At 50.5% G+C, this 205076-nt stretch overlaps 24 protein-coding genes and 1 non-coding gene across 89 annotated transcripts; 13 read left to right on the top strand and 12 right to left on the bottom strand.

The window, feature by feature from the left end:
* Nucleotides 1-482: 482 nt before the first annotated feature.
* LOC122478299 (heat shock 70 kDa protein 1) lies at nucleotides 483-13513 on the bottom strand. The gene is made up of 2 exons (XM_043571936.1): nucleotides 11388-13513; nucleotides 483-844 (listed from the first exon to the last, which is right to left on the bottom strand). The coding sequence occupies exons 1-2, from the start codon at nucleotides 13302-13304 to the stop codon at nucleotides 836-838; spliced, it is 1926 nt and encodes a 641-aa protein (XP_043427871.1). The 5' UTR covers nucleotides 13305-13513; the 3' UTR covers nucleotides 483-835.
* Nucleotides 13514-13752: 239 nt separating this feature from the next.
* On the top strand, nucleotides 13753-17658 carry LOC122478300 (heat shock 70 kDa protein 1-like). Its single transcript, XM_043571938.1, has 2 exons — nucleotides 13753-14028; nucleotides 15413-17658. Exon 2 carries the CDS (start codon nucleotides 15426-15428, stop codon nucleotides 17349-17351), a length of 1926 nt encoding a protein of 641 aa, XP_043427873.1. The 5' UTR covers nucleotides 13753-14028; nucleotides 15413-15425; the 3' UTR covers nucleotides 17352-17658.
* A 1367-nt stretch (nucleotides 17659-19025) lies between these two features.
* LSM2 (LSM2 homolog, U6 small nuclear RNA and mRNA degradation associated) lies at nucleotides 19026-25378 on the top strand. The gene is made up of 5 exons (XM_043571940.1): nucleotides 19026-19268; nucleotides 19905-19972; nucleotides 24552-24582; nucleotides 24700-24759; nucleotides 24859-25378. Exons 1-5 carry the CDS (start codon nucleotides 19266-19268, stop codon nucleotides 24982-24984), a joined length of 288 nt encoding a protein of 95 aa, XP_043427875.1. The 5' UTR covers nucleotides 19026-19265; the 3' UTR covers nucleotides 24985-25378.
* Nucleotides 25379-26259: 881 nt separating this feature from the next.
* VARS1 (valyl-tRNA synthetase 1) lies at nucleotides 26260-41945 on the top strand. Of its 2 annotated transcripts, none has more exons than XM_043571932.1 (30): nucleotides 26260-26649; nucleotides 26919-27341; nucleotides 28411-28545; nucleotides 28641-28779; nucleotides 29018-29142; nucleotides 29231-29315; nucleotides 29540-29640; nucleotides 29777-29904; nucleotides 34934-35098; nucleotides 35319-35400; nucleotides 35900-36019; nucleotides 36103-36211; nucleotides 36303-36397; nucleotides 36675-36765; nucleotides 37005-37129; nucleotides 37215-37318; nucleotides 37404-37562; nucleotides 37693-37783; nucleotides 37911-38016; nucleotides 38107-38177; nucleotides 38265-38390; nucleotides 38750-38854; nucleotides 38937-39005; nucleotides 39092-39170; nucleotides 39292-39419; nucleotides 39788-39943; nucleotides 40124-40330; nucleotides 40403-40514; nucleotides 40628-40953; nucleotides 41801-41945. In XM_043571932.1, exons 2-30 carry the CDS (start codon nucleotides 26955-26957, stop codon nucleotides 41867-41869), a joined length of 3795 nt encoding a protein of 1264 aa, XP_043427867.1. In that variant the 5' UTR covers nucleotides 26260-26649; nucleotides 26919-26954; the 3' UTR covers nucleotides 41870-41945. The 2 variants fall into 2 exon arrangements, with proteins under 2 accessions (XP_043427867.1, XP_043427866.1); XM_043571931.1 differs by having other exon boundaries at nucleotides 26270-26649; nucleotides 29228-29315.
* A 162-nt stretch (nucleotides 41946-42107) lies between these two features.
* VWA7 (von Willebrand factor A domain containing 7) lies at nucleotides 42108-52451 on the top strand. Its single transcript, XM_043571933.1, has 17 exons — nucleotides 42108-42354; nucleotides 42680-42931; nucleotides 43263-43544; nucleotides 44517-44613; nucleotides 45178-45288; nucleotides 45732-45927; nucleotides 46046-46215; nucleotides 47503-47615; nucleotides 47848-47964; nucleotides 48426-48611; nucleotides 49094-49226; nucleotides 49340-49492; nucleotides 49607-49699; nucleotides 50129-50430; nucleotides 50567-50706; nucleotides 50918-51092; nucleotides 51199-52451. The coding sequence occupies exons 2-17, from the start codon at nucleotides 42695-42697 to the stop codon at nucleotides 51361-51363; spliced, it is 2670 nt and encodes an 889-aa protein (XP_043427868.1). The 5' UTR covers nucleotides 42108-42354; nucleotides 42680-42694; the 3' UTR covers nucleotides 51364-52451.
* Nucleotides 52035-53913, bottom strand: SAPCD1 (suppressor APC domain containing 1). The gene is made up of 5 exons (XM_043571939.1): nucleotides 53407-53913; nucleotides 53028-53168; nucleotides 52441-52536; nucleotides 52239-52328; nucleotides 52035-52144 (listed from the first exon to the last, which is right to left on the bottom strand). Exons 1-5 carry the CDS (start codon nucleotides 53518-53520, stop codon nucleotides 52052-52054), a joined length of 534 nt encoding a protein of 177 aa, XP_043427874.1. The 5' UTR covers nucleotides 53521-53913; the 3' UTR covers nucleotides 52035-52051.
* A 106-nt stretch (nucleotides 53914-54019) lies between these two features.
* Nucleotides 54020-78616, bottom strand: MSH5 (mutS homolog 5). Of its 2 annotated transcripts, XM_043571934.1 has the most exons (25): nucleotides 78511-78616; nucleotides 77953-78109; nucleotides 77556-77679; nucleotides 77021-77101; nucleotides 76775-76837; nucleotides 75714-75835; nucleotides 75430-75539; nucleotides 75121-75156; nucleotides 74508-74590; nucleotides 73679-73724; nucleotides 69298-69436; nucleotides 69114-69176; nucleotides 61862-61990; nucleotides 61497-61569; nucleotides 61224-61333; nucleotides 60907-60987; nucleotides 57585-57672; nucleotides 57166-57355; nucleotides 56923-57049; nucleotides 56119-56268; nucleotides 55419-55493; nucleotides 55068-55211; nucleotides 54724-54861; nucleotides 54489-54562; nucleotides 54020-54276 (listed from the first exon to the last, which is right to left on the bottom strand). In XM_043571934.1, exons 2-25 carry the CDS (start codon nucleotides 78094-78096, stop codon nucleotides 54165-54167), a joined length of 2502 nt encoding a protein of 833 aa, XP_043427869.1. In that variant the 5' UTR covers nucleotides 78097-78109; nucleotides 78511-78616; the 3' UTR covers nucleotides 54020-54164. The 2 variants fall into 2 exon arrangements, with proteins under 2 accessions (XP_043427869.1, XP_043427870.1); XM_043571935.1 differs by lacking the exon at nucleotides 78511-78616 and having other exon boundaries at nucleotides 77953-78444.
* A 2913-nt stretch (nucleotides 78617-81529) lies between these two features.
* Nucleotides 81530-87050, top strand: CLIC1 (chloride intracellular channel 1). The gene is made up of 6 exons (XM_043571923.1): nucleotides 81530-81833; nucleotides 83886-83995; nucleotides 84213-84338; nucleotides 84498-84604; nucleotides 85462-85643; nucleotides 86650-87050. Exons 1-6 carry the CDS (start codon nucleotides 81795-81797, stop codon nucleotides 86809-86811), a joined length of 726 nt encoding a protein of 241 aa, XP_043427858.1. The 5' UTR covers nucleotides 81530-81794; the 3' UTR covers nucleotides 86812-87050.
* A 293-nt stretch (nucleotides 87051-87343) lies between these two features.
* DDAH2 (dimethylarginine dimethylaminohydrolase 2) lies at nucleotides 87344-90619 on the top strand. Of its 2 annotated transcripts, XM_043571921.1 has the most exons (7): nucleotides 87345-87587; nucleotides 88418-88780; nucleotides 88892-88991; nucleotides 89115-89188; nucleotides 89351-89470; nucleotides 89954-90103; nucleotides 90293-90619. In XM_043571921.1, exons 2-7 carry the CDS (start codon nucleotides 88484-88486, stop codon nucleotides 90407-90409), a joined length of 858 nt encoding a protein of 285 aa, XP_043427856.1. In that variant the 5' UTR covers nucleotides 87345-87587; nucleotides 88418-88483; the 3' UTR covers nucleotides 90410-90619. The 2 variants fall into 2 exon arrangements, with proteins under 2 accessions (XP_043427857.1, XP_043427856.1); XM_043571922.1 differs by having other exon boundaries at nucleotides 87344-88780.
* A 320-nt stretch (nucleotides 90620-90939) lies between these two features.
* Nucleotides 90940-95101, bottom strand: MPIG6B (megakaryocyte and platelet inhibitory receptor G6b). 3 transcript variants are annotated; one of them, XM_043571925.1, is made up of 6 exons: nucleotides 94071-95101; nucleotides 93521-93868; nucleotides 93273-93363; nucleotides 92903-92943; nucleotides 92686-92765; nucleotides 90940-92575 (listed from the first exon to the last, which is right to left on the bottom strand). In XM_043571925.1, the coding sequence occupies exons 1-6, from the start codon at nucleotides 94129-94131 to the stop codon at nucleotides 92471-92473; spliced, it is 726 nt and encodes a 241-aa protein (XP_043427860.1). In that variant the 5' UTR covers nucleotides 94132-95101; the 3' UTR covers nucleotides 90940-92470. The 3 variants fall into 3 exon arrangements, with proteins under 3 accessions (XP_043427860.1, XP_043427862.1, XP_043427861.1); XM_043571926.1 differs by having other exon boundaries at nucleotides 92459-92575; nucleotides 92686-92784; XM_043571927.1 differs by lacking the exon at nucleotides 93273-93363 and having other exon boundaries at nucleotides 92686-92784.
* A 481-nt stretch (nucleotides 95102-95582) lies between these two features.
* On the top strand, nucleotides 95583-98474 carry LY6G6C (lymphocyte antigen 6 family member G6C). The gene is made up of 3 exons (XM_043571930.1): nucleotides 95583-95735; nucleotides 97196-97306; nucleotides 97781-98474. The coding sequence occupies exons 1-3, from the start codon at nucleotides 95684-95686 to the stop codon at nucleotides 97993-97995; spliced, it is 378 nt and encodes a 125-aa protein (XP_043427865.1). The 5' UTR covers nucleotides 95583-95683; the 3' UTR covers nucleotides 97996-98474.
* A 769-nt stretch (nucleotides 98475-99243) lies between these two features.
* LY6G6D (lymphocyte antigen 6 family member G6D) lies at nucleotides 99244-101455 on the bottom strand. The gene is made up of 3 exons (XM_043571928.1): nucleotides 101359-101455; nucleotides 101134-101280; nucleotides 99244-99574 (listed from the first exon to the last, which is right to left on the bottom strand). Exons 1-3 carry the CDS (start codon nucleotides 101411-101413, stop codon nucleotides 99360-99362), a joined length of 417 nt encoding a protein of 138 aa, XP_043427863.1. The 5' UTR covers nucleotides 101414-101455; the 3' UTR covers nucleotides 99244-99359.
* A 1417-nt stretch (nucleotides 101456-102872) lies between these two features.
* Nucleotides 102873-104263, top strand: LOC122478293 (lymphocyte antigen 6G6e-like). The gene is made up of 3 exons (XM_043571929.1): nucleotides 102873-103003; nucleotides 103619-103744; nucleotides 103874-104263. Exons 1-3 carry the CDS (start codon nucleotides 102952-102954, stop codon nucleotides 104095-104097), a joined length of 402 nt encoding a protein of 133 aa, XP_043427864.1. The 5' UTR covers nucleotides 102873-102951; the 3' UTR covers nucleotides 104098-104263.
* A 41-nt stretch (nucleotides 104264-104304) lies between these two features.
* Nucleotides 104305-109430, bottom strand: LY6G6F (lymphocyte antigen 6 family member G6F). The gene is made up of 6 exons (XM_043571920.1): nucleotides 108762-109430; nucleotides 107920-108258; nucleotides 107574-107837; nucleotides 106192-106347; nucleotides 105965-106031; nucleotides 104305-105831 (listed from the first exon to the last, which is right to left on the bottom strand). Exons 1-6 carry the CDS (start codon nucleotides 108814-108816, stop codon nucleotides 105807-105809), a joined length of 906 nt encoding a protein of 301 aa, XP_043427855.1. The 5' UTR covers nucleotides 108817-109430; the 3' UTR covers nucleotides 104305-105806.
* A 1735-nt stretch (nucleotides 109431-111165) lies between these two features.
* Nucleotides 111166-125218, top strand: ABHD16A (abhydrolase domain containing 16A, phospholipase). 3 transcript variants are annotated; one of them, XM_043571916.1, is made up of 20 exons: nucleotides 111167-111370; nucleotides 112359-112415; nucleotides 113117-113183; nucleotides 113393-113479; nucleotides 116287-116372; nucleotides 118040-118113; nucleotides 118273-118395; nucleotides 120541-120655; nucleotides 120749-120850; nucleotides 121782-121845; nucleotides 122266-122315; nucleotides 122640-122763; nucleotides 123222-123326; nucleotides 123558-123621; nucleotides 123875-123931; nucleotides 124078-124140; nucleotides 124290-124366; nucleotides 124451-124549; nucleotides 124650-124696; nucleotides 124887-125218. In XM_043571916.1, the coding sequence occupies exons 1-20, from the start codon at nucleotides 111239-111241 to the stop codon at nucleotides 124968-124970; spliced, it is 1677 nt and encodes a 558-aa protein (XP_043427851.1). In that variant the 5' UTR covers nucleotides 111167-111238; the 3' UTR covers nucleotides 124971-125218. The 3 variants fall into 3 exon arrangements, with proteins under 3 accessions (XP_043427853.1, XP_043427851.1, XP_043427852.1); XM_043571917.1 differs by lacking the exon at nucleotides 123222-123326; XM_043571918.1 differs by lacking the exons at nucleotides 112359-112415; nucleotides 113117-113183; nucleotides 113393-113479; nucleotides 118040-118113 and having other exon boundaries at nucleotides 111166-111370.
* A 4490-nt stretch (nucleotides 125219-129708) lies between these two features.
* On the top strand, nucleotides 129709-134200 carry LY6G5C (lymphocyte antigen 6 family member G5C). The gene is made up of 3 exons (XM_043571919.1): nucleotides 129709-129726; nucleotides 130884-131085; nucleotides 133855-134200. Exons 1-3 carry the CDS (start codon nucleotides 129709-129711, stop codon nucleotides 134016-134018), a joined length of 384 nt encoding a protein of 127 aa, XP_043427854.1. The 3' UTR covers nucleotides 134019-134200.
* A 2526-nt stretch (nucleotides 134201-136726) lies between these two features.
* Nucleotides 136727-139161, bottom strand: LY6G5B (lymphocyte antigen 6 family member G5B). Its single transcript, XM_043571788.1, has 3 exons — nucleotides 138369-139161; nucleotides 138092-138220; nucleotides 136727-137798 (listed from the first exon to the last, which is right to left on the bottom strand). Exons 1-3 carry the CDS (start codon nucleotides 138487-138489, stop codon nucleotides 137398-137400), a joined length of 651 nt encoding a protein of 216 aa, XP_043427723.1. The 5' UTR covers nucleotides 138490-139161; the 3' UTR covers nucleotides 136727-137397.
* A 112-nt stretch (nucleotides 139162-139273) lies between these two features.
* Nucleotides 139274-143527, bottom strand: CSNK2B (casein kinase 2 beta). Of its 2 annotated transcripts, none has more exons than XM_043571789.1 (7): nucleotides 143192-143527; nucleotides 142499-142581; nucleotides 141680-141782; nucleotides 141008-141123; nucleotides 140486-140561; nucleotides 140149-140338; nucleotides 139274-139506 (listed from the first exon to the last, which is right to left on the bottom strand). In XM_043571789.1, the coding sequence occupies exons 2-7, from the start codon at nucleotides 142568-142570 to the stop codon at nucleotides 139416-139418; spliced, it is 648 nt and encodes a 215-aa protein (XP_043427724.1). In that variant the 5' UTR covers nucleotides 142571-142581; nucleotides 143192-143527; the 3' UTR covers nucleotides 139274-139415. The 2 variants fall into 2 exon arrangements, with proteins under 2 accessions (XP_043427724.1, XP_043427725.1); XM_043571790.1 differs by lacking the exon at nucleotides 143192-143527 and adding an exon at nucleotides 142913-143106.
* Nucleotides 143528-143537: 10 nt separating this feature from the next.
* Nucleotides 143538-146739, top strand: GPANK1 (G-patch domain and ankyrin repeats 1). 8 transcript variants are annotated; one of them, XM_043571778.1, is made up of 4 exons: nucleotides 143538-143785; nucleotides 144396-144614; nucleotides 144868-145584; nucleotides 146124-146739. In XM_043571778.1, the coding sequence occupies exons 3-4, from the start codon at nucleotides 144974-144976 to the stop codon at nucleotides 146566-146568; spliced, it is 1056 nt and encodes a 351-aa protein (XP_043427713.1). In that variant the 5' UTR covers nucleotides 143538-143785; nucleotides 144396-144614; nucleotides 144868-144973; the 3' UTR covers nucleotides 146569-146739. The 8 variants fall into 8 exon arrangements, with proteins under 8 accessions (XP_043427713.1, XP_043427714.1, XP_043427715.1 ...); XM_043571779.1 differs by having other exon boundaries at nucleotides 143545-143665; XM_043571780.1 differs by having other exon boundaries at nucleotides 143545-143785; nucleotides 144871-145584.
* Nucleotides 146740-148640: 1901 nt separating this feature from the next.
* Nucleotides 148641-150301, top strand: CB2H6orf47 (chromosome B2 C6orf47 homolog). Its single transcript, XM_043571787.1, has one exon. The coding sequence runs from the start codon at nucleotides 148641-148643 to the stop codon at nucleotides 149532-149534; it is 894 nt and encodes a 297-aa protein (XP_043427722.1). The 3' UTR covers nucleotides 149535-150301.
* Nucleotides 150302-150426: 125 nt separating this feature from the next.
* On the bottom strand, nucleotides 150427-153314 carry APOM (apolipoprotein M). Of its 2 annotated transcripts, XM_043571791.1 has the most exons (6): nucleotides 152863-153284; nucleotides 152071-152225; nucleotides 151466-151539; nucleotides 151269-151367; nucleotides 150990-151088; nucleotides 150427-150570 (listed from the first exon to the last, which is right to left on the bottom strand). In XM_043571791.1, the coding sequence occupies exons 1-6, from the start codon at nucleotides 152974-152976 to the stop codon at nucleotides 150545-150547; spliced, it is 567 nt and encodes a 188-aa protein (XP_043427726.1). In that variant the 5' UTR covers nucleotides 152977-153284; the 3' UTR covers nucleotides 150427-150544. The 2 variants fall into 2 exon arrangements, with proteins under 2 accessions (XP_043427726.1, XP_043427727.1); XM_043571792.1 differs by lacking the exon at nucleotides 151269-151367 and having other exon boundaries at nucleotides 152863-153314.
* A 1845-nt stretch (nucleotides 153315-155159) lies between these two features.
* Nucleotides 155160-166313, top strand: BAG6 (BAG cochaperone 6). 43 transcript variants are annotated; one of them, XM_043571736.1, is made up of 26 exons: nucleotides 155179-155449; nucleotides 156101-156227; nucleotides 157326-157443; nucleotides 157562-157758; nucleotides 157993-158046; nucleotides 158208-158282; nucleotides 158930-159168; nucleotides 159691-159820; nucleotides 160281-160478; nucleotides 160696-160948; nucleotides 161302-161379; nucleotides 161491-161598; nucleotides 161721-161833; nucleotides 161940-162024; nucleotides 162222-162505; nucleotides 162944-163235; nucleotides 163393-163562; nucleotides 163752-163805; nucleotides 163936-164038; nucleotides 164134-164258; nucleotides 164430-164576; nucleotides 164675-164734; nucleotides 164844-164990; nucleotides 165068-165175; nucleotides 165702-165848; nucleotides 166134-166313. In XM_043571736.1, the coding sequence occupies exons 2-26, from the start codon at nucleotides 156114-156116 to the stop codon at nucleotides 166227-166229; spliced, it is 3495 nt and encodes a 1164-aa protein (XP_043427671.1). In that variant the 5' UTR covers nucleotides 155179-155449; nucleotides 156101-156113; the 3' UTR covers nucleotides 166230-166313. The 43 variants fall into 43 exon arrangements, with proteins under 43 accessions (XP_043427675.1, XP_043427689.1, XP_043427671.1 ...); XM_043571733.1 differs by having other exon boundaries at nucleotides 161937-162024; XM_043571735.1 differs by lacking the exon at nucleotides 155179-155449 and adding an exon at nucleotides 155463-155615 and having other exon boundaries at nucleotides 161937-162024.
* A 1551-nt stretch (nucleotides 166314-167864) lies between these two features.
* Nucleotides 167865-183318, bottom strand: PRRC2A (proline rich coiled-coil 2A). 4 transcript variants are annotated; one of them, XM_043571728.1, is made up of 31 exons: nucleotides 183101-183318; nucleotides 181084-181258; nucleotides 180415-180592; nucleotides 179961-180060; nucleotides 179793-179865; nucleotides 179312-179455; nucleotides 179000-179151; nucleotides 178738-178817; nucleotides 178207-178349; nucleotides 177816-177906; nucleotides 177506-177722; nucleotides 176626-177100; nucleotides 176058-176248; nucleotides 175264-175561; nucleotides 174653-174863; nucleotides 172596-174461; nucleotides 171954-172219; nucleotides 171623-171753; nucleotides 171265-171394; nucleotides 171074-171159; nucleotides 170649-170882; nucleotides 170369-170509; nucleotides 170181-170249; nucleotides 169897-170064; nucleotides 169628-169710; nucleotides 169250-169460; nucleotides 169060-169158; nucleotides 168716-168928; nucleotides 168506-168600; nucleotides 168311-168401; nucleotides 167865-168199 (listed from the first exon to the last, which is right to left on the bottom strand). In XM_043571728.1, exons 2-31 carry the CDS (start codon nucleotides 181193-181195, stop codon nucleotides 168059-168061), a joined length of 6489 nt encoding a protein of 2162 aa, XP_043427663.1. In that variant the 5' UTR covers nucleotides 181196-181258; nucleotides 183101-183318; the 3' UTR covers nucleotides 167865-168058. The 4 variants fall into 4 exon arrangements, with proteins under 4 accessions (XP_043427663.1, XP_043427664.1, XP_043427665.1 ...); XM_043571729.1 differs by having other exon boundaries at nucleotides 171954-172216; XM_043571730.1 differs by lacking the exon at nucleotides 170181-170249.
* Nucleotides 180780-180910, bottom strand: LOC122478308. Its single transcript, XR_006295933.1, has one exon. It is a non-coding gene; the product is annotated as a small nucleolar RNA SNORA38 (small nucleolar RNA).
* Nucleotides 183319-188133: 4815 nt separating the features above from the next.
* Nucleotides 188134-190394, bottom strand: AIF1 (allograft inflammatory factor 1). 4 transcript variants are annotated; one of them, XM_043571816.1, is made up of 6 exons: nucleotides 190040-190371; nucleotides 189801-189862; nucleotides 189642-189708; nucleotides 189232-189370; nucleotides 188887-189049; nucleotides 188134-188339 (listed from the first exon to the last, which is right to left on the bottom strand). In XM_043571816.1, the coding sequence occupies exons 2-6, from the start codon at nucleotides 189812-189814 to the stop codon at nucleotides 188255-188257; spliced, it is 468 nt and encodes a 155-aa protein (XP_043427751.1). In that variant the 5' UTR covers nucleotides 189815-189862; nucleotides 190040-190371; the 3' UTR covers nucleotides 188134-188254. The 4 variants fall into 4 exon arrangements, with proteins under 4 accessions (XP_043427751.1, XP_043427752.1, XP_043427750.1 ...); XM_043571817.1 differs by having other exon boundaries at nucleotides 189232-189273; nucleotides 190040-190367; XM_043571815.1 differs by lacking the exon at nucleotides 189642-189708 and having other exon boundaries at nucleotides 190040-190394.
* Nucleotides 190395-205076: the final 14682 nt, after the last annotated feature.

Here is a 205076-nt window from a genome sequence, read left to right as displayed (position 1 = left end):
ACCGAAATCGAGGTTAAATAATTTACACTTGGTCACCCAGCTGGCATTTACAGCCCTAGAGTGTGAATCTGCATCTCATTTTTGCTGTTTTGCACACCTCTAAAATAATTTATAACTTAAATAAAAGACTAAGACTCACAGTTCAGAAGTGACAAATTAAGGGCTCTGCACACGTTAAGTGTGAGAGTAAAGAACCGTGAACATCTCTCAACACTGCCTTTAACCCAGAAGTTCTCCCCAAAACCATTTTTGCAGCTCCCATCCCCTTTTCCCCTAAAAAAAAGTGTCACCCACAAAAATGGGCAGCTGAAATTGTTTTCTAGCACAGATATAATTTAAAACCTACAATTAAGTCTTAAAATAAATAGCCAAAGTCACAGCTCCTCATAGTGTACCTCTCTTCAGAAGTACTGTATTTTTCAGCCTATGAAATTCAGACATTCCAAGAAAGGTCCGCTATCCCCCCTCAAATAAAAATAGACTTGTATTTGTAACATTTTATTTTTCATCATGAAGTATACAAATTGTTTAAAAAAAAAAAAGCCATTCCATGACTTCCGGTGTTTACAAAGCAAAATTGGACAGAGGGTGGCAGTGTTTGCTCATTTTACAGAGGAGGGAAAAAAAGCACCAACTTACTTTCAAGGCAAAAACTCTACTAAAAACACTAGTATATCACAAGGAAATAATAAAGATAAACATTATCAGGTTACAAACTAACGTTAGAACAAATTGAAATAACAGAAAACTGGAAGTAGGAAAAAATACAGTGTGATAGCAAGGTCCTCAGGTCACCTCGACTAGGAAAGAAATACGAGTCAGGAAGGTAAGGATCCTAATCCACCTCCTCAATGGTGGGGCCCGACCCAGAGCCCCCTCTGGGGGCCTGAGCCCCAAAGCCACCAGCCCCAGGGCCACCCGCCCCCTGGTACAGTCCGCTGATGATGGGGTTACACACCTGCTCCAGCTCTTTCCTCTTGTGCTCAAACTCGTCCTTCTCGGCCAAGGTGTTGGCGTCCAGCCAGGAAATGACCTCCTGGCACTTGTCCAGCACCTTCTTCTTGTCGGCCTCGCTGATCTTCCCCTTGAGACCCTCATCCTCCACGGCACTCTTCATGTTGAAGGCGTACGACTCCAGCGCGTTCTTGGCAGACACCCTCTCGCGCTGCACCTCGTCCTCGGCTTTGTACTTCTCCGCCTCCTGCACCATGCGCTCGATCTCCTCCTTGCTCAGCCGGCCCTTGTCGTTGGTGATGGTGATCTTGTTGGCTTTGCCCGTGCTCTTGTCCGTGGCCGTGACGTTCAGGATGCCATTGGCATCGATGTCGAAGGTCACCTCGATCTGGGGCACTCCCCGTGGGGCCGGGGGGATGCCGCTCAGCTCGAAGCGCCCCAGCAGGTTATTGTCCCGCGTCATGGCCCTCTCGCCCTCGTACACCTGGATCAGCACTCCGGGCTGGTTGTCCGAGTAGGTGGTGAAGATCTGCGTCTGCTTGGTGGGGATGGTGGAGTTGCGCTTGATCAGGGCAGTCATCACGCCGCCGGCCGTCTCCAGCCCCAGCGACAGGGGCGCCACGTCCAGCAGCAACAGGTCCTGCACGTTCTCAGACTTGTCCCCCATCAGGATGGCCGCCTGCACCGCCGCCCCGTAGGCCACTGCCTCGTCGGGGTTGATGCTCTTGTTGAGATCGCGCCCGTTGAAGAAGTCTTGCAGCAGTTTCTGCACCTTGGGGATGCGGGTGGAGCCCCCCACCAGGACCAGGTCGTGGATCTGGGCCTTGTCCAGCTTGGCGTCGCGCAGAGCCTTCTCCACCGGCTCCAGGGTGCTCCGGAACAGGTCCGAGCACAGCTCCTCGAACCGCGCCCTCGTGATGGACGTGTAGAAGTCGATGCCCTCGAACAGGGAGTCGATCTCCAGGCTGGCCTGGGTGCTGGACGACAGGGTCCTCTTGGCCCGCTCGCAGGCGGTGCGCAGCCGCCTCACGGCTCGCTTGTTCTGGCTGATGTCCTTCTTGTGCTTCCTCTTGAACTCCTCCACGAAGTGGTTCACCAGCCTGTTGTCAAAGTCCTCCCCACCCAGGTGGGTGTCCCCCGCCGTGGCCTTCACCTCGAAGATGCCGTCGTCGATCGTCAGGATGGACACGTCGAAGGTGCCCCCGCCCAGGTCAAAGATGAGCACGTTGCGCTCCCCCTTGCCCGTCCTGTCCAGGCCGTAGGCGATGGCGGCGGCCGTGGGCTCGTTGATGATCCGCAGCACGTTCAGCCCCGCGATCACCCCCGCGTCCTTGGTGGCCTGCCGCTGCGAGTCGTTGAAGTAGGCCGGCACGGTGATCACCGCGTTGGTCACCGGGTAGCCCAGGTACGCCTCGGCGATCTCCTTCATCTTGGTCAGCACCATGGACGAGATCTCCTCGGGGTAGAACGCCTTGGTCTCCCCCTTGTAGCTCACCTGCACCTTGGGCTTATCTCCGTCGTTGATCACCCGGAAAGGCCAGTGCTTCATATCCGACTGCACCACCGGGTCGCCGAACTTGCGGCCGATCAGCCGCTTCGCGTCGAACACGGTGTTCTGCGGGTTCAGCGCCACCTGGTTCTTGGCCGCATCCCCGATGAGCCGCTCGGTGTCCGTGAAGGCCACGTAGCTGGGGGTGGTGCGGTTGCCCTGGTCGTTGGCGATGATCTCTACCTTGCCGTGCTGGAACACCCCCACGCATGAGTAGGTGGTGCCCAGGTCGATGCCGATGGCTGCGGTTTTAGCCATGTCGGTGTCCTGCTCCCTTGCCCGGCGCTGAGGTTCAGCCTTTGTGAACGTCGGTCGGGATACGCGACGAGGAACTCGGTCTGTTCCGAAGCTGCAAACTCGAACTTGCGGGGAGCCCGACTCAGCCGGTCTGCGGAAATTGCGCTAGCGGTCACCGCCAGAACCCCGAAGGTTTCTCTGCAGGCTTGCTGTTTTTCGGGACGGGGCGGCTCTGTGTTTATAACGCCTCATCGAGCCCCACCTTTTCTGTCCTCAGCCAATCACGGAGCTCTGCGGGGCTGCCAGGCCGGGAATATTCCAGCGGTTTCGCATCGCGTCCTGCCTCCAGGCTTTCTGGGACCAATCAGCGTCCTGGGTGCCGCCCCTCCCAGAACTCTCCAGACTCTTCTCGGCTTCTTGGGAAGGGACTTGAGTCCTAAGGGGAGGGAGGAGAGGAGCTGGGAAGGGTGGTTGTTGGCTCCGCCCACCCAGTCTCGTACCTCCCAGCGATGCTGTCCACGGACTTTGAAATTGACTAGAAAGACTGGCATTTGTTATCGCAGGCCAGTGAGAGCCGCCTGGGGTTCAAACTAGTTTCGCGGTTTAAGATTAAGGTTAAGGAATACACCACTCCCAGGGATACCCCAAATACGTAAAGTTCCCAAGTTTCTCGAAGTGGGTGGAGTATCGGCGGGTCAAAGAGACTCTGATTGGACTGTGGCGCTGACGGATAGGGTCGCGTTTAGGCCCGCTGGTGCATTGGTCCAAAGGCCTGAGCTGCCTGAGGATTGCCTTAGCCAGCGGTGGCGTTTTTCCCACTTTCGATTTAAAGCAGAAATGAGAAGGAAAGAGATAATGCAATATAGTTTTGACATCGTTTCTAACCTACACGGTTGAAATACCTGGGGATGGGAGAATTTGAATTTTTAAAAGAAAAACACTTAAGTAAACAATTGGTTCTTAAACTGGAGAACGTCCCCAGTGCCCCAGAAGGAACGTGCTGGGTCAAGGGCGGGGGGAGGGGGAAGGGGTGGGGCAGGGGAAGGGGTAGGCTAGGGCTGGGATCCGCTGCTCCCCTTCGCTTTGGGCGGGGCTCGGGCCAGAGGAAGAAAAAACTTTCCGTAGGACTTCAGCTGTCTTTAAGACCTTGGGGCTTCTCCATTTCCGTCCTCTATCAAGCTGGGGGGTCTGGGCCACCCCATTCCCAGAGAGTTTGCCTGTTAATTCCCGGTTCATACTCAGACCCCAGAATTCGATCTTCTGCCCTCTGTCGCCTGTAGGCTGGCCCTCCTTTTTAAATGAAATGCAGAGGGAGGTGAGTCGGCAAGGGAGAGGTGAGGATGTTTAGTCTTTAATAGTATAAGCCACAGCTGGTTGCAGGTGGTCCCTGTTAAGCACACTGGTTGGGATGATGCTGGAAGGTGGGAGGGGTTGGCCAGACCCAGGTTCTACTTACAGCTCCTTTAAAATTTAAGATTATTTGTCATGCATTTAATCCACCCACTTAGTTTTCTATCCTAGATTCCAACTTTCTGCATGTTTTCCTCCTTTAACTACAAACACATTTGATCATTTTGGCCTTTTTTTTTAAATTTTTTTAACATTTATTTATTTTTGAGACAGAGAGACAGAGCATGAACGGGGGAGGGGCAGAGAGAGAGGGAGACACAGAATCTGAAGCAGGCTCCAGGCTCTGAGCCATCAGCCCAGAGCCTGACGCGGGGCTCGAACTCACGGACCGCGACATCGTGACCTGAGCTGAAGTCGGACGCTCAACCGACTGAGCCACCCAGGCGCCCCTATTTTGGCCTTTTAAAAAAAGTTCTTGGGCACCTGGCTGGCTCAGTTGGTTAAACTTTGGACTTCAGTTCATGTCATGATCTCGTGGTCCTGATTTCCAGCCCCGAGTCAGCATCTGAGCTGTCAGCACAGAGCCCGGACCCTGCTTCAGATTCTGTGCCTTTCTGTCTCTACCCCTCTCCTGCTCACACGCTCTCTCTCTCTCAAAAATGAATAAATCTTAAAAAATAAAAATAAAAAATTCTTTGTGGATATGTAAGACCAGTTGTTGGGCGCGTGAACTGGAAGTGACATTAAATAGTACCAGGTTCACAACCCACCAAAAATAGACACATTGCTGTACCCACATAGTTGAACACAGAAAACCTAACACAATGAGAGAAAACAGTGTTTTTGTTTATTTGTTTTTATATGAGAAGACAGTTTTTGATGAAGTGAAGGAATCTTGCTTTTGAACATTTTTGCTCAATTGGAATTGCTTTCACAATCCTGTGTGTGTTTGTGCAGGCAAGTGATAACTTTTTTTACATTCAGTTGTGGCTCCCTAATGAGTCACCTCCTAATCTGGTCAAACTGGTCAAACTTACGGAATTTTCCATTTCTTTATGTGATCTCTGGCAACTCCCCAAGCTTCCATTATAGCTGCCCAATGTGTCAACACTTCTAGGGTCCCTTAATCTCACCTCCTCCCTCTGGAAGCTTCCCTGCCATTACCTGCTACTAGCGGCAGTTCTGGATTTATTCCTTCCTTCTTTCCAGATCTGCAGTTTAAACTTTATTGGCTGGAAGCAAAGGACATCACTGTACCCACCGCCTGGCAGGTAGACATGGTGATAGGGGTTCAAATCTTGCTGCTGTTGGCATAGCAGAAAAAGATCCATTACAAATGCTGTTTTCCATGAATCAGAAACCTACACTCTATAGTTGACCTACCTTTTGAGTTAACTCTCTGTGGACTGGTCTGGAAACCGAAACATCTATATTCCTTTTCATTTCCTGGCAAGGAGAGTGTCTCCTGGATTTTGTCTTTTACACTGGATGCCTTCCAAGGCAAAAACCCAGTCACAGGTTTAACTGGTGTCTAAAGTGACTGTAAGAATCCCAAGAAATTTTCTAGAATTTTACTTTGACTAAGTTTGCAATTAGGTTTTACCGGGTTTAGCATTTGAAAGGATAGAGTATCAGGTTTCCTCAAGCTGGTGGAACTGTCAGGTACTTAACTAAGCGGGGAGTGGGGAGACGGGAGAGGGAGAGCCGAGAACGTTGACTGCTGGCGGCAGGAAGTATGGAGGAGGGGAGCCTTTATCACCCTGAAGCTGCTGCGGGTTCTTTTTTCTTCTCCTTTTTCCCTGCAGTTTCTCAAACTTTACTGTTTTCTCCTCAGTTCTTTCAGTTTTAAAAGATGGTATAATTCTAAGGTTAGCCAGAAAAAAAGTAAAAGAGGTAACTGATAGGAAACCTAGAACCACGCATTTTTAACAAGTCCGTGGCAAAAGCTGCAGTGACCTGGGAAAGCTGCAGATTTCCAGCAGTTTGGAAAAAACTGAGAAATACCCAGGTTTGTATCTGACTCTATTTCCTTGTTCAGGCTGTTTTGTTTTTTGGTTTTTGTTTGTTTGCTTCTTCCTCTTCTTCCTCCTTCTTCACAAGGAAATGCTTGTAAGTTACCTAAATTACAAAAGTCTCTATCTCTAAAATGGAATCAACAGAATCTATTTTATAGGATGGTAGGCATCAGTGATTAATAAGATAATGCTTCTAAGGCCTTAGTTCTGTGCCTGTGACAGAGTAGTGCTCTAAAATTTGCTCCCTTCTCGCTTCTTAGCTGGGATTCCATACTCAGGTCTGACATCTCAAGTCTTTCCTGTTGAGTTGCCTACAAGGTTGGGGACAACTGCCAGGACAATGGCATTACTTTCAGTTTCCTGGAGAAACTATCTTAAGATTTTCAGGCAGAGGCCATTCAGGCAAACCTTTTCATTTTCAGAGAGGAACACAAAGGATCAGTGGCTTGGTCTGGTCACTCAGCTAATTATAGAACAGGGGATTGAACCTACAGGTCCTCATATTTCCCGTTTTGAACTTCTCTCAGGGCTGGCACAGGCATCCTATCCCTTTCATTCTCTGAAGAGGAAAACAAATGGCCACAAAAGGGAGTGAAGTGAATGTCAGGGCTCTGACAGAGCACATTAGGGACACCACGGGGTTATGTGACCAGCCAGGGACTCCTCTCTCTGGGCTGCCACTTCTGACTCCTGACCATCCCAACCCCACCGCCCACTCCTACCTTTCCCACCCTTCCAGTTCTCCCAGCCCTGCCTCCCCTTCCCTTCATAACAGAAGGTTCCCTCGAAAAGGGGAAAGCAGGGAGCTCTGTTACTATGGCTAGGCTGGGACAGAGTTCACAGAATTTTCTGGAAATTAAATATAGAGAGATGACTAAGCTTGATTTTCTAGGGCGGGAGTTAGCGGGTTTGAGGGTGTGGAGAGACTTGGATGAGGCAGTTTGTTGATGAGTTTTCCTACGAGTCAGTCTCCGCCCTGGAACCCAGAAAACTCCAGAAAGTTCGGGACAGCGGTGAAAGGGAGCGTAGAGCGCCACCCGGAGAGGGCGGGGGTGCCAGCCGGCAGGGGCGGGGCCGCAGAGCGCGGAGGCCGCCGCTGGGGCCTAACTGGCGGGGCTGGCCGCAGAATTGCCTGGCCGGTACCGGGGTTTTGTGATTGTTTTTTTCCAAGACGGGGTTAAAGGAGAAAAAAGGCGAGAGCTTCAGAGTATTTCTCACACTAGCTAATTTATGCGACGAAAACACTGGAAAGTCGCGTAACTCCTACAATTAGGCCGGACGAATTGGGTGGCCAGACGCCAGAAGAGAAGGTCCCCACACAGCCCGAGGCGAGCACACCCGGGGCCTGGCGAGGACGTGCGGCGGAGACGCACCCGGTGGCCTTGCCCTGTCGCCGCCTCACCTTCACCTCCTGGCTCTAGTTCCCCATTTAAAGGCCCTCGGAAGTGATTCCCGTCTTCTGGACACCTTCTTCCCCCTGCCTCAATGCTTCCCGGTTGTGCCCGATCTTCCGATCCTTGACTGCGCCCGACAGGGATGGTGGGGCGGGTTGGGTTCACCCCGATGTCCGGAATTCCCTGTGCGGCCCGACCCCTTAGGCTTTCTGTGAGCGGCTCGAGGAAAGGGGCGGGACTGGTTGTATTGATCTGTCCCAGTGCACCGGATTCCCAAGAGGTGATCCAAGGGGACGTATTTAGGATTTCAATTAGACTGAAAGTTGATGTCAGTTACTGTTTCTTATCTCTATTATAAGGATCATCCTCTCACCTAAAATAACCCCATTTCTACCGAAAGCCCATGTTCCTGCCCTCTTTTCTCATATGTAAAAAAGGTTTTTTTTGTTGTTGTTTTGGTATCTTTTTCATTTTTGATGACAGAATCCTGTTAAATACGAGAAATGACAGTATGTATGTTGCTAATAAAGCAGTCTTAGGCCCAAAGGTGTATTACGGAAAGTACTAGATTTTTAAAATTCTTTCCTCACCCACAGTTCTTTTTCCTCAATGTACCTCCCCTACTCCCAAGTTTCTTCTGTTACCCAAAACACAAATTTCTTCAGCGATGACACTGCATTCTCTCTCTTTTTTTTTTTTTTTTTAGTTTTGAGAGAGCGAGAAAATTCCAATCACACTCCCCTCTGTCAGCCTGTCAGCACAGAGCCTGACTCTGGGCTCGAACCCAACAAACTGTGAGATCATGACCCAAGCTGAAATCAAGAGCCAGACGCTCAACCCACTAAGCCACCCAGGTGCTCTGACATTCTCTTTACTTTATTTAAATCTACAATTTCATCAGCCTTAACTCCTTGCCTTTACAAAGTGATTATTTCAGTTTGTGCAAAGGGATGCAGGCAACAACGTCTTATATTGATTTCTTAATAAAGCACCTACTTAGTAACTTGACTAGCCATAGGAGCTTACTTTGTCCAGGGTTATTTCTAGAGATCTCCCTAAACTCTTATCAAAGTTGTTTGGTAGTTCCTTCCCAATCTCCACCCGTTTCCAATCTGCCCTGCCTATCCCCTGCACCTCTCCACTAAATAGTGGTAGCTGCTGAAGAGTCACTGTATTATCTGCAAATGACAGTCACTGCAGCTCTAAGGGGCAGATGAGGTCCTGTAGCAAATGTGTATCCTCATCAAAATTGATTTACACTATGGCTAGAGTCCACAGCCCTACAGCTCAACTCTCCTGAAGGTTAAAAGTGCCTTTATAATATGGTCTAGAAGCCTAAGCATCTTGTAGATTTCCATTTCCATACTTCCAGGGCAAGGTCTACCATGTATGTGTCATTCTCATAACACTGATTTTCTTCAAAGGCTATTATTTACTAAAAGGTTTGATGGGCTTTGAAGAACACAGAAAATGCTTTTATGGGGTCACCTGGGTGGCTCAGTCTGTTAAGCATTAGACTGGATTTCGGCTCAGGTCATGATCTCAAGGTTCATAGTTTAAGCCCCACATTGGGCTCTGACCTTATAGCAATGAGCTTGTTTGGGATTCTTTCTCTCCCTCTCTCTTGCTCTCATGCTCTCATTCTCTCTCACTCAAAATAAATAAAACTTTAAAAAACAAAAAAGAAAATGCTTTTATGGAATGTAGAGTGAGACCTTTTCTTTGTTTTTTGTTGAAGTAAAATTCACAAAACATAAAAACCATTTTAAAGTGCACAATTCAGGGGCACCTGGGTGGCTCAGTCGGTAGAATGTCCAACCTGAGCTTAGGTCATGATCTCACCGTGGGTTCAAGTTCCATGTCAGGCTTTCTGCTGATAGCTCAGAGCCTGCTTCGTTCGGATTCTGTCTCAATTCTCTCTGCCCCTCCCCTGCTCGCACACTCTCTCAAAAATAAACAAACACTGAAAAAAAGTTAAGTGCACAATTCAGGGGTGCTTGCAATTATCTCCACCTACCCCCTCTATCTTGTTCTAAAACAACTTTGTAACTCCCAGGTGCAATCGATTTTTAAAAGGGTTCACTTATCAAGAGAATTGTGGGCAGGCATTTTCTAACAAGGAAATTGTGGGGGGAATTATTTCTAGAATGCTAGCAGTTGGGATATGAAGCATCTCAAAGGGAAGGTAGTGTGTGGGAAGGAGGCCTGTAGTAAGTCTTCTTAGTACAGGGATGCAGGGTCCTTCCTCTTCCAAGTTAACAAATACTAAACCTTTGTTATCAATCCTATTGTTTCTCTGATAGAATTGTTTAGAATTGCACAAAATAAAAGCAAATGGGTAGTGACTGAGAAACCTAGGTTAGAAATAACCCAGAACCAGGCATGTAAAAGACAAAAGCCCTGTGGACTTGGGACAGCCTGGCAACAACTTAGGAAACCGGAGCTGGAATCCAGGTTTAACACCTTTGCTGAACTGGAATTTTTTTTTTTTAATGTTTATTTATTTTTGAGACAGAGACAGAGCATGAACAGGGGAGGGGCAGAGAGAGAGGGAGACACAGAATCTGAAACAGGCTCCAGGTTCTGAGCTGTCAGCACAGAGCCCGATGAGGGGCTCCAACCCACAAACTGTGAGATCATGACTTGAGCCGAAGTCAGATGCTTAACCAACTGAGCCACCTAGGTGCCCCATGAACTGGAAATTTTTTTAACCAGTGAAGTCATTTCAGTTAAATCAGTAACTTTTAAATCTCCCTGTTATGTTCACCTGTGCAAGTCAAACACTACCTAAACTTGGTGTGGTGGAATGAGAATTAATAAACACATAGCCCCAAAACGGTGCCTGGTACCTAAGGGCACTGAACTACTGGGTCCTTCTCTTGGGGCACCAAACTCAAGGACAAACTGCTTGAAGATACCGGATACTTAAAATGTAAATAACCAAAGCCAGAAATGTGACATTTCTATCTAAGTAACCTCTCAGAAATGAGAAGTAAAGGCTGAGGCACCAGGCAAAACAAACAAAAAAACCCTTTCATTTTAACACATGAGAACTAGAGATCAGGGTGGCATATGCATAACTGGGCAAGCCAGTGCCTGAACTCACATTTCCTCACTACCAATTTAGGACTCACCTGTTCTTTCATGCTGAAACCAGATTATATATCATTGCTCTGACATATCAGGTGTACTTACAGGAACAGGCAGGCATGGCCTTACTCCCTAACTGCCTCTCCTTTTTGTCAGCTTCTCCAGTAACATCCCCATTCCCCCCTCTTTTGAGGCCACCCTTACATAAAGTCAACCCCCTCACCAACTTGACACCACTATGTCAGTAGCCTGTAATTTTTTCTGCATCCACAGACCCAATCCACTCATACCAACCATTTGTTTCAACTCTCCCAAGGAGAGTTCTTTCGCTTGAAAGAAATAGATCACAAGGCAATATACAGACGTACTTCCCCAGATCCCTGACCTTTATCTAAGATACAAATTGTCATTCAACTTTAGACTAACAAGACAACCTATGCAAATTATTCTAACCTCAAAATAAAACACAGAAACAGTCAAGAAAATCAAATTATTGAGTTTATTTACTCTACAGAAAACAGTTAAAACAACAAAACAAAAAGGCCTGAGTTTGGGATGAATATTACAAAAAAGAAAATGCACAAAAGATGGCAGTATAAATTCTTGCTAGGTTTAGACTCTACAAAAAAAAAAAAAAAAAGGAACTTCATCATTTCACCAAAGGAGACAGTCGAAACTTGGCAAACAAGTTGCAAAGTTGAGAGGTGATGAAATGCAGATATATAAGGCAATACAAAAGGCATGAATCCCAACCGTCTCAACAAACACGAGCAATCTGGGGAAGAACTCCTAATCCACCTCCTCAATGGTGGGGCCCGACCCAGAGCCCCCTCTGGGGGCCTGAGCCCCAAAGCCACCAGCCCCAGGGCCACCCGCCCCCTGGTACAGTCCGCTGATGATGGGGTTACACACCTGCTCCAGCTCTTTCCTCTTGTGCTCAAACTCGTCCTTCTCGGCCAAGGTGTTGGCGTCCAGCCAGGAAATGACCTCCTGGCACTTGTCCAGCACCTTCTTCTTGTCGGCCTCGCTGATCTTCCCCTTGAGACCCTCATCCTCCACGGCACTCTTCATGTTGAAGGCGTACGACTCCAGCGCGTTCTTGGCAGACACCCTCTCGCGCTGCACCTCGTCCTCGGCTTTGTACTTCTCCGCCTCCTGCACCATGCGCTCGATCTCCTCCTTGCTCAGCCGGCCCTTGTCGTTGGTGATGGTGATCTTGTTGGCTTTGCCCGTGCTCTTGTCCGTGGCCGTGACGTTCAGGATGCCATTGGCATCGATGTCGAAGGTCACCTCGATCTGGGGCACTCCCCGTGGGGCCGGGGGGATGCCGCTCAGCTCGAAGCGCCCCAGCAGGTTATTGTCCCGCGTCATGGCCCTCTCGCCCTCGTACACCTGGATCAGCACTCCGGGCTGGTTGTCCGAGTAGGTGGTGAAGATCTGCGTCTGCTTGGTGGGGATGGTGGAGTTGCGCTTGATCAGGGCAGTCATCACGCCGCCGGCCGTCTCCAGCCCCAGCGACAGGGGCGCCACGTCCAGCAGCAACAGGTCCTGCACGTTCTCAGACTTGTCCCCCATCAGGATGGCCGCCTGCACCGCCGCCCCGTAGGCCACTGCCTCGTCGGGGTTGATGCTCTTGTTGAGATCGCGCCCGTTGAAGAAGTCTTGCAGCAGTTTCTGCACCTTGGGGATGCGGGTGGAGCCCCCCACCAGGACCAGGTCGTGGATCTGGGCCTTGTCCAGCTTGGCGTCGCGCAGAGCCTTCTCCACCGGCTCCAGGGTGCTCCGGAACAGGTCCGAGCACAGCTCCTCGAACCGCGCCCTCGTGATGGACGTGTAGAAGTCGATGCCCTCGAACAGGGAGTCGATCTCCAGGCTGGCCTGGGTGCTGGACGACAGGGTCCTCTTGGCCCGCTCGCAGGCGGTGCGCAGCCGCCTCACGGCTCGCTTGTTCTGGCTGATGTCCTTCTTGTGCTTCCTCTTGAACTCCTCCACGAAGTGGTTCACCAGCCTGTTGTCAAAGTCCTCCCCACCCAGGTGGGTGTCCCCCGCCGTGGCCTTCACCTCGAAGATGCCGTCGTCGATCGTCAGGATGGACACGTCGAAGGTGCCCCCGCCCAGGTCAAAGATGAGCACGTTGCGCTCCCCCTTGCCCGTCCTGTCCAGGCCGTAGGCGATGGCGGCGGCCGTGGGCTCGTTGATGATCCGCAGCACGTTCAGCCCCGCGATCACCCCCGCGTCCTTGGTGGCCTGCCGCTGCGAGTCGTTGAAGTAGGCCGGCACGGTGATCACCGCGTTGGTCACCGGGTAGCCCAGGTACGCCTCGGCGATCTCCTTCATCTTGGTCAGCACCATGGACGAGATCTCCTCGGGGTAGAACGCCTTGGTCTCCCCCTTGTAGCTCACCTGCACCTTGGGCTTATCTCCGTCGTTGATCACCCGGAAAGGCCAGTGCTTCATATCCGACTGCACCACCGGGTCGCCGAACTTGCGGCCGATCAGCCGCTTCGCGTCGAACACGGTGTTCTGCGGGTTCAGCGCCACCTGGTTCTTGGCCGCATCCCCGATGAGCCGCTCGGTGTCCGTGAAGGCCACGTAGCTGGGGGTGGTGCGGTTGCCCTGGTCGTTGGCGATGATCTCTACCTTGCCGTGCTGGAACACCCCCACGCATGAGTAGGTGGTGCCCAGGTCGATGCCGATGGCTGCGGTTTTAGCCATGTCGGTGTCCTGCTCCCTTGCCCGGCGCTGAGGTTCAGCCTTTGTGAACGTCGGTCGGGATACGCGACGAGGAACTCGGTCTGTTCCGAAGCTGCAAACTCGAACTTGCGGGGAGCCCGACTCAGCCGGTCTGCGGAAATTGCGCTAGCGGTCACCGCCAGAACCCCGAAGGTTTCTCTGCAGGCTTGCTGTTTTTCGGGACGGGGCGGCTCTGTGTTTATAACGCCTCATCGAGCCCCACCTTTTCTGTCCTCAGCCAATCACGGAGCTCTGCGGGGCTGCCAGGCCGGGAATATTCCAGCGGTTTCGCATCGCGTCCTGCCTCCAGGCTTTCTGGGACCAATCAGCGTCCTGGGTGCCGCCCCTCCCAGAACTCTCCAGACTCTTCTGGGGCTTGCTGGGTTTGCAAAGCTTCGAGGAGGGCGGGGGTCGGCGCGAGGAGGTGGGAGGGGCTGGCAGGGCCGGAGGCAGGGCGGGGGCGGGTGTGTTGACGCTGGCTCCCCAGACGCGTTACAATGGGGGTGCTGCCTCTGACCTCATGGGCTATTTAGGAATCGGGATGGTAGGGGATGGTAGGTCCGGAGTCCGCTCAAAGTTGTAGGGCGGGGCGGGTGGGGGGTGGGGGAACACCGGCTGCGCCGTTTGGATGTTAAAGGAGCCCCCACGCACAGGGGCTCCGCAGTTGGAACATTATTAAACTGGATCGAAGGCGGCGGGACAATAGGTGAGCCAGGAGGGCTCTGATTGAAATGGAATGACAATAGGCAAGACTAGTAGATCCATGTTTGAGAAAGTGCTGGAAAGTTCTGTAGTTTCAATCTATGGGGTGCATTGACTAATCAGGGAAGGGGGAATCCTTTGGTAAGGAGTCAAGGTGGGTGGGATTTGTCAGAGCTGCTGGAAAGAAGTGGAGGAGCTGATCTGTTAATGTCTTCAGATAGTTTTATTCCAGAGATGATTGGAGAGATTGCTTGTCACGCTCTATCTCGTCTGAGAAAGTTTGTGAGGGTTAGATTAGGTTCCTAGTAGCCATTTTCAGACTAGCCCAATAGTATGCCAACTAATGTCTAATGGAGGGTAAAGGAGTTGTGGGAGGTAGCTAAACCGAAAGATGGAGATTAATGTCTGGTGAAGGGACCAGAACATCAGATAATCTTAGTTCAGCAGGAGACAGTTACAATCTCAGAATAAAATATCACAGGTCAAGAAACAGGACAATGAAGTTACACTCTGTGAAAATTAAACAATATATGCCAACTGTCCTCCCTCTTACTTCCAATTCGCTAAGAATGCTTTAGTCCAAAAAGCACTCTCCGTGAGAGAAGAGACTGGAATACTTGTACACTAGCAATAAACTTGTTCATGGAGTTTATGACAGCACTATTCACAATAGCCATAAGGTAGAAGCAGCCCAAGTGTCCAAGGAAGGAATGAATATACAAAATGTGCCCCGTATATAATGCCCCTATATATATATAATTAATATTATTCAGGCTTAAGTAAACTCTGACACATGCTGTAACACATACTTGAACTTTTGAGGATATCTTGCTAAGTGAAAAAAAAACTAGTTACAAAAAGAAATTACTGTATAATTGTATTATTATGAAGAACTAGAGTAATTAAATTCATAGAGACAGAAAATAGAATAGTTGTTGTCAGGGGCTGGAGAGAAAAGGGGAATGGAGGTTTGTTTAGTGAATATAGAATTTCAGTTTTGAAAGATAAGATTTTTGGAGGTTGTTTGGCCAGCAATGTGAATGAACTTACTGCTAAACAGTACACTTAAAAAATGGTTAGGATGGTAAATTTCACATTATGTGTATTTTAGTACAATGGAAAGTAATAAGGGCACCTGGATGGCTCACTCCGTTGAGCATCCAACTCTTTTTTCAGCTCAAGTCATGATCTCAGGATTGTGGGATCAATCCTGTGTTGAGTTCCATGCTGAACGTGAATCCTGTTTAAGATTCTCTCTCTGTTCCTCTGCCCCTCTCCCTTGCTCGTTCGTGTTCGCCATCTCTGTCTCTCTAAATTAAAAAAAAGTAATAAAGTAAAAGAAAAAAAAAGCACTCTGCCAAAACTTGATCTCATTTTTTTCTTCTCAGGCCTCGGAAGACCATGGCTGCTGCTAAGGGAATGGCCATTGGCATTGACCTGGGCACCACCTACTCATGCGTGGGGGTGTTCCAGCACGGTAAGGTAGAGATCATTGCCAATGACCAGGGCAACCGCACCACCCCCAGCTATGTGGCCTTCACTGACACGGAACGGCTCATTGGGGATGCAGCCAAGAACCAGGTAGCAATGAATCCCCAGAACACTGTCTTTGACGCCAAACGTCTGATTGGCAGGAAATTTAATGATCCTGTAGTGCAGGCAGATATGAAACACTGGCCTTTTCAAGTAATCAATGAAGGAGGCAAGCCCAAGGTAACAGTGTCCTACAAAGGGGAGAAAAAAGCTTTCTATCCTGAGGAAATCTCTTCTATGGTACTGACAAAGATGAAGGAGACTGCTGAGGCCTTTTTGGGCCACCCTGTCACCAATGCTGTGATAACTGTGCCAGCTTATTTCAATGATTCTCAGCGTCAAGCCACCAAGGATGCAGGTGTGATTGCGGGTCTCAATGTGCTAAGAATTATCAATGAACCCACAGCTGCTGCCATTGCATATGGCTTAGATAAAGCAGGTCAGGGAGAGCGACATGTCTTGATCTTTGACCTGGGTGGAGGAACATTTGATGTGTCCATCCTAACCATAGATGATGGAATCTTTGAAGTAAAGGCCACAGCTGGGGACACCCACCTTGGTGGAGAGGACTTTGACAACAGGCTTGTGAGCCACTTTGTGGAGGAATTCAAGAGGAAGTACAAGAAGGACATCATCCAGAACAAGCGAGCCGTGAGGCGGCTGCGCACCGCCTGCGAGCGGGCCAAGAGGACCCTGTCGTCCAGCACCCAGGCCAACTTGGAAATTGATTCACTTTATGAAGGCGTCGACTTCTACACGTCCATCACCAGAGCCCGATTTGAAGAGTTGTGTGCAGACCTGTTTAGAGGCACGTTGGAACCTGTGGAGAAGGCTCTTCGGGATGCCAAGATGGATAAGGCTAAGATCCATGACATTGTTTTAGTAGGGGGCTCCACCCGCATCCCTAAGGTTCAGAGGCTGCTACAGGACTACTTTAATGGTCATGATCTCAATAAGAGCATCAATCCAGATGAGGCAGTGGCCTATGGGGCTGCTGTACAGGCAGCCATTTTGATGGGGGACAAATCTGAAAAGGTACAGGACCTGCTTTTGCTGGATGTGGCTCCCTTGTCCCTAGGGTTGGAAACAGCTGGGGGTGTGATGACTGTCCTGATCAAGCGCAACTCTACCATCCCCACCAAGCAGACGCAGATCTTCACCACCTATTCAGATAACCAGCCAGGGGTATTGATCCAGGTGTATGAGGGCGAGAGGGCCATGACCCGAGACAACAACCTGCTGGGGCGCTTTGACCTGACTGGAATCCCTCCTGCACCCAGGGGAGTGCCTCAGATTGAAGTGACCTTTGACATTGATGCCAACGGTATTCTCAATGTAACAGCCATGGACAAGAGCACGGGCAAGGCCAACAAGATCACCATCACCAACGACAAGGGCCGGCTGAGCAAGGAGGAGATTGAACGCATGGTCCTGGATGCTGAGAAGTACAAAGCTGAGGATGAGGTCCAAAGAGAGAAAATCGCTGCAAAAAATGCCTTAGAATCTTATGCTTTTAACATGAAGAGTGCTGTGAGTGATGAGGGCTTGAAGGGCAAGATTAGTGAGTCTGATAAAAAGAAAATACTGGATAAATGCAATGAGGTCCTTTCATGGCTGGAGGCCAATCAACTGGCTGAGAAAGAAGAGTTTGATCACAAGAGAAAGGAATTGGAGCAGGTGTGTAACCCAGTCATCACCAAACTCTACCAGGGAGGATGCGCTGGGCCTACCTGTGGGACAGGGTATACTCCTGGAAGGGCTGCCACAGGCCCCACCATCGAAGAAGTAGATTAATCTTATCTGGAGCTGGAGGGCTCTAGGGTGCCTCTAAGGTGAATTTTGTTCCCCTCATCTTCAAACATTGTTATGATTCTTGAATTGACTGGACCTGAACCTGTTACCATCCCTTTCAGATTCTGACAAAAGAGTCTTGTATACCACCTTTTAACAATCCCTGTTTCTGACTCTTAGGAAAACTAGGCCCCTCTTTGAGCCATTTGATGAATTTGAATGTCTGTTATTTATTTCCAACCTTCCCAACTTTCTTCTTCCTGTGTGGATGGTTATTTGTCACTCAGTAAATTTGTTCCTAAAACAAAAATTTTTTCTGGTATCTTTATTTTTTTATTTTTTTACCTTTTTAAAGTTTATTTTTATTTTTTAAAATATATTTAAGTGCATTTAGGTCATCTTTACCTCCAACGTGAAGCTTGAACTCATGACCCCAAGATGAAGAGTCACATGTTCTTCCTGCTGAGCTAGATAGGTGCCCCTCTTCTGGTATCTTTAGACTGTTACTGTACCTTGAAAATAGGAAAAGAAGAATCAATGAAGAGAGAGTGTGTGTGGTCTGATTGTGAGCTCATTGTGAATCATTAAACTGGTAAGTGGAAAGTATTTGAATTTTCATGAGCTAATTGTTTTAAGCGGGAAAATAGCTTCTTGTAAAGTTTATTTATTTATTCACTCTGAGAGTGAGCGACCACAGGGAGAGGCAGAGAGAGAGAGAGAAGAGAAGAGAGAGAATCCCAAGTAGGCTCCACACTGTGCCATTAGCGCAGAGCCTTATGCAGGGTGCGAACCCAGGAACTGTGAGATCATGACTTGAGCTGAAATCAAGAGTCAGATGCTTAACCAACTGAGACACCCAGGCGTCCCTGAAGCAGGAAAATAACTTTTGATCATCAGCCTCCTTTAGCTCCAGGTAGAGCAGTTGCTATGCTTGTACTCAGTGATAGAGTGCTTAGGGTTCAGCTGGGGGGCAGGGGGTGGGGACAAACTTCTGCTTGATATCCTTATGATACTTATAGCGGGGTCAGAAGATCCAAGATCTGTGTATTCAGAGTCGATTATTACATCTTTTACATGCAGAAAACATTTCTACAACAAAGTGCTGACAAATGGGTACTTTTGTGCAAGATGAGAAATGGAGGATTTGTAGTCTTACTGAAAAATATTTTCACCTATTGTGTCATATCCCATATTTATAAAACCCTTGGGGACAGGAGCATAGAAGTATGTGTAACAGCACTTGTGTCCCTTTGTGTTTTAAGTGAAATGTTACAATGGGAATTTCTAGCCCTGAGCAAGTTTCTGTTTGGTTTTACTCAGTCCTTTACAGGCAAAAGGGTCTGAGAAATATGGACTGAGATTGGGTCCTTGGGAGAAATATGTTACTGGGAGCCTTTGATAGAATCAAGGAGTGCTCAGGCTCCTGATTTCGGGGGTTCTGCACCATGTTATTTTCTAAAGTTTTTATCCAAGTGTGACAGATATAGAAAAGTGTACAAATCAGGAGTTTTCGCAAATTCCTCCACAGTTGTCAGCAGAATGTAAGGTGTGAGCAATCGTGCTGTGGATGGCACTGTCAGTGAAAAAAACCTCTAAGAGGCGGTGTACCTCTTCAAACAGCTGGGGCCCGCGCCTGCGTGTTTGGAAGCCCGCCACTCGGGAGGAAGTGGAAAGGCAGGAAGACCCGCCCCTTTCCCGGCTCAAGCGCCCCCTCGGCTCTCCCCTGCTAGCGCTCCCGGCGGTGCGACCCTGCCGTGTGCCGTAGTGCTTGCTCGGAGTTTCCTCTGAGCTTCTCGTGGCGCCTGCGCGACCCCGCCCATTCCCACGCGCGGGCTATCGTCTCGGTTGCCGTCCGGCCCCAGTCCCGCGGTTCCTGGCTCTCGCTTTCCCGGCCCGGCCGGCAGCGGCTTGAGCACCATGGTAGGTACCGTGACGTCACAAGGGGGCGCCCGGGCGGAGCGCGGGCGTGCCGGCGGATAGTAGTCGGGGTGGCGTCTAGGCTTTGACCCGCGTGGTCGGAGTTGGGCCCAGGGGTCTTTCCTCCATCCTTACTTCTCACGCCTCAAATTCTGGGGTGCGGGGAAAGACACCTGGGAGCAAATGGGGATTTTCCTTCTTTTCTTTCTTTTTTTTTTTTTAAACTTATGAGGGAAACAAAACAAACGCGGGAGAGAGTTGGAAACAAGGGGAGAGAAAAAGCGAGACCTCAGGAGGCTTTGGGAGGGTGCGAATGGGATACTTTGTACAATTCTGTTCACTGGGGCGAGTGGGCAGGGCCCCAGGAGAGATGGGGGATTGAGAGACGCACCCGGAGAGCCCGAGGAGTGCAGGGCAGAGCGTCTCTCTGGGGCTTTCAGCCAGGGGCTCAGTGAAGGGTGCAGAATCATTTGCGCTTCAGGCGGTCGTCCCTATCAGTATTCTTTCCTGTGAAGTTTTGAGAACTTGCCAGAGATTTGGTGGGGATCCCAATACCAGTATTTGGGGATACTGGCAAAGGAGCACTCCTCCCTACTGTGTGCCTTCCCATATGATGGTTTTCCCCCTCTCGCCCAATAGCTCTTCTATTCCTTTTTCAAGTCCCTCGTGGGCAAGGATGTGGTCGTGGAACTCAAGAATGACCTGAGGTAGGTACCCATTCTGTAAGGGGCGAAGATATGCAGGACTCTGGAACCTCTTTGACAAGTATTTGAGGGCTGGGCACAGTGGGAGAGCTACAGAAGAAATAAATGACCAGTGCCTTAAGTTTAAAGTACTAGAAAGAGGGCAGCGCAGGCATCAATAACATTTTTTCCTTCTTTGCGAAACGAACATAGTTTTGGTTTTTTCTGACTAAATCATAGACTCCTTTGACCCAGCTTACAGAAATGTACGAATCAGTGCCACAGGTAAAGATGTATGTGCAAAGAGGTTTGTGGTTTTACTTTCAATAGCCCCAAATTGGAAACAAATAGCTGTCTACAGGGAATGGGTTGATTGAGTTGTGGTACTTCCATATTATACAGCTGTCACAGAGGAATACGATGCATTGATATGGAGAGCTGTTGCAGAATAGTATATATGGCACAATCTTCCTTTTGTTAAAGAAAATGTAAAGGGTAAGCCAAAGACCAATGCAATCCCTTATGTCTATGCTGCTTTTACATCCTCTACCCCCTTGTATCATTAGTTCCTAATTACTGTTCAGGACTTGGAGTAAATGCTGTATCCTTGGAGACACTTTTTCCTGGTCCGTCTAGCCATATAAAGTCTGTCATATAGTCTAATTTTCTTCCTAGTGGGTGCTTCTCAAATTGTGGTTTCATCGAAATGTTTATGGTTTATGTCCTGTCCTTCCTACAGGTCAGAACCTCAGCTCACCATTGTGTATCTAGCATAGGCCTGGTATATAGTAGGTGCTTAATAGCTGTGTGCCGAAAGAAAGAAAAATAGCTAACATTTGAGAAACTTCTATCAACTAAGCACTATTCTGAATACTTTGTATGTATGAATTTAATTCTCATAACACGTCCATATGACATATACTATTGTTGCCGTCTTACACATGAGGAAACTGAAGCATAGACATACATGTTAAGAAACTTACTCAAGTCTACACAGTGAATGACACAGTCAGAACTGAAGTCCAGTTCTGTCTGGTGTGTGCACACGTGCGTGCACGCTCCCTTAAATTAAAAACAGAGCAAGACAAATACCATATGATTTCACTCATATGTAGAATTTAAGAAACAAAACAAATGAACATAGGCGGTGGGAAAGAGGCAAACCAGAAAATAGATTCTTAACTATAGAGAATAAATTGAGGATCACTGGAGGGGAGGTGGGCAGGGAGTGGACTAGATGAGTGAGGGATATTAAGGAGGACACTTGTGATGAACACTGTGTGTTGTATGTAAGTGTTGAGCCACTAAATTCCACACCTGAAACTAATATTACACTATATGTTAACTAGAGTTTAAATAAAAACTTGAAAAAAAGGGTCATATTCTTTATGCAGTTGTGAAACTTGCTTTTCATCTGACAATATGTTGTGGATATTTTCCATGTCAATAAAGTTGATATTTAACATTCTTAATGTCTGTATGGCATTTTTATTCGCTGGCTGGAACTACTTTAACCGACTTTGCTGTTGCACATTTAGGCTGTTTCCAGTCCCTTGTTTTTATAAATCATGCTGCCCTGGACATCCTCATGCATGCATCTTTGTTCCCATCTCTTTCTTTAGGAAAAAAAATCCTTTGAATGAAGTGTACATTTAAAGTATCATTACTTATTACCTGACTTTCCTTTAGAAACTTTACTTTTTAACTTTATTTTCCAAGTTTTTATTTAAATTCCAGCTAACATACAGTGTAATATTCGCTTCAGGTGTAGAATTTAGTGATTCATCACTTAACATACAACCAGTGCTCATCACAAGTGCCCTCCTTAATACCCAACTTTTTTTTTTTTTAATATTTATTTATTTTGGGGAGAGCACAAGCAGGGGAGGCGCAGAGAGAGGGGGACAGAGGATCCAAAGCAGCCTCTGTGCTGACAGGCTGACAGCAGCAAGCCTGATGTGGGGCTTGAGCTCACGAACTGCGAGATCGTGACCTGAGCCGAAGTCAGACGTTCAACCAACTGAACACCCCAGGTGCCCCTCAAATTTTAAGATTTTATTTTTAAGTGATCTCTACACCCAGTGTGGGACTCAACCCCACAACCCCAAGGTCAAGAGTCACACGCTCTACTGAGACAGCCAAGCGTCCCTCTTTTAGAAACTTTGAATCAGTGTATTCCCCACTCCCAACAATACCTTCCATGTTTCTTTGTGAGGTAATTTCTTAGTTGGGGAAACGTTGATGTCGTAAGGAATGATGAAGAGAGGGACTTGCCTTTATTTATTTTTAAGATTTTATTTTTTAAAGTAGTCTCTACACCCAATGTGGGGCTTGAATTCATAACTTCGAGATCAAGAGTTGCGTGCTCTTCCGATTGAGTGGGCTAGGCACCCTAGACTTGCCTTTTAGATCAGAGATTCCCATTTATGGCACTAGTGATGCATATGGTATTGATGATACACAGGTTGGGGCCATATAGAGAGACAAGTGTGGAAGCCAGAACCACCCTAGGCAATTCTGTGAGATGATTTGTTTTTGGTTTTCCTCTTCTTCCTGGGTCTTCTACATGGCAATAATATGTCCCATGCCCTATGACAGGGACTTACAAGATTTGAAAGTAGTCCATTGGGTTGGGGGAAGAGCTTGTTTCTCTCATGCTTGATGTCATACTATTTTTCTGCCAGATACTGTTAAAGGACTGAATGAAATGACACCACCTTACACAATTCCTGAAAGTTACTTCGCTGTTGCAGATGGTAGTAGGGTGCTCTCAAAGGCTTTTCAGCAGCCAGGGATGTGGGGAAGCCACCACTGAGGCAGTATGTCTCTGGATTTCAGAGACTTAGAATTTAACAAAAATTGGGGTCCACAGAGAACTGCCAATTTATTTTTGGCAAGGACATTTCTAAAATTACCATTTATTATAATCATTTTTATTAAAAATTTTTGTTCATACCAGAAAGTAAGGGCAATTAAAGAGTTATTCTTAGGGAAGAATATTGGTAATCTTTAGCACACTACATACACACTCAACACACGCTATATTAACTTGTGTTTTGTTTTTAATGTTTATTTTTGAGAGAAAGGCAGAGCGTGAACAGGAGAGGGGCAGAGAGAGAGGGAGACACAGAATCTGAAGCAAGCTCCAGGCTTTGAGCTGTCAGCACAGAGCCCGACTCGGGGCTCGAACTCACAAGCAGTGAGATCGTGAGCTGAAGTCAGACGCTTAACTGACTGAGCCACCCAGGCGCCCCAACCTGTGTTTCTTTTGTCACAGACTTAAGAAACCTTTGAGCACACATCAGTGTTTGAGAACCACAGTCCTAAGGAACATAGAATTGTGATGACATGCGGGGCGGCCAGGATGGAAGCTGACCTGGATTGAGGTGTAATTAGACCTTGGTTTGTAGAAGTCAAATTGGAAAGAGAATTACGGAAATGTTAGAAAAATGTCATCAAATGATGGGGACATGGGTCATGGAGGATGGTGAAGTACTACTCAGGATTTGAGGTTGTAAGACTGTTGAAGCCATTGACAGAAATTAAAGAGGTTGGGCAAGAGAGGTAGCATGACTTGGAGTACTGGTGTTCTGATAGCATTCCTCATTCACATTTCAGAGGGCCCAGGGGTTGAGGAAGGGACAGGACATCCCTGTGCCTGCATCAAGAACAATGTTAAGCTATTTTGTCTACTTTACCTATGGGGCTCTGGTTCCAAGGCAAGAAATGTTTGAAAATAGCTGATGGTTTGGGGAATCAGACAGACCTGGACTCAAGTCCCTGTTTGTCCTAAACTTGGGCACCTTACACAATCTCTGAGTCCCTAGAGGGTAATGGCTATCTTGCAAAGTGGCTAGAAAGACTGCAAATATGTGGAATACAGGTCTAGTGCATGACAGTTGTTTAATGGTAGCTGTTCAGAGTGAGTTGGTTTGGGGGCGCCTGGGTGGCTCAGTCGGTTAAGTGCCAACTTTGGCTCAGGTCATGATCTTGCAGTTTGTGAGTTCAAGCTCCATGTCGGGCTCTGTGCTGACAGCTTGGAGCCTAGACCCTTTTTTGGATTCTGTGTCTCCCTCTCTGTCTGCTCCTCCCCTGCTCACACTCTGCCTCTCTCAAAAATAAAAAAAAAATTTAAAAAGTGAGTTGGTTCTAGGAGAGGAGACATGAGATCTAAAATAACACATTGCATGGGTACCTGGGCAGCTCAGTCGATTAAGTGTCTGACTTTGGCTCAGGTCATGATTCCACAGTTCATGAGTTCAAGCCTCAAGTCAGGCTCTGTGCTGACAGCTCAAAGCCTGGAGCTTGCTTCAGATTATGTGTCTTCCTCTCTCTCTGCCCCTCTCCCGCTCATGCGCTCACGTTCTCTCTCTCTCTCAAAAATAAGTAAACATTTAAAAACTAAATAAGTAAAATAACATATTGCAGTAAAAGCATTGTCTTTCTTGCTCCTGGGTTTAGGAATGCCCCCTTTTGGTTCTACATTTTCTGGCTTCCTTAAGTCCTTGACTTCCCCCAACCATGTTCTTATCCATGCTTTGAAGACATCTCTGTTTATTTTGGTTTAAACTGATTTGGTTCTCTCCTCCATCTCCCCCGACAGCATCTGTGGAACCCTCCATTCTGTGGATCAGGTAAGATATCGTAGGAGCCTAGAATTGGGTCTTGGGGAAGGAGAGGGGAGAGTTTTGGTGCTGGGTACTTGCATGTTTTCTCTAGAGCTGATGATGCTATTCATCTTCTTTTCTTAGTATCTCAACATCAAACTAACTGACATCAGTGTCACAGACCCTGAGAAATACCCTCACATGGTGAGTTGGCGATGGTGAAGAGGAAACAGAAACAGGATGCTCCCGGGTGGATAGCAGATATTTTTAAGGGTGTTTTCACATTTGTCTATCTTGGTCTAGTTATCAGTGAAGAACTGCTTCATCCGGGGCTCAGTGGTCCGCTATGTGCAGTTGCCGGCAGATGAGGTCGACACACAGTTGCTACAGGACGCAGCAAGGAAGGAGGCCCTGCAGCAGAAACAGTGATGGTTCCTTCTCCTCCCTGTCCCTCTTCTATTGGTGACCTTTAACCTCAAGTCCCAGCCAGGACCCCTCCCTCCCCATATTGAGGATTTGTTGTCTTTTTTTTTTAAATAGTGGAGCCTTTTTTTTTTTTTCCTATTATTATTTCAGCGATGAGTGGATGAGAGGAAATAGTGTGGAGCAGCTCTCCTCTGTTGAGGAGGGGAGGATAAGTAGGCTGGGGAACTGCAAAGCCTGCCTTGTCCTCAGCATCTGTCCTTCTCACTCCTTCCCTGGAGTGGGAAGAATCTCCTAGATTCTGGTGGAAGAATCTCCTAGATTTCTCCAGGGCACCATGTGATTCGTTTTGGGGATGGAAGGAATCTGTCCCGCATCGGGAATAAACTTATGATGCACATTTGAGTTCTAGTTCTGTGTGTGTTTGGGGAAGGAGCCTGGAGGGTGGGAAAGGGATGTTGCATTCATCCAAGCCCTGCTACTCTCATCACCTCAGCCAAGAATCCAACCCAACTTCCCAGCATTGTCTGCCCCTCTTCTTGGCGTAAACCATGTAATACCTCACCTGGCTACACCATGTTTCTTGAACATGCCCCTGCCTACCGTGGTCTTCTGCTTATACCCACAACGAGTACTTGCTGCCCTTCCATCTCTGTCCTTCTGTTAACCTGACAGTCAATGAGACACCAACATGCATTTGATGCTGCTCTATCATGCCGCCTCAACCCAGCCAAATCACTACACGCTTCCTGAATATCTATAGAGGTTTAACATAAGTGACAATTTTTATTGTGGAGAGTTGTAACTGGGAATTAACTGAATTCTTAACTGGCTGATTCAGCAAATAGGAGTTTTCTTTTTTTTTTTTTTTAATTTTTTTTAACGTTTTTTTAATTTATTTTTGAGACAGAGAGAGACAGAGCATGAATGGGGGAGGGTCAGAGAGAGGGAGACACAGAATCTGAAACAGGCTCCAGGCTCTGAGCTGTCAGCACAGAGCCCAACGCGGGGCTCAAACTCAGGGACCGCGAGATCATGACCTGAGCCGAAGTGGGCTGCTTAACCGACTGAGCCACCCAGGCGCCCCAGCAAATAGGAGTTTTCTATACAGATGAGTTCTCAGCGCTAGTGGACCTTACGGGACCTCCAGCTTGACTCCCTCTTCTTTGCGGAGGGAATGAGGCTCCGAGAAGAGGCGGGGCGCCCTCTCGGCCGCGGCCGGCAGGTTCCCGGACTGCCCGCTGGGCGCCGCCCTCCTCTGGCCCGCCCGAGGACCCGTGCAAGGTGCCCGCGGTGGCGCCTGACCGAAGAGCGGTTGCGGGGCCGTCCTCCGCTCCCGCGTCCGCGTCCCGCGCGGTCCCTCGTGAGCGCGGTCGGCGGCGGGTGGCGCGGCCCCGGGCCAGTGTCGGGCAGGGCCACACCCGCACACGCAGGCGGAGCACGGCCGCCCGCGCCAGGACCCGCGGGCCCGGAAACGCTTGTTGTCACAAAGGGGGGGAACACGTGGGCACACACGGCCCGGCGGCGGTCGCAGGGAGCTAGGATCGCCCGGAGAACCTCCCACCGTCCCTGCCCGCCGGACTTCTCGGCCCCGGCCTCCAGGCCGGTCCACCTTCGGCCGGCGCCCGGCCGTGAGGTGGCTGTCCGGCTGGGCCTGACCACCTCTCTCCAGTACGTACCGGCGGCCCGAGCCCGCGTCCTGCCGCTCGCCGAGGGTCTACCCCGCGCCTCCCGCAGTCCCCGAGCACGCGCGATCCTGGGGAGTTTCCCATTGGCACTGCCACTCCGAGAGCCGGGCCCTTGGCTTTTAAGGCCCTATCAGACCTCTAGTCCTGGGGGTCTCGGGCACCTGCGGTACAGGAGTCCCCACGGGGGTACCCTCTCTCCTCCAGTAGGACGCTCCTGGGTTCCTCAGTCTTCCCGTCTTTCCTTCTCCTTAGGTTTTTGTCCACCTCGTTCGGACCCCCTGCGTAACCATGTCCATCCTGTATGTCTCCCCTCATCCCGATGCCTTCCCCAGCCTCCGTGCCCTTATCGCTGCGCGTTATGGGGAGGCTGGGGAGGGACCGGGCTGGGGAGGAGCCCACCCCCGCGTCTGTCTTCAGCCACCCCCGACCAGCAGGACTCCCTTTCCCCCACCCCGCCTGCCCGCCCTGGAGCAAGGGCACGGCGGGCTCTGGGTGTGGGGGGCCACCGCTGTGGCCCAGCTGCTGTGGCCAGCAGGCCTGGGGGGCCCTGGCGGTAGCCGGGCCGCCGTCCTGGTCCAACAGTGGGTCAGTTACGCCGACACGGAGCTAATACCAGCTGCCTGTGGAGCATCGCTGCCGGCCTTGGGACTCCGAAGCTCTGCCCAGGACCCCCAGGTGATTGGGGAGAAGGGAAGAGGGAGAGGGGGAAATTTAGAAGAAAGAAGGTGGAATGGGTAGTGAAGATAGCATGTCAGATGTGGAGAAACACTGATGAAATCCCAGATTGCCGCCTGGTATGATAACCTTGGGCCGGTTTCTTAAACTCTGAAGCCTTGGTCTTCCCGTTGATGAAAAGAGAAGTTTTCATGTTGAGGAACTCGAGAAGATTAAAAGAAGTGTGCAGAGCAGTCTGGTGCCAGGTGTTTTAAAGTCTGGGCACAGAAGTTTGAGGAGTCTGAGGCTGATGAAGGCCGTGGTTACTGTGAAGTGTAGAAAATAAAGACTGGGTGAAGGAGAGATGAGAGGCAAGTGGGGTGCGAGAGGTGGCCCCTGCTGGAAGGAGATGAGGGAGAGGGAAATGAGGAAGGGCTGGAAGGGAGAGGAGAGAGAACTGTACCAGACTGTAGCCAGGAATTCTTCAAAGCAACCACCTCCTTGCAGAGTTTTGAGCACATGGTGGATACTTCGTATTTCTTGAATGAATGAATGAATGAATGAATGAAATGAATATATGACTTAGACCCTGACTTGCTTCTTTATATCCTGCTTATTCTGTCTAAAATAGAGGTTCCCTCTCTGGAATTCCTTGTCCCCACTTCAGCCTGATTTATTTTTCTTTAGAGCACTTAGGAAGAAAAATAGAGTAATGTGTTATATATTTGCATATTTATTGTCTGTCTCCCCCACTAGAGTGTTAACTCCACCAGGCAGGGTCTGTTTTCATCTCCTCATTCTTAGAGAAGTGTCTGGCCTGTAGTAGGTACTTAATACTTCTTGAAGCAATTACTGTGCTGTCTCATGTAATCTTAACATTAACTTCTTGTGTTTGATATATTGCATCTGACACATAGTAAGTGTTCAGCAGGAATTCATTGAACAAATGGGAATATTTTTATGACCATTTGACCTCAGAGGTGGTGATTTGTGGAGTAGAAGGGGGTCACCTGGATTGGGTGGGGATAAGGGGTGGGATTGAGGTGGGCCAAGCCTTATCGTATTCATAACCTCTTCCCTTTCCTGCTAGGCTGCCCTGGCGGCCCTGGGGAGGGCTCTGAGCCCCTTGGAAGAGTGGCTTCGGCTGCATACCTACCTGGCTGGGGAGGCTCCCACTCTGGCTGACCTGGCGGCTGTCACAGCCTTGCTGCTGCCTTTCCGTTACGTAAGTCACCGGGGCCTAGAGAAGAATGACGGAAGCTCCCCTCAGACCTCATTATAGGGTGACTAAGGCTATTTCATTTCTTGTCACCATCCCAGGTCCTGGACCCCTCTGCACGCCGGATCTGGGGTAATGTGACACGCTGGTTTATCACCTGTGTCCAGCAGCCAGAATTCCGTGCAGTGCTGGGGGAGGTGGTTCTGTACTCAGGGGCCAGACTGCTCTCCCAACAGCCAGGTGAGGCAGGGTAGGGAGTAAAATGGGAGGGGTTCCTCTGGGCTTTCCGCGTAGCTCACTTCCTTTTTTTTTTTCTTATGAATGGTGGAATCACTGGGGAAGGGGCCTGAGGAAGGGTGAGATGGGAGACCAGCATGGAGGAACACTGGGCAGCTGGAATAGGCCATCTGAAACATAGTAGTAAGGTTCACAGAGGGTCCCCAATGGGCCAAGTTGGCATTTCTGTGCCTCTGCCTAGGCTCTGAGGTCCCTGCACCCCCAAAGACTGCTACGCAACTCAAGAAAGAGGCAAAGAAACGGGAGAAGCTAGAGAAATTCCAGCAGAAGCAGAAGAGCCAACAGCAGCAGCCACCCCCAGGGGAGGTGAGAAGCTGAGGGTAGGACTGGAAGAAAGCTGGTAGCACACATGGGTGGATGATATCTGTGCCTGTATCTCTTCCCTCCCAAGCAGAAGAAACCAAAACCAGAGAAGAGAGGGAAACGGGATCCTGGGGTCATTACCTACGACCTCCCAACCCCATCTGGGGAAAAGAAAGGTACTAGAAGGGGGTAGGGACCCCAGTGCTTCACCTCCACCCTCTTCAGCTGCTGCTGCGCGGTGTTACCCCTTCCTACTCTGCCGTTGCTCCCACTGCTTGGCTTGTGAGGATTTGCACAGCCCCCGGATCTCCCAATGCCTGTCCTGTGATGTGAGCACCAGAGGCCCATCGGCCCAGCTGCTCCCAGCCTCAGGCACTGACCCTCCCCTTTTCTCCCCCAGATGTCAGTGGCACCATGCCTGACTCCTACAGCCCTCAGTACGTGGAAGCTGCCTGGTACCCTTGGTGGGAGCAGCAGGGCTTCTTCAAGCCCGAGTATGGAGTAAGTGGCCTCCACTCCCCAGGCCTGGAGGAGATGTGGGAGGGGGACAGCAGGGCCAGAGGACAGGTTGCCTCGGAGGGGGCCAGGAGAGGTGACATGAGGCCTTAGCATGTGCCTGTCCTTCCTCCCCCATCAGCGTGCCAGCGTGTCAGCACCAAATCCCCGGGGAATCTTCATGATGTGCATCCCACCCCCCAATGTGACAGGCTCCCTGCACCTGGGCCACGCACTCACCAACGCCATCCAGGACTCCCTGACCCGATGGTGAGTTCCTGTCCTCTCCTTCAACGGGTTCCCTCTGCCTTCTCTGGCTTCTCACTCCTGTCTTCCTTTCTGTTCCCTGACAGGCCATATCTGTCCTCCCTTCTTCCATATTGGCCCTCAGCTGTGCCCCCTGGTGGTGCTACACTTCTCTCGTAATCATTCCCATCGTCCTCAGCATGCTCCCCCAGTCAAGCAACCAACACCCCTCATTTGCAGATGCTCTTCTCTCCCTGCTCTTGCTATGGAAAATAACATTATTTTGAGTTAAACAAGAAATCTGTGAATATGTTTTTGTAAGAAATTTAAAGCTTCAAGTCTCTTTGCGTCTCTCTAGACCTACTCCCTCCCGAAACATAGCCATTATTACCACTTTGATGTGTATCATTCCAGATCTTTCCTATCTACTTACAAATATGCATGCCCATAGAACTGTATAATTTTCCTTTTGAGTGGGTTTTTCTTTTTCTCTTCTTTAACATAAAGGGCTCAACCCAAACATATTACTCTACGACTTTGTTTTTTTTTTTTTACACTTAGCAGTTTACTTTGGAGATCTTTTCCTTGTTCTTATACATAGACTGATCTCATTCTCTTTCATTGCTCCATAGCATTCTATAACGTGGCTGTGCTGTAATAATCACTTTTTTTTTTTTTTTTTTAAATTTTATTTTAGAGTAAGTGCACATGACGGGGAGAGGAGCAGAGGGGGAGAGAGAGAGAATCTTAAGCAGGCTCTTAAGAGTCAGTCATTCAACTGACTAAGCCACTTAGGTGCCCTGGAATCACTTTTTTATTAATGGCCGTTTCTGATTTTTCTCTCTTGAAAACCTTGCTGGAATACACATTCCTGTATATGCTTTCTCAAGTGCAAGTGGAAGGATTCTCTGGTATACTATCAGGAAGTGAAACTTCTGGGTCTGAGGGACATGCTTATATTAAGTTGCCCCCAAAGCAGCTTCAGTGATTTATACTTCTGTGAACTGCATGTGAGGGTATTCATTTCCCTGTTCTCTTTCTGACCCTGGACATATCTGTGTTTGTTTGTGATTACTGAGTCTGTGCCTGTTCGTGTTTGGCCGGTCAGGTTTCCTTTTATATGAATCGTCTGTATCCATCTTTTGTCCATTTTTCTATTGATTCTTTGTTTGTTTTTTTTTTTCTTTAATTGGTTTGTTGGAAGATTCTTTAATATTCAGATATTGATTTTTTTTGGTTTGTTGTGTATGTTTTCTCCTGTTCTAGTACTTGTTCCTTCCTAATTTTTACTATTTTAATATTTTAATTAGTTAACAATTTATATAATTTAATATTCCAGATGGCAAGTTTCTTTAAAAATGTACTTAATTCAATTTATTTATTTACTTTTATTTTAGAGAGAGTGCTAGCAGGGAAGAGGGGCAGAAGGAGACAGAGAGAGAGAGAGAGAGAGAGAGAGAGAGAGAGAGAGAGAATTTTAAGCAGGCTCCACACTTAGCAAAGAGCCCAAAGCAGAGCTGGATTCCACAATCCTGGAATCATGACCTGAGTTGAAATCAAGAGTCAGATGCTCAACCGACTAAGCCACTCAGGTGCCCCTAGAAAAGTATTTTAAAACAACTTTTTATCTTTAGAAGCCAGGGTTTATTTAATTTTAATTTAAGTTCTGAGAAATTTTTCTGGAGTCTTATTTACTAACTTAATTTGGTTGGGAGTACTTACAGGCATCACTATGTGCCAGCTGTACTCTGGGCACTAGGGATACAACATCAGATTTAGAATTTTGTGAGGAATTGAAAGTTGAAAATACAGAGTTGTGTTAAATACATGTAACATACAAGGGTCAACTTAGTAACACTAGAAAAGAATGAACACTTCTTAGAAAACTTTTTAAGGTGGGGCCCCTGGGTGGATCCAGCTCTGAGTCAGGCTCTACACTGACAGGGCAGAGCCTGCTTGAGATTCTCTCTCTGCTCCCTCGCTCACATTCTCTCTCTCTCTCTCTCTCTCTCAAAATAAATAAATAAACTTAAAAAAAAGAAGCAAATGACATTAAAAAAAAGAACTTTTAAGATAGCAGCCTTTTTTCTAATGAACATGGCCTAAATAAAATGTTAGAAACTCCCATTTACTTAAATGGAATAGATTTCTATCAACATTTTAGAATCAAAAATAACAGGGGTGCCTGGGTGGCTCGGTTGGTTAAGTGTCCGACTTCGGCTCAGGTCATGACCTCGTGGTTCATGGGTTTGAGCCCCGCATTGGGCTCTGTGCTGAATGCTTGCTTGGAGCCTGGAGCCTGCTTCAGATTCTGTGTCTCCTCTCTCTGCCCCACCTCCACTCATGCTCTGTCTCATTCTGTCTCTCAAAAATAAATAAATGTAGGGGCGCCTGGGTGGCTCAGTCGGTTGGGCAACCGACTTCGGCTCAGGTCATGATCTCACAGTCTGTGAGTTCGAGCCCCGCCTTGGGCTCTGTGCTGACAGCTCAGAGCCTGGAGCCTGTTTCAGATTCTGTGTCTCCCTCTCTCTCTGACCCTCCCCCGTTCATGCTCTGTCTCTCTATGTCTCAAAAATAAATAAAAGTCAAATAAAAAAAAAATTAAATAAATAAATAAATAAATAAATGTAAATTAAAAAAAAATAACACGTGAAGCACAACATTAAATATTTCCATCAACAAAACATTATTAATAAAAGTGGGTTGTATATCTATATTTTTTCTTTTTCTCCCCAGCAGAGAATAGGGTACTTTCATGCAAATACCTATGACATTTTACTGATTTTTTTTTTTTTTTTGGTCAATTTTATACAAACCCTGAGAAATGCTTTTAGTAAAATATTCTTTGTGTTTTCTTTTTTTTAATGTTTATTTTATTTTTGACAGAGAGAGACAGAGCATGAACAGGGGAGGGGCAGAGAGAGAGGGAGACAGAGAATCCAAAGCAGGCTCTGACAGCTCAGAGCCCAGCACGGGGCTCGAACTCACAGACAGACTGCGAGATCATGACCTGAGCTGAGGTCGGACTCTCAACCTACTGAGCCACCTAGGCGCCCCTATTCTTTGTATTTTCATTTGTTATGCTTTACTTCTTTGGTAATACCTAACAAATACCAGATTTCATAAAACATATTTGTATCCAGTACATGTTTTTATTTTTGAGACAGAGCATGAGCAGGAGAGGGGCAGAGAGAACGGGAGACATAGAATTTAAAGCAGGCTCCAGGCTCTGAGCTGTCAGCACAGAGCCCGATGTGGGGCTCAAACTCACAGACCGCGAGATCATGACCTGAGCTGAAGTCAGACACTTAGCCGACTGAGCCAACCAGGCGCCCCCGTATCCAGTACATGTTTAACCAACACTTTGAGGATCGAAGAGCTCAGGAGAATGGAGTCGCTTTAGTCCCTGTTCCCAAGGACCCAAGGAGATCTAACTGTAGTGGGGATGATCAGATTATAAAGTAATGAATATAATATAGTTTGATGAGTCTTTGAAAGTGATGTATAGGTAGTGTTTCTTTGTTATTTTTTTAACATCTTTATTTTATTTTATTTCATTATTATTATTATTTTTAAGGAGGCTCCAGGCCCAGCGCAGGGTTTGCACCTGAGATCAAGAGTCAAAAGCTGAATGGGCTGAGCCACCCAGTTGCCTCTGTTTATATAATAATTTCCTCTCCCCGCTTTAATGTGCTTAGTTCGAAAAGGTCACAGAAAAGGTCATTGGAATTTAATGGCTTTATGTGCCACATCAGCAGAGAGCTTGAGCATAAGCTGCACGAACTTGAACCAGAGCGTGGCAGATGTAGCCCTGCAATGCTACTCTATTTTCTCTAATTCACCTCCTGATTAGTTCCCTAACGTGTTACTAGCTTCTAGTCACTTCCCCCTAAATGGCCTATCACTTGCTTTTTAACTTTACTTAGAGGTCTTATTCTGAGATTTTTACATTTTGGTCTAGTTGATTTGTCAGTGTTCTTTAGCTTTATCTTTGCGTCTTGTTAACAAAGGCCTCTCTTACCTCAGAGTCACAGTCTCATCTGTGTCTTGGTCTTTTTTTTAGTTTGAAAAGTGTGTTATTTTTTTCTAATGCTTTTTTTTTTTTTTTTTAATTTTTTTTTTCAACGTTTATTTATTTTTGGGACAGAGAGAGACAGAGCATGAAGAGGGGAGGGGCAGAGAGAGAGGGAGACACAGAATCGGAAACAGGCTCCAGGCTCCGAGCCATCAGCCCAGAGCCCGACGCGGGGCTCGAACTCACGGACCGCGAGATCGTGACCTGAGCTGAAGTCGGACGCTTAACCGACTGCGCCACCCAGGCGCCCCTCTAATGCTTTTCTGATAGTGTTGAGTTCATCAGTCTGATTAGAATTTATCGTTGTGAGTGTTGGGAAGTAGGGAACTAATTAGCTAGCTGTCCTAAACAGACTTATTCAGTAGCTCATCCTTTCCCTACTGATAAGAAATTCGACTTTTGACAAATACTGAATGTGCTTGCATCTGTTTCTAGACCCGGTTTGGTTCCCTTTATCTGTAACTTTGTTTCTATGTAGTAATTTACTGTTTATTTTTATTTATTTATTTATTTTTTAGTAACTTACTGTTTAATAATCATAACTTTCTCATACGGCAAGAGCGTCTTTGTTTCTTTGTTCTTTTGCCAGATTGCTCTGGCTGTCCTTGCACATTGCTCCCTGACTAGAACATTTAAAAAAAAAATTTTTTTTTTTAACATTTATTTATTTTTGAGAGACAGAGCATGAGTGGGGGAGGGGCAGAGAGGGAAACACAGAATCTAGAGCAGGCTTCAGGCTCTGAGTTGTCAGCATAGAGCCAAACATGGTGCTCGAACCCATGAACCATGAGATCATGACCTGAGCTGAAGTCGGACACCTAACTGACTGAGCCATCCAGGCGCCCCTCCCTGACTATAACTTTAGAATTGGGCCCCTTTCTTTCCTGAGTCCATTGACTCCTTGCCCAGGAGCCCCATCTTCCTTTGATGCCAGGTCCACCAGCCCACTCCCCTTGGGTCCTCGTGTTCTTCCCATAGGCACCGCATGCGAGGGGAGACCACCCTGTGGAACCCTGGCTGTGACCACGCTGGCATTGCCACTCAGGTGGTCGTGGAGAAGAAACTCTGGCGCGAACGGGGGCTGAGCCGGCACCAGCTGGGCCGAGAGGCCTTCCTGCGGGAGGTCTGGAAGTGGAAAGAGGAGTAAGTATGCAGCACCCCCCACTCCTGTCCCCCTGTCCAGATAAGATCTCTAGCCTCCGGCCGTGGCTGCAGAGCCAGACCCTCATGGAGGCTGAGGGTCAGTGGGCTCTGGGGCCCAGGTCATTTTCAGAGGGATGGGTGAAAATACCCCATCAGCTGCTCAGTGTCTCTCTCCAGCCCAGGCCTGAGTGCTGATCCCGGCCTGTTTGTCCACTTCCAGGAAGGGTGACCGGATTTACCACCAGCTGAAGAAGCTTGGCAGCTCTTTGGACTGGAATCGAGCCTGTTTCACCATGGACCCTGTGAGTAGGAGAGGTCTTGGGGCTGAGGCAGGACAGGGAAGCTCCCAGAGCACCCACAGAAGAGAGCACCCTTCCCCTAGGAGGGGAGCCCACTGCTCATAGGAAACCACTAAGGACTCAGCTGCAAATACCACTTCTTGCCCCTTATCGTGGCCCTTTGTCACCCAGTCTGGGGGCTCACATTCTTTCAGGTGGCACACATTGGGGCCTCACTCTCCTATGGAGCCTGAACTCCCAGGATTCTCTTCACCAGCACCTGTCCCTAGCTGAGTGGCTTCCCTGCCATCTTCAGAGTCTTCAGGCTTGTTGCCTGCCTTTGTGTTCCCATAGTTCTCTCTCCTCCTCAAGAAAAATACTTCTGCCCTCTAGCCCTCAAAGGGGTCTGTGTGCTGACGGTGGGACTCTGGACAGCCCAAGTCTCGCCAGATCCCGCTGCTTTGGCAAGTCTGCCTGGGTCCCTAGGCACCTGGGCCCATGCGTGACTCCCCCTGCTCCCTAGAAACTCTCAGCAGCTGTGACAGAGGCCTTCGTCCGGCTCCACGAGGAAGGAGTCATTTACCGCAGCACCCGTCTCGTCAACTGGTCCTGCACCCTCAACTCTGCGATCTCCGACATCGAGGTGTGTCCCCACCCCCACCCCAGGCTCTCTCCATCTCCGCCCCCCCACTCCAGCTCCCTGGCTATTTAACACCCATCTCACAGGTGGATAAGAAGGAGCTGACAGGTCGCACTCTGCTCTCCGTGCCTGGCTACAAGGAGAAGGTGGAGTTTGGGGTCCTTGTCTCCTTTGCCTACAAGGTCCAAGGCTCAGGTAGGAGCCAGGGCATCAGGGTCCCGGGCTGGGCGAGGTAGGAGGTGAGAAGGGGCCAGAGCTGAGACCACAAGTCCTCCTGTCACCCTAGACAGTGATGAGGAGGTGGTAGTGGCGACAACTCGGATTGAAACGATGCTGGGAGACGTGGCCGTAGCTGTGCACCCCAAAGACCCGAGATACCAGGTGTGGCAGGGGTGCTGCCCACAGCTGGGGAGGACTGCTGGTCGGAAGGGGCTCCTACGCTGTGAATGAGGTTGGGATGGGCGCTCAGCCTCTTGGCTGAGAGAAAATTGCATCAGAAACTCATTTTCAGCTCCTTTTTGGCCCTGGGTGTTGGGACAATCAGGGACCTGGGTAAGAGGAATTGGGTCCAGCCCGTTTTGAATTTTTTTTCATCTTTGAAATGATTTATTGTTTGCTTTTGCCTTCTTGAATTTTTGATGTCTCCCTCTGCCCCCAGCACCTGAAGGGGAGGAGCGTGATTCACCCATTCTCGTCTCAGAGCCTCCCCATCGTCTTTGACGATTTTGTGGACATGGAGTTTGGCACAGGTGAGCCGGGGGCTGTCCTCTGGAGAGAGAAGGAGGCACCCTTTGGTCATTCATCTTCCCTCTGGAAGAAAAAGAAGAAGCTTTTCCTAAACCAGCAGGACTTGGGCTGGGTTTCAGGGGGCTGTACTCGAGAGGTGGGAGACAAGGGTGGTCTGGGGGCCACATCTTTCAGCAAAAGAGGGTGTGTATAGAGACTCCACTGAGTCTTTGTGACCCTGGCACCCCCACGTACACCCCAGGTGCAGTGAAGATCACCCCCGCACATGACCAGAACGACTATGAAGTCGGGCAGCGGCACGGGCTGGAGGCCATCAGCATCATGGACTCCCGAGGGGCCCTCATCAACGTGCCCCCGCCTTTCCTGGTGAGACTACCTGGGGTGTGGTGGCCAGGTCGAGAGATGGTGGGGTACGTAGGCATGGCCGTGATGAGGCCTGTCTCCTACCCAGGGCCTACCGAGGTTTGAGGCCAGGAAGGCAGTGCTGGCGGCACTGAAGGAGCGGGGACTGTTCCGGGGCATTGAGGACAACCCCATGGTGGTGCCGCTTTGCAAGTGAGGACGGGGGCCTGGGAAGAGGGCAGGGGAGGGGCTCCTCAGGGTGCTCACCTCTTGATCTCCCACCCGTGTGTTCTCACAGCCGTTCCAAGGACGTGGTGGAGCCTCTCCTGCGGCCACAGTGGTACGTGCGCTGTGGGGAGATGGCCCAGGCCGCTAGTGCTGCTGTGACACGGGGAGACCTCCGCATCCTACCTGAGGCCCATCAACGGACATGGCACGCCTGGATGGACAACATCCGGTGCGTCAGGGCCCTTGATGTGGGAGGGTGATTGGGTGAGAGGCTAAGCAGGGCACAGGCCGGGGCACCTCCCTCCCCTGCCTGATTCACGTCCCTTCTCCCTAATCCCCCTGCCCCCCACCATTTGCAGGGACTGGTGTATCTCCCGGCAGCTGTGGTGGGGCCATCGCATCCCAGCCTACTTCATCACAGTTAGTGACCCAGCTGTGCCCCCAGGGGAGGTGAGAACTGGGCCAGAGCTGGACACTGGCACATCTCAGGGAGTTGTGGGTCTGTGGGGTCCTTGCTGGGGGGAGGGGTCAGGGCAAGGCAGAGGGACCCCCTTGGCACTCACTCTACCTCTGGCAGGACCCTGATGGGCGGTACTGGGTGAGCGGGCGCAGCGAGGCCGAGGCCCGGGAGAAGGCAGCCAAGGAATTTGGAGTGTCCCCTGACAAGATCAGTCTCCAGCAAGGCAAGTCAGGGCTTTGGGGGTGAAGGGTAGAGCTGGGGTTCTGATCCTCATCTCTGTCCCCTCTGATCTCTGACCTTTGGCCTCCCTCAGATGAGGATGTGTTGGACACCTGGTTCTCCTCTGGCCTCTTCCCCTTCTCCATCCTGGGCTGGCCCAACCACGTATGTTCCTGGGGGACCAGCCCAGGGTGGGATGGCGGTCTTGGAGGTGGGTGCTTGGCTCCCCATCATGCCCTGCTCTGCCCCCAGTCAGAAGATCTGAATGTGTTCTACCCGGGGACGCTGCTGGAGACGGGCCATGACATCCTGTTCTTCTGGGTGGCCAGGATGGTCATGCTTGGCCTGAAGCTCACTGGCAAGCTGCCTTTCAGAGAGGTGATAAGACTGCCGACACCCTTCCCACAGTCCCTACCATCACCCACCCTCCTGTGCCACAGCTCAGGCTCAGCACACATGGGGACACAGCACAGCCCACGGACAGCTGTGGGTGGGCCTAGCCAGGGAGGGCTTGTGGGGACTGAAAGCCAGCCCGGGTTCCACTCAGTGATTCTGTGCCATGGCTTCCTAGATGAGGGAGCGCCTCTAATTCCCATGAAGGTGCCAAATGCACTGGCAGGGGTACCGTGGGGGCCTGAGGTTCAGAACGGGGCAGACCAGATGCAGGGCCCCGGCAGGCATTGCGGTGTGGGTGAGGAGACACATTGTCATGGGCCTTCCCTGCCCTTGCTTGTCAGGTCTACCTCCACGCCATCGTGCGAGATGCCCATGGCCGAAAGATGAGCAAGTCTCTAGGCAACGTCATCGACCCCCTGGACGTCATCCACGGAGTCTCCCTGCAGGTGGGGCTGCGCCCTGGGCCGGGCCGGGAAGGGCTGTGAGGCTGTGGCCACGGCCCCCTGACCGCTCCCACCTCACCCTCAGGGCCTCCACGACCAGTTACTGAACAGCAACCTGGATCCCAGTGAGGTGGAGAAGGCTAAAGAAGGGCAGGTACCGAGGACGGGCTCTGGGGCTACAGTGTGGGCTGAGGTAGGTGAGGCTGCCTCAGGACACCCCCGACTGACTCCTCCCCACAGAAGGCAGACTTCCCGGCGGGGATTCCCGAGTGCGGCACCGATGCCCTCCGGTTTGGACTGTGTGCCTACACGTCCCAGGGTATGGCCTCCAAAACCTCTCCACTGAGTCCCTCCTCCTTCCCTGAGCCCATTCTTCTCCTTCACCATGGGCACGAGTTGGGAGGGAGAATAGTGAGGAGTCACACTTCACACCCGCCCAGGTCGCGACATCAACCTGGATGTGAACCGGATATTGGGATACCGCCACTTCTGCAACAAGCTCTGGAACGCCACAAAGTTTGCCCTGCGTGGCCTTGGGAAGGGTTTTGTGCCATCACCCACCTCTGAGGTGAGGGCCTGGTAGGCGGCAGGGTGGGCAGCACCCACACAGGCAGCTCGTCTGCCGCTCAGGCATCGAGCATGGTCCGTGCTGTATCACGATTGTAGCCACTGAGTCAGGAGGCCCAGCACCTGCCCCGGATGAGCCTTCCTGCAACAGGCAGGACAGATAGATACAGGGAAAGCCTGAGCATCGGGGTCCTCCGAGAAGGGGGTGGGGGTCCTTTTTCCTCCAGATGCTGGGCACATGGTGGTTGCTTCAGACGTATCAGGCTGCTGGAATGCCGATCTGCCCATGGTTCCTGCCGCCCATGGGCTTCTGCCTCCTTCCCCCTGGGCTTATGGTACTTCCTCGCTGATGTGCCCCTTCTTCCCAAGCCTGGAGGCCATGAGAGCCTGGTGGACCGCTGGATCCGCAGCCGGCTGACTGAGGCCGTGAGGCTCAGCAACCAAGGTTTCCAGGCCTATGATTTCCCAGCTGTCACCACTGCCCAGTACAGCTTCTGGCTCTATGAGCTCTGTGATGTCTACCTGGTGAGGAGGAGCTGAGAGATGGGTGGGGGGCGGCAGAGCCCTGGACCTCACGTTGCCAGTGGTTGGCCACGAGACCTGAGCCAACCTGTCCCCTTCCTGGTCCTCACAGGCACAGTGAGGGCTGCAGGCTGGGCCTTTTCCATCCTTGAGCCTTGTGCTCTGTGCTTCCTGGTCCCCTAGGAGTGCCTGAAGCCCGTGCTGAATGGGGTGGACCAGGTGGTGGCCGAGTGTGCTCGCCAGACCCTCTATACCTGCCTGGACGTTGGCCTGCGGCTGCTGTCACCCTTCATGCCCTTTGTGACTGAGGAGCTGTTCCAGAGGCTGCCCCGGCGGACACTACAAGCTCCGCCTAGCCTCTGTATTACCCCCTATCCGGAGCCCTCGGAGGTATGGGGTGTAGCCTAGAGGGGGGCTCTGGCCTGCCCCCCTGCCTCCCTCACCCCCTCTCCCATCCCACAGTGCTCCTGGAGGGACCCTGAGGCAGAAGCTGCCATGGAACTGGCCCTAAGCATCACACGAGCTGTGCGCTCCCTGCGTGCCGACTACAACCTCACCCGGATCCGGCCTGATTGTGAGCCACCTCGTCCCATTGGCCCCTCAGTCCACTCTGGGACCCTTGTCCGACGAGGTTGCCTCCTCTCGCGTCTCCTGGGGGCCACATCTCACCTTCCTCCCTCCCTGCAGGTTTCCTAGAAGTGACTGATGAGGCCACGGGCGCTCTGGCGTCGGCTGTGTCAGGCTACGTGCAGGCGCTGGCCAGCGCGGGCGTGGTGGCTGTCCTGGCCCTGGGGGCTCCCGCGCCACAGGGCTGTGCTGTGGCCCTGGCCTCTGACCGCTGCTCCGTCCACCTGCAGCTGCAGGGACTGGTGGACCCGGCCCGGGAGCTGGGCAAGCTGCAGGCCAAGCGTGGTGAGGCACAGCGGCAGGCACAGCGTCTGCGGGAGCGCCGCGCTGCCTCAAGCTACCCTACGAAGGTGCCCCTTGATGTCCAGGAGGCAGACAAAGTCAAGGTGTGTGTGTGGGTGGGCATTCCTTCTCCACTGCCCACACCATCTGCTCCCTCCATCATCAGGCCCAGCCCTGGGCAGCCATGGGGGAGCAGGCCGCCCAGGCCCCTTGCATAGGCGGGGCCCACGTAATCCCTCCTCTTACATGAGAAACGGTCAGCAGCAGGGGCACAGCCCAAGGTCACACAAGCAAGGTGAAGACAGACCTAGAACCAGGTATCCTGCCTCCCAGCCAGAGCCCTCGTGCCCCACCCAGTGCCTGGAACATCCTGAGTGCCTGGTGCTGGTCTCAGGACCACTTACAGCCAGGAAGCCTGGCAGGCTCACCTGGGATCTCTCCAGGGAGGAGCAGTGGGGTGAACCACATGGACGCAGAGAGAAATGAGCGGAGGCTGCATTACGGAGCCTTGGTCGCTGAGCAGGGCTCAGTCCAATCTCCCGGAAACCTGCTCAGGGCAGGGGGTGTCCCCATTGCCATTTTACAAATGAAGGCCCAGTGCCTGCCTGGGAGGCTGCGTCCCTAACCCCTGTGTGCTGCCATCCAGCTGGGGGTTGGGCTGCTGGCTAGGGCACATGGGCTCCTTCGTTTTGGGGGACTGACCACTCTGGCAAAAGGCAAGACCTGAGAGGCCAGTGATGATGGAGGGGAAGGTGGGTGCTGATGGGGAGGTTGGTGAGAATTCGGAGGGAACAGGCCAGCCGAGCTCACAGTCCCCAAACTACTCCCTGCTGCGGTCCCCACCCATCTTTCCAACTGGGACCCCTCTGCCATCGCAAGCATTTGGAGGTCTCCTCTCTTGGGCCTGAATCCTCACCACCCACCACCCCCTCTCCCTTATTCCACCCCCAGCTCCAGCAGACAGAAGCAGAGCTCAGGAAGGTGGAGGAGGCCATCGCGCTATTTCAGAAGATGCTGTGATGCACCCGACTCTGATCCTCATAACCCCCAGCAGTCCGCCATGGGGGTGGCAGCAATAAAATATTTTGCCACAAAATCATCTCTTGTCTGTGTGTGGTGGGGCCGGGGAGGGGCACTGAGGGCCCGTGCCTGGGAAGGTAGTGGAAGGGCGTCAGGCTGAGCAAGAGGCGCCGGGTGGGCAGAGAGGTGCGTCTGCCTGGGTCTGTCCCTGGCGCTGAGCCAGGCCTGAGTCATGTTCCTCACTCATTCCTCCTCCCAGCTCTTCTCCACTCACCTCTGCACTGCTGCTGAGGGAGCCCCGCCCTGGTGCCGGCAGCCGCTTGTGGCCTTGGGCGGCACGAGTAGAGGGGCCAGGGGCTGTCTGGCCTGCCCCCATTCTGCCGGGGCCTCCCTCCCCCTCCACTCGTCCTGAGTTAATTATAACTCTGACCTAAGTGCCCTGTGACACGACGCCCCAGCGGCGCTGCGGGAGACCCAGCAACCAGGTAGGGGAGAGGCCTAGAGAGGAGATTCATCAGGTTTTCTGTGCTGGGTGTTTGGGGGTGTGGGTGTCGGTCTGGGGGTGGGGAAGGGGGTCTTGGGGAAGGAGCCTCAGTTCCTTCCTGCAGGTGTATGTCCCCATTAGCCCACTAAGGCCCTCAGGTTGTCTAGGCAACTGAGAGGGGAGGCCAGGCTGGGGCAGATCCAGATGCTTCAGGCAAAGCAGAGGAAGGGCCCAAAGCAGGTGCCGGTGGAGACAAAGAGCTAAAGAGCTGGGCCTGCCCTGGACCCACTGCTGCTTCCTGCTCTCGAGAGCCTTCTGTCCCTCAGGTCCATGTCCCAGCCATGCTCCCTGCAGACGTGCCCCTGGCCCACCTGAATCCTTCACTGCTGCTGCTGCTGCTACTGCAGCTGCTGCCCCCTGCATCCTCCTTCTTCCCCAACATCTGGAGCCTCCTGGCTGCCCCCGGGTCCGTCACCCACCAGGACCTGACCGAGGAGGCGGCGCTCAATGTCACCCTGCAGCTCTTCCTGGAGCAGCCACCCCCAGGCCGTCCCCCGCTTCGTCTTGAGGATTTCCTGGTGAGCGTCCCCAGGTCCTGTCACATCCCAGCTGGACTCCCCAATTCCCTGGGACTTCTACTTCTTCAGGGCCCTGCTGGCCGAGAGGAGGGACATCCTTCTCTTCCTTGGCTCCCCACCTCTACCCCTTGCAGTAACAATACCCAAGTGTCCTGGTCCTAAAATCAGGAGTCCCCCCCCCCCCCTCCTTAGAAAGGTCCAGAATTGCCCTTCCTTCGTAGGGCCCAGGACCTTCAATTCCCTGCACACCCAACCTGAGTGCCAGTTGCTAAGAAAACGTGGGCAATGGTGCAACCCAAGGGTCCCCTGTCCCCTAACCCACTCTCTCCAGGGCCACACCCTTCTTGCTGACGACCTCTTTGCTGCCTACTTTGGACCTGGGTCTCCTTCCCGGAGGTTCCGAGCAGCATTAGGTGAGGTCTCCCGTGCCAACGCAGCCCAGGACTTTCTGCCAACATCCAGGAATGACCCTGACCTGCACTTTGATGCTGAGCGGCTGGGCCAGGGGCGCACACGCCTAGTGGGGGCTCTCCGGGAGGCCCTGGTGGCAGCCAGAGCTCTTGACCACACCCTGGCCCGCCAGCGCCTTGGGGCTGCACTTCATGCTTTGCAGGTGAGAACTGCATAAAATGGGCAGGGGTTTCTTCACCCCAGGTCTTCCCGTCCCCCAGATACAGACTTCCTCCTGGCACCTCCTCCTTCTCCTTCTTCTCCTCCTTCTTCTTCTCCTTCTTCTTCTTTTAATGTTTATTTATTTTGAGAGAGACAGAAAGCAGGGGAGGGGCAGAGAGAGAGGGAGAGAGAGAATCCCAAATGGGCTTTGCACCATCTGCGCTTGATCTTACCAACCATAAGATCAGGACCTGAACAGATATCAAGAGTCTGACGCTTAACTGACTGAGCCACCCAGGCGCCCCCTCATGGTGCCTTCTTTTTTTTTTTTTTTTTTTTTTAATTTTTTTTTCAACGTTTATTTATTTTTGGGACAGAGAGAGACAGAGCATGAATGGGGGAGGGGCAGAGAGAGAGGGAGACACAGAATCGGAAACAGGCTCCAGGCTCTGAGCCATCAGCCCAGAGCCCGACGCGGGGCTCGAACTCCCGGACCGCGAGATCGTGACCTGGCTGAAGTCGGACGCTTAACCGACTGCGCCACCCAGGCGCTCCTCATGGTGCCTTCTTAATCACACCTCCCCCAACTCAAGAAGTGATGGGGCACTGCTTGCCAGTGCCCTGAGACTGGTCCCTAGTTCCCCCACCTCCAAACTGGCAGCTCTCCCTGTGGGAAGAGCCAGGAGGCCATTGTGGCTGGAGAAAAGCGAGGAGGCGTGAGGTTGGGAGTGGGCCTTGAAGGCCACCGGAAGGCCTTTGATTGGACTCTGAGTGGGATGGGAGGAAAAACCGGGAGGCTCCCACCTGGGGAGAGCTCTGTTCTGGGCGACAGGCAGAGGGTGTGGAGGGCACTTGGGGTATCTGACAGCGGCAGCGGGGGTAGGAGGAGGCTTTCCAAGAGGAAGAATAAGCGCTGGAGATTGTGAGAATGGTCAGAGAGCGCCTCATTCCCCTTCGCCCTCCCTCCCCCCAGGATTTCTACAGTCACAGCAACTGGGTGGAACTGGGACAGCAGCAGCCACACCCTCACCTCCTCTGGCCTAGGCAGGAGCTCCAGAGCCTGGCACAAGGTACGGCCATGACCCCGGGGGATGGGGGAAGCCCACTAAAGCCATGTCCTCTCAGCCTCCCCAGACACTGTGTCACATCCTCAGGTCACATAGGATGTGACATGGCTTCTTCTCTGGAACGACCTGTGAGGTCCCCCAGTCCAGCCAAAGGCCAGGTCAGTTAGATAGCTTCCCCAAGGTCACAGGGGTGGACAGAGCCAGGACCAAGGTCTGCAGACCTCAGCTGAGTTCTCTCTCGTGTGGCTTCCTCCCCCAACATGGGATGGAACACACAGGGCTGTTCCTCACAGTCCCCTCATCCTTCCACCTGAGCTATGACACGGCCTCCTGTCCATTGCAAGTTCACTGCCTGTCCACAGCTCACGCTTCCGGGTTTCCTAGCACAGTCCCGGTCTCACATATTCAGTCTCATCACTAGATGACCTCTAGGTTTTTGTTCAGAAATCCTAGAAGGGTACATTTGGGCTTTTGCCAGCTCAGGGAAAAGCCAAAGTTTGGATGGATGGGGATAAAGGTCAGTGGTGGCAGGATCTTGGGATCTAGACCCCTGTCCTCTCTTCCCAGTGGACGATCCTACCTGCTCTGATTGCGAGGAGTTGAGCTGCCCCGGGAATTTGCTGGGCTTTACACTCCTCACCTCTGGCTACTTTGGAACTCATCCCTCCAAACCTCCAGGTACCAGGCAGAAGTAAGGGGAGAAAGTCACTTCCTTTCCCCTGACCCTCTCCCTAGGGATCTCAGAACTGTAGGCCCTTGTCCCATTTCCTATGGCATCACTTCTGGAAGGAGTGGATGCTGGGGATGGGGTAGATGGATGGAGGCCCACTGAGGTGGCCATGATTGTTGGGTGGGGGAATAGCTTCTTATTCAACCAGTAAGACTTCTCCATTACTCAAGGGTAGCTTTGGGGGATGGGCTGGAGGGATTAGGGGATCCACCATGTACTGTGATGACTGACCCCCCTAGATTTACTCCAGATTGGCCCTCCACAAATGTCATCTTTCTTGCTGATCCTTTGCTGAAGAGTGAAAGGTCAGGCCAGGTCAAAAAGGGCCTCATTTTCTTAGGAGGCAGTGGGTTTTTTACCTCCACCCTCCAGATCTCTTTCCCCAAACCAGGGAAATGTAGCCATGGGGGCCGTTTTGACCAGAGCAGCTCCCAGCCACCACGGGGAGGCATCAACAAGGATAGCACATCCCCAGGCTTCTCTCCCCATCACATGCTGCACCTCCAGGCAGCAAAACTGGCCCTTCTGGCCTCCATCCAGGCCCTCAGTCTCCTGCGAAACCGGCTGGGAGACAGGGGTTTCTCCAGGTGAGTGGCCTCTGGACGATGTGCTCCTTAATGCGCATGTGCTCCTAGGGGAGCTGAGTAAATGGGGGCTGGGGACAAACGTGCAGACTCCTCACCGTATCTCTGGCCTGCTCCCCAGGCTGCTGGACATCAGCCCAGCCTCCAGTCTGAGCTTCGTCCTAGACACCACAGGCAGTATGGGTGAGGAGATCAATGCTGCCAAAATCCAGGCTCGCCACATTGTGGAACAGCGACGGGGCAGCCCCATGGAGCCTGTCCACTACATCCTGGTCCCTTTCCATGATCCAGGTAACTGTGGTCTGGCGAGGATAGCGGAAGGAAGGAAAGTCTAGGGCAAGGGGTAAATGCCACTGGTGGGGGAAAGGGCCTCATGGCTCCACTTCCTTAAAATGGTGACGTTTCCTATGGTTGAGCCTTTACTGGTACCTCTGTGTGTACGATCGGCCACTTCTTCCTCTGTTTCCAAGATGGCAGCACTTTCCATATGAGGTTAATCATGATCTGTGCTTAGCCAGGGGCCTCTGCTTTCTTAGGCTTCCATGTTAATCAGTGATTTTCAATTCTCCCCATTTTCTGTACACAGAGGTTGGTATGAGGATGGGTCCAGGCTTCTGTGAAGCCTCTGAGACAGATTGGAAGTTAGACCGACTGACCCGGGTTGACCAGTCACTGTGCATGCTTAGGCTGATCATTTAGACTTTTTTTGCCTCAGTTTCATCATCGATAAAATGAGTCAGTACTTGACCCATATTATCTGATGGCCATTTCAACCCTAGAAGATAGGCAGGATTTTCTAGGGTTGAAATGGCCATCAAATAAAATAGCTACAGCGCTGAGAATTCCCTAAAGGCAAGCGTTGAGTCTGATTTACCTGCATAAATCTCATAGTAGCTGGAATTTAACGGGGGTTTATCACATATTATTTTTAATTTTTTTAATGTTTATTTATTTTTGAGTCAGAGAGAGACAAAGCATGAACAGGGGAGGGTCAGAGAGAGGGAGACACAGAATCTGAAGCAGGCTCCGGGTTCCAAGCCGTTAGCACAGAGCCTGACGCGGGGCTCGAACTCACAGAGTGTGAGATCATGACCTGAGCCGAAGTCGGACGCTTAACTGACTGAGCCACCCAGGCGCCCTGGTTTATCACATATTTGATGAAGCTTTGAGTTTAGCATTAATTATATGTCAAGTCACTATTCTAAGGTTTACAAAATCAACTCATTTAGTCCTTCTAATGACACTCTGAGGTAGGTACCATTATTTCTCTGGTTTTTCCGGTGAGGAATCTGAGGCCCCAGGTGTTTTTTTATACTTACGCACATATCCAATAAAGGCCCTCTCAGGACCACAGGAAATGCTGCCATTTTGTTAAGGAAATGAGGTCCACTTCCCCGCAAAGGTAACTAGCCCTTACCCAGCCCTGCCTATAGAAATATCAGAGAATATTATTATTTCAATACTTGTTCACCCCAGGAGCACAGCGAGGCCTCTTGACTGGGGGGTGAGAGGTGGCCCTGGGTAGGGATGAGGGGAGCCCTCTCGTCACTCATCTCAACCTTCTTTCTTCCTCCCCAGGGTTTGGCCCTGTCTTTACCACCAGTGACCCTGACAGCTTCTGGCAACAACTCAATGAGATCCATGCCTTGGGGGGTGGAGATGAGCCCGAGATGTGTCTGTCAGCCCTGGAGGTCTGCCCTCCCCCTCCCCCTTCCCTTCTTCCCCCTTCCTTTCCAGTTCCCACCACCAAGGGGAACTAGAGGCTTCCTGGGACCTCCACCCTCCACCCCACCTTCAGAGCCTAGTTCCACTAGCTTCACTCCAGGGTTCCAGGGCCATATTTCTTTCTATTCTGCCCTCCCTTCCTCTACCCATTCCTCTGCTGCTGCCATTTTTAACATGAGCACTTTCCCTCTCTGCCAGCTGGCTCTGCTGCACACACCTCCACTCTCAGACATCTTTGTCTTCACCGACGCCTCCCCCAAGGATGCCTTTCTCACCAACCGGGTGGAGTCCCTGACTCAGGAGCGGCGCTGCAGAGTGAGCACAGCTGATGGGACATCCGATGTTAGCCACCCAGAGATATGGGGTTTCCCATACCTTGTTGACGACTATCTCGTAACAAGGATCACACCACACTCTGGTGGTTGAACCAGCCTTGGCATGGGGTGGGAGAAGCAGACAATGAGTATAACACATCCTGATCCCTTACATGATGCTGAATGCATATTTGAACTGGTCTCCAATAAACCATTTGAAGAACTGGAGATCTAGTTGCCAGCAATCCGCTGTGGATGACAAATGGAGACAGTTACAAGGGAGTGGCAACTACTAACTGAAGGCCTGGGGCTGTGTCATTGGGAGACCCTGCAGGAACAGAGGGTAGACCAAGACCTTACTCCTCCTCATCAGCTCCGCAGAACACTTGAGCACAGATCTTCATTGACAATGGTAGACAGCACTTGGAGTACTCAGTACTGGCCTCTTTTTTCTGGGCACAGGTAACATTCCTAGTGACCGAGGACCCATCGAGGGTTCAGGGCCGAGCTCGGCGTGAGGTCTTGTCCCCTCTGCGTTTTGAGCCCTATGAAGCAGTGGCCTTGGCCTCAGGAGGAGAGGTAATCTTCACCAAAGACCAGCACATTCAGGATGTGGCAGCTGTTGTTGGGGACAGCATGGCTGACCTGGTAAGTATGAGGGCCGGAGGGACTAATGCTTTGGCTGAGAACTGAGGGTACAGGTAACACGGCACTGCTCTTTCTCATAGGTTAATAATTTAACACTGCTTGCTGTGTTGCCACTGCAGTCAGAAGGGTGGGAAAGGAAATTTCTCTCTCTCTCTGAGATCCATGGCTACCCAACTTCCACGTTGCTCCTTCCCTATTAGCACCGCCCCCTGTCCCCCAGTCTTGGCCTCCAGTAGTCTGTCCTCGGAAGTCCTGCCATCTTTTAAGGAGGGACAAGAAGCAATCACCTCACCCTTAATCCCTTGCCTCCAATTTGTTGTTGACCGTAACTTCATCCCTGGTCCTGGGCCCCTCTTTTACTAGTATCCCTTCTCCATGTGTGACTTAGTTTCTTTCTGTCTCCACCTTTCTCCTGTCTTTGTTCCCACTTCATTCAATGCCTCATCTTCTCCTCTATTTTTTGGCTCTGCCCATCCCTCTAGGTTACCCTTCCCCTGGAACCTCCTGTTGTAGTGTCTGGAAGGCCACTTGTGTTCAGCGTGGATGCACTGCTCCAGAGGGTCACAGTCCGGATCCATGGGGAGGTCAGCAGCTTCTGGATCAGGAACCCTGCAGGTATTTCCACGTGTGTGTCTCAAGGCAGAGGGAAGAATGGAGAATGAAGGGTGACATCCTAAGGGACAGGAGCTAGCTCATGTGCCAATCTCTTGCTCCCCCACCCCCACCAGGGGTCTCCCAGGGCCAGGAGGAAGGCGAGGGACCTCTAGGTTACACTCGCCGCTTTGGGCAGTTCTGGATAGTTACCATCAGTGACCCCCCACAGACAGGGACCTGGGAGATCCTGGTCACAGCCGAGAGCACACCCCGGGTGAGAGTGCAAGGTAAGGAGGGAGATATTGCTGGGAAGGGAAGGGACGGGAAGGCTGCAGAGCTCAGAGAGCGGTATCAATCACATTCATCTCAGGAAGGTCTCTGATTGCCTTGGCCCTCCTCAGCCCAGACATCCCTGGACTTCCTCTTCTACTTTGGGATCCCTGTGGAGGATGGCCCCCACCCTGGCCTCTACCCCCTGACTCAGCCAGTTGCAGGTACGTCTACCCACCCCCCCAACTTGTCCATTAATAAATATACATGTATATATTGTATATGTATATGTCTATATACATATGTGTATTGTATATTGTGTATGTATATTATGTGTGTGTGTGTATATATATATATATCCTTTTATTGAGTTATAACTTGCATATAATGAAGTGCACTAAACTTAAGTATACAGCTGGGTGGATTTCATATAATGCACTCATGTAACCATCACTCGACTCAAGATTTAGAACATTTTCAGCATCCCAGAATCTTTCCTGACCCTGCCCAACAATAGCCCTCAGAGGTAACCCCTTTTCTCCATTCATACTCATCCCCAGAGGTAACCCCTATTCCAAAAGCCGATCATTCCTTTCTCCCTGTCTCTGAATCTCATGTGGACCAGTGTTCTCCCCTCCCCTCCCCTGTCCCAGGCCTCCAGACCCAGCTGCTGGTAGAGGTGACAGGGCTGGGCTCCAGAGGCAACCCTGGAGCTCCTCTGCCGCATTTCTCTCACGTCGTCCTACGAGGGGTCCCGGAAGGTGCCGAGCTGGGCTGGGTGCCTTTGGAGCCCACAGGACCGCTGGAGCGAGGTTTCCTCGCGGCCTCGCTACCGTCCGCACTTCTGTCCACTGCGGGACCTTTCTCTCTGGAGTTGATTGGCCGGGACGGAGAGGGGCAGAGCCTGCACCGAGCTGCTCCCCAGCCCTGCACCGTGGTCCCTGTCCTTCTGGAGGTGAGACGCAGGAAGAAGGTGCAGGTAGGGCTGGAGAGAGCTGCAGCCTCCTCGCCGCCTGACCTGCTCCTCCTCGCCTGACCCGCTCCTCCTCGCCTGACCCGCTCCTCCTCGCCTGACCCGCCCTCCTCCGTAGCTCAGCGGCTCCCCGGGATTCCTGGCTCCAGGCAGCAAGGCCCCGCTCAGCCTCCGCATCGCCAGCTTCTCGGGCCCTCAGGATCTCGATCTTAGGACATCTGTCAAGCCCAGCTTCGCTCTCACCTCCAACCTCTCCAGGTATTGCCCTTGAACTCTCCGGTTCAGTTCCGGCCCACCTTTCGGTTCCCCTGGCATGGGAGCTGGTACTTTAAGCCCCGCCTACAGCAGCCGCTTGGCCCTCAGATTCTCGCCTCCCCTCGCCTCCCCTCCCCTCCAGCTTTGGGCGCGGACCCTGGGCTCTCAACTATTCGAGAGCTTGGGCCTTCAGCCCGGCGTCCATACTCGACAGGGTTCGCCTGGAACCAAATGAGTCCGCCTGGGGGCGCCTGTGGTTGGAGATCCCGGACTCAGCGGCTCCAGACTCCGTGGTGATGGTGACTGTGACTGCGACAGGTCCAGAAGCCAGCCCAGTGCCCCCGACCCATGCCTTCCTCCGGCTCTTGGTGCTGGCCCCCACCCCGCAGGTGAGGCACCCCCACTTTCCATCGCAGGATAAACAGTGTAAGGGGTGGTAGGTGCAAGCTTAATTTGGGTGCAGACACGCTGACCGGCTCTCCCTCTTCTCCCTAGGACCCGCTGGCTGCCCCTGCCCACTCATCTGGCCCTATCCTCGCCTCCACCAGCCCTGCCTCCACTTCGGTGACTCAGGGAAGGGCTGGGGGAGGGCTGGTGGGCAACCCCTGGTGGAGCACAGTTGGAAGGGTGCTGCTTCTGCTAGGCCTGGCCTCCTGGTGACACCAGAACCCCTAGAGGGATGTGCCTGCAGCGCTATTTTTAGTCTGGCCCCACTGGTGAGAAGGCAACCGGGCCTTGGGACCCGACCTCTCCCAGCTGGGATGGAGGTTTTCCTTCTCACACACTTGTCCCTCTCTTTCTTTGTGAGATTGGGATAGAGGGCAATGGACTTTCCCACAATGCACTTTCCCCAACCCTGCTGGGAACCAAAGCAAATACTCGTTTTTGGAGAAAATTGGCCTCTATTTCTCTGTAGCAAAATCTCTTTACTCCACTATTTATTCATGCTTTCCTAAGCTCAGGTAGAAGGAAAGATATATGGGGAGGAGACTAAAGTTGAGAGTGGGGGGTTTATAGAATTGTTCTTACTTGAAATTCTGAGGAAGCTCCTATTTTATTTTTGTATTTAAAGCTGAAGGACAGTTTCAATAAACATGTCTTCTCTGGAGAGGGATTTCAAAGAAAGATCATTTATGCAGATCACTTAAGGGCGAGTGAGGGCATAAGACACCAAGCAGATGAAATGAAGTTTTCAGTTGTGGAGAAGAAACTTTACACCAAGATGTTAGGAATTCAGTTGGCCCACCACCTGGAGCCATTTATCTGTTAAGTCAAGAAGCAGGATAAGGAGACTGGGGGTTCTGACTCAGCCTCCCCTGTCACCAACTGAGGAAATCGAGAGGAGGCTTCACACACGGGTGGGGCCCCTCCGCATATTGGGGCAGCCCAGCTGAGCAGTCTCCCCTTTGGGCTGAGTGCCTCCTTTCTGCTGCCTTGACAACTGAAGAGGAGGAGAGAACCGGTGTGGGCATCTGTGCTCCTCCCCGCCTGCGGGCGGGGGCTTCCGCCCTGCCCCCCACTTCCCTACAGTTTACCTGCTGCTGCCATGCCGTCTGCTTCCTTGGCCTTCCCTTCCAGTCCTGGGTGGCACAGGAACTAGCCTGATTCGAGGGATGTGGGGAGAACTGGGAGGGAGAGGAGGCTGGGATTTGCTTTTCTCTGTTAAACCAGTGCTGACCCCAAGTCCCCTCTCTACCCCCACTTTCCGAGAGTACAAACTAAAAACAATAAACTCACCTTCTCCTGAATCAGATTCTGCAAACAGATGTTCACATTTTGAATCTGGGCTAACTGGGGGCCACCAGGCTCTGAGTGTAAATCTGATAGAAAATTCTAAAGGAGGAGTTAGAGGCTGACAACATGGTGAAACCTTGAGGTCCATCTGCCGCTCTTCTGTCACCACAGGCCATTACCTCTCCAGCTGGATCCCCTCACCACAGAACCGCCCCCCCCCCCCCAGGTAGAAAAATCCAATACTCTCCCTACCATCTCTTTAACAGTCCCGTTTCAACATCCCCCTCAGGTGGGATAGTACCCCTTTCCCTGTTCTTTATGGATCCTCCCTGTCCAGTCCTGACCCATTGGAATAATCCAGGCCACTCCCCCATCTCAATGGAGTGATCCAAATCAGGTCCCTCTGAATGGAATGCAGACCGGCCTCCTCCAATCCCGACAATGAACACCAACCTGCACTTGGTGGCATCCAGTCATTACAATTCATGATCCCTGCCCATTAACTCTTGCCTTTCCAGGGTGGTGTCAGGCTGTGTCCACATGTCCCCCGTGCCCCCAGAGCCCCCCTGCGCCGCACAGAAGCCCCATACCTCACCAAGAGCCCCCAGATGCAGCTGTTGTTGCTGTGCCTCCCTCAGACGGCCCTCAAACCAGGCCTGGCCGTGCTCCAGCAGCTCCAGCCCCTGCCACAGGGCGTCCTGCTCCCTCTCCAGAGCCTGCATCTTCTGCAGCTGGAAAGGCCAGAAGCAGAGGCTGACTTGCTCCCCAGCAGGGCTCTGAGCCCCGGCCATTTCTCTCAACCCTTGGTTGGGTTCACTGGTCACTGAGTGTGAACCCAGACTGACCACTGAGCTGGAGGGCGAGGGGAAGCAGGGGAGAAGACTTACGCGTCCTGAAAATTGAGTGGAAATGTAAGGGCAGATCCAGGAAGTAGGCTTCCCTGGGACCTCTTGCTGGGCTAATACTCACCCAGAGGAAGAAGCTCCAGGCCCCTGGGTCTTGGCGGCTTGTCCCTAATGGCAGCAGCAGAACTGTGTAGGGGGCCTGTACCAGGGGCAGCCCTCCGGGCCCCTGGCTCCCCATGGCTCGGAGGTGGGAAGGGTGGAGCCACGCCCACTGGTGCTCAGGGTGGGTCCCTCCCCTTCCCCCTGCCTGGTGCCCATCCCACCTTTTCAGCCTCTCAGAGCCTTTCCTGCTGTGTCTCTGAGGCTGGGGTGTTCCTACTTAAGGGGAAGAGACCACCTCCATTGGGTTTCTCTGTCTTCCTTCTCATCTGCTTTTGTAGGGTCTGTTGAAAGAGCTGGTTCTCATGAAGTCCCCCGGGGTAGAACCCAAGGGTCCCCCTACAGCAGTGTCACTGTGTTGTTGTTTTAAGCTTGTTTTTTTAAAGTAATCTCTACACCCAACATGGAGTTCCAACCCACCACCCCAAGATTGAGAGGCACACGCTCCTCTGAGCCAGCCAGGTGCCCCAGTGTCACTGTGTTCTTAATGAGGCAGGGCAGGCCCCTCTGTGGACTTCTGCTTGGTGCTTCATGTCTTTCCTATTGTTTTGTGATGGCTGCTCTAAAGAAACAATACCTTGCTCTGAAATAAACTTTATTCCTAACGTGAAACAGAATTTCCAGGAAAATTGAGAATTTCGGGCCTGAGGGAGACCAGGAAAGAGACAGGGCATGGCAGCTCGCTGGGGTCTTGGGAAGTGGAGGAAAGCCAAGGAAGGACTCTCAAAGGATGCCAGTGGCAGCCGGCAGCACTTCCTGACTCATGAAAATGTCCAGGTCCAAGCTGGGATCTTCCAAATCCAGTTTCAGAAATTTATCTACCAACGTCTGGCAACTAATGGGAGAGAGAAAAATGGGATTTACGGGAGAAGAGATAACTGAGTCCCCAGGCAGAGGAGAGAGGCTGTGGCACAGGGAGCCCAGGAAAATTTAGGGATTTCAGGATAAATCATGGGTCTCTGAAGGACAAAGAGGCTGAGTCCCTGAAAGGGGGAGAAGAGCTGCAGACATGCTAGAGAGAGCCGGGACACTGGGCCACACACTCACTTTTCCATTTGCTTCTCCTTTAGCAACTCCTTGACAGGCTTGATGGGTTTCCCACTGCGGATCAAATCCGAGACCTAGGAACCAGAAGGAGGGTGGGGGTGGGGGTGGAGGTGGGATGTGGAGGAGGGGGAGTTGGGTAAGAGAACTGGAACTAAGGGTCAGAAATCCCATGGACCCAGAAAGCCAGGCTAATGGAAGGGAGCCCTGATGGAGGTACTTGACGTTTGGATCTCACCTCCTTGCCACGGGCAATGAGATTGCCGGGAAGCCCAGCCTGGGCAGCTGTGTAGGACGCATGGCTGGCATTGGCAATACCTTCACAAACCTGATAGAAGAAGACTAGGTCGTCCCCATCCTCACAGGTCTCCATGGTCTTAAAAGAGATACAAGGGGACAGTGTGTCATCGATGTCTCTGCTTCCCACCCTGAAACCCTTGGCCAATCCCTGTGGGGAGTGAGAAATGGGAAGGGACGTGGTTCCTGTGCTCAGGGAGCCCGTGTCATACCTGAAGAACCTGTCCTCAGTTCTGGTAAATGCTCATCCTATGGATCCCTAGAGGGCTAGATGGGTTTCCTTACCAAATACTGCACAAGGGGCCCCTGTGGCAGCAGCTGTAGCTGAACAAGGCTCAGAAAATTGGTGGCCACAAAGATGTGAGGGCACATGGGTCCAAGTGCCAGCCAGTGTCGTAGCACAGCAGCTAGAAGCGCAAGCCCATCCACCTGCACAGAGGGCAGGGGTGAGGGTACTGAACCAGAGGTACCCTGTGTACACCTCTCCACCTGCCCTGGCCTGCCCCATCTTGCACTTTTCTGTTTCTTTCCTGCCCCATGCACCCCTGTTCCTTTCCCGAGGCACAGCGTCACCCTCGTGCTCCTTTGTCTTCCCCGGCTTCCCCTCCTCAGTTTCTCATCCTTTTGTCTCCTCACCGTGTTGGTTCCCTTTCCAAATTCATCAATGAGGACCAGAGACTGCTTGGTGGCATTGTTCACTGCTTTCGCCACCTGCTGGGTACCAGGCGGACAAGGGAGAATTTCATTGGCATTCAAGCCTGTAATGCACTGACCACAGTCTGCCTGTGAATAAAGCTGCTTATATATGTGTCCACCCTACTGGACTGCAGGTTCTTCAGTGGTAAGACACACATTTCATTCATCCTTTCATTGCCAACAGTGTCTCATGCAAATCAAAGGTTCAGTAAAAGTTCATGATATTGATTCTCCCAGTCTCTGAATTTGGTGCTTCCTGCCCCTAATACAGAAGGCATGCTGCAGAATGAAGATTTTTCTTGTTCTGATCATTCTTCTTTTTAGATTTTTTTTTTTTCATTTAGAGAGAAAGCATGGGGGGGGGGGTGTGAAGGGGCAGAGGAAGAGAGAGGGAGGGAGGGAGGGAGAGAGAGAGAGAGAGAGAGAGAGAGAGAAGAAAATCTTAAGCAGATTCTATGCTCAGCATGGAGCCCAACATGGGGCTTGATTCCACAACCCTGGGATCATGACCTGAGCTGAAATCAAGAGTCAGACGCCCACCCAACTGAGCCACTCAGGTGCCCCTGATTATTTTTCAAGAGTAGAGTTCCTTCCTTACTAATACCCTCCCACAATCCCACCCCCCTTTGCTCCCTTTGACCTGATTAAGGTCGATCATGAAGGTGGAGAGGCCCAAGGAGATGGATTCGCAGCTATGAATCCGGGTGAAGATGGCATCTACCGTCCCAATTTCGGCTTCCTCTGCTGGCACAAAGCTGCCCACCAGGGCCATGAATGTGATCAAGCCTACCTAGAAACAGAGGAGACAGGGCCTGGGGCCTGATGGTGTGGGCTGGGGTAAAGGTGAGTCAAGGCTGAGGGATGAATTATAGATCAAAGAGGGATGGACACAGTTTAATAGGAGAGTAGAGCCCCTTCAGCTTTCTTTAGAATCAGGAAAAAGGAAGGGGGGAGGGGGCAGAGGCACACCTGGGAATGGCATGGATCTATTCAGAGATGGGGGAGAGGATTTCAGGGCACAGAAAGATCTGTTAGAGCATGGCTCTCCCTCAAGTACAGAATGGGAACATGTGAGGTAGAGGAGCAGGGAGTGGGCACTACAGACTTTTCATGACAGATCGGGTCAGAACACAGGGGAAGAGCTGTAGGGACCCATGTTTGCAGGCAGGTGGGAGATGGAGACAATGAAAAAGATGCCAGAGGCCCAGTGTGCAGGGATTCTCCTCACTTGTTTTTTTTATTTTATTTTATTTTATTTTATTTTATTTGGGGGAGAGTAGAAGTAGGGGAGGAGCAGACAGAGGGGGACAGAGGATCTAAAGCAGGCTCTGTGCTGACAGCAGCGAGCCCGATGTGGGGCTTGAACGCATGAACTGTCAGATCATGACCTGAGCTGAAGTTGGGTGCTCACCTGACTGAGCTACCCATGTGCCCCTCTCCTCACCTGTTTGAGGTATATGCTCTTCCCTGAGGAGTTGGGTCCGGTGATGACTTTGATCCTCCCTTTGTCCCCGCCACACTCTGCAGAGTTGGGCACGAAGGTTCGGGCACAGAGTTCCATCAGAGGATGTCTGCAGTGGGTAGAGAGTTACCTCACACATGGCCTGTGAATCCAGATAAATGAAGGCACCAGAGATGGGGCCTTTGGGCCCCTTGTGTCTATGCCTCCAGCCCCTTCTGTTCTCACCTGCCATTCAGGATTCGGACCCCAAGGAGTTGGGGGGAGTAACGGGGCCTTGAGTAGCCATAGTCCCGGGCAGCACTGGCAAGAGCCAGCAGGACGTCCAGGCGGGAGGCAAGGTCCAACACACGGGTCAAGACAGCTGCCCGCGCCAGCACCTGACACTGCAGCTGGTACATCAACAGGGTCTCCTGGTCTAGAGGTGGGGGAGAAAGGGGGTGGACATTAGCTCCAGGAGAAAATGAAGAAGAGACAAAGAAGCCAGCAGAAAGACCTGGAAATAGGCTTGCAGAGAAAGAGTCTGAGACACCCCGAGACATTGAGAGGAAAAGGTACAAAGTCAGAGTGAGAGAGAAGGAAGAAAGGAGCCTGTTAGAATATCCTCCAAGCTGCCCGCTCCCCTCCAGCCTTTTGCTTCTCCTCACCCCGGATATCACAGTGCAGGTCCCCCAGCAATGCATCCAGCTCCTTGGTTCGAGCACTACGATAGTGCAGCTTCTCCTCTGACAGAAACTGGGTGCAAGGGTTCAAAGCTGTGGGCCTTGCATTAATGGTCTCCATCTTCTCTAACATCACCTCCAGCCCCACCCCAACTTTTTTTTAACTTTATATTTTATTTATTTAAAAAAATTTTTTTTAATGTTTTTATATATTTTTGCAACAGAGAGAGACAGAGCATGAGCAGGGGAGGGGCAGAGAGAGAGGGAGACACAGAATCGGAAGCAGGCTCCAGGTTCTGAACTGTCAGCACAGAGCCCGATGCGGGGCTCGAACCCACAGACCGTAAGATCATGACCTGAGCCAAAGTTGGACGTTTAACTGACTGAGCCACCCAGGCACCCCGTTAACTTTATATTTTAAAATAAAACAGGGCGCCTGGGTGGCTCGGTTAAGCATCTGACTTCCACTGAGGTTGTGATCTCATGGTTCCTGAGTTTGAGCCCCACATCGGGCTCTGTGCTGACAGCTCAGAGCCTGGAGCCTGCTTCGGATTCTGTGTCTCCCTCTCTCTGCCCCTCCCCTGCTCACAGTCTGTCTGTCTCAAAAATAAACATTGAAAGAAAAAAAACTGAATTAAACAAATGTGTAGAAGAATTATTATGAGGCAAATACCCTGTGACTAACCATGTAGGTTACAAATTGAGTTAAGAAATTAAAATTTTGCCAGCTACCCCAGAGAGCCATCCTATCACAACCTTCTCCAGCTCCTCAAAAGTAACCTCTATTCTGACCTTTCTGGGAATCAATTCTTTATTTTCTTTGTAAGTTTATCACCCAAATATTCATTCTTAAACACTAGTTATGCCTCCCCTTGATAATTTCTGATATATATATTTTTAATTCTAGTATAATTAACATACGGTGTTATATTAGTTTCAGGTGTACATATAGTGATTCAATACTTCTATGTACACTGTTCAGTGCTTATTAAGGTAAGTGTACTCTTTTTATTTTTATTTTTAACGTTTCTTTTTGAGAGAGAGAGAGTGTGAGTGGGGAAGGGGCACAGAGAGAGGGAGACATAGAATCTGAAGCAGGCTCCAGGCTCTGAGCTGTCAGCACAGAGCCCGATGTGGGGCTCAAACTCACGAACCCTGAGATCATGACCTGAGCCGAAGTTGGATGCTTAACCGACTGAGACACCCAGGTGCCCCAAGATAAATGTACTCTTAATCCACTTCACCTGTTTCACCCATCCCCCCACCCACTTGCCCTCTGGTAACCATCAGTTTGTTCTCTATAGTCAGGAGTCTGTTTTTTGGTTTTGTCTTTTTTCTTTGTTCATTTTTGTTTCTTAAATTCCACATATGAGTGAAATGATACGGAATTTATCTTTCTCTGACTTATCTTACTTAGCATAATACTCTGTAGATCCTTCCATGCCATTGCAAATGGTAAGATCTCATTCTTTTTTATGGCTGAGTAATATTCCATTGTGCGTACCACATCTTCTTTATTCATTCACCTATCAGTGGACACTTGGGCTGCTTGCATAGTTTTGCTATTGTAGATAATGTTGCTATAAACATAGGGGAGCATGTATCCCTTTGAATTAGTGTTTTTGTATTCTTTGGGTAAATAGCAGTGTGATTCCTGGATCATAGGGTAATTCTATTTTTAATTTTCTTTGGAACTTCCATACTGTTTTACACAGTGATGGCACCAGTTTTTGTCCCCACCAACAGTGCAGGAAGGTTCCTTTTTCTCTACATCCTTGCCAACACTTGTTGTTTCCTGAGTTTTTGATTTTAGCCATTCTGACTAAAGTGTGGCTTTAGGTGTGAGATGATATCTCATTGTGGTTTTGATTTGTATTTCCCTGACAGTGAGTGATGTTCAGCATCTTTTCATGTGTCTGTTGGCCATCTAGATGTCTTCTTTGGAGAAATGTCTGTTCATGTCTTTTGCCCATTTTTAAATTGGATTATTTGTTTTTTCTTTGTTATTGAGTAATATAAGTTCTTTTTTTTTTTTTAATTGTATTTATTTAAGTAATCTTGGGGCCCCTGGGTGGCTTGGTCGGGTAAGGGTTTGACTTCAGCTCAGATGGCGATCTCACCATTGGTGAGTCTGAGCCCCGCGTTGGGCTCTGGGCTGACAGCTCGGAGCCTGGAGCCTGCTTCAGATTCTGTGTCTCCCTCTCTCTCCCTGCTCCTCCCCGCCCTCTCAAAAATAAATATTTAAAAAAAATTTTTAAGTAATCTCTACACTCAACATGGAGCTCAAACTTACAACCATGAAATCAAGAGTCGCATGCCAAACGCCTCTATAAGTTCTTTACATATTTTGGATACTAACCCTTTATCATATATGTCATTTGCAAATATCTTCTCCCATTCCACAGTTGCCTTTTAGGTTTTTTTGGTTATTTCCTTTGCTATGCAGAAGGTTCTTATTTTGATGTAGCTCCAATAGTTTATTTTCACTTTTGTTTCCCTTGCCTCAGGAGAGGTATCTAGAAAGATGTTGCTACAACCAATGTCAGATAAATTACTGCCTGTGCTCTCTTTCTAGGATTTTTATGGTTTCCTGTATCACATTTAGGTCCTTAATCCATTTTGAGTTTATTAAGTAGGTTTCATGCCTGGTGTGGAGCCCAATGCAAGACTTGATTCACGACCTTGAGATCAAGACCTGAGCTGAAACCAAGAGTCAGACTGACTGACTGAGCCACCCAGGTGCCCCTCTCTATTGCATATTCTGGGCTTTCTATTCTGTCCTATTGATCTATGTGTATATTTTTGTGCTAGTGCTATATTGTTTTGATTACTACAGCTTTGTAATAAAACTAGAAGTCTGGAATTGTGATACCTCCAGTTTTTTGTTTTTCAAGATTGCTTTGGCTATTCAGGGTCTTTGATGTTCCATACAAATTTTAGGATTCTTTGTTCTAGTTCTGTGAAAAATACTGTTAGTATTTTGATAGGGATGGCATTAAATCTGTAAACTGTAGTATCAACATTTTAACAACAATTGTTTTTCCACTTCCAGAGCATGGAATGTCTTTCCATTTCTTTATGTCATCTTCAATTTCTTTCATCATTTTGTAGTTTTCAGGGTACAGGTCTTTTATCTCTTTCTCACCTGACTTCTTTCTCTTTTATCTCAGAGCTGGTAAAGATCAAAGTAAAACTATAGAAGAGACATCCCATATTGGGCAGTGCTGATGGGGGAAGGCCCTCCCTCAGCTGCTGACTCATTTCCCTCATCACCCTCCCCACCCCCCATAGAAGTCAAGGGCCTTACCATGAAGTCCAGTCCTTCAATCTCAAAGTCACTAGCCTCTACCATGAAAGGCAGGCGGGGAATACAAAGAAGAAAGCCAATCTGGGGAGAGTGCAGAGGAGTTAAAACAGGGAGTAAAGTACTGGGCACCTTATCTCCCCAGAGGATGCCAGAGATCCCAGTATTCTCCAGTGCTTCTCTCAAGGGCCTAAAGCCACCACCGTGTTCATATTCTTCACACTTCCCCAGGGGTTTTCTTAACCAGCACTGTGTCCTTCATACACCTAATATCTCCCATAAAAGACCCCTGGAGGCTACACCCGTCCTCCTGCCCTCACCAGAGGGATGTAGATGACACTGCATGAAGGAATACGGGAGTCCAGATTCTCTAGCTCCTTTCGGGCAACCTCAGTGAGGAAACTGGGAAGTCCCATCAGCCTTCGTTTTTCTAGGGGGGTGGAAGACATATGAGTATCGAAAGTAAGGTTCCTGCCCTGTTTGCCATGGTTAGTTAGCCCCAGTTGTAGTGGCCACCTACTGATGATGGTACCCCATCACTGGGCAGGCTCGTGTTTGGGGCCCATAGGCTCCACTGCACACCCAACACTCACTCTCATCAATTTCAGGATCTATGTTGGGGAGGACTGTGAAACGATTTTCAGCAAGACTGCCCTCAAAATCCACCTGAGGAGATAAAAAGTCCAGTTGCTCATCACCCAGAACCATCTCCCAATCCTGCTCCTCACCTCTACTCGGGTCCCAATCCTCCCTGCAGTTCCTGCTTTAACCCTAACCCTCCAAGCAGGTCTCTGACATTCTGACACCTCCTCTCACCATCTCATTCTTTGGTCATCCAACTGACTTTGATGTCTCTCATCTTCCATAGCACATTCCCCAGAGCACAGTCCTTCTGTGTCCTCCAATCCCACCTCTCTTCCCTAGGTCCCCAGGGGTTCTGCCTCTGTCTTCCACTCACCACTTTCCCAATGAGGCTGGCAATATGGTACAGGTCATCAGAGAACTCTTGGGCAATGTCCTGAAAGAGCTGGATGGACTGGGGCAGGGAGCGGCAGGCATCCCTCAGGCCCAGGGCACTATACACAGTCTGCAGCAGAAATGGACAGAAGATGGGCTGAGGTGAGGGGACAGGGATGGACTGAGAAGAACAGAGAGCAGCAGGGGGAAACACAATATAAAAGACAGAAGATCTCAAAGGCAAAAAAGAAACAGTAAGTGAGGAAAATGGCATCTGTAAAATTCTGTGTCAGGCACTACACTAAATAGTGAGACTACAAAGAACTAAAATGGGCCCTGTCCCAGATGAGCTCTTGGTCAAACGAGGAAGACAGAAATACACCCCGAAGATTTAAAAATAGGGGCACCTGGGTGGCTCAGTTGTTTAAGTGTCCGATTCTTGGTTTGGATTCAGGTCATGATCTCACAGTTCTTGGGTTCGAGCCCTCTTGGATTCTGCACCGACAAGATGGAGCCTGCTTGGGATTCTCTCTCTCCCTCTCTCTGCCCCTCCCCTGCTCGTGCTCTCTCTCTCTCAAGAAAAATAAATAAACTTAAAAAATAAATAAATAGGGACACCTGGGTGGCTCCGTTAGTTGGGCCTCTGACTTCAGCTCAGGTCATGATCTCACAGTTCGTGAGTTTGAGCCCCGCATCGGGCTCTGTGCTGGCAGCTCAGAGCCTGGAGCCTGCTTCAGATTCTGTGTCTCCCTCTCTCTCTGACCCTCCCTGGCTCATACTCTGTCTCTTTCTCTCTAAAAAATAAATAAACATTAAAAAAAATAATAGTAAATAAATAAATAAGTAAAAATAAAGTGGTAGGTTCTTCAGTAGAGGAAAGGATCTTTTAAACTTTTTATTTATTTTTAGTGTTTACTTATTTTTGAGAGAGAGAGGGAGAGAGAGTCCACATGCGCATGCACACAGCAGGGGAGGGGCAGAGAGACAGGAAGAGAATCCAAAGAAGGCTCTGAGCTGTCAGGACAAAGCCTGCCACAGGGCTCGAACCCATGAACCACAAGATCATGACTTGAGCCAAAGCTGGATGATCAACCAACTGATCCACCCAGGTGCCCCTAAGAGGAAAGGATTTTATACTGAGGAAGGAGAAAGAGAAGTAGAGATATGGAAGGCAGAACAGTAAATGAGCAGAAGGAGCAAGATAGCACTGGGGAAAGACAGCAAGAAGAGAGAAGGTGAAGGTGAAGCTCAGGGCCCTGAGGTGGCTGCCAAGGTTAGACTGAGAGGACAGACCAAATCCATAGGGCATCTACTGAGCCTTACTTGGTGGTAGAAGATATATGAAGTAAATAAATCAAAGGGTTTATACCTAGCCATGATGGAAATAAACAAGCAGCAAAAATAATGATACCCACAAAACAGATTGACCAAGTTATGGAACTGATTAAAGTTATGAAATAAGTTCAGAGAATAAGACTAATATGGACTAGGGTGCCTGGGTGGCTCAGTCGGTTGAGCATCCGACTTCGGCTCAGGTTATGATCTCGCGGTCTGTGAGTTCGAGCCCCACGTTGGGCTGACAGCTCAGAGCCTGGAGCCTGCTTCCGATTCTGTGTCTCCCTCTCTCTCTGCTCCTTCCCCGCTCGTGCTCTGTCTGTCAAAAATAAACATTTAAAAAAATTTTTAAAAAAGACTAATATGGGCTATCTTTACAGAAAAAAGGAAATGAACTTGGTTGTGAATAAGGCTATTCAAAAGGAAGGAGAGTATTCTGTTTGAAAGCAAGAGCATGATTAAATGAATAGAGGTAGGAGTAAGAGCCAACACTTATTGAATGCTTACTGGGTGACAGGCAATGTTCTAAATTCTTCACATATGTTAATTTCATTCATCCTCAAAATAATCTTAGGAGATAGGAATTATCTCCATTTCACAGAGGAGCAACTGGAAGCACAAAGAAATAACATAATTTGCTCAAGGTCTCACAGAGTAAATAAAAGAGCTGGGATTTGAACCCAGGTGTCTGGCTTTTAACCACCACGCTACGTTGAGAACACAGTGTGCAGAGTCCCTGAATGCATAGCCTGGCCTGGCTGATGAATGTTCAGTAGTGAGAATGGAAGATACAAATAGTTCCACATATCTGTTCATGTTAAAAGAAACCTGCTGAAGATAATAAGAAGCAGGTTTCTCACTGGCAGAGAAGGAAGTTACAAATGAGGAAAGGAGGAAGTCTGGAGTGAACTCTGTGGTATTGACTGTGGTATAGAGTGAACTCTGTGGTATCAGAGGTATGAGTATGAACTCATGGATTCTTATATAGATAGATCGATTCAGGAATACAGATGTATATGCATGGGTTAGCATAGTACATTTATTTCTTTAGCTCTGTCTGTGGTGAAAAGAAGTGACAGATACCCCAGTAGCAATAACCACATCTAGTGTCCAGATCTTGGTTTCTAATACTATTCTCCAAAGAACGTAACCAGGACTCCTTGGAGAAATGGTTGATTCTAGGGCTTAGGCAAGGAAAATATAAGATGACTCTGGAGCATCTTGTAGTGGTAAAAAGTTAGGAAGTGCTCAAAAATGGACTGGGGGCCATGTCAGAAGGGCATATCAAAAGCCTACGTGAATCTGAAAAGCCAATCTAAAAGCTAAAGGGGCATATTTAAAAATACACTTTAAAAAACTATTTAAAAAAGGCGGGGTGTGCGCCTGGGTGCCTCAGTCGGTTAAATGTCGGACTCTTGACTTCAGCTCAGGTCATGATCTCGCGCTCATGAGTTCGAGCTCCATCCACATCAAGATCTGTGCTGGGTGCTGGCAGCACAGAGCCTGCTTGGGATTCTGTCTCCCTCTCTCTGTTCCTCCCCTGCTTGCTCTCTAGCTCTCTCTCAAATAAAAATACACTTTAAAAAACTATTAAAAGATAAATAAATGGGTATATTAAAAGTCAATCTGAAAAGAACTCTTAAGGAACTAAACTAGAAAAATTTGAGTAAAATAAAAATACAACACTGAATTGTAACTCATAAAATATTTCTGACATAACTGTACTATGGTTATGTCAACATTATTTTGGTAATATGTTAACATTAAGGGAAACTAGATGAAGGATATGTGAGAACACCATGTACAATTTTTGCAACTTTTCTTTACATCTTAATTATTAAAAAAAAAGAATTTAAAACAAAGCAACAGAAGGATAAATCTTAAAAATTTTTAAAAGACAATGTTATCTATAGGTGGGGGGGTGGATAGAAACTAGAATTAGTTGACTACATAATAGTTTGGAATTACATAAATATTTTATGTAATTATAAAAATAAATGAAATTTAAAAAATTCTTAAAAATCAAAAATAGAATGAAACAAATGAACATAAATGTATGTCCAGATAGTGACATAACTACACAGAGAGGAACTATTCCAAGTGACTAAAACACAGTAATTTGACTGTATATCCTTAGTAGGGACAAAAAGAACTTCCCTTCTCCTCCCAAAAAATCTTAAATTATTTTCAATAATATCATTGATAGTAGTGCTAGAAGTGTTATACTAAGATCGTTGTGGATGTAATGTAGGAAAAGGCAAATGAATGATATTCTAATCTTCTCATTGCTAGTGTTATTGAGAACCAGAATTTTCAGTATGAAGAAGAAATACTGAAGAAGATAAGTAAAGGAATATATAAGGTAAGGATGCTGTGCTTCTGAATTTAAATTGGTGGTATCAGTACCAATTTTTTCATGCATGTATTTTACTTTTTAAAAGCTCCTATATATGTCCACAGAAAAGTCTTAAAAACAATAAGTAAAACATGCTGTGCACCTCTAGCATTCAGACTGAGACAGCCTGTGATACAATTTTTCACTAAAACGAACCAGGGCTCTTTGGAGAAATGTCTCATCCTGGGTCAGAACCAGGAGATATGAGATGTAGGGGCACCTGGCTGGCTCAGTTAGAAGAGCATGTGACTCTTGATCTTGGAGTCAAGAGTTCAAGTCCCACTTTGGGTGCAGAGATGACATAAAAAATAATAAAATAAAATAAAATAAAACCAGGAAATGTGAATGATATTTTTGTTAGATCCCATCAAATCAGAGAGCAGGAGGGAAGCTGCCAAGTGGGAAAGTCTACTGGGGTCATGTTTAAAGGACTCAGAAGCCAACAGGAAGAGGCTCCCATTGGCCAAAGATGGAATAATCTGAACATGTAGAAAGACTAAAATTGCAGGGGACTGAAACACACGCATAAATCTGAGTTCATGATGATACACAACAACAAAAAACACACTGGCTACCTTGGAGGATGTTAGGGAACCAATTTCCTATATGCTGATAGCTGATAAATAAAAGCAGGGGGAGGGAAATCAAGCAATTTCTATGATATGAAATATATCACTGGGAAACCAAAAAGCAGATGAGAGGGCTTCTCTTTACAGAAATGTTCTGGCTAATAAATGAAGAAAGGATGACAGAATAATACTACTTTGCAATCCATAAGGAAATAATGGACTTAGGTATTAAACATCAAAAGCTGCTAACATCACAAAAGGAGAGACAGACATATGAAACATTATATTCCTCCACTTATAAAACAGTACTGAAAAAACCCTAGCTTGGATTTGATCGATCTTCTAGGTTCAACTATTTACTTACAGAAATTCTAGAAGAGCGTAAAACATGTCAAAAACACCTACTGATTACATTCAGCAAAATCCAGGCTAAGGGAAATTCTGTCGGACAAACAATCTAACTTCTTCAACAAATAATTTGCAAGGGGAAAAAGAGAGATAAAGATTGAGATAGAGAAGGAGGGAGAACTGTGAAAGGCAAAAGGAACCCACAAAGGAGACTTCAAGAGACATCAAACCATTGCCATATGTTGAACATATTTGCATCCTGATTAAACAAAATGTAATGTTTTAAAAATCATGACATTTAAGAGAGGATTAGAAATGTGAACATCAGGAGGGCCTGCATGGCTCAAGTCAGTTGGGCATCCTACTCTTTTTTTTTTTTTTTTTTTTGAGATACAGAGCAAGAGCAGGGAAATAGCAGAGAAAGGAAGACACAGAATCTGAAGCAGGCTCCAGGTTCTGAGCTGTCAGCATAGAGCCCCATGTAGGGTTCGAACTCATGTACCACGAGATCATGACCTGAGCCAAAGTTGTACGCTTAACCGACTGAGCCACCCAGGAGCCCCATCTGACTTTTGATTTTGGCTCAAGTCATGATCCCATGGTTCATGAGTTCGAGCCCCAGTTGGGGCTCTATGCTGACAGCATGGAGCCTGCTTGGGATTCTCTCTCTCTCTCTCTCTCTCTCTCTCTCAAAATAAATAAATAAATAAACATAAAAAAAAATGTGGGGCACCTGGGTGGCTCAGTCAGTTAAGCTTCCAACTTTGGCTCAGGTCATGATCTCATGGTTCATGAGTTGGAGCCCCGTGTCAGGCTCTGTGCTGACAGCCTGGAGCCTGCTTTAGATTCTGTGTCTCCCTCTTTCTGCCCCTCCCCCAGTTGCGCTTGCTCTCTCTCTCTCTCTCTGTCAAAAGTAAAACATTACAAAAAATTTTTAAAAACCTGCTCTTAAAAAGAATAGAAATGTGAACATCGGACAATTTGTGATATTCAAGAATTATGCTGATTGTTAGTAAGATAATGATATTGTTATTCCTTTTTATGTTTTTTTAAGTTTTTATTTATATTTATTGTGAGAGAGAGAGCACCCACATAAGTGGGGGAGAGGGACAGAAAGAAAGGGAGAGAGAATCCCAAGCAGGCTCTAAAGCATGGCTCAATCCCACAAATGGTGAGATCAAACTTGAGCAGAAACCAAGAGTCTGATGCTTAACTGACTGAGCCACCCAAGCACCGCCATTATTCCTTTTTAAAAGTAGTTTTGGGGGGGCACCTCTCTCTCGGCCCCTCTCATGTTCATGCTCTATCTCTGTCTCTCAATAATAAATAAACATTAAAAAATTTTTTTAAAGTAATTTTTGGGGCACCTGGGTGGCTCAGTCAGTTGAGCATCTGACTTCAGCTCAGGTCATGATCTCATGGTTCATGAGTTCAAGCCCCACATTGGGCTAGCTGCTATCAGTGCAGAGCCCACTTCTGATACTCTGTCTCCCTCTCTCTCTGCCCCTCTCATGCTCATACTCTTTCTCTCAAAAATAAATAAGCATTAAAAAAATTTTTTTTAATGTTTATTTCTGAGAGACAGAGACAGAGTGTGAGTGAAGGAGGGGCAGAGAGAGAGAGGGAGACAAAGAATCCAAAGCAGGCTCCAGGCTCTGAGCTGTCAGCACAGAGCCTGATGCGAGGCTTGAATCCGCGAACCGCAAGATCATGACCTGAGCTGAAGTCAGATGCTTAACCGACTGAGCCACTCAGGTGCCCCCAAAATAAATAAGCATTTAAAAAAAAGAGAAATTTTCTTTTAGAAATCATATTAACATATTTATGGGTGAAATTATATGATGGCTGGAATTTGCTTCAAAGTAATCCAGGAAGGGGAAAGCAAGGAGAAGATATACATGAAACAAGATTGGCATGAGTCCAAGTGTCAAAGCTGCATGGTGGGTACATGGAGGCTCATTATATTACTCTAAAAACTCTTTTTTCACAACTTCTACAATACAAAGTTTTTTTCTTGTTTTTTTTAAGTGTTGGGATAGGGTGCCTGGGTGGCTCAGTCGAGCATCCAACTCTTGATTTCAGCTCAGGTCATGATCCCAGGGTCTGGGGGATCGAGCCCCGAGTCGTGCTCTGAGCTGAGCATGGAGCCTGCTTAAGATTCTCTCTCTCTCGGGGTGCCTGGGTGGCTCTGTCGGTTAAGCATCCGACTTCAGCTCAGGTCATGATCTCAAGGTCTATGAGTTCAAGCCCTGCGTCGGGCTCTGTGCTGACAGCTCAAAGCCTGGAGCCTGTTTCAGGTTCTGTGTCTCCCTCTCTCTCTGACCCTCCCCGGTTCATGCTCTGTCTCTCTCTCTGTGTCTCAAAAATAAATAAATGTTAAAAAAAAAAGAAAAAGATTCTCTCTCTCTCTCCCCCTCTTTTTCTGCCCCCCCCCCCCCCGGCTCATGCTTGCTCTCTCACTCGTGCACTCTCTCTCTCTCAAAATAAATAAATTAAAAAAAAAGTGTCAGGATAAAGTTGGAGAGGGTGACCAGAGTACAGAAGGTCTGGATCACATGCTGAGGGACTTAACTTGGACTTCTGGGATTCAAGAAGGAAGAACTTACCTTGTACAGAACTTGCCAGTCGCTGACCTTGGTGTGGGACAGCTTCATGCGTTTCAAAATCAGCTACAGTCAAAGGGACAGCCATTGTTTTCCCTCTCCCACTCTAATGCTCCTCAAAAAGCCCCATGTCCAATATTGACCCTCAAACTCCTTCCCCACCTCCCGGCCCCCACCCCTGGCTCACAGGCACATTCTTGATATGACCCAGCAACCGATGCAGCATTTGAGCCATGTCCAGATTCTGGGGTAGTAGGAAAAACTGAATGACATCCAACCGAGAATTTAGCTCTCCCAGGTCGTGAGTCGGACGTGTGAACCATAGCCTGGAAGCGAGGCATGACACGGGGGTGGGGACAGAAGTTACATCTGTTCTCGTTATTGTCTTGATCCCAGTTTGTGAAAATGTGTGTCTGGAGGTCCCTGGGGATTGTGGTAATCAGTATCTGTACTGGCAAGTACAGTGTCCTATCTATGCGGGCGTGTTTACACAGACCTACTAAAAATCTCTGCATGTGAGCACGACTCTGTTTACCATGGTTTTGATGGATGTAACCATGTGTCATTCCATGTGGATATGTAATGGAGCTTGTCAATATTTAGAGGGAGTGTAGCGTATTGAGGTATTTGTGTGCCAACACTCTAGCTCTCTCTGCAGCTGAGTGGGAGACGGTGAGTCAGCGTGAGTTTATCTGCATTTAGCTGTGAAAGTGTCTCTGGGTGTAATTGCACACACGTTCATCTTTTCTTGTTGTTCTGTAAAAGTATATAACCATTCCACGTGGAGTGATAATCCTCAATTCATGATAATGGTCATCTCTGCAGAGAAGGATTGGGAAGGATACTGAAGAGGCTTCAATGACATTGTCTTTTTTTTTTTTTTTTTCTTAAGTTCTATACCCACTCTGGGGCTCAAGCTCATGACCCCAAGATCAAGAGTCATATACTTGGGGTGCATGGGTGGCTCAGTCAGTTGAGCGTCCGACTTCAGCTCAGGTCATGATCTCGCAGTCTGTGAGTTCAAGCCCTGCATCGGGCTCTGTGCTGACAGCTCAGAGCCTGAAGCTTGCTTTGGCTTCTGTGTCTCCCTCTCTCTCTGCCCCTCCCCTGCTCATGCTCTGTCTCTCTCTCTGTCAAAAACATTAAAAAAAAATGTTTTAAAAAAAGAGTCATATGCTCTACCAACTGATCCAGCCAGGCGCCCCTTCAAAAACATTGCCTTATTCTTAAATTTGTTCGTGCAAACATAGACGTTTGTATTATTATTACTTCCACATTTTGTGTGCCTGAGGTATTTCCTAATAAATTAGTATACGGTAATAAATGTTTCTTCTGTGTTTGTCTAATTCTGGGTGCCCCTATCTTCTCTATGGCTATGAAGAGTGTGAGACTCTGCAAGGACCTGTGAGCCCATGAATTCTTTTCTGTATTAGAGCAAGCCATTAGGCATGTTATTTTACTTTATTTATTTTTTTAATGTTTATATATTTTGGGGGGGAAGGGCAGAGAGGGAGGGAGACAGAGGATCCAAAGAAGGCTCTGAGCTCTCAGCACAAAGCCCGATGCAGGGTTCAAATCCCCAAACTGTGAGATGATGACCTGAGCCAAAGTCAACGGACTGAGCCACCCAGCCACCCCAGGCATGCTACTTAATATAAAGAACCAACCTATGGAGACACTATGGCCTGAGGATATGTATCTCACACTATATAGTCTATGGCCAGTTACCCTGGGTTAGAACACTCCAGGTTAGAGTAAAGTGGAGAATTAGGTTGGATTCGAGGGTAGGTTTTAGGCACCTCTGCTCCTTAGCCACAGAGAGTTCCACCAGCAGCTGTGTAGGTCAGTCTGTGAATACCCTTCCCCACCTTGGAGAGTACAAGCAGACTTTCTTGTAAAATACCTAGGTTTTTCAGGGCGCCTGGGTGGCTCAGTCAGTTAAGCATCCGACTTTGGTTCAGGTCATGATGTTGCGGCTTGCAAGTCTGAGCCCTGAATTGGACTCTCTGCTGCCAGCACAGAACCCACTTTGGATTCTCTGCCCCTCCTCCACTTGTGCACACACTAGCACTCTCCCTCTCTCGCTCTCTCTCTCAAAAATAAATAAGCATTAAAAAAAAATACTTAGGTTTTTCTGACTCACGTACTGCTAGTGCCAGGAGAAATCTTAGTCAAGCTAAACCTCCTAATTCTATAGCTGAGGAAATGAAGCCCTTAGACAAGCAGCTTGTCCAAAATCTAGAGCTGGGTCTCAAACTCAGGTCTCCAGACTGTGAGCACAGTGCTCTTTAGAGCATAATGTGACATTCAGTCACCTTCCTGGTGCCCTGTCCAGTTGGAGGCCAACTGGGTCCTTAGTTCATGATTCAGGTTGTGATTCCATGCCCCGCCGGATCCTACCTGGGGGGATCTGCATTCCTCCCCTCCCCTTTAATGCTGATCTCTTCTCCCCTGAGAACTCCTTCTCTCTCATCCCTGGTTGAGATTAGAGATCTGCACCTGTAGAATGCGTGGGTAATGAAGGCATCCCAATTACCTGGAGATGACCTCAGATTATCCTAAATTAACCTCTAAAAGACACACAGTGCAGGGCAGGTGAGGTGGGTAAAGGATTGCACACCTGTAGGCTAGCAAAGGTTTCAGCTCTGAGTTTGTACAGATGAGGTGACCAATGTGTTTGCATTTGTGTACCTACTCACTCACTCGGTGCTACTACATACAAGGCCATGTGCCAGGCACTGAGGTAACAGGAATGACCGCTGTACGGAGCTCACAGCTATGAGAACAAGCAGATTCACCGACCGCTAACTCCAACCTGATGTGACAGTGCAACTAGAAAACAAACAGGCAACGTGAGAGCAAATGGGAAGGTGTGTGTCAGTCTCCTTATGGGTGCCTGTGAAAGTTTCACCACGAAGGTGATAGTTGGCTTGTACCTTGAAGAAGATGTAAGATTCTGACAGGTGAAGAACAAGGGAAAAACTTTCCAGAGGGAACTGCATAAACATGGGCATGGTGTATTTCCATGATGGAAAGTGGCCCAAATGACTGGACTATAGGGCAGATCCAGTAAGGATGGATTTAGGAAGGGCTTGGGAAAATAATCATGGAAGTTTAAATTGGGGTGAATGGGAGGGGCCCTGAACATCATACTGCTAAAGATGTTAATCTCCATCCCACGGAGAACGGGGAAGTCTGAGGTTTATGTTATTTTGTTTTTACTTAAGGTTTAAAAAAAAAAAAAGTGGAGTGACATGCTCAGATCTCTGTTGTGGAATGACAAGTATTTTAGAACGAAGGACAGATTGGAAAAAGAAGAGATTCAAAGCACAGAGACCAATCTGAAGGTGAATACAATGCCCAAGGTTAGAAATGATTACAGCCAGAGTTAGAGCAGTGGAAAGAGGGAGAGAGATGGCTGAGAAAGACATTTCAGGGTACAATCAATAGGCCTTAGTGAATAATTGAATATGAAGGGTGAAGGAGAAGCATCAATCCAAGGTTGAGAAGCAGTACTGCCAGCGATGCCATTATGCAGATAAAAAAGGATGCAGGAAGATGAACAGGTCCAGTGGGCATCAGTTTAGATGCTCTGAGCTTGAACTGCCTATAGAAATTGCAACTGGTGATGATGTGCGGTGAGCATTCCACATATACAGCTCAGAAATAGAGACACAATTTTGAAAGTCAACAGACAATAGCTCAAATGTGAAGTGTGGTTTTTATAATTAAAGATAGTACCATGTGGGGCCTGGCATGTGACTCTTGATCTTGGGGTCATGAGTCTGAGCGCCACGTTGGTGAGTTGATTGTACTTAAAATAAAATTTAAAAATCTTGGGGCGCCTGGGTGGCGCAGTCGGTTAAGCGTCCGACTTCAGCCAGGTCACGATCTCGCGGTCCGTGAGTTCGAGCCCCGCGTCAGGCTCTGGGCTGATGGCTCGGAGCCTGGAGCCTGTTTCCGATTCTGTGTCTCCCTCTCTCTCTCTCTGCCCCTCCCCTGTTCATGCTCTGTCTCTCTCTGTCCCAAAAATAAATAAAAAACGTTGAAAAAAAACATTTAAAAAAAAAATCTTAAAAAAAGTAAAGATAGTACCATATGAGGTCGAAACTTCCAGTTATTAAAAAAAAGACACAATGTATAGCATAAGGAATATAGTTAATAATACTGTGATAACTTTGCATGGTGACAGATGGTAGCTAGAGTTATCATGGTGATCACTTCATAACGTATATAAACACTGAATCACTATATTGTATACCTGAAACTAATATAATATTGTATATCAACTACACTTCAATAAAAAAAGATATTACCATGTGTGCATTAGTGTTTTGTGATTGTTTCTGCTGCTTGCATGTGTGCCAGTCTGTACCATCAATGGGCATACGTATATCTGTGCTGACAACACAAAATGAGGATACTAGCTACCACACGGGATTGGTGTGAGGATTAAATGCATTTAGCCAGCATTTGGGAAATGGCAGTTCTCAGCACTATGAGATGGGGTGGTTTGTGTGAGTCTGTAGAATGAATGCATTAACCTGCAGCACATGTGTGAGACTTACCTGAGCAGCTTCTGTCCCCACTTACAGTGGCATCTATTGAGGATTCCTGTGGGGAGCAGGGGCAGGCAGTGAGCTTGTTACAAGGCAGCGGCAGAAAAAGGAATGTGTGGGTGTGTCTAAACTGAGGCATCCGGGCCAGAGGTTCGGTTAGGACAGAGTTTGGACAGGCTGGCCTGGGGGCGTTCCGCAGATACAGAACACAAAGGCAGCTAAAGCCAGCGACTGGCCACAAGTCTGAGCCAGGATTACCGTCCATGGGCTTAGCGAGGGATAGCCACTCACAGGAACAGTTGGCCAGAAAAATACACAGAGCAACTGTGGTTGGATTCACAAAGAGGCCAACACATATATGTAAACATTAGACACAATCCACTGAGGTATGCACAGTAAAACCATGCGGCTACTTGGGGAGATGTCCCCACTACACCCTAAAGCCAGAGACAGCAGACAAAGACTCAATGCAAATAAGTTATGCATAAGTTATGGACAGTTATGCAGTTATATAACTCTCCTCTAAACATAGGGACTCCCAAAGTCCCTAGACAGGTGCACAACCAGCAGAAACATCCATAGAAACCCAAGGAAGGAACATGGAATTGGTAAAGTAAGAGATGATATGCAAATGACACTGGACAACTATGGGGGGGGGGGGGGAGGGTGCCCAAGCTCAGGGAGGGTACAAGGAGCATAAGAAAGCTGGACTGGAGTGGAAGAGACATCTGGCAACAGGAGTGAAGTGGGAGGGAAGAGGGACTGGGACACATGTTGGGAGGCAGCTGCTTTTCTGGCAGCATTTTGTAGTGTGGGATGAGGGAAGGGGCATACCTACCAAACAGGCTGAGCCCCTCCTTCAGTCCACTGGCCACTTTGTACACTGAAGGGTGAGACTCACTCTTAAATATCTGCAGAACACTGTAAGGGAGAAGTGAAGGAGTTTGTGGTAACTTGGATTTAAAAAAATTTTTTTTTAAGTTTATTTTTGAGAGAGAGAGCAGGGGAGAGGTGGGGGGGGGGCGGAGAAAGAATCCCAGGCAGGCTCTGCACTGTCAGCATGGAGCCTGACACGGGGCTTGAACCCTGAACCATGAGATCATGACCTGAGCTGAAACCAAGAGTCAGACACTTAACCGACTGAGCCACCCAGGAGCTCCAAGGTAACTTGGATTTTTTAAAGGGAATTGAGAAGATGGAAGGGAGATTGGGAACATCCTCCTGAGATTAAATTTTGTTGTAAGGTCTGTCCCTCACTTCTCTATCAGTTTTTCTCTTTAGAAAAGGAGGGTGACACCTTTGGGCTTTTCTCCCTCTCTTCCCTTTTCTTCAAGGAGAGAGACCTTAATAACCCCTGGATTAAAGAAACTGGAGCCTCACTGGGATTATTAGAGTATTAAACTTAATCCTTCTCTCTCCCCAGAGACGACAGCCTGCCTCCATCTCCTTACCTGTAAGTGTCTTGATCTATGCTCACCAGATGGGTCCTGAGGACAGAAAACAAGAAGAAAGAAAGGTGGCTGGGGTAGGAGCGGTGTGAGTTCATTCTTAGGTTCCACCCCCTAGATCCCCCTCCTGGAATACTGTCTCAGTCATCTCCCCGGAGCTCCACACCCCCTTCAGGTGCTCCTATGTGTCCTAGAGCACTTTACCTGATGAGTCACTGCCCACTCCTCTCACCCCACTCCCCCCACCTTGTCTTGCTATTAAGACCTCCCAATCCCACCTTACTTTGCTTGAGGTTAGGGTAAATCACCTACAACACAAATTTCTTAAAGCCCAGGATGGGGACGCTGACGTTATAATCTTCCAGTTCAACCCCAATTCTTCTTCGACCCAGGAACTTGAGCAGCCCTCCAAGTGCTCGAACCTGGGAGGAAATCAGTAATGGAGTTGAGGTAAATCCCAATGTCCTGGAGGCTGGACAACACCAGAGAAAACTATTATTTTCCAGGATTGGACTAGTACCTCCCAGGACTCGACCCTAGGAATGGGTATTGGTCCCTTTCTCCAACCAGCCCTCATCTCCCAGGACCCTTCCTACCGTGAGGAGGCAGTCAAAGGGAATAATAGAGGAGAGGAAGAGGATTTTCTCAGTGGTAGTCATGGAGTCTGGGATGAAGGAGTAGTTTCCAGCAAGAAGGCGCTGTTTGCTTATCTCCAGACCTATTTGGGGGGAAGCATGAGAGGGAAGGGAAAGGTCTTGTAGCCCAATTTTCACCCCATTTTAAGAATGAGATGATAGAAGCAAGAGAGAGGATGTGACTTGCCAAGTTACACAGGCAGTTAATGGAAAGCTGAAACAAGAATCAAATCTTCAGGGGCGACTGGGTGGCTCAGTTGGTTAAGCTTCTGACTCTTGGTTTCAGCTCAAATCATGATCTCATGGTTCAGAGCTCGAGTTTGAGCCCTGCATCTGTGCTGTCAGCGTGGAGCCTGCTTGGGATTCTCTCTCTCCTTCTTTGCCCCTCCCTTGCTCACACACTCTCTCAAAATAAAATGATGATGATGATGATGATGATACTAATAATAATGTATCAAATTTTCAGACTTAGTCTAATTATCTCTTTATTTTACCTAGAATATAAAGATCTTTGGCTGAGAGCACAACCTGAGAAAGACAAGTGATTCAGAATATCTATTCCTAAGGTATCTATTTGGAATTTGGGATTTGGGGTCAAAGGATCATATTAATAGAGGAATGAATAACACTAATGTCTTAATATCTAAGTAGAATAGAACATTCCTTATCTTTTTTACAAACCTGGGAAGGTTTTGTCTATTTTTTTTTTTTTAAGGGACAAATGGCTTTGGCTTAAAGGTAAAAATCCCAACAATCAAAGTTATCCACAAAGTGTCACCACTTCCTCTTCTCAGGGAAGGCCCTCATCCCTAGACACACCTATGTGGAAACTTCACAAGGTTTCAGGTTATTAAAGGGTAAGGAGCAGGAGAGATCTTGAGGAGACTGCTTATGGGACTTGGAGAACACAAAGGGTTAGGATAAGATAAGGCTGAGGAGAGACTTCTGATGGAGCTCAAGTAGAGTAAGGAGAAAGGGGTAGGAAAAATGGGATGAGGAATTGGGCAAAGGAAAGGAAGTACCAAAATCCACACTTGGCAAAAATACAATTTCAGGTCTCTTAGGCTCTCTGTGTTCCTGGGAGGCTGTGGGGGAAGCAGAGAAAGGGCCATGAGTCTGAACATCTCAGTCCTCTGCCTCTGTCCCACCTTCCCTCTCACCCAATTCTGGCCTCCTGGCTGTTGCTCCTCCAAGACCCTTTAGTCTCCTGGAATATTCCACAGTTCACTCCTTTCCCATTTTTGCTTTTCCCCTTACCCAGTCCTTACCAAGCTTCCCTAGAAACCGAGTCATATTCTCATCCTGTTTGGCACTCGTAACAACAGACCGGGGATTGATTTCATCCAACACTTGGAAGAAGAATGGAGACCACATGAGTAAAAGGATCCTCTAAGGGGGAATCCATAAGGCCTCCCCTTGCTATTTCCTTCTACTCCCTCCAAAACAAACAAACAAACAAACGCACCCTCATTTCCTCCCTCTAAAAGTAAGAGGTGCTCTGCACATTGGGAGCATAGGTAGGAGTCAGGCATGAGATTGAGGAATGAGAAGACTGGCAGGGTGGCAGGAGGGAAGAGTGACCTGGAAATTGTCACTAGACTCCAAAGCCCTGCAGGACGGACATGACTGATATTTCCAGCACCTGATACATTATAAACAATAAGTGTTGAATAATGAAATGAATTCCTATAAACAACAGGGGGAACTTCTGGGAGTCAATAAAATAAATTGAGACAGGTAAGGATAGAAGAGTGAAATACACTTCCAGTCTCAGAGTAGAGGAATCCATGGTTCTGCTCCCACCTCTCTGGAGAAGCTTGAGACTCTCATGGTCTGGGGCATCTGGCATGAAGTGGATGGTAGAGTCACTAGTGTCATAGTAGGCGATGCCCAAGTATCCTGAAGTCCACAGCGCACACAGATAGATCTATCCCAGGAAGAAGAAAGGAAACCGACAGGAAAGGAAACTGCTGGTAAGTGTAGGGTTATGCCATGTCCTACTTAATTTTAATCATTTTATCAAATCCCTGAGATAAGTATCATCGTCCCCATTCAGTCAGTGTCAAACAGAGCAGAGGCAAGTGACCTGCCAGCTATTCCAAGCCCATTGATTCTAACATCCCGAAGTTCCAACCAACTCCCTGCTCTCAGGATCCAAGCGCCTGCTCCACCAGACATCAGACACCGCCGCCCCAGAGACCTCCGCCGGCTCTTGCTCGTTGTCCTCCTCCTCCTCAGCCTCCCCACGGCCCGACACTGGGGCCAGGCTGGGAAAGCTGGCCGAAGCTGCCCCCGGCTCCGGGCTCTGCGGCGTCCCGCCTGGGATCGTTCCTACGGAGAACATGGCCTTGGATGCTCTGCGGGCGCAGAAAACGAAGACGGTTCAGGAGCGGGATTTCACCGCCAGGAGGCTGGGATAGGCGGTGCGTAGACACGCAAATCCACCCGAACTGGGAGAGGGCTGAGGCGCAGGGCTGCAAGGGCCGGGGAGAGATGCGGTAACGTTTTAACATCTGCGGACATTTTGACGGGCGACTTCTTAGGTATATCACCAAAGTCCAGACTGCAAAACCCCACGTGCCCCACCCACATTCCGGTCACCCGGAGCTTGTACTTGGGCTGGAGGGCCCTGAGGGCCGAGTCTGCACTTCTCCTCTCCCCGCCTCTGCCAACCACGCCCCCACTATCGCTGCCCTAACTTCTCGACTTCCCACCCCAGTTGCGGACACTCGCGGCACTTTCCCGCGTTTTCAGTCACCTGGGTAGCTACGTGCGCGAAACCGCGTCACTAAGAGCCGCCCTCCCGCAAGAGAGGCACACCTGAGTAGGGGCGGGGTGCGCGCGCACACGCCCCGCCCCTCTAAGCCGCTATTGGCCGGAGAGATCCGGATCCTGCTTAAGATTTCGACAGGACTGGAGGGAGGAGAGGATCGCTGTTGCTAAGACGGCTGGACGCTGATTGGTCTATTCGCATATGGGGCGGTGTGCGAACGTTCAAACTTCCCGCCGCCAGTGCCGTTGCTTAGCACTCGGGCCTTAGGCCTTCCCGGTTTGGGCTTTGATTGACGCGGGGTGGAGCCTGTGAAAGTCGGAAGCGGAGCTTGAGTCAGAGCCTACAGAACTAACTGGTCTAGGCGGGTTGGGGGGAGCAGCCTAAAGGGGCAGAGGCGAATTCCTTTTTTTTTTTTTTCCGGAGAGCGAAGATAAGCACATTATTAAACCTGTACCAACAACTCTAAATTAATATTTGTACCCACTGAACTAGTATTTATGAACAGCTTAGAATAGTGCCTGGTAAACTTAGTAAAAGCCACGTGTTTTAAATAAATAAACAGAAATAAGCAAGACTCCTATCCTCGTCCTCTTTTGCCTATATCCTTGGTTCAGGGTATTACCACCCCAACGAGGGAACTACTGGGTCTCAATTATAATTTTTGTCTCCCACAAGGAAGTGGAAGCATTCGAATTACACCAAAGTCTGGTGGAGAGAAGTAGACCTGATAAGAACAGCTACACTCCTGCTGAGACATGTCTGTACCCCTCCTACAGATGCACACACCCCCACATCCCTAAGTACAGAGGGGTGTTATTCATTCACTCAGCAACTATTTAGTGCCTATTCTGGGTCAGGTGGTAGACCCAAAGTACTGAACATTAATTAAGTATGGGCTTCGTGAAACTTACTTTTTAGTGTGTGTGACGGGAGGGTAAGTGAGAAGATTGTGAGGGGGACAGAAATAAACAAGTATATACTTTAAAAAATACATCCTCCTTCCCAACTTTGTCCAGGGTACCCTGAGATGGGGAGATCCCATCCAAGAGGTTAGAGAAGATGGTGGGATAATCTGGCTCTGCTAAACAATGATTGGAAAATCCCCTGTAGCAAGAAAGCTGGGGAGTGAGTTAAGTGCTAGGTTAATGGTTACCCCTGGCAAATGGTTGAGCAATGGAGCTATGGAAACCTGGAAGAGACCATCATAACTCTAAGGCGTGTCAGAGAGGGACACACCTTCCAATCTGGGGTGAAAAGAGATTAGGGACTGGTTTACCAAGCCAAGGAAGGGGAGGGAGTGAAAAAAGAAACCACCTTTCAAAGAAAAGGATAGATATTAAGATAGGAGAAAAGCAGAGGTAAGGAGATGAGACCAGAGGGACACTTCGCTGATGCAGGATTTGAGGCTGCAGCCCCCGGTTTCAAATCCAGGGGGCTCTGCTGAATAGTACGGGGAGAGGGCAGCATTACCTGTCATCTGGGAAATTAAGGCAAAATACCTTTTGGGTTGCCAAGCCAGCCAGCCAAAGTCAATATTGATAATCAAGCCAGCTCTAGCTATAAAGCTGTAGGAGAGAAAAGAGAGGCAGAGAAGAAGCTGCCAAAACCTGTTTCAGCTCAGGGCTGGCCCTATTTGCCTGAGGTGTTTCCCAGAAGGGAGATCTTTGTGGGGCATATTCTCTGATGGACATTGACCAGCTGAAACAGAAGAGGACCCTAGGAATAGGGCTGGTTTGACCTCCTTTCCTCAAATGGAAGGGGTCCTGTGTGCAGAATTTGAGGATCACCCATGGAAAAGACTCCCCCCCCCCCCCATACACACTCATGGAATCATTCTACAACCTTATAGGATCTTACTATTCAAGGAAGCAAACACAATATATCTCCTCTCTGGGGAGGAGAGAGATAGGCCTTCCCCCAGAGAAGAGAAAACCCACAGAAAAGGAAGCAGGAGAGGAAACCACTAACTGTTAGTTTCCAGCAGCATGTTTCTCACTCTGCCCCAGTCCTCCCCCAAGTCTCTCCCTTTCTTTATGTGTCAAGGCCTGTTTTGCTCCTATATGCTTGCACTCCACCATGTTTTTCTGGAAATGTAGGTCTCTTGTGAGCAAGTGGTGAGGAAGAAAGAGAAGGTATGGTAGGGTAGGAGGGAGATTCAGGATATGGAGGCTGGAATATATCCAGTTTGGAGGATGTATTATAAAGCCATTTTTCAGCAGATCATAAAGAGTTTGACAGAACCTCGAAAATCAAGCTACTCTTCCTCTGCCTCCCTACTTATTTGTGTCCCCAAGGACTCCACTTACATTATTCCATCTGATCTTTGCTTTTTTTCTTCCATAATAGGACCAGCTACCATCCCCTCCAGGATCAGTGCAGCTCTATTCTGTGGCCATAAAAATCCCACCCTTCCCCGCTTCTCCCATCTTCAATCAATCAGTCAGAGAAGGACAAGGGGCACAGGAAGGGGCCCAGAATGGGGGCAGAAGTGGAAGTATTAAAGCTGACCAGGCTACTGAGGAGGAGCAGACCTCCCCCAGTGATGAGGCCCGTTGGCTCAGCTTCTTGTTTCCCTAGCACAAGGCCTGGTTGTCTCCCTTCCCATCCCCTGCCCTACCTTTCACCACTCTCTTCCCCCAGTCTCAGTGTCCATTTCCAGGTCCCTGTCCTCCTGGAGTCTGGAAGGAATATGGAAAAAGGAATAAACGACCACCTTCACATTCTAAAATTCCCTCCCTAGACCCTCATGGGCTTGACCAAGCTGCTGATGTTGTTTCTCGTGTGAGGGAGGAGTGCGAGTGTCCTCTGATTAATGCAGCAGGGAAACTGAGGCAGGAAAAAAAAATCCTGTGTTCAAAGAGACTGGCGGAGAAACGAGGAGGTTCCCAGGATTCCCTCTCTTTAACACCCCCATCCCTTATCCTCGAAGAGACCTGAGGATCTCCCCTCTGGACCTACTCCCTAGATCGTCGAGTCCCGCCCCCTCCAGTCCCCTCCCCAGGTTCAGGGCGGGGCGGGCCCGGCCCGTGAGTCAGCGGCTCCCCGATCTAGCCCGGGAGGGGATAGAGCTGGAGGAGCGGGGTGCGGGGTACGTTGGGCTGGTGGGGAGGTCGCGTCTCGTGTAAGCGGGTCTGATCCGGCTTGTGCTGCGCCGAAGGGACAGCCCTAGGTCTGGGGGTAGAGAATCCCTGCCTGTGAGACCCGCCTTCCCTGGCCCGGGCCCCTCCCAGTTCCCCAGCGCCGACCGCTTCCTGGTCCCCGTCGCAACTATGGCTGAAGAACAACCGCAGGTCGAATTGTTCGTGAAGGTAGGAACACCTTCTCCCTCCTAGGCCAGCTTCCCAATTCCTGGAAGGCAACTCTCACCTTTACCCCGCTCCAGCCTTAACTCCCCAATCTCTTCCCTCCTTGACCCCCTCCCCAACCCCACGTGCAATCTTTAGTGTGTGTGTGTGTGTGTGTGTGTGTGTGTGTGTGTGTGTGTGTGTTGGGGGGGTGGCTTCGGAAAGGGAAGACAATTGGGGTGTGTGTTTGTGTGGGGGGGTGGTAATGAGAATTCTATGCTCAATCCTGAAAAGTTTGTAGAAGTTTCCAGCAGCCTTAGGAGGGTTCCCAGGAGTTGAGAATATTGACGAGGCTGGGGGAAGGGTCAGATAGGAAAGACTGGGGGAGAATGGTGCAGTGGGACCCAACAGGGTTTGGAGGGTCAGAGGGAAACATCAGGACAGGTGGTCCTATGAGAAGACCAGAGTGAGGAGTGTCTTGGGGGGAGACTTGGAGAAATGTGCAAGTGTGTGTGTGTGGCAAGGTAGGTTTCAAGGGAGAGGGTGTGGTAAGGGAGGCCGAGAGGGGATCCATGGGGAAGGACTGGTAGGTGGAAGGAAGTGAGAGAGTGGAAGTGGAGTTATAGCAGCGGGGCTGGAGATGGGGTGGGTCCGGAAGGGTACCAGGGACTTGCAGAAGCCAGAAAAAAGGAGGTCGCTAGATGCGAGTTTAGCTGGGGCTCCCACAAGGATAGGTGGAGAGAGGTATCAGAAGGAGGGGGAAACCTGGGTTAGGGCATTCATGGTTTGGGGGTTTTAGAAACAGGAGAAAAAGAGTCGCCCCAACTCTCTCCTCTCTCTGTGGGTGTGGATGAAGAGCGGTGGTCCTTTGGCCTTTGAGAATATGGAAACACAGACCGCAGACTCCACCGTTGCTGCTCTGCTCCCCTCCCCACTCCAGGGCATTCTTACCCAATCCTGGACCTCATCTCTGCACCTCCCTCTCCATCTGTGTCTCCTTGTTTTCACATTCTCCCCACCCTTCACTTTCCTGCCGCCTTTCTCTCCACTTCCCCCTCTTTGTTCGTCCTTCTTTGTGCGTCCTGCCGCTTTCCCCCTTCTTTATGCTTGGGGCTTCTCGGGAAGCCATTCCCTCTCCCTGTGCCCAGCCGTGCCTGTGCCCGCCCCCCTTAGGTGTGGTCCCCACCTCACTCATACTCGCCTCAAGGGCTATTTTTATTCCTGGGTGAGGCTGCTCTACAGAGCCCTGGGTCCTGTGTGAGGACAGTTATCTGCAGCTACGGGCCATGTGCTGGGAGATCCCGCAAGTAGTGTGTGGGGAAGAGGGAGGTGGCCCTCCGCTGCCCAGGCCTCAGCCTCACAGGTCCCTGCCCCCACTCCTTGCCAGGAAGGAAGCTGCTAATGCCGGAGACACAGTGAGATGAATCACCCTCAGCCTAGGGGGAGGTCCCTTGGGGGATGAGGTCACCACTTGCCAATTAGAGGGCAGCCCCCCTCTGCAAAGCCCTCTACATCTTTAGGGTGAGGCTCTGGGCCGCTTGACTCCCCTACCTGGCTGCCAGAAACAGCTTGGTGGAGACATAAAGAACCAGAACCCTGGCTTCCAAACCCTGCTGCACCTTGCCAATCTGCAGACTCTACTCCGTTCAGGAATCCAGGAATCCAGGCCTCTAACCTACCAAGTCCCTCTCTATGGATGTGAGGATTAAATAAGTGTTTGTATGTAAAGTGCTGAGAATAGCATATAGAAAACTGCATTACTGTTTAGTCTTCCCTCTCTATGGTCCAGATCCTCCAAGTTCTCCAAAACCCCATCCCTCTGCCTCATTCCCACCTGTCCTGACCCCTCTGGGGAACCAGAAGTTGCCCTTTGCAGAAAATGTTCCCAGTGATCTGCGTTAGGTTTGCTCTACCTCCAGAGTGGAGAGCCCACTTCTTGGGGGAGCTTTAACTGGTGAGACTGAATGTTATGACGAGGCAGAAAACAGCTAGATCTGGGAGTAGTAGGTTCAGAGAATGGCCTGGAGTTGGGTGGGGTGTACCAGGCCTAACTTTGGGGTGGGGGTTGCTTTTCAGGCTGGCAGTGATGGGGCCAAGATTGGGAACTGCCCCTTCTCCCAGAGACTGTTCATGGTACTCTGGCTCAAGGGAGTCACCTTCAACGTCACCACTGTTGACACCAAGAGGTGGGCCAATTTCTGTTCCTCTAAACACCCCTGGTGCACACATATGTGCACACATATATGCACACACATACACTCACCTAATCCTAGCCCTTCATCCTGCACCTTTTCCCCCCCTCCCTCTACCCAGAGCTCCTTTTTCTTCCCACATCCCTCCATTTCCCCTTTCTGGTTCTCCCTGACCCCCTTTTCCTGTCCTGATGCCTGGCCTCTTCTCCAGGCGGACTGAGACAGTACAGAAGCTGTGCCCAGGAGGGCAGCTCCCATTCCTGCTGTATGGCACCGAAGTGCACACAGACACCAACAAGATTGAGGAGTTTCTGGAGGCCGTGCTGTGCCCTCCCAGGTATAAGGACACTTGGAAAGGAGGGAGTGGGTAACTGAGAGTCTCTAGGAAAAAGAGGTGTTGAAGAAATGGAAAATGGGAATGGTGATGGGCTAGAGCAGGGGAGCTGAGGCTCCTTCCCGGAAGATATCTTATCCTGTTTCTTCCATTGGCTTTCAGGTACCCCAAGTTGGCAGCTCTGAACCCTGAATCCAACACGGCTGGGCTGGACATATTTGCCAAATTTTCTGCTTACATCAAGAATTCCAACCCAGCACTCAATGACAGTGAGTTTCAAGGGTTGGAGGCCAGGGTCCTAGGAGTAATGGAGAAGATCTAGGGATTGGAAAACATTAGGAGCACCTGGAAATTCAGCTGTCAGGGAGATGGAGCAGATGTTGGCAAACCTTCACTGCCTCTTGCCCCAGCCATAAAAAAAAGCCCTATATTTCTTCGTATGGCTGTGACTTTAAGCTTCTCTCATTTCTTACCTACTCTCTCCAGCCCCACTGGGGACATTAGTTGGGTTAGCTGCTGGTCTGTTTTCTGGCAGAATAGGTTGTGCTTAAGACAGTAACTCTAGGGGCGCCTGGGTGGCGCAGTCGGTTAAGCGTCCGACTTCAGCCAGGTCACGATCTCGCGGTCCGGGAGTTCGAGCCCCGCGTCGGGCTCTGGGCTGATGGCTCAGAGCCTGGAGCCTGTTTCCGATTCTGTGTCTCCCTCTCTCTCTGCCCCTCCCCCGTTCAAGCTCTGTCTCTCTCTGTCCCAAAAAAAAAAAAAAAAAAAAAAGTTGGAAAAAAAAAAATTAAAAAAAAAAAAAAAAGACAGTAACTCTAGATCCAGACTACCTGAGTACAAACACTACTAGCTGTGTGACTTTGAGCAATTCATTTAATTTCTCTGTAAATCCATTTCCAGATCTATAAAATGAGGATAACAATACCTATTTCATGGGTTGATGTGAGAATTAGATGAGTTGTTTTGTATAAAGTGCTTAGAATAACACATGGAAAACTACGTTCGTGTTAGGTATTATTCTCTTGGACTGGCCTCACCATTAGTATTCATTCACCCTCCACTCCCTAGGTCCTCCCGGACTATGTTGATCTTTTGATGTTCTTACCAATTCCCCTTTCTTGCACAGATCTGGAGAAGGGGCTCCTGAAAGCCCTGAAAGTTTTAGACAATTACTTGACATCCCCTCTCCCCGAAGAAGTGGATGAAACCAGTGCTGAGGATGAGGGTATCTCTCAGAGGAAGTTTCTGGATGGGAATGAGCTCACTCTGGCTGACTGCAACCTGTTGCCAAAGCTCCACATAGTGCAGGTGGGTGGTCATTGTAGGAGTAGAAGGTGGCCACTGGATGGCTCTTTAAGAAGCTCCCACACAGATTTCCCATGACAACCACTCCTAAGGTGGTTTCTTTCTTGGGATGGTTTCTGTGGATTGCTACCAATAGCAGATACTACCCCATTCCTTCTCGGCAGCCATTGCTGCAGACCAGGGCTTGAGAGAATTACATTCTGTGACATAGGCTGTGGGTGCAGCAGATTGGCTGAGAGTAACATATCCCAGTATTGCTATCAAGAGTGTTCTTCCTATCTCTGTCACTGCCAAATCCCCAGATAAGACAAAGCAGGCTTTTCCTAAATTCAGAGCTTTAACTCTTTTTATAGCATCAGTCTCCACTTCCTCTTGTGATGAAAGATGAAAACTGCCGATTCCCATGTTTTTGTCTTAGCCTCAAAGCTATGGTTTAGTTTGTGAAACATGGGCCTAATGTCAGTCTGCTACAGACCTCTGTATTGAAAACTGTGTACTGGACGCTGAAAGACACAAAGATGTACAATGATTGGTTCTTGCTCTCAAAGGATTTGAAATCTAGCTGGGAAGATAAAACATTCACATGAAAGTGAATTAATAATACATGATAAAAGCCAAATGAAAAATAGGGACAAAAGTTATTGTGGAAATTCAAGAGGAGAATTTTATGATTTGTGAATTATATCTCAATATAATCAAGGAGAGAAGTGGCACCATGGAATGGGGTGGTCTGAAAAGGAACAGGTTATAAATGACCAGGATTTCAGTAAATGGAGAGGAAGGGTGAAGACAGTAGGAGAAAGCGAGGAGTTAGAAAGCCCATTGGAGAAAATGATTCATATGGGAGATAAGAATTACAGGAAGAGAAGCCAGATAGTAGAGGTTCTTGAATGCCTGGACAGGAAGGCTAGATTTTATCATGTAAGCCTTGGGAGAAGGGAAAGACCAAGAGCCATTGTGGCTTCCCCTGAGGCTAACATGTTGGTCCCTCTCCTCTCTGCACCCCCAGGTGGTATGTAAGAAGTACAGGGGATTCTCCATCCCAGAGGTGTTCCGCGGAGTGCATCGATACTTGCGCAATGCCTATGCTCGGGAAGAGTTTGCCTCCACCTGTCCAGATGATGAGGAGATCGAGCTGGCTTACGAGCAAGTGGCCAAGGCCCTCAAATAAGCCCCTCCTGGGGCTCTGTGCCCCCCCCCCCTCTATTTTCTCCACAAAGGCACCAGGTGGTTTCCACGTGGCTACCCAATGGACACACTCCAAAATGGCCAGTGGGCAGAGAATCCTGGAGCACTTGTGTAGGGCTGACTGGGGGGCTGAGGGGAAAGATGGGGAATCTAGGTAAGATTTTTATTGTGTGGGGGTGTGGGTAGGACAATGTATTTCAGTAATAAAATACAGAATGAAAATGTAGTGTCGTTTTGCACAAAGGGGGCTGCAGTGTGGGTAACACAGAATGAAAGGTGGGTCAGTGACCTTGAGCTCAGGGCAGAAGCCAGGAATTTAGAAGAGGGGTATTTGTGGTCAGGCTTCCATTTTTCGTGCCGGTCCACCATAACGCTGTCTTGCGGTCCATGTCGCATTTGCTGCCCAGCCGACAGGGCCCTCCATATCTGGGTGGGCCTGGGCAGCACTCATGGGGCGGGGCCGAGTTCGGAGAAGGGGAGCGCAGTCCCTGTGGAGCGGGCGTAGCAGGGCGGAATGGGCGTGGCCTCGAGGAGCCCCGCCCCGTCCCGCTTAGACAATGCCCCGGAGCCGCCAGACAGTCGCGCCCCCGCCCCACCGTAGTTCTTGAGCTCGCCTTACCCAGGGACCCCTCAAAAGCCAAGAGCTCCAGCCCCCGAGGCTTGAAGACTAGGACTCTCTTCTCCAACCAACTCTGTCCTCAGGGGGGTGGGGCCCCAGCCAAGAACACAAGAGCGCTGGAGTCTGGGTGGCCGCTAGAGGTAAGTCTAGGGGTTGGAGATGTCCCCCGGACCGTGTGCGGGCCAGAGTTTGAGGTTGCCGGGCCCGTGCCCGATACCCGACAGAGTGCAGGAGGCCGAAATTTGGGTGCGGAGCTGGGCTGGGTAGACTTAGGGGGAGATGGACGGGGAGACGGTCCTGGAGCCGGGAGTGGTGCCCGCTCCCTGGGACCACGCCCCCGGTTTCCCCGCCCCTTGGATTTCGTTTTAGACCTCTCCCAGTCCTCCGGGACTCGGTCTGGTTTCTACTGGGTCGTGCTAGGGGTAGCAGGACCGGCAGGGGTGGAGAGAAGATATTTAACTCCTTAGGCTCTAATTCCTCCCTCGTTGCCCCTCTCTCCCTTTCTTGTTGGGCATTCAGAACTTCCATCTCCCAGGCCCTATCTCCCCAGCTGTCTCCTCCTGTCCCATAACCCCTTTGGGTCCCTTGCCTCACTTCGGGTCCCTATGGCAGTGAGCAGCTGAGGGTTAAGGGGGCGGGACCGTTGCATTTTTAGGGAGTGAGCGCATCCTAGCGGCTGCCAAGAGGGGCGCCTAGCAGGGACCTCGCGAAGCCCCCGAACAGGGGCAACAGGTGTTTTAGAGATTAGGGGTCCCGGTCTTGTTCCTCGGACTCCCTCCAAAGAAGCAGACCCCGAAGGGTGCGGGGTGGAATGGAGTTGGCGGGAGGGGAACGTCTGGAGGGGGTGGGGCGAAGTGGGAGGGGCGCCCGGAGATGGCAGAAGGAAGACCCGGGCGCTCTTAACCACCCCCTACGCCCTTCTGTGCATGTCTCTTTCTTTGCCCTCCTCCCTTTCTGTCTCTTCTCCCAGACAGGTGAAGTAAAAAGAGAAAACTAAGAAATCAGCGCGGCCGGAGGGGGAGACTGTGTGGATGGGATGGGGACGCCGGGGGAGGGGCTGGGCCGCTGCTCCCATGCCCTGATCCGGGGGGTCCCAGAGAGCCTGGCTTCGGGGGAGGGTGCGGGAGCTGGCCTCCCGGCTCTGGACCTGGCTAAAGCCCAGAGGGAGCACGGGGTACTGGGGGGTAAACTGAGGCAGCGATTGGGGCTGCAGCTGCTAGAACTGCCTCCTGAAGAGTCGCTGCCGCTGGGACCGCTTCTCGGTGACACAGCCGTGATCCAAGGGGACACGGCCCTAATCACGCGGCCCTGGAGCCCCGCCCGCAGGCCGGAGGTGAGCGCCAGGGTGCGGGTGGGTAAGAGGAGAGGGGTAGCTGGCCGTACGGGGTTTTAAGAATTGCAGGTGGGAATGTCTCTGCCCCGCGCCCTCTTTTCCTGCCCTAAGGTCGATGGAGTCCGCAAAGCCCTTCAGGACCTTGGGCTCCGGATCGTGGAGATGGGAGATGAGAACGCGACGCTGGATGGCACTGATGTTCTCTTTACCGGTGAGGCTGAGGTGCCTGCATTCCTGGGCTTTGCACTGGGAAGCAGAGTTGAGAGTGGGCCATGTCGGGCCTTGTTTCCAACTCACTCTCGCTCTTAAACCCCCGCGGCCTCCCTGGGCTCAGGCCGGGAGTTTTTCGTAGGCCTCTCCAAGTGGACCAATCACCGAGGAGCTGAGATCGTGGCGGACACGTTTCGGGTGAGGAGCAGGACCAGCTTCGTGCTGGGGGAGCCAGGAGCTGATGCGGTAGGAAGGGCGCGGCGTAGGGCGCGGCGTAGGGAGGAGCCAAAAGCAGCTTGTGTTTTAGGGAATCCTCTCACTCCTCCCACTTCCCTGAATTCTTTCCCTTGTTGCTCCTAGGACTTCGCTGTCTCCACAGTGCCAGTCTCCAGCCCCTCCCACCTGCGCGGCCTCTGCGGCATGGGGGGACCCCGCACTGTGGTAGCGGGTAGCAGCGAAGCCGCCCAAAAGGCTGTCAGGGTGAGAGGCGGGGCAGGGGTAGGGCAGGTTGGGGTTAGGCCACAAAAGTGGGTGTGGCTCCCGGCCCTAGAGGCTGAAAGCAGGGAGGTTCAGAGAATTAACTCCAAACCCTGCCCTCATGGGGCGGACTATCTAGTGTGAAAACCTGTGAGAAAGCAAGTTGTTATACTAGCAGGACAAGGACAGGGAACACAGCAGATTCACATCATCTTCCCGAGTTTCAAGTAACTCCCAAAAGATGGCAACTAAGTTATGACTTGAAGGATGCATGAAATTGACTGGGAGGGGCTGGAGAGGGGGAGAAGAGGGTTGGAGGTAGAAAGAAGTGCATGTGAGTATGAGGTGGAACAGAGGTAACTAAATCACTTAGAACACTGCCTGACACATACTAAGGGCTAAGTGCTTGCTAGCATTATTATACAGCAAATGTAACTGTGTCCTCAGCCCTCTGAGCTTCAGCACTTCCTCTTTCCTCTCCCTCAGGCGATGGCAGTGTTGACGGACCACCCCTATGCGTCCCTGACGCTCCCAGATGACGCAGCTGCTGACTGTCTCTTTCTGCGTCCTGGGTTGCCTGGTGTGCCCCCTTTTCTCCTGCACCGTGGAGGCGGGGACCTGCCTAATAGCCAGGAGGTGAGGGAAGGCAGCAGCTCCACCACTGCCACCAACCAGAGAAAGGGGTCTCAGGCCTTCTTAGTGGGAGGAAGAAGGGGTACCGTCTCTGGAAGCATGGGTGGTGCCACCCTGAGCTGGCTAGAAGAAGGGCCTGGCTGTGGCCTCAGGATCTTACTCCCCTCTCCTCACTTTATATCCTCCCTGCAGGCACTGCAGAAGCTCTCTGATGTCACGCTGGTACCTGTGTCCTGCTCAGAACTGGAGAAGGCAGGCGCTGGGCTCAGCTCCCTCTGCCTGGTGCTCAGCACACGCCCCCACAGCTGAGGGCCTGGCCTTGGGGTCCTGGCTGGCCAGGGGTAGGGCAGCATAGGGATTAGAAGGGGAAGGAGGCTTAGATAGAGGACAGTGAATAGGTAGTAGTGGGGAGAGGGCCCCAAGATGGGGGGTGGGGGGGAGGGCTTAGTGTGGGAAAAAGGATAGAGTCCACTGGGTGAGTCATCTTCCTCAGAGATAATAAACAGAACCGACCTTTTAGACTGGGTTGTGGCTTGTGTCTTATTGGGGCAGAGGGGTAGGGGCAGGGCTGAAATCTGGGGTTAGTGCTGGGAAGGAGGCCTCCTTCATTCATCAAACCCTCATTAGGCACTTACTGACTCATTGCCCAGCCCTATCATAGGTGTTTGGGCACAAGATGGACAGGATAGAATTTCTATTGTGGGCAGCACATATGAGGGAGAGAAGAAAGAGTATGGGTGGATCACTCAATTTATCCAAATGTCAGATGATTCAGAAACTGGTAGATTACCAACCCACTCCTAGATGATAGAGAGGAAGAAGTGACACTTCCATGGACATTCATTTTCATTCACTCATTTACTGAGGCTTAGCAGTAAAATTAAAAAGGGTCAGTCTCCTGATCAGGGAACTCACAGTATATGAAATTGAAATACAGGTTGTGATGGAACAATTCACAGGATGTTGTTGCTATGAGATAAATAAGGAGACTGCCTAAGGCATCAAGATGTACGCAGAGGTAGGCAAAGAGGGTCAGGAATGGCTTCCCAGGAAAGGCTACATTTCAACTGAGGATAAAGAAGAATTAGCCAGGAAGGTGGTGGGGAGGAGGAGGAAGAGTGATCCAGGAAGAAGGACTTGCATTGCGCAAAGGCATATTTGGAGGCTGGGGAGAATCTCTCCAAGGCTGGCATGTTATGTGCATGTGGAGTGACAGGGACAAGCCTGGAGAGTAGGCAGAGTGCTGCAGCACCTTGTACCCAAAGCTAAGGCCCATGGCTCCAGAGCTGAAGGTTATGGAAAGAAATACTGCAGTTCTGGAATATAGGCCATGAGGAGTAGGTTACCATTTGGGGAGGACCCCTCTGGCTTGAGGGAGGAAGACACGGGCAAGAGGATGAGGTGGGGCTATGGGTGACCAGGGAAGAAATGAGAGTACATTCGGGTGGTAGTCCTGGGCGTGAAGAAGGGTAGGATTTCACAGTGACATTAAAATAGGACTTGGTTCATTGTGTGGGAGTGAGCGGAAGAAGGTCTGCATGACTCCCAGTTTCTGGCTTAGGCAACTGGGTTGATCAACAGAGAATGCAGAGAAGTATTAAGTGACAATGAGTTGGGTTTTGGATATGCTGTGTGCAAAATGCCTACGGCCAACCAGACAGAGATGTCTCAGGGATAGTTGGGAGATCCCATTCCCAGAAATGTGAGCTGGAGAGAGTTCTGAGTTGTTTGCAGAGGTGAGGGCTGAGAACTGGCTGCGGATGGCAGATTCCCAAAGAGAGGGAAGTCCGATAAAGGACAAACCTAGAATGGTGGGGAATACCATGATGGTAGGGAGCAAGGAAAAAGAGTCCAAAAGGAAGACACCAGCATTAAAGAAAAACAGAGCTTAAAGAAGGGCGTGATCAAAGACCAAACCAGATGAATGCTAAAAAATCTACTGGGTGTGGCCATCAGGACCTCACTGGCAACCTCATGGAGAGCAGATGAGCAGTGGGGGTGGAGTAAAGGAGAAGAAAATATGGGTGTAGGCCCCTGGTTCAAAGAGCTGGACTATGGAGGGAAAGGAAGAGTAGGACAACTATCTAAGGAGTTGTTGATGTCTTAAGATAGGGAGACAGGGCTTGATCAGGTTTAGAAAGAGCACCAGTGGTGAAGGAGACAAGAAAGTTATGAGATGGGATAGCTGAAGGAGCAAGATCAGTGGCAGAGATAGCCTGGAACCCAGGGCTCCTGATTCTCAGGCTAATGCTCTATTCTATCCCATGGTCGATTCCTTTTCCAAGTGAGGAGCCAAGGAGGGGCCGAAAGTTGTGGAGAGCTGAGAAGCCCCAGCTTGCGAGGTTCGAGGTTTGGAATAAGGACTTCCCTTCAAACTACAACCGCATAGATGGTGGAGGCATCAGCAGGGACCACTGGGGTTAACCGGAGGGGCCTTCTGAGGGCCAGATGATCCAGGTCTGCATAGAGCAGGCTCTGAAAGGTGGGCAGGAAAGCAGAAGGGTCTCAGAGATCTGACTCCCTGGGGGACACAGGCTTTTCCTCAGGGATTCTGGCCAGCCCTCTTCCAATCCCCAGGCCCTTACCGGCTCCTGGTCCAGGTCCCCTGTGATCTTAGGCTCCTCCTCCTTTGCTGGCCTCTGGGTCTCGACTTTCACCAGTGGATCTATATGGGGGGGACAGAGCTGAAGAATTGAGAGAAAGTGACCAACTTGTCTGCTCCCAGGAAGGGCTCAGACTCAGGAGTTGAGAGATGGGAAGTGCGGGAGCAGTAGAAGGAAAATGAGGTGGAATTAGTCTCACCAAATCTGGGGAGTGGTTGAGGCGGGGGCGGGGGTGATCGCCTGTAACGGATGTGTAGGAGTCTTTGAGGGCCATCAGTTTTGTCTCTCGTTCTCCTCGGGACCAACAGCAACCCAGCAACTCGGAAGGGTCAGACCCACAAACAATTTGGGCTCCACTCCCACCGATAATTCCACCCATGCTCTGATCCTCCTCCAGCTCTAGCTTCACCTTCCAAGCCAGGGCTCCACACACCAGTCTGTGGCCTCGGCCCAAGTTGTGACCTCCCCCATTTTTCTCTAAACCACATGCCCCAGCTCTAGATCTAGCTAAAGTCTGCGAAGGTTCTAGTCCTGCCCTTCCCGCCTCAAGCCCCTCCCATTGTGCTCACCTGCGCCACCACCAGACCACGCCCAACGCCCCGAGTCCCAGCACTAGTCCAGCGCCCAGCAGTGGGATCAGGAGCTGGGGATACATGGACCCTGGGGAAACGGAGGAGGGGATGGCGGTGGATGCCGAGGTCAGAGGTGCGAGAACAGAGAACTAGCTCTCCAGGTCAAGAACGTCCAGCCAAGGCCTCTCTCCCTCCCCAGGGTCTGTGTTCGAGTTAAGCCCCCGTGCGCAAAGACCTGGACCTACCGTGGGCAGGCCCCGGTGCCCTGCAGTCAGCCCCGTCCCCTAGCACATGCAGCACAGTACGGCTCTCCTCCTCGCGGCGGCCCCTGCAGAAAAAGGTGCCTGAGTCCCCCGCGCTCAGGAGCAGCTCCAGCCGCCGGATACTAGGGTCCAGGGCACGTAGGCGACCAGCAAAGGGCTGGACGGGAGACACAGTGGGGGTCCCGCTGGATGAGGCCCACAGGATTGGGCGGCGTCCTTTGGACAGGCCCCTGCAGGCCGGGAAGCTAGGCGCCCAGGCCCAGCGGATGGGATGCGAGACCCCTACGCAGGAGAAATTCACCCGGTCTCCAGGGCGGCCGTCCAGTGAAGCTGGGTTTGGAGGGAGCAGTGGTTAGGGCAAGTCCACAGTTAGAGACGAATCCCACTCCCGTCTCCTCTCTCTCCCCTCTCCTCTGCTCTCCTGCGCTCCTCATCTTTCCACACACACCACCTCCCCTCCCCCACCCCCGCGCCGCCCCCTGCCTCGGTCTTTCCTGGCACCTATCCCAACTTTCCTGGGGGCATGGCTTACCCCCGGGGTCTCCCTGGGCCCTCGCCAACAGCACCGGCAGCAGTTGCAGAACGAGGGCCATGACTGGGATGTGGTGGGGAGAGGAGGGAGTGGATCAGCAGAGGAGACCGGAGGGAAACCAAGGGGTTGGGGGGGGGGGGGGGGGTGCGGGTCTGGGCGCTCCGATAAAAGGAGGGCGGGGCTACCAGCTGCCGGGATCCGTCTGGGAGCCCTTCACAGCTCTCAAACAATACTCGGTTAAAAGTGGTGCTCGAGCTGGTGACAGAACACTTTCTCAAAACTTTAACTCCTACAGCTAGCAGGGGCCCGGAGCGTCCGGGCTGGCTGGCTGAGTTCAAATCCTGACTTCACGTGCGGGCAAGTCGCTTAATTTCTCTGGGCCTGTTCGCTCATCTGTAAAACAGGGATAAAAGCACCTACCTCATAGAGGATTGAGAAAGAAAAAGAGTAATACATGTAAAACACCTAGCACAATGGCTGACACATAGGAGCACTAAGTGCTCACCATTATTATTATTATTATTATTATTATTATTATTATTATTTCTATTCTTATTTTAGCTTCTACTTCACCTCTGTGCCCACGCTGTCCCTCCCAGCCAGTGGTGCCCCACCCAGACTGGCAGGTTTTGATTTGAGAGACACTTTGGAGCAGGTGCACATGCCCCACACCCTGGACTTCATTGGCCTTCACTGAACTAGAACAACCCAGGCCAGACCAAGCCCTAGTTTAGCCAGGGCAAGTTCTGAGAACCTTCTAAGGGCCTGAGGCAGCGCCTCCCTAGCAGGCAGCCCCAGCCTATGCCTCTGTTCTTGTGACATCATGGAAGCCCCTGGTGACATCACAAACCCTTCATCCTTTGTCCTGTGGCTAAGCAGGGATTGGGAAGATCAAGTCAGGGCTGAATCAAGATTAAGTTGGCCTCTTCCATCCTTAATTTCTTTTTTCTTTTTTCTTTTAGAGAGAGAGCACACAAGCAGGGGAGAGGGGCAGAGGGAGAGAGAATTTTAGGCAGGCTCCATGCTCAGCAGTGGAGCCCAATGTGGGGCTCAGTCCCACAGACCCTGAGATCATGACCTGAAATCAAGAGTCAGATGCTCACCTGACTGAGCCACCCAGGAGCCTCTCCATCCTCAGTTTCTGCTCACCTGCCCCTACCAGTTCCCCCCAGGGACCCAAATTTGGCGGTTAATGTAGGCCACATCCCATTGTCCATTTCCCAGGAAGCAGCAGGCACTGCCACTACAGCCACTGTACTATCACAGGGGCCTTTGGCGATGCCTCTTCAGAGGACTGGGCAGGCAGGGCTGTCAGCTGGGAACCAGGAGGGGTGTCTTGACCTGAAATCAAGAACCAAAATGGAGTTGGCCACTAGTTCACCTATCCTCTGCTACCTCTCTATCCCATCCCCACTCCTTCACCCAGTTCTGCTTAGTACCTCCCCATCCCTGGTCAGCTGTGTGTAAATAGAGAAGGAGGGGCCACCAGAGGCAGGGAAGGGAGGGGACCATTAGGATTATAAATTCCAAAAAGGCCACTCAACTCCCAGAGCCGGATCCCTGAAAATCTACTGTCAGCTGCTGTACTTGCTACCATTCTCAGGATCCTCATCATGAAAGGTCTTCTGCTGCTCACCCTGTCTGCTCTGCTCTGCTGGGTCTCAGGTGAGCATCTAGGGGCCCCAAGGACTTCTACAGCTTGCCCCACTCACCGCCCTCCATTGCCCACTGCTCAGGATCCCAAGTGCCCCAACTGGTGGCTCAGTTCTCCTGTGCCTCCAGAACCAGGCTTCCCCATCACAGGGTCTTTGCTCCATTTCTCAAGGATTCCTGGCTCCTTCACACTTCTCCCCACCTCCAAGACCTGCCAGGGCTCCAGGTCCCCTCTCCCCTACTCCACTACCAAACTCTCTGGCACCCAGCTTACTGCTTTCTCCTCTTACCATCTGCACTCATAAGAGTCCTCCCAGAAACCTAGGCATCCAGTCTGGGACTTCCCACCCTCCCCATCTACTCCATCAGATTTTGTTCTCAGTCATTCTGAGAGGCAGTGGCCTTTTCTAGTGCACCCTTGGGCTTCCCTGGGGAGCATACCCCCAGGGATACAAACCTTCTGGAGGGTCCCAGGGATCTCTTAGAATCTCCTGGGAAACTGGGGAGATATTCCAGCCTCCTAGGGAGGGAATGCCAAGGCTGCTCACGCCCAGGGTGAAATGGATTTGTTGCACAGAGGTGCAGTCACCAGACCCCTCTACTCTTGGACTGAACCCCTCCTTCGCCACACTTGGCTCACCCAAACCTGCAATTAGCTGAGGTGGGAACTTGGAGGATGACACTTTCTGCTTCCATTCTCTCCCTTTTGGTAAGGTACTCAGGTGGAATCTGATGATCTGGTTCCCAGATATTTTTCTTTTCTTCCTCAAAGCCGCCAGGATGACAGGATCCCACACTTACGGCGGTCCCAGGTGGTGAGAATAAATTGCTAAAGCTGACCACAGGGGCACCTGGGTGGCTCAGTCAGTTAAGAGTCCAACTCTTGGTTTGGCTCAGGTCATGATCTCACCGTGAGTTCGAGCCCCGCATTTGGCTCTACGCTGACAGCGCAGCCTCTCTCAAAAATAAATGAGCTTAAAAAAAACAAAAATAAAAATTTTAAAAAAAGCTGGCCTTAGGTGGCTTTCTTGCCAGCCTCAAGTTACAAGCCATTTATGCAAGTGCTGCAACCATCATTCTTATTTGTAATATTTCTTCCAATTTCAAGTCTCCATCTGTGACGTCTTCTGAATTCCTTTATCTTTTCCCCCACCTCCTCCATTCCTTGCCCACGGTATTCTCACATTCCATTTATCCCCAGCCCTGTGTTTTTGTTGGTAGCTCTACCCCTCTTGACTCATCCCCCATGGGGTGGGGTGAAGGACAGTGTTTAGTGTGTGGGCATTCACAGAGCAGTGCTCCACCCTCCCCTACCTCCACTGTTGCTGCTTTACTCACCTCCTCTGTCACTACCAAACCAAACAGGTTAGAACACCTACTTGATTGGCTCTTCTCCACCCTACCCCACAGCTCTGCTGGTCCCCAGGTGAGTCAGACACCCCATCACCTCAGCCTGACTTGTGTCTTCCCAGCTGACATTCGCTGTCACTCCTGCTACAAGGTCCCTGTGCTGGGCTGTGTGGACCGGCAGTCCTGCCGCCTAGAACCAGGACAACAGTGCCTGACAACAAATGTGTACCTCGGTAACATCCCCCTCTTTAGTGGGGAGAGGGGACCGGTGGGAGACTCTATTGGTGAGGGCTGAGGCCCAACTGTAGCTCAGACTGAGGTGGAACAGACAATCACAGAAATGATGATATTTGGCCAAGGGTTCTTAGGTACCAGGTACCATTCTCTGACTTTACATGGATTGTTTGAGTTCATGTTCAAGAATCCTATGATGTGGGTGCTCTCATTACACTGAGGAGACAGCCTCAGAAAGAGACACTGACAAGTCCAAGGCCTCACAGCCAACAAGTGATAGGACCAAGACTGGGGTGAGGGGGTGGGGGAAGGAAGTGAAGGAGGACAGTCAGACTTACTGAGAAGAGATAAAGAGGGGAGGGCCAGGGGCAGAGTAGGGAAGGAAGCCTGGGTGGGTGCATGGGGAGGGGAGGTGGGCACAGGCATGCCAGGTGCCCATCCTAGCTGACCCCACTGTCCACTCCTACCCTCAGGTAAGATGTGGGTTTTCTCCAACCTTCGATGTGGCACACCCGAAGAGCCTTGTCGGGAGACCTTCAACCAAACCAACCACAAGCTGGGTCTGACCTATAACACTACCTGCTGCAGCAAGGACAACTGTAACAGCCCAGCCCCTCGGCCCACCCCGGCCCTGGCCCTTGTCCTCCTGACCTCTTTGGCTGGCCTTGGCCTCTGGCTGCTGCACTGAGACTCACTCCATAGCTGCCCCTCCTCCCACTTGCCTTAACTTGAGCTGAGCCCTGTGTCTCTGTGTCCCCCGGCTCCCTACAATGGCCTCTCCTTAGCTCCCTTTGCTCAGAAAAACATTTCTCCAGACTCTTCACATTTCTTTAATTAGACAATGGTCTCTCTACCCATCCTGCCACTTTACATCCTCCACTCTGCTTCTCCTGAGTCCCTGCCCATGTCCCTCTAGACCATTCCAAATCTTCCCCAATAGAGCTCCTCACTCTATTTTTCCTCCTGCACTCTACCGTGCCCTACTCTGGGAGCGATGGGGACCTGGGCCTGAAATTGTCTTCTGTCCTGTCCCCAGCAAAGGCTCCTAGGAAGGACCTGATGACCTCACTGTCTGGGGTTGATTCCCCAAACCCTGGCCCCCATACATACCCCATTCCCATGATCACCTCTTTCCATTTTGAGTAATAAATGTCTATGTCTGATAAATTGTGTGTTTATTGTCAACAGACCTCTTGTCAGAGGCCCCCTCTCGGGAAATGATGTTTTCAGCTCCCTCCCTCCCCCAAGAATCCTTCAGGGGTTTCCCTGAGAGGCTGGGCTGGGGCAAATAGAGAAATGGGTTTGTCAGGCCTCTATCCTTCCTTCCTGTGCCTGAGGTTGGCACACAGGTCTCAGTGTTTGGAGCGACAATTCTTATCCCAAATTTAGGCCACACCTCTGGTGTACTGCCTGCCAAGAAGGAGGTGCAGCCTGGCTTCAGGGCTCACCAAAAAGGGTAGGAGAGTTACATGGGGATGGAATCCAGGACCCTCTTAACAGGCCTCAGTCCCTCAGGTTAGAGTCAAGGGCCTCACTTGGCCAGGCTACTAAGCAGGGCACCAAGCAACCCTCCTAGCATGGTGCTTACGTTTCCTTTCTCAATCCTATAGAGTCACGTTGGGAAGCAAGTGGCAAATGGGAGAAAGGGGAACAAACCCAAACAGTTTCTTTGATTTCTGATGACCCCCACTTAGCCCAGAGACCAGTCCCCTCATGCCCTCATGGTCCTCGCTGCCGGGGAAGACTCTCCCTAGCAATAAGACCAGAAGTCACTTAGAGCAGATTCTCCATTGTCCCTTGGGGTTTCATTGGTTAAGGAGTACACCATTATAACTAAGTCCACTGATGCTTGATAACCCCTAAACTAGAGCATGGACGCCCCCATAATACTCCTGCAATTCTCCCATCAAAAAAGATAGAATTTTCCAGTCAGGTCTAGGGTGGTGGATAGATTTTAATGGCTCACAGAGGGCTGTTTGTCTTCTCACCTCGAATCTCCTTTGTTCTCTCGCTCCCTTGTGCCCCTCCCTTCCCTTGAGCCTACTACCCTCTTTACAGTGCTGGCAAGAGCCAGGCCAGTGTGGTGGCTGTTGCAGCCAGGAGGCATGGCAGGGCCACAGTGTTCGCGACGGCGCTGTTGCACAGGTCTCCGACGCAGCAGTCTCTGTGGGTTGTGTAAGTCACATCTCCCACCAACTCTGTTTCCACTTGATTGCAATGATGGGCCGCCACGCAGGCTGGATAGTGATGAATCAAGGTCACTGAGGCTGAGGAGAGAACGAGACTGGGGTGTCGGACTCTTCGCATGAGGACTTGCCTTCTAGGGCAGAGTGGATATGACTTCAAGGAGCCCAAAGGGATTCTCTGCCCCCCTCAAAAAAACAGCTCCATGAAACCAAATGACCAAAATCCACACACTGACACTGTGAACCCTCTAATTCAATGCACTGAAATGGACCAACATCACTTCTGTGCTGTTCTTGCCCAAAACTCGACTGCAATCTAGAAATCATGAGAAAATATTAGATAAATCTAAATTGAGAGTCTATAAAATAACTTATCAGGACTCTTCAAAAGTGTCAAGGTCATGGAAGACAAAGACTCAGAACTGTCACAGATCAGAGGAGACTAAGAAGACACAAGAGCTAAAAATGCAATGTGGGATCCTGGTCTGGGTCCTGGACTGTCAGTTCAGATGCAGAAATGAACACTACAGGTCCTATCAGCCCCAGGCACAGCCGGGCTGGCCAAAGGAACACGTAGCCTAGGCTCAAGGGATAGGAATGCTTGCGTCTCACTCGAAGGAACCTGTAAGACAAGTAATTAAAATCAGCACTATCCTAAAGATATGATCATTAGATGTACCTAATGAAATCTCTAACATAAAGAATAAAGATATTTTTGAGATTCCAAGTCTCTTGAGATGGAAAAGATGTCCGAGGACCAGATGAAGTAGCACTAGAACACCTGCTAGCATGACCTCATGGACTTCCAGTCAACAGTGTCCACTTTCTCAGAAGAACCCTATCCCCACTTTTGTCCTCAAAAACCCTCATGGGCAAGCAGTTGGGGAGGGGGTGGGACTTTGGAGCATCAGCTCCCCATTATCTTGGATGGCACCACACCAATAAATGGCCTATCTTTCTTTCTTCTCTGCCAAAGCTCGGTGCCTGTTTTTATTGGCTTGTTGTGTAGCAAGTGGATGAACTCTCATTCGGTTTGGCTCTAGTACAGGACCCCAAAAAAAGACAAGCGTAGAACAACTGGCTAAACTGAATAAGGTCTGGAGATGAGTTGGTAGTACCAGTGTTATTGTTATTTCCTGATTTTGATAATAGTACTGTGGTTATATAAAATGTTAACATTAGAGGAAGGGATGTGAAGGATATACAGGAACTCTCTGTACTATTTTTACTAAATAGTAAACTCTCTATACTATTTCTACTAAATAATTTTCAAAAATTATTTCAAAATTACACACACACACACACACACACACACACACACACCTGGTCCTTATCTAATGTCTGCAAGTTTGGTTTACTATTTTGGTCCCTGACCTCAAGGGACAGAACTTTTTCAACCATTTGTGAGTGAATGGGCCTATGAGACTCTGGAGAGTTAAGAGGGGGAAGTAGGAACATAGGGACAGTGGGCTGCTGAGGGGCTGTGCCAGAGCCAGAGGGCTCTAAGACTGCTCTACTCTGCCATGGCACCATCTGCCCAGAGCCAGACTGAGCCTAGAAGGTTCTGGAAACCAGAAGGATCGAAGTAGGAGCTGGAGGCAGGGAAGGGCTGGGGGAAGAGGGAGAAACTGAGGACTCACGGTTTCCAGATAGCTTGTTCGGTCCCAGGCCTGGCTGGGGTTTGCGCTCCAGGAAGCCACAGCGTTCTCCCTCCCTGCAGGTGGCCACGGTTTCTTTGCAGGAGCTGCTGGGGCCTCCTTTGCAGTCATAGCACCTCATTTGGTTTCCTGGCAGGAAAGAAGAGGTGCTTGACCCGGGCTGACTGAGGAGCCAGTGTGGGTAGAGGGGGATGGGCTGCTCCTTACCCAAGGCAGTCCCCAGCAGGGTGCCAAGCAGGACCCCGACAACTAGGGAGTTCATTGTGTCTGTCTGTGTCAGGATCACCTCTCTCTCCCACCCCCCCCTCCCTGGCCCTGCTCTGCCAGCCTTATATCCCCCTTGCCTTGGGCTTTATAGGGCAATAAAAAGGGAGGAAAGAATCTCCCCCAGCAGGCACTGGGGCCCCATTGGGGACAGGGAGGGGCCCCCATGGCAGGAAGAGCCTTCAGCATCCTCTGGAGTCCCCAGATTCTTCCTTCCTCAGCAGCTGTTCTAAAGCTGTGGCCCCCGAATTCCTGGCCCTAAGACCCTTTTGGAAGGTCCTCAGTGTTCTTCCTTTTCCAACTTCATACCTACGTGAGGTCAGATTTTCTTTGTATACTTTGACCAAAACAACATATCCCAATAGACTTTGTGCAGAAGAAGATGTGAAAACCTGGCCATCTTAAGCCTGACTTTTATGTAATTCCCCAAAGTGTGGAGGGATACTACTTTTCTATGTTGTTGGGAAAGAAGTTACTTTTCACAAAACTATGTTTTGTTAACATGTAATAGGTTTATTATTTTTATTTTTAAATAAACCTATTTAAACTGCTCTGTTTTGATTTCTAATATAGTAAATACCAATATTAACTCCCACAAAGAAAAACTCTGCTCTGTCTTCAGTAATTTTTAAGAGGTGAAGAGGTCCTGAGATTAAAAAAAAAATGTTTTGGAGATCTGTCTCCTCTGCCTTCCCTCCTCTATCTTACTCCTGGCACATCCCTGTTCTGATGCCTCAGATCAGGCTCTCCTCCCCAATGTCTTAAACCCAGTTTTCCAGAATCTACCACCACCTTCTAAATCTTATCCCCACATTCCTTCCAAGTCTTTCTGAGCCACCCCCCCCCCCCAGTGGAAACACATCTGTCCCTCTGGCCCCACCCATGATTAATTCCTCCCTCCTGGTAGTAAAGCTGGGAGGGATAATTATAGGGTACAAATGTTGAGGCTTGGGGGGATCAAAGGGATCTGAAGCTGGGTGGGGTCCCACTTAGACAGCTGAGCTTCGTGTGGAGGGGCAGGTGGAAGAGGGTAGTGTTCATTTCACATTCAAACACCACACTGGAGCCATTCTGGGTCAGGGCTTCCAGGAGGGTGACCTTGAGAGACTCAAATGCTTGGAGAGGGGAAAAATGGAGCAAACAAAGACAGGGAGCTGAGTTGACAGAGCCGAGAACAGCTTGAGAGGAGGGGAGGGAGGGAGGAGTGAGGGGGAAGGTGACAGACATAACTCTGGAGCGGCAGACGCAGCCAAGAGTAACAAACACAAAACGGAGAAGACCCTGAAGACTGGAGCAGACTAAAGTAGGGGGCAGAGAGGATGTGAGAGATGTGGGATGCAAGAGCAGAGGCCCAGGACCCTCCCACGTCAGGCTGGTGGATCTGGTCCTGGTTCCACCCCACCCCACCACCCCCCAGATTCACTCCCTAGGTGTGTTTGTTTACTGGTCCCTCCCTGTCTCACTCAGATGCTCCAACTCTCGGGACCTCGGGGTGCAGATCACATTCTCCCAGACTCCTGAGCCCTGGGTCCAGCCATGCGCTCCTCCAGCATCTGTCTGTGCCTCCTGTTCCTCTGTGGGGCACTGGGTAAGGGTGGGCCAGTGGGGAGAAGCGGGGAAGACTGGAGAAGAGAGTTGTAAGGGCTTTAGAAGGAAGAGCTACCGGGAATGGCCTCAGGCCAGGGGAAGGTGGAGCAAGAAGTTTCTTTCCGAAGACATTTGAGAATAACTATCTCTTCCTTGCAGCATCTCTTGGACATGCCTCTGACCTCTGTCTCCCCTGTCCTTTATCTCATCTTTTGCTTCTTTATTGGGTCCCTTGGTTAGTGTCAGTGTCGGTTCTTAATTCGCTCTTGTCTGTGGCACCATTCACTTAACCTCTTTACCGCCACCCTGCCTTCCCCGGTCTGGCATTTTGTGTCACTCTCTGCATTCATCTCTGACTCTCGTGGCTTCTGTCATGTCTGTGCACTTCTCATAACCTCTGTATCTCTCTGGCTTCTGTGTCTTTCTCTTTTCCTGAGTTGTCCCCCCACCCTCCTCTGTGTCTTTTTTTCTACTTCTGCCTGCCCTCCTCCCTCCCTTTCACCACTTCCCTCTCCCCACTTTGTGTGTCACATCTCTCTGTGAATCCTTGTCGCAGGTCTGGGATAGAGCCTCTCACTGGCCTGTTTGCCTCTCTTGATCTCTGCTGACCCCCCAGGTCTCACCACGTCCCCCACCCAGGGACGGCTCCGCTGTTACACCTGCAGCTTCAGCAAACCCTGCTATCCTGTTCTCACCGAGTGTCAGGATGACGAAGTTTGTGGCATCAGTATCGGCACCTCAGGTAGGACTCTGGTCCCATGGCTCTACTCCAGGCCCATCTCCATCCATCCATCCTGCTTTTCCTGCTGCCCCACACACAGTCTTTGCCTCCTTCCTGCCCGGGCCTCAGCATTCCCTCTTTGTCCCACAGAGCAGAGTGAGATCATCGAGCGGAAAGGCTGCCTCCCAAGGGCCCAGTGCCCTCTGCAGGGCCATGCCACCTACTGGTCACGCTCCTATGCTCTGCGGCACCACTGCTGTGAGCAGAACCTGTGCAACACAGCCACCATGCTGCAGCGGCTCCCCAGCCCCCTCCTCATCACCCTGCTCCTCCTCGTGGCCAGCTTCATGTGGGGAGCACACCTACTCCACTAGCCTCAAACCATGACTCCTCCACCATCACCACCACCCTGGAAACACCTCATCTGAGATATGCCCAAGAACCTGATTCTGAAGAGACCTCAGGTCTCTGGCCCAATACCTTCCCAGACCCTTCCCAAGGCCTGATTCCTACAGGCACTGCTCTAACCCCTATAGGTACCTGCCCAGAGCCCAGCCTCGTAAAGAACACCTGTTCTATGCCTTTTGTCTTTTCTAGTTGCCCGATGTTGATGCTCTATCTTAGCTCTAGGTCTTGGGCAAGACAGGTGTTTTGATGGAGCTGTGGGTCCCAGGCACGGGGATTGAAGGGGCACCAGGTATGGTGAGGAGGACAGTCTTGCTAGGAAAGATTAATTTGGCAGGTTAGGAACTCAGGAAGGAGGTTCTTGGGGAACTATGAAGAGTAAATTTAATAAAAGTGCTATTTGTGAGTCTAGGACACTGCTCTGTGTGGTGTGTATGTGCGTGTGTTCTCTAAAAGCAAACTATAGCTGCTTGGTGGGTTTGGTTGGGGTGCTGGGACTAGAACCCTAACTTTCACCTCACTCTCCATCTGTGTCATTCCCGTCCTCCTCCTTGCTAACAGGTCAGCTTAAGCTGCTGTAGCATGAAGGCTTTTGGTGACACTCCTGTGAAAGCTTTTCTCCACTGAGGTCCAAGCTTGAGCACACAAAAGGATGTGGCTGGGAGTCCAGCTCCTTTCTGCCTGAGACCGGGGAGTGGACCAGTTGGGAGCACCAATGCCCTTCCCTGCTTGGCCAGCCCAGACTTGTCCAGGGTTCACTGACAGCCCAGCACACAGGGCCCAATTACACACCCCACCAGTGAATCCACCCGCCCACCCTTGCGGACACTCCCTCTCCCCAGGGAGATACCATGGGACTCTTGGAGCTCCCAGGATGTCAGGATGTTGATAAGCCTCTGCCACTCCGGATGCCACAATGAAGTGCTAGGATAAGGAGGGTGGCTCAGGGTGGGGGCTGAGCACAGCCACCCCTCATCCTGACTCAGTGCCCTCCCCTTCCATGCAAGGAAGTCTGGGGTCTGATTAAAGGTGCCTGTTCTCCCTCACCTTCTTCTCTGGGAAAATGAGACTGAGCAGGGATGAAGGATTGGAGGTGGGGGGTGGTCTGGCTTAATTTAGAGGCCACCTGAGTCTTCTTCCCATTCTCTCTGTCATTCCATCCTCCTACTTGATGCTTCCATTTGTTTCTCTCTGTCCATCTCTTCCTCTTACTTGAGTCCTTGCCTTCTCTCTTCTTCACTTTCCTCCATTTATCCTTTGGTTTCCCCAAGACTGATACTCCACCATTGCTCAAGTCTCTGGATTCTTCTGTCTCCTCTCTGTCCATCCCCACCCCTCCACACCCCCTGCCCCCTACCCCAGGCTCCCCTCAATCCCATGGGACTGGGCACTTAGTGTCACCCCTTCACTGGCTATTATAAAACAGGAGACCACACTTTCTCATAGGTGATGTCACAAGATAATGCTTCTACTTTCCTTCAGCAACCCCCCCCCCCAACACACAAGCATGCGTACACACACACACACACACACACACAGCTTGACTGCTGGAGACCAGCTGGACTGTAAAGTAGCACTCTCAGCCCCTCCCCCCTTGCCAGGGTTTTCAGGCGAATCTTTCAGGTGCCAGATGGCTGGAGAGACAGCAGGTCACACTTCCCAGCAGATGTCATCGAGATCATCTGATCTTGTGGGCAGGTGGGCTGTGGGTTTTGTGAAGCAGAAAGATAGATTAAGGATACTTCCATACTCCACCTCCTCAGAATTAGGATTCCACACCCATCCCAACCCCAGTCTCCTCTGGGATTTAAACCTGTACCCCCTAGTGTTTCTCACCTGAGACGGGCCACATGGATGTTCTCATAGACCTGGATTTCAGGTTTGAAATGAGGAATCGAGGCATCTAAGAAGAAGGAGCCATATGGGGTGCAGCAGAGAAATTATCAGATAATTCAGAGCTATATTCCTTACTGCCCTCCTCCCCTAGAGAAATAGGGTATAGAGGCAACCCTCTGCTTCACACCCACATGCTCTCTTCTTTCCTCTGGGAGGGAGGGACTCACCTCTGCACTGAGCCCTCTGGACCCTCTGTCTCCAGAGCATGATGCTGAGGGCCAGGATGGTGAACCCCTGACCTGCTGCAAGCAACAGCATCAGGATCCAGGATACATCCCAGCCCGTGGCACGGGCACAGAGGGCAGGGGAGGCATCCATGGAGGCTGCAGTAGGGGCAAGACAATAGGGATAAGGAGGGAGGTGGTGAGGGGTCTGTTCCCATACCCCAAAGAAAGGCCTCTCCCCATAGTCTGGTGGGCTCTTCCCACCAGAAGACCTCATATGCATCTTTGCCCCCAGTTTCCACCAACCCACTCTGCCCATTTTCAAGCCTCTCATCCTGAGCCTGTGAACCAATAGCAATACACCCCCTCCCATATATGAACGGCTAACTCCAGAGCAGACTGGCGGCCATAACTGGCAGCCATATGAGCAATCTTTCCTCATATCCTTAATAGTAATCCAAAATTTCAAGAGAAAGTAAAGTGCCTTCCATTCATTCATTCTTTCATTCATTCACTCCATAAGCATTCACTGAGTGCCCACCAAATGCCAGGCGCCACATTAGGTGCTGTAGATGTAGAGAGAAATAAGACCCAGGCACTGCTCATTAACTGGCCTTTGCCTTCCAAACTAATGGCAATTTTCTCCTTCCTCCTGCCTTGTAAATGGGTTATTCTACATCTAATGGCATTCTGTCTGTGTATAATGGATTTTTAATTGTAAAACAATGATACATTTTTTTCTCCTTCTCCTTTCACTCTCAGTAGGCCATTATAACATCAGTGCATATATCTTTTCTTCAAAAGACAACTCCCGGGGTGCCTGGGTGGCTCAGTCGGTTAAGTGTCTGACTTCGGCTCAGGTCGTGATCTCACGGTTCGTGGGTTCAAGCCCCGCATCGGGCTCTGTGCTGAATGCTTGTTCAGAGCCTGGAGCCTGTTTCGGATTCTGTGTCTCCTTCTCTCTGCCCCTCCTCCACTCTCACTCTGTCTCTCAAAAATAAATAAATGTAAAAAATTTTTTAAAAATTAAAAAAAAGACAACTCCCCCATCAATAATTCTTATTTACTTCCTCTCTGAAATGGGATAGCCCACAAAAATCCTAGGTTACCCTATTTCTGAATAATGGCATATCCCACTGGAATCCTTCTTGTTCTTCATGGCCAATGGTCTATTCCACCAGAAAGGTGGCTTAATCAACCCCCTTCTCTGTTATAGAGTTGGCCAATGAGAAAAAAGCCTTCTCCCTACAGGTGATGGTCTGCTCCACCAGAAATCACCCCCAACCCAAATCTGGCCAATTACAAAGTCACGTCCTCCTCCCCTGGCCAGCAGGTGCAGAATGTGCCAGAGACAACATCCTCTCCCATATCCTCCTTCAGTTTACCTGCCAGGCTAAAGCTGACCCCTTTGTTATGAGGCATGAGGCAGCTGATGATTCTTGGTCTATGTTCCCTGGACTCAGAGAGCTGTTCCCCAGGACACACCAAGAGCAGGGCAGCCCCATCGCCCCAAAATGACTGTACATGGCCCCTCACAGGACCCCTTCCCTCTAGCCAGGTCACAGAGTCTAGGCGTCTGGCAGGGGCCACAGAGCATAAAAGGATGGAGCAGGGGGATCCATCCGCAGCCCTCGCGGATAGCTGGGATCCTGTGGGGAGAGAGGGACCGCTTAGTTTTTTGCTGGGCTTCCTGGCCCCCGGTGGCCCCCCCATCTGCATGCCTCCACTCACCTCTGAGCACGGAGACATCATACACCCTCCAGTTCTGGTACTTGTGGTGCTGACCCAGAACAGCACACCAGTACCGACCGGCGTCTCCCTCTTTGGACTTTTCCAGCCACAAAGAGTAGTTCCCCAGCAGTTTGAGCCTGGATGCCCTTACAGACTTCCCAGGCTCTGGGGAAGGCCCCCTCCCAGGCCTGGCCACTTGGACTTGGGCCACCAGGGCAGTGAAGGAGCCTGCTGGGCTGCGGAACCAGGACAGGAGTTCGTCTCCACTCAGAGTGGGTGGTGCAGGACATGGCAGCTCCATTGCCTCCCCCAAGGCTACATAGATGGTCTGGATATTGTCTGTGGAGAGGGGGTTTTATGGTGCTAGAAACCTCCATCAGATCAACAGCTCCCACTTGACCTCTAACTCCTGGCTTCTGCTCCTTCTGGGGTCTCCCAGCATGGGTCTTGCTATGAGCACAATTCTCAAGTGACAGCTATAAAAAAAGTTGAGGAGGGGAGAAGAGGGTAGGGCTTTCTTCCTCTCTCCTCCAGTGGGTGAGAGAATCTGAAGGCAAGAGAGAAAAAGGCTGGAATAGTTGGCACATACCCTTCTCTCTTCCTCTCATTTTTCCTTTTCTAGAAGCACTTATGTGTCTATTCTTATTTTCTAAAGGAAACTGTCCATGATCTGGACCCTCATTTTCTCTGGATCTTCCCCAGAATTAGAGGTAGGGGGAAGTCAGTTGGGGTAAATCTATCTTCTTGAGTCACATGCCATCTGCAGGCCCCTAAGGAGAAACAGCAATAGTTCCTCACGACCTTGCAAATAGCTGAAGAATCCCCCACCTCCCGCTCCTTACCTGCAGCAGCCTGCGGGGGGCCACATAGGAACAGAAGGAGGAATAAGACCGCCATGGGGAGAGCCTGCCAAGTTCTCTTGCCCAGGACCTGGTGCCCCACGGAGGAAACAGAACCCAGATAAAGACTCACACTCCCTGGTCTGGAGTGACACGGTCCTCTTGAGGGGATGGGAATGCTGGGGAGATAAAGCCCAGCTTCCTGTCTACTGGGGAAAAAGTGACCACCACCTTCCAGTCCCAAGGGGGAAAAGACCCAGTCCAGTCCGTTCTGAAGATGATCTCCTCACACTTCTGACTCTACATCAGCTGAAGAACACAGATTAAAGACTCTTCATGCTAAAAAGCCTGCACAGAAGGGAGCACAGCTGTTCACCTCCATTCCGTCTGGAAGTACATTCTGTGCTCTCTCCTTCACCCTAAGAGATGCCAACCATAAATGCAGAAGCTGAATCTTCACGTTGGTCTCCACAGAACTCAGTACAAGACTGCACACCCAGCCAATACCCTATAAATAATTTAGAATGATTTTCCGTGTGGCTTATGGCACACCACACATCTCTTCTGAACCCCTGATGAGTGTATTACGTTACTATTAAAAGAAGAGAATAACAAGCGTTTGCAGAATTCACCAATTCACCTCTCTACCCCAGGTAGGATAGGATTCTCAAAACAGATCCTCATATAGCTCTAAGAGTTTTTTTTGTTTTTTTTTTTAGAGAGAGAGAGAGAGCACAAGTGAGTGAGGGGTAGGGAAAGAGAATCACAGGAGGGGCAGAGAGAGAGAGAGAGAAAGAAAGAGAAGCAGGGAAGCAGCATTCCCCCAAAGCAGGGCTTGTGCTTACCTAATGTGGGACTCAAACTCACAAACCACGACATCATGACATCATAACCTGAGCTGAAGTCAGATGCTCAACAACTGAGCCACCCAGGCACCCTAGCTCTAATAGTTCTTAATGTGTTATTTACTTTTAAAAGTTATTTACTTTTGGGGGCGCCTGGGTGGCGCAGTCGGTTAAGCGTCCGACTTCAGCCAGGTCACGATCTCGCGGTCCATGAGTTCGAGCCCCGCGTCAGGCTCTGGGCTGATGGCTCAGAGCCTGGAGCCTGCTTTGGGTTCTGTGTCTCCCTCTCTCTCTGCCCCTCCCCCGTTCATGCTCTGTCTCTCTCTGTCCCAAAAATAAATAAACATTGAAAAAAAATTTTTTTAAGTTATTTACTTTTAAAGTAGTATATATGGCATATATATTTTTATATTTTTATTTTTTACTGAGAGAAGAGAGAGAGCACGTGAACAGGGGAGGGATGGGGGGGGTGTGTGGATGGGGTTACAGAGAATCAGAAGCTGGCTCTGCACTGACAGCAGCGAGTCCGATGTGGGGCTCAAACTTGTGAACTGTGAGGTCATGACCTGAGCCAAAGTTGTACGGTCAACTGACTGAGCCACCCAGGAGCCACTTTAATGTTTTTTTATTTTAATTCCAGTTGGTTGACATACAGTGTTACAATAGTTTCAGGTGTACAATATACTGATTCAACATTTCCATGCATCACAGGGTACTCATCCCAACAAGTGCATGCCTTAATCCCCATCACCTATTTAATCCATGTCCCCCCTGCCCCCGGTATTACCTGGATGCTGATTACATCGATATACTCAAATGGTGCACTTTTATGTATATATGCTTACTGCAAAAAGCTAAATAATTTACATATAATGTAGGTGTAACGTACAAAGAAAAGACAAACCTGTCTATTTAATAACAGTATTACCATTTCAAAGATCCTCTATGCTGTGTTACACTATTCCAAATTTGCTCTTTATCTTGCACTTACTTGACCATTAAATTTTCTTTTTGAAACGGGTTGTCAGGTTGTATGTAATCTATGGCTTTCTTTTTTCCAGTCAGTACTACGGTTTTGAGGTTCATCCACGCTTAAGAACGATAATGTATCCTTTATTTTTTAAACCAGTATTTCACACACGTTAACAATACTGAGTCCTCCTATCCATATCCATGACTGCGACGTAGCTCTCCACTTATTCAAGCCTTCAGTTTACTTCTTTCAAAAACTTCTGTAATTCTTTTCATAAAATCTTGCATTTCTTTGATTTGATGTATTCCTAGACACCTTTTCTTTTCCGTTGCTCTGGTCAAGTGCTCCTAATCCTGCCTCTCGTTCCCACTTCGCTCGAGAGTCTGCCAATATTAAGGGACAGAAATAAGTGACTGGACTACACCTGATAAGGTTGTAACTCTCCGCGTTCCAAACGCCTCCAACTAATTTCTGACCATCGCTCTACCCGTAGGTCCAATTGCCCGAAGCCCGTCTCAGGCAGCGCGGAAAATGTCTCCGCTCGGCACGAGGCGGAGCCGGTACGTACTGACGTCAAGGGCACGCAATACCTTAGAGGCCGGGGAAGGGCGGGGCCAGCAGGGGGACCTGCTGCTGGGAGAGCAGCGGCCCGAGCGGGGGCCATGGCGAAGCTGCTGAGCTGCGTCCTAGGCCCCCGGCTCTACAAAATCTACCGGGAAAGGGACTCGGAAAGGGCCCCGTCCGGCGTCCCCGAGACTCCAACTTCAGTCACTACCCCCCCTTCCAGCTCCTGGGTGAGTCGAGTTCTCCCCTGGTCAAAAACATGGTACGGCCCAAACCCCTTTGCGGCCTTTGCTCCCCAGAAGCGCCCATTATTGGAAATCGGGGGAGCCTGGTTGTCAAGCCAGTTGTCTGCGAAGTGCTCTTTGTGCTTCCTGGGTTAAAGTCACGCCTGCGGACTGGCTGCCTCCTTTATCGCTGTTTGCCACCGCTTTCTCATTCCGACTACCACTCCTTGCTTTTTCCTCTCGCGGCCCCCCACCCTGTCTGTCGTGGTTCGTGCTGGTCCCATTTGACTCTACGTCCTGGAAGAGACCCTGCGCGGATTCGAGAGCTGGATGATTTTGCCGTCAAACTCTCGATTTCTTCCTGCTAGGTGCCTTCCCTGGTTCTGTTTTATCTTCCCTTTACCCTGGCCTTGAATTTCAACATGACTTGAATATGTCACGGACCCGCTGCCCCCCACCCAACCGCCCAACCTACTTTGGAGACCCCAGGGTCCTTGTATTCGTGAAAGCTGAGGGTGGTGGTAGGCTGTGCCCCTACACGGTCTCCACCTTTTTATTGGTAGTCTCAGATTATGTTTACTGTCCTCTACAAACCGTCCACCCTCAGCCACATTCTCTTCTTTAATCACCCCACTGTTATTTCTGTTCTTTCCCTCTTAAAGTTGTTATGGTGCCTTTCCTTTCTGCTGCTCTAACCCCTCTCCCCATATGCACATGCCCACAACCCATCTGAAACTGGGAGCAGAAATCATTCAGTGATGTTTTCACTTTTGCTCCCAAGTCCAGCCCGGTATGTTCTCACGGTCTGGGATAGGAAATGAGGTTTGGAGTGGGGGTGGGGGGTGGGAAGAGGGGCTTCTGTGGGAGACAGGGATGTCCCAGGAGGGATAGCTTTGAAGGCTAGAACCAGAGGACACGAATCAGGGCTTTCAAAAGAGAAGGGGAAGGACTTGTCAACGGACACGGCCCTTGACACAGCCATCTGCTTTGGCAGGATACGTACTATCAACCCCGTGCCCTGGAGAAGCATGCGGACAGCATCCTGGCACTGGTACGTCTGCCCTGCCATCTGGGACTACTGCATCTTTTCCGACCCACTTGCCCTCCCGAATTTTCTCCCCCGCAGCTTGGGAGAAGGCAGTGCCCCCGGGGGTGGGGGATGTTCTGGGCTCTGCAAGAGACTTCAACACACACACGGATGTGCTGTCAAGTGCACATACTTGGCAGTCCCCTTTGGTGTGTGCATTTTTTTTCTCTGGGGCAGCCTGAGCCCTGAGGAAACTGTGCTTACTTTTGGGACCATCTGCAGGTGCTGAGTCCTGTGGTCCCCAGTGACCTGTCCTCCCTGGCAACTAACCTCTTTGGCTGCAAAGACAGCTGTTTTCTCTGGCAGGGTTCCTATGGTGACGTTTGTGCATCTCTTGGGGACCAGGCCAGGTGCTGTCCTGAGTGGGCCGAGTGAAAAGGCTTGATTAACTTGAGTAGAAAGAGAAACTGGCCTTTCAATGTGATGAAATTATGTCTGGAGATGAGAGGAAGAAAACAGAACCCGTACCTAATTTTCCCAGCCTCTGTTATGCTCTGATACGTTGCCTTTTAACAAATATTAAGCACCTACTGTGTCATGCACAGAATAGGTACTTGATATGATCTCCCTCAGGTTATCCACTTTGCTCAGAGGTTAGGCCTGGAAATGGCAGACCTGTGTGTGTGTGTGTGTATTGATTGCTTGTCCCCATCTTTCTGCTGCAGGCTTCAGTCTTCTGGTCCATCTCTTATTACTCCTCTCCCTTCGCCTTCTTCTACTTATACAGGAAAGGTCAGTGTGGTTTCAAAGGTGGTGGGCAGGTTGTTGGCAGCTGAGCTGACCCCCCCTAAAGAGGAGAGGGGACCTGAGAGGATGGCTTGGCTTCCCTCTTCCAGCAGGCATCTTCTTCCTCAGAGGGCATGGCTGTCCCAAAGAGAGGGTACGGGGTGGGGGTTGGGGCAGTGGGGAGAGCTTCTCATGTGATGCCTCTCCCCTCCCAGGTTACTTGAGCTTGTCCAAAGTGGTGCCGTTTTCTCACTATGCGGGGACACTGCTGCTACTCCTGGCAGGAGTGGCCTGCCTCCGAGGTAGGTTGAGAGGGAGCCTGGTTTGGATCTATCCCTCACTGGGTAAATATTTATGAAGTCACTTCTGCAAATACAGTTTTGTGTTGGGCCCTGAGGGGGAATAATTGGGAATGTTGAAGGCATGATCTTTTTCTTAAAGGGCGTGGTTTAAGTATGAAAAGCTAATTGGCAGAACACTTTGCTATTATCTAGAAGAGATGCATATACCCTACAATAATTCCACATATGTCCGTATATATGTTTGTAATAATCCGAAACTGGAAACAAGTCCATGGCCACAAATAGTAGGATGGCAGGGAGTCTAGTTCTAGGGCAGAACACAATACAGCAATGCAAATGAACAAATTGAAGCTACACTCAGTAACACAGATGAGTCTCACAATTGTAATGTTGAATGCAAGAAGAAGACTACCAAGGGGCGCCTGGGTGGCTGACTCGGTTAAACGTCCGAGGTTTGGCTCAGGTCATGATCTCGTGGTCCATGAGTTCGAACCCTGCATCGGCTCTACACTGACAGCTTAGAGCCTGGAGCCTGTTTCAGATTCTGTATCTCCCTCTCTCTCTGACCCTAGCCCACTCATGCTCTGTCTCTCTCTCTCTGTCAAAAATAAATAAACATGAAAAAAAATTTTTTTTAAAAGAAGACTAACAAATGATGTATGCAGTGTGTTTCTACTTATGTAAAGTTCAAGAGGGATGCATACAGAAGTGGCAAAACACAGGCATGCTTATCTTGAAAGTCAGGAGAGTGATTACCTGGGAGAGGGAGGGAACAGGATGGGGAGGGCTCCTGGAGGGACGTGACTTTGTTCTCTTCCTTGACTTGGGTGATGGTCACAGGAATGTTTGCTTCGTATTTTTTAAACTGGATATATATTGGACACACGTATGTTATATCTCACAACTTAAAAATGAAGAGAGAGTCCAAATCATTGCCCCTCGGCCGATGCACGTGAAGAAAACTGGGTGAAGGGATGCTTGGAGAGAGGTGGTAGACTAGGAGCTGCATGGCTGCAGTCATATCCAGCCTGGGGCGGGGACCTTCTGCCTTCGGTGTCCTGCCTGCTGATCTCCATTGGGTGGGCTCCCTCATCAGAGAGGCGTTCCCTGACCACCTCACCTAAAAGTAGCTCCCAGTCCTGGGTTTTGTCTTATTTTTAAATTTTACATATTTATTTAAGTTTTTTTTTTTTTTGAGAGGGAGAGAGAGAGAATGAGTGGGAGAGGGGCAGAGAGAGGGAGACCAAGGATCTTGAAGTGCGCTCTATGCTGACAGCAGAGAGCCTGATGTGGGGCTCGAACTCAAGAACTATGAGATCATAAGTTGGATGCCTAACCAACTGAGCCACCCAGGCAGCCCAAATTTTATTTATTCTTAATTTGGGTACATAAATTAAATATAGAGAAGTCCAGAGAACAAAGTGTCATGAACTGAAATGCTTATATTCTGTCATGTAGCTTCACATACTTTTTGTCAATAAAGTTCTAAAGCATTGCATTCAGAGTTGGCATTCCTGTTGGAATCTTCCCCACTTCTGTGTTCCTCTTTCCCCAGAGGTAACCATTGTCACTTGGTGTGGTTTCTTTCCTGGTCCACATTTTTATCCTTTTATGAAAGATATACCTCATTTGATCAAATCTAAGCTGTTAGGAATTGTAAAATACATTCCAGTTTCAGTTTTCAAATGTGAAAAACTATGCATTTTAGAATCTATGAAATATGGTAAGCATAAACCATATATAGCCATTCATTTGTGCATTTTGCCTTTTTGATACAAATGGCATCACATTATACAAATCATTCTGCACCTTCCTTCATTCTTAATATTGTCTGGGGTCTCTACCCTTGATAATAATAGCATTCTAGTTGATTCTGGTTTTCTTTTCTTTATAGCACTTAATCCTCTCTGAAATGTTCTTGTTTACTTGCTTATTGTCTTTCTCCAGCCCCACCCCACCCCCAGCCAAAGTGCTAGCTCTCCGGGCTGGGACCTGTGTGTCTTGTTTCCTGCTATCTCCCACGTCAGGACAGTGCCTGGCACATGACACCTGTCGGGTCAACGGAAGCAGAGAAGTCAGGGTTTGAGACTCCTTGGCAGTGAAGGGAGAGCAGATGTGATCGCCAAAGGGCCAGGTGAAGAGAGGAATGAGTGCAGTGTTGAGGATGGCTCTTATTTCAGAGAGGGAAGTAGAATGGAGGCAGGGGAGGAGCGGTCCAGGATTCAGAAGGTGGCAAAGATGGACCCAGGAAGCAGAGAAGGAATCTCAGGGGACAGGAATCGTGTAGAGAGGCATAGTTGCAAGAGAGTGGGGATGGAGGAAGGAGACTTCGGATTCAGTGAGGAAGTGATTACGGGGCAAGAGCAGGAGCCATGAGGCCAGATGACAGGGAGTTAGACTATACAGAAAAGAGATGGAAAGCAAGCAGTGAAGAAGGGTGGCAGGGAAAAAAAGAGAGACTCAGTGTTCACAAGGATGAACAGTAAGGTTGCATGACGGTGTGTTGCATGCAACAGTAAGGTTGCATGACTAGCAAAGTGAACATTCTGGAATGTTGAGGGTTGCCAGCCTATAAAGAAACAAACTGAAGAAGCTGGGTAGCAGAACACTGAAGCCAGTTGCTAGATATGGAGAAAGGCGGTCAGCTCAACTCTCCTATTTCCCCAGACCCTGGGCCACCTGTTCCTTTCCCTCCCACTTCCCTTTCCAGGGCCTTCTCCATGCCCATCTCCAATCCTCTTCCTGAAACTTACTCAGCTTGCTCTTCCCAGTTTTCCTAACACTGTCTCCTATCCTCTCTCTACCAGGCATCGGCCGCTGGACCAACCCCCAGTACCGGCAGTTCATCACCATCTTGGAGGCAACACATAGGAACCACTCTGCAGAAAACAAGGTAAGGGGTCCCAGGAAAGGTGCCAGACAGGTGCCCTGGCAGCAGGTTTCTCAGCTGCCTCTCCAGAGCACTGGGCACCAGCTTCTGCCAGGGCGAGGAGTTGTGTTGCCACCCATGGCAGTAGGTTTTTGCTTGCACATTGCTGTAGCCCTTCTCCCCTGTGCAAGTGAACTGTCCACCCAGAGAATTTTCCTCCCTACCACTTCTAACGGGATGTTCCACTAGAACAATCCTCCACCCTTCTCCCCTCCATCTGTAAGAATTGTCTAGATGTGGAAATATTCCACATCTTAGAAGGGGGTCTTGTCTCTGTCACAGCAGCTCGGTTCTGTAAGTGTTGTTTATTTTGGCTGTGTGCATTGAACACCATGCTAGTTTTGTTCAGGGATGGGTCAAGATGGACAGGTGTGTCCACTGTTGTGCCCAGAAGCACAGCGTGGTGCCAGGAGGGAGAAAAGCCAGGGCATGGTGTCCTTGGAGTTGTGCCAGCCCAGCTGGTGCTGGAGTGTGATTATCTTTGAGAAGGGGCTTTGGGGCCCTATAAAGCTCTTCCCTGTTAGGGATTCCTGGGATCAAAGAGCTGTGACCCTACCATCATCGTGTTACTGGTTGTTCCACGCTGCTGTTTACAGAGCTACGTAATGAAGCTCTACCACGCCGCTGTCTGAGGCATTTTGCGTACGCCCTTCCCAATCCTCACAATAGCCACACGAGGTGGCATTATTATACCTCTGAGGACACAGGAAAAAAGAGGTTAAGTGACAAGCAGAGTCACAGAGCAAAGGAAGGGGCTGGGTCTGGATTTGAGGCCTGGTCTGAGCAAAGCCTGCTTGAAATTTGCTTTTCTTCCATTTTGTTTTGTTTTGCCATTTACATTTTTGTACAGTGTTTCTGTTGTTCTTCCTTAGTCAAGTTATTTTTGAAAATGTCAAAACAATTTCCTGTGACAGAAAATAAAAAGAGCTCTCAAAATAGAGCACTGGGAGCTCTCAGGGTGAGGGAGGGGGTACAGCAGAGAGTCAGACACAGCTCCCGCCACCCTCAGAGAGCACGTGGACAGACTTCGTGGGGTGACTGGAGGCATCGATAGCCTGGTTGGCATCACCAGCCCATGGCTGCCGAAGGTGAGAGAAGGGAGGTGGCTGTGAGGATGGAGCAGAGAGGGCTTCGTTCAGGAGGTGATTCCAATGCAAAGGAACCACTCACTGTAGACATTACTTTCCCTTGTTCCCTCTCACCCAACCTTAGGACAGTCATTTTGATCCTCTAGGGCAACATCATGTAAAGGACCCGGTGGGGGAAAGGGGTATGACCAGCCAACAGACCCCGCCCCCACTTCCTCCCTCAAAAGCACCAGCACCTCCAGCCACCCCTTCTTGGGGTGGGTCAGTTTTATATTTTGGAAAAGCAAAGAGTGTTGAGTAGTTCTTCTGGAAGCAGACAGGCCAGTTTTGATACCTGATAGGGTATCCTCTCTTGCCTGATTTTTCTGGCTGTGACAGAGCTTACCCTCTATGAACTAGGAGTGTGTTGACCTCAACTTGTCTCCCTGTGATGTGTGGGGGCCAGTCCTGTGGATGAGGGTGCCAAGGGTGGGTAGGTGGGCCTGCCCCAATTTCTTAGTTTCCCTTTTCCTCCCCTCCTCTTTCTCTCCCTGCCCACCACAGAGGCAGCTTGCCAACTACAACTTTGACTTCAAGAGCTGGCCAGTGGACTTCCACTGGGAAGAGCCCAGCAGCCGGTGAGGCCCCAGTTCTTTCACTCCATCCTGCTCTGTCCTGTCCCACACCTCCATCCCCATCTTGGGCCCCAGGGCCTCCTTTCCAGTGCCATCTCCTCATTCCTGGACCTCAGCTTGCTGCTTCTGACTCCAACCTCCCCTACATCTTTCCATCCTCAGGAAGGAGTCTCGAGGGGGCCCTTCCCGCCAGGGCGTGGCCCTGCTTCGCCCAGAGCCCCTGCATCGGGGGACAGCAGACACTCTCCTCAACCGGGTCAAGAAGCTGCCTTGTCAGATCACCAGGTGAGAAGCAGCAGGGAAGAGAGGCCATCTGGGGTGGAGGGGACATCAGGTGAGGACTCCAGGACTGGGTGCTATGGATAAAATAGCTGCCATTTATTGGGCCTAGTGCTATGTATTTTGTATTATTTGTGATGGTTTTTAATCTACATTTATATGTGAAGAAAAGAGGCTCAGGGAGGTGTAGTCTCACAGATGGTGAATGAAGGGTTGGGATATTAATAATTCTGTCTGACACAAAAGCTCTTTTATTTTATTATTATTATTTTTAATTAATTAATTTACCTGTTTATAAATGTTTATTTATTTTTGAGAGAGAGAGCTGGGGAGGGGCAGAGAGAGGAAAAGACAGAGGTCCCAAAGTGGACTCAGTGCTTACAGCAGAGAGCCCAGTGTGGGGCTCGAACCCGCGAATGGCAAGATCATGACCTGAGCCAAATACAGATGCTTAACTGACAGAGACACCCAGGTGCTGCTAAAATTTATTTAAGTAAGCTCCACACCCAACATGGGCCTTGAACTCACGACCCCAAGAGCAAGAGCCACATGCTTTACCGACTAAGCCAGCCAGACACCCCACAAAAGCCCTTCTAATGAGGCTGAGAGAAAACAATGAGGTTGAGAGTGTGGTGGAGACACATAGCCTTAGCTGGAGTGGCATCTGGTGACAGCTGTGCCCCTGACCTGGCCTCTCTACTCCTAGATTCTTCTGCCTTAAGCAAGCTACAATTTCTGCATCCATGAATAACGCACTTTATAGGATTGGTATATTAAGTAGAGTAACATATTCAGAAGGGTTACTACTTTGCCTGGGTACTTGACAGCAAAGCCCAAATTGTGGCTACTGATGATGTCAGAAGTGACAACAATAAGCCTTCCTCCCTTACAGTAGAGCAGATGCTGTGGTAATTTTCTATTGTTGGAGGCTGGGAGGCAGTTCCAAGATACCAAGGAAAGGGATGGATTTAGTGATCAGTGTTGCCTGTGTGACGATTGGTCAGAGGGACAAACCAAATTTGCAGTTTTAAGGGGATGCTGGACAGGGTGGTACATACCTGTTTTTTTCTGGGGACAAATCCTATTTCAGGATTAACTGGAAATGGTTAATTGTCTTTTTCAGATACCTACCACAGCTTATCTGTCTAGATTAGTGCATTTGTTCAGTAAATATTTATTAAGCCCCTCTTTGTCAGGCTCTAGCCACCTGCTACGTGGCAGAATAGGGCATATTGCAGAACAGAACAGTCAGGTCTCTGCCCTGGTGGAGTCTGCAGTCTAGTGTGGTGTATTTCAAACTACCGTCCATTCATGAATCTTGAAATGGAGTGAATTACAGCTGTCATTTTTTAAAGTATTATAGGGGGCCTTTAAATAAGTTGCATTTATACATTAACAGAATCATAGTTAATAATAACTTTGCTATGGGGTCCGTGTGTGGCTCAGTTGGCTGAGTATCTGACTCTTGATTTCGGCTCAGGTCATGATCTCACAGTCGTGAGATCAAGCCCCGTGTCAGGCTCCACGCTGAGTGTGGAGCCTGCTTGCGATTCTCTCTCTCCCTGTCTCTCTCTCTCTCTCTCTCTCTGCCTCTCTCTCTCTCTCTCTCCCCCACCTGTGCACGCACTCTCTCTAAATAAATAAATAAACATTTAAAAATTAAAAAGAATAGGGGCGCCTGGGTGGCTCAGTCAGTTGAGCAGCCGACTTCGGCTCAGGTCATGATCTCACGGTCTGTGAGTTCCAGCCTGTCCTGACAGCTCATTAGGCTCTGTCCTGACAGCTCCCGGCCTGGAGCCTACTTCCGATTCTGTATCTCCCTCTCTCTTAATTAATAAGAATTACTTATCGTATATAGAAAATATTATCTCCTAAAATTTTCAATATTATAAATATAGATGTGTGTACTGGGCCACAATATAAAATGTGCATATTATAAAGGTTGTAGTAAAAAAAATTTTGAAGAACACCAGCCTGGTACATATATTACTTCATTATGTCCTGAAAGAGGAGAACAAAGCTGTAAAGGTCAAGAAACAAAACTGTAAAGGTCAGGGGTGAAGCAGGCCCCAGAGTCTCTGAGTGCTAGGGCTAGGATGATCCCTGGGTTCTACTGAGGTCAAGGGTTCGTTAACCCCATGTTCCCCACAGCTACTTGGTGGCGCACACTCTGGGGCGCCGGATGCTATATCCAGGCTCAGTGTACCTGCTCCAGAAGGCCCTCATGCCCATGCTGCTGCAGGGCCAGGCCCGGCTGGTGGAAGAGGTGAGGCCCCCTGCCCCCACCCCACCCCCGATGGTCCTTCTCCCCCTACCAGGGATGTGACCTCCTGCCCCTCACAACATCTCCCCCACTCAGTGCAACGGGCGCCGGGCAAAGCTGCTGGCCTGCGATGGCAACGAGATTGACACCATGTTTGTGGACCGGCGGGGGACAGCTGAGCCTCAGGGACAGAAGCTGGTGAGAGGGAGCAGGGAGCCCAGCCCAAAAGTGGTGCGGGGAGAGCAGTGGAGGTTCTGGGGACCTCAGTTCTACAGCAGCCCTAAGAAGTACATCTGGGGATAATCCCATCTCCCACCCCACCCTCAAGACATGTTGGCGTAGGAAAACCCTACCACAGGGAAATAGATGAAGTAGGAGTTGACATTCAAGGACCAAAAAGTAATCTTGTAATAGTCACCACTTAGACAGCATTTATCACATAGAAGGCATATATTTAATCCTCAAAACAACCCTGCAGAAGAGGTACTATTTTTAGGAGAGCCCATTTTACAGATGATGAAACTGAGCCTGGGATAATTTTCCCAGACCACACAGCAAGTGAGAGAGCTGGGATTTGAATCCAGGTAGCCTGGCCTCCAGTATATCCTGCCTCCATGAGGGAGCCATGGAAAGAGCACTGAGTCAGCAGTCCAGGGAGCTGACTCCTGGTTCCGGCACTGCCCAGCTGCTATGAGAATCCATGCAAGCTCCACCATCTCTGAATTTGGGCTCGGGGCCCCATGAAATTAAAGTTTATCTGACTCTAAGTCTGGGGCCCAGAGATGGAAAGTGATTGGCATGCCACACAAAAGAAACAGTCATGAAAAAAATAGACCCAAAAACTAGAAAGGAAAAAAATATCCATAACCCCATTTCTGAGAGCTGTCCTCCGGTGGTCTTCCAAGGAAAACGACACTGCTGAGTGGTCGAGCAGTTCGTCTTCCTCAGTTTGCTAAGCTTTTGCATCCACTCTGCCTCTCATGCACCTTGTAAAATTAGAAGTTTCTATTCCCGTTGAAGACAACAGGCCCTTTCCTCTTCCCTGTAAAGCTCCCACGTCCTGCCACACGGGGGATTTTCAGTCCCAGCTTGGCTCCTTCCCAGCCCTCCTTCCTGCTTCCTTCTGTAGGTAATCTGCTGTGAGGGGAACGCGGGCTTCTATGAGGTGGGCTGCATTTCTACACCTCTGGAAGGTAGGCCCAGGGCACAATACTCGTCTCTGCCCTTTGGAATGGAATGTCCCCACCTTCCCACACCAGTATAACTTCCCTGGGCCAGATCACCTTGTCTGAGTGAGGTTTGAAATTCTCACATTTGGGGGGAAAGTTTACTCCCCATTCGCTTTGCCAACCTTACATTCCCCTCCCTTTGGGCTGTGTCCCTAACATTATGGCCTTCATTCTGTCCCCATGACATAATCACATCTCTCCCTTCTGCTGCCTCAGAACCTCTGGTGTCATCTCCCTGTTCTGAGAAAGCTTGGAGTTACTCATCTCTAAATTTGGGGTTGTTTAGAGCTCCCATGTTGTGTTGGTCTTTCCCCCGGGGCTGGAGGTGGGGGAGGTGTGGGCCACAAGGTCATAGCCCCTCCTCCTCCTCCTCCTGTGTTGCAGCTGGATATTCTGTCCTGGGCTGGAATCATCCAGGCTTTGCTGGAAGCACGGTGAGACACTCTCTGAAATCCCTTTCTTTTCCTGAATTTATGATTATGGTCTGTCTCCCTCTGGTCAGCCACTGGAATTAGGAAAAGGGGTGTATATTTCTCTGGTGGCTCTCACTCATCTGTCACCTGGGTGCCAAGGACAGGGAACCATGACGCCACCCCACAGTGAGAAGTGGCATTTCTGGAGAGTGCGGGTCCTCTCGCTACCCTTCTCTTCTGCACCCTCTGTCTCTTGTAGGGTAGCTCTGTGCTGGAAGCGTGCAAGTGGCCCATGAACCAGCCTCTGGTGCTAACCCACTCCTGAGTTTGCCCTTCTTCCTGCAGGGGGTGCCATTTCCTCAGAATGAGGCCAATGCCATGGATGTGGTGGTCCAGTTTGCCATCCACCGCCTGGGCTTCCAGCCCCAGGACATCATCATCTATGCCTGGTCCATCGGTGGCTTCACTGGTACCAGCCTACCCCCCTCCCCGGGCAAATTATGCCACCCCCACCCCCCTCAAAGAGCAGTAGGGAAATGCCCTGAGAGCCCAGCAGTGGGGTAGAGGCTTAAGGGAGGAGAGGACGGACGAGGGATATCTGCGTGTGTCTGGAAGATGGTATCCTATTTGTATACGTTCACATTTCCTTCTACCTTATGCCCATTATGAAGAGAAGCAGACCAGGGTCCTGGAGGGGGGAGATCAGGGAAGTGAAGTTTTCCTCTGCACGTGGTCTTCGATACACTTTGATATTCTCTCTCCGTCTTCTCCATACAGTGCCCTGGCCAAGTGAAGTGAGGGGTTAAGGGGGACCTGGGGCTAACCTAGTAGAGATGATGGTGTCAGCCTGTAGGGTCAATGGGACAAAGGTGGGGTGGTGGGCAGGAGCCCCTCGGTCCTCACCTTTCTTCCTTGTTCTGGTACCAGCCACATGGGCAGCCATGTCCTACCCAGACATTAGTGCTGTGATCCTGGATGCCTCCTTTGATGACTTGGTGCCCTTGGCCTTGAAGGTTATGCCAGATAGCTGGAGTGAGTGCAGCTCCCAGGCCTGCCTTTCCAGGGAAGGGGTGGGCTGGAACTGGGAACTATTCTAACTGGAGATGGTTCCTTTTTATGTAGGTGGGGAGTGGGTCACCCAACGGGATGAAAAGCAGGGGGGCTCCCCTGTCTGGGGCCTTAGTTTTCTTTGTGAACAGTGGGGAACTATATGTTGTGCAAGGGCTTTGTCTCTGCCATCCCGTCACTCTGATCCCACTCTAGGGGGCCTTGTGACCAGGACCGTGAGGCAGCATCTCAATCTGAACAATGCAGAACAGCTGTGCAGGTGAGGGCAGGCCAGTAACCGGCGTGTAACTCCCTTCCCCACTTCCCCACTGTACAGGCTTTGCTGGGTATTCAAGCAGATCTCCCAGTAAGGCCAGAATGTGGGCCATGCCTGTTCTTAAATATTTTCTCACCCCTGAGTGAAGGGCTAGCCTTTGGGGCCCTGCTATAGTAGGGGGTTAGGCTGCAGCCAGTGCAAGGGTGGGGTGGCCACTTGTCCCCTCTCCCTCTGAGCACCACACTGTCCTCTGAAGGTACCAGGGCCCTGTGTTGCTGATCCGCAGAACCAAGGATGAGATCATCACCACCACGTGAGTGCCTGGGAGCCTCTGCCCTCCTAGATCCCAGATGTAGCTAGGAAGTTGCCCTTCCCACCTCTGCCCACCAGAAACCTAGGTATCCAGACCCTTCCTCCTCAACCTCCAGCCCCTCCAGTGTACACTGTTCTCACCTCCAGGGTTCCTGAGGACATCATGTCCAACCGAGGCAATGACCTCCTGCTGAAGCTCCTACAGTATCGGTAAGCGGGAGTGTGTGTGTGTGCGCGTGCGCGTGTGTGTGCATGTGTTTACTGACACTGGCGTGGCAAGGGAGGGAGGGAAGAGGGTTTAGGGATGAGGAGTGAAGAGAATTGGGTCCTGACCTCTCGTCCTGGTGCTCCCTCTGTAGGTATCCCCGTGTAATGGCAGAGGAGGGTCTTCGAGTGGTGAGGCAGTGGCTGGAAGCCTCCTCACAGCTGGAGGAAGGTGCAGGGGGATGCGGTGAGGCCTTTGGGTGGGGGCCTGGCCGGGCCAGGTCACTGATAAGCCCTCCTTTCTCTCCCTGAGCAGCCTCGATTTATAGCCGTTGGGAGGTGGAGGAGGACTGGTGCCTGTCCGTCCTCCGCTCCTACCAGGCAGAGCACGGGCCTGACTTCCCCTGGAGTGTGGGTAAGGACGTCCTGTGGCAGGAGGGGGTGTTGGGAAGAAGCCAGGAAGGGGGATGAATACCCAGATGTATGGCTCATGTGTGAGCGGCTCTTCTCCACAGGGGAGGACATGAGTGCAGACGGAAGGCGGCAGCTGGCCTTGTTTCTGGTGAGCTGAGGGGTGGCGGGCAGGAAGGGGGTGCCGGGATGGCCAGGGGGCTTGGAGACGGGATACCATGTAAGCATTGGAAGTGGCAGCTTGTAGGGTGTGGGAGGTGGTTTCAGAGGCTATGGAGGTGTTTGGGGGTGCTGTATACTGCGGTGCTCTGCACCCCACCTGTCCTGCCCTCTTCCTTCAGGCTCAGAAGTATCTGCACAACTTCGAGGCCACGCACTGCACCCCGCTCCCGGCCCCGAACTTCCAGATGCCCTGGCACCTCTAGGGACCACAGTGGGACTCGTTCTGAAAGAGTGGGATAGGAGGAGACATGAGGAAGGCTCTTCTTATTTGTGATTCTCTGTGTTCACGTTGCTATTTATAGTTTGTGGAAAGTGGGGGGCTGTCCCCCTTCTCACTGCCCTATTGCACGTTTCCCCTCATCCATCTGGCAGTACCTAACCTTCCCCAACATATACCCCGCATTCAGTGAATGGATTATTCCTAATAATTAATAAAAAGGTATTTTTTCTACAGGCTGGCTAATTGTGTGACTTTCCAGGTGTCCAGGAGCTTGGGGCCGGTAGTGGTGACAGCTGAAGCTGCAAAGAGCCGGGCTTTGGGGAACCTGACTCCAGCCGGCCAACTTAACCCTCCCCATCCCTGCTGTTCTCCCAGGCCTCCAGCCCCCAACCTGAGCTCTCCTCATGTAGTGGGTCCCCAAGCCTCCCCATTGGCTAGTGTGTCTAGTAGTATCACACGTGCAGCCTCCCTAGCCTGCGCCCCAGTCCTTCCTGCATAACCCTGCAGCCACTGTAGGAGCTCACGGTTGCCCCCTCTTTGCTAAGAGCTCCAGAGCTTTCACTTACAAAGTGTTTTCTAGTACCTGATTTCCCCTACTTGGCTCTTCTACAGATTTCTATCTCCAACCTGCATGGCTTCACCTTAAGTATCACCAGTTTTCCTTACTCAGCTCTTGCTGTTCCAAGGGGGAGTGAGGAACAGCCCACTCCCCATGTCTTCTGCGGCAAACCCTACACACCTCTTCACCGTGCCTTTGTCGCTTTCACACATCTGTTGCAGTTCAGTGACAGGGCCTGCCAGGGACTGAGCCTTCCCAGAGCCACACTTCACCTTTCTGGACGCTATTAGAAGAAAATCCCTAAGGTGAACCCAAGGAAATTGGCTTCCTGTAACTTCTGTCCTATTTCCAATCCTCAGACTTCATGGAACAGAATGAGTTTTCCTCCCACCTGTCAGTTTGTTGCCTGGCCACCTTCTTCTTGGGAAACCTCTTTTAGCTGAAACGCTCCCAGGGTTACCCTCCTTGGCGCTCTGTTTTGAACAAGCTCAACGTGGGCAAGCAACAATGTTCTAATATCCTAGATAGCTTCTGGCTAATATCAGTGTCTCCTGGAACCCCAGGGCATGAAGCTCCTCCTCAGTCTCTGGGCAGAGGCTGTCTGCCCTCACCAGCTCACCAGCTCCTTCAGTGGGGGCATACTGAGTCTCCACTGGAAGGGTGATCTGAGACTTGTCAGGTGATATACCTGATAATTGGGGTCAAAAGAGAAGAGGTGGCCACAGCTCCAGAATGCTCCACCTTTAGCAAACACTGGAGAGTTGATACTGGCACTCTGTTCCTCTGTCCCATCCCAGGGGGCAAACAGGTTGGGGAGTGTGGAGCATGAAGCTGTAGGTCCAGCTGGATGGTTCTGAACCTCACCTTCCAGGATCCACCAGGACAGTTAGCCTCCTGGAAAACAAGTCTGTTCAGTTAAGGTAACAACCTCCTTGAATGCAAATAGGGGGCACTTAGCCCCACCTCCCACATCCTGGAGACAAAGGACTCCCCCTTCCTGGCCAAGGCCACTAGGGACTCTGTTGACTGACCTCTACCATCACCTCCCCCTTCCCCTTCTTCCTGCATAAAGAACAGTGGATGCCATGAAGAGCCCTCAGATAACTGAAGTGGGTGGGGAGAGGGGAGGCTTAACATTTGAATTCTGGACCACCAAACCCCAGGGGCCTGCCTCAGTCTACCTCCTTAGATTACTCCCCACGTGATAAAGCTCACATCAGCTCTTTGTTTTTAGAACCACCACCACACACCACCCCCTGCCCCCGGTTGGACCAACTCCCTGTCCACTCCTCACCCTATATAGCAGGGCTCCAACAGTCCCAGGAGAAGAACAGCCGAGATGCAGACCCCACATCTGCTGGAACTCTGGACCTTGCCTTACTGGGCACCAGGCAAGGTCTGGACGCCCAGGCGCCCCCGAGGAGCTGGGTACACGGGGAGAGAGGATGGAGGCTGGGACAAAGAAGGATTAACACCTGGGCAGGAAACCTGGGAAGGAGAGGTGGGCCCTGGGCTGGGCCCGGGCTCGCCCTGCGCTGCTTTCAGTGTGAGTTGCGGGAGTAGGCTCAGGGCTTGGTGATTGGGCTGCGGATTTGCTCGACTCCCCCCGAGAGGGTCAGGTGTTTCCCTCCCAGCTGTCACAAGTGAGTGAGGGCCAGGTACTTAATCGTTCATTCATCCATCCAACAAGCCATCCCAACTCCCTCAGGAACCAAGTCTTTTTTTTTTTTTTTCTTTCATTCATTTATATGCGTGTTAAAGATCGCTGCTCTCTAGTTCCACTCCAGACCACCTGGTCTAGCTGGTCAGCGAACAGAACTTGGCTCCCCGCCCCCTTGTTTGCCCCGCCCATAGCCCTGACTGTAGCATTCTCTCCTCAGGCCCCACCTCCTTTGTTTCGTCATTCGGCTGCTTACCCCCACCGGTATCCCGCGTCCCCAAGGCACTCCGCGCAGAAACTGTCCTCGGTTTCTATCACCATGGCGACTACAGCAGCGCCCCGCCTCTTCACCCCTGGAAAGCCTCCACCAAGCCCATCACCGCGGCAACGAACTCACCAGGCTCTGCAAGCGCACTGGCCGCGCCCAGCCGTTTAGACTGAGGAGTAGCAAAACGAAACTGGGACTGGATTAATGCCCTGAGGCCACGCCCCTTCCGTGGAACCACTCTCCTAGCTCGCACCGAACCCAGCCTCGAAATACCGCCCCTATCTTCCCTCCGGCTATTCGCAGGCCGGGTTCAGAGGACGCTGTGAAATTCCCTTCTAACTCCTTTCTGCCCCGTTCGCTTCAAGAGGAGCCTCCGCTCTCTGATTCTGTCTACCACTCTGTCGTTCATTCAGCATTTATGCAGGTGCCAGGCGCTCCTCCCCAAATCTTCATTACTCCGACTTTTCAATAATACAATTGTCTGATTTCATTTATCCCAAGGCTCTTGGGCACGCAGTGGCGTGCGTTTTCCTTTCGTATTCTTTCTTTCCTGTCCGTCTTTCTTGGCTCAAATCTGAGTCCATTTCTTCCCATCTTCCCCATCAGCGCCCCGAGGCCAAATGATTCTCGGATGGTCTGGGACTGTAAGCAGGGAGCCCTCCCTCAGGGCCGCACCCCAAACCTCCAGACCAGAAACTGGAGCAGGTGGTTCGCTCCTGTACGCCGAGCTCTTCCTACAGCACCCCCGACCCTTAAAGGGAAAACCCTGAGTCTCTCAGAGACCCTGACCTGGCGAGGTGCGTGCTGAGCTGGCCGCTTGAAGGAGCTCAGCGGGCGAACCCCCCAGTAAAGGCGGCCCCCAGCAAAGGACGTGGGCGGGGCTCCTGGGACGCCCACCTCCGCTCTTTGGTTGCGGCGTTAGCCTCCGGCCCGGTGGGTTTGGTGGTGCCACAGCGCCTCCTTCCGGGGAAGCCGCGTGGTGCTCTGGGCGTCTGTTAGGGGCGGAAGGCTAGGTCTGACGCCAGGCATGTTTTCCCAGGTTCCATTGCCAGCCAGCCCCCCCGCCCCCTCTCCCCGCCCCCGGCAGAGAACTGAGCGTGGCCAGAGGGCCGCCCCCGCTTCCTCCTGGGAGCCCTGAAGTGCAGTCAGGCTCGGAGAGCGAGAGCCCGGTGCCGGAGCCTTGTGGGCGCCGGAGATCAGAGTTACTGACCTGCAGCGGAACTTAGGTGGGGTGGGGTAAAAGGGGGTGTAAGGAAAGGTGCTGGCTAGTTACCTGGAACCCACAGGGGCCACTGGGCTGAATAGGTCAGTCGGGACTCAGGTGTCCTCGCTTTTAGATTTCTGACAGTTCCACGTTGTTCCCATCTTGAAAAATGGTACCACCAATCACCTCCTTGGGCAAGCCTATCCCCCCACTTTTCCTCTTTCCATATTCAGTCTAACTGCAAATCTGTGCAATCTTCCTTCTAAATAAACGTCAGATTCATTCGTCTTTTCCTTGCCTCTCTTCTGCCAGACCAGGCCGCCATCTTGTGACGGGACTCAGGAATAGCTTCCTAACTGGTTTCCCGGCCTCCGCAATCTTTTACAAACAGAACTCTGATCTTGTTGCTCCTTTGGTCAGTGCTCAGGACTGCCCAGGTGCTCCCGGGAAGTACTCATCCTTCCCCCTCCATCCCCCCATCATTGTTTGTTGTCTCCCCCACTAGACAGCTCTGTGGGGGCAGGGATTTTGTGTAATGTTGTATCCCCAACACCTGATACAGTGATTCAGTAAACTTCTGTAGAATAAATATGAAAAAAAAAAGTTTCCCTCTCATTCCCCTTTTGTCTGGGTCCTGTCCCCAAGCCAGGATGTTAGGTCTTAGAGTGGCCGTGGGTGAGGACACTCTGTTTCTCTGGCTGTTCTGGGACTGATTTCCACCCCAAATGGGTGTTGCCTCTCTCTTTCCTCTTGGCCAACTTCTCTTTCACCAATATAAGCCCCAACTGGAGGCTAGTAGGCAGCAGGCCCTGCAGGTAGCAGGAGTATGGAGCCCATGGGCCTTCATAGCACCTCCCAAGCCCTGTACATGGTCCTTTTAATAGTGCTGGTCATGAGGAGCTTGGTGTTTGGTAAGTGGCTCTAAGGGGTCAGAAGGGTCTCCTGGTCTGCTGGATAGAGAGACCCACAGATACCAGGTGTCTGGGCACATCTGCCCAGGATGCTCAGGTAAAACCAAGCAGAGGGAAAGATGGGATGGATGGACTTGGTGAGATAATGCCTAGGGACTGGTAATGGACTGCTGTTCACTCTGAGGGAGATCTCTAGTTATTACCCCAGGGCTGTCTCAACAGCAGTGACCTAAATGCAGATACTGAAGGGGCGCCTGGGTGGCGCAGTCGGTTAAGCGTCCGACTTCAGCCAGGTCACGATCTCGCGGTCCGTGAGTTCAAGCCCCGCGTCAGGCTCTGGGCTGATGGCTCAGAGCCTGGAGCCTGTTTCCGATTCTGTGTCTCCCTCTCTCTCTGCCCCTCCCCCGTTCATGCTCTGTCTCTCTCTGTCCCAAAAATAAATAAACGTTGCAAAAAAAAAAAAATTAAAAAAAAAAAATAAATGCAGATACTGAAAGGACTCCATTTAAATCTGGGGCAGTACAGAATAGGGAGGATTCCGAGAACATGCTAGATAACAGAACCGGGATCCACCCAGTAGAACAAGGCTGAATCTAGCCTGATAACCTCCTCAACATGGCTGCAAAACACCGTCTATATAGAAACAGGATTCAAAGTGTTTGTTCAGTATCTGCCTCCCACTAAGTGTTCTGCTGGGTCTGGGGACTCACTGACATGTGATCTGGGCCTGGAACAAGAGGAAGAGGGAGCATATATACACGTAGGTGGGGAAGGCTTTGGTGGACAAAGTTTAATATGGGTCTTTCCAGTGATTAGACCACCAAACAAATAATGTGATGGGGGGCCACTCGAAGTCTTCTGTCCACACAAAGCATAGATTCCTCTTGTCCTGTGGTGATGCACTCTTGTTTTCACTGAACATTACAGATTAAGAAAGCATATTCAAAAGGGGGTCCATAGGGGTGGGGAGACTGTGAAACCAAGTCCCAGAAGAACTGTCCTCACAGAACTGCCCAGGCTGGAATTAACTGCCTCTGCTTAGTCTTTGAACTTAGGAGCTTGCCGAGTGCTGGGCACATGGTAGTACCTCAAAATACATGTTGAATGAGTAAATGAATTCCTTAATGAGTTCCTTATTTCAGGAGGTATAAGAGCAGAGAATGGAGGTTTTAAAACTGACAAAAGCCTCTGATAGAGGATTAAGCCAGATGGTTTTAAAGAACGGGTGATTTCATGGTTTTCTGAGACGGGAAGCTGGGGAGGGAAGAATGGGCTTGACCAGCCTGGAAATTAGGTGGGGTTGGAGTCAGTGTTGCTCTGTGATCTAGGTAATTTTGATCCTGTCAATCCGGAACCCCCTCATCCAGCTCAGTTCTCCAAATATCTGCGCTGCTATCGATGCCTCTTGGAGACCAAGGAGTTGGGATGCCTTCTGGGATCTGACATCTGCCTTGCCCCTCCTGGCAGCAGCTGCATGACTCTGCTCATAAAGAACAGTGAGCTGCTTGTCCTTGGCCCGACCCATTCCTGAGCTGCATCTCTCAGCTGTACCCCACAGTCTGGTTCCTACAACCCCTACCTAGATAGTGCTCGTCATGCTCTCTCCTTCCTCACCTTCAGAGCCATTCTCTGTCTCCACTTCCACCCCTCCTGTTCCCTCATGGAGCTGGCTGGTGTCCACGTTTCTTTTTTTTTAATGTTTTTATTTATTTTTGAGACAGAGAGACAGAGCAGGGCAGGAGAGGGGCAGAGAGAGAGGGAGACACAAAATCCGAAGCAGGTTCCAGGCTCTGAGCTGTCCGCACAGAGCCCGACGCGGGGCTCAAACTCACGGACCGTGAGATCATGACCTGAGCTGAAGTCAGACACCCAACCGACTGAGCCACCCAGGCGCCCCATGGCGTATGCGTTTCTTACAGCACCCAGCCTTGTGGGGGAGGCTTGTGATCACTAAATCCCCCCGCTTCTCCTCAGGCTGCCTTCTCTCTGTCTGTTCAGGGAGACCCCTAATGGTTCACGTTCACCAAAATTTAGGCATTAGCTGTCTTCCCACTTCACTCTCCCCAGAGGATTTGCTCTGCTTCCTTATGAATGTGAATGTTAGGCCAAATTGTCATGTGAAATTGCCCTCTGGACAGCTCCACCTCAGTTTCAACTTCCTGAAACTGCAGTCCCTGTTTCTCATGCCTGCTCTTCCACACGATCCCTCACTCCCCGCCCTCCACCCCTGCTTTTTTTAGTGGGCTCAAGGCCCAACATGGGGCTTGAACTCACAACCCCTAGATCAAGGAGTTCTATGCTCTACTGACTGAGCAGCTGGGGGGCCCCTCCTCCGCTCTTTTTAACAAACACAGAACACATTATGTGCCAGCACTGTTCTAAGCACTTACCACCCTCTCAGGTTTTTTATTATTGTTATCCCCGTTTTACCGATGAGGAAACAGACGCCCAGAAAGGTCAAAATCTTGCCCAACTCTCCTAGAAGCTGAACCACAATTTGTGGTGATTCCGGAGATGGTGCTCTTAACAACCACTGCATAAACTTGCCTTCAAATTAAAATTCAAGTCCTTTTATTATGCTTTTGGTTCAATATCAGAGTACTCAACCGCATCAAAGAGAAGTCTCCCTCCCACTCCTGGCACAAGCCACCCAGCTCTCATGCACAAACAACACAAAACTAATCTTCCTATTCTCTTTTTTTTCCTAAAGATTTTTTTTCATTTTTAAGTAATCCCTACACCAAACGTGGGGCTCGAACTTACAACCCTGAGATCAAGAGTCACATGCTCTACTGACTGAGCGAGCCAGATGCCCCACATCTTTCCACATTCTTGATATCCTTTCTGTGATCTTTTGTGTACATCTCACTCTATGCAAATATGTTGTTTCACCTCTTTTTCTTTCCTCCATAAACAGTAGCATACCACTGTAAACACTGGTGTGCACTTGCTTTTTATACATTTTTATTAATTAAAAACTTTTAAAAATGTTTATTTAGAGGGGGGCGGAGAGAGAGAGAGAGAGAGAGAGAGAATCTGAAGCAGGTTCCAGGCTTTGAGCTGTCAGCACAGAGCCCAATGCAGGGCTTGAACTCACAAACCACGAGATCATGGCCGGAGCTGAAGTCAGATGCTTAACTGACTGAGCCACCCAGGTGCCTCTATCTATCTATCTATCTATCATCTATCTATCATCTATTTATTTTTGAGAGAGAGAGGTAGAGACAGAGGGAGTGAGGGAGGAAGACGGTGGGGGGGGGGAGAGAGAGAGAAAGAGAGAGAGAATCCTAAGTAGGCCCCACACTCAGCACAGAGACCAACGTGGGCCTCAATCCCATGACCCCAGGATCACGATCTGAGCCAAAATCAAGCGTCAGATGCTCAACTGACTCAGCCACCCTGGCACCCTGCACTTGGTTTTTTTAAATGAACAGTCATGGGAATTTTGAGTTTCCATATCAGTTTGTAAACAGCTTCCCTGTTCTTCTGACCTGCTGCATGGTTCTCCATGGCATGGGCATAGCAGAGTTTGACAATCCCATTATTGACGGATCTGTAGGTTGCTTCTAATTTTTTCCTCTCTCAAGCAGGGCAGGAATGAATGTCCCTGTGAACACATATTTCCCCCTCTAATATATATATAATAGTAAGAGATACCATCTTCTCTTTTGTTCCATAAAATGATGACAAACACCTTTTCTTTGCAATCTGACCTCCAATACATCTCCCAACTTTTTTTTACATGGTCCCAGCTGAAGTGCTGGTTCTACCCCAGCAAGACCCAACTCAGCCCCCTCCAACCATCACTGTATTTTAAAAAAATTTTTAATATTTATTTATTTTTGAGAGAGAGAGACAGAGAGAGCACAAGTGGGAGAGGGGCAGAGAGAGGGAGATACAGAATCTGAAACAGGCTCCAGGCTCTGAGCTGTCAGCACAGCGCCAGATGCGGGGCTTGAACTCACGAACTGTGAGACCATGGCCTGAGCCAAAGTCGGGTGCTTAACCAACTGAGCCACCCAGGTGCCCCGCATCACTTTATTTTGAATGGCTCTTTCCCACCAACCTTCCACGGGATCCATAGCTGGTGACTCCCTGGCATTCCTGCCCCTGTCCGGTTCCAGGAATCTTGGCATTTGGGGGGGTCAGGGAAGGGTGTGGGATCAGTGATGGTAAGTCCATGTGGAGGGAGGGGATGGAAGAGTCTGGGATTGTGCCTGGGACCTGAGATGTCTGTATCACTGGTTGCTGCCATCCTTCCCCAGGCAGTGGTTCTGACATCATGGTGAGTGACTGCCGCCGCAAGGAGCAGATGAGTGATTGTTCGTATACCCGCTCTTCTCCAGTGTTTGGCTTCTGGATATTTTCTCGATGCTGCTTCCTGGAGTTCTGCAATAACCCTCAGAACAGAGTGTTCTATATTCCTTAGAACTTCCGCAGAGACTTTTAGAATAAAACCCTGCTAGTTGCCATCCATCTTCTAGTCCCTTTTACCAGCTCCTAGTTGACACCCAACACCCCTCTTCCCACTCAGCCCTTCCCCCAGGTCCCCTCTCCAGAATTCTCTGAGTTTTCCCTTCAAGTCCTCACAGTTTGATGGCTTTACTCTTCTCTCCTCCCATCTCTCAGCTGCTTCTTGGCCTTGCTTTGCCCCTTCTCCCCCCATGGGCCTCTCTAGCCTCAAGTCCCCAGGTGTTCCTCGCAAATAAATTGGTGTACAAACTGTAGAGCTCGTCTCTCTCTTCTGGTAGTGGTGGAGGCTGAGGAAAGCTGAGGTCCCACCTGACTGCCCCACCTCGGGGCTCCCAGCTCTGTTGAACTCTGCTTCTGCCCAACCTCCATGTCTTGGATTCAGCTCTAGGCACAAAAGGTGAAGAACTGGAAGCCTTTCTGTGGCGAAGGGCAAAAGGGCAGTGGGCACCCTTGGCAGTGCTATGTGGGGCCTGGGTTGGGGGAGGTCCACGGTGTGGGAGGTGAGGGCTGGCAGGAGTGGAGCTATGAGGCCTGGGACCAGGCCCAGGGAGAGGGTGGGGGGAAGCACCCTGTGGAAGAGCCGCTAGATCTAGTGGAGCCCTGGCCGGAACCCAGGCTCAGCTTCCCTCTTCAAGGACCATGTGGGAAGTTACTGCCGAATCTTGGGCCTTGGGTTCCTCAGCCTCTGAGACCATCGTCTAGTTCGACTTGCTAGAGCTGTATAAACCTAGACTTCTACACTGAAGTCAGAGATGATGGGGGGAAAGTGGGCCCAGACAGGGGGGCACACTGAAGGTTTGTACTTATTTTTGTACACCTCCCCCCCCCACACACTGCTCTCTTACCTACCAATTAATATTGGGGTTTCCTGCCAGAGCATAGGCTATTTAAAGGGCCAGGGATCTCTGCTAACATGTGCAAAATGTTGTGTAAGAGTATATGCTGCATGATGCCCTTTGTACCAAGCACACAGACAAAATTCCTCTAAGCAGCTACAACTCAGGACAGCGGCTACCCAAGTTAGAAGTGCCTGGGAGGGTGCACGAAGGTTGCTTTGGGTGCTGATATAGGCCTTTATAGTGACTTGAGGACTGGTAATCTGGGTGTGAAGTTTAGAAAAACCCACATTATGGTATGTGTAAGCTTTGGTATGTTTTGGAAGAGGCTTAAAAATAGGCCAGGGGTGTCTGGCTGGCTCAGTTGGTAGAGCATGTGACTCTTGAACTCGGGGTAGTGAGTCAAGCCCCACATTGGGGATAGAGATAACTTTAAAAAGTAGTGGGGCACCTAGGTGGCTCAGTTGGTTAAGTTGGTGACTCTTGGTTTTGGCTCAGGTCATGATCTCGTGGTGTGAGTTTGAGCCCTGCCATTGGGCTCTGTGCTGCCAGCACAGAGCCTGCTTGGGATTCTCTCTCTCTCTTTCTCTCTCAAAATGAATAAAAGTTTTATTTTATTTTTTAAGTTTATGGATTTGAGAGGTGAAGGGAGAGAATGAGTGGGGAAGGGGCAGAGAGAGACACAGAGAATCCCAAGCAGGCTCCATGCTGTCAGCAGAGCCGACGTGGGGCTCAATCTCACGAACTGTGAGATCATGACCTGGGCTGAAACCAAGAGTCAGATGTTTAACCAACTGAGTCATCCAGGAGCCAGTATAAACAAACATTTTTTTTTAAGTAGTAATACATACATACATAAATGCTACAATCTGTAGGTACCTTTGTCCCATGTGTCTATTTTTGAGGCTTTAATTTTCACCTGTGCACACAAACATGCATTCTCTCAATCCTAGGAGGTACTATCCCTCCTTGACAGGTGACCAAAGTGAGACAGAAACCAACTTACCCAAGTGGCAGAGGAGCTGGAATTGGGTCCCCCAACCACAAAGTGCACACTGCTTTTTAGGAACAGGTTTCACAACCCCAGCACTGGGTTGAGATTCAGAAGGGTGGGCACCTGGCTGTACTCAATAACACCACACCCAGAACAGTGTGTTTAACTGCATGTATGAAAAAAGTTATGAATATTCACTACTATTTTCTGTAGGCTTGTAGTTTTCCAAAAATAAAACCTTAAAATCAAAGACCTAAACTGCAGCCTCACCTGTATAATTTGTGAACATCCCCAACCCCCAAACCTAGCTCCCTAAAGAGGTGGTCCTGGGTGCCAGGATCCTGAAAGAACAGGCAAGAACCCAGGTTCCTCAGCACCAGGGGACTCTCAGATACAGGCCTGGACCCTTTGGTTTGCTCCTGAGTTTTTCTGGTTTAAAGGAGAGTTTTTCCTCCTCTGTTAGATGGAAAAGCCAATGTAACCAGGGTTTAATTCTCTAGGTTTTGTAGGGCAAAGTTTTTTGTTTTGTTAAAGATTTTAAGTAATCTCTACACCCAATGTGGAGTCCAAACTTATAACCCCAAGATTGAGTCACACGCTCTACTGACTGAGCCAGACAGGTGCCCCTGTGGAGTAAGTTAAAGGCTGGGAGAAGTCTTAGCTAATCAGAAGGTGGATGGATACAAGCCCTTTGGGGGCAGGCCATGAGAAAGCCACAAAGGCCAAGTGGAGTGGGCCAGGCTGTAAACTGTTTGCTCCCCATGCCCAATTAACTTTAACAGGTCTACACTTGTCCATATCTGAGCCTGACCCCATCAACAGTGTGACACAGACTTAGCCCAGTCCATTTATTGTGGAGGTTCTGGAGAGTAAACGGGAGATATAGTGCAGAGCAGGGCAGACCCTTGCCTCTCCTCTCCCCTAGAACCTATGGAAGTGGGTGTCAGGACTCAGTGATGTGAAGTGGGGCTGAGGAGGCCAGAGACGGTGGCAAAAGGAGAGAAGCAGGAAACCAGGGCAGGAGTAGAGGTGGAGGCAGTGAAGTAGGGACACCAGAGTGCCTAGTCAGGAAATCTGCACAGATGTCTACGCTTCATTCTTCTTGCTACAACTTCAGTCTGGGTCTTAAGATAGCCATGGGCTGCAATCTACAACCAGACCTGAATGGAGATAGCAGGTGGCCGGACTGACAGGGGATTGGAAAGATGAGGGGGCTGATGGACTCGGAAGATGGGAAAGGCACGAGGAAACCGTGCCTTCCCTAGGTCAACCTGGGCAGAAAGTGAACTTGGTATTTTCTAGGAGAAAGAAGAGTACTGGTGCAGTGCTACAGCGGTTTCTGGGAAGGAAATGAAACCTAAGCCATACAGATGCTGGAAGCACAGAGGAAGGGAGGCCTGAAAAATCACAGACCAGAGAATGTGGGTGTTCTAGGAGGGCAGCACTAGGTGCTGGGGTGTTAGGAGAGAGATGCTGGAAGAGTAAAATCCAAGAAGGATAAGGCATCAGGGCCCAGCCCAGGGAAGAACCAAAAGTCCTGAGCTGTTGAGAGACAAGTATATGTGGCGGAGGTCAGCAACGGACAAGCTCAGGTTCAGGGGCAGGGTGGCCAGGGGGTCGAGGCCTTCAGGCTCCTTCCCAGCACGGAAGGTGGGTAGGGGCAGTGAGAGGTTCAGAGCCTTGTAGAACCACTGGATTTGGAACTCCGACAGGGGCAGGGCCAAGGCCCCAGCAGGGGGATCAGGCAGGGAGCTCTGGAGCTGGGGGCTGGACCAGGAGTTGCAGTAATCGTACTGGCAGCACTGGGCCTGGTACCAGTACTCCGAGAAGTAGGTATTGCGTTTTTCCTGGCAGCGGTAAGAATTGTACTGTCCACAGCCTCGGATGAAGAAACGTATCTTGTTATCTGGAGAAGAGGGAACAGCTAATACCCCTGCTGCCTCCCATGGTCCCCAAGCCTGGTATCCTCACCCTAGACTCTCCCCATCCCTCACCCAGACCTGACTTCTAGCCCAGACTCCTTCAGAATGGGCCAGAAAAATTGGCTTAGCTGACCCCCGAGAACCCCAGACTCCTCTTTTCAGGATCCTCCTGTCTTCTTCTTGCACCCCAGGCCCTAAGCAGCCCTCATCTATGAGAGGAGAGGAGACCAAGCCACAGGCTATCCCACCAGCAGCTCCCTCCTGGGACTTGACTCACCATAATAGATGGTTATCACCATGCATGGTGACGAGCTGCTGATGGTGCACTTCTCTGAGCCTGAAATGCACCCTGTAGAAGGGTCTTCTAAGAGGCAGAGGTGACAGGTCCGGACTTCAGAAACAGGAGCTGGGGAAGCAGAAAACAGGAAGGATGGGAATGTTGGCTCATTCCAAGTTCTCTGCCTTGCAGGGAGCCTGTGAACCGAGGGCTACAGCACCCCCCGCCCTTCCTGGACTCAGTCACCCCTCCCTCCTTGCCCCTGGGCCCCACTTACCCTTTCCCACTGCGAAGCCCACCATGACCAGCACACCTACAAGTACATGGAACTTCATGATGGAATTCTGAGAAGGGCAGTCCCTGAGGGGTATCCTGAAATCCCACCTTCCTGTGACCATGTTCCTTGCAGGGTGATTTTGATAGTTTGAGCAGGAGCTGCTGTAGACGTAGAGCTATATTCCTTGGCTGGGGGAGGAAGTTATTAACTTGGCTGGAGGGACGGTATGTCCTCACCCACAAGGTCAGGTTCCTGGACGTGGGAACAGTGGCCTACACAAGAACAACACCTGGGCCTTTATCCAGTTGTCTGTCTCTCTCATGCCCTGAAAAAATCTATTCCCACACCTCAAGGGTCCATGGACCAGTGTCTGTCTCTGGTACCACCTACTGTCCTCCCCACACATACAGCGAGTCCCTACCGTGCTGGGAAACACTTGGGCCAGGCGCCCAGGGTCCCTGTCCTTCCGAGATGAGCGTGTCAGCTCCCCCAGCAGGGGGCGCACAGACACCACCCAGCAGCAACTCTGGACCTTGTCCCTCTTTCCACCCCTTACCGTTCTATTTATTTCAGGACAACTTTCCCTGTAAAATCAAAACCGAAATATTTTGTTGTTGATTATACTCCTTACAGTATAAATGTACAGCCATAGGTGGCCAAAAAAGAACAAATTATGTCTCCAGTCTTTGAAAGTGGATTTTCCCCTAGGTCTTTTCCATGTGACGTTGCACATCTCCGCATCCACTACTAGTTCTGCTCTACTGCTAAAAACATCAACCAAGTCCACTGGGCACAAATCTGTGCTGGTTTTCAACTTGAGGGTGGGCTGGGCCATGAGGGCCCCTGGGATCAAGCACAGCACTACCCTCCCATCCCCCATCCCCAAGCACCAGCAGACCAGCTCATGGCCTTTTCTTCCACTTTATTTCATATTCCCACCACAATAATGACTCCTTTAATTTAAACTAAAAACCATAGAGGGTTCCTGAAAGGGTGGCAGCAAAGGAATAGAGGTGTTAAAGGCAGAGGGACAGGTTGGGTGGGGAATCAGCGAATCGTCTTGACTGGGCTCTTGAAGTTGCTGGCGGCTTGGAGCTGCAGCTGGTAGGCCATTGGATGGATCTTGAAACCGTAGAGCCTGGGCCAGGGCACAGATCAGAGGCAGTAGGGTGAGCCCCACTCTGGCCCTGCCAGTGGCCTGCATTTCCCCCTCCCCACCCCAGCTTCTCCATGGGTCTGCTAAGTGCTTAAGGACAGTGGTTCCCAAACATCTTCCCTCCAGAATACTGGGAAATATACCTTAAATAGGCATTAAAACTCTTACTCTAGGATATACGTAAACATACACACACATACAGGAATGTGACTGCTTGCTTCTGTGTGCACTTGTTTCAACAGAACACCAAACTGTTCTTCCCAGTACACATGATGTTCCAGGAAGATAAACCACACTTTCTCCTGGCAAAAGGCTGAGTGCCCGAGATGATGGCAAAAAGTTATCGTTTAAATGGTACTTCCAGTGCCAAATGTTATTCAAAGCAACTCACTATTTAAATATACTCTGTCAGGTATATTTAAATACACTCCGTCAGGCAGGTACTGTCATCACCCCCGTTTCATGGATAAGGGAACTGAGGCACAGGCAATCAAATACCTTCCCCAAGGTCACTCGCTGTGGGAGAAGCAAACCTCAAGAAAGGACCATGCCCTGTCCTCCCTTCTCTCTGGGGAATCCCGAACCTTTCCTTCAACCCATGGTGACTCTAGCCCTGCTCCCCACCTGGGCACAAACTGGTTGGCGGGCCGTTTGGGCCGGTACTCAGGGTGCACCATGAAGAGCATGTGAGGGAAACCGGTGCCGAAGTAGGCGCCGTCCGTGTGATGGTGCCTCGATGACTTGGGTGTGTACACGTCCATGCACTTGGGGCAGTAGAGCTTCACCATGGCCTCACCTGGGATGTCCGAAAGGCCTGGGAGACAGCCAGACTCAGCAGGCCGGGCATCCCCAACCCTGCCCAACCTCCCTCCCACACAGAGGCCCCGACTTGCTGAACCCCAACTCCTTCCCAGAGGACCTGCCTTTTGATGTGGCCTCCTTCCCCTTCTCTAACACTCACCGATGGGAAGCATTGGCTGATTCTCACAGTACACACGGGGACAGTAGCCAAAGTCTCCTTGCTGGTACTTTTCCAACTGAGGTGAATAAAATGAAAGGGGTTGGTAGGTAGGTACAAAGAGAAGAGGCAATCCCCTCCTCAGCCCAAGCCACGTCACTGTCCCCAACTCCTGCCTCTGTCCAGAGACCCCTTCTAAGCAGGCCCAGACAGGCCCTCATACTCCTCTGCTTCCTTTCCTCCAGTTAGGCAGGGTACAGACCATCAGAGCCATTCGCTGTTTGTTCCCTAAGGAAAAGGCAGACTGCAACAACTCCCTGTCCAAGGTCATGTCTCCCTCCCCAAAAACACCTCAGTCAGCACAAACCCCAATTAGGATTTAATTCCCAGGGCCAGGTTGTGGGGTTCTTCCCCTCTTCTCGGCTACATTCCTTGACAAGGTTGAAACGTTTGACTCCCGTGCTGCAGGAACCTCTGTTTCCCTTATTGCCTCAGAGGAGTCAAGTGGGAGCAGAGAGGCCTCACCATCTGGGCGATGCCACGGTTGGTGAGGATATAGCGGGCGTGGATCAATCCATAAAGCATCTCGGCTGCCTGCTCAATCAGGTCACTCTGGTTGGGGTTGTCTTCCAGCTCTTCATCTGAAACATAGCCCCGGCCAATTGCAACCACTTGTCTTACAGCTTTCTTAGATGCCCCACCCACTGCCAGGGATTGCCAGCTACTCAGTGTGCCCCACACCCATCTTTAAGTCACCCATCACCTGAGCATTTGACCCAGAAACCTGGGCCTCTGACCCTTCCACCAACCCAAGGCAGCTCTGCCTTCTTTCCACATCTCTTCAGCCTCTGCTCTCTCTCCCTCCCAACCCCTCCTCAACACATAAATGCAAAGATGTCAACGCAGAAGATGAAACTGAAAGGTGAGAGGCAAAAAAAAAAAAAAAAAAAGCAGGAAAGGTGACCCAAGGAGAAACTAGCATTAGGAGACAGAGCCAAGTTACAGGACCAGAGTGTGGGAACAGGAGGTGTAAGTCACAAAACTGGGCAAGAGTCAGATGGGAGACCAAAATGAAGTAGGGGACTTTGGATAAAGACAGAGAACCAAAAGGAAATATGGAAATCCAAGAAGCAGATAAACAGGAACATGAAAAAAACAAAAAACAAAAAACAAAACCACGAACTGAGGGTGCCTCACCAGGCTCCAGGTCCAAGATCATGTCTAGAGCTTGTCGATAGTGGGGCACCTGCTCATTGAGTCCAGTGAGGTTGAATTTGTCCTGGATGTAGTCTTCATCCACCTGTCAGGATGTGGAAGTCAAGATGAAACCCACAGCAGAATCCTCAGCTTTGACTTGGGCACGTTGCTCTAACTGGTGCCTTATTCTTAACACAACTGCTTTGGTTTCCCCTTACTCCTCAACCCTAGCTCGGCAGAAGTACTTGAGTCTCTCTCCCCAGTTCAGATACATAGCCTTCCCATAAAAGCTTTGGCTTTTCTTTTCTACAGATAAGCAGCTACAACAATCTCCTACTTAAAGAGACATTCCTTTCAAAAGCCCTGTTCCTACTCCTGCCCTCATCCCTAGGAACCAGTTTTGTCCTCTCCTTAAGAGCAGCTAGGTCTCTAAGGAAAGTGGAGACTCAACAGCTTCAGTCCTGTGGATAGTTACAATCCTTTATATTATTAGTAGACAACTTTCCACATTACAGAGCATTTTCACATGTGACATTTTAATTCTAATAGACTCCAACGGGAAGCACTCCCAGTACCAGTCTAATAATAACTTTAATAACAATAAAAGGGTTGACTTGTCCCATGTTACAGAGGGTAGCAGGTTTGGGACCTGGGAAGTCTTGCCACTTCACAAATTAGTGAGGGGAGTTACTGACGGGACTCTTCCTTGACAGGAAAAGTTTCTATGGAAGCCTGTAAGAGAAGCGTGTGGAAGCTAAATATGTGGGAAAATATAATGCCAAACTTTGTGTAGAGACAGCTGGGAGACTGAGAACTCACTTCACAGAAGAATTCATTGCCACGGAGCCCACAGAACCAGGAAATCCAGGACACCTCCTCTGAGCTGCTCATCTTCACGTCAGCTGGGAAAAAAGAGAGTGTAAGTTAAGTCCAAGCTCTCCCACCTTGCCTCTGGTATCCTCCCTCCTCCCACACTTAGATCTCTAACCATGGAAGAATTTGGGGCAACCTTTTCTTAAAGGATCCCAGACTCTAGAGCACCTCTCTCCCGCCCCTCTTATTCACATCTCAGCCCCTTTTCTCTGAGATCAGAGATTCTTTGGAGTCCCACCGCTTTCAAGAAACCGACAGGTCTTGACCCACCAGTCCTACCCACATCCCTATCGCTCCAGAAGACCAGCCCACTCTCCCTTCCTGTCAACTCCAGCAGAGCCCCAGGCTCGAGCTCCCTACCTCGACGGTCTCTGCATGTCCCTGGCGCCTTTCCCAAGGGTCCCGAAGTTTATCCTTTCCGTGCAAGAGCTGGGACCCTTTTTCTCTCATGGCCTGGGGGTGGCCGTGAAGTCCCTTTCACAGGAGTCCCCACATGCCACCTCCGCCCCTCAAGCCATCCCTCTCTCCCCCGGTTCCGGACCGGGTCACTTCCTTCCCCACCCCCACATCAAGGCGCGGAGACCCCATGTGCCGCGCCTAAGGGCAGGGGGCTAGACGCGGCGACTACCTCAGACTCACCGGCTGGACGGGGACCGGGACCAGGGTGGGGGAGGGAAGTTGCCGCTTCCAAGAAATCGCGACGGCTACAACGCAGGCCGCGGACCCAACCGCGGCAGGCGAAGTGGGGTGGGGGGAGTGGAAATCGGGGAGGGTGGGGAGAGGGCAACGCGCAAGCGCCAAGGGTCGGGCGCCGCAGCGAACGCCGGGAGATGGAGTCCCCGGTAAAAAGAAACTGGCGAAGCTAGGGAGAGGTGAACTACGAATCCCAGAATGACCCACGCACGACCCTTGTGTCGCGAGTCCCCTGAGCCAGACGCTCGGGGGCGAGCGCAGCGGGGTGCCACCGGAAGCGGAAGTCCAGTACCCGTTCTGGGCCGGGGAGCCTGGGAAATATAGTCGTAGGATCCCGCGACTGAGGGGCCGTGAGGGGGCGGGGAAGTGAACGAGGCTGGCTGGCTGGTTGGTTTCCTGCAGCTCCCCTCACGCAGCGAGGTTGTGTCCCAGGCGCTCCCCTCCTACTCAGGGGACTGACCTCATCCCCGGCTAACCGGCCGGTCCTTATTGCCTATCGAGCCCCTCGCCCGAGTTAGGCCCGCCACTGGAGGCTTCGCGGTGAGGGGGGCGGGGGGAACTTTGTGTTTCACCCCGGGGTCTGGTCTCCTCGGGCGGGAGGTGAGGCCGGGCTCCCTGCTGAGGGACTTCGGTAGGGTGGGCTCGGCTGAGGTGAGCGATGTGAGAACCGGGACGGCCCCGTGCTCTAACCTGAGGTGGCGCCAGCCATTCTGTTGCTCGTCCCCTTGCACTTCTCCATTTCCTCTTAGGGCTTGAAGGGGGCCTTATGCTGCGGGCACTAAGTATGACCTTCGAACCCTGGTCAGAATAATGGTGAGGGGCAGGGTGATGTTATTTCATTTCACAGCTTCTGTGCATTCCACAGGTTTCCTTCCGCCAACTCAGAGCCTTTCTTAACTCAGAGAGTGGTTTCCCAGTTCCAAAAAATGAGCTCGGAGAGGGGGCCACGTTCAGGGAGGCAAGAGGCATTGTGGGGGCGTTATGTAAAAGTAGGACCCCAACCGACAGACTGTCCTCGCGCTACTTAAGCACGTGGTATTTTGAGCGGATGCTCTGGAAAAGGTCCCAGGGTGGGGAAGCTGAACCTGGCGCTTAGCACAGGCCTGCGTCCTCAAGTAATGTTTTGTGTTGTTTTGTTGTTTTTTTCCAGTCCCGCATGCGTGTTAGGGGTCGTGTGGCTATTTGATCGTCAGCTCCTTTGCTTAAAGTAGTGCTATTTGCCGTACGGAGACTACCAAGACTGGAGCTTCTCCCTTAAATCAGCTTCTTGCTTCCGTAGAAGTGTTAAAGTCTGTTCTTGTTTGGGAAGAATACCCCGACCATAGGATCAAGGAAGATTTAAAGGGCCAGGCTGATTGTTTCCTTAATGGTATGTCTTAACTGGTGGTCAAATAGTTTTAGATAGAAGCTGTTTTTATTTATTGTTGTTGAGGATGGGGTTGGTGGCAACTCTCACTGAGTCTTTGTTAAATTAACCTTTAGTAAGGGGCATGGGCTGTTATTGTAGGGTTCTGTTTTTCCACATGACCTATGGTCCTTAGGCCCTGCAGAGTCCTAGGTTGTGGGCTCACTTAGGGAGTGAGAGGGTTTTTTGACTTTAAGGGTATTTTTCCTCATCCCAGCAGGTCTCCGGAGGTGGCTCTGGTCAATGCGGAGCCACGAAGCGATTGGTTTGCTTGTCTCAGCCTCCCTTTGTCTAGTCTCATCCTCCCAGTTTACCCAAGAGCCATGTCCAGGCCCTCCCTCATCACCTTCACCCCGGCCACCAGTGCCAGTGACCTCTGGAAAGATGGGCAGCAGCAGTCACAGCCTGAAGAACTGGAGCCCACCCTGGATGGGGCTGCAGCCCGGGCATTCTATGAGGCCCTGATTGGCGACGAAAGCAGTGCCCCTGAATCCCAGAGATCTCAGCCTGAACCTGCCAGTAAGAGAAAGAGGAAGAAGAGAAGAATAATGAGGGAAGCTGCTGCAGGAACCTCAGGAGGACATGGACAAAGGAGATCCCTTGAGGCGGAGGACAAAATGACCCAGTGGATACTGAGGGCAGCCCAAGAGGGTGACCTAGCAGAACTAAGAAGGCTGTTGGATCCCCGTGAGGCAGGGGGAGCTGGGGGCAACATCAATGCTCGGGATGCCTTCTGGTGGACCCCCTTGATGTGTGCTGCTCGAGCAGGCCAGGGACCTGCTGTGCGCTATCTCCTGGGCCGTGGAGCTGCCTGGGTAGGGGTCTGTGAGCTGGGTGGCAAGGATGCTGCTCAGCTGGCTGAAGAAGCAGGCTTCCCTGAGGTGGCCCGCATGGTCAGAGAGAGCCATGGAGAGACAAGGAGTCCAGAGAACCGGTGAGGGGACGCCTTAGCCCATGCCTCTTTCAGTGTGTTCTGTCTTTCCTAGCCCCTCTATACCAGAGGGTTCAGAACAGAGCTGAAGGGTTCTCTCCCCGATCCCCCAGTGTAGGCTGATAAGGCAGTGTAGTAGAGTAGTAATGAACATGATCTCCCTGGGTCCAAATTCTGACTACTTACTTGGGCAATTAATCTAATTTTTATGTCCCTCATTTTCTTTATCTGAGAAATGGGGGCAATAAGATCACTTTTGTTGTAGGGTTGTTAGGATTTAATGGACCAATATATGTAAAGTACTAGAACGATGCTTCCCGTATAATAAGTGCCTTATAAATAATTATGCTTTGCCAAGAGCTTGTGAAGCCTGGTTGCTATTTCTTCTCCTAGCTGTTCCCTTCTGGGTCCCTCATTGCTAAGTGGATTGGAAGGCAGTTTGTTTTTTAACAGAAAGACTAGAAGGACTTCCCACCTTGCCACCCCCCTCTGAGGCCTCAACCCTTCCCCTGCCCTCAACTCTTTCTCTTTTTTCTCTGCAGGTCACAATCACCCTCCCCCCGGTACTGTGAGACCTGCGATGCCCACTTCCAAGACTCTAACCATTGTACATCCACTGCTCACCTACTGTCACTGTCCCGCGATCTCAGGTCCCCCAACTTGCCCCTTGGGGTGCCTACCTCCAGCCCAGGCTTCAAGCTGCTGCTGAGGGGAGGCTGGGAGCCTGGAATGGGGCTGGGACCCCGGGGTGAGGGCCGCACCAACCCCATCCCTACTGTCCTCAAGAGGGACCAAGAAGGACTAGGCTACAGATCAGTACCCCAACCCCGAGTCACACACTTCCTGGCTCGGGATACTCGGGCTGTGGCTGGGAGGGAGAGAACCCCTCGGGTGACCACACTGAGCCGCAGGGAGGAAAGAAAGCAGAAGGAGAAGGACAGGGCCTGGGAGCGGGACCTAAGGACATACATGAACCTTGAGTTGTGACCTTGGTAAGGTCTGATCATGGTCTATTGCTAAGTCTGAACTTGGACGTACGCACTTTGGCTTTTACTTCCTGGGGTCTGCCCAGTTTCTAGATCCTCAGGTTTTGTTTAGTGGGCTCTGCCTTTGGGAGAGAGGGGCTGACCATTGAAAAATAAATCAATCTTCTCCCTCTTTTGTGTTTTATTTACTTTTCTGGAAGCTATTGTGGGAAAACCAAACAAGTCTAGGGGCCACACGCAAGTCCCACCTCAGCCGGGTGGCATAATAGGGTCACCTCCTTGCCAGTCTGGTTCGCTTCCACATCCTAGCTCCTGCCTGGAATGCCCCACCTATTCTTTGAATCCCCTGAACCAGGAATGGCCCAAGTTCTATGCAAGTCTCACCTACCCCAGGAAGGATCTCCTGACTACTCTAGCCAATTCAATCATTGTTTTTATTCAATCACTGAGTTTAAACAAGTTCGTATACTACATGCTAAGAAGAGTAATAAAAAAAATTCCCAACCTTCTAATTGCTCATAGAGGAGGAGGTGGCTGTGTGATCAATATAAAATGCATGGTGTTAGGGGAAACCTGGGAAGGCTGACAGAGGTCATGAGAGTAGGTAGGATCTTGCAGGAAGAGGCCAATGGGTGGGAGGGCCTAGGAATATACATCCTCTACTATGTTAGCTAACCTAGAGCCAGAACTCTGGCCTCCCAAATGTAACCTTTAAGTCAAGGTTCTTCATTTTACTATCTGAAAACTGAGGGCAAGCAGCACATTCTGTTTGTCTGCACTTGTCTTTCCCTCCCTCTTCCCCCTCCTTCCCGCTGCTCATGCCAGGTGCCAGGCACATGGAGAGTTCACTGTTGTCAGATCCAGGAAGTAAAATCTGCGTAGAACGGCAGGGAAGAGCTACACGAGTCCCAGAAAAGCACCTTTCTTTTTCGGAAAACCCTTCCATGAAGTCCTGGACATGGGAAGGAGTGGTGGTGGTGGGGGGTGTTGCAGGGAAGAACCAAAGGGCAGGGGACTAAAGGGAGCGGGCGAGTTTAGGGGAACACCTGTGGGCGACGAAAATGGGGGGCTAGGTTTACACTCAGGCCCTGGCCCTGCCTGATCTCCACTCGCGCCCTGCGGAGTGGCGCGTACTAAAGGCGCGGGGGCGCGGGGGGCGGTGGATCCGCAGGGTCCGCCCCGCGAGCTTCGGGCTCCGCCCCCGTCTGTCCCTCCAGCCCCGGTGCAGCTACTTCCGGGCTCTGCGGCTCCAGAAGGCTTGGTGAGGCCGCGGCCCCGACGCCGGGCCCGGGAGGGGTCGCAGCGCACAGCTCCCGGACGCCTGGATCCCCAGGCAGGCCCGCGCTTGGCCTCGAGACGAGGATCTCCCAAGATATTTCTGGCCTGACCTTGCGGAGGCCGCGTCTCAGCTGCGTGCTCGGGTCCCGGTCGGGCCGCTTTGTAGGATTCATAGGTCTCTAAATCAAAGGAAGAACGCTGCTGAGTGGAATTTGCTCAACACCTCTCTCCTAACCCCCCAATAGGAGACTGCCTATTCTTGAGCTCCCTTAGGTCAGCAGTTCAGGACTCTCCAGATTGGGAGCAGCTGAGAACCCAGGGCCACCTTCCTTCCTTCTTGGATGGAGCACCGCCTCCCCAGTTTCTGGGGCACCTTGGGGCGTGGCCTTGGTGAGTGAAACTTGGGGTGCTGCCTGCAGGAAAGGAAACCCGGAAACGCAGGGAGGTCACCGTGGGGGTGACCCAGGCCTTGTCAGATCCTGAGATTCTTGTTCTGAATCTTGTGTGGTGGGGTGGTGGGGGGGTGGTGGTGGTGAAAGAATTTGGATGTGCCTCCCTTCTTTACCTCAGAACTGAAAAGGAAACAAGCTGCTTGTCACACTTGAAGCTGCACGACCATTCAGGAAAGTGTGGAGCCACTTCTGATTTGAGAGTAGGAATCACCAAAAAGATAACAGTTCTTCTGAGCTTGAACAGATCCTGGCTTTTGAGGAGACACTCAACCCCTAAACCTGAGAATCTAAGCAGTGCTAGGAAGCAGCCGCAGAATTTGGGGGCTCATTACACATCCCAGCCATGTTCCTGCGACGACTTGGTGGCTGGCTACCTCGCCCCTGGGGCCGCCGGAAACCAATGAAACCTGACCTGCCTGCCCCAGAACCCAGACCAGTGGACAGCTCCTCTGAGAATTCAGGGAGTGACTGGGATAGTGCCCCAGAAACCATGGGAGATGTGGGGCCTCCCAAGGCCAAAGACCCAGGGGTACGGAGGAGCTGTGGGGCTGCTCCACAGCCAAGCAGGGAGTCCCAAGATGAGCAACTGGGAAGCAAAAGAATGGATTCCCTCAAGTGGGACAAGACTATCTCTAACACTCAAGAGTCTGGGAGACTGGAGACTGGAGGGACCATTCCCAAACTTGGACGGGATCCTGTGGACTCAAGTGGCACCAGGAGATCTGGAGTGTCCCCTGAAGGGGGACTGAGCCCCACCGGGCCTGAAGCCCCAGTGGAGAAGCCAGGGCGGCATCAGAAACTGCTGGGCTGGCTACGGGGGGATCCAGATGGGGGAGCAGGGGCTCCCTTGCAGTACCTGGGGGGCCCAGAGGAGTGTCTGCAGATCTCAACCAACTTGACTCTGCACCTGTTGGAGCTGCTGGCCTCAGCACTGCTGGGGCTGTGCTCAAGGCCTCTGAGGGCAGCTTTGGACGCGTTGGGCCTGCGTGGACCTGTGGGCCTCTGGCTGCATGGGCTGCTGTGCTTCCTGGCTGCCCTGCATGGGCTCCATGCTGTGTTGAGCCTACTTACTGCTCACCCCCTGCACTTTGCCTGCCTCTTTGGTCTCCTACAGGCCCTAGTGCTGGCTGTCAGCCTCCGGGAGCCCAGTGGGGATGAGGAGGCCACTGACTTGGAGGGTGAGAAGTTGGAGAGGGAGGGTGAGGAGTGGAGGGGAGATCCGGGAAAGGGGCTGTGACTGCGGGATAGGGGGTGACCGTAGTGCCCCCACCCTGAGTGGGGTGGGAGCAAGGGTGAAGATAGTGTGGCCTTTAGGAGGAGAGTGGGGGTCATGACCCAGATTGTAAGCACAGGGACCTCAGGGATGGGGAATAAACCCCAGGGTATGAGGGCACAGGGCCCCCCCTTCACACACAGGGGAGAATAGAGCTGTTTAGGGTATCTGTTTATGGACAATGGGGATATTGCCCTTGAATTCACCAGCTGTTGTTACTTTTTGCTTTTACGTTTCCCCCACTTTCGTTTTTTTTCTTTGCACCTCTACTTTTTAAAAGAAAAAAAAAAGTGTGGTGGTGACAAATAAAGACTAAAGGGTCCTCTTTACCTTTCAAAACTACCCAGGGCTGGAGGAGACCAGAGGCAGGACAGACAGACCTCTGACTAGGGTTAGAGGGTGGTTGGAGCCCCAAAGGATCCCCTTAGATCTTGGGATCTGAGCCATCTAGAGGAGAATGGGACTTTTCTGTGGGTGGATTAGGGGGTGTGGATAGGGACCCCAGGTGACAGGGAGCCTGCAGGGAGGGTCTGGGTGTTCCCAGGAGCCAGGGAAGTGGGAATGGTGCAGGCAGTATTGGAAGGAGGGCCAGTTCAGTGGGATTGGCAGCTCAGACAGGCAGTATGGGGAAGCATTGGAGCTTGCAGTCTCCACTCTGGGGTTAGGGGTTTGCACACTCAGCAATAAATAACTGTGTCACACCAAATCCTAAATATATCACTACAAAGTGAGACATACCGCCACTCAGTGTCCTTCCTGACGCCGTCCAGCTGGGGGTTTAGGTGGCAGAAGACCCAGGGGGAGTACTGAAATGGAGGTAGTGGGATTGATGTCTGGAGACAAACCCAAAATGAGATGAGGATTGAAAAACCATCTTTATTACTCTTGAAAGGGAGCTGGGAGTCTCCAGCTTCTCCCTGCAGCACAACTGCAGCTCCCACCGTATCCATCTGGGGCACAGATGAAGCCACAGGTCAGTCACTGGACAGCGCACAGGCCTCTGGTGGGAGGAGGGAGAAAAGAGGATGAAAAGGAAGGAAATCCAGGAAGAAAGGCAACACTGGTGGTAACAGGGTAGAGGAGAATGCATTCCTGCTTTTCCCCACATCTAAGAAGGGGTCTCTGAGGCCTTTCCCCCTACATCTCTGCCCCTCTGCCCCATTTATACACCACAAACTCTGAAACCTCTCTTTTGAGTAGCCCAGAGCCCATCCTGGCTCCCTTGGGTGACATCATAGCTCTTGGCCACATCCTTCTGATGCCATCACAGCCTATGACACAAACGGAGGTGTCAACACCGCCATTCTAATGATGTCAGCCTTTGGCCATGTCCTCCGGTGACATCACTTGAGTCCCTTTCATCTGGCACAGAAGACTTGGTGAGTCCTAGTCCTCTTCTGTGGGACTTTACCCCCTCACCTTGATTCCTGGGAGTCAGTAAGAAGGCTTTGGAGTCCAAACAGGAGGTCAGGGACTGAAATTGCTCCACACACTTCTCAGGAGGGTGTGGTGAGCGATCTGGAAGAGCAAGGCATAACCAGGCAGGCCTATCAAAGTCCCTGCTTCTTAGCACCACCCTGGTGAGAACCTCATGGAGGCACCCAGCCCTTCCTGGGATGATATCATAGGACCCAGAGTGAGAGGCTCCTGCCCTCCAAGTGTTTCCTCCAACCCTTCCTGCCTGGCATCTCCACTCACTGTAGAGGAGGAAGCGCTGATAACCCTGGCCTGACTCTTTCAGCATGATTCCACCTGGGCATGAGCTGGAGAAGAGCTTGGTCTTCATGTCTGGGCGCCCTGTATGGGGCGGGGAGGTGGGGAGAGTGTCAGGGCAGAGATGCAAAACCAAGCAAGCCCAGGGGACTTGGGGAGCATGAGGGCTGGAGAGAACCAACCTTCAGTTCTGAGATCTGTGCTCCCCTCAGTCAGGTGGTAGATCCATTTCCGGGGCACACAGAGCCCATTTTTCCTGCAGAAGTGGTGACAAGGAGGAAGGGCTGAGTGGCACCCCAACCACACAATACCAACTTCTATTTATCTTACTTCTTTTTTTTTTTTTTTTTAATTTTTTTTTCAACGTTTATTTATTTTTGGGACAGAGAGAGACAGAGCATGAACGGGGGAGGGGGAGAGAGAGAGGGAGACACAGAATCGGAAACAGGCTCCAGGCTCTGAGCCATCAGCCCAGAGCCTGATGCGGGGCTCGAACTCCCGGACCGCGAGATCGTGACCTGGCTGAAGTCGGACGCTTAACCGACTGCGCCACCCAGGCGCCCCAATTTATCCTACTTCTTTTTGAAGCCTGGATCCCCTTGGTAGTATCAAGCTACCAAGGTATGGTTGGTTAGGCCCATCTCTCTTCAGAAGGAAACTAATAGAACTGTTGACTCAGTGGGCCAAGAATAGCAGATACCCCAAAGAGCCGAGTTCTTTGTGGGTGGGTGCTCATATTTTGAACAGAGACTGCACCTACTGGTGCCTCTGCCTCCTCACCACTCACGTGCGGATGGTAGCACGAAGCTGGAGCTGTGTGGGGGCAGAGCCTGAAGCCATGTTGAAAACAATGTTGTCCACAGGGTCAAAAGTCGCCAATTCCTCCTTGGTGGGAGCTGCCCCTGCGATAAAGTACCACCGGCCCAGGTGTGGCTCTGGGAACTGCAGAGAACCAGGTGGGGGGGAGGGGATCAGAAAAGGGTGGGTCCCCACTACAAGATCCATTCAACCTCTTCATCATCACTCTTTTTTTTTTTTAAATGTTTACTTATTTTTATTTTATTTTTGGGACAGAGAGAGACAGAGCATGAACGGGGGAGGGGCAGAGAGAGAGGGAGACACAGAATCAGAAACAGGCTCCAGGCTCTGAGCCATCAGCCCAGAGCCCGACGCGGGGCTCGAACTCACGGACCGCGAGATCGTGACCTGGCTGAAGTCGGACGCTTAACCGACTGCGCCACCCAGGCGCCCCTCTTCATCATCACTCTTAAGACAGCAAGACTTAGGAGTGGAGTGGTGGCTGTTTTTTTCCAACTAAGGTTTGGGTTATGACAGGGAGCCATTAAGTGAGTTTTCCTTTGTCTCCTCTCAATCACCTTGAGTAACCACCCGCCCCCAATTCTACCATGTCTCCACATTGATGGCCATACTACTATTTTTTTTTACTTGTTCTTGCATTCATTGTCACAAACACACACGCCCTTTCTCCCTTTCCCAGTGTGGCTTCTGGTCACTCAAGGCCACCCACCCAAATCCTTCAGAGCCCCCACCATAAGCTCCCCCCATTCGCAGTCCATACCTCTTTCCCATCCACTCCCTGAGTTGTCAGTTGACTGAACTCAGGGCACTGGTAGATGGAGTTAAGGAGAATACCATAGAGGTAGAATAGAGCTGCCCATATTTGGTAGAACATCTTCAGGCAGGAGGGAGCTGGTGCTCTTCGTGAAGTGGCTGGTGCCTTAACTGCTCTCTCCCCCGGCTAGTTACTCAGTCCACTCGGCTTCCAGCCCCCTTGCCTTGACCCTTGACCCTTTCACCTGCTAATGAGTAACTTCAACCTTGTTTTCCAACCCAAGCCTGGATTACTTACAGTGTTTGGGCCTTCCTCCCCCTCTTCTAGATGCCAGTACTCCAGAATACACCCTGACATGTCCAAGGGTCTCTCAAGAATTAGGAAAGCTGAGCCCTCTTAAGTAGAAGCCTATGGCCTTTCAACTTATATCTGAGCTGGGTTTCTGCTGTGTTGTGCAGCACTGAAGAGAGGTGGACTGATTCATTCATTCACTTAGCAAACTGTTTTGAGTCCCAGCTGTTTGTCAGCTAAGCCCTAGGGACATAAAAATGAATGACATAGTCCCTGGCCTTGAAGCAGTAAAAGGAAAACTAGCTATGTAAACAAAAATCATTGCAATACAACCTGGTAAGTTCTTTAGGACAGGTATGAAATAGGCGCTGGGGCCTGGTGGATGGAAAACTTTCCCTCTGAAGTTTATAATTGGGGAAACAATATGTACACCCTTGAGAAAGTTCACGGACATGAGTCTATTTGCTCAACATTTATTACTACAAGAGGCTACATAATCTAACGGTTAGAGGATAGGTACGGGTGTTAGACAGAGAGGGTGCAAACCCTAACTCCACTATTTGTTAAGATCTTGGACAATTTTATGAATCTCTGTCTGTTTTTTATTTGTAAAATGACCAGATCATCAATCTGCTAGGATTAAAAGAGACAATGCACATAAAGTCCTTAACAAAGGCCTGCACATAGTTAAGTCCAAAGTAAATATTCGCTATAACTAATGCTTGTAAAAGCACTTACTACAGTTTCTGGTGGTTTTTAGGTTCTCAAATAATAGTAAGGAGAGCCAAGTGGGTGGAGCAGTTAATGCAATGAAAGATGGCTTCCTTAATAGATTATGTGTAACCCACAGACTGCCAATAAATTTGTTCTGAGAGGTGAGGTTGCTATGCGCTTGTGATTTAATTAAAAGAACAAAATTTGGGCGATGAGTATATGAGGGCTCATTATTACTATTTACAGGTAACTTTTTATCATAAAAAACAAATACATGTAAAATACAACAACTTATTGGTAGAAGTGCTCTCTCTACCCGCGGTCTGGTAGGTCTGGATTTGTCAGTTCTGCCACTTACTTTCGCCTAGGTATATTCATCTATAAATTGTAAGTAGTAACTATCCTAGGTGTTGAAAGGCTTTTAAGGACAGTACGCAAAACCCTTAGTAAAGTGGCAGACACAAACCAAGAGCTCTCTAAACAGGTGTTTATTAGAACTCTTAACCGAAATGGTCCTTGGGACCTGGGTAGAAACTACGAATCCCAGAAAGGCTATGGACACCGCAGGCAGGCACACCGGCAGCAACCGGCCTGGCTGGGAAAGTTGCAGCGCCAGGGAGCCAAGGCCCTGGCCCGAGGGCAGCGGGTGGGCTGGAGGGCTTAGGCAGCGAACACCGTCCCGCCTGCCCGCGGACCCGGGGCTTGCGGAAGCCCTTCAACACCCCCTTCAAAACCCCAGGGTCAGATTCTTGTGTTTCGGTCCAATCTGAGGCCATTTGCTCCTAATTCCCAAACTCTGAGGTCCCCTTTTTGACGAAAGTCCTAAAAAACAGTAAATCCTAGTTTCTCCAAAACATGGCGCGTCCCCTTGGCCGCACTTCGCCGGCGAGGAACATGGCGCCCACAGCCCGCCAAACGCCCACCGAGCAGAACCGAGGTCAGCCCCAACGACGCGACGGCACGCCCAGCTCGCGAACCACCTCCAACCGTCTAAGGAAAGGATGACTTCCGCAGGCGCCGAAGGAGTAGAGCCTCGAGGGCCAGAGTGACAAGACAGAATTTTAGGAGGCCAGGACAGTGCCGCCTTAAATTCTCTGCCGGCCACGACTTTAATAACATGGATTGATGAGGCGCAATCCCCAGTCCCCAAACTCCAAGTTGCATACAACTGTCCAAAGCTTCTCGAGGCGTAGTCTCATCTAGTAATTTTTTTCAGGCATTTATAGTAGCCACCTCAACCTCCCACAGCTCAAGCGCGTGCACAGAAGAAATGAACAGCGTCAGCGGGGGTGGGCGGTGCCTAAGAGTGTACGCATGCGTAGAGCGACGCACGCAGGCGCAGTACGGTCCCCCGGGCGACGGTGGCCGCGGCTCCTCGGGGTGCTCGGCTCCCTCCCATCCAGGCCGGCCCCGGCCCGTCTCGCCCCAAGGAACTCACTGTTGAGGGCCGCGAACTTCCTCATCGTGCCCCACAAAAGTAAATCTTGGGGACCTGGGGGAGCCGGAAGTACCGCCTTGCGATCCCCAAATACTATCGGGGAAACGGAAGTGGCCATCAGTGGCAAGTTGGGGGAGACCGGAAGTGACGGTACCTTGGGGAAGTCGGGGGCGGAGTCCGGGGTGGTGGTAGTGTGTGTGGGTGTGTGTGTGGGGGGGGGAGGGTGTGTGTTTGGTGTGTGTTGGTTCCGGCGCTCTGCTGGAGCGTCGAGGGAAGGTGGAAGAGGGGGGCAGTCAGCTAGCCAGTCTGGCCCCCCGTGAGTGTCCGTCATCTCGGGTCTGTCGTGACTTAGGCGGGTTCGATGGGCGTGGCGCGCGTGCGCGAAACCACTGTCTCCGCGGAGTCTGGCGCGACCCCCCCCCCCCCCAGCTCTCGCGTGTCCCCCAGGGTTTGCCGAACTTTGGGGCCTTTGTCGTATCGCGACTGATGATGACACTGGTCTCCTTTTCTTATCTTTCCTGCTTCCTAGCCTGAGTGGCCTTCCCTTATTGTGATTGGCACTGTGGAGCCCCTCCCATCTCCCCGTCTTCCAGCTCTCTGTGCCGTCGATCTTCTGCCCTTTGTGTTTCTCTCCCTGTGCCCCGGAATCAGAAGGGGGATGGGGGCGGGTGTGTGTGTGTGTGTGCTTGTGTGGGAGAAACTCTTTAGGTATTAGGGCGGAGACTCAGGCTGGGAAGGCTTCCGGGTGTATAAAATCTGCTTTGGGCGACAGCAGGCCTCCCTCCCTCCATTCTTCCTTAGAGAGCTGTCGGCCATGGAGCCCAGTGATACTACCAGTACCACTACCAGTATGGAGGAGCCTGACAGCCTGGAGGTGCTGGTGAAGACCTTGGACTCTCAGACTCGGACCTTTATTGTGGGGGCCCAGGTGAGACCCCAGTATTTCTGGAAGACCCCCATTCACCCTTCCTCTTGTAGTCCCCTTATTCTGAGAGAAGAGCCTGGTTTTTTTTTTGGGGGGGGTCCTCAAATCTTCTTTCATCGGTTCCTTTGTTCATGTTCTAGACAGGATACTTTCTGGTGTTGCTTGTTGAGTGGGAAGGTATGGATGAGGCAGATTTCATTCTGCCTTTTTCCACTGTGATAGAACTCATGCAGAGGGAAATATGGAGGAAGGGGGAAATCTATGCCATCATCATGAGGGAACCCCAGCCCAAAGGGACAGACCTAGCTCTTGCTTTTGGGAAGGGAAACAGAATGGAGATCCAAAACACAAGTCTTAAAAGCAAAAATTGGTCAAGTCTGTACTCTGTTTTTAAAGGCTGGAAATCAGAGCCCATAGTGCAAGTAGAGCCCTAATAGGCTATTGAGTGGATTTTCTAGTATTTGTGGCATAATTTGAGTCTTGATTGTAATGCCACAGACACAGCTGTTTATGCCATTAATTCCTCTAATACTTGGAGAGAAAATCATGAGGTCTGTAGTTTTTAAAACACATACAAGAAGACCATGTAGACTTTTGTGATTAGATGTATGTAAACATTCTGGTACATCCCAAGAGTATGTTGTCCAGTTAGGAAAGTGTTTGCTCTTTTCTCTTTTTGTACTTAGTTGAGTTTTCTGGCTTGATTTTTCCACCCCACCTTCCTTATCATTGCGTTTATTTTGGAGATTGCAGAGTTGTATCATTTTGTGTTTGGGGAGGGGTCATTGGTATCTTTAGACACACATTCCTTTGGGAGCCAGGGAGAGAAGTGAAGGTCAGTTAGCTTTTCTGTATCCAGCCTTGTGATTTTCTTCTGGGCATATAAGCTGAACTTTGTTAACATTTATTGTCTGTTTTGACAGGTGTTAACACGTCTTAGTTTGGGGCTTTGCACAATAATTACCTCACAATCAAGACAAATGGGTAGTAATTTTATGATTGGGTGATTTTTACCCCTCATGCCCAAAAGTCAGTTGTCCGCCTTCTGTCCTTTCCCTTTCCTACATTAGCTGATAGTTTTTTATTTCTGTTACCTTGCAGATGAATGTAAAGGAATTTAAGGAGCACATCGCTGCCTCTGTCAGCATTCCCTCTGAGAAACAACGGCTCATCTATCAGGGACGAGTTCTGCAGGATGATAAGAAGCTCCAGGAATACAGTAAGAGTTTGGGGGAGGCAGTTTAGAGGTTGAGGCAGCTGTCTAGAGGGATGAACTGAGGCCTTGAGCTTACCTGTCATATAATGCTTTGGTGTGTATCTTTTTTTTTTTCCTGCAGATGTTGGGGGAAAGGTTATTCACCTGGTGGAACGGGCTCCTCCTCAGACGCAGCTGCCTTCTGGGGCATCTTCTGGGATAGGGTCTGCCTCAGCCACCCATGGTGGGGGACCCCCGCCTGGTACTCGGGGGCCTGGGGCCTCTGTTCATGACCGGAATGCCAACAGCTATGTCATGGTTGGAACCTTCAATCTTCCTGTAAGCTTGTGTTCCACATAGGACAGTTTTTGTGGGAAGGGTGGTTTGGTTGTGGTAATGGCAGAGAGCTTATAAGACAGGTATCTTGGTCTTTAGATTGGGTTTCCAGGGCCCTGAGGTCTGATATGACCTTAGTCTTTGAGAAAAAGAGTGGGGCTCTAGAGAATGAGTTGAAGGTGTGGGGGCCTTAGTATTTGGCTTCTCCCAGAGCAACTTCCCTTACCCTTTTCTCAGAGTGACGGCTCTGCTGTGGATGTTCACATCAACATGGAACAGGCCCCGATTCAGGTATCACGGGCCTGGGAGGGTCAGGGAAGGGGATCTGGGAGAAGGAGGCCATGAGGTGGGGGTTGAACCTGGCCAAGGAGATGGCTGGGACCTGGTTCAGTGGGTGGTAGAGTTCATGGCTTCATCTCAGGTGTACCCTGATTTTCCCTCTCTTATCATAGAGTGAGCCCCGAGTACGGCTGGTGATGGCTCAGCACATGATCAGAGATATACAGACCTTACTTTCCCGGATGGAGGTCAGTGGACAAGGCTGGCTAGGGTCTGTCTGTCTCTTCATTCTCCCTTACCCCTCTGGTGGTGAAGGCATGACTGGCCTGGTGGTGAAGGCCAGTGGTGGTGAAGGCATGGTGGTGAAGGCATGACTGGCCATATCAGTTGGATTGTCCCTGTCTAATCTGGTCTCTTCTCTGCAGTCTTCAGTCTTCGGGGCAGGAAAAAGTATCTTTGTCAGCCTATCTTGTTCCTGCCAATTCTCTGGGTGCCTGGTATCTGGGAAGTTTGTTTCAAACTTGTCAGATAATTCTCACGGCTGCTTCTTTCAATTATAGAAGCAGTTCGTGCTTTTTTAGTTTCTAAATTGCTATAGTTGATACTATTTCTATTAGTTTGTGTTGTGGTTGTAGCTTGTGACCTTTCTTTTTTTGTGGGGATTTAGTGAACCATACTTTTTGTATTTTGCTAGTAATTCACAAGTACAACAGCTATTTGTTGTGCATCTTATTTAAGTTTTACGTTGGTGGCTAGGGAATCAAAGAGGCCAATGCAAAGCCCTGCCTTCAGGGAGCCCAGCTAGAGCTCCTTCTCCACTCAGTCTCCTTTGTCCTGGGTAATTCTCTGCAGCAGTCTCATCCTACCTTTGGTATCCTGAATCCCTCCCCTTTAGTGTCGAGGGGGACCCCAAGCACAGCACAGTCAGCCGCCCCCACAGACGCCAACCGTGGCCCCGGAGTCTGTAGCCTTGAGTTCTCAAACATCAGAACCAGTTGAAAGTGAAGTGCCTTCTCGGGAGCCCATGGAGGCCGAAGAAGTGGAGGAGCGTGCCCCAGCCCAGAGCCCGGAGCTCACCCCTTCCGGCCCAGCTCCAGCAGGCCCAACACCTGCCCCAGAGACCAGTGCACCCAAGTGAGAAACAGAGGGACCCTTTGGGAGGGGGTTTGGGGATCCCAAGTGAAGTGTGAGAGCCAAGAAGGGTATGATGGGAGAAGACGGCTGCTTGACAGTCTCTCCTGTAGGGCTAGTGTTGGGGGGGGGGGACAGGGAGAGGCTCTGGACCGGCTGATGAGGTTAGAGTTGGCATCTGAGCCAGAAGCACTGCTGTCCCTGGGGCAAGAAAGTCCAGATGGTGTTTCCTGAGCCTGATTAAGATTCTCTCTCTTGAGTTCTCACAAGCCACGCCTCTTTCTTCAGAGTTAGTTTCTTGTCATCACAGGTATAGAATCATGTGGTGGGAAAGGGAGGAGCAGTGTATTTTCTCTTGTCTTCCCGTGGGTACAGGTAAAGCACAGATGCTCTGCTCGTCCTAGAGGGGATTGGGCCAGGGGTCGGGGAGGCTGCGGACAGACAGGGCAGGTATAGTCTGTGTCAACTTTGAGGTTGGGGGTCTGAGGAGAGCCTTGGCTCACTGCCTCTCGGGGTTGCCCACAGCCATCCTTCCCCTGCGGAGTATGTTGAAGTGCTCCAGGAGCTACAGCGGCTTGAGAGCCGCCTCCAGCCCTTCCTGCAGCGCTACTATGAGGTTCTGGGCGCTGCCGCCACCACGGACTACAACAACAACGTGAGCCCCGCCTACCCCCTCACCCCCATTTGTCCCAAATGGAATAGGCCGAAATACAGCTAATCCTTTCCCCAGAAAAAGACATTGTCTGCAACAGGATGATTCCTCTGTAGACTCGTAAGTGATGTTTTCCTTGTTTATAGGGAGGGTCATCATCTCTGTGATACCTGCTGTCTTTGTACCTTTTCATACCTTGGGTTAATTAGGAAACTTAGGCAGAGTAAGGAAATTTAGCAGATGATGCTGTACTGATTTGCTGTAGGGTTTGTTGTAATAGGAAACTTTCCGTGTGCATGAAGTAGAATTTATTTATAGAGGTTGGGTCTACTTGGACGCTTCCGAGGCTATGCCTGGGGGTGTAGAGAACGTGGTGTCATTCCAAGGTGTTACTGCTTTTGTTATTGACGTTCGTCCTAGCCTAATATTTTTGGCCTTTCTGTGCTTGACCCTGGGGATATAGCAAGAGGGCCGCGAAGAGGACCAGCGCTTGATCAACTTGGTGGGGGAGAGCCTACGGCTACTGGGCAACACTTTTGTGGCGCTGTCTGACCTGCGCTGCAACCTGGCCTGTGCGCCCCCACGACACCTGCATGTGGTCCGGCCCATGTCTCACTACACCACCCCCATGGTGCTCCAGCAGGCAGCCATTCCCATCCAGGTGGGTCGGAGGGGAGGAACCTGGTGTGAGGGAGACCGCATGGCTGGTGGTGGCATGACCCAGGGTAGCTACCGGGTTTGACAGTAGTGAGAAGAGGTAGGGACTTTAGAAATACGTAGTGACGGAGAATGGGGGAGACTTCGGAAGTATATCACGGAGTGCCGTGGGTTAGGCTCTTATTTTACTCACTTCTGTGTCATTCATCTGTCTCCTCCAGATCAACGTGGGAACCACCGTGACCATGACGGGGAATGGGACTCGGCCCCCCCCAACTTCTAATGCGGAGGCAGCTCCCCCTGGTCCTGGGCAGGCCTCATCCCTGGCTCCCACTTCTACCACTGTCGAGTCCTCAACTGAGGGTGTTCCCCCACCAGGGCCGGCTCCCCCACCGACCACCAGCCACCCAAGGGTCATCCGGATTTCCCACCAGAGTGTGGAACCTGTAGTCATGATGCACATGAACATCCAAGGTGAGTTAGGATTGGTTGTTGGTAGAGAAGAGCAGCGTGGCTTGGGAGGGGGGTCTGTAGCGAGGTGTGAGAGAGGGAGGGTGGGGAAGGGAGAAGTCAGGGCTGATGGAGGTAGCAGGGTTAACCAGACTAGAAACTTTTAGTTGGCATGCATGGGGAGGGGCAGGAGTGACTGCTTGTCCTTGCAGTTTTGTTTGCATGGTGAAGGGAGTGCCGCCTTCCTGTCTAGATGGAGGGAGAGGCAGGCTTTTTGGTGGGGGGAGTAGCGGTCTGAAGGATGCCAGTCTCAGGAGGATATAGTTAGGCTTTGGCCCCGCCTGTCTCAGGGCTACTCTCTCTGTCTCCTTGCCCAGATTCTGGCACACAGCCCGGTGGAGTTCCGAGTGCTCCCACTGGCCCCCTAGGACCCCCTGGTCATGGCCAAACCCTGGGTAAGAGTGAGGGCATCAGAGCAGGCAGAGCTCTGGGTAGAGAAGGGGTAGGGCCGAATGGGTGGGCTGAAGGGGGTCCAGGTTCAAGGTTACATCAGACCCGCCCCCCAGGCTCCACCCTCATCCAGCTGCCCTCCCTGCCCCCTGAGTTCATGCACGCCGTCGCCCACCAGATCACTCATCAGGCCATGGTGGCAGCTGTTGCCTCCGCGGCCGCAGGTAATGACCTGGAAGGGGAAGTTTGGGAGGCGGGGCACGGTCCACGGTGGTGGGTGCCGTTGGCTGGCAGTCAGGGGCCCAGCCTTCAGCCCTCTCTGGTCTCTCCCCTCTGCCACCCACAGGACAGCAGGTGCCGGGTTTCCCGACAGCTCCGACCCGGGTGGTGATTGCTCGGCCCACCCCTCCGCAGGCTCGGCCTTCCCATCCTGGGGGGCCCCCAATCTCGGGTACTCTAGTGAGTAAGGGTGGAGGGGTTCTGGTGGGGAAGTTCGGGGAGAGAATCCTGTGGTGGGGAATGAAAAGGGCAGGACTGAAAGCCCCCTTTGTTCTCCCTTCAGCAGGGCGCTGGACTAGGTACCAATGCCTCTTTGGCCCAGATGGTGAGCGGCCTCGTGGGGCAGCTTCTTATGCAGCCCGTTCTTGTGGGTGAGTCCTCGTTCTTCCCTGTCTCCAGCTGTAGTCACTCCCACGGCCCTGCTGATGCTCCTTAATCTCCTTACTGGTGCTTCCCAGTTCTCTTCATAGGTCCTTCGTTCTTGCTTTCCTGCTGGGAAGATCAGAATGGAAATGCTGTGGGGTCTCGTTTCTCTGGATTTCATCTTTTTTTCTTTTGGCCTCTGTAGCTCAGGGGACCCCAGGAATGGCACCACCTCCAGCCCCTGCCACTGCTTCAGCCAGTGCAGGCACCACCAACACAGCAACCACAGCTGGTCCTGCCCCCGGGGGGCCCGCCCAGCCTCCACCCCCTCAACCCTCAGCGGCCGATCTTCAGTTCTCACAGCTCCTAGGGAACCTGCTGGGTCCTGCGGGGCCAGGGGCCGGAGGGCCTGGCATGGCTTCTCCCACCATCACCGTGGCAATGCCTGGTGTCCCTGCCTTTCTCCAGGGCATGACCGACTTTCTGCAGGTAAGTGCCTAGCTTGCTCATCACCTCACCCTTCCTTTCCCTTGGCTCGGCCAGGCGCTGGTGCCTTGTTGCTGTGGTATTGCTGCTGGGCTACAGTCTCTGGTGGCATGTTGGTGGAAGGGAGCCTTGGGAATTTGTGGACTCGGATTCCCCCCCACCCCTGCCCCGATTTGGAGATGAGGAAATTGAGGCTGTGAAAACGAAGTAATTGGTGTTGTTGCTTTGTAACCTACCCCATCGAGAGGGAGAGAGGGTCGGTGCTCTGCCCCATCCTGCCGCTGTGTAACTATGTGTGCGCATTGTGCTTTGGGGAGTAAAGAGCAGATTACAGCTCTCCATCTTCCACGGCCCTCTTGGTTTGTGCCTTTCTGGTGTCGTTTTACATCCTTGTCTCCGTGCTCACCTTGTGTTCTGTTGTTTGTTCCTTCTCTTTGCCAGGCGACGCAGACGGCCCCTCCGCCCCCACCACCACCCCCACCCCCACCCCCAGCCCCAGAGCAGCAGACCATGCCCCCACCAGGGTCCCCTTCTGGTGGCGCAGGGAGTCCTGGAGGCCTGGGTCTTGAGAGCCTTTCACCGGAGTTTTTTACCTCCGTGGTGCAGGGCGTGCTGAACTCCCTGCTAGGCTCCCTGGGGGCTCGGGCTGGCAGTAGTGAAAGTATTGCTGCTTTCATACAGCGCCTCAGTGGATCAAGCAACATCTTTGAGCCTGGGGCTGATGGGGCCCTCGGTGAGCAAATTGGGAGTGCCTTGGCCTTCTACAGGGAGGGATAGGTCGATGGTCTCTGTTGAGGGGTATTACTGAGGTGGGATGAGGCCAATGGGCTTGTGGTGGGTGGGCAGGCCAGGTGGTAGAGGCCGCTGCTGATTTCTGTCTCTGTCTCTAGGATTCTTTGGGGCCCTACTCTCTCTGCTGTGCCAGAACTTTTCCATGGTGGATGTGGTGATGCTTCTTCATGGGCATTTCCAGCCACTGCAGCGGCTCCAGCCCCAGCTGCGATCCTTTTTCCACCAGCACTACCTGGGTGGCCAAGAGCCCACACCTGGTAACATACGGGTAAATGAAGATCTTGGACCCCAGAGCTCTCTTTCTTGTCACTTTCTGTTATTTATTCCTGACTCTGTTTATCTGTCATCTAAAGCTATGATTGCTCCAGCTCAAGCCCTGGACTTAGTGGAGGTAGAAGGGAGGGCAGTGTCTTGAGGGCTGGGGCTTGGATCTAAACTTGCGCTGTTTCCCCCATAGACGGCAACCCACACGTTGATCACAGGGCTGGAAGAGTACGTGCGGGAGAGTTTTGTGAGTACCCCTTCCACATTCCCTCTTCTCCTGGGTCCTGTCAGGGTAGCTCCTGTTCCTGCTACCGCTTTCGGTTCCTGGTCTCCCAGGGTTCCTGATTCGGAGGGTCTTTGTGTGTGTTGTTTCTCAGTCTTTGGTGCAGGTTCAGCCAGGGGTGGACATCATCCGGACAAACCTGGAATTTCTCCAAGAGCAGTTCAATAGCATCGCTGCTCATGTGCTGCACTGCACAGGTCAGGGGCAGCGGGGCTGGGGGGTCGGGGGGCGGGGGTATTAGATGTGCAGAGCTGTCGGGTGCCAGCATCTCCTCCTTGTGTCTTGCCCACAGACAGTGGATTTGGGGCCCGCCTGCTTGAGTTGTGTAACCAGGGCCTGTTTGAATGCCTGGCCCTCAACCTGCACTGCTTGGGGGGACAGCAGATGGAGCTTGCCGCGGTCATCAATGGTCGAATTGTAAGCACCACCTCTGCCCCAAAGCCCCAGCCTTCTGTTTCCTTGGGTTTCCATTCTCTCTGGTATCCTGCGGTTTTTATTTTTTCTCCCCCAACTGCCGTCCTTTACTCTTTGACACTTTTTAAGAGCTCGTTGAAGATGCTGTGTTCTAAGGCTGCTTTTTGCCCTCAGCGTCGCATGTCTCGTGGGGTGAACCCGTCCTTGGTGAGCTGGCTGACCACTATGATGGGACTGAGGCTTCAGGTGGTTTTGGAGCACATGCCCGTAGGCCCTGATGCCATTCTCAGATATGTTCGCAGGGTTGGTGATCCCCCCCAGGTAAGGGACCCAGATGGGCTCTGGGGTCAGGGGACTTGAGGGAACTGGAGAGGCCTGAGACGGCTTTCTGTGTTCTCCTTCTCTGTCCAATTTTATAGCCACTTCCCGAGGAGCCAATGGAAGTTCAGGGATCAGAGAGAACTTCCCCTGAGCCTCAGGTACCAGGGAGAGTTGAGGGGCCAGGTGATGTGGAGTGGGGGACCGGGGGCGGGAGGGCTGGAGCTGGGCATGCTGAAGCCCGTGTCTTCCCACGTGTCTGGCTCCCAGCGGGAGAATGCTTCCCCAGCCCCTGGAACAACAGCAGAAGAGGCCATGTCCCGAGGTCCGCCTCCTGCTCCTGAGGGCGGCGGCTCCCGTGACGAACAGGATGGAGCTTCAGCTGAGACAGAACCTTGGGCGGCCGCAGTCCCCCCAGTAAGTGTCGGGAGGTGGGCCGGTGGGCCAAGGCAGCTGAAAGTTGTGCCAGTTACTCATCCCCTTTTCATCCCCAGGAGTGGGTTCCGATTATCCAGCAGGACATTCAGAGCCAGCGGAAGGTAAAGCCGCAGCCTCCCCTGAGCGATGCCTACCTCAGTGGTATGCCTGCCAAGAGACGCAAGGTTGGTCTGCTTCTTCCCTGAGGATCTCTCTTTATCCAAATTCCCCTGTCGTGTTTAGAATCCAATTACTCAGAGTCAGAAGGAATTCTTCCTAGTTTAGTCCCGTCATTTAATGGCTGAGGACACCTTCCCGGGGATTGACTTGCTCACGGTCGCTGCAGCACACCTTCACGTTAGCATTTGCCAGCAGTCCTGTCCTCCCTCAGCTGCCCGGTGGCTAGAAATGTGACTAGGGCCTATTTTCCTTAAGGTGGGCTTCCTCTTGTGGACTAGCCAGCTCAGAGTGCTGGCTGGCCTGACTCATCCTGCCCCTCTTATTTTGAAGAGCGAGTCCAGCACACTCAAATGCCATGTTTCGGCCAGAGCCGAATAAAACTAGGAAGGTATTTCTGCTGTCAAAACCGCCTGTACCCCTTCTCTCCACTAGCATAGGAACTCAGTGGTTGACTCCTGGAAAGGGTGAGCTGGGTGGTGGCACTGGATCTGACGTTGATCCTCTTTTCCCTCCCGACCCCCTGTCCCCCAGACGATGCAGGGTGAGGGCCCCCAGCTGCTTCTCTCAGAGGCCGTGAGCCGGGCAGCTAAGGCAGCCGGAGCTCGGCCCCTGACGAGCCCCGAGAGCCTGAGCCGGGACCTGGAGGCACCAGAGGTTCAGGAGAGCTACAGGCAGCAGGTGCCCCCACCTTGAAGCAGGATAGGGATGGTCTAGTGGGAGGGGTTGGGCTAGGGCCCCTCTTTTCTGATCCTTTCAGAGATGAACTGGTCAGTCTGGGGCTACCATGTGATTTTTTTAAAGAGTTTTTCCCTAGTGGTATCTGGGAAGGCTCGGCGATACCATATTGGGCTGACAGTGTGGCTGGTGGGGAAGTGTTAGCTTCTAAGGGATGGCCTTGCGTGCTTGCTGGGATCCTAGGGGCCTGACCGCTGCCCCTCCGACCTGCTTGCTCTCTCTCTCTAGCTCCGGGCTGATATACAAAAGCGACTGCAGGAAGACCCCAACTACAGCCCCCAGCGCTTCCCTAATGCCCACCGGGCCTTTGCTGATGATCCCTAGCTCTTGTGGCCCTCCCTCATCAGGGGACCATTTCCCCCATCTTCCTTCACAGTATTTAAGAAATAAAAGTCAGATTTTCCTGGCTGTTTGGTCTCTAAATTGTCTTCCTTAAATAGCCTAAGTACTTCAGGGGTGTCTGACTCCGGCTCCGGTCATGATCTCAGGGTTCAGGAGTTTTGAGCCCCCATCTGGCTCTCTGCTCTCAGCCTACAGCCTGCTTCAGAAACTGTTCCCCCTTGCTCTCTGCCCCTCCCCCACTCACACACGCCCTCTCAAAAATGAAAACAGTACATTTTCTCTGAACTTGTTTAAAATTAAGAATTTCTAGGAACCTAGCTGTGTAAGACCACTTTTTTTTTTTAACGTTTATTTTTGCGACAGAGAGAGCATGAACGGGGGAGGGTCAGAAAGAGAGGGAGACACAGAATCTGAAACAAGCTCCAGGCTCTGAGCAGTCAGCACAGAGCCCGACGCGGGGCTCGAACTCACATACCGCGAGATGGTGACCTGCGCCGAAGTCGGACGCTCAACCGACTGAGCCACCCAGGTGCCCCCGTGTAAGACCACTTTTAATCTTTCCCTGGTAGATGGGCACTACCATGGTTTACTGTTCATGTAGCACAACACTAAAATGAGCCTGTTGACAGCGACAGCCCTTTACAGGAAACATTTTCATACAGGAGCATTTTTTTTTTTTTTTTTTTTTAATTTAGAGTGAGGGCCTATGTGTGCGAGTTGGGGATGGGCAGAGAGGGAGAGAGGATCCCAAGCAGGTTCCCGGTTGTCCTCGCCAGAGCTCCACTATTTGGGGCTTGAGCTCACAAACTGAGATCCTGACCTTTAACCGCCTGAGCCACCCAGGCACCCCAAAAGCATTTTACATGTGAATAAGAGTTCAGAGAGAACAAAACTTACTCCAGGCTAGCATAGGGCTGTCAGACTATCCAGTAAAAAGCCTTTTAATTTCCAAGCAGCTGCAGACCTCAATACACTCTTAGCAAGCCTAGCCAAGTTTGACAGTGGTGGAACTCCTCTACCTGGTCCAAGGAGCCTACTGTTCATGCTTGAACGGAGTCCATGACAACTTTAAAGGCATGTCCTCTCGTTTGTAGCCAGGACCAAAACGACACAAGGATGCCAATCCTTTGCTACTCCCTTTGAGATGCAGTTGTGGTCCCCTCCCTGTTTGTTAGCTCCGTGCTGGACCAACTGGATGTGGCAGAAGAGCCCTGCTAAGGCCAGGTCCTACACTTTACAGCAGCCACCAGGACCTCTTTGAGCACTAGCTCAAGGACATAATTGGCCTGATGTCCCTAGTGACAGTCCAGTGGGATTCTACCTTCCAGGTGTGCCACCAAAGCCCCAGACACCTGAGGGCAGCCCTATGTGACCAGCCCAACCATCAGCTGCAGACTGGTAACCAACAGACCTCACTCACTCGCACAAGAAACCCATCGCCCAGTGGAAGCCAGCCCTAATTCCCAGTCCATAAGACTTCAATATACAATAAAATGGTCAAATTTTGAGATAGCTCGTTACAACAGATCACTAGGGTAAGTAAATTCCGTAAAACCACTTCACTGGGGACTGTACTATGGTACAAAAAGATTGCAAACAACCAACCCATCCCCAAAATCATTTCAGAAAAATTTTTTAATCCTTTTATTACTCTTTTTTAACAAACGGCCCCAGGGATAGGGGACCAGGGGAGGGGGGTGGAGGGGAAGTGAGGCCCCAGCCCCACAACCCCTCCCCACCCACCCCTTTCCCCCTTATATATTTATAATCTATATACAAGCCCCGGGGGGTGGGGGGCAAGGGGAACTCCCTCAGCGGGGTGGGGGCAACCCAGGATCCTTGTCCCCTCGAGACCCAGGCTCCTCTGCCCGTCGGGAAGGCCCCTCTCGAGAAGGTGGCCCTGTCCGCTCCCAAGGCTTCGGCATCCAGCGCAGGGCATCCGGTGGGGAGGCCTAGGATATAGGTACATAGAGGTCATACTGGGAAGTCAGGGATGGAAAAGACAGGAACTCAGATGGTAACTCTTGGATTCAGACTTGGGGCCACAGGGGTCTCCCCTTCACCTGCTGGTAGAGGTCGATGCGCTGGGTGCGGAAGACTCCGCTATAGGTAGATGGTGGGGCCTTGAGACGGGAATTGAGGCCAGAGAATGACCTAAAGGAAAAAGTTTTTAAGGCAAGCCTGACCCCTGTTCCCTGGCCCCTTAGTAAGAAACTCCTTAAGGGTGAGCAGTCTGCATCCCCTCTCCCTCCTCTTGCCTTCCAGCTGGGGGAGTACGTGACGACCCAGGTCCCCCAAGGTTGCTGCTCAGTTTCCGATAATCCTGGAAGGGCTTTAGTTCCACTGGGTGCAGCTGAAGGAAAAAAAATTCATGAGCCTCCTGCCTCCCAACCCAATTCACCTAGAGATTCTGAATCCCTACCCCTAGCTCTTAGGAGTTCCCTCGCACTTCAGTTCCTATACCTTACCTCGGCTCGCCCCAAGCTAGGGGGGAAGGGTCTGGCAGGTGAAGGCAGCACCCGAGTAGCAGGAGCAGGTGGGGGCCGCACAGCCAGGCTGGGGGGCTGCAGAGCAGGGCCCACAGGTAACAGAGAAAGGGGCGGTGGGGCAGGAGGTGGTGCTGGTGGCAGGGAGCCAAAGTTCACCACAGGCAGCTGTGAGTCCACCATGGGTAGAAGCATCTGTAGTTAAGAAATAATGTCGAGGGGAGGGTATTAAGGGCAGGGAGGAAGGTCACAAAACCAGAAACAGTCAGACAAAAAAGCTAGAAATTGGGTAGAGAAAACAATGAGGGACAAGTAACAAAAGGTACCTGTTGGGCAGGGGCCCCTGAGGGGAGGAACCCACTTTGGCCACCAGGTTGCAGAGGAGTAGAATAAAAATCTGAGGGGGATGGCAGATCCTGGCGCACCTGTTGGGAGACAACAGGGAGAAATGTCAACTCCCAAAAGCATTCTCCCCCACCCCTAGCTCCCGAAGCCCAGCACCTGCCCACCTCTCACCTGAAGCAAGGGTGGGTCGGGCAAAGGGCTGGGGCAGAAAGCTGGAGAGTAGAGGAAGGAAGGTGGAGGGTAGAGGATTCCCCCAGCTGGCAGCTTCCCCAGCTCTGTTGCTTGCAGTGCGGAGAAATCCAAAAACTGGCCCTTGACAGCTACCCCAGAAAGCAGTGCCGAGGGGGGCGCTGGGCCCGGGGGGAGGTACAGGGGCTGTGATCTGGAGGGGGGGAAAAAGTCAGGTGGGGAGAAGGAGTCAGGAAACCAGAATTGTTTGTTCCAAGGTAAGTCTACTAGTGTTTCATACCCCAGAAACAGGTCTTCCCCTTCCCTCCCACTGAGACACAGTTGCGTGTCCTTCTGAGATCAACGGTCATTGAGTCTCACCTGTAAGGGTGAAGTGAGGGTGTCCCAGGGCGGAAGCCTCCACTGTTGGGATGTAACTGAGAGTCTATGGCTCCCCCCGAGACCTGAGGGAGAGCAAGGCTGGAATAGCTCATTTTTCTGGTCAAGAAAAGATCTCCCACCCCACCTACTACAGTAAAAGCCAAGGAGAAAAATGAAATAACAAAATGGCATTTTACAACTACACAAATCAGAAAGACACTAAGGGGCAGCAGGCAGAAAGGGATCATGGGACAGGAAATAGGACCTACCTGAGAATTGGGAGGCCCAGGGCTGCCATAGAAGACCTCAGGGTACAAACGCTGGCCTGAGGAACTGGGCTCTGGGCCACAGTGCCCAGGACCCAGGTTCTTGGATTGTGGCTCAGCTGAGGCAGAAGCACTGGGGAGTAACTCCCAATCTCGGGATACAGGGATGGCCTATGAGGAAAAAGCCTTGTCAGAAGCAATGTTTGGGCTTCCTGGATTCCAGGTCACACCCAGACATTTTTTCCAAAAACCGAAGGCCTTTCCACCAAACTCATTCTCCCACTCACCTCAGTGACTGATGCTAACTCCTTCTCTGCTTTTAAACTGTCTCCTACCACTAGGCGCAAGTCCGAGTCCTGTGGTAGTGATGCAAGGGAGATTGTCCCATGACTCAAGACCTGTATCCTCCACATCCCACCTCCAGATTTTCCCCTCTTCACCCAACCCAAGGTACTCAGATCCTGCCCATGCAGACCTGGTCACTGGTGCCAAACTGGACCGGGGGCCCAGATCGATGGGACGGCCGGAGGGAGCCGGGCTCTGGGCCTCGGTCCGAACGCTGCAACCGTTCTGTGCCAATGGGGCCAGGGGGCAAAGGCTGCTCCCGGGGCAGCTCCTACATTGGGGAAGTAAAGGAAGTCAAGTCACGTCTCCCAAATGAAAGAATCCCCAAAACACAGAAGCACAGAGGAGACAACAAATGTAGGGCCAAAGTCACAGGCCCAGAAACATTCCTCTTGTTTTTGGTTTTTTACCTTTCTGTCCCCATCAAGGGGAGCAGGTGGCCGTCTCCTAGGAGGTTCAGAGGATTCAGAGCCAGGTGAACCCTCACCAGGAACAGCATTCAGGGGTGAGGGGTCTCCAGGCCGCTTGGGAGGCCCTTCTGCTGCCCCCTTGAGTCCTCCATCAGGGGAACTTCGCTGGCTGCAGGGACCTGATGACACCTGAGAATCCCCACTCAGGTCCACCCCACTGTCAGACTGACTCATCTGAGAGGAGTGGAAAAAAAGTTAAAATAAGTCAAATCAGCAGTCAGTACCTAATGTTTACAAAATACAAACTGAAGAAAAGGGAGAAATTATGTGAGCAAATAGCCCTGGACAACCCAGACCAGGTGGAGAAGCACTACCAGTGCTCAAGAGAATCCCAGCTCAGACACTCCCTTCCCATCGTCACTTACCTCTGTTCCAGCAACATCCTCAAAAGGGCTCAAGGGTTCCATCCAGGGCTCCATGGAGCCAGGCCGGTAACTCTTCCGGCTAGCGGCTGGGTAGAGCACCAGACAGCAGAGATGAGAGGCAGTCCAGAGGCCACCTTGCCCTCTTGGCTCTTTGACATCGCCCTTTTCAACCACTGCTCACTTGTACTCACCAGTATGTAAACGGTTCCAGATGTGAGGAGTCAGGGCCTCTGTCCCTGCCTCTCTGCACTCTCCCTGAGGGCCTGGGCCCTCAGGCTTGGGGCCCAAAAATCCAGAACTATGAGACTGCGGCAAAGATTCCTAAAGGTGAGAAAGGCCAGAAACAAAACATAAGTGAGGTGGGAACTGGGGAGTGGAAGTGGCTGGGCCAGAATGAGGTGTGGGACAAAAAGGGAGACAAGAAGTGACTAATAACAGAGAATCTGGGGGTAAGGACGCAATGACAGAACAGGAGAAAGTAGAGAAAACATAAGTGAGAACCTTCAGGAGTAAGAGCAGTGAAACACAATCTCAAGCTCCATCCCTCACCTCCTGCAGCAGCTCCGGTTTTCTGGGAGGCCGCTCCCGCCGTTTCGGGGGGAAGGGATTAACCCCGGCAGAGTCCCGGGGAGTTCCGCCCACCCCCCTCACCATCAGCCCTGGCTCCTCGAAGTGGGGGTCTGGGGAAAAGGGGAAATCCGTCAGCATCTGCCTTGGTCTACATCTGATCCTAGTTTTTCCTGTTAGCCCCTCCCAAGCCTTCCACCTTTGCTCAGTGCAGACACCCATCATCAAGGTCCCCAGGGCAGACTCTGCCCCCTTTAGCACCTGACCTTTTCTGGGGATGGAGACATTCCCACCCTTAGCCCCTCCAGCTTACCCGAACTGACGCTGTTGTTGGCCCTCTGAGGGTCATATCGAGTTGGGGGCCGAGGGGAGGGGCCCTGGGGGGTTTGGGGAGGCCCAGGCTTGGGCCTTGGGTGCCCCCCTGGTGCAGCTGCACTCCCTTGGCGGCTGCTGAGTTGGGCCAGAGCCTGTTGGATGCCAGCAGGGTTGCTGTGGATAACTTGGTCCAGGCGGAAGACAGCCGAGCTGCTGGGAGGCGGGGGAGGCAGAGGAAGCCCTGGGGGACGCTCCTCAGGTCTGCTGAAGAGAACAGAGCATCAACTCTAATATTCATGGAATTGTTAACTCTTTCCCTACCAGTCAAGTCTTCCAACCTCTCCCACCTCCCTGTTAAAATCCATGTGTTTTTAAGCACATCTAACAAATTCTAGGTGTATGGCATGGGTCTACAGAATAGAGAGCAAAGAACAGAGAATATGCATACAATACACACACGCTCCAGACTCAATCAACTGCTTTCCGACTATTTTCCCTACATGTGGGTGTTCCAGCGCCCAGCAGCCCATGTGCCCTTAGATCTCAAAGTCCATGGTGCCCAACTTCCCTTTCCTTCAGATTCTCTCCCTTCCCCCTCAGTCTAACCTTAGAATAAACTTAATAGCCTGTCCCTACCCACCTTCGGTTCTTGGGAGAGGGCCAGCTCCTCTTGTCTCCTCGCCCTGGGCCAGTCCTCCCTCCAGGTCCCCCACCTCCTCCACTGCTGCTGCCACCACTGCCAGCCTTGCTGCCAGGGCCTGGGCGCCGGTTCTGCCTTTCCATGCCAGGCCGCTGACTTGAGAAGCTCCTCTTGCTCAAATCCTTGGCTCTCTGGCTTAAATCTCCACGGGACATGGTTGAAATGCCTGGTCCGGTTCCGCCTCCACTGCCCCCGGGAGTTCCCACAGCTTTGGGGGCCAGCAATGCTGGCGGGGGAGCCTCCTTGTCCCCCCTGCGCTCACTGGCAAAATCACTGCTCTCTGATGCAGTCTCCCATTCCTCGTTGGCTTGATCGGAGTTCTGGTTTGACAGATCGGGAGACTTGGCAGCTGCCCGGCGTGGGGGTGGGGGCATGGAAACTGTCGTGAGTGTCTCCTCCACTCCAGAAGCAGGGGCTGGAAGGGCTAGGGAAGAGGGCTTGCCCTCAGTCCCTCTGGCCGCATTCTCCCGTTCCTGTTTCAGCCTCCTGAACCGAGGCGGTTTGTCCTGCTGCTGAGCCCTCCCGTGCCTCCTCCGTCGGGGCCGCTCCCCATCTTCCACACCCATGCCCACGTTGCTGCCTCCACTGTTGCCTCCCCGGGCTATGGGGGACAGAGGCCCTGTGATCAGCTTCTCTTTCAAAGGCTCCTTACTCGGTGGCAAAGGAGCTGTCGGAGGCTTCTTGGGGGCCAGGGACTTGGTCGGAGGGCTCCAGCCTGGACAAATGGGCGGAGGGGGCCGCCCTCCTCCTCGACCCCGGCGTGACGGCACTCCCCTGGGAGTGAAGACGCGCCCACCACGGGCGGTGGAAAATCGGGCTGGGGCTGGTGAAGGAGGGGCTCCCGATGGTGGAGGAGCAAGAGGAACCTGGGTGAGCACTCCTTCCTTGGGTGGAGGAGCCTCCTTGTCTGAGGGGGCCAGATCGCTCTCATGGGTCTCACTACCCGTTTCTGAGCCCCGCTGCCGGCGCCGTTTGGGAATTTCTTCATACTCTGAACCCTCACTTCGCGTCTCACTGGCAGTGCGGCCTCTGGGAGCAGGGGGATGGCTGGGTCCACCTGCACTACCTCCACGCCCGTCATCTCCTCGGAACTCTCGGTAACTGCGGAACTCTCGGCTTCGGGCTCCCCGCCCCCGGCCCCCATAGGTGCCCCGAAAACCCCTCCCTCTGGCAAAATACTCGCCTCGGCCCCGGCCCCGGCAAGAGGTAGGACCCACTCTTTCATAGGAGTAGTCCCTCCGAAGCCTTGGGGCAGGGGAAAGATTCCCACTGGGTGGGGTTTCCTTGGGGACCCCTATCTTCCCCTTTGCCGTCTTGAGGAGGTCTGGCTTTGGAACCTTGGGGCTTTCATCACACTGTTCCAGGGGTTTGGGAGGGAGCTCTTCAGCTTTCGTAGGTGGCAGGGGTTTCTTTATAGGCCCAGCACGGCGGGGAGGGGCCCCTGGTTCCTCTGGAGGGATCCCACGACGACTACTGCCTGGGCGAGGACCCCAGCGGGTCTCAGTGCGGCTCTCTCTGCGAGGTGGAGGGGGGCCTTGGCCTCCAACTCCTCGGGTAGGCTTTCGGTTGGCTTCTGGCCCCGTCAGTTGTGGAGTCTCCTCCTTGGGGGTTTCCTTCTTCGGCGGGGGAGCTTGTATTTTGGTGGCTTCATCATTGCCTGGGGGCCAAGGGAGTGGACGGGGCCCTGCAGGAGCTGGTTCATCCAGAGGGAAGCGAGGGATCGGGGGCCCAGTGGCTCCATTCTCAGGAAAGCCTGGATAACTGGCCAAATAGGGTGGTGGGGGAGGTACTGGAGGAGTCTCACTCCTAAAAGGGCAACAAAAAAACTGGAAATTAGAATGAAAAAAACTGCAACTAGGTGGAGAAAGAGAACACTTTATTACCACCCAGACGCTCCTCTCACACTTATTCCTGTCACTGCACCAATAATCCAAAGAACCTTTTCTCCTAGCCCAGACCCTTTCAGTGGCAATGCACTCACTTCACTACAGACTCACCTCATCCCCTTGTCATCCTCATCAGCCGCCTGGCGCAGCGGGGAGGTGAGCGGGCGAGGGTCAGTGGGCGTGGTGGTGAAGACATCTCCTACCCAGGCCAACTTTGGATCCACTGGTGGGGTGCCCCGATCCCGCAACAGGGGAGGTGCATGGCGCTCGAACGGCTCTGAGCTTGAACCCCCACTGTCTGAGCGCTCCCGGGGAACTAAGCCTAAGAAAACAAGAGGGATGAGAAAGCTAACCCTCTCTTGCATGACAGGCCCTGCAGCTCAAAAAGCATCTCCCCAATCTGCTTCTGTCAGTCACATCGATGTCAACTCCTCTCTTATACCTGCCAAATCTGGGCCTGATGCACACTCCTGAAAGAGTCACCCTATCCACTCAGTTTCCCCAGACTAAATCAATGAATCCCCCCAAGTAAATCCTGGCCAATGAAAGACCACCGTTTCTTTCCCAAAGATGGTCCTGAAACAAAGAGCCACCTCAGCAATACAACCACATACCTGCCCCAACCTCCTTCACCGGTGACCCTTTATTCCCACAGCAAGATGCTGATACCCACTTCCTGGGACTGAAGTGTCCCCTACCCACTCCCATGCAAGGGCCCTTACCAGTGGGATGCACACCAGGAGGGTAGAAGTCCAGAGGGGGCCGGCCCTGGAGGAGCCGGGGGTCCACATAAGGAGGAATCATCATCCACCGGGGATCAAAGTTCATTGGGGGCATGGGTGGGGGCCGGCCCAGAGCACCTGGGTACAGGGCCTTGGGGGGTGGGGGTGGAGCCTGTGGAGCTGGCACAGCCCCCATGGTCACAGGCTGGGGCGGTGATGGTGGTACCGGAGCGGGTGGGGCAGAACCCTGTTGATGCTGCTGCCACTGCTGCTGTTGCTGTTGCTTCAAAAGCTGCTCCTGGGCAAGGACAGAAGAGGGGACGAGAGAGACCTCAAAACCCCCACACCACCCTCAACAGAAAAAGAGAAACACACAACAAGGCAAAGTTAATACACAGATGTGATCAACACTTGGACGACATGGAAACCAAAGAGACACAAGAGAGACAAGACGTAGTAGAGGGACCCGGAAGGCAACTTACAAACAGGATAAACATCGAAGCCAAGGACAGAAACAGCTTTTTTTTTTTTTTTTTTTTAATTTTTTTTTTTCAACATTTATTTATTTTTGGGACAGAGAGAGACAAAGCGTGAATGGGGGAAGGGCAGAGAGAGAGGGAGACACAGAATCAGAAACAGGCTCCAGGCTCTGAGCCATCAGCCCAGAGCCCGACGCGGGGCTCGAACTCACAGACCGCGAGATCGTGACCTGGCTGAAGTCGGATGCTTAACCGACTGCGCCACCCAGGCGCCCCCAGAAACAGCTCTTAATGGGGGAAATAACTTGATCTCACCTGCTGCTGCCGCTGGAAACGAGGTGGCAATGACTTCTGATATTTGGGGTAGCCCAAGCCCTGGCTGGGGGGCTGTCGGCTGGGACCAACCCCATCACCCTTGGGTTCCACCTTCGGGGCAGGGGTTGTGGCAGGAGAAGGAACCTCTTCTGGTTGTTCAGAACCCTCTTTTGAGGACAGCTGGGGTTCCACTGCGTTGATAAAAAAGATAATCATCAGTGGCCCAGTACACCAACAGGCATGCCACGAATACCCATCACCTCAGCTCTCACCTCCCTCTCTGAAGATAAGCACTTACTTTTAAGAACAATGACGGTGGCATTAAATTCCCATGAAACCACCAAAATGACAGACGCCTTCTACGCCTTGCTCCAGACTGAGCTTATACGAAGTGGTTTTAGGTCACTACGTATCCAGGAATTCAAATATCCACACGAGCAAAGAGCTTTTTTCATCTGCCACAGTCCAATAAACCAACTTCATTTCCTCCCACCCATACCACCTGTACCCTCAGCCCAAACACTGAAGAGCTGGGACACCTGGTAGTACCCTAGCCCCATCTCCATACCTGGGCTGGCTTCGAAGCTGCCACTGCTGGTGCTACTGGTACTGCCACCACCACTCACCAGGGTGGGAGCTGGAGCCACACCTGTAGTGGGGGTGGACTGGGCAGGAGGGGCCTGGGCCGGCTCTTCTGGTTCTTTTTCTGGTGTTGGGGCTGGTGCTGGTGGAGGAACTGGAGGCGCAGAGAGTTCTTTGGGGACTGCAGGTGGTGGAGCCGGGGCAGGAGGGGCAGCAGGTGGGACAGCAGGCTCTGCTTTGAGCCGCTTGTCGGGCGCCCCAAACTTCTCATCAAGTCGCTTGAGCTTTTCGGCACAGGCTGCCCGGCGTTCCTCCTGCATGCGGCGCTCTTCCTCTTCTCGGCGTCGCCGGGCCCGCTCCACAGCCAAGGAGATCTCTGATGAAGATTGTTTTCGCCGCTGCCGCCAGGCCTCATCCTCGTCTTCGGGTGCTGGGGGCTTGCAGGGAGGCCCCCCCCGATCCTGTCAATGGGCAGATCCGGCAAGGCCAGACGTGTCAGTCGTCAGGTTTTTGATCTTTGCACAGACTGATCAACTGTCTCTAGCTGCGGGTGCAGGCACCGGCCTTGAGTTGGTGGCCTCTCTGGGTAGGGGCAAACTCATCCTAATCTTGTTTCTTCTCTCCTTTCAGAGACACCCAGGTCTCCTTGTTCTTCCTCATTAGCATCCCAATTTCCTTTTATAACCCAGACTCCCTTAACACCAAAGATGTTCCAGACCTTTGCAGAGATACTCTACCGCTCTACACGTCCTGTAGCCCATTCTTGGCCCTCCCTCCAGTTTCCTCTATTACTACTGCTTCAACTTCTCAGCCAACACTCATCTCCCACAACTGACCCTTCTTGACCCCTCATTGTAGACACTCACTGGGTAGTCCCCAGGGGGGCCCCAGTTCCCGGCGGGGCCCCGGTGAGGTGGGGGTGGGGGAGGCTTTGGGGCAGGAGGCCCCGGCTCTGTCTCTGGAGGCCGAGAGGTCTCTGCCCAGGCCGTCTTGGGAGGGGGCGGTTCGCTGCCGGGGGAGTTGCCCTTTTTGCCATCTGCTTCAGGGGGCCGTTCCTCACCAGCAGCTGATTGGGACTCCTTGCTGTGAGCAGACCAACAGTGGAATTAAAATCAGCTGTAAAACAGCTCACTTAAGAGTTTATTACTTCGAGAAAAACTGAGCCTCTGAACTCACTGGCCCTCAGCTCCCTCCTCATCAGAGTCTCGCCCATCTTCCTCATCACTGAACTTCAGCTTTTCAGTGTAGTCAACCTCTTCATGGGCCCCTGAGGGAAAAGTGAAAAGCAATAACCCAAGTGTTCTCTCCAATCTCAGGTAACTTTCAAAGGGGTCTAGAACTACGTAATAGGATGCACTACTGGAAACGCCAACCCCCCTCTGAGTGAAGTGAATGCCACTGTGAGTCTTGGCATTCCCACACCTCCCAGTTCTTTACCAGGACTTGGCTTTCCCCCCTGTGTCTGCCCTACCCTTTGGTGTTTCCTTTTCTCCCAACACAACCCCCTATTTATTCAGGGGATTTTGCCTTTTGAGACCAAAACACTTCATCCTTCATATCCACTAACCTGCCCAACCATCATCGTTCTCCTGGTCCAACTGGTCAAACTCTTTGAGATTATCCTCTTTAAGAATCGAAGGCCGACCCACAGGTTCTACAAGGCGCATCGGCGGCCCTGAGCCCCGAGGGCCCGCCACACGAGGGAAACGGCTGCATATGAAAAGACAAATGGGAGAGAGAGAGTGTAAAAGCATGTTACAGAACCGCATACAAGAGGTGCCTGGGTGGCTCAGCCGGTTAAGTGTCCAACTCTTGATTTCACTCAGCTCATGACCTCACGGTTTGTCAGTTCTTGTGAGTATAAGCCCCACATTAGGCTCTGTGCTGACAGTGTGGAGCCTGCTTGGATTCTCTGTCTCCCTCTCTCTCAGCCCCTTGCCCGCTTGCTCCCCCTCTCTCAAAATAAGTAAATAAATGTCAAAAACAAAAGAAAACAAAACCAAAAAAATACACATAGAAGACTCTGGGCCTTGAAGATCATCTCCCTTCCTAGTAAGCATCCCGTCCCCAATCACAAACCCAGAGCTGGGTTACTCACCTGGGCCCATCAGGAGTAGGATATCGGTAAGGCCCCTGGGGTCCATAGGGCGGAGGGAACGGGAGATACGGGGGATACATCTGCAAAACGTCCCAACAGCAGCTGCTTAGAGGGACAAAGAGCCAACCAGCTCCCTAAACCTATTGTCCTCCCCTCTGTCAGAGGCCCCTGCTTTCTCTCTGCCCCCTCCAAAAATTAAGTGCTAATTGCTAAATCTCAAGCTTCAAGCACAACCACTCAAAAACTAGATGTGCAAACTCACAAAGGGCGGCATCATTCCGCGGTATGGAGGGAACTGGGGTGGGCCTGAAGGCTGTAGCGCCCCCCGGGGATCATGGCTGTGATGAAGTTTGGAGTCTGGGCCCTCCAGCTCATCAGGGCCACGCCCACCTCCGTCCCTCCAAGTTGTAGAATCTTTATTTTGGAAAAAGCAAAGAAGGAACATAGCTTTAAAATGATGGAGAAGAAGGTGAATAAGCCAACACTTGGCTCTGAGATAGAATAAGGTGTTGCTCTGGGCAAAAAATAACCAACCACTCACCACCCACTCAACTCACAAATGGGAACCACTCACTTTGGGGGCGGAGGCTTGGTCCGGGCCCAGACGACTGTTCGGCAGACTCCCTTTCCTTGGCAGCCTTGTCCTGGTCGCCAGCCGCCTGCAGGGTCGGAAATTCCTCGCGAGAGAATCGTGACAGTAGGCTTGATGCCCTTCCACCTGTTGGGGTTGGGGTGCACAGAAGACAGAAGCATATTTACCATGAAACAACGTACCATGAAAGTGGAAGGCTCTGATAGGCACCAGATCATCAAGTTCCTGTCTTAAAATTCACCCCCTATGTACTGCATGCTCATTCCCCAAGAAACAAGGTCAGCTCTGGAACACCACTTCACCCTCCAGTAAGACACATGAATTTGCTTATGTGGCCCATGAAACTGAATACGGGGCCCAAAATTTAGCCAGAGGACTGAGAACACTTCGCTGAAGGTATAGTGCAGGGCTCCTACATACCACAAGAGCACTGAGCAAGCTCCCCAAGCAGCCCTGCACTCACCATCTCCATGTGCTCCATGGGTGACGCTGGCTTGTGCCCAGGACTTTACCCCGCTTGGAACCGAAGGAGCGTTCTGGGGAAGCAGAAAAATAAATCGTGACGGTGGGTGGTGGAGCTACAAACCATTCTTGCCTCCAGCCCTTCAGTAACATTCAGTTCTTCACATACCTCGGGGGCTGCTGGGGGTCGTTTCTGTTGGTTGGAGGCAGGCGTCTGTGAAGCCGGCAGTGGCTGCGATTCCGGCGGCTGAGCGGTTGAGGCATCGGAACTAAAGGGATGGTAGGACAGGAAAGTTATCCAGAATCTGCGATGCCCTCCCCTACTTCTCCGATTCATGGAGGATAAGTGAACCCAGGCCCATTTGTTACTGTTCACAAGTATTTACGACAAAATACTATAACCTAGTTACCCTGTGTAGGCTGTCTGTTGATGCCTTCCTGCCACCTGACAGAAAACTGAAAGTGTCATTCCTTAGTCCTCTAACAGGAGTCCTGGAATAGCCAAGAAAGGGGCTTCCCTCTGTCTCTGGATCTTATGTGGCTGGGCTAGACCAAGCCCCAACTCATTCTGAAGTTCAAAGTTAAAATACTCATCACTCTAGATCCCCCAGGCCTCTGTCTACCTCTTGGGGTCGGACTGCTCCTGTTTGCTTGCCCATCCTGTTCCGTCTTTCGGCACTAGTGAGACGTTGGGGTCATTGCCTTTGTTCTCGGCTTTCAGGCTTGGAAGGTTGGCTGGGGGTGGCATACGCCGGGCAATGGCAACTTTCCCGAGACTCTGCAGGCCATGGCGAGGGGCAACTGGAGAAAAGATGAGAGGGTGAAAAAACATCCCACATGGGTGATCTGACAGCTTTCTCTCCTAAGTCCCATTTATATGCCCTTAATGTCTTATAGCCAAACTCCTTTTAGAAACCACTCCTTTCTTTGCCTTCAGCAATCCCTGAAATTCCACTGGAAAAACTAAGATGCATTACACTTGATGCTTCTCTGTTGGATGGTTGATCTTGAGCCTGCAGGAAGCAAGCTGGCCCCAGACTTCTCCAAATCCATGTTTCTCTTCCTCCGATTCTTACGTGTCCAAAGACAGGGAACTACAGACACGCCTTTGTAGGAGGGTAAATGGTGTTCATCCAAAGACCAACGTCCCCTATGGGACCTAAAATAAAACTCGGAAGTCTCTAGTGTTTCTCTAGTCTTTTGATATTTGCACTATAACCATTTCCCTTCAAAGAGCTTTAAAATGTATGCCCAGCCTCTAGGAATTAGGAACATCTTCGCAGGACCCTCACCAGCGGGTTTCTGGATCTCTAAGGACTTGCCCTTATACGTATCAAACAGGTTGAGCGAGGAATACTTCTTTCCATCCTTCCCCTTGGCAGTCGGCCCCGAGCGATCGGACATTGCGCTGGAAGCTCATTGAGTACGTTGGGTCCTGCAGGCACCTCCCCCAAAACGTGCCGGAGCCTGTGGGCCAGACACCAAGTGTTTCAGTCTCTGCTCCCTTTACTAACTCCAAAAGAAACCTAGATGGTCCTTTTTGTTCTCATTAGGGACCCAGATATGTGGCCCTCTGGTGTCTTTGCCTCCAGCCTATTCAAAGTCCCCAGTCCCTTAAACTCCCACAGAGCCCAAATGCCATGGTGTCTCTTTCCCCCAGACACCTCTTGCCAAGCAAATCCAGATAAAAAATTTAGTATCCTCCTAGTAGTAAACACACTCTTCCTTTTGTGCCAGGCTATAAAGGGTAGCAGCTACTTCATTATCTCTCTTCATAATCTCTTCTCCCCCCACAGAAATCATTCCAGAGATGTACAATAAAACATGACAAGTCCCAGCCTTAGACAAAAGCAGAAAAAGGCATAAAGCTCCATTCTGCAAGTAACAGAACTTCAGATCCCCCACTTATTAGACCACCAACTCCCTAACTGCACCCCAGGTTCCTTTCCCAGAAGGTTCACTCCCATCTGGGGAGGTTTGCACAAAGGTATGCTGGGAGTTTAACAATTTTACGAGCTTGCTCAGCCAGACTGAGGGCTGGTGCCAGGTAATTCCTTATGGAACAACTGGGGCTCTAGATACTCCCAAGCTACAGAACCCCAAGTATTTGGAACATTCACCCCATCATTTCCTGCACTTGCCCCTATCCCAGTTCCTGGAAAAAAATCTTGTGTCAAGATGAAATGAACACTGCTGGGCTCTGACTAACCCTATGTAGATGTGAGAAAAACAACATTATGGAGCTACCTCAAGCACACTCCATAATCATAGGGCCAAAACCAGAACCAACTTCATTTTCCTACCCTCAGTAAGAATATCCATCAGCAGTCATTTCTTTCCCCAATATCCCTTCCTCCCTAAGCAGGCCAAACTCTGCATCATCAGTCAGTTCCTGAGTGACCAGGCATTCATTTATAGGAAAGAATGGCGTACAGGAAAGAGATGAAGGTGGTGGGAAATCCAGGCAAACACAGGGCAAAAAGTGGGTAAAATCAGGATGAAAATCAGGGAGAACTTTAAGACAGGTAAGATGAGGGAATGGGGGTTGCTCTGTAGGTGTTTAAAGACTCCGAATGTTTGAAAATAAATATATGAAAGAAAAGGACACAGAAGAATAGTGGAATAACACTAATAAAGAAGGATCAACACGAAAGCAGGTGGAAAATAATACACTCAAGCAGAAACGGTAAAGACAGAACAAAGTAAAAGGGCAACGTCAAGACACCCAAGAAGAAAACAGGGGTTGAGTCACAGAGGGGAAAAGACACAGGAAAAACTAAAAAGCAGAGGAAGACTGAGGAACGTAAAAATCAAGGATGCAGGATAAAAACAGGGTTCCAGGGTGGGAGTGACTCGACGCGAACAGGGGGGTCAAGAATGGGGAACCCAAGCACTGGTAGATGGTGGAGGGGGTCCAATATGGAGGAAAGGAGACACTCCGAGGATCGTCGGGCGCGGCCCACCCCAGAGCGGCGGTAGCGAAGGGGACCCACAAATTGGGGTGAAGAGGCCAAGAGCGCAACGGATGGTGTGGAGTTACCGGCCCAAGAAAGGGGTCACTCCAAGAAACCAGGACAGTGGGTGATTAGGGGCAGGGCATACACTCTGTGTGAGGGGTTGGAGGTGCGGGTACCAAGCTGGGGGTATCGGAGGGGGAGGGGCAGGCAAGCCCCAGCAGCAGGAGGACAAAATGGCGGCGGCTAATGGCAGCTTCTCCTCCCCCCGGCCCGCCACTGCCGCCGCCGCCGCCGCCGCCACCACCGCTCCCGCGCCGGAAAAGGGCGTTAGCACTCGGCTCCCCAGACTCACCTGGCCGGGTGCGCGGGGGTCCGGGACCGGGGCCTAGGGGCTCCCCGAGGTGGGATGGCGGTGGGGCGGGGGCGGATGGCGGCGGATGGCGGCGGATGGCGCCGGGTTCGGCTCCTCCCGTCTCCCTCGCTCACTCCGCGGCTGGGCTCCGACTAACGGCCCATCCGGGCAACCGCCGCCCCCGGGAGCACCCCCCCACCTCCCGCCTCCCTCAGCGCACGACACGCCCCTTGATTTGCATAAAGGGCGGGGGCACTTCCCACCCTATCCTTCTTTACTTCGAGGGCTGTCCCTATTTAAAAAAAAAAAAAAAAAGCAGGGCGTGCGGAGCAGGCACAGGTTATTTGCATAAAGAGGAGGGACTTACAGGCGCTAGGACACCGGTTGGCTAAAGAGACGCGCCCCCGGCGTCGGCCGTTAAGACGCGTAGAGGGGGCGGGAATGCAGCGTCTGTCGGCCGGGCGGTTGGGGCGCAGAATTTGCACGACGAATAGGGGCGGGTGGAGGGGAGGGAGGAGAGGCGGAGCGTGCGTCGTGCGTTCGTGGAAAGATGGGAGCGGTGAGACGTAGGGATGCGAAGATGAAGGAAACGATGCAAGGCTGATAGTGCTTTCAGTGGAGGAGACCGAGCGAACGCAGGGGACAGAAAGGATTAGCTGCCGGAGGGCGGAGCCTAGATAATAGGGAAGAGTCCCCGACACACGCGTCCATTTGTAAAGGGCGAAAGCTCCAGAGGGGTGGGGCCTTCTAGTTATTAAATCACGTCATGCAAATGAAGTGGATAGACAGGCCAATCCTGAGGTCCAGGGGAGTGTATCGTCGGCACCGTGCACTGTAGGCATTCTTTTGATAGTTCTGTTTATTTGCATAATACATGCAAATCATTTGAACAAAGATAGGGTAGGAATAACCTCTTCATTAGCATATCAGCAACCAATGACTAAGACATTTAATTTTATAACAATTTTCATGAATGTATTTATATATCTGATACTATTGGCAGTTTGTATTCTCTTCACAATGGGTTTTACTCTACGAAATGCGGTACTAGTTTCCTCCTTTGTCTTCTATTACTGTGCTCCAATCAGACCTACTAACCGTTCAGTAAATCCTTCGACAACTGTTATGAAGCCGCCGGAGACATCCACAATACATTCTGGAAGTAGAGGAATACAATCAGATCCTGCCTGGGGAGGTTCAGAAATGCTTCTAGAAAAACTTGACTCTTACTAAAAAATGTGAAGAACTAGTTAGGATTTAGCCAAGTTTGAGGAAAGGGTGCACAGCTCAGGCCCAGTGAACTGATGAGCAGAGGCATGGTTTTAGGGATCTGTGCCTCAGCTGATGTGACTAAATTAAGAGACTGCCTCTCTAGTATGGAAAATTAGAGCAGAAAAATTAGCAAGAACCAGGTAAGAATTTTATCCTGAGCTTCATTACAATAGTTGAGATGAGTTCAGTTCTTAAACATTCAAAATGATTCTCTTATCCCCTCTTCCAGGTCTCTTACCACAGCAAAATTTTTTGGAAGAGTTATCCATACTTACAGTCAGATTTCCTTTCTGCCATTCATTCTTTTTTCTTTTCTTTTCTTTTCTTTTTTAAAAATTTTTTAATGTTTACTTATTTTTGAGACAGAGAGAGACAGAGCATGAATGGGAGAGAGTCAGAGAGAGAGGGAGACACAGAATCCGAAACAGGCTCCAGGCTCTGAGCGGTCAGCACAGAGCCTGACGCGGGGCTCGAACTCACGGACCGCGAGATCATGACCTGAGCTGAAGTCGGACGCTTAACCGACTGAGCCACCCAGGCGCCCCTCTTTTTTTTTTTTTTTTTTTTTTTTTGAGCGAGATAGGGAGAGCGTGCAAGTGAGCAAGGGGCAGAGAGAGAGTATCCCAGGAGGGGCAGAGAGAGAAGGGGGGGCTTACCCTAAGTGGGGTTCATGTTCACCCAAAGTGGGGCTCATGCTCACGAAATGTGAGATTATGACCTGAACAGAAGTCATATGCTTAACAGACTGAACCACCCAGGCCCCCTTCTGTCATACATTCTTAAACTGACTCCAGTCAAGCCTTCACCCCAGCCCTTTACCCAACCTGCGTGTGTCATGAACATCAATCTCCTGACTTGAAATAGCATTTTTGTGCTGATGACTCCCAAATGCATATCTTCATCGCAGACCTCTCTCCCAAACTCCAGACTTGAAGACACATATATGTACTTGACATCTCCTATTGGGTATCTAATCATTTCTTTTTTTTTTTTTTTAGTGTTTTATTTTTTAGTTTTGAGAGAGAGAGTGCACGTGCCTGGGGAAGGGGCAGAAAGAGAATCCAAAGAAGGCTCCAGGCTCTGAGCTGTCAGCACAGAGCCCGTACTTACAAACCACGAGATCATGACCTGAGCTGAAGTTGGACTGAGCCACCCAGGTGCCCCTCTAAAAGAACATTTCAAAGTCAGTAGGTCCAACACTGAACATTTGATCTCCGGAACCTCAAAACCTGTCCTCTCCACATCTCAGCTGATGGAAATTAAAAATTACAGTTAAGCCAAAAACCCTGGAATCCTCATTGACTCCCTTCTTTATTTCACTCCCCACTTTCAATTAGACAGAAACTCCTGTCTTGAGAAAATACCTGGAATCCAGCTTTTTCACATACACTGCTTCTACCTTGATCTGAGCCACTCTCAATTTTCACCTGGGTTATAGCAACAGCCTCCTCACTTGTCCCTACCCCTGTCCCTACAGTCTGTCCTCTACACTGCACTCAGGGTGGACCTTTCCTCAAAGGAAGCCTCAAAGGACTCCCTTGCTCAAAGTCCTATAATGCCTCTGTTTCTCTCAAAGTCCTTGGAGTAGCCCGCAAGACCCTAAATGACTTGCCCCTTGATTTTATTACTCTCCCTACCTCTACCAGACATGTCTCACCTTGGGACCCTTTTGCTTCTCTTTCCTCTGCCAAGTTGGTTCTTCCCCCAGAAACCCACATGCCTCGCTCCTTTACCTCCATGAGGTCTTGTTCAGTGTTAGTCATCTTCTCAGTGAGGCCTACCCTGATCACCCATTCAAAATTTTCATCTTCCCTGACCATCCTGCTACATGTATTAGTTTTACCCGATTTTGTACTGTATCCACATAGAACTGTACAGTAAGGGTTCTTTTGCATCTGTCTTCTTTTGCTTAACATTATGTTAATGAAATTCTTCCACATTGTTGATGTAGTTGTACTTTGTTCATTCTCGTTGTTGCATAATAATAGTCTGAGATATGAATATAACCCAATTTATTTATCCTGGGTGAACGAATTATTTAAGCTCTAGATCCTTTGTATCCTCCCTAGTATCACCAGGGTTGTTGCAAAGATTAAGAGAATTAATATATGGAAAGCATTTAGGCTGGTATCTCACATATAGTAGGTGCTCAATAAAGTTAGCTATTGATTTCATTATATTCGGATATGTTATTCAACTTGAAATGACCTCTTCCTCATCTGAAGTCCCATACAGTTGTTACTGTAGCGCTCTTTAGGAGGCCAACCTGGCTTCACCATTGGGAAGAGCCAACAGTCTGTCCTCAGTACCTGAAACGAGCTGGGCTAATTGGATTACCTCTTCCTGGAAAGTCAGGAAATCAGAAGTAGTAGCCAGTAACTGGGAGTTGCTAAGTTAACTCATCTGGACACGTTGTGTTACACAAACTGGTCTGGATCACCCGGCAGAAGAACCAAGCGGCACTCGGAGATCTTGGAAGGAAGGAGGCTTATTTACAACGGTGGGCTCAGAGGAGATCATTCTCCAGAGATCTGAGCACAGAACATTAACAGAGGGGACAATTTATAGTCTGTTACTTCCGCATTCCTCATTATTGGCGCCTGAGGCGCCTGAGGCAAGCAGGGTGGGAAGAAGAACCCAGAAGGGAAGTCTTCAGGCAGGGACTGAAATTCCCTGATCAGTCCTGTCAGCCATCATATAACAGATTTTTCCCTATCAGTTGGAGGAAAGGTCCAGTGATAGCCTCACTGAAGGCTCAGGAACTCTGAGGTTCCTGCCTTTCCTGGGACTGGCTTTTTAATCCTTTCTGCTACCCAGGGATTCAGTATCCCCTGTATCTGTTCTCAATAACCTCCTAATAGAAGCCCCCTTTCCCTTCATTAAACTTAGTTTCTGCAGGTTGTTCCCCAAAAGGACCTCAGTGACTAATTTAACATTTAAATTATCAGTTGGTTAAACCTCTGACTTTGGCTCAGGTCATGATCTCACAGTTTGTGGGTTTGAGCCCCATGTAGGGCTCTGTGCTGACAGGTCACAGCCTGGAGCCTGCTTCTCCCTCTCTCTCTGCAACACCCCCCCCCCCCAACTCATGCTCTCTCTCTGTCTCCTTCTCTCCAAAATAAATAAACATCTTTTAAAAATTTACAAAGACTAGTAATGGAGAATATCAGTTCAAGGTAATCGTTGCTCGAGATGATTGCTGGCTCAGTCAATAATGTGACTCTTGATCTCGGGGTTGTGAGTTGGAGCCCTATGTTGGGTGTAGAAGTTACTTAAAAAAAATAAAATCTTAAAGAAAAAAAAAAGGTAATCCTTGCTCTTCCTTGTGGACCTGAGTGATTTTTTGTTTGTTTGCACACGTCTTTTTGTTCCATCTAAATTCCTTGAGATCAGGGCTATCATATATCTGGAATCTCCCTTGGAGTACAAAACCATCTGCTGTGGTTGACACTTTACAAAATTGTGGAAGGAGGGGCCCCCCTAGGTGGCTGGGTCAGTTAAGCCTCTGACTTGGGCTCAGGTCATCATCTCATTGTTTGTGAGTTTGAGCCCTATGTGAGGCTCTGCACTGACAGCTTCAGATTCTCTGTCCTCCTATCTCTCTCTGCCCCTCCCCCCCTCAAAAATAAATAAACATTTAAAACAAAATCATGGAAGGATTGTTCATTTGGGCAAATCCTCGCTGCTCTTCCCTCAAAGGGCCTCACTTCTCCCTAAACCCAGGATAAAATTCCCCCCAAACGGAGACCGAGCTGACTTGATCTGGAGAAGGAGGATAGTTTATTTAATTTAGTGTAACTGTGGCTCACAATTCTGTGTTCTTTTTCCATGCTGGGGTGATTAGGAACCCCATCAATCCCACCACATCTCCCCTACCATAAATCAGGGCAATTCAGAGATATTTCTCTTGGCTGGGGGACCTGCTGGCTTCTCCTGTTCTCTTGCTTTCTCCTCGTACATCAGGATCCTGGTTGAGATGGGAAAAGACAGAGGGATCAGGAGATAGCCTTCTCAAGAGAATACGTTTTAGGCTACTGTGAAAGTCTGGAAGGGGCGACTGGGTGTCTCAGTCAGTTGGGCAGCCAACTTTGGCTCAGGTCATGATCTCACAGCTCATGAGTTCGAGCCCCACATAGGGCTCTGTGCTGACAGCTCAGAGCCTGGAGCCTGTTTCAGATTCTGTCTCCATCTCTCTGCCCCTCCCCTGCTTGAGCTCTGTCTATCTGTCTCTCTCTCTTTCTCAAATGTAAAAAATAAAAAACATTAAAAAAAAACCTTTTAAGAAAGTCTGGAAGAGGATGGGGTTGTTATGGTGGGAGGAAGAGGAAGGAAAGTGGAGATGGGAGAACTTGGGGCTGTGGGGACTAGAACAAGGGGTAGGGATAGGAACTTGGAAGGATCCCTCAAAGAAGGGAAGAAATGGATGCTGAGTAATGTGTAGGTGAGCCTGGAGACGGGGATAGGGGTGAGGGGAAAACAGGTAAGTATAGGAGAGATTGGAACTGGACCCTCACATTTTTAGGATGGCAGATCTCTTTCCCAACATCATCTTGAGAAAGTCAGAGTAGCTGAAAGTCTCCCCAGAGCCGCTGGACACCTCCCTGATTAGTTTCTTCAGCTCCAGGTGGGTCTTGGGGACCCCGAGTTTTTCCAGCATTCGCTTCAGGGACATGATATCTAGAGGCAGAGGATGGGGGTGAGAGGAGAGGAGCCTCTGTCTCTCTCTGTCTTCACCTTCACATTCCCATTCTCCTCCCTCCTACTCTGGTAGCTGGGCCCTCTCCCAAACCACTAAGAACTGCAGGAGACACCTCCCTCTTCCTGGGTCTGCACACTTCCCCAGATCACTCTTTTCTCACCGATATCTCCGTTTCCATTCAGGTCAAACTCCATGTATTTCTCTGGGTGAGGGGAGAAAGCAGATAGGGTCAGCGCTGGCTGGAGGGTCCATGGGAGGGGGCACGGCAGGGGATTGAGAAAGGAGTTGCTAACCAAGCCCTAGGTGGGGAAGATGTGAAAGGAGGAGGTAGGGCAGCCTGAGGAAGTGCGGGTCGGGTAGAGGGGCCCTGTTAAAGTGTAGGGAAACAGAGAGGGTGCTGGGCAGGGCAGCCCAAGGAAAGGGACGGCAACTAGGGGGGCAATAGGGGCAGCCTCCCTTCTTCCCACCACAAATGTAGATTTTGTGTCTCTGCTGTCCCTTCTCTGTCCTTGGGGAAATCCTGCCCTCCTCACTCCCCCCCTCCCTCCCCCCCGACAGTTTTCCCCTCACTCTTGAAGGCTTCCAGTTTGGAGAGTAGATCCTCATCACTGCTATATTTGGGATCATCCAGGAATTGCTGTTGGGGGGGGGGGGGACAAGAGGCAGGATAGGTCCCCTGGTCCAGGGTTCCCTTCCCACAGGCCCTGCCCCCTTAGATCTTCCTTTTACCTTGTTGATTTCATCCAGTCTGTCTTCCTGCTGGGCCTTCAGCAGCCCGAAGGCTTTTCCTCCTGAGGGGGCACAAAGGTTAATGCTTCCTTACCTCACATTCCTCTTCTTACCCTCACACCCGCCCAGGGCCATCACATTTCTGCCTTCCTAGGCCTGCTCACCACCCCCTAGCCCCCGCCCAGGTCTGTCCATCTCTTTACTCTTATTTTAGGCTCTGCCGATTCTACCTTCCCTACCTTGTAAATCTCTGGTGTGGCTCATAGCTCAGCAGCTGCTGGAGAGGCCGGTGGACTGGTGGGTACAGACTAAGCTGGCGCCCTCTCTGTCTCCTCTCCCATCAGCCTCTTCTGACGCCTCCCTCCCAGACTTCCCCTTTCCCCTTATTCGCTTTTCCTCTAGTCCCAGGCTTCACTTCCCCATCAGCTTTTGCTGACAAGAGCACCCCAGAAGGAAGGGGGGGGGGTGCTGCAGGATGGAGAAGAGAAAATAGCATTCTCCCAAATTCCTCTTAAGGTGAGCCCAGTGTGTGCATGAAAGAAAGAAGCCTTGGGGGCGCCTGGGTGGCTCAGTCTGTTAACTCTCGGACTTTGGCTCCGGTCATGGTCTCCCAGGTTCATGAGTACAGCCCTGCATCAGGCTCTGTGCTGATAGCTTGGAGCCTGGAGCCTGCTTCAGATTCTCTCTCTCTCTCTCTCTCTCTCTCTCTCTGACCACCAACGCTCATACTCTGTCTCTCTCTCTCTCAAAAATAAATCTTAAAAAAGAAGAATAAGAAAGGAAAGAAGCCACTGGAAGTATGGCGGTAGGGAGGGACGGAGGAGTATTTATTCTCAGGAACAAATGGTCTTTGAACAGGTCCAGAGGGTCAGGTAACCCTCAAGGCTTGCATTTTCTCAGGTTTCATGAGTCTGGGTATGCAGGTTCGGAGAGACAGCTGAGGAAGGGCTGACTGAATTTTTCTAGGCCATGAATGGGAGAAAAATCTGAAGTCCACTGGCACATCTGGGAGGAATGCAAGATGTGAGGGATCAGAAAGGGAGAGAAGCTTCACTCTCTGGTCTGGCAGTTCCACGGAGGCACTTGGAAATGTGGAAATGTCTAACAAACGAGTTTTTTTTTTTTTAATCTTTATCATTTATTTTTGAAAGACAGAGACAGACAGACAGACAAAGCTTGAGTGGGGGAATGTCAGAGAGAGAGGGAGACACAGAATCTGAAACAGACTCCAGGCTCCGAGCTGTCAGAACAGAGCCCCACGCGGGGCTTGAACCCACAGACCACAAGATCATGACCTGAGCCGAAGTTGGACGCTTAACTGACTGAGCCACCCAGGTGCCCCCAAATGAGTTTTATTTGTTCACTTTAGGATGTGCACTGTAACCCACTCATCTTATCTCCTTTGAAATAAATAGTGAAATCTACAGAGCTCAGGAATTTGAGAATTTAAGTGGATTCTTTGGAGGAACTGAAAGTGTTACTGAGAGAGACAGCATTTGTAGACACAAGAGCCAGGAGGTGAAGCCAACATTAGGGATGTGTGGGGGGGGGGGGGGGGGGGGGATGCCAGTCACCGTGGGTTCAAGAGAGTGGATAAGTAACTTCTAATAAATGTCTTCACTACATATATATGCTTTCCTTTTTTTGCTGTATGGGTAGTTGCTTCTAGGGGAGGGGAGGATAGTGCATTCCCCTCACTGAGACATTTTGTTCAAACTCCCCACCCAGAGCTCTACCCACCCTGCCCCAGCATTGATGGAGACACCTTTCCTTCTCCTCTTCCTTCCACCTTATTTCCCTTTCTGCAGCCAGGAGTATTTACTTCTCACTGCCCTCTCCCTGACCCATGCAGGTCAGGGGAGATGCTGGGGTGAACTCTGACTTTTTGACTTCCCTTTATTGCACCTGCCTCTAACCCTTCAGAGAAAGCTGCAACCCTGCACTCAGGTCTCAGCGCCTAGTGGGGGGAATTCATTTCCTTATTCATACATTTATTCAACAAATATTTATCAAGTACTTACTATATGCTAGCTCAGTGAACCAAACAAATGTCAGTTCTTGTCCTCATGGACAGTGTAATTGCGGCAGACAGACAATAAAAATAAATATATTAGGGGACCTGAGTGACTCAGTAGGTTAAGCACCCGACTTTGGCTCAGGTCATGGTCTCGTGGTTAGTGAATTGGAGCCCCGCATCAGGCTCTGTGCTGACAGTTCAGAGCCTGGAGCCTGCTTTGGTTCTGTGTCTCCCTCTCTGTCTCTGCCCCTCCCCTGCTCGTGCTCTTTCTCAGTCTCTCAAAAATAAATAAGCTTAAAAAATTTTAAAAATAAATAATTAAATATATTAGAGGTATCTGGCTGGCTCAGTCAGTGGAGAATGTGACTCTTGATCTCTGGGTTGTGAGTTTGAGCCCCATGTTGGGTATAGAGATTACCTAAAAATAAAACATTTTAGAAATGATAATCATTAAAGGTGGCAGGAACCTATGCGGAAAAACAAAGTAGGGAAGGGGGACAGGAAGTGCTGTGGTGGACTGTAGTATTAAATAGGGTGATCAGGAAGCCTTCTCTGAGAAAATGATATTTGAGCAAAGATTTCAAGGAGCTATGGAAATAAGCCCTGTGGCTATATGGGAGAGGAGCATTTCAGGCAGAGGGCACAGCAAGTGCAAAGGTCCTGAGGTGAGAATATGTCTGGCTATCTGGAGTATTCATGAAGCAGCAGGATGGCCAGTGTAGCTGGAGCCAGGTGTGTGAGGGGAGACGGCCAGATTGTGTAGGGCTTTATAGGCCATTGGGAAGACTCTGGTCTGTATTTAGGGTGTGACTGCCTTCTAGACTGTTCTTTCCATCAAGGATGGTTTGGCAGACTACCACAGTGGGATAGAGCTTAGATGCTCAGAGAAATGTCTGGGGATAAAGTGTCCCTGCTCTGACGTAGGACAAAAGTGAAGAGAAAGACTCTTTTGAAGGGCAAAAGGGTAGAGAACAAATCCCAGCCAGAACACAGCTGTGGGGAAAGCCTGTGAAGAACAGACATGCAAGAAGACATCTCCCACCCCATCTCAGAGCGCTGCCCTCTCAACTGCAGAGAAGACTAGCTCATAGTAGGTAGGGGTAAAGGGAAGGTGGGGCTTCTGGGCACAGGTGGGAAATAGCTGTAGGGGTGCATTTAGGGGCTTGCTGCAAGGAATCCACAAGAACTTGGACATAGGGGAAGTAGATAGCTCTCTGACAGGCTGCAAGATCTAGAACTGAGCTGAGATGTGCAGAATCCCCTTAAGATAGTGGCTGTCAGTGAGTGGCCCTTCCACCAGCATTAACATAGAAGCAAGTTAGAAATGCCCCTTGTTGGGCCTCAGTGCAGACCTACTAAATCAGAAACAGTGGGGAGTGGTCCTAACACACTAGCTTTTTAACAAGTGCCTCGGGTGATGCTGATACACCCTCAAGAGAGCCACTGCCCCAAAGCAACAGAGGTGCCCAAGCCTGCAAGGCTTGCTGAACCCAGGCTGGAGGTGTCAACTTAGCTTAAGCTTGGTTTAGAGGTCAGCCTCAGAGGAAGAAAAAAAGGAGGAGTCACTGAGGCCAGAGTGTCCAGCCAAGGAGTCAGGGAGATGATGCTGAGCTGGCTCAGGAAATGACCCATTAGATGGGGCACCTGGGTGGCTCAGTCAGTTAAGCCCCGACTTAGGCTCAGGTCATGATCTCACAGTTCGTGGGTTCGAGTCCTGTGTTGGGCTCTGTGCTGACAGCTCAGAGCCTGGAGCCTGCTTTGGATTCTGTGTCTCCCTCTCTCCCTGTCCCTCCCCTGCTCATGTGCATGCTCTCTCTCTCTCTCTCTCTCCCTCTCTCAAAAATAAGTAAACATAAAAAAATTAAAAAAAAAAAAAAAAGAAACGACCCACTAGAACCCCATGAGAACCCCATGAGATTAGAATCCCATATGAAAGTAGCACTGTGTTGCTAAGGGCCCTTGTTATGATTCCGTGCTCTCCTGGGTAACTGCTGCTTAGAATTAGGCTCCACGGAGTGTGCTTACAGGACAAAAAATATACTAGCCAGAAAACTTGTCTGTGTGTGTGTGTGTGTGTGTGCTGGAAGTCTTCTGTTTGCCCCTCCGCTCTCCCTCTCCCACACTGCTCTCTGCCCTAGGAAACTGACCTGTACAGACCACACCAAGGGCACCTCTGGCTTCTAGCCAGTTTTGGCTGATGGAGAGCCTGGCACATTACATGTATTGCCTTGTCAAAAACCACATCACAGTTTAAAGTTCTTTGTAAGTTTATTTAATTTAATTTATTTTTTAATGTTAATTTATTTTTGAGACTGTGTGAGAGACGGAGTGCAAGCAGTGGAGGGATTGAGAGAGGGAGACACAGAATCCGAAGCAGGCTCCAAGCTCCGAGCTGTCAGCACAGAGCCCAATGCGGGGCTCCAACTCACAAACCGCAAGATCATGACCTGAGACAAAGTCGGACACTTAACTGACTGAGCCACTTAGGCGCCCATATTTATTTACTTTTTAAATGTTTATTTAAGTAATCTCTACACCCATTTGCGGCTCAAACTCATGACCCCAACTTCAAAACTCCCATAGTCTACCGACTGAACCGGCTAGGCACCTCCACGGTTTAAAGTTCTTGGGGTGCCTGGGTGGCGCAGTCGGTTAAGCGTCCAACTTCAGCCAGGTCACGATCTCGCGGTCCGGGAGTTCGAGCCCCGTGTCAGGCTCTGGGCTGATGGCTCAGAGCCTGGAGGCTGTTTCCGATTCTGTGTCTCCCTCTCTCTCTCCCCCTCCCCTGTTCATGCTCTGTCTCTCTCTGTCCCAAAAATAAATAAACGTTGAAAAAAAAAAAAATAAAGTTCTTATTTAAGGGGCGCCTGGGTGGCTCAGCTGGTTAAGTGTCCCAACTCTTGATTTTGGCTCAGGTCATGATCACGGTTTGTGAGTTCAAGCCCCACGATGTGCTCTGTGCTGACAGCTCAGAGCCTGGAGAGCCTGCTTTGGATTCTGTGTCTCCTTTCTCTACCTCTCCCCCGCTCATGCTTTCTCTCTCTCTCAAAAATAAATAAACATTAAAAACATATTTTTAAATAAATAAAAAACAAATATCTTGTCTTTTAGGGGTGCATGGGTGGCTCAGTCACTTGAGCTTCCAACTCTTGATTTTGGCCCAGGTCCTGACTCCAGAGTTGTGAGATCTAACCCTGCATGGGGCTCTGCACTGAGTGTGGACTTTGCTTAAGATTTTCTCTCTCCCTGTCCGTCACTTCCATTCACTTGCTCTCTCTCTAAAAATAATAAGGGGCACCTGGGTGGCTTGGTTGGTTAAGCATCCAACTTCGGCTCAGGTCATGATCTCACAGTTCATGAGTTCAAGCCCTGCGTCTGGCTCTATGCTGACAGCCCGGAGCCCAGAGCCTGAAGCCTGCTTGGAATTCTGTGTCTCCCTTTCTCTCTGCCCCTCCCCTGCTCACACTCTGTCTCTCTCTCTCAAAAAATAAATAAACATTTGGGGCACCTGGGTGGCTCAGTCGGTTAAGCGGCCGACTTCGGCTCAGGTCATGATCTCGTGGTCCGTGAGTTCAAGCCCCGCGTCGGTCTCTGTGCTGACAGCTCAGAGCCTGGAGCCTGTTTCAGATTCTGTGTCTCCCTCTCTCTGACCCTCCCCTGTTCATGTTCTGTCTCTCCCTGTCTCAAAAACAAATAAAACGTTAAAAAAATTTAAAAAAATAAAGAAACATTAAAAAAAATTAAAGACAAGCACTTTTGTTAAAAATAAACAAACATAAAAATTAAAAAATTACAAATGTCTTTTATTTAATGTGGCAGTAAATAACTGCATGATTTATCCTATTGCAACTTTTTATTTTTTTATTAAAAATTAAAAAAAATCTTTATTTATTTTGAGAGAGAGAGAGACAGAGCATGAGCAAGGGAGGGGCAGAGAGAGAGGGAGACACAGAATCTGAAGTAGGATCCAGGCTCTGAGCTGTCAGCACAGAGCCAGACGTGGGACTTCAACCCATGGACTGTGAGATCATGGCCTGAGCCAAAGTCGGACGCTTAAGTGACAGAGCCACCCAGGCACCCCGATTGCAACTTTTAAAAAAGTGTTTATTTTGAGAGAGAAAGAGAATGGGGGAAGAGCAGAGAGAGAGGGAGAGAGAGAATTGCCTGCAGGCTCCGCACTGTCAGCGCAGAGCCCAACTCGGTGCTTGAACTCAGGAACTTTGAGATTATGACCTTACCCGGAATCAAGAGTCAGACACTTAACCGACTGAGCCACCCAGATGCCCCACAACTTTTATTTTTGAAGATTTTATTTATTTATTTATTTATTTATTTATTTATTTATTTTTAGTAATCTCTAACCCAAGGTGGGGCTTGAATTCACAATCCGGAGATCAAGAGTCACATGCTCATCCACCTGATCCAGCCAGGCGCCCCTCTATTGCAACTTTTAATTAATATTTTTGTAACTATAATGGGTTTACTTTGTTATATATTTTTTATTTTATGCTTTACCAGAATGCCAAAGACATCTGCAGTACAAAATGAGTTAGAATCTCTGCCGTAATCTTTTTCTTCCCTCATTCCTTTGAACCTGGGGTGGTAATATCCCTTGTGATTCCCCTCTACCCCACTGACAGGTTTGTAAATAAATGAGCTCCTCAACCTAATTTGAGGGTGCTGTTTCCTGTGTTCCCCCAGACTCTGACTGATGCCGTGTGCACACGTCTGTATGGAGGGAGTGTGAGGGTCTGGGGAGAAATGGATTTCTGCAGCTCTGTTTCTCACTGTCAATGGGTTTCCTGGCGTGTGCACCAGACCCAGGGGCTTAACAAGATGCTCTCCTTGAAGCCAGGTGAAAACCTCGGCCTTACTGAAAGGCTTTTCTTTTCTAAAAAGCCTCCTTGTAGGGCTTTGAGGGGAGCACAGCAGCAGTTTACTCCTAAATTTCACCTCTTGTCTCCTGGAAACCATACAGAGCGATAAGGAGATTGGTGTCTCACACACTCACACACACGCACACTACATTTTCACTGAAACTAGGACACCCGACACACCTACAACTCCAAATTATGAGTACGTGTGCCCAAATTCCACACTGAAAAGGCAGAGGCAGTCCCCAGCAACGTGTCAGGGAAGATTAGGGAGAGAAGGAGGGTCCAAGTGACAGCTCTGAAAAAAACAAATACTTCTTCCTGGGAGGAAGGGCATCACCCAGAGAAGGAAAACCTGAGCGCAGGGCTGATTAAATGGACTCGAGTATTGGTAAAAGGTGGAGAGAGAATGTTTTAAAGGAGGGAGAATGTCAGCTCCTGCGCTGACAGTGCGGACGGAGCCCGCTTGGGATTTTCTCTCTGCCTCTCTGCCCCTCCCCTCCTCTCTTGCTCGCAAGTGTGTTCTTTCTCTCTCCCTCAGTATAAATAAATAAACATTTTAAAAATAAATAAAAATAACTAAGTGCCCGAAGGGACCCAGAGGTGGCAGATATCAGAAAGTGCCAGCAAAATTCTTTTATTTTTTAAAATTTATTTAAAGTTTATTTATTTATTTAGGGGGAGAGAGAGAGAGAGAGAGAGAGAGCAAGAGAGAGAAAGTGGGGAAGGGACAGAGAGATAGGGAGAGGGAGAATCCCAAGCAGGCTGGGAACCATCAGAGCAGAGCCCAACAAGGGGCTTGAACTCCCAAACCACGAGTTCATGACCTAAGCCGAAGTCGGACACCCAACAGACTGTGCCCCCAAATTCTCCTTAATGTTAAATGCATCACCCAAACATTATGCACACTTGGGTGATGACGGCCTGTGAGGCCTCCTGGGAAATAAAGAAGCGTCAGGTTGGGGGTAAACACTTGCTTACTAGGAGACGCTCTCAGATGCAGAGAAGGTAGTGGCCGTATAGGAGTGCCAAATTAGAAAAAAATTTTTTTAAGTTTATTTATTTATTTTGAGAGAGACAGAGACAGCGTGAGTAGGGGAGGGGCAGAGAGAGAGAGAGAGAGAGAGAGAGAGAGAGAGAATCCCAAGCAGGCTCCACACTGGCAGCGCAGAGCCTGAGGCAGGGTTCAACCTCAGGAAACCCTGAGATCACAACCTGAGCCGAAACTGAAACTGAGACTCAGTAGCTTGACTGACCGAGCCACCGAGGCACCCTAGGGGTGCCAAATTTTAAGGAAATAATCCACTGTTATGGCAAAAGTGGAGGAGCCCTTGAACTTGTAAATCTGGAAATCCATATTGGACCCTCTCCTCACCCCCCCTCACAAGGCACTCCTGACAACAGTTGAGAAAACTCGATCTCATTTAAATATGAGTGACGAAAAGAAATGAACATTTGAAGAAAAAAAAAAGCACTTGGCTGGCTCAGTTGGTAGAGCATGACTCTTGAACTCAGGGTCCTGAGTTCAAGTCCCACATTGGACATACAGTTTCTTTAGAAAAAGAAAAAGGAAAAAAAAAAAAAAAGAAAAAGAAATGAACAAAGACTGTATTCCATTAGCTATGAGAAAAAAGGTAAAAAAAGAGCAACACAATTTACTGACAGATGACAACGCACCAGAAATACATGGCCAAAACCTCGTGGAAATTGTAACCCAAAATTCCATCATGAATTGAAACACAACAAAACTTGGTGTAGCCTTTTAGCAATGAAGGAAGGACACACATCAGAAATACAAGTACTCAGAGAACAGATGATATATAACAAGAGGGTATGAATGCGAACAGGAAGAAAGATGCAGAAGAAAAATACAAAACTATTTCAAAAGTGAACACTAGGGTGCCTTAGTGGCTCAGTGGGTTGAGCGTCAGACTTCAACTCATGTCAAGATCTCGCAGTCAGTGAGTTGGAGCCTGTTGTTGGGCCCTGTGCTGACAGCTCAGAGCCTGGAGCCTACTTCAGATTCTGTGTCTCCTCCTCTCTCTACCCCTCCCCACTGGTGCGCTCTCTCACTCTGTCTCTCAAAAATCAATGTTAAAAAAAATAAAAACAAAAGTGAACACTAAATTTCATGGGAGAATAAAGACATACATTCATAATTGCTTTTTTTTCATTTTTTTAATGTTTACTTATTTTTGAGACAGAGAGACAGAGCATGAACAGGGGAGGGTCAGAGAGAGGGAGACACAGAATCCAAAGCAGGCTCCAGACTCTGAGCTGTCAGCACAGAGCCCGACACAGGACTCGAACCCACGGGCTGTGAGATCATGACCTGAGTCAAAGTCGGACGCTTAACCAACTGAGCACCCAGGTGCCCATAATTTTAAAAATCATAAATGACTTGTGAAATGGGTTTTTTCCTGCTTATAGAGTTTGAGTAGTTATCATGAACAAAATCTGTCAACCGCTTTTATTGTATTGACTGCGATGGTCAGATGGATTTTCCTCCTTAATCTCTTAATGCAATGAATTGCATGAACAGAATTAGAAATTGCATGAATAGTGAATTACTTTCCTAGGATAAACACTGGTTAGGTTGTTTTGTATTATTTATTCAATTTTGGTTTAGGTTTTTAAATATTTTTATTAAGTTCTTTTTTTTCTTGCATCTATATTCATGAGTGAAATTGTTTTATAATTTTACTTTCTCAATTTGCCCTTGCCTGGCTTTTGTATGAAGATTACATTAATCTCATGAATTAAGTTGAGAAACTTTTCCTGTTTCCTGACAGCTAGAATAATTTTTATATGACTGGAATGATCTCTGGTTTGGAAGTTTCATAACTATCTGGGTTTGGTGATTTTTTTTTTGATGGCTAAATTTTTTTTCTAAGTTTATTTAAGTAATCTCTACATTCAACATGGGGCTCGAACTCATGACCCCAAGATTAAGAATCACATGCTCTTCTGACTGAGCCAGGCAGGCACCCCACTGGTGGCTAAATTTTTTTTTTTATAAAGTTTTTATTTATTATTTATTTATTTTGAAAGAGAGAGAGAGAGCGCAAATGTGGAAAGGGCAGAGAGAGAGAGGGAAAGAGAATCCCAAGCAAGCTTGGTCTTGTCATCTTGGGGCCTGATGCAGGGCTTGGGCTCAAACCCACAAACTGTGATATCATGACCTGACCCAAAATCAAGAGTCACGCTTAAGTGACTGAGCCACGAAGGCAACCCTGGTCAGAGATTTTTTAATATTAGTAGCCTTTGTAAATATATATATTTTTTCTGCTCTATTTTTTCTTTTCTTTTCTTTTTTTAAATGTTCGTTTTATTTTTGAGAGGGGTGGCAGAGGGGCAGAGAGAGAGGGAAACCAAGAATTCGGAGCAGGCTCTGTGCTGTTAGCACAGAGCCCAACGAGGGCTCGAACCCATGAACCATGAGATCATGACCCGAGCAGGAGTTGGATGCTCAATCCACTGAGCAACCCAGGCACCCCTCTATTTTCTTCTATATTTCATTAATTTTTTTTAATTTTTTAACGTTTATTTATTTTTGAGACAGAGAGAGACAGAGCATGAACGGGGGAGGGTCAGAGAGAGAGGGAGACACAGAATCGGAAGCAGGCTCCAGGCTCTGAGCCATCAGCCCAGAGCCCGACGCGGGGTTCGAACTCACCGACCGCGGGATCATGACCTGAGCCGAAGTCGGACACTTAACCGACTGAGCCACCCAGGCGCCCCTATATTTCATTAATTTAAAAAAATTTTAAAAAAAAAATTTTTTTTTTTTCAACGTTTATTTATTTTTGGGACAGAGAGAGACAGAGCATGAACGGGGGAGGGGCAGAGAGAGAGGGAGACACAGAATCGGAAACAGGCTCCAGGCTCTGAGCCATCAGCCCAGAGCCTGACGCGGGGCTCAAACTCACGGACCGCGAGATCGTGACCTGGCTGAAGTCGGACGCTTAACCGACTGTGCCACCCAGGCGCCCCTAAAAATTTTTATTTGAAGGCAAACCATAAGAGACTCTTAAATACTGAGAATAAACTGAGGGTTGATGGGGGGTAGTGGAGGAGGGGAAAGTGGGTGATGGGTATTGAGGAAGGCACCTGTCGGGATGAACACTGGGTGTTGTATGGAGACAAATTTGACAATAAATTTCATATTAAAATTTTTTTTTTTTATTTGAGAGAGACTGTGAGTGGGGGCCGGGGTAGAGGGAGAGAGAGTCCTAAGCAACTGTGGGCTCAATTTCTATCTCACGAGTGTGAGATCACTACCTGAGCCAAAATCAGTTGCTTAAGCAACTGAGCCACCCAGGCTCCCCTATTTCATTAATTTCTAAAAGTATCTTTATTATTTTCTTTCTTAATTTTTTAGGATTGTTCTGTGCTCTTTTTCTAATTTCTTGAAATACCTGTCCAATTCAATGACTTTCGAATTTTCCTTCCTAATATACACATTTATTTTTTTCATGAATTGTTCTAGCTACATTCCATAGTTTAGATAGGCAGTGTTTTCACTGTCATTCAGTTCAAAATATTTTATTTTAATTTTTTTAAAGTTTATTTATTTTGAGAGAGAGAGACAGAGAGAGAGGGAGAAAACAAGTGGGGGAGGGGCAGAGAAAGGGAGAGACAGAATCCCAAGGACGCTCCATGCTGTCAACATAAAGCAGGATGTGGGGCTCAAAACCAGGAACCTTGAGATCATGTCAAGATCAAGAATCAGACACTTAACTGACTCAGCCACCCAGGTGCCCCCAGTTCAAATATTTTAAATTCTATTATAATATCTTGTTTAACATTTTCATTACAGGTAGATTTCTAAAGTTTAAAAGTACATTAAAAAACATTTTAAAAAATTTCCAAGCATATAATAAATATTCTTTGTTATTGTTCTTAAATTGTCATGGCTTTTGGGCAGCAATTGTGGTTTATATGATTTTGATTCTTTTTTTTCTAAGTGTCTATGTTGTACCTGAAAAAAAAATACATATTTTCTAGTTTTTCTAGGATCCTACATATTTCTTCTAGATCAAGCTTGTTAACTATCCAGTTTCACTCTTCTGTGTTGTTAGTAATTATTTGCCTGTTTGATTTGTCAGTTTCTGATGGATGTGAGTTAAAGTTTTCCTTTAATATTGTAGGTTAATTTTTTTTTTTTTTTAAAGAACCTTGTACTGAGAATCTGAGGGCATCTGGGAGTGGTCCCAGCCAGTCTGGTGGAGTCAGGGAATGCTTTTTGGTAGAGGTAGCAATGGGTCCCCAGAGGAAAAAAGGTGAGTGCGTTGCCAGCCTTGGCTCATTCCCCCACCCAGAGAGAAATGGGACGGGAAGAGAGTGAGATGGGTGGGGGAAAGAGATGTGCTGGAAGATGGGGAAACAGAAAGAATATAGAGAGAAATGGGGGAAGAGAGAGACAGGACTGGAGAGATAGGTACCTGGCACATGGTAGGCACTCACCAAATATTTGCTGAATGAATGAATTAGTGAATAAGCAAATGTATGTGTGTAGGGGTGAGGGGGGCTGGGTAAAGATGTGTAGAGAGATATAGGGTGTGGATAGAGAGATAGGGAAGAAACAAGTTATACGAATAAAGATAGTGAGAAGAAGGAGTTGTGGACACAGATGTGGGAGATACAAGAGAAGGGGAGAGGTGAAGAAAGACATAGGGAAGATGAAGACAGAATGTCTGGCATGTGGACGGAACTCAGTAAAAGCATTGTTGAATGAATGGTTGAGCCTCCACGCTTGGAGAGGGAGGTGTGGAATGGATATTGAGAAGAAACCACACTGTCCATTAGAGAAGCAATTGTACTAGTTTCGTACTGAGGTAACGAGGGCCTTGACTAGCAGTGAGAATTAAGAGGTGGGAAAATACCCAAGATATTTCAGAGGCAGAATGGACAGGATTTGGAGATAGATAGGATCGGGGAACTGAGGGAGAAAGTAGAAAAACACAAATCCCAGGGTTTTTTTTTTTATATTTAATTACTAATTTTTGAGAGACAGCACAAGCCAGGGAGGGGCAGAGAGAGAGAGAGAGAGAGAGAGAGAGAGAGAGAGAGAATCCCAAGCAGGCTCCAGACTCTGAGCTGTCAGCATGCAGCCCGACGTGGGGCTTGAACCCACAAACTGTGAGATCATGACCTGGGCCGAAGTCGCCCATATAAATCCCACGTTTTTACCTTAAGTGATGGGGTGGACTGTGTTTCCATTCACCGAGATGGGGAATATAGGAATCTGACCCAGTTTGGGTGGACACGGATGATTTTGAAATGCCTGTGAAATACTCTGGAGGAGATATCTAGAGGGCAGGTAGATATTTTGGACTCAGGTGTCAAGAAAGAGGCCTAAGGGGCACCTGGGTGGCTCAGTCGGTTAGGCGTCCAACTTTGGCTCAGGTCATGATCTCACGGTTTGTGAGTTCGAGCCCCGCATCGGGCTCTGTGCTGACAGCTCAGAGCCTGGAACCTGCCTTGGATTCTGTATCTCCGTCTCTATCTGCCCCTCCCCACTTGTGCTCTGTCTCTCTCTGTCTATCAAAAATAAATTTTAAAAAATGTAAAAAAAAAAAAAAAGAGGCCTGAGGTGAAGGTGTAGACAGAGATGGAGATACAGACTGGAGACTTGACAGGGAATAAGAAGTAGTAAAAACTGGCTACATACAACAAGATTGCCTAGGTGAGCCCCATGGTAAGATGCTCAAAATTTGTTGAATGAAAGTGAAAGAGAAAAAACTCAGAAGTCTCCAACAGCTGAATTGTGTGTGAAAGCACATGCATAGGTTACAGGAGTCTGGAGGGACTCAGGCCTGATCGATTTATGTCCCTGGGAAAGGGGAGGTAAGATTCCAACCATGGTAACATGATTTACGGTGTAGGCCATGTAGAATCAAGGTGGTGGTTGGAGTAGACAAGGTAGAGCAACTGTGAAATTAGTGTATTGAAAGATCATTTGCAAGACATATGAGAATGTTCATACAACCAGTTGCACATCATTAGATGAGTGGATAAATAAAATGTGGTACATCTGTATTATGGAATACCACTTGGCAATAAAAAGGAACAGGCTACTGGGGCACCGGGGTGACTCAGTCAGCTAAGCATCAGACTCTCTCTGTCTCTCTCTTTTTAACGTTTATTTATTTTCGAGAGACAGAGAGCGAGTGGGTGAGGGGCAGAGAGAGAGGGAGACACATAACCCGAAGCAGGCTCCAGGTTCTGAGCTGTCAGCACAGAGCCTGATGTGGGACTCTAACCCAAGGACCGCGAAATCATGACCTGAGCTGAAGTCAGATGCTTAACTGACAGAGCCACCCACATGCCCCAACATCAGACTCTTCATTTCAGCTCAGGTTTTGATCTCATGGTTTATGAGTTTGAGTCCCACATGGGGCTATTCACTGACAGCGCGGAGCCTGCTTGGGATTCTCTGTCTCCTTTTCTCTCTGCCCCTCTCCTGCTGTCTTTCAAAAATGCATAAATAAGCATTAAAAAAAAAAACAACCAAGCTACCGATACATGCAACAATAAATGAATCTCACAGACATTATACAGAATGAAAGAAGCCATATGCAGGAGTGTGTACTGTATGATTACACTTACATGAAGTTCAAGAATAGAGGCATAATATAGGGATATAAACCTACAGAGGTATAAATCAGTGGTTGGTTCTGGGAGGGGAGAGGGATTGACCGAAAAGAGACATGGGGGAATTTTCTGGGGTGATGGAAATGATCTGTATCTCATTTGCAGTGTTGTTTACATGGATGTGTAGATTTGCCAGAGGATATCAAACTGTACATCTAAGATCTGTACATTTTACTGCAAAGAATTACACCTCAATGTTTAGAAATACCATTTACATGGACATTGAGTCTCCCAGAGAGATAGCAGAGGCTGGAACAGAGAGGAAGCTAGAGAGTTAGGTGCCTGCTCTTGGTGAATGTGAAGGAGATTAGACAATGAGGGCAAGGAGACTGAAGGTGGTGAGGTCCGATGCAGGAACCTCAAGAGTAGCTGTGGTTAGAGGTTGAAAGTAGAACCTGGGGGCCACAAATTAGTTGAAAATGTTTAAAAAGACTTGGCCAGAGGAGAAGTCCACCACATCTCACCACTACCAACACAGGAAGGAACCCCAGGTGAGGTGGGGTGGCTGTGCTAGGATTCCAGAGTTCCTTCTGTGTCTTCACCTCTTTTCCTGCTCTGAGCTCTGAGTTATTTGTTAATTGGTCCTGACCACCCTCAAGGCAGCCTAGAGTGAGGTGTTAAAGAAGCTGGATCAGAGGGGTGCCTGGCTGGCTCAGTCAGTAAAGCATGGACTCTTGATCTTGGGGTTGTGAATTCAAGCCCCGTGTTGGGTATAGAGACTACTTAAAA

Source organism: Prionailurus bengalensis (assembly GCF_016509475.1).
Source record: "Prionailurus bengalensis isolate Pbe53 chromosome B2 unlocalized genomic scaffold, Fcat_Pben_1.1_paternal_pri B2_random_Un_scaffold_46, whole genome shotgun sequence".
NCBI classification, from domain to species: Eukaryota; Metazoa; Chordata; class Mammalia; order Carnivora; family Felidae; genus Prionailurus; species Prionailurus bengalensis.
This window is presented reverse-complemented; position numbering and strand designations above follow the sequence as displayed.

Excerpts from the sequence above, each read along its gene's own strand:
- PRRC2A (XM_043571728.1), bottom strand. The coding sequence starts at position 181,195 with ATGTCCGATCGCTCGGGGCCGACTGCCAAGGGGAAGGATGGAAAGAAG. Across the intron at positions 171,754-171,953 it reads CAACAACAGCGTCAGTTCGG|ACCCCCACTTCGAGGAGCCA; the intron begins GTAAGCTGGAGG and ends CCTTTTCCCCAG. Across the intron at positions 171,395-171,622 it reads AACCGGAGCTGCTGCAGGAG|GAATCTTTGCCGCAGTCTCA; the intron begins GTGAGGGATGGA and ends TCTCACCTTTAG.
- LY6G5C (XM_043571919.1), top strand. Across the intron at positions 131,086-133,854 it reads GACTCTGCTCATAAAGAACA|GCAGTGGTTCTGACATCATG; the intron begins GTGAGCTGCTTG and ends ATCCTTCCCCAG.
- LY6G6F (XM_043571920.1), bottom strand. The coding sequence starts at position 108,816 with ATGGCGGTCTTATTCCTCCTTCTGTTCCTATGTGGCCCCCCGCAGGCT. Across the intron at positions 106,348-107,573 it reads GGTCAGCTTTAGCCTGGCAG|CCTCCATGGATGCCTCCCCT; the intron begins GTAAACTGAAGG and ends CCCCTACTGCAG. Across the intron at positions 106,032-106,191 it reads CCAGAGGGCTCAGTGCAGAG|ATGCCTCGATTCCTCATTTC; the intron begins GTGAGTCCCTCC and ends CCTTCTTCTTAG.
- CSNK2B (XM_043571789.1), bottom strand. The coding sequence starts at position 142,570 with ATGAGCAGCTCAGAGGAGGTGTCCTGGATTTCCTGGTTCTGTGGGCTC. Across the intron at positions 141,124-141,679 it reads GATCTTGGACCTGGAGCCTG|ATGAAGAGCTGGAAGACAAC; the intron begins GTGAGGCACCCT and ends GCTATGTTTCAG. Across the intron at positions 140,562-141,007 it reads ACCGTGGCATCGCCCAGATG|TTGGAAAAGTACCAGCAAGG; the intron begins GTGAGGCCTCTC and ends TATTCACCTCAG.
- BAG6 (XM_043571732.1), top strand. The coding sequence starts at position 156,114 with ATGGAGCCCAGTGATACTACCAGTACCACTACCAGTATGGAGGAGCCT. Across the intron at positions 159,169-159,690 it reads CCAGAGACCAGTGCACCCAA|CCATCCTTCCCCTGCGGAGT; the intron begins GTGAGAAACAGA and ends GGTTGCCCACAG. Across the intron at positions 159,821-160,280 it reads CCACGGACTACAACAACAAC|CAAGAGGGCCGCGAAGAGGA; the intron begins GTGAGCCCCGCC and ends CTGGGGATATAG.
- ABHD16A (XM_043571916.1), top strand. The coding sequence starts at position 111,239 with ATGGCGAAGCTGCTGAGCTGCGTCCTAGGCCCCCGGCTCTACAAAATC. Across the intron at positions 120,851-121,781 it reads AGCCTCAGGGACAGAAGCTG|GTAATCTGCTGTGAGGGGAA; the intron begins GTGAGAGGGAGC and ends TTCCTTCTGTAG. Across the intron at positions 124,367-124,450 it reads CTCCTCACAGCTGGAGGAAG|CCTCGATTTATAGCCGTTGG; the intron begins GTGCAGGGGGAT and ends CTCCCTGAGCAG.
- LOC122478299 (XM_043571936.1), bottom strand. The coding sequence starts at position 13,304 with ATGGCTAAAACCGCAGCCATCGGCATCGACCTGGGCACCACCTACTCA.
- CB2H6orf47 (XM_043571787.1), top strand. The coding sequence starts at position 148,641 with ATGTTCCTGCGACGACTTGGTGGCTGGCTACCTCGCCCCTGGGGCCGC.
- MSH5 (XM_043571934.1), bottom strand. The coding sequence starts at position 78,096 with ATGTTCTCCGTAGGAACGATCCCAGGCGGGACGCCGCAGAGCCCGGAG. Across the intron at positions 74,591-75,120 it reads ATAGATCAAGACACTTACAG|TGTTCTGCAGATATTTAAGA; the intron begins GTAAGGAGATGG and ends TCTCCCTTACAG. Across the intron at positions 60,988-61,223 it reads GTGTCATCTACATCCCTCTG|ATTGGCTTTCTTCTTTGTAT; the intron begins GTGAGGGCAGGA and ends CACTCTCCCCAG.
- LSM2 (XM_043571940.1), top strand. Across the intron at positions 19,973-24,551 it reads GAACTCAAGAATGACCTGAG|CATCTGTGGAACCCTCCATT; the intron begins GTAGGTACCCAT and ends CTCCCCCGACAG. Across the intron at positions 24,583-24,699 it reads CCCTCCATTCTGTGGATCAG|TATCTCAACATCAAACTAAC; the intron begins GTAAGATATCGT and ends TTCTTTTCTTAG.
- LY6G5B (XM_043571788.1), bottom strand. The coding sequence starts at position 138,489 with ATGGTCACAGGAAGGTGGGATTTCAGGATACCCCTCAGGGACTGCCCT. Across the intron at positions 138,221-138,368 it reads GGGCTTCGCAGTGGGAAAGG|CTCCTGTTTCTGAAGTCCGG; the intron begins GTAAGTGGGGCC and ends CTGCTTCCCCAG. Across the intron at positions 137,799-138,091 it reads GGTGATAACCATCTATTATG|ATAACAAGATACGTTTCTTC; the intron begins GTGAGTCAAGTC and ends CCTCTTCTCCAG.
- AIF1 (XM_043571815.1), bottom strand. The coding sequence starts at position 190,064 with ATGAGCCACACCAGAGATTTACAAG. Across the intron at positions 189,863-190,039 it reads CCACACCAGAGATTTACAAG|GAGGAAAAGCCTTCGGGCTG; the intron begins GTAGGGAAGGTA and ends GTGCCCCCTCAG. Across the intron at positions 189,050-189,231 it reads GAATGGAAACGGAGATATCG|ATATCATGTCCCTGAAGCGA; the intron begins GTGAGAAAAGAG and ends CTCTGCCTCTAG.
- LOC122478293 (XM_043571929.1), top strand. The coding sequence starts at position 102,952 with ATGCGCTCCTCCAGCATCTGTCTGTGCCTCCTGTTCCTCTGTGGGGCA. Across the intron at positions 103,004-103,618 it reads GTTCCTCTGTGGGGCACTGG|GTCTCACCACGTCCCCCACC; the intron begins GTAAGGGTGGGC and ends CTGACCCCCCAG. Across the intron at positions 103,745-103,873 it reads CATCAGTATCGGCACCTCAG|AGCAGAGTGAGATCATCGAG; the intron begins GTAGGACTCTGG and ends TTTGTCCCACAG.
- LY6G6D (XM_043571928.1), bottom strand. The coding sequence starts at position 101,413 with ATGAACTCCCTAGTTGTCGGGGTCCTGCTTGGCACCCTGCTGGGGACT. Across the intron at positions 101,281-101,358 it reads CCTGCTGGGGACTGCCTTGG|GAAACCAAATGAGGTGCTAT; the intron begins GTAAGGAGCAGC and ends CTTTCCTGCCAG. Across the intron at positions 99,575-101,133 it reads GAACAAGCTATCTGGAAACC|CCTCAGTGACCTTGATTCAT; the intron begins GTGAGTCCTCAG and ends TTCTCTCCTCAG.
- DDAH2 (XM_043571922.1), top strand. The coding sequence starts at position 88,484 with ATGGGGACGCCGGGGGAGGGGCTGGGCCGCTGCTCCCATGCCCTGATC. Across the intron at positions 88,781-88,891 it reads GCCCCGCCCGCAGGCCGGAG|GTCGATGGAGTCCGCAAAGC; the intron begins GTGAGCGCCAGG and ends TCCTGCCCTAAG. Across the intron at positions 90,104-90,292 it reads ACCTGCCTAATAGCCAGGAG|GCACTGCAGAAGCTCTCTGA; the intron begins GTGAGGGAAGGC and ends TCCTCCCTGCAG.
- MPIG6B (XM_043571925.1), bottom strand. The coding sequence starts at position 94,131 with ATGGCCCTCGTTCTGCAACTGCTGCCGGTGCTGTTGGCGAGGGCCCAG. Across the intron at positions 93,869-94,070 it reads GGCCCAGGGAGACCCCGGGG|CTTCACTGGACGGCCGCCCT; the intron begins GTAAGCCATGCC and ends CTCCAAACCCAG. Across the intron at positions 93,364-93,520 it reads GGCACCGGGGCCTGCCCACG|GGTCCATGTATCCCCAGCTC; the intron begins GTAGGTCCAGGT and ends CCGTTTCCCCAG.
- LY6G6C (XM_043571930.1), top strand. The coding sequence starts at position 95,684 with ATGAAAGGTCTTCTGCTGCTCACCCTGTCTGCTCTGCTCTGCTGGGTC. Across the intron at positions 95,736-97,195 it reads TCTGCTCTGCTGGGTCTCAG|CTGACATTCGCTGTCACTCC; the intron begins GTGAGCATCTAG and ends GTGTCTTCCCAG. Across the intron at positions 97,307-97,780 it reads GACAACAAATGTGTACCTCG|GTAAGATGTGGGTTTTCTCC; the intron begins GTAACATCCCCC and ends TCCTACCCTCAG.
- VWA7 (XM_043571933.1), top strand. The coding sequence starts at position 42,695 with ATGCTCCCTGCAGACGTGCCCCTGGCCCACCTGAATCCTTCACTGCTG. Across the intron at positions 43,545-44,516 it reads CTGCACTTCATGCTTTGCAG|GATTTCTACAGTCACAGCAA; the intron begins GTGAGAACTGCA and ends CCCTCCCCCCAG. Across the intron at positions 49,700-50,128 it reads CCTGACTCAGCCAGTTGCAG|GCCTCCAGACCCAGCTGCTG; the intron begins GTACGTCTACCC and ends CCCCTGTCCCAG.
- GPANK1 (XM_043571778.1), top strand. The coding sequence starts at position 144,974 with ATGTCCAGGCCCTCCCTCATCACCTTCACCCCGGCCACCAGTGCCAGT. Across the intron at positions 145,585-146,123 it reads ACAAGGAGTCCAGAGAACCG|GTCACAATCACCCTCCCCCC; the intron begins GTGAGGGGACGC and ends TTTTCTCTGCAG.
- LOC122478300 (XM_043571938.1), top strand. The coding sequence starts at position 15,426 with ATGGCTGCTGCTAAGGGAATGGCCATTGGCATTGACCTGGGCACCACC.
- APOM (XM_043571791.1), bottom strand. The coding sequence starts at position 152,976 with ATGTTCTACCAAATATGGGCAGCTCTATTCTACCTCTATGGTATTCTC. Across the intron at positions 152,226-152,862 it reads AGGGAGTGGATGGGAAAGAG|TTCCCAGAGCCACACCTGGG; the intron begins GTATGGACTGCG and ends GGTTCTCTGCAG. Across the intron at positions 151,368-151,465 it reads CACAGATCTCAGAACTGAAG|GGCGCCCAGACATGAAGACC; the intron begins GTTGGTTCTCTC and ends CGCCCCATACAG.
- VARS1 (XM_043571931.1), top strand. The coding sequence starts at position 26,955 with ATGTCCATCCTGTATGTCTCCCCTCATCCCGATGCCTTCCCCAGCCTC. Across the intron at positions 37,784-37,910 it reads CAGCTGTGCCCCCAGGGGAG|GACCCTGATGGGCGGTACTG; the intron begins GTGAGAACTGGG and ends TACCTCTGGCAG. Across the intron at positions 38,855-38,936 it reads TCCACGGAGTCTCCCTGCAG|GGCCTCCACGACCAGTTACT; the intron begins GTGGGGCTGCGC and ends CCTCACCCTCAG.
- CLIC1 (XM_043571923.1), top strand. The coding sequence starts at position 81,795 with ATGGCTGAAGAACAACCGCAGGTCGAATTGTTCGTGAAG. Across the intron at positions 83,996-84,212 it reads ACCACTGTTGACACCAAGAG|GCGGACTGAGACAGTACAGA; the intron begins GTGGGCCAATTT and ends CCTCTTCTCCAG. Across the intron at positions 84,339-84,497 it reads GCCGTGCTGTGCCCTCCCAG|GTACCCCAAGTTGGCAGCTC; the intron begins GTATAAGGACAC and ends ATTGGCTTTCAG.
- SAPCD1 (XM_043571939.1), bottom strand. The coding sequence starts at position 53,520 with ATGGGGAGCCAGGGGCCCGGAGGGCTGCCCCTGGTACAGGCCCCCTAC. Across the intron at positions 53,169-53,406 it reads CCTGGAGCTTCTTCCTCTGG|CTGCAGAAGATGCAGGCTCT; the intron begins GTGAGTATTAGC and ends TGGCCTTTCCAG. Across the intron at positions 52,329-52,440 it reads AGAATCTGATTCAGGAGAAG|TTCTCCCCACATCCCTCGAA; the intron begins GTGAGTTTATTG and ends TCTCCCTCCCAG.